Source organism: Callithrix jacchus, chromosome 1 (assembly GCF_049354715.1).
Source record: "Callithrix jacchus isolate 240 chromosome 1, calJac240_pri, whole genome shotgun sequence".
Classification (NCBI taxonomy): domain Eukaryota; kingdom Metazoa; phylum Chordata; class Mammalia; order Primates; family Cebidae; genus Callithrix; species Callithrix jacchus.
Window position 1 is genome coordinate 185,104,777 of NC_133502.1, and position 267,649 is coordinate 185,372,425.

The 267,649-nt window shown below is 57.8% G+C and overlaps 18 protein-coding genes, 3 long non-coding RNA genes, 2 other non-coding genes and 3 pseudogenes across 81 annotated transcripts; 12 read left to right on the forward strand and 14 right to left on the reverse strand.

Moving 5' to 3' along the window:
- Positions 1 to 17,244: 17,244 nt before the first annotated feature.
- Positions 17,245 to 29,526, forward strand: EGFL7 (EGF like domain multiple 7). 10 transcript variants are annotated; one of them, XM_078332206.1, is made up of 11 exons: positions 17,245 to 17,476; positions 18,487 to 18,594; positions 22,115 to 22,201; positions 25,484 to 25,603; positions 25,809 to 25,925; positions 26,844 to 26,959; positions 27,155 to 27,250; positions 27,400 to 27,561; positions 28,182 to 28,246; positions 28,886 to 29,048; positions 29,144 to 29,526. In XM_078332206.1, the coding sequence occupies exons 2-11, from the start codon at positions 18,542 to 18,544 to the stop codon at positions 29,161 to 29,163; spliced, it is 999 nt and encodes a 332-aa protein (XP_078188332.1). In that variant the 5' UTR covers positions 17,245 to 17,476; positions 18,487 to 18,541; the 3' UTR covers positions 29,164 to 29,526. The 10 variants fall into 10 exon arrangements, with proteins under 10 accessions (XP_078188332.1, XP_078188330.1, XP_009003790.3 ...); XM_078332204.1 differs by having other exon boundaries at positions 18,492 to 18,594; XM_009005542.5 differs by lacking the exons at positions 17,245 to 17,476; positions 18,487 to 18,594 and adding an exon at positions 20,396 to 20,569.
- A 400-nt stretch (positions 29,527 to 29,926) lies between these two features.
- Positions 29,927 to 43,230, reverse strand: AGPAT2 (1-acylglycerol-3-phosphate O-acyltransferase 2). Its single transcript, XM_035263385.2, has 6 exons — positions 43,007 to 43,230; positions 33,864 to 33,997; positions 33,378 to 33,553; positions 32,971 to 33,066; positions 31,447 to 31,519; positions 29,927 to 30,695 (listed from the first exon to the last, which is right to left on the reverse strand). The coding sequence occupies exons 1-6, from the start codon at positions 43,186 to 43,188 to the stop codon at positions 30,520 to 30,522; spliced, it is 837 nt and encodes a 278-aa protein (XP_035119276.1). The 5' UTR covers positions 43,189 to 43,230; the 3' UTR covers positions 29,927 to 30,519.
- A 16,804-nt stretch (positions 43,231 to 60,034) lies between these two features.
- Positions 60,035 to 71,353, forward strand: DIPK1B (divergent protein kinase domain 1B). 2 transcript variants are annotated; one of them, XM_002743466.6, is made up of 5 exons: positions 60,035 to 60,246; positions 64,865 to 64,999; positions 68,476 to 68,583; positions 68,676 to 68,852; positions 69,495 to 71,353. In XM_002743466.6, exons 1-5 carry the CDS (start codon positions 60,184 to 60,186, stop codon positions 70,305 to 70,307), a joined length of 1,296 nt encoding a protein of 431 aa, XP_002743512.3. In that variant the 5' UTR covers positions 60,035 to 60,183; the 3' UTR covers positions 70,308 to 71,353. The 2 variants fall into 2 exon arrangements, with proteins under 2 accessions (XP_002743512.3, XP_035119300.2); XM_035263409.3 differs by lacking the exon at positions 68,476 to 68,583.
- On the reverse strand, positions 71,265 to 83,117 carry LOC103795641 (uncharacterized). Its single transcript, XM_078346260.1, has 11 exons — positions 83,077 to 83,117; positions 80,466 to 80,550; positions 79,708 to 79,820; positions 77,957 to 78,062; positions 76,882 to 76,908; positions 76,058 to 76,143; positions 74,969 to 75,499; positions 74,348 to 74,473; positions 73,860 to 73,907; positions 72,906 to 72,990; positions 71,265 to 71,818 (listed from the first exon to the last, which is right to left on the reverse strand). Exons 1-8 carry the CDS (start codon positions 83,115 to 83,117, stop codon positions 74,380 to 74,382), a joined length of 1,083 nt encoding a protein of 360 aa, XP_078202386.1. The 3' UTR covers positions 71,265 to 71,818; positions 72,906 to 72,990; positions 73,860 to 73,907; positions 74,348 to 74,379.
- Positions 72,676 to 72,811, reverse strand: LOC118148416 (small nucleolar RNA SNORA43). The gene has a single exon (XR_004735224.1). It is a non-coding gene; the product is annotated as a small nucleolar RNA SNORA43 (small nucleolar RNA).
- On the reverse strand, positions 73,548 to 73,679 carry LOC118148430 (small nucleolar RNA SNORA17). The gene has a single exon (XR_004735238.1). It is a non-coding gene; the product is annotated as a small nucleolar RNA SNORA17 (small nucleolar RNA).
- LCN10 (lipocalin 10) lies at positions 81,865 to 87,696 on the reverse strand. Its single transcript, XM_078332260.1, has 6 exons — positions 87,563 to 87,696; positions 86,696 to 86,835; positions 86,184 to 86,290; positions 85,771 to 85,878; positions 84,903 to 85,001; positions 81,865 to 84,211 (listed from the first exon to the last, which is right to left on the reverse strand). The coding sequence occupies exons 1-6, from the start codon at positions 87,683 to 87,685 to the stop codon at positions 84,183 to 84,185; spliced, it is 606 nt and encodes a 201-aa protein (XP_078188386.1). The 5' UTR covers positions 87,686 to 87,696; the 3' UTR covers positions 81,865 to 84,182.
- Positions 87,697 to 88,790: 1,094 nt separating this feature from the next.
- LCN6 (lipocalin 6) lies at positions 88,791 to 92,339 on the reverse strand. 2 transcript variants are annotated; one of them, XM_009005592.6, is made up of 7 exons: positions 92,206 to 92,339; positions 91,774 to 91,913; positions 90,444 to 90,514; positions 89,770 to 89,880; positions 89,373 to 89,474; positions 89,084 to 89,109; positions 88,791 to 88,916 (listed from the first exon to the last, which is right to left on the reverse strand). In XM_009005592.6, exons 1-7 carry the CDS (start codon positions 92,293 to 92,295, stop codon positions 88,914 to 88,916), a joined length of 543 nt encoding a protein of 180 aa, XP_009003840.2. In that variant the 5' UTR covers positions 92,296 to 92,339; the 3' UTR covers positions 88,791 to 88,913. The 2 variants fall into 2 exon arrangements, with proteins under 2 accessions (XP_009003840.2, XP_054094156.1); XM_054238181.2 differs by lacking the exon at positions 92,206 to 92,339 and having other exon boundaries at positions 91,774 to 92,124.
- An 8,578-nt stretch (positions 92,340 to 100,917) lies between these two features.
- On the reverse strand, positions 100,918 to 104,230 carry LCN8 (lipocalin 8). The gene is given in 8 exon segments (XM_003732079.2): positions 100,918 to 100,950; positions 101,434 to 101,459; positions 101,542 to 101,631; positions 101,708 to 101,812; positions 102,226 to 102,258; positions 102,261 to 102,289; positions 102,724 to 102,842; positions 104,112 to 104,230. Coding segments are annotated over 8 exon segments (528 nt in total). The 5' UTR covers positions 104,205 to 104,230.
- A 6,387-nt stretch (positions 104,231 to 110,617) lies between these two features.
- On the reverse strand, positions 110,618 to 113,559 carry LCN15 (lipocalin 15). Its single transcript, XM_035263630.2, has 7 exons — positions 113,339 to 113,559; positions 112,814 to 112,953; positions 112,672 to 112,760; positions 112,315 to 112,425; positions 111,465 to 111,566; positions 111,134 to 111,198; positions 110,618 to 110,749 (listed from the first exon to the last, which is right to left on the reverse strand). Exons 1-6 carry the CDS (start codon positions 113,432 to 113,434, stop codon positions 111,164 to 111,166), a joined length of 573 nt encoding a protein of 190 aa, XP_035119521.1. The 5' UTR covers positions 113,435 to 113,559; the 3' UTR covers positions 110,618 to 110,749; positions 111,134 to 111,163.
- LOC108593665 (uncharacterized) lies at positions 112,291 to 120,392 on the forward strand. Its single transcript, XR_001914221.4, has 3 exons — positions 112,291 to 112,510; positions 114,233 to 114,326; positions 120,254 to 120,392. It is a non-coding gene; the product is annotated as an uncharacterized LOC108593665 (long non-coding RNA).
- Positions 114,389 to 116,642, reverse strand: LOC144577053 (uncharacterized). The gene is made up of 2 exons (XR_013520273.1): positions 116,538 to 116,642; positions 114,389 to 114,580 (listed from the first exon to the last, which is right to left on the reverse strand). It is a non-coding gene; the product is annotated as an uncharacterized LOC144577053 (long non-coding RNA).
- A 1,456-nt stretch (positions 120,393 to 121,848) lies between the features above and the next one.
- On the forward strand, positions 121,849 to 123,739 carry TMEM141 (transmembrane protein 141). 3 transcript variants are annotated; one of them, XM_078332491.1, is made up of 5 exons: positions 121,849 to 122,082; positions 122,221 to 122,287; positions 122,459 to 122,542; positions 122,757 to 122,864; positions 123,330 to 123,739. In XM_078332491.1, exons 1-5 carry the CDS (start codon positions 121,870 to 121,872, stop codon positions 123,341 to 123,343), a joined length of 486 nt encoding a protein of 161 aa, XP_078188617.1. In that variant the 5' UTR covers positions 121,849 to 121,869; the 3' UTR covers positions 123,344 to 123,739. The 3 variants fall into 3 exon arrangements, with proteins under 3 accessions (XP_078188617.1, XP_002743494.2, XP_078188608.1); XM_002743448.6 differs by having other exon boundaries at positions 121,849 to 121,923; XM_078332482.1 differs by lacking the exon at positions 122,221 to 122,287 and having other exon boundaries at positions 121,849 to 121,923.
- Positions 123,740 to 127,886: 4,147 nt separating this feature from the next.
- Positions 127,887 to 138,734, forward strand: CCDC183 (coiled-coil domain containing 183). Of its 7 annotated transcripts, XM_035263572.3 has the most exons (14): positions 127,887 to 128,029; positions 128,759 to 128,880; positions 129,340 to 129,417; positions 129,631 to 129,798; positions 129,961 to 130,065; positions 132,675 to 132,797; positions 135,166 to 135,291; positions 135,526 to 135,580; positions 136,106 to 136,206; positions 137,089 to 137,249; positions 137,505 to 137,673; positions 137,758 to 137,868; positions 137,971 to 138,067; positions 138,567 to 138,734. In XM_035263572.3, exons 1-14 carry the CDS (start codon positions 127,960 to 127,962, stop codon positions 138,683 to 138,685), a joined length of 1,605 nt encoding a protein of 534 aa, XP_035119463.1. In that variant the 5' UTR covers positions 127,887 to 127,959; the 3' UTR covers positions 138,686 to 138,734. The 7 variants fall into 7 exon arrangements, with proteins under 7 accessions (XP_035119463.1, XP_035119430.1, XP_035119456.1 ...); XM_035263539.3 differs by having other exon boundaries at positions 128,759 to 129,417; XM_035263565.3 differs by having other exon boundaries at positions 137,971 to 138,734.
- A 167-nt stretch (positions 138,735 to 138,901) lies between these two features.
- Positions 138,902 to 171,968, forward strand: RABL6 (RAB, member RAS oncogene family like 6). 15 transcript variants are annotated; one of them, XM_035263452.3, is made up of 16 exons: positions 138,902 to 139,313; positions 153,818 to 153,952; positions 156,063 to 156,110; positions 158,585 to 158,637; positions 160,092 to 160,183; positions 163,410 to 163,550; positions 163,900 to 164,008; positions 165,005 to 165,073; positions 167,007 to 167,110; positions 168,246 to 168,562; positions 168,731 to 168,896; positions 169,730 to 169,942; positions 170,039 to 170,294; positions 170,488 to 170,665; positions 170,953 to 171,011; positions 171,125 to 171,968. In XM_035263452.3, exons 1-16 carry the CDS (start codon positions 139,184 to 139,186, stop codon positions 171,323 to 171,325), a joined length of 2,271 nt encoding a protein of 756 aa, XP_035119343.2. In that variant the 5' UTR covers positions 138,902 to 139,183; the 3' UTR covers positions 171,326 to 171,968. The 15 variants fall into 15 exon arrangements, with proteins under 15 accessions (XP_035119343.2, XP_035119355.2, XP_035119347.2 ...); XM_035263464.3 differs by having other exon boundaries at positions 168,746 to 168,896; XM_035263456.3 differs by having other exon boundaries at positions 163,903 to 164,008.
- LOC144580838 (nucleolin pseudogene) lies at positions 145,125 to 146,771 on the reverse strand (annotated as a pseudogene).
- LOC144580881 (uncharacterized) lies at positions 146,833 to 153,030 on the reverse strand (annotated as a pseudogene).
- Positions 162,193 to 162,892, forward strand: LOC144577051 (splicing factor 3B subunit 6 pseudogene; annotated as a pseudogene).
- A 1,308-nt stretch (positions 171,969 to 173,276) lies between the features above and the next one.
- AJM1 (apical junction component 1 homolog) lies at positions 173,277 to 179,458 on the forward strand. The gene is made up of 3 exons (XM_035263446.3): positions 173,277 to 173,377; positions 174,951 to 175,034; positions 175,111 to 179,458. The coding sequence occupies exon 3, from the start codon at positions 175,170 to 175,172 to the stop codon at positions 178,098 to 178,100; it is 2,931 nt and encodes a 976-aa protein (XP_035119337.3). The 5' UTR covers positions 173,277 to 173,377; positions 174,951 to 175,034; positions 175,111 to 175,169; the 3' UTR covers positions 178,101 to 179,458.
- Positions 179,459 to 180,468: 1,010 nt separating this feature from the next.
- Positions 180,469 to 182,015, forward strand: PHPT1 (phosphohistidine phosphatase 1). Of its 2 annotated transcripts, none has more exons than XM_054238308.2 (3): positions 180,469 to 180,660; positions 180,886 to 181,147; positions 181,788 to 182,015. In XM_054238308.2, exons 1-3 carry the CDS (start codon positions 180,501 to 180,503, stop codon positions 181,966 to 181,968), a joined length of 603 nt encoding a protein of 200 aa, XP_054094283.2. In that variant the 5' UTR covers positions 180,469 to 180,500; the 3' UTR covers positions 181,969 to 182,015. The 2 variants fall into 2 exon arrangements, with proteins under 2 accessions (XP_054094283.2, XP_017832962.2); XM_017977473.4 differs by having other exon boundaries at positions 181,023 to 181,147.
- Positions 182,016 to 183,189: 1,174 nt separating this feature from the next.
- Positions 183,190 to 191,463, forward strand: MAMDC4 (MAM domain containing 4). 10 transcript variants are annotated; one of them, XM_054238200.2, is made up of 29 exons: positions 183,192 to 183,432; positions 184,075 to 184,185; positions 184,261 to 184,434; positions 184,521 to 184,646; positions 184,768 to 184,898; positions 184,989 to 185,073; positions 185,204 to 185,329; positions 185,557 to 185,694; positions 185,779 to 185,867; positions 185,954 to 186,127; positions 186,266 to 186,350; positions 186,437 to 186,625; positions 186,733 to 186,849; positions 187,026 to 187,157; positions 187,265 to 187,389; positions 187,474 to 187,585; positions 187,716 to 187,832; positions 187,940 to 188,047; positions 188,172 to 188,305; positions 188,373 to 188,592; positions 188,684 to 188,821; positions 188,993 to 189,111; positions 189,198 to 189,288; positions 189,432 to 189,578; positions 189,762 to 189,896; positions 190,047 to 190,174; positions 190,251 to 190,359; positions 190,866 to 191,044; positions 191,225 to 191,463. In XM_054238200.2, exons 1-29 carry the CDS (start codon positions 183,303 to 183,305, stop codon positions 191,264 to 191,266), a joined length of 3,711 nt encoding a protein of 1,236 aa, XP_054094175.2. In that variant the 5' UTR covers positions 183,192 to 183,302; the 3' UTR covers positions 191,267 to 191,463. The 10 variants fall into 10 exon arrangements, 9 of the variants coding, with proteins under 9 accessions (XP_078188405.1, XP_054094175.2, XP_054094182.2 ...); XM_054238195.2 differs by having other exon boundaries at positions 183,193 to 183,432; positions 187,913 to 188,047; XM_054238197.2 differs by having other exon boundaries at positions 183,193 to 183,432; positions 184,078 to 184,185; positions 187,913 to 188,047.
- Positions 191,464 to 192,784: 1,321 nt separating this feature from the next.
- On the reverse strand, positions 192,785 to 197,921 carry EDF1 (endothelial differentiation related factor 1). The gene is made up of 5 exons (XM_002743470.7): positions 197,829 to 197,921; positions 194,415 to 194,466; positions 193,887 to 194,047; positions 193,498 to 193,591; positions 192,785 to 193,012 (listed from the first exon to the last, which is right to left on the reverse strand). The coding sequence occupies exons 1-5, from the start codon at positions 197,904 to 197,906 to the stop codon at positions 192,951 to 192,953; spliced, it is 447 nt and encodes a 148-aa protein (XP_002743516.1). The 5' UTR covers positions 197,907 to 197,921; the 3' UTR covers positions 192,785 to 192,950.
- Positions 197,922 to 213,157: 15,236 nt separating this feature from the next.
- Positions 213,158 to 245,039, forward strand: TRAF2 (TNF receptor associated factor 2). Of its 12 annotated transcripts, none has more exons than XM_035263664.3 (13): positions 213,260 to 213,285; positions 216,606 to 216,686; positions 219,533 to 219,608; positions 219,716 to 219,934; positions 220,611 to 220,689; positions 221,630 to 221,728; positions 229,954 to 230,115; positions 231,732 to 231,806; positions 237,088 to 237,162; positions 239,830 to 240,111; positions 240,619 to 240,796; positions 242,685 to 242,833; positions 244,152 to 245,039. In XM_035263664.3, the coding sequence occupies exons 4-13, from the start codon at positions 219,747 to 219,749 to the stop codon at positions 244,368 to 244,370; spliced, it is 1,506 nt and encodes a 501-aa protein (XP_035119555.1). In that variant the 5' UTR covers positions 213,260 to 213,285; positions 216,606 to 216,686; positions 219,533 to 219,608; positions 219,716 to 219,746; the 3' UTR covers positions 244,371 to 245,039. The 12 variants fall into 12 exon arrangements, with proteins under 12 accessions (XP_078188556.1, XP_035119555.1, XP_078188535.1 ...); XM_078332409.1 differs by having other exon boundaries at positions 219,536 to 219,608; XM_035263654.3 differs by lacking the exon at positions 213,260 to 213,285 and adding an exon at positions 213,808 to 216,530.
- A 10,800-nt stretch (positions 245,040 to 255,839) lies between these two features.
- Positions 255,840 to 259,905, reverse strand: FBXW5 (F-box and WD repeat domain containing 5). 2 transcript variants are annotated; one of them, XM_035263729.3, is made up of 9 exons: positions 259,826 to 259,905; positions 259,279 to 259,494; positions 258,681 to 258,838; positions 258,196 to 258,370; positions 257,958 to 258,106; positions 257,456 to 257,876; positions 256,937 to 257,084; positions 256,651 to 256,863; positions 255,840 to 256,571 (listed from the first exon to the last, which is right to left on the reverse strand). In XM_035263729.3, exons 2-9 carry the CDS (start codon positions 259,469 to 259,471, stop codon positions 256,322 to 256,324), a joined length of 1,707 nt encoding a protein of 568 aa, XP_035119620.1. In that variant the 5' UTR covers positions 259,472 to 259,494; positions 259,826 to 259,905; the 3' UTR covers positions 255,840 to 256,321. The 2 variants fall into 2 exon arrangements, with proteins under 2 accessions (XP_035119620.1, XP_078188508.1); XM_078332382.1 differs by having other exon boundaries at positions 259,279 to 259,905.
- Positions 259,906 to 260,438: 533 nt separating this feature from the next.
- C8G (complement C8 gamma chain) lies at positions 260,439 to 264,788 on the forward strand. Of its 4 annotated transcripts, none has more exons than XM_078332453.1 (7): positions 260,439 to 260,713; positions 260,797 to 260,933; positions 261,075 to 261,145; positions 261,230 to 261,337; positions 261,593 to 261,694; positions 261,779 to 261,817; positions 264,654 to 264,783. In XM_078332453.1, the coding sequence occupies exons 1-7, from the start codon at positions 260,576 to 260,578 to the stop codon at positions 264,677 to 264,679; spliced, it is 621 nt and encodes a 206-aa protein (XP_078188579.1). In that variant the 5' UTR covers positions 260,439 to 260,575; the 3' UTR covers positions 264,680 to 264,783. The 4 variants fall into 4 exon arrangements, with proteins under 4 accessions (XP_078188579.1, XP_009003971.3, XP_078188596.1 ...); XM_009005723.5 differs by lacking the exon at positions 264,654 to 264,783 and adding an exon at positions 261,896 to 262,090; XM_078332470.1 differs by lacking the exon at positions 261,230 to 261,337 and having other exon boundaries at positions 264,654 to 264,788.
- LOC144577052 (uncharacterized) lies at positions 264,626 to 265,805 on the reverse strand. Its single transcript, XR_013520272.1, has 2 exons — positions 265,629 to 265,805; positions 264,626 to 265,017 (listed from the first exon to the last, which is right to left on the reverse strand). It is a non-coding gene; the product is annotated as an uncharacterized LOC144577052 (long non-coding RNA).
- Between the last annotated feature and the right edge of the window lie 1,844 nt (positions 265,806 to 267,649).

Consider the following 267,649-nt stretch of genomic DNA (forward strand, 5'->3'; position numbering starts at 1 on the left):
AAAGAACCAAAACAGCAGAATCTAAATATGATAGAGTTGGTTTCTCTCTCATACAAAGTCCCGAGGTGAGTGGCCCCATCTGGTGGGCTTTTGGGTCACTCTCAACATGTGGCCCCTGGCTCAGGACACAAGGGGCCTCTCAACCTCTCACCATCTCCCTGCCTGCAGGAGGGAGGGAAGGGACAACAAGAGCATGACCCTGGCCAGGTGCAGTGGCTCACACCTGTAATACCAGCACTTAGGGAGGCCAAGGCAGGTGGATCACGAGGTCAAGACCAGCCTGGCCAACATGACGAAACCCCATCTCTACTAAAAATACAAAAATTCCCTGGGGATGGGACACGTGCCTGTAATCCCAGCTACTTGAGAGGCTGAGGCTGAAGAATCACTTGAACCCGGGAGGTGGAAGTTGCAGTGAGCCAAGATCATGCCACTGCACTCCAGCCTGGGCAACAGAGCGAGACTCCATCTCAAAAAAAACAAACAAAAAAGAAAAAAAAAAAAAGCAAAACTAAGGCTGGACATGGTGGCTCACGCCTGTAATCCCAGCACTTTGGGAGGCTGAGGAGGGCAGATCACCTGATGTCAGGAGTTCAAGACCATCCTGGCCAACATGATGAAATCCTGTTTCTACTAAAAACACAAAAAAATTAGCCAGGCATCATGGCAGACGCCTGTAATCCCCTTGGGACGCTGAGGCAGGAGAATTGCTTGAACTTGGGAGTCAAGAAGCAGAGCTGGCAGTGAGCCAAGATCATGCCACTGCACTTCAGCCTGGTGACAGGGCAAGACTTTGTCAGAAAGAAAGAGAGAGGGGGAAGGGGGAGAGAGGGAGGGGGGAAGGAGGGAGGAAGGGAGGGAGGGAGGGAGGGAGGGAGGGAGGAAGGAAGGAAGGAAGGAAGGAAGGAAGGAAGGAAGGAAAGAGAGAGAGAGAAAAGGCCGATATAAAAACACACATCATCACGAGATATACAGAACTTTAGAATCCAGCTAATAGTGGAGAAAGGCTGAATTTCTTAATTTATCTGGAGGAGCTGTAGACCTGAAGGTAGAGGGCGTTTTAGCTCCTGGCATGTTCAGAGAGTCCAGGGTATAGCATCTCTCATACAGAGAGCATTCCGAAGGTGGCTCTGGCCAGGAACCTCGGGGTGGGCTCTGCCAGAGAATGACCCTTCCTTTTAATGGGAAGATCAGAAGTGACACTTCCCACCCCTGCTTGGTCCCATTGGCCAGAACTTGGTCACAGGCTGAGTCAGAGGCTATGAGAAGGCTGGGAAACGGGCCCTTTAGTTGGGGAGCCTTGAGCAACATAAAACTCCTTTCACTGTGATTGGGGAGCGCATGGCTTGGGGAGTGGTCATTGGTCGCTGTGGCGTGGGTGGTCATCACCCAAGCTCTCCCATGAAGCGGCAGCCCCCTCCCGTGTTCTTAGACAAAGCAGGTCATCACTCCTTTCCATCTGTTTCCTTGAAGGTGCCTCCTGGAGACCTTGGCCCCACCCATCTCTTCTGCACTGGCCGTTCTGGTCACTCTTCGAGCCCTCCCCGCAGCTGTGACTCTGCTACCTCCTTCAGTCATCATGGAAATGCCCCCGTGGATTCTCCACCTTTGAATCCCAGAGATCCAGGAGCCGTCCCTTCCCAGAAGAGCTCAGGACCTGCTGTCCTGTGGAAAGCCCTCTCCAGCTGCAAAGCAGCAGACCCTCACCCAAGGCGTCTGGCATCCCCTGGTCACCTCAGGGGAGCCCCAAAAAACACAGCATGGAAGTGTCTGGGACAGCACAGCCTGCCTCGGGCCGTGTGACTCAGGGAAGCATTCAGCAGAGGCCAGGCTCTCCCTGGAGGCCATGCCCAGAGCTCCCCAGAATGTGAAAGATGTGACTCCTCGGCTTCTGAGGGCTGCCTGCATGACCCTGGCAGTGACCCTGAGGCAGGGCCCCCGACAGACCCTGGGGAGGGTGCGGCCTTGCAGGTGGGGTGGGGGGTGCAGGGTCCCAGGGTCCCAGGCCCCACCTCCCAACCAAGCCAGGTCCTCTCCCTGCCCCTCCCCTTGAACCTTAATTGTCTTTGGAGAGAAGCCACGCAGGGCGGGACGCACTGGCTGTTAGGGTGGGAGGGAGGGGTTCGAGGTCCACGCTCGGGGTCCCCAGGCCGAGGTGAGCTGCCCAGGGCTGGCAGCCGCAGGACTGGTCCAGGGCAGCTTCCGCAGGGAAACACCGCCACGCTGTGGGCATTGGGGGAACTGCAACTGCCACCCCATCTGCCGACCGAGGTGGGGGGACCCCACGCCAACGGCCACGGAGGCTGAGGACCCCCAGGACCCCTCAGCCTTTGTTCCAGGAGAGGCTCCTCACATACCTGGTGCCAGGGCCCTGGGAGCCCGTGAGACCAGGACTCTCCCTACCCTGACTCTTTCTCCAGCCTGCAGGGGACAGTGGGGGTGACCAGCCCTGACTGCTAGGCGGGCAAGCCTTGCAGCAGCCAGGGAGAGCATGGAGGGTGAGGACACGGAGGTGATGGAGGGCTGAACCCCTCCCTCCCCCATGAGCTTGGCATGGAGGTGGGAGCCCTGACCCTTTCCCAGGGCTCTGAGTTGGCCTTGGAGAGTGTGGTGCTGGGCCTGGCCACAGAGGTCAGCAGATGGTGGGCGGCTGGTGCTGGGGCCCTGGCTCTGCAGGGGGGGGTCAGGCCCGGCACACCCTGGGCATTTCCTGTGCAGCCCCAGATGGGTTAGATCAGCTGAGGAAGGGGAGAGGCCACAGGGGACTTCCTCCATCCTCTCAAATTAGCAGAGGCAGGGCCTCAGGCCAGCCCAGGGCCGGGGCGGACGTGCTCTGGATGTGGCAGCCTCTCTTCTCACACCCTCCAAGGAAGCGCCACTCAGCGACAGCCTCTGCCCCCGTGGATGGATGGGAAACTGAGGCACAGCCAGCCACCTCCTGGGGGGAAACTGAGGCTTGGCCAGATCCTCAGAAGACAATGGGCCCAGTCAGTGACTGCAGGTGGCCCTGTGCTCTCTGTCCTGCAGGTCACAGGCTCCAGCCGTGGCCATCAAGAAAGTCTGCTCACCGCCAGACTCTGCCAAGAGCAGCCCAGCCCTCCGGCTCTCAGTCAAGGATGCAAAGGTCCCATCCCAAGGCAGGGCCAGGACCTGCACCGGGCCACGGGGCTCAGGATGCCTCCCCAGGAGCCAAGCAAGAGCCCGGTCACCACGGAATGGGTCAGGGGGCACCAGCCTCTGTGGCCTCTCCCCCCACCCCGCCCCCGGGCTTCTGCAGAAGTGGGGCCTCCAGGGATTCTGGCAGCTCCCCACAACAGGTGTCCTCAGGGCGGGGGCACAGTTCCCACCCACTACCCTGGGTTTTAGGTGCTGGGGGCAGCCATCACCCCCAACCTTGACAAGCCAAGAGGACTGATGTGGTCGGTCCCAGCACCCCAGCAGCAGCCATGTCCTCCCGGGAGGCAGCAGGGAGGGGAGCGTCACTTATACCTGGGCAGGAACAGGCTGCAGGGCCTGGTGGGAAACCAGCCCCAGACCCCAGCTCAGCCCTCCTGCAGATTCACTCAAGGGAGGCAGTGCCGGTGACCTGGCTGGTCCTAGGCCCCTGAGACTGCCCGCCAGCATCTTTCAAGTCCGCACCTCCGAAGGTGGGAGGGAGCATGGACCCCAGCAGCCCCACGCTGACCGGGGCAGTCCCATATCCACCAGAAGCAGCTGGGCCCAGCCCCCGCATCCCTCCAGGAGCCGGTACAGCGGGAGGCCCTTGTCAGCCAGTGCCTGGGTGGATGGCAGAGCCCCAGGGCCACCTCTGGCCTGAGCTTGTGTCTGGCTTCTCACTAACTGGGGCCTGCCCTTGAGCGATCACTGTGGCCCTGGGCCTCAGTTTCTCCATCCGACAGGTGGGGAGAGGGTTAGCAGCCACATCACAGCGGCCCCACAGGGCAGTGCAGCATGAAACACTCAGCTAACCCTCCAGGCCCCAGAGGCTGAGCCTCCAGCCCCAATGCCCCAGCGTCAGCCTACACACCTGTCCCCACTGGCCTCCCTCACTCCCCTCACTCCCCTCAGTGTCCCACTGGGTGAGGTCTCCAGCGTCTCCAGGCTTCCAGGCAGGAAGGGGGCAGAGAGGAGCATTTCCGTGCAGGCGGCTCTGCTGGGAGCGCAGCCCCTGATAAGAGCACACATGGCCAGCTGCACGTCCGCCTTTTGTCCCTGGCTCCCGCCAGCCCTTCCTGCACTGGCCTGCAGGGTGGGGACTGTGGGCCCAGCTGCAGCCCTCCCCCACCCCCGCCTCCACTGTGTCCCTGGCTCCACAGCCCCTGTGGTCCTGGCTGGCCTGTGGTAGTCTGAGGGCCCGGTGGCAGCCAATGCTGGGACCCCGGACACACTGGGGATGGGAGCTCTGAGCCCAGGGCTGGGGATCTGGGAGGTCAGCCCAGGGGGACTGCTGAGGGCAGAAAGAAGCATCAGCCCCAACCCAGCAAGGCCAGATGTTCTGTTCTCTCTCCCACAGTTTCAGCTGCCAGGAGGGTCCCCGCCAAGGGTCCCCAAGCCTCCTTCACGGGCCTCGCCACAGGCTCCCACCAAGGCTGGATCCACCACTCTCCTGCTTGAGGTCCCAGAGAGGCACTGGCCTGGCCCGCCCCACGTGCCCCACAAACACCCGGGCTACTCTCTGGCATCTGTCTCAAAGTGCTGGCCTGCGTGAGCCCAGCATCCAGCACTGAGGGCCCACCATCCCTACCCCCAAATGCCCACAGTGCCCACACAGCCACCTCATAGCAGGTCTGCTGAGCTGGGCTGAGGAGAGGTTCCACCCATCCCAGAAGGAATCCACTCCCATCCCCTAAACTCCAGGAGCTGCCTTTGGCCAAGGAAAGGCTGCAGAGGGCACCGGGCCAGCCGAGCCCAGGGTGTTGGGGGTTGCACAGTGCCCGCCATGAGCCCAAGAGGCTTCCCCTCAGGGCTGGGGTCCCTCCCTACTGGCACCTCCCACTGGCTCTCAGGTCCCCTACAACATGGCCATGTCTCAGGGGTTGGAGAGAGCCCCTGCAGAGGTCATCGGCAGGGACCAGGGTGCAGCCTGCCGGGCACACCGATGTGGTCAGATGCTCAGCAGAGATGGGTGAGAAGGATTCGAGTCTGAGGCATTCCTTCTTTCTTTAAAACAACAGCTTTATGGCCAGGAGCAGTGGCTCACATCTCAATCCCAGCACTTTGGGAAGCCGAGGCAGGCCGATCACTTGAGGTCAGGAGTCCGAGACCAGCCTGGGCAACATGGCGAAACCCCATCTCTGCCAAAAATACAAGTTAACTGGGCATGGTGGCACTCCTCTGAGGTCCCAGATACTTCAGAGGCTGAGGTAGGAGGATTCCTTGAGCCCAGGAGGCAGAGGTTGCAGCGAGCTGAGATTGTACTCCAACCTGGGTGATACAGTGAGAGCCCTATATTGAAAATAAAGTAACAGCTTTATTAAGAAATCATTTACATACCAAAAATTTTACCCATTTAAAATGTACAATTCAGGGCCGGGTGCGGAGACTCACGCCTGTAATCCCAGCACTTTGGGAGGCCAAGTGGGGTGGATCACCTGAGGTCAGGAGATCGAGACCAACCTAAATAACACAGTAAAACCCCATCTCTATTTAAAATAAAATTTTAAAAAATTAGCCAGGCATGGTGGCACATGCCTGTAGTCCCAACTACTCAGGAGACTGAGACAGAGAACTGCTCGAACCTGGGAGGCGGAGGTTGCAATCAGCCAAGATAACACCACTGCACTCCAGCCTGAGTGACACAGCGAGACTCCATCTCAAAAAAAATAAATAAATAAAACTAAACAAAATAAAACGTACAATTCCAGCCAGGCTGGCAACTTATACCTGTAATCCTAGCCCTTTGGGAGGCAGAAGCGGGTGGATGACCTGAGGTCAGAAGTTTGAGACCAACCTGACCTATATAGTGAAACCCCATCTCTATACACAAATTAGTCAGGCGTGGTGGCATGTGACTGTAGTCCCATCTACTTGGGAGGCTGAGGCAGGAGAATCGCTTGAACCCGGGAGTTGGAGGTTGCAATGAGCCGAGATCACACCACTGCACTCCAGCCTGGGCAACAGAGTGAGACTCTGTCTCGAAGAAATAGCATAAAATAAAATAAAATAATAATAAAATGTACGATTCAATGGGCTTGAGTAATCATCACATCATTCATTCTTTTAAATTATCAAATACATGTAATATAATTTGCCATTTCATCCGTTTTTTTCCAGGTGGAAGTAAGTTTTAAAGCATTGCTCGGGAGACACTCTGACATCATCCGCAGCGGAGAAAGAGCACAGGTGGACTCAGGTCTCCTGAGTTCGAGGTCAGCCACAGGCTCTCCACCAAGGTGCCGGCCTTCACGTGAACCCCTCGCAGGCGGCTGGCAGAGCAGCAGGGCGCACACATGGGGTTTGGCCGGCATCCAGCCAGAGTGAAGAAGGCACAGTGAGTGGGGCCTAGACACACTCGCCATGTGCGATTTCAGAAGTGACTTCCCCTTGGCCGACGAGGGTCCTCTGCATTCTGAGAACACAGGGCGTCCACAGGAAAGAGCTCCCTCCTGCGCTCCGGGCTGGCTCTGAAAATCATGAAATAGGTTGAATGCTCTGAGGGCTTAATTCCATCTGCCCAACTTTTACATCAAACAAGGAATGTGAGCCCGGTTAGGGGAAGAATGTACAGAGCACCACAGGGCAGGCTCTCTCCAAAGTCTTTTTTGGACCAAATCTAGCTCTGCTAGATTTGGACCAAATCTAACTCCAGCTCCCAGGCTGGAGTGGTGGCGCAATCTTGGCTCACTGCAGCCTCCACCTTCCAACTTCAAGCGGGTCTCGTGCCTCAGCCTCCTGAGTAGCTGGGACTACAGGCGCACACTGCCACATCCAGCTAATTTTTTGTATTTTAGTGGAAACCTGGTTTCACTGTGTTGCCCAGGCTAGTTGTGAACTCCTGAGCACAGGTGATCCACCTGCCTCAGCCTCCCAAAGTGCTGAGATTACAGGCATGCATGAGCACCGAGCCTGGCCCCCGCCTTTTTTTTTTTTTTTTTTTTGAGACAGAGTCTTGCTCTGTTGCCCAGCATGGAGTGCAAGTGGTGCAATCTCAGATCACTGCAACCTCCACCTCCCAAGTTCAAGCGATTCTCCTGCCTCAGCCTCCCGAGTAGCTGGGATTACAGGTGCATTACACCAACACCTGGCTAATTTTGTATTTTTAGTAGAGATGGGGTTTCACCCTGTTGGCCAGGCTGGTCTCAAACTCCTGACCTCAGGTGATCTGCCTGCCTCGGCCTCCCAAAGTGCTGGGATTACAGGTGTGAGCCACCTCACCTGCCCTAGTGTTTGTTTATTTATTTATTTATTTTAGAAAGAGTCTGTCTCTGTCACCCAGGCTGAAGTGCAGTGGCACAACCTTGGCTCACTGCAACCTTCACAGCCCGGTTTCAAGCGAGTCTCATGCCTCAGCCTCCTGAGTAGCTAGGACTAAAGGCATGTACCACCACGCCCTGCAAATTTTTGTATTTTTAGTAGAGATGGGGTTTCACCATGTTGGCTAGGCTGGTCACGAACTCCTGATCTAAACTGATCCTCCCGCCTCAGCCTACCAAAGTGTTGGGATTACAGGTGTGAGCCACCACACCTAGCCTCATTCCTCTTTTTTTTTTTTAATACTTTTCTCCCTATTTTAATATTTATTTGAGAGAGGGCTTTGCCAAGTTGTACATGCCAGTTTTGAACTCCTGAGCTCAAACAATCCACCCGCCTCGGCCTCCCAGAGTATGGGGATTACAGATATGAGCCACCACACCTGGCCAAGGTCTCATTTTTTTTTTTAACACCTGTGGAGTATTTCACTGTATGCATGAACCTTGTACAGCTGACCCGCTCATCTGTGGATGAGCATCTGAGCGTAGCCACCTCTTGGCTCCTGCGGGCACATGCTATGTGTACACTGCACGTCTGTTTGGGTCCCTGCTTTCAGGGACTGTACCTGGCATACCCAGCAGTGGAGTTTCAGAAAGTGTAGCAATGCTATGTGGATTCTTGTGAGAAGTGGGGGGCTATTTCTTTGTTATTATTTTTTAACATTTTCCAACCTCTTCTCTCTGAAATTAAAATGTGTTGACATGAACTGTGGTCCTAAAGTTGGGCATAGTGGTGTGTGCCTCTAACCCCAGCTCCTCGAGAAGCTGAGGCATGAGAATCACTTGAACTAGGGAGGCAGAGGTTGCAGTGAGCCGAGATTGCACCACTGCACTCCAGCCTGAGTGAAGGAGAGAGAACCTGTCTCAAATAAATAAATAAATGAACAGGCTGGGCTCGGTGGCTCACACCTGTAATCCCAGCACTTTGGGAAGCTCAGGCGGGTAGATCACCTGAGATCAGGACTTCGAGACCAGCCTGGCCAACATGATGAAACCCTGTCTCTAAAAATAATAAATAAATAAATAAGTGAGCGAACTGCGGCCCACCCTGACTGCGGACGCCCACGCAGCAGGACCAAGTCACAGACACACGCAGCACAGACCATCTTGAAGCCACCACGCTGGGCACACAGCACTCGCTCCCACAGTGCAAAGCTCCAGGGAGCAGCAGAGGGCGAGTCAGGCTGCGGGGGCCAGGCAGAGCGTGGGAGGCTTTGGAGGGGTGGGAAACGTCCTCCACATCCTTTACGGAGAAGGTAACACGGGGCCACTCATTTGCCCAAATGCATTAAACGGCCCAAGTAAAGAGGGTGCCTCAAGGAGGCCTTCAGGGCAGAGACGTCAGAGCCTGATGCTGTCCTGGCGGCCACGTGCCCTCATACACTTGCCCAGACCCCGAACATGCTACCTGAGTGACCCCAGTTACACTGTGGGCCCCGTTCCACCTGTCAGCACAGGCTCACCCACCATCACAGACGCACCACTCCAGTGGGGGACGTGGATGCTGGGCATTGTGCACGCGGGGCCGGGGATGGGGGCGGGCACAGGGGCCATGGTGTGGGAGCTCTGTGCTTTCTCTCAATTTGGCTGTGAGCCTACAGCTGCCCTAAAAAATAGTCTCTTGATTTTTTATTTATTTTTATGCAGCTCTCTTCTCCTTAAAATAAAGCCTCTAAAAATGTGCGCTTCCTATGTGAGTCCACCTCCCCAAGGCTGAGCTAAAGCGCCCTCCTGGAGGCCGGCAGGAGTGGGTTCCCAGCTGTAACTCAGCCCTGCAGCCTCCCAGCCCTGCCCATAAGCGGGCTGGCAATTCGAGCGCCTCCCTCCCTGGTGGGGTTCGTGGGGAGCATCGGCCATCCGAACAGGACCCGTGCAAGACCCACAGATGCCTCTTATCAAATCCACTGGCTCTTCCAGTGTAAGCACATGCTACAGCCTAGCTCAAACAGCAAGCAAGAAAATCGCTCTTCATTCTGAAACTGTAAAATAAAATGGAAATTATCCTCCAGCAAGAGTGACCCGCCTGCCCAGCCACCCCACTTCCCAGCACAGCTGGTGGCCCTGCACACCCACACCGAAACCCAGCCCACCACCCCCGGGAGGCTGCAGAGGAGGCTGGAGAGTGCCTCCCGTCTGGCTCCTGGGTGGAAACCTGCTGTGAGTTGGCTGGAATCAGCCTCCCTCCCCTGTGCCCTGCAGCCCTGCGAGGAGACACCTAGCCTCCCTCATCCCAGGGAAGCTGGACAGGGAAGGGCCCAGGAGGAGAGGGTTCGCTCTTCCTGGTGGATGTGGTTCCTATAAAAATCCCCACTGCTGGAGTAGTGTGGGGCCAGCTGGGGTGTGGACTGGGGTGGCTTGTGGCCACCGTCATTATCCCCATCATCAGCGGCCATCCCTGAGCCCTCTGGCTTTGCTGGTGGCTGGGCAGGAGGCGGGCCTCCCTCCCTGAGCCAGGCCTGGGGCCCGCGTGGCCTGATGCCCTGGCCTGCTTCCAGAACACTCTGGCCACCCAGGCCTACATGGAGCAGGGTCCATGGTCAGACGGATAGCCAGGTCCCTCAGGCAGAGAAACCCTCCCCATCCCGGGTAACACATGGCCTGCAGGGTAGCCTGAGAGGCGCTCCCAGTCATGGTCCAGGCAGGGCTGACTCGGGACGCTGCAGGCTCCCTCAAGGCCTGGCAGTGCTGGGGGTGGGGGGCATCCTGGCTGAGAGTCCTGCTGCTGTCACCTGGGCCAGGATGGTGGCTGGTGGCAGCAGCAGGGACACCCCAGACATGGGGTTGATCTCGCCTGCTGCAAAGTCACTGCCAGGATCTGAGAAGGGGCCTGCCCTTTGTCCCCTCCCTGCCTGGGAAAAGGGCCCCAAACACCTTCATTCGGTCACCCTAGGGCAAAAGTGGGGAGGGGAGGAGCTGCTCCCCGAAGCAAGATAGGGTGCTGGGTGGAGGGGTGAGGGGTGGCGGGTGGAGGGGTGAGGGGTGCTGGGTGGAGGGGTGAGAGATGCTGAGTGGAGGGGTGAGGAGTGGTGGGTGGAGGAGTGAGGGCTGGTGGGGTGAGGGGTGAGGGGTTGTGGGTGGAGAGGTGAGGAGTGGTGGGTGGAGAGGTAAGGGGTGGTGGGTGGAGAGGAGAGGGGTGGTGGGTGGAGGGGTGAGGGGTGCTGGGTAGAGAGGTGAGGGGTGCTGGGGAGGGATGTAGGGTGCTTTGGGGAGCCCAGAAGCCAGGGTTGGGACCCAGTGCCCAGCTCTTCTCTGGCTGCTTAAATTCCAGCCCCAGAGACAGGAAGTGGGGAGCAAATGGACCCACTCCCAAGTGGGGTGTAGACGTCCCAGACAGAGTCTGCCATAGCCTAAGGATGGACAGAGAGGACAGAGGCCCAGAAGATGCAGGCGATCCCATCCCTGGCTGGACTCTGCAGAGAGGGGAATCTCACTTTCTGTGGCCCCTTAAACAGAGGGGCAGAGGCCAGCACAGCTCTAGACCCCTGCCAAGCTGCCATCCACCCCAGGTCCTGGCCCTGATGGCCCCTCAGAGAGGAAGCCCACCCAGCTATCTCAGGAGCAGAACAGGGAGAGGAGGGCCTCGAGCCTGGGGCCCCCTGCCCCCATCTGTTGGCCCAGCTGGGGACATTGGCTCCTGGGGCTGTCACTCCCACCTGGCCACCAGGCACTTGACCTCTGCACTCCACTGGGCAGGGCACAGGCCTGGCTCTGCGGTCGGACAGGCTGGGCTCCAATCCCCACTCTGCCTCTCACTGCTGGGGGGCCTCAGGCACCCCCCACAGAGTGCCCACAGGCTGTGTGAGGGCCCAGGAGAGCCTTGCAGGGCTGAAGCCATGCCTGGCCCAGGGCATGCAGTCTCCCTCCATTACTCCATCCTCCTGCACGTGGGGTCCTGGCAGGACCCGGGGCATCCCTGCCCCTCCCCACCAGCTCCTCCTGCCTCCCTGGGGCTGCAGCAGGCGTGTGAGCAGAGAAGGTAACACAGGGCAGCTGCTAGGAAAACAGTCTGCAGCTCCTCCAGTGATGAAACACCCAGGGACCACACGACCCACAAGCCTCAGACCTGGGAGGAAGATAGCATGTCCTTACAGATGCGTCAACATGCAGGTTCACTGAAGCACCTTTCACAGCAGCTGAGAGGCAGACACGTTCCAAGTATACGAGGACAGATGAGTGGGGAGACTGTCTGTCCGCACCGTGGAATGTTGTTCAGCCCTAAAGAGGCACAAGGTTCCAACACATGTCACAACATGGCTGGACCTCAGACACAGGCCCGGTGCAAAAAGCTGGACACAAAAGTCCACATGTGGCATGACCCATTTACGTGGAACGTCCAGACCAGGCGAATCCAGAGATAGGCAGTGGTTAGTGATGGCCGGGGCTGAGGACGGGTCAGAGGGGGACGGCGAGGCGACAGGTCCTTAGGAGGGGGAAAGTGTTCTAAGATCTGATGTGGCGAAGGTCGCACAGCCCTGCAGCTGCACGGGACCCACTGAGCTTGCACTTTAAGTGGGTGGAGTGTCTTCGTTACAGCTCAGCAAAGCTGTGACATTAAAAAGAAGCACCCTGGCTGAGCATGGTGGCTCACACCTGTAATTCCAGCACTTGGGAGGCTAAGGTGGGGAGATTGATTGAGGTCAGGAGTTCAAGACCAGCCTGACCAACGTAGTGAAACCCCATCTCTACTAAAAATACAAAAAATTAGCCAGGCCTGGTGGCACATGCCTGTAATCCCAGCTACTCTGGAGGCTGGAGCCAGAGAATTGCTTGAACCTGGGAGGCAGTGGTTGCAGTGAGCTGAGATCATGCCATTGCATTCCAGCCTGGGTGACAAGAGCAAAACTGCATCTCAAAAAAAAAAAAAGAGCCAGGCGCAGTGGCTCATGCCTATAATTCCAGCACTTTGGGAGGCCGAGGCAGGTGGATCAAGAGGTCAGGAGTTCAAGATCAGCCTGACCAACACAGTGAAACCCTGTCTCTACCAAAAATACAAAAAATTAGCCAGGCATGGTGGCACACACTTGTAATCTCAGCTACTTAGGAGGCTGAGGCAGGAGAATTACCTGAACTGGGAGGCAGAAGTTGCAATGAGCCAAGATCGTGCCACTGTACTCCAGCCTGGGTGACAGAGTGAGACTACGTCTCAAGAGAAAAGCAGCAGCAGCAGCAGCCCCAGCAGCCCCAGCTGGCTCTCAGCCCTCTCCGAGCCTCAGCCTGGCCCTCCTCCTGTACCTGCAGGAAGTAAGACAGCCCCAGCGCCACATACCTAGCAGGGCCGGAGGGAGCCGGGGCTGATGGTGGCCTTGCCTCTCAGATTGCTCTGGGCAAGGCAGGGTCAGCCTTACAAGAATGACTTGGGAAATCCAGGCCCCAGAGGTAAGGCATTGCCTGGAGTCACACGGCTGGCAGGGATGACCAGGCCTGGCTGCAGGGGCCTGTGCCGCCCTTCCACCTCCACCAGATCCTGTGAGAGAGTGCCCAGGCAAAGCAGGCATTAAGCCAAGAAGAGCCTGTAGCCCCAAAGAGAGGACCATGGGAGCTCTGCACCCTCAGTCCCCCAGACGGTGCTCTTCTGCTCTGGGCCTCAGTTTGCCCACAGTGAATGAAGGGCATAGTTAGATGGTCCTGATGGTCTCTGGGCCTCAGTTTACCCACAGTGAAAGGAGAGCACGTTAGATGGCCCCCAAGGCCCCAGGGACCCAGACCAGCCTTACCCTCCCCCGCAGACCCCAGCAATGGGGCATCTGAACCTTTCATCACGAAAAGGAGACTAAATTTATGTCTCAGGCCTCTGGGCTCCTGGTGGGGCAGAGGTCAGGCTTCCGGCCCCCACCCCTTGACGCAGTTCCCCTTCCCCTCGGGGCTCCATTGTTCCGAGGGCTGCTTCCCAATCTCCCCAAACACCCGCTTCCTGTTTCCTGGCTGAGAGGGAACAGAGATTTCTGACCGGGCCTGGCCGGTGTCTTTTTTTTCCTTTCTCTCTTTGTATGTTTTAAGGATATTAAATAATAATAATATGATGGCAGCCTGGGTGCTGAGGAGCGTGGACTCTGGGCTGGAGGGAGCCCACGAGTTGGGTGCTCCTTGGAGAATCTACTGGGAGCTAGGGACCCATCTTCCCTCCCCCCAGGAAAGGCCCAGGCACAAACTGCACCACTCGGAGTAGTGGTGGGAATTCGGAGGCCCCAAGACCCTCCCTGCCCTGGTCTGACATGTGGAGAAACTGAGGCAGGAAAGCCTTACAGGCACCTATGGTCCCTGACCCTGTTGGAGCTCTATGACACCCCTTCAAGAGAGACAGGCCTGAAGCCCCCAGGCAGGGGCCCCCACACCCTTCCCAAGAGCCCACGGCCCCAGACACATGGGCATCCTCAGGGGAGGGGCGTCCCACCACTGTGCCTGTGGAGACCGTGGTCGCTGTGGGTCTGGATTCCTGTCCAGCCCTGCGGGGGAGGGCACTGGGAGCTTGAGCAGCCACTCCCATGGTGCCTCAGTTTCCTCAGCTGTAGGTGGGGTCAGATCATTGCCTCAACCTTGCAGGGCCTGGGCAACGGCCCCATGAGGAGACCCCTGAATGCAGGACCCTGTTCACAGGCCCCCACCCACTATTTTCTTCCCTAAAGGCTTGGAGCACCCACCCCCAGCTCTCCCTACGAGAGCAGGCAAGGAGAGGACAGAGCCGCTCTTGCTGGGGGCCAGGCTGCTGAAGCAGGGCTGCCCCCCGGGCCAGAGCTCTCAGGAACTTCTTCCGACCCAGGAGATGAAGCGTGTTTTCCCCCTGTTAATGGCTGCCACATCTGTTGGGCCTGGCAAATCACAGCCCACCGAGTGAGGCTTCTGTGCCAGGCATGAGAACAGTCCCAAGGGCCGGCAAGTCCCCCTTCTCAGCCCCCTAGGGACCTCAGCAGGGGTGAGAGGCAGCCTCCACAGCCGGCAGGAGCCAGATCCCAGAAGCTGGGCACTGGGACCAGCCCCCTTCATGGGGCTGACGACCCGGAAGGGACGTGAGAGGCCCTGGCAGCCGCATCAGGTGAGGACTCTGAACTCGAGGGGGTCACATGACCCTCCTTCAAGAACCTGCTGGGAGCTATGGAACCCTCCTCCCTCCCCCCAGGGAAAGGCCCAGGCACAAACTGTCCAAACCATGACTGGGAACTGGGAGACCCCTGGACCCTCCCCAGACCCTCCATGCCCTGATCTGACATGTGGGGAAACTGAGGCAGAGAAGCCTTCAGAGTACATATGGTCCCTGACCCTACTGGAGCTCTATGACACCCCCTCAGGAGAGACAGACCTGAAGCCCCCAGGGAGGGACCCCACACCCTTCCCAGGAGCCCACAGACCCCCAGAAGCACAGGCATCCCCAGGGGAGGGGCACCCTGCCCACTAGGGGGCTCCTCTGGGGCTCGCCCTGCTCAGCAAGGCTTCCTAGAGAGTCGGCCTGACCACTGGTGCCCACCTCATGGGCTGCCAGAAAGCACCCAGTGTCCATCGGGGGATCCCTCTCCTGAGTCCACTCCCCAGTGGTGGCTTCTTGGCAGGTCCCCCTCAGCTTTGCCTCCAGAATGCAACTGAGTGTCCTTTCTCCCGAATTGCCCCTACCCTGGTCCCATCCACCCTGATTCCTGCCTGAATGACAGTCACCCCTCCTCGGCCTTGCTGGGCGCCGCTGCCCCTCACACTTGGTGCTCAGGGAGCTCCATGGAGGGCGACATCGGGTCATGTGACCTCCTCCCAAGGTGCCCATCATGCTCAGCACAAAGTCCAATCCCGCCCATGTACCACCCTGCTGCCCAGGTACTTGTCCACAGAGCAGGGCCCGGACCTGGGATAGGTGGCCTGCAGCAGGTTCTGGGAAGGTGCAGAGCCCTCACCCCCCACCGGGCGTGTCACCCAGTGGTAAACTTGAACTGCAGTGAGATGTGGGCTTAGAGATGGCAAAGGGAGCCTGAGGGGCCCGTAGCCTGCGCAGGAGACACAGCCCCTCAGCCACACCCCAGGGCCCCACAAGCCCCAAGGCCGGCAGCAGGTGCTGGAAGCATCCCTGGGAGAACAGAGCTCGTTCAGTTCTGCACCCGCTGCTGGGGCCTCAGAGCACGTACAGGCAGGGGGGCGCTTAGCCATGAACAGCTTCGAGTTATCTTTTGGCAGACGTGAAGAGGAGCACACTCCCCTTAGGCTGTCCCGGGGGGTCTCCAGTCCCAGGCGGGGCAGGAAGCCAGGGAGTGCCTGATAGTTCTCAGGCCAACGCCAGCAGCTCGGGAGCATCCGGCGCCCACACCTTGCCAGCACTTGCTGTTGTCTGTGGTTTGCATTTTAGCCATTCTGATGATTTTGTAGTAGTATTGCTATATTGTCATATTTTTTCATGTAGGAAGGTGAAGAAAAATTTTTTTCTTTTGGAGACTGAGGTCTCGCTCTGTTGCCCAGGCTGGAGTGCAGTGGCACAACCTCAGCTTGCTGCAATCTCCGCCTCCTGGGTTTAAGCAATTCTTGTGCCTCAGCCTCCAGAGTAGCAGGGATGACAGGCGCCAGCCACCATGTCTGGCTCATTTTGTATTTTTAGTGGAGACGGGGTTTCACCGTATTGGGCAGACTGGTCTTGAACTCCTGACCTAAGGTGATCTGCCCGCCTCGGGCTCCGAAAGTGCTGGGGCTACAGGCGTGAGTCATGGCGCACGGCCAACAGAATCTTACTCTTTAAACAGAAGAATTCATCCCTAGGAAGAGACTTGCTTTGCAGGGGAGACACCTGGCTGGGCTGAGAGCGGAGGGAGGGCCTCGGGGAACAGGAACATGTGGATTCTGAGGCCCTGGGGTGTGGCCGAGGGGCTGTCTCCTGCCCAGGCTACAGGCCCCTCAGGCTCCCTTTGCCATCTCTAAGCCCACATCTCACTGCAGTTCAAGTTTACCACTGGGTGACACGCCCGGTGGGGGGTGAGGGCTCTGCACCTTCCCAGAACCTGCTGCAGGCCACCTATCCCAGGTCCGGGCCCTGCTCTGTGGACAAGTACCTGGGCAGCAGGGTGGTACATGGGCGGGATTGGACTTTGTGCTGAGCATGATGGGCACCTTGGGAGGAGGTCACATGACCCGATGTCGCCCTCCATGGAGCTCCCTGAGCACCAAGTGTGAGGGGCAGCGGCGCCCAGCAAGGCCGAGGAGGGGTGACTGTCATTCAGGCAGGAATCAGGGTGGATGGGACCAGGGTAGGGGCAATTCGGGAGAAAGGACACTCAGTTGCATTCTGGAGGCAAAGCTGAGGGGAACCTGCCAAGAAGCCAGCCCACAAGGCCATGGATGTCTCCAAGGCATCAGCTGGAGCAGCGGGCGGCCCCAGGCAGGGAGAAGGGAGCAGCAAAGGCAAGAGTGTGGGGTCCCCTGGCCACTGGGTTCCGGTCCTGGCCCTCTGCTTTCCACCCACTGAACAAGAGGCTTCTACCTGTGAACCTCCGCTGAAAATGGAAGCCCCTCAGCTCTAGAGTGTCGCTCCGGTGCAGGGGTCAGGGGCCCGAGCAGGCAGGGAGAGGAGAGGAAAGGCTGGGGGACCCACTTCTCCCTGCCCGGACCCTCTCTCAGGAGCAGAAGGCTCCTCTGCCCATAGGCACCCCTGCCTGGCACCTCCCTTCAGCCCCCGTTGGGACCGGGACTGGTGGGGACCAGGCACATCCTCTGATGGAAAGGTTCCACCACATCTGTGGCTGACAGAGCCAGCTGTCAGAGGCCAGGGGGCGCCGGGGTAAACAGGAAGCCCCATCCCTCCTGCACGTGCTTCACTCCCTTCTCCAGCACCTCCTGCAGCCCGGCTCCGCGGCCATGCCTGGTGCCCCTCTGCCTCTGGCCACCTGAGATACCCAGACTGGCCTCTGCCAGGGGCTCAGTCTGCCCTCTCCTGGGACTGCAAAGGCCAAAAGCACTTGGGTGAGGGGTCCAGGAAGCCCAGGAGGGCCCAGGGGCTCCGCCAGACCTCTCCACGCCTCTCCGCCCAGCCAGGGCACTCTGGGAAGGTAAGGCAGCCCTTCCCCTTACAACTAACCTCAGAGCATTCCCAGGCAGCCTGAAGGCCTCCCCTTAGAACTAACCTCAGAGCATTCCCAGGCAGCCTGAAGGTCACTGGGACAACCTGGCCCTACTGACAGGAGGGCCAATGAGGAAACTGAGGCCTGTGTGGGGCACAAAGCTGGGACCAGAGCTCCAGCTCCTGCCCCTGCTGGGCCTCCGTCTCTGACATCACCCCAGGCAGGGTGAGGCCACAGGCTCCAGACCTCCCAGTGCCCAGATGAGGACACATGCAGGCCTCGGGGCAGCCGCCAATCCCACTGGGTTCCCCCTCTGTGCTGGGCCCCTGCAGTGAGGGAGGGGGCCAGACGTGGGCCCGAGCTGTCTTCCGTGGGGCTGCAGTCTTGGCAGGAGACTGTGTGTGCCATGATCCCAAACCCAAGCCACCAGAGCGGCAAGGGCAGGGAAGGGGCGTCTCCAAGGACGGGAGGGTGAGGGAGGGGCGCGCCTGCCCTCTGCTGAGCCCTAGGCCTTGGGCACAGAGTGCGCTCCACCCAAAGCAGAATCTGGGGGCGGCCCCACCCCCCACACCCCCAGTACCCTCTGGAGTCCAAGAGGGTACAGACAGCAAGCATGTCTGTCCCCTGCCAATCCCTCGACCCTTCGGTACCTGATGTGACCCTGGCATTAGGGCAACACCCCAGCCCACCTCCTGCACCTGCTGCTTAGGCTCTGGGAGCCCAAGAGAGTAGAGTACCCCTCCCTTGGTGGCTCCAGGCCACAGGAGAGGGCACAGCTGGCACTCTGGGCCTGAGCCGGGGCCTCCTTCCCTTGGGGAGGGTCTGGTCTTGGCCTGGGGAGGGGCTGGGGGCAGGGCAGAGCTTGTCAGGAGGGGGTTGCAGTGAAAACAAGTTGGCAGCAGGCTGGGCGCAGCCCCCCAGGCTCGCACCCAGACCCCAATGCCAGAAGGGCAGCGTGGGGAGGACTCAGACTCTGCCCTCACCCCCTGGCCTGCAAGCCCAGCATTCCATTCACCGGGAAGGCCCCCAGCCGGCGAAGCCTCAGCGAGACTCATGCACTCAGCTACTTGGCTCCTCCTGCCTGCAGCCGCCCCCTGGCCAGACAGGTCTGTTGATAGGGGCTGCTCCAGGCTGGGGCACAGGACAAGCTGGGGTTGGGGGACAGAGGGCTCCCCAACAGGAGGAAGGAAGGAAGGGTGAGGCAGCTTCCTACACACCATCCCAGCCCTGCTGGCCTCCCTGCTCAGCTGGGCCAGTCGCCTCACCCTGTGGGCCTCAGTTTCTCCCTCTACACAGAAGGAGTTAGACCTAGCCCACCCCAGGTTTGTGGGTCCTTCCGCCCAGAAGCCAGCACAGATCTAGAGGAGTAAGGGCAGGGGGGAGGGGGAAGGTTGCAGTGACACAGGTGGAGGGCAAGAGGGCACCTCCTAGGATGGGGGCACAAGTCTAGTGGGCCCCAATATGCTGGTGGGACAGGCTGGCCAGGGCAGAAGAAGCCCCTGGGTGGGAGAGCCAGGGGGCCAAGGAAGGCACAGGGGGGCTGAGGGTGCAGCCAGTAGGGTAAGGGCCAGATCCCAGGTGGCCTAGTGTGGAGGAGATGGGGAAAAGGGGGTTCTGCCTATCTGCTCCAACCTTGGGGCAGGGGCCCCCTCTGGAAAGAGGCCCTTCCTGCTCAGACCAGCCGTGTCTGGTGCCAGAATTGCCCCCTTCAACCATCTTAGTGACCATGGGGCAGGTGCAGAAACTGAAGCCCGAAGAGTGAGGCCCTGAGCCCTGGGCACAGCCCGGCGTGCAGAGCAGATTCTTCCCTGGCCATGGGTAGAGGGGAGCTGGTCCCTGCTTGGGGGGAGGGGTGTCACTTGTAGGGGAGGTTTCCTGCCTGCCCGCCAAAGTCCAGTGGGGAATTTCCCAGCTGCCCGGCCTCCTGTGAGCCCTGGAAAGGTGGGGCACACTGACCTTTCCAGGCCCTGCTCCAGCACCTGGGTTCCAGCTGTGCCCTCCGAGGCCGCCCAGCTCCCTTCCACACCTCGTCCCCTCCCACCCCACCCACCATTGCCACAATGCCTCGCTCCGCCTGAGGTGCCCACGGCCACCTGAATAGGAAGCTGAGGGTCAGACCTGAGGGCTGGAACCCCGGGAACCTACCAGTACACCCCGTTATCACCCCATCTCCCACATCCCTCCCCAGTCTGCCACCAGCCAGAGCACCCCTGGGAAGTGGGGCTGGGGGCATCGGGCCTGCTTGTCCATCTCCAGGGCAGGGCTCACAGCCTCACTGGCAGCTATCTTAGGGAAGAGGCCTGAGTCACAGTGCTGAGGCCTGCCCCATGCCGCCACCCCCTACCATGGGCCTCAGGGACCCACAGAATAGGGTGTTCTCAGGCCACTCAGCCTGCCTTGCCCACCCCAGTCCCTTCCAGCTGGGCCTCGCCACCTGACACCCCCCACTGGTGTCAGGCTGGTCTCTGCCTTGGCCTGGGGCCCCTCCCGGCTCCCATGCTGTGTCACACACATCTGGGGGTGTCCTGTGGGAGGGCCAGTATCCTGTGGCCCACAGAACAAGCAGGTCCCCTCTGTCCAGACACACAAGTGTGCCCTGTGGACCCACTGTCCCGCCGGGCTCCCATCCTGCACCCCGCACCTTCCCCAGGGTCTCCAGCAGGGTCCAATCCTGATTTCTGGCTGCTTTGAGGCTAGACTCTGATGCCCCCGGGGACAGCTTCCCCACCCCCAGCAGTCTCTCCAGGCCCCTCACACGGTGGCCCCCGCCCCACTCAGCCTCCTGTTTGTCCGACAACACGTCTCTGTTATCAGCGGAGAACACACACAGGAAGTCCGGCTGGAAAGGGCCCATCCCAATCCCGATTACCCAGGACGGGGCATAAAAAGCCGCCCTTCCTCACCGGGGGGGAGCCTCCCTGCACCAAGCCGGCTGCCCCGCACGGCTTCGAGGGAGGCTCCTGGGGACAGGACAGGCAGGCCGGCCTCGGGAGGTGCCTCCAGGCAAGGGCCAGGGTGCATCCCCCGTCCCGGGACACAGCAGCAACAGCCATGGCCACGCCTGGGCTCCCGCAGCATCAGGTACGGCAGGGGAGGCCTTGGAGGGGCACGGAGCAGATGGGGCACCCCCAAATGTGCTCACTCCCTCGGACCTTGGCGCCTGCTGAGTGCTCTGCAGTCCACTCCCTGGCGTTGCAGAGGAGGGGTCCCAGTTCGCTTCCCTTCTGCACAGAGGAGGCCACTGAGGCCCCACGGCCCAGCACCTGCTAGTGGGTGGCCCAGCATGGGTCCCAGTCCATCCTGCTGACTCCAGCACTTCCCCCAAAGCCGCCCTTCCCCTGAGCCCACCTTCTGGCCTTCCTCTGCCTCAGAGGAGCAGCCCCTGGGGTTGGCAGCAAAGTTCAGCTCCACCAGGCCCGCCTCCAGGGCCTTGGTGCTGTGCCTGGGGTATCCCACGGGCTGGGGTCTCCTCAGCTTCTCCCAAGCAGTGGATGAGCACCCCAATGGGGGTCTGGGGAGGGGAACTGACCCCGAGGGAGATGAACCCCAAAGCCAAATCTAGCCAGGATGAGCAGTGTGAATCCAGGGTGTGGCACCTGGGGCTCAGGCTTCTGGACGACTTGGTAGGGTGTAGTGGGCAAACGGGTGTCCCTGTGGCCCCCCTTAGACCTTGGAGAAGCCCTTGTTCCCCCCTGCCCCAGCCCCATGCAGTAGCTGAAGCCCCATTGAAAAACCCCAAAGCCACATGGGTCCTAGAAGGCCCCACTTTTTGTCTCATATGTCCACGCCAAGAAGCCTGTCCGAGAACCCCCACTTTCCAGACGGTGGGGCCTAGCCAGGACCGGGGCAGAGAGGGCTGGCTTGGGGCAGCCCAGGAGCTGCCCTTTCTGCTTTGTCACCTCTTCTGGACTCAGGCAGGAGAGGTGGGCAAGCAGGTCAAAGGGTCAAATGACCGCAGCTCCAGAGATGAGGCCGGGGCAAGGGACAGGGCAGGGCGGCTCTCCCACCCAGAGGTCCCCTAGGCCCCACTCCTCAGTGCCCAGGGCTAGGTAAGAACTGCCCTGCATGGGCTCAGGGCACCAGGAGGCCTAGGACTCCCCATTGCGATGAGGAACGCCCCCGACAGCAGCTGCTCTGGCCGTCCCTTTGGCCATGTGCCAGGGGCTTCCAGGCCTCCTGGTCCAGAGCAGTGGCCATGGATTACAAGGTGGGGCGGCCTCATTTTGGGGGCTCCTCTCCAGGCACCTGGGTTGCTCCCTTCCTCCAGCTCCCATGCGCCAAAGTAGCCCCAAGCTGGTGGCCCTCCCCTATCCATCTGCAGGCCGCTAGCCCAGTGCCTTCGGCTTTGTGGAGGGACCTCCAGCTCCATTCACAGCGGCCTTCCATCCCCACACCAGGGAGCCCAGGGCTGGAGAAAACAGCCCCATTTTACCGAAGCCCAAGAGGACAACCAGCTGGGACAGAACGGGCTGGGGGTGGGTGCAGGATGGGGGTCTGCAGGCCCAGCACAGGAGGACGTCCCACAGCAGCACCCAAGGCTGGACCCGGGCCCCTTCTCAGCCCCCAGACTTCAGGGTGATCAGGACTGTGGGTGGACACTACCCACACCTACTCTCCAACCTGCAGCCCCCAGGGCCCGGGAGGCACAGGTGGCCCTGCCCCGAGGAGCAGCTGCAGCCCCGGTCCCAGGGATGACGGATTCTCCTCTGACAGGTGAGTCCCACGTCTTACACAGGCACCCACTCTGGCTCCGAGACAGGGTGCTGGCTCCCGCTGGGTCTGAGGGGCTGCTGAATTGGGCTGGTCTGGGCCTCACGTGCTTTGGCAGTGGATTGCGGTGGGGCAGTGACCTTAACATCACGTGCCCCAGGGCTGTTTATCCCCGTCTTACACATTTGGAAATGGAGCCTGGAGAGGAGAGGTGACCCACCCAGGAGCCTGTGGCAGGACTGTGGGTGTGAGGAGACTCCTGGGGCCTGTGGATTCCCTGGGAGGAGCGTTCCGCCCTGGCCCTGACTGTCCTGAACACAGCAGGGATCCAGTGTCCCCGTTGAGGGTGCCTGATGCCTCAGACAGGGCCAGGTGGGGGCTGGTGCAGGGGCCCCCAACCTAACACTCAAAGGCCGGGAGGGAGGCCTGTGTCCCCCCCGCCCCCCCCCCGGTCCCATCTGGGCTCTGCTGTGTGGTCTCGGAGGAGTCCTAGGCCTCTGGGCCTGGGGTAGGGACGGTGGGGACGCCCACCGCCCGCGAGGCTGCAGGACCGAGCTCAGTGCTGCCCAGAGCCGGGTGCCCACCGGCGGCTGAGACACGCGTCCTGAGCGGTTTTCGTCCTGGGGGTTTGAGAGCCAGCAAAGGGCGGAGTCAGTGTCAGCGCCCTGGGCGGCGTCCCGGCTCCCGGCGGCCGGCCGCAGTCTTGCGTCCTCAGCGGCCGCGCAGCGAGCGCTCTGCCCGGGGACTTGAGATTCTGGAGGGGGCTGGGGGGCCGCGGTCCGAGGCGCGTTTGCGTCAGCCCCAGGTTTCGGCGGAGTCACTGTCCGCCCGTGGGCGGCGCGTCCGCCGCGGGGCCTCAGTTTCCCCGTCTGCACAATGGGGACGGGGAGAGGGCGGGGCAAGGCCGTCAGGTGGGGCGGGGCCAGGGGCGGGGCGGGCTCGGGGCCCCCACGGCGCGGGCTCGGGCGGCAGCGGCGGCGGCGCGTGCGCGCCCCGGATCCGGCGGTGAGTGCGGAGCGAGCGGGGCGCGGGGTCTGGGTCTGTCCGCCGCCGGGGCCCGGGCGAGGCTGGGACCCGTGGAAGCCCCAGGGACGGGGGACCTGGCGGCGCGCAGGGGGCAGCTGGGGGCGATGCAGCGCGACCGCGGGGGCCGGGGGTGGAGCGGGCCGGGGCCCCCGCAGCTGGGTCGGGCCGCGCCGGGAGAATGGGCCCAGCGGCCCCGGGGACCGGCTCCCCATGCCGTTCAAGGACCACGCTCCGGGAACGCGGGGGGCGCCGCGGACCCTCGTCCCACCCGGCCCGACCCCGCCGCGGGCCCAGCCCAGCCCCCTGCTCCACCCGCCCCGGCCCGTCTGGCTCCGCCTCTGCGCCCTCCCCCGCGGGCCCCCAGCCCGGCTCCTGCTGCGAGGGGTCCCCCAGTGCCTGCGGCGCGGCCAGGCCCCTCCCTCTGCGGACAGGCCTCCAGCGGTGGGGGCTGCGGCCGGGCAGGTGCGGGGGGCGGCGGTAGGGTCCGCGGGCGCTGAGGGGTCGGGACTGGACCGCTCGCCCACCTGGAGCCGCCGCCCCCTCCCCACCCGGCAACACCGGGTCGAGGCCGTGGCCCCCCCAGGGATATGGGGCTTGCAGCGCCGGCTCACGGAGCGCCGCGGGCTTCCTCTGGCCTCGGGAAAAGCGTGACTTTCAGAAATTGAGTCCGCACTTCTCAGCATTGCTTCCCCTCCAGACGACACTCAGGAATTGTGGGGGGTGCGGTGCGAACATTCGTGTGGGGCAATGAGGTCTGCGAGATTCGCCTCCCGCCAGGCCCGGCCTCCCCCTGCCCACCCCGAGCCACCCAGCCGCTGCCACCTCTTCCTTCCTGAGTCCTACACCCCAGAGTCGCCTGTCTTCCCACTTCGAGTATTGCCTGGGGGTCGCACCAGGAATCTCCAGCTAGCTCTGACCCCTGGACAAACTCCTGCCCAAAAACTGCTGTGATATCCCCGAACCTCCAGGCTAAGTCTCACCCCCAGCTGCCCAGGGCAGCCTCTGCCCTGCCCTCTTCTCCCTAGCCCACAGAGGACAGGAGGCCCGGGAAGGAACCCCACCCCCCCCCCGCCCCCCAGCCACTCTCCCTGCTGGGACCGGGTGATGCGGTGGCAGAGCCCGTGAGAAGCCGGTGTGGGGTCGAGCTCCACACCCAGTGGGGCTGGGCCAGCGGCGAAGGCTCCGTGACCTCCGAAGACAGTGTGACTGTTTATAGGACAGACTGTCAGAGCCTCGGCAGGGCCTCAGAGACCCTATTCTAGTGGTGGCTGAGAACACTGAGTCCCAGAGAAGGGACAGCCTTACCCTAGCCTCCAGCCCCACCTGAATACTGGCCTTTCCCTGCGGGGGCCCTGAAGTGCCTGGAAAGGACCCCGCCCAGCCCTTGGGAAGCACCCTTGAGAAGCCCTGGGTGGAACCCCAGAGCCTGGCTGCACACAGGACAGCATCCCCTGCCCCCGCACTGTCACAGATCATTAACTCTGGGCTCTCTTATACTCCCAGGGAGCCCCCCACCCCACCCAGGCCCCCAGCTCCTGTCACACAGCCAGGAGGGGGTTGGGTTCTGGCTCCCATGACACTAGGGGGCTGCACCCCAGCCCTAGGGTGCACCCTCACAGCCACTGTCCCTAAAGCCCTGGAGGCTGATTGCACACATGTCCCAGCATGCAAGGGACCCCTCTGAAATGAAGGCTGCCCATCTTGTGGTCGTAGAATCTGTACGCTCCCTGACAGCTCCTGCTGTCTTGTGGCTGCTCATCTGTCCCCCAGCCGGCTCCACACTCAGATGAGGAGAAACCAAAGCCCAGAAGGGCTGAGGCCAGCAAGTCCCTGGTGGGGCTGGTTCCCAGCTCTGCCCACGGACACCCGTTTGCACAGCCTGGGGTGCAGGTTCGCCCCTGCCCTGCTGTGAGGAGGGACCTGGAACCAGGCAGGACAGGAGAAAGTGGCCCATTGCTGAGCCATCCTTACTGGAGCCCAGGGTGTCCCAGACCCCCAGCAGGATCCACGAGATTCCTACAGCAAGAGCTCTGGGCGGCGTCACTCCTATGGCTGCCGGGCTGTGGCCCCAGCTGGTGGTGGCTGGTGAGGGTCTGGCTAGCTGGAAGAGGGGGCCAGGGGAGGAGAGAGTGGGCACCACCGGTGGAGGCTCCAGTGGAGATAAGCTGGGCAGGCCTCATGGAGCAAGTGCAGACTGCGCCAGTGGCCTGGGGGCGGGGCGTCTGCGGGGATCCTGAAGGGCTATGCTCTGTGTCCCAGGCCACCCAGAGGAGAAGGCCCCCTGCCGGAGGCACAGGCCATGTGGGGCTCTCAGGAGGTTCTGCTGGCGTGCCTTCTGGTGTTGGCAGCGCGTGGCATGGAGCACACCTACCGGCCAGGGTGAGCCAAGCCCTGGCCCCTGAGGGCTGGGGTGGGGAGACCCAGGGCCCTCAGTCCTTCCCTGAGGGTTTCCTCCTCAGCACCTGTAGGAGAGTCGAGGGGGCTCCTGCTGAGGTTCCTGCCCTGGCCGCATGTCCCATCATCCTTGGGTCCTGGGGCTGAGGGTCCTGCTCCAAGACTCCCTGGCTGTGTGTCCTCCCCACAGCCGCAGGGTGTGTGCAGTCGGGGCTCACAGGGGCCCCATCGCCGAATCCTTTGTGCAGCGTGTGTATCAGCCCTTCCTCACCACCTGTGATGGGCACCGGGCCTGCAGCACCTACCGGTGAGCGCCCCGCCAAGCCTACCCAGCCCCAGCCCCCCAAGACACCCTCAGCTGCCACACATCAGCCTGTCGGGGGTGGGGGATGAATCCTGGGGCCCCAGATGGGAATCTGAGACCAGAGCCGTGAGAGGACCAGCTGAGATGGGTGACCCAGGGCAGCCTGAGCCCAGGGGGTTCCTCAACCACCTCCAACATGCCAATCCTTGTTCTTACCCTGACGCGTCCACAGGGCATCAGCTCTGAGGCCAGTGCCATGTTTAGAGGGTTGCCCATCCAGTCTGCGGCCCTCCACTGCGCCCCTCCCTGCCCCAGCATCCTCAGCTGCAGTCTACAGGGGATGATGCCCCATGCCCCGGTCCCACTTCACAGAGCTCCACTGGGTATACCCCTCCAAGTGACGGCCCCTGACAAGCACAGATGAGACCCTGTGGTGCCCTGTGTGCCCACACAGGAGCCCAGGCCCTAGTTCTCAGCTTCAGCTGGGTCCTCCTTCCTGGGTGTGGGGCTTCAGTCCCTATTGGGGGAGGGCCTGGGATGTAGACTCTTGGAGGTGTAAGGAGTGCGCCAGTGCCCAGGGCCCACACTGCGGCGACCCACTGAAGGCTGGGCACGCCCTCGCCTCTGGGCCTGGATGCCCCCAAGTAGGAGGCTGGAGAGATGGGGGCACACACAGGCCTGGGCACTGCCTCTGCTCCACAGAGAGCATGGCTGGGCCTCCAGCATGGGCTTGAGTCCCGGTCAGCGCCAGAAGGCCCAGGCAGGGAAGCGGCTTGTGCAGTGACCCCTCAGTGCCATCTCTCGGGGAGAAGATCCCCACACTGGGGTGACCATGTCCATTCTGAGAGGGGACTGTGGGTGCCCAGCAGGCGGCTGAGGGGGAGCAGGATGCCCCTCTGAGCCGCCCCGCCCACCCCACAGAACCATCTATAGGACTGCTTACCGCCGCAGCCCTGGGCTGGCCCCTGCCAGGCCTCGCTACACATGCTGCCCTGGCTGGAAGAGGACCAGCTGGCTCCCTGGGGCCTGCGGAGCAGGTGAGAGCCACCCCTCAGCGACGGGAGTTAGCCAGGAGGGTGAACCTTCCCCATACATCCAGCAACACCCCTGAGGCTTTTCTTGACCCCTGAGCAAAGCACCTCCCTGCTGCAGAGCACCCTCCCACCCAGCGGCTGCCCCCACAGGGTACCGGGGACCGAACTGAGCTGGTGACCCGCCTTCCTCACCCACAGCAATATGCCAGCCGCCGTGCCGGAACGGAGGGAGCTGTGTCCAGCCTGGCCACTGCCGCTGCCCATCGGGGTGGCAGGGTGACACCTGCCAGTCAGGTGAGGCTGGCTCCGCCCTGGGGGCCCCTGAGGCACCTCCTTGCATGTCCTTCGGTGACTGCCAGCCCATAAGTGCGTGTGTGTTAAGGGAGCCGAGTGGACAGGACCCCTCCTGCAGGCATGGCCACCTGACACCCCATTTCCTGCAGATGTGGACGAATGCAGTGCTGGCAGGGGCCACTGTCCCCAGCGCTGCATCAACACTGCCGGCAGTTACTGGTGCCAGTGTTGGGAGGGGCACAGCCTGTCTGCAGATGGCACATTCTGTGTGCCCAAGGGAGGGCCCCCCAGGCTGGCCCCCAACCCAACAGGTAAACTCAGCCCTGGCTGTGCCCAGCCTGGGGAGGTGGGCAGGCAGTGGAGATTGTCCTGTGGCTCTGTTAGGCATGGTGAGGGACACTGGAATTTCGGTGGGGGCTCCTTCTCCACTGGGGAGGATAGAGAGGGAGGACTGGTAGGTTCCCAAGAACTGGGGGCAGGCTGCCTGGAGTTTCATCTCAGCCAAGGTGAAGATGCCCAGCCCCTGGGTCCTGTCTGCGCCCCACTGAAGTGTTCTGGAAGACGCCTGGCCTCTGCTGGTGACAGGACATTATTACTTTTGGTACGCGCTGTGACACTTCAAACTCGTACCGTGAGTAATAATGCGCTGTCCACAGCACCACATCCAAGCACCGAGGAGACCTCAGCTCCAACCTCCCTCAGCTGGGAGGCACCCAGGGACAGTGGGGAGAAACATCTGCCCAGAGCCACGCACCCCCATGTGCTTAGGCAGCACGGCCTTGAGACCTCTGGCCAGCGCCAGGCAGGCGGCCGGACGGACAGAGACCTGGGCCTGAGTCTTCTGGCTCTGCCTCTCCTGGGGACAGGAGGGAGACTGGGGGGTGGGTGGGGAGACAGCCATCCCTGACCCAGTGCCTATCTCTGCTCCCAGGAGTGGACAGTGCAATGAAGGAGGAGGTGCAGAGGTTGCGATCCAGGGTGGACCTGCTGGAGGAGGTAAGGCCTGGGGTGGGGCAGGTCCTCGCCACAGCAGAGAGAGGCCCAGGCCGGGGTACGGGCTTTGTAGCCTCCTGAGACCTCAACCCACGGATGGCTGGGGGTGGTCCAAAGAGGTCCTGGCCCCAGGGAGGCGGCTTCCTTGCTGCTGACAGCCAAGGGGGCCGTGGCCTGGATCCATGCCAGGCAGAGGAAGCTGGACACTGGCCAAGACCCCCTAGGGCTAGAGGGCCCAAGCTTGGCAGCCCCCGAGACTACACACAGAGCCTGGATGCAGACCGGGCCACCCCACCACCACCACCTTTGCCCCCACCAGGACAAAGAGCTCTCGCCAGCCTTCCCACTGGCCACTGGTCCAGCTGTCCCCCTGGTTCTCCTGCCAGGGACCCCAAGGCTGGGACCGCCTGGCCAGTCTGATGCCCCAGGCACCCCCCATGCCAAGGACTCTTCCGGCACAGCAGCTCCCTCTAGTGGCCGCCCGGAGCCCTGCCGCGTGTTCTTCCTCTAGCGGCCACTGGGAGCCCTGCAGGGGCTGGGGCTGGAGCTGGAGGCCATAGAGTCCTTCCCAGGGGTCCTCCCTCAACCCTGTGGGGAGGAAAGCAGGGCTGGCCCGGGGTCACCGCCCTTCCAAACCCGCAGAAGCTGCAGCTGGTGCTGGCCCCACTGCACAGCCTGGCCTCGCAGGCGCTGGAGTTGGGGCTCCCGGACCCTGGCAGCCTCCTGGTGCACTCTCTCCAGCAGCTGGGCCGCATCGACTCCCTGAGCGAGCAGATCTCCTTCCTGGAGGAGCAGCTGGGCTCCTGTGAGTGCCCCCCCTCCAGAGCCCTCCTCTCCAGCGGTGGGGTGGGGAGGCTGTGGGGAGCAGTGACCTCTGACCTTAGTGTCATCTCACCCTAGGCTCCTGCAAGGACTCGTGACACCCCAGCCCCTGGCTGGACTGAGCCCCTCCCCTGCCCTGCAGCCCCTGTCCCTGCCCGACATGCTGGGGTCACCACTGCGGGGTGACTGAGCAGAAGGCTGGGCAGGGCCCTCCTCCTCCTCCCCCTCTCCATCAGGAGGCTCCCAGGGTTCTGGCATGGGTGGGCTGGGGTCTTCTGTGTGAACCCACCCCAGCCACCCCAATGGCATATCAGGGCCTGGTGGCCCCTCCGCTGAGGGAAGGTACGAACTCACAAGTTCTCTGCCAGGGCTTGGGACCCGTGGCATGGGAGCTGGGAGGCCGGGTGGGGCCTCGGTGGGGCCGGCCACCTGACGCCCGGAAGAATAAAGATGAAATGTGAGCTGCTGTGTTGTGGATGCACTGAGGGCCAGGCGCCAGCCAGCAAATGGGGACAGGTGGAGTGGACAGTCATGGGGTGGGGAGGGGGCTCTAAGGGAGAGGGGGTGGGCAGGTGGCTTCTGTAAGGCTTTGGAGAGCTTTGTCCTGGGGACGTGTTGGCCCCAGCCAGAGTCCAAAGAGCAAACCTCCGGCCTCCTTCCCAGTGCCCTGAGGATCCCAGCACACCGGCCCCTCGGGCAACACCCCCCATAGATGGAAGCATTGTAGGGAGATGCGGGCCCACTTCGGGTGGGTGGCCGTGCCTCCACCCTGGGCCCATAGGGAGGGCGGTTGGGAAGACACGTCACCAGGCTCCACCGCCCTGGTCACCCTGCCCTCCATGAGTGACCACTGCTACCCCGAAACTTCCAAGAGTTTATAAAAAAACAGTGATGGAGTATAATGCTGGCCCCGTGGATTCCGCCGGCAGGAAGGCAGGCCCTGCTTCCTGGTTCCCTGTGGTCCTGGGTGTCTGAGTCTGAGACTCCCCAACCTCCCGGCCCCTCCTCTCCCTGAGAGCCTGATGCAGGCTGTCGGCGGGACCCTGGAGCCCGACCATATCTTGGTAGGTCCCAGGCGCCAGAGCAGAGGGCCTGGCAGTGGGTGTTTCACCTTGGGGTCCTCCCCTCTGCTCCTGGGCCATCCTGGGGCCTGCGGCTCAGCCCACCTGCAGGCCACAGCCTCAAGCCTCATCCTCATCATTCCAGAGGCACCAGGAGGCGAGTCTCTGCCATCTGAGCTTGGGGATGGTCTGGCTGACCCCTCTCAGGGGACGCCAGAGGCCCGTGTCTAAGGCCCATGACAAAAGGGGCTCCCTGCTTCCAGGGCCCAAATGAGAGCTGGGGAGCCAGCCACAGTGATGTTTGGAAGCCTGGGTCGGGGGACCCCTCAGCCCATCCTCCAGCCACTGGCTTCACGCCTGCCCTCCCCAGGTCCTGCCCTGCCGTGGTCTGGGCTACTGTGCTGGCTGCACGCCGGGCCCCTCGGTGGCCCTGTTGTCCTGAGGGTTCTTGGAGATGTGGAGGAAGGTGGTCCTCATGGCCCTGTGGCAGGTGTCCACGAGCGCAGGGACGTCCGCCTCAGTGAGGCCGAGGGTGGGGATGGCTTCTAGCACCTGCACCGTGACTGTTCCTGGGGTGGGGGAGGGTGGGGGCACCAGATGTCAGCGGCCTGCAGGAAGCTGGGGCCCACCTCAGCCCCTGCCCTGGCCTTGCCTCCTCCAGCCCCCCAGACCCCCTGAGCTGGGCTCTTCCACTGGACTCCCTAGCCTGGGTGGGTTTATGTTAATCGCCGTAACGTCGGTGCAGTAAAGCCAGGGCGGGCTGGCCTCCACACAGCTTCAGCAAGCCTGCGCTCCTGTCACCACCCCCATCTGCCCCCTTCCTGACCAGCCCTGGCCTCACTGCGTGTCCTCTGCCCTCCATACAGGGAGGGGGCTGTGGGAGATGGAGCTGGGCTCCCCCACTGCTCTCCAACTCACAGCTCATCGTCCCACCTGGGCAGCAGGTGCCACATGCTGGGAACTAGCCAGAAAGGGCAGAGGCCCTGAGCCCTTCGCCGGTGCCCCTGGGTTCTATTTGCCCCATGCAGGCGAGGCCGCCTCAAGGCCCCAGGCTGTGTGCACAGCTGGGGTCCATCCGTGTGAGCTCGGGCACCCAGGCTACCCTCCTGCAGCCTCAGTTTCCTCGTCCAAAAAACAGCCCCAGCACACCCATCTCACTGGACCACAGGGTAGAGTGACCACCAGGAGGCCGTGAAGCCCACAGCTGGGACTCCAGCCTGAGTCACTCATCTGACACATGATGGGAACTGTGAGGGACCCAGGGCCCATGACCAAAGGGTCAGGCAGAGCCTGCACGCCAGATGCACACGTGTGGGGTACCTGAGGTGAAGAGCTTCTTCTTGGTGTCGTAGAAGGAGGAGAAGGAGGAGTATACCACAGGGACAATGGGTACCTGTGGGCAGGCAGACGTACGGCTGAAGCAGACCTGGCGATGGACCCGACACACCCAGGTTCCAGGCGATCGGGGAGCCCTGCCCTGTGGCCCACCCGCCCCTGCCTTGGCCACTGCCGTGGGTCCTTGTGGCTGCCCTGCTCCTGGGACCTGGGACACCTGTTCCGCTCTGGTTGGCCCAGGGTTCCATAAGCTCATCCTGCAAATCTTTATTCACCTCCTCTAGGAAGCCCTCCTAGACAGGGGGGCAGGGCCCTGTCCAGTTTAGCAGGAGGAGATTATGGCGCTCTTCCAACCCACGCCTCCCACCCAGTCCTCTCCTCATCCCAGGAAACACGGGAGGGAGGCAACACTAGCCAGGGGAGGGGTAAGGCCTGCTGGTGTTCCTGGAAGTCACCAGGGTCAGATCCAAGGGCACTTGTGAACATTAACCCGAGGCAGCCAGGGAACCTCCAGGGGGCCAGCAGGCAGGCTGGGGACTGGAAGCGGGGAGGGAAAGGCCTCAGGTCTCCTGGCTGAAGCTGCGTTGCTGCCACCCAGCCACACCCATCACAGCCACCGGTCTCCCCTCTCGTCTCCCAGGGCCCATCAAGCCCTTGCCCTGCCCCCAAAGGGAAGTGACATCAGCCCCAGGCCGGGCCAGACAGGTGCACGCTGCACCTGAGCAGGGCTGTGATTGCAGCCCAAGGAAGCCTGCCCAGCTCAGCACCTCCGGCGCTCCCCAGGCCCCACGGCCTCAGCTGGCACCATCCAGAAGGAGGGCCTCCCCCCTACCCACCTTGCACAGGGCCAGCAACAGGGGCGACTAGAGGCCAGTACAGGGAAATGAGCTGAGACCCCTGCCCTGAGTGAGACCCCACCCAGGCGGGGTAAAAGCCCCTTCCCCTGAAGCAACTCTCCCCTGCCCAGCAGCAGGGTCAGGACAGGCTCTGCGGGGATGGCTATGCCCTGGCCTCTCCTAGACACCCAGGACACGCTGGAGCCCTGGAGGCTGAGGACCAGGAAGTACTGAGTCTGGAGGTGCTGCTCACCGAAAACTCCACACACTCCCCGGGCTCTGGCCCAGCCCTGTGCTTGGCTTGTCCAACCCATGCTCATGCCCTGAGGCCCACCCAGCCAGGCACCTGCCCAGGAGGACACTCCTGAGAGGCCAGCAGCCCGGCCCCCCACCATCTACCTGCCCAGCCTGGCAGGCCAAGCACCAGGTGCCCACCAAGGGCAGTGGGTCACTCGGGGTTCTGTGTGGGTGAAAGGCCCAAGGGGCTGCCTTCCCTGGCCGGTCAGAGACAGGTGCAGGAATGGGCAAGAAGGCCCTGTCACCAACTCAGTGGGAGGAGGCCCTTGCATGCCAGGGGTCCTCAGCTTGGCTGGGTGGTCCCCTTCTACCTTAAGCCAGCCTGACCCCGCTTCCCCAGCCTGCACCCACCCCGGGAGGGCTGGGCTCCGCCTACCTGTGCCTGGACTGCCAAGTAGAAGGCGCCCTTCTTAAAAGGCAGCAGGTCTCCGTTGTCATTTCGTGTGCCCTCGGGGTAGATCCACACTTTGAGCTGCAGGGAGAGAAAACCACGGGCTGACTTCACACCCCAGCCACCCAAGAAACTCGAACTCCCTCCCCTCCTAAGGAGCCCCACTTCTCGAAGCGGCTGGCATGTGACCCCATCTGCGGAGCATGGATGATGTGGGGTCTTGATTTTTCTGCTGAAACAAAGCCACAGGCTGCCCACCTCCCCCACCCAGCCCAAAACAAAGCCACAGGCTGCCCACCTCCCCCACCCAGCCCAAAACAAAGCCACAGGCTGCCCACCTCCCCCACCCAGCTCCGGCCCCAGCCCCACCCGGCCCCAGCCCGCACACTCACGTTCTCCCTGACCATGCGCTCCCCGAGGTCAGCCATCACGGTCATGGCGGTGCTGGAGCGCTGGCGGTTGATGAAGAAGACACCCCCAAGGTACATGATGAGACCCACGGGCCCCAGGAAGAGCAGCTCCCGTTTGGCGATCTGTACGCAGCGCTCAGGAAGGACCTCCATGAGGCCTGGGAGACAGAGAGAGAAAGAGAGAGAGAGAGAGAGAGAGAGAGAGAGAGAGAGAGAGAGAGAGAGGGAGGTGGGGGGGAGGATGGCCGCTGAGCACTCACAGGCCTGCCTGGCGCCCTGCCTTCTCCCAGGCCACCTGGGCCGGTCATCTGGCCTCTGAGCCTGTGTCCCGCCCTGAGGGAGGTACTGAGGCCGAGCCTACCCAGGCACAGGCAGCTCTGCGTCCTCGTGCTCAGGAGCCAGCCCCACACAGCTCCGGCCCAGCAGGCCACGCTCAGACCCCAGCAGCCGCCCCCAGGCCCAGCCTACCCATCATGTCCAGGATGCTCTGGTGGTTGGAGATGATGACGCAGGGCCGGGCCCCCCGCAGCCTGTGCTGCTCCCGCACCTCAAAGCGGAGGCCGTACAAGTACTTGAAGCTTCGCACGAACCAGCTGATGATGCTGCAGGGGAGGCCACCATGAACACAGGTCCCACCGTGAACACAGGTCCCGGGGTGAACATGGGTCCCACCGTGAACACAGGTCCCCCAGTGAACACGGGTCCTTCAGTGAACACGGGTCCCCCAGTGAACATGGGTCCTTCAGTGAACGCAGGTCCCATGGCAGAGGCTCAGCGGGAAGGCCTGGGGGTGGGGTGCGGAGGAAGCTGGGGAGGGGCCCTCCTGGCACAGGGCAGGAGACCAGGGAGTGAGCCCCTGTGGCAAATGGAGATCCAGACCAGTTAACCCACCTGGACCACTGCCCTGCCTGCATCTCCCCAGCAACAGGGGAAACCCCAGAGCCTCTGGAATGCAGACACTGGGTACATCAGAAGGTGCCCACTTCCACATCCACATCCCAGGGACCACCCAGCCCTCATCCACCCCACAGGGGACTCAGCCAGGAAGGCACTGGGACTGGCTCTCACACCCACCATGAAGGACCCACGCCAGGGAGAGCAGCCTCTGCACCCTTGCAGAGGAGCGGGATCCTCACACATCCTGGGGAAGGTCACTGGCCTCTCAAGGCAGGGTCACATCAGGGAGAAAGCTTTGGTGCCAGTGGAGACCTCCCCAAGGACCTCTGCAAGCCTCTTCCAGAAAAAAGCCAAGACGGAGACCCATCTCACCGCCTCCCTACAAAACCGGGCCAGGTTCCCTTTCCCCATAAAGAGGCTTCGGGGAGCTCGGGGCTCACCTGAGGTCACACACCAAGAGCAGGAGCGGAGCCAGGGTCCCGACCACCTGAGCCCCCACCCCAGCAGCCCCCCACTCTGGTAGGGCCCAGTCCACTGGGGCTGCCCTCGGGCACCTGCAAACGTGAGGTGACCTCGTCCAAGCAACCTATCATGATTGGGACCAGGGATGTCCAAGGGGCACCCTAAGTGTCTTAGCCAGCTCTGAGCACCCCAAGCCTCTGCCCTGCTGCACTGCCAGGAAGCTCTGGGCACACCCCAGATAGGACACCTGCCCACCCCAGGGCAGTCCGGAAGGATGGATCCAGAGGCCTGAGCTCACCCTGAACCCCAGCAGGGCTGGATGGCCGGAGCAAGGTTGTGCCAGTGCTCACCAGCGGTTCCCAGCTCTGATCCCCTCCACACTTAGACTAGTGCCCCCCACCATTTGATCCCCCAACAGTCCTAAGGAGAGGGCTCCCCGCTCTGTACAGATGACTCTGAGTAACTGCCCTGGGCCACAGAGCAGACATTCAAAGCTGGGGCCCTCTCTCGAAGCCAGACTGGTGGGGTTTTTTACTGTTAGTTTTAAGTCTTGCTCAGTTGCCCAAGCTGGAGTGCAGTGTCGCAATCTCGGCTCACTCCAGCCTCCACCTCCTGGGCTCCTCTCGCCTCAGGTTCCCGACTAGCTGGGACCACAGGCGTGTGCAGCCACACCTGGCTAATTTTTGCATTTTTGGTAAAGATGGGGTTTCACCATGTTGGCCAGAGGCTGGTCTTGAAGCAATCCACCAGCCTCGGCCTCCCAAAGTGCTGGGACAACAGGCGTGAAGCAACTCACCCAGCCTTTAAAAAAAAAATTGTGGTAAAATACACGTAACATAAAATATATCTCCTGTGCCTTGTCTGGGCGCATAGGTCCCCATCACAGGGCACACTGGGTGTCCTGCAGCCATCTCCTCCCTCTGGCTCTGGAACGCTCCACCTTCCCCAGCTGATGTCTCTTCCCTGTGACACCAACCTGTCCCCTCCCCTGCCCTGGCACTCTGGCCTTCCCTGTGTGAGCCCAGACCTCCAGTGGATGGGGCAACTCTTGTGTCCCCATGTTGCAGATGGGGAAACTGAGTCAAGGGGGCATAATGGTTAATTTAGATGATTAGTCCAGCTGTCCGTCCCTGGATCAGGAAGCCTGGGGCATCCTCAGATCTGCCCACCTCCACCAGCTCTGGATACCTCCTCTCCAGGCCACACCAGCCACTATCCCCAGCCACCCAGAGGGCGCACCCAGGGCCGGCAGCTCCCACACACTCAGGGTACCTCAGGGCTGTATTGTCTCCACGCTCATCTGCACAATCCAGCTTCCCAGGAAACCCCAAGACAAGGAAGAGGCAAAAGCAGTTCATGCACAGAAAGCATGGAAACGTCTGGTAAGCAGCAGGACGGTCAAGTTGCCAATCAAGAAATGCAAACGGAAACGAGACACTGTCCTCATCCTTCCCCCAGCACAGATTAAAAAGCCTGATAACAGGAGGTGCCAGCCAGGTTGTTGGGAACGGGCCAAGAGTGTGGAGTTGCTCAGATACAGATGCTGCCGGCAGGCAGGCTGGCAGGCCCGGCCGAGCCCCGAGGAAACCTGGCCTCTGTCCTCTCAGGATCTTCCAGGAATCCACCCTGTGGCTGGATTGAAGCCTGCGATCCTCAAGGGTGCAGTGAACTAGGAAAACTGGAAAATGCCTCAACACCCAGCAGTCGGGAGAGGAAAGGTAAATGAGGGTCCGTTTCACAGCCTCCCGGAGCAGAGGGAAAGAACGGGCAGGGCCACACATCTCCAGCGAAGGACAAGTGTGCCATTTCTAGCAGCAGCTGAGACGTACCTGCAGCTCCAAAGCCAGCCACCTGCACTGTCTCAGGCCACATCTGAAAGGGACAGTGGCTCCCTCTGGTACGACATGGGCCAGTTCCATCTTTTGTCTTATTTTATTTTTGAGGCAGGGTCTCGCTCTGTCACCAGGCTGGAGTGTAGTGGTGAGATCTCGGCTCACTGCAACCTCCGCCTCCTAGGCTAAAGCGATTCTCCTGCCTCAGCCTCCCGAGTAGCTGGGATTACAGGCGCCCACCACCATGCCCGGCTAATTTTTGTATTTTTAGTAGAGACAGGGTCTCACCATGTTGACCACGCAAGTCTCAAACTCTAGACCTCAAATGACCCGCCCACCTCGGCCTCCCAGAGTGCTGGGATTACAAGCGTAAGCCACCATGCCCGGCCCTTTTCCTGTCTGCTTGCATATCAAACATCTCATTTTGCTGGTTTCTAAGCGCACGGTTCCATGGTGCCAGGCACACCCCCTGCCGTGCGGCCACCACCACCTCCAGCTCCAGAACTTCCCCTTTTTTTTTGTATCTCAGCTGTTTAAGGGATGAATCAGGTACTGATCCTTCTCTCAACTGTGAAAGACACCGGGTACAAACCCCTGCCCAGCAAGCAGCGCTGAGCAGGCACTCTGTCCCACTGCCCACCACCGGCCCCTGGTCCTAAGGCCAGACAGACAGACGGACGGAGGCTGCCCCTGGCCAGCAGGAGGCTGTGGGTCTAGAACTCTGCAGGCCACGGTGTGGCTGGGGTAGAAAGGTATATCCTGGGGGAAAGAAAGCAAAGGGCCACCTGCACCCACCCCGTGGGTCCCCTGCACTCCCTCCCCGGTGTCCGTACGTAGTTTGGAGCTTTCTGAAAGCTGCTAGGAAAGTATAGACTCTTACTTTAAAACATTTCCTGGCTGGGCACGGTGGCTCACGCCTGTAATCCCAGCACTCTGGGAGCCTGAGGCGGGCGGATCACCTGAGGCCAGGAATTTGAGACCAGCCTGGCCACACAGTGAGATCCCATCTCTACTAAAAATACCAAAAATTAGCTGGGCGTGGTGGCGCGTGCCTGAAGTTCCAGCTACTCAGGAGGCTGAGGCAGGAGAATTGCTTGAACCTAGAAGGCAGAGGTTGCAGTGAGCCGAGATCATGCCATTATACTCCAGCCTGGGCAACAGAGCAAGACTATCTCAAAAAAAAAAAAAAAGTAGGCTGGGCATGGTGGCTCACGCCTGTAATCCTAGCACTTTGGGAGGCCGAGGTGGGTGGATCACCTGAGGTCAGGAGTTCAAGACCAGCCTGGCCAACATGGTGAAACCCTATCATTAAAAAAAAAAAAAAGATGTTTCCTCAGAGAGGAAGGGCCTGAACTAAGTCCTGCAGAGGCTCCTGTGGCAGAGGACACTCCCGGGAACCCAGGCAGAGAAAGCGGCCTTCCGAGCACAGAGGCTCCCTGCACCTCCCATGTACAAAGCCTGGAGCCTTTTGTTCTGACAGTGACCACCACCCCCCCCAGGGTAGGTACAGTCATTACACGCTCTTCAGATGAGGAAGGAGAACTTCAGCAAAGTTAAGTGACCTGCCCAAGGCCACACAGCAGGAAACCTCAGAACCCTGTTTCTGAGCTGGCAGAGTCGTTCGGGATGGCGAGGACCCCCTACAGGACTCCAGGAGCTCACCCTGAGGCTCCCGCCCTCCCCCAGGCTCAGCGGCCCCCCTAACCCCTCAGCAGGGCTAGGAGCTTGCTCCGGCCTCCCCTGTGCTCAAAGTGGCCAGAGCAGCCACCATCCATCCCCAGGTGTCCCCCCACCAACGTGCCCAGCCCAGGTCCCGTCCTGTGCCAAACACCCTGCCTCGCCCTAACCCCCTCCCACCAACCACAGGGGGACGAGGGGCTGCCCTGCCCTTTCCCCAAAGCCTGGGGCAGGGGTCGCTGGGCTGGACCAGGACACAGTCACACAGATCCCAGCTCCAGGTCCTGGGTTCCTTGCCTCCCCAGGGCACCCCAGCAGGGGCAAAGCCAAGGTCACCTGAAGCCTGGAGCTCGAGAGTCCTGATGGCCACTGCCAGGCGAGTGATTAGAGCCAGCTTTGCCCAGCAAGGCAGGAGGCCCAGGGAGCAGGCCAGTGCCTGAAACTAGCAACGCTGAGCCCAGTCCGGGCCCTTCGGCAGCATCGGAGCAGCATCCTGCAGAGGTCTACCCCGCTCTCCTTCAGAGCCCTCAGACCAGAGCCCACCAGCCTTGAACGCAGCAGGGTAAGAGCCCCCTCTGGGGTCCGCAGGAGCCCAGCCTCCTCAGACTGCCTGAGCCCTGGCCCCAGGACACCTGGGCTACTCCCAAGCTCAGGCTCTAGATCGGACAGACAGGGATACAGAAGCTACTTCCCTTCTTCCCTCCCCAGGCCCATCTGGAAGAGTGCTCGGGTTATACTCTAGGAGGCCGGGACAACCTCATGCCTGGGCGGGACCTCCACCAACAGTGACTGTGATGAGGATGCCACCGAGGGAAAAGATCCAAGATGGGCCGGGGCCGGGAGCGGTGGCTTGCACCTGTGACCCCAGTGCTTTGGGAGGCCAAGGCAGGCAGATCACTTGAGCCCAGGAGTTTGAGGCCAACCCGGGCAACAGAGTGATACCTTGTCTCATAAAACAAATCCAAAGTAAATCAAAGCGAAAGGCCCCTCAATGTGCCCAAGCCCCCAATCCCACCAGCACCTGCTTCAGGCAGCTGGGAGGCAGTTCAAGGTCAGGGCCTAGTCCACTCACTGGCCAGGCTGTCCTTGTGGAAGGCCACTTGCTGACCCTTGCCCTGGTCCCGGGTTGAGACACTCCCGAGAGACCCAGGCAGCTCTCTGGGCCAGGACTTGCCCATCCAAGCTGGGTGAGCTCATTCAGGGCAGGCCCTGGGGCTCAACGGGACCACACTGAGCCACCAAGAGTGCTCCGGGGACAGGGGCCCCAGCAAGAAACCTGGTGTTTTCCAACAAGTGTCTTTGGAGCTGGAGCACAAGGCGGGACAGGGCGAGAGGGGTGGGGCGTCCACCCACACAAACACCTGGATGTGGGGAGTCCCTGTGACTCGTCAAAGGGGGCATTCGGGAGTGCAGATGCGGCGGGCTGGAAGAGGGGGCCCAGAGAAGTCCCCACCCCTCATCCAGGACGGCCCCAATCTCTGGGCCTGGAGAGGTCTAGAGAATCAACGTCACAACCTCCCTTGGGACTAAGACCCCAGTGCTGCGGTGACACAGGGCCCCCTGACGGCACAGAGACCCCACCGGGCATGCGTCAGGGGACCAGAGACCGCGCACGGGCCAGCCATTCTGGATTCAAACCTTGGCTAACATCACCATCCCTGTGCGTTTTCTGCACACTGGGTGTGTGGCGTGGGCACGTGCTCCATGGGACAGGAGCCTGCCCTGCAGCCAGGAGCTGTGACGACCCTTAGGTCCCAGCCTTCGGATACCAGCAGAGCACGGGGTTCAATGTGGGAAGCATCCTTAAGGGGAAGGGCACGCCTTTCCTCTCTGGGACCCTGAAAATGGTGGGAACACAGGTCAAAGGCGCTGGACACTGCTCCTACGGTGCCAGCTGCTCTTCGCTGCATGAAGCAGGAAATGTCTCTGTGGGGGAAGCCGATGTTGTTCGGATTTTCTGATCCTGCGCAAACCCAGCCGTAGGCCATAGCGCTGCCTGGCTTTGCTTTCCTCTGAATGGATGTACCAGGGCATCGGCCCCAGAGGTGAGGGAAGGGTGCCTGCAGCTCTGCCCCAGCTGTGCACATAGCTGGGGGAAGGGCCTGGGGGGGGTCCGTGGAAGCAGTCCTGCCTGGAAGCGGTCCGTGGTCTTACCCCGAGCCCAGTGGGAAGGAGGCTGCCTCAGCTGATCTATTCCCATCACTGTCCCTGACACACTCCGGACGCCAGTGCAGACGTAGGGGTCTCCTTGGGGGCCTCCTGGAACCCCGTGGGGAGGGGCTGGGCCTCAGCCAGGCAGCCATTGCTCAGGGGAAAATGGAACTGCTCCCCGCCCCCCCCACCCCCCCCCCCCCCCGAGCTAGGCCTGCCCCAGGGCTGTCCCCATACCCCGAGCGCTGGGCTAAGCACAGCGGAGAAGGGAAAAGCAGGTGCTCCGGACACTGTCAGCGGGTTCTGACCCCCCAGTTCCACCCCGTCCTGGCTGGGGGACCCCACCCCAGCTTCAAGGTGCTTATCTCTGCATCCGTCTCCTCATTTGTAACACGGAACACACGCGAATCCCTGTTCCCGAGGCTGGAGGCTCCCGTGGCGAACAACAGGAACGGAGTGTCCCCTCCCTCCCTCCCAAGCCCCCGGGTTCCTTCCCTGGATGACAAAGTGCCTCCTCATCATCCACCTTCCTCACCCCTCCCTATGGTCCCCTTGGAGGAAACCTTAGGCTCACAGCACCCTACTCTTAGCCACTGCTGGGAGTGTGGGGAGTCACCAGGAACCCTGGGGCCTGGGGTGTGGGCGCAGAGGTGTGGCGGAAGGTAGCGGTGGAGCCCAGGCCTCCCCTCTAGGCCACCCTGCCCTCCGGCCCCCCCTTCTCTTGGGGACCAAAGCAGGAACAAAGCACCTGCTGTTACCAGCCAGGGCCCCAGAAGCCACTACTCCGCAGGCCTCAGCCTGGGGCCTGCCCTGAGAGGTGAGGGTGGCAGGAAGGGCCCATCCAAGCACCATCAGAAGCCCCAGGTCCTGAGGACGCCCTGGTTAGCCGCAATCCAGGCTGAGATGCGGACTGGGCCAAGTGGGGCTGAAGGGCCAGCCCAGCCTACCAGGTCCACAGAAAGGGCAGCAGATGAACTGTGATTTGGCCCCTGGGAAGCACCTTTTACACACGGAGGCTGCCTCTGAAGAGGCCCATGGCTGTGGCCTGGCTCCATAGTGGGGTCTGCTAAGTCAGGCACACTGTCACTTCTGCTGAAAGCACAGGGCAGTCTCCTGCCCGTACCCCAGCACACGCCCGACCCAGGATGCCCTGCTGGCGTCAGAACCATACATGCCATTTCCTTGGGCTGGGGGGCAGCCCCCCTAGGAACCCACAGACTGGACCCTCCTCAGGTGGGAAAGCTGCATCCTCGCTCCTCCTCTGAAGCATACCAGGGGCTGAGTGGGGGCCCCTCACAGAGACCCCTGCCGGCAGGGGCCAGACCGCAGGAGAGGCCTTCAGAGCTTCCAACACAGGAGCCCTGAGCCCAGCCCCCAGGAACTCGGAGTTCTGGCAACTGCCTCCTCTCTGAAGGGCTTTACACTGGGGACGTAAGCCCCAGTCACCACCTGGGCCAGCCCTGGAGTGTGCACTCAACGGGACCCAGCGGAGCCACTTGGCAGCATCACACCGGCCACCACACGTCCGGCTGAGCAGCCACCCGGCCCTTCTGATTCTCCACGCCCACCCTCAGCCCAGGGTCCTTCTTCATGTGCCTGGAGCTTCTGGGGCTCCATGAATGTAGGCCCGTTCCAGCAGCCTCAGAGCCCTCCCAGGACTGGCAAGGATGGCGACAGCGGGAAGCCAGCAACCCCTCACCCACTGCCCCTGGAACCACGGAAAACGGGGCCCCTGGAGCCACACTGCCCCCCCACAGCTCCCTACAGGCCATTGCAAAAGCCACCGGCTGGGCAGTCCAAACAGGGCAAAGAGAAATGTAGCAACAGCCCTGGGGACTGGCTAACGGGGAGGGGGCAGGCAGGGGCCTTCTCCGGCAGCCACCCTACCCAAGAGCAGCCAGGCAACCCAGTCTGACCTCTGGCCCCTATTGCCAGCCTGGCAAAGCCAAGCTCCCACCTTCTGGGAGGCATCCAGGGGAACATTCCAGCCCCGCCAAACCTCAGTCCTAACCATTCCCTTCGCTTGGAATCTGAACCCCGGAGCTGGAGGCCAGCGGGCGCTCCCCAGCATAGAAGCAGGTCCCCTCCGGGTCCCCTACCTCGCTGCGAAGAGGAAGGGAAGGGAAAAGGGAGCCGGCCCCACAGGTGCGCCCATCACCGGACGGACGGGCAGGAGGGCGGCGGAGGGAGGACGAGGGGCGTCCCATGCCGCTGCGCGCCCCATCAACGGCCCTGGGGCAAGTCCCCGCCACCTCGGCCTCGGTTTCCGCGCTCCGGAAGCCTCTCCCAGCGCGGCCCGAACCCGCTTTCTCTCGGACAGCCGCTCCGTCCCCGGCACCCCACTCCGGGCTGTAGGGACGCAGCGTAGACTCCCGGTGCCAGGGCGCGGGGACGAGGAGGGCTCTGTGACGCCGGCTCCGGCCCCCCTGGCTCGGGACCCCGTCCCGCGCCCGCCGCCTGCCCAGGTGCGCTCTCCCGGAGCCCCGGAGCGGGGCGGGCCGGGCGGGGCAGGAAGGAGGGAGACGCAGAAGAAAGTTGGGGAAGCGGAAGCGGCTCCCGGCCCGGCCCCTCCGCGCGACGCCCCGGCCTTGCCTCATGTTCTCCACCGTCCGGCCGCCGTGGCGCAGCAGGCAGACTAGCGAGGCCACGGCGGACACCGCGAAGCACAGCGCGCAGTACAGGGCGACCTTGGCGTAGAACTCGGCCGTGCGGCTCAGCTGCACCAGCAGCAGCAGCCCCAGCAGCGCCGCGGCCACGCTCGGCCACAGCTCCATGGCCCGCCCCGCGCCGACGGCTCCGCGGGCCGACCTGCCTCCTCCCGGAGCGCTCCTCCCCGGGCCTTATTGCGAGGGCGGCGGGGCGGGGCGGGGTGGGGAGAGGAGCGCGCGGCAGGGAAGGGCGAGGTGCGGCGCCCCGCCCAGGTGCCCCCACAACGCCCCGCCCCACCCCGGTGCCCCCACATCGCCCCACCCCTGCTTCCCCCTGCCCTGATACCCCCCTGCCCAGCCCCAGTTCCCCCCACAACGCCCCATCCTGCCCCGTCCTCCCACAACGCTCCGCCCCGTCCCCCCCAGCCCCGCCCCGCCACGGTCCACCCACCAAGCTCAGCCGTGGTCTCCCCCCACCCCCCTCCACGGTACAACCCGCGCACCCCCACCTACAGACCCCCCCAGCCCCGCCCCGCCACGGCCCCACCCCGCGACTCCCCCAACCACCGCACCTCGCACCCAGCCCCGCCCTGGGTCCCTGGCTCGCCTCACCACTCTCCCTCACACAGCCCACCTTCAGGTCACCGAGGCTCTGGTGCCCTGCTCCCACCCTCCCGGTCCCAGGGGACCCCGCCTCCCGCCCCCCCATCCTGGCTTCCCGGTTCCTCGGGATCTGGCGCTGCACCCCGCCCCCGCGCGCGTAGTCTGGGCCTCCCGCCCAGCCCGGTACCCCCTCCCCCGCCACCAGGGCCGCCACAGGCTCCTGCGCCCAGAACCACATCTCCCCAAGGGCGTCAAGGTGGCAGGGACACAACCAGGTAGCCAAGCAAAGGCGCCCTCGAACCGCACCGGAGTGACCAGTGGCCACCTGGCCCAAGGCCTGGCTCTCAGGGTGCCCTCGGGTCAGTGTGGGGAGACGCTTGGGGCGTGTTTCTGGGCGGGGCTGGGGTGCCCCACCCTGTCACCAGGGACGCTCCAGGGACAAGCTAGATGGGTGTCAGGCGGCTGCGTTTATATCCCAGCATGGCGGGTCGAGCTGGTGCAGCTAGGACAAGGGCGGCAGCCCCCACCCCACCCCCTCCCACCCTCCCCATCCCGGATGTCCTGCCCCAGGGAGCAGATGGAGATTGAAAACCAGTTTCCTGTGTTTGAGGTGGCTCATGCTCCGTAATCTCAGCACTTTGGGAGGCAAAGGCAGGCAGATCATGAGGTCACGAGTTCAAGATCAGCCTGGCCAACATGGCGAAACTCTGTCTCTATTAAAAATACAAAAATTAGCCGGGCATCGTGTTAGGTGCCTGTAATCCCAGCTACTTGGGAGGCTGAGGCAAGAGAATTGCTTGAACCCAGGAGGCAGAGGTTGCAATGAGCCCAGATCACGCCACTGCACTCCAGCCTGGGCAACAGAACAAGACTGTCTCACAAAAGAAAGAAAAGCAGCTTCCTGGGGTCCCTCCTGGGGACTCTTGGGTTCACTGCAGTTCCTGTGGTGCCGACCGCCCTGCGCTCTAAGGGTCAGTAGGGAATTCAAGCCCCTCTTTTTTCAGCTGCAGAGTTGATCTGCTCCTGAAACATTTCACTGAATATAACCACCCCCCAAACTGTGCTGAGACAAATACAGAAATGCTCTTCAAATGAATGGGGAACTGCAGGCCTGGAGGACCGGGGTCTCACCGCCGGTGCTCAGCAGCCCCCGCCCAGGCAGTCCCAGCTTTTCCTGAAAGTGCAGATGCATCGTTTTGCCTTAGGCCTGCGGGAATCTTACCGTGAAACCTAGGCGCATTCTCCAGCCAGTCTCCTTCCAGGTCCCTTTGGGTTTCATCTGGAATCAGTGTGGACAGCCTAGCGTGACTCTTTCTGCTCGGAGCAGGAACTGTGCACTCCCGAGCCAGGAGGCCTGGAGCCCCACTGCTATGCAAGGGAGACTGAGAGGGAGCTGCCCACGGCTGCAGGATTTTCAGCTTCTTTGCAGATGTCACTGCCAGGAGCTGGGGGGTGTGGGTGTGTGGGCCGGGGTCCCAGGTAGACTTCCTGGAGGAGTGGGGCTTCCCAGCATCTTCAGCCAGAGGCTCTGTGCACCCAGGTCCGGAGCATCTTGTGCCTCCACCGTGGAATCCACTCCTCACCACCCTCAGGCCTGTCCAGGAGGCTTTACATGCCAGCCCTCTTCTTGTCCTTTACCTCTACCCCACTGCCCTGTTTGGGGTGGCCACCATCTTCCTGCCCCTCCCCACATTCTTCCCGCACCCCCTGGGGGACTGTGTGTGTGCTGGGCGCCTCTCCCTTCTCTCCTCCTCCGGCAGTGGAGCCCGTGGGGACTCGTCTGTTTTGTGCACCACGTGTGACCAGCACTCAGGCCAGTGCGTGGCACATAGTAGGTGCTCAGCACATACTTCTTGTAGCAGCAAATGCATCCCCCCATTTTATGAAGGGAACGCACCAGCGGCCGGCTGACTCTGAACCCGGAAGGCTCCTGCCGGTGCTGGCGGCTGTCAGGAGCAGCACTCAGGTGACCTGCTGCCTCCCCTGATGAGGTGGGTTTTCCCACTGCTCTCCTGAAGAGGCTGTGACCCGGTTTCGCCTCCTCCCCTGCTTCTTCGAGCCTTGCAGAAGAGTTGAGAGAAACACTCACTTTTCCTCCGCCAAGATCCTACAGGAGGAGGGCTGGGGACCCGGGGAGTGATGAGGACGCATTTCGCATTTTAATATAGCCTGCATTTGGGACACTAACACATTCTCTGTTTCTAGAAGTTAAGCTATAGAGAATCTTATGGACTGACAGAGACAGCAAAAGAGATTTTCTTTCTTTTTTCTTTTTTTGAGACAGAGTTTTGCTCTGTCACCTAGGCTGGAGTGCAGTGGTGCGATCTTAGCTCACTGCAACCTCTGCCTCCTGGGGTCAAGTGATTCTCCTGCCGCAGCCTCTTGAGTAGCTGGGATTACAGGTGCCCACCACCATGCCTGGCTAATTTTGGTTGTTTTTTTTTTTGAGACAGAGTTTTGCTCTTGTTGCCCAGGCTGGAGTGCAATGGCTCCATCTCGGCTCTCTACAACCTCCGTTTCCCAGCTTCAAGCAATTTTCCTGCCTCAGCCTCCTAAGTAACTCCATCACACCAGCTAATTCTGTATTTTTAGTAGAGACAGAGTTTTTCCATGTTGATCAGGCTGGTCTTGAACTCCCAACCTCAGGTGATCTGCCCACCTCGGCCTCCCAAAGTCATGGGATTACAGGCCTGAGCCACCACACCTGGCCTAATATTTGTATTTTTAATAGAGACAGGGTTTTGCCGTGTTGGCCAGGCTGGTCTCGAACTCCTAACCTCAAGTGATCCGCCCGCCCCGGCCTCCCAAAGTGCTGGGATTACAGATGTGAGCCACCGCACCCAGCCTAGACAAGAGATTTTCTCTGAAATGAGTGCTTCTCACCCAGGGAGGGGAGGCCTGGGCTCTGCTGGGTTTGCCCCAAGTGGGTGGCGAGTGACAGGAGCCTGGTTTTGACATGTAGAGATGGCCAGCGCCCTGTCTGTCCCTGGAGATGGCCTCAGCTCCCAGGGCCAGGGGGTGCTGGGCTGGTGGTGGCCATGTAGCTATACCCGCCCAAGGACAGCTGAGCGTCCCCCTCGGCATGTGCTGGGACCTGGCCAGACAGCGCATGACACCATGTGAGAGTGAGAGCTGAGCTGGCCCCGGCTCCTGAGGCTGGGGAGCCCACAGCCTGGAGAGCAGGTGAGGACGGAGGGATGGCCAGGCCTCTCCAATTCCAGGAAGCAGAGATGAAGCCAGCTCTGGGGCTCTCGGGCACAGCATGCCTGGGCTGGGGCAGGGCAGCCAGGCTTTGAAGTCCGGTCCATCAGGCGTCAGACTCTGAGTTAGCCAAGGTGCCAGAGCCTCGGTTTCCTCATCTGTAAAGTGGAGACGAGACGCCTGCCATGCCTGGCGTGCAAGAGGAAGCAGCTTCCAGGCCAGCAGGACGCATGGGCCTGACTTGGCCTCTCCCCAAAGACCTGTGATGGGGAGCCTCTCCACAGCCGGAGACACCAGGACGGGACGTGTAGCCACTGCACTGGTGGGCCGGGCACCCAGGAGGGGCCCTTCAGGGGCTCCCTCCTTTAGGGAGGATGTCGGAGCCGGGCCTGGGGGCTGGACAGGGAGGGTGGGCCGTGCCGGGACCTCAGCCTGCGCAGAGCGGCTGGCAGTAGCTGAGTCCAGGCGAGGCATGCCTGGGGCTCTTGGGCAGAGTGTGCCCCGGCCGACAGGTTGTCCAGCCTCCTGGTGGGTGTGCTGGGCGCAATGCCATTCCCACCACCTGTAAATAAAGCAGCCTGTGAATCTTTCATGGGCTTGTGCTTAAAAATAGATGAGGTGAGCCCTCTGGGCTGGCTGCCCAGAGCCTCTGCAGCAGGCGGAGCGGTCCACACACTCCCCAAGGAGTCAGGGAGGGCAGGGGAGGGCCCCGAGGGGCGCAGGCCAGGGCACGTGGGACCTGGGGACATGTGGCCCCAGACGCGGGAGCCAAAAGAAGTCATGCCTTTGGATGTACCATCCAGAGGTCTTAGGTCACAGGCCAGGGTGGGGGTGAGGGGCAGAGCACACCCCACGGGGTCCTTCTCCTGCCAGGAGGATGTCTGGGCTGGGAGTCAGGGAACAGAGGTAAATGCAGAGAGGACAGCGGGGCCGGGAGGCATCGGGAAACAGAAGGGAGAAGGGAAGCCCAGGCCCGTCTGAGACTGTGGGCAGGCCCACGCTGCAGTAGCCCTTCCCAGACACAGAGCTCCGGCCTCTGACACTGCCCCGGCCAGAGCTCACACAGGAGGCCCAGAGGGTGGGTGTGCCTGGGTCCTAGCCCGAGAGAGGGCTGTGATGCAGGGTGAAGAGCCCAGGGCAGGCCAGACAGCCCAGCCCTGCCAGGAAACCCTGGGTGACCTAGGATCAGCCCTACCTCTCTAGGCCTCAGTTTCCCTTCTGTGCAGGGGTGTGTGATGATTCAGTGGGACGAGGCTCAGGATGGCCCAGGCCAGCCTCAGCAGGGCAGGGACAAACACCCAGCTGGCAGCCTTGGCCTCGACCCTCCGCATCCCCCCCACCCCAGCTTCTCACTCATTGCAGAGGGCAGAGTCCATCAGGCTCAGGCCCTCCAAGCCCCTCCTCTCACATCTCGCCTGGGGCACAGGAGGGAGGCAAGTGCCCCTGAGAATGGGCGGTTGAGGAGCCCCCACCCGCCGCCAAGGCCACCCCACCCGCCGGAGCAGGCTGTGTTCCCTGACCCCTCCCAGGGCCTCTGACTGCTGGCAGGGCTTGGAGTAGCTGATTCCACTGGGACAGAGGGGCTGAGGTCTCAACTCCAGCACTCGGAGGGAGGGGCGGGCCTGGGCTGCAGTTGGCTCCCCACTTTTACCCTTCCCTGAATATCTCCTGAGTGCCTGTTTCCCCATCGACGGTGGTGCCCAGGGCCTGGCTCCTACGGCCCTAGCAGGGTGGCCTAGGAGTGGCGTCGATTCTGGCCCTGCACCCTGCCCTTGACGCAGTGGAAAGGGCCTCTGGCAGCACCCGCCCAAGCCTTAGCAAACCCTACAGGGGGCTGAGACCCACCCCCTAGTTTCAGGAGTGATTTAACCTTTCCGCAAGGTCATCCTCCTGGCAAGAGGAGGCGGAGGCCGGGGGTCAGGGGCTCCACACTGCAGTCAGAGCCGAGGCTTGAGTGCCACAGGCCGTCACCCGGGCAGGTCCTGTCTCCTCTGACAGCCACAGTCCCCTTTTCCACCAAATGAGAGAAACAGCAAGACCTCAAGGAAGGGCAGTGGTGTCCCAGGCGATGCCCCAGTTTCCTTTGGTGAAATGTCCAAGAGACGGCCTTGTCCGGTGCCTGCAGGGCTCCCAACGCTGGGTTCTTCTCAGGCTTAGAGTCGCACAGATAGGGTCACCCCAGGGGTTCACACTTTCCAGGGAGTCCAGGGAGCCCCCGATGGGCCTGACATCCACATCCTCCTCCAAGCCAGGCCTGGGCCGTGACACCTGTGCTGCCGTGTGGGGCAGGGGCCTGTGTCCCGGGGCCATTGCCAGGCCTGGGCCGCTGTGGACAGAGGCAGGCGGCTTCCCTCCTCACCTGACCACCCACCCATCAGTTCGCTTCCAGCACCTTCTTCTCTGCTCCCTGGCCCATAACAGGCACCCCACAGGTCTTTGGTGAGCAATTGAATGAGTGAAGGAGAGCGGAATCCTTCCTGATGAGCCACAGTGAGGCAGGAGGAGGGGTCGGGAGGAACCTAAGGCCCATTCACATTGACCCCCCAGAGCAGAATCAAATGGAAACACGTTGGCTGTGATAGGAAAGAGCATCTCCATCTACAGAGGGCAGATGCCAGGTAACCGTCAGAAGCCTCCAGAGCGTACTTCAACCACAGAAGGTTCTATAACAAACAGGGGTCCCAAGCCTAGTGCTCAGCCCATGCCCGCTCGGGAGTGACTTCCTTTTCGTGAGTCTCTGCCTTTGCTGCTTCCCACTTTCATCACGACACCAGGAACCCGGACACCCTCTGCTGCACAGAGGCTGTGCTGACTGCCCTTGGCCCAGCCGGCGTCTCCGTGGCTTCTGTCTGCCCCACACTCTCCGTTTTCTTCTTTTCCATCCCAACAGGGTGGGGTGTCTGGGCCCAAGTTAAATTCCAGGTGGAGATTCGACTTAAATGTAATCAAGGAGACTCCAGCAGGAGTCCAGAGGTCACAGGGAGAGTGGGCACAGGGCAGGCAGGGAGTGATGAGGGCAGGACCTGGGTGAGGAGGGAGCTGGAGGAGCTGCAGATGCCCAGCCCAGCTGTGCAGGTTGTGCACTGCACAAGTCTAGAGGGTGCCAGCAACACTAACCACACCTGCAGCCTTGCCTTCCAGAGCAGAGGACGAAGGGCTGTGGCCTTTGGCCCGAACCACACCCCTCACCACCCCACGGCCTCAGCACAGGAGCCCTGAGTTCGGGCCGGGTGACTGGGTCAGGCCCTCCTGCCTCTGGGTGAGAGGTTAGGGTTTAAGGTCTAGCAGCTCAGCCCCCAGCTCCCACCCTCCCTCCCAGCCGCACCCTCCTGAGTCACAGCCTCCGCCAGGTGTGGCTGGCTAGGCCATCCCCGCGAGCCTGGGGCAGGCTGCTGTCCTGCCTGCTCCTGGGAGCACCTCGAAGGGCCTGCATGTCACCTGTGCTGCCCCTGGCGAGGTTGCCAAACATAGCAAACAGAAACCCAGGCTCCAGGTGGGCAAGGAAGAATATTTAGCATAAACATGTTCTGTGTCATATCGGGACATACTTAGACTAAAAAATCTTATTTGCTGTTTAACTGAAACTCAGATCTAACTCTGTGTCCTGGATTTCAGTGGGTGACCCCTTCCCCAGCCTAGGGCCAATTACCCTGAAGCTGTCCCGATTCTCCAGCAGGCCGCTGCGAAGGGCTTCGAGGCACTGTCCTCTGGTGGACAGGCCCCGGGTGCGGTGGGTGGAGGCAGCGCCAGGCCACACGGCGGCAGGATGGAGGGAGGACCGGGTCCTGTGGCAACAGGCGGTCACGCCTTTGGATCTGCCATCCTGGGTCTTCAAAGCGTCTCCAGGGCACTTGCTATGCTACAACATTCTGCAGAACCCCAGAGTCCTCCTCGGAGCGCTGGGCCAGGCAGGCGCTACCCTGGGAATCTGGGGCTCCTCCAAAGCTCAGCAGCGCCAGGCAGGAGCCTCCCAGCCCCACCCACGGGTTTCGTCCTCTGAGCAGTGGGTGCCCCCGGGCAGGCCTCTAGTGGGAACCAGCCTGGGGCGGCCCTGCGTGGATGAGGGGAGCTGCACAGGTGCCTCCAGACGTTTGGGGTGCCCTAGACTTCTTCCCCCACCATAAGGCCACCCATCCTAGTTTCTGGCCTTGTCCTTCCCTCCCTCCTGCCTCTCTCCAATTCTCCTTCCCCATTCCCTCAAGTTTCTGGCGTCTTTCATCCACATTCCCAGTGCCCGAGCTTGCCCCTGCTCTACAGCCAGCACGCTCTGCACAGAACCTGGGGGCCCCGGCCCTCTGCCTTCCTTGATAAAAATACACTGAAAATTATATTTTATGACTGTTGGTATAAAGACAGACACAGTCTTCCACCCTAAAAGCTCATTTCTGGCCAGGCACGGTGGCACACGCCTGTCACCCCAGCACTTCAGGAGGCCAAGGCAGGCAGATCATTTGAGGTCAGGCATTTGCCTGGCCAACTTGGTGAAACCGCATCTCTACTAAAAATACAAAACTTAGCTGGGTGTGGTGGTGCGTGCCTGTAATCCCAGCTACTCGGGAGGCTGCAGCAGGACAACTGGGGGTAACCCCCCTTCTGGGCACCAAGGAAGGAGAGCTAAGCAGATCCTGGCACAACCAGTGCCTGAAGAATACCCCAGTTCACAGTGTTACTACTCACTTCTTTCCTTTATATAATCCTTTCTATATAATCGTATTATAGTTGGAACAATTAGTGCCTAAGGAATATCTAACTCCTCAGTTACTTCCAAATATATATACAGTTATATCTTAGTTCATAGTTGGAGGAATGCCTAGAGCAGACACAGTACAGAGCATGATTTAAGGGAAAAACAGTTTTGCCAGGACAAGAACCTGGCCCAGGCGGCAGCATTCGGTATCGTAAAGATACCCACTGTGTGGCAGGCTTGGAGCGAGAGCCTCTCCTCCTGAAAAAGGAGCTGCAGGACCTTGCTCCAGCTCTCGTGGAAGGCTGCCCTCAGACCGGCAATCCCACCAGTGTCTGAGCACTTAAAACCCCTCCGGTATAACCGTGCCTTGGTGACTGTATAACTTGTCAGCCCTCTGGCTCCTGCACTGGCTCAGAGCATCCCCCTATAGAAATCACTGGAAGCTGCCTGTGCTAACTCAAGAGCATCCTCCTATAGAATTCCTTAGAAATAGCCTGCCCCAGATGAGAGATATTGCACACTGCACTCTCCTCTGCGCACGGCCCACCTCCTAGCCTCGGTGACCTAATGGGGGAGGACCCCTTGCTTATCGCTAATGTGAAAGGACCCTATCACTGTCCTTAAGATGACCTCACTCACTGCCCTTCCCCTAGACCTGTAGCTAATACATTCAGACACGTCTGGACATTTGAGGCCTCTCCTGTCTGCTCATAGGTGGTGTGGCTGCCCTTTTCCAGTTCTTCTGTGTCCTGTCTTTATTTCTCAGATCCTGCACCTCAACACAGCAATAGCGAACACCCCATAACCCTGCAGGGCTGTGGCCCTACAAGAATTGCTTGGGCCCAGGAGGCAGAGGTTGCACTGAGCTGAGATGGCACCACTGCGCTCCAGCCTGGACCACAGAGTCAGACTCCGTCTTGTAAAACAAACAACAATAACAAAGAAAAGCTTTCTTTAAATGATGTCAGCCTCTCCCTGTTCTCACTCAATCACCTTTATAAATAAAGCCGTACACACTGTCTCACCGGCGCACTGCACTGCCCGCACCGTGGGGCCTGGGTGGGCACAGCGCCCGAGCCATGGGCCGCCTCCTCCCCAGCCTCCCAGAGGACCCCACTGGGATCACCCGGCTGCAGCCCATGGCACCATAGTGGGTGGCTCTGTTTTCACACCACCTTCTTAATAAGCAGGCAGGAGCCAGGCAGGCCAGGAAATGTGTCCTGGCTGGCAAAACAGACTGCGAGGAGACCTGGCAGGAGCCCAGCACCTGCCTGGTGAGACCACAGCCAGTCAGGAGCCCATTCCATAGGCCCAGGTCATCCTAGGCTGCACCCCCTGGGGAAAGCCTGCCTTCGGGGAGCTCCACCTTGTGGGGGAGCCCCACGCATCCCCCCAGCAGGCTCCCAGGTCCTGATCTGCCTGAGCTTTAGGTAAAACTCCCTCCCTCCCCTCTGCATGTCCAGCTCCATCTCCCAGGCACATGTTCTGCCGAGGTGGGCTGAGCATCCCCTGTAGAGCTGAGCACAGCAGGATGCTCCTTAGGGACCCCCATGCCAGCTGCACACACGGCTCTCAGCAGGCTGGTGAACACATTCCCTGGCAGAATTCACCCACCGGGGCTCGCATGGCCAGTGCTGATGTGCACAGTCCCCTCCATGGCACAGGGCAGTGACAGGCCTGGCCAATTGCTGTCTTTGCAAGTCCACCTGCCCCCAGTACCTCTGGCCGGGGCCACCTGGCACCAGCTGTGGCCTGTGCCCCAGTGCTGGATCTGACCAGCCCCACAGAGGGGCTCTGGGTGCCTGGGAAGTCACACACCAACACTCCCACCAAGTGCTGTGTGTTGCTCAGAGCAAGCCCAGAAGACCGTGGGAGGGCAGGAGGTGACAGATGCCAGGAAGTGAGGATACCCGGGGCCCCTGGGGCCTGGCCACCACACACCCTGAAGGGCACGCCCGGGCTAGACAGGCAGGCTGTGATTAAAACACCACAAGAGGCCTGGAGACTCAACCCAGTGCAGAACTTCCTCATGCCACACCAGACCTGGCAAGACAGGTGAGAACAGCAGATTCTCACCGCGGCCCAGCCTGAGAGCAGGGCAGGCTCCAGGCCACGCAGCAGGGTGTCAAGAGGAGTAGCTGTCCCTCAAAGTCACCTGGCTGAGGCGGTGCAGCTGGAACTGGGATCTGCAGGGCCTGCCGGACTCAGCTCCCCACCACAGCCAGCTCCTCCACCCACCCTACCTGGTGGAGCCTGCAGTGCGGCCCCATGGTGTTTCTATTCACATTGCGAGATTCCTCCCCCTCCCTCCCCCTCCCTCTCTTCCTCCCATCCTCCCTCTTCCTCCTCCCTCTCCTTCCTCCCACTCTCTCCCCCTCCTTCTTCTCCCTCCTCCTCTCCTCCTCCTTCTCCTTCCCTTTCCTCCCCCTTCCCATCCTCCCTCTCCCTTCTTCCTCTCTCTCTCCCTCTTTCCTCTCTCTCCTCCTCCTTTTTTAAAAAATATTTATTTATTTTTTTTTTAATTGAGACGGAGGTTCACTCTTGTTACCCAGGCTGGAGTACAAGGGCACAATCTCGGCTCACCGCAACCTCCGCCTCCTGGGTTCAGGCAATTCTCCTGCCTCAGCCTCTTGAGTAGCTGGGATTACAGGCACGCACCACCATGCCCAGCTAATTTTTTGTATTTTTAGTAGAGATGGGGTTTCACCATGTCGACCAGGATGGTCTCGATCTTTTGACCTTGTGATCCACCGCCTTGGCCTCCCAAAGTGCTGGCATTACAGGCGTGAGCCACCGCACCCGGCCCCCTCCTCCTCCTTTCTCATCCCCATCTCAACACCCTTGCTGGTCTTGCAGGAGCTTCTGGGGCGATGAAGACAAGGTCACAGCCCCACTGAGTGACCCTGATCAGGCCAAAGTCCAGCCAGGCTCAGGGAGAGGCAGAAGGGACTGGACTGGACTGGCAGTGTCAGGAGCCGCGGGGTCAGTGGCCAGAGCCATAGCTACCCGAGCCTGAGCCCGAGGGGCCCTTCGTGAGCAGAGGTGAGCAAGCCTCAGGGTGTGTGTGTGTGTGCGTGTGTGTATGTGTGCATGTGTGCATAAGTGCATGCGTATATGTGTGTGTGTTCGCGTGTGCATGTGTACACGTGTGCGTGCATGTGTATCTTTGTGCACGTGAGTGCATGTGTGCATGCATGTGCGTGCATGTGTGCGTGTGTGTGTGCATGTGTGTACACGTGTGTGCATGAATGCATGTGTGTGCGCATGTGCATGTGTATGCATGTGAGTGCACATGTATGTGTGTGAGTGCATGTGTGTGCACGTGTGCGTGTGTGACTGTGAACGCACGTGTACGTGTGTATGCATGTGTGTGAGTGTACGTGTGCGTTGCATGAGTGCATGTGCATATGTATGCATGTGTTGCGTGTGCAAGTGTGTGTATACATGTGCATGTGAGTGCACGTGTGTGTGCGTGTGTGTGCACATGCATGATCGCATGTGTGTGAGTGCACATGTGTGTCAGTGAGCTCTCTAAAAGGACTGTGTTTGGGCATGAGTGGGGTGTGAGGGAGCTAGCCCTTGGGTGCACCTTCATGTGAGTGTGAGTGTGTGTGTGCATGCTCCCATCCCTGTGCTGAGGTAAGGAATCAGCGGTGGTCAGGACTGGGGCAGAGACAGGCATGCTGGAATCTACCAGAGGGGCTTGGGGTCGAGTGGGGAGCCCAGCATTAGGGGTCTCTCCTGTTGGATGACCTGTTGGATCAGGAGGGTCTCCATGAAAGAGGGGTAACAGGCGCTGGTCCCCGGGGTGGACTGCTCACGGGGCCATCAGGCGGGTGGTTGGAATTCCTGGCATAGGGGACAGCATTGGCTCCAAGGCAAGGCAGGACCACATGAATTCTGGGACCAAAAGATGACGGGACCAGAGGAGGGTGGGTGGGGGGCTGGAGAGGCTGGGGTCACAGGGAGGGGTGGTCTGTACCCCCAAGGTTGTGCCTGCAGGAGGGAAGCAGCCCCCCAGGGCCACGCCCCAGAGTGCAGACAGTGCTGCCACCGGGGAGTCCCACAGGACGAGGCTGGGCTCCATCTCCGCCTCAGCTACTCCCAGGGCAACCCTGCTCTCTGGAGCAGGTTATGATGGAAAGCCACTCGTTAAAAGCCTCTGACACAAAAATGTCACCTGCAGGAATCTGTCTGGAGTTAATAATTAAGGAACAGGACACAGATCTAGCCAGGTCGTTCACCCAGCATGTTTCAGAAAAGTGACAGTTTGCAACATCCTAAGTGCTGGCCAGGAGACACTCGGTTGCATAAATCAGGGTCCATCCAATGAACAGAACATTATGCAACCTTTTTTTTTTTTTGGAGACAAGAGTCTTCCTCTGTTGCCCAGGCTGGAGTGCAGTGGCGTGACCTCGGCTCATTGCAACCTCTGCCTCTTGGGTTCAAGTGATTCTCCTGCCTCAGCCCCCTAAGTAGCTGAGATTACAGGTTCGTGCCACCACACCTGGCTAATTTTTGTATTTTTAGTAGAGATGGGTTTTCACCAGGTTGGCCAGGTTGGTCTCGAACTCCTGACCTCAGGTGATTCCCCCCACCTCAGCTTCCCAAAGTGTTGGGATTACAGGCATGAGCCACCAAGCCTAGCAGCAATTTCTACAGTGGAGCGATGGTCCAGAACGTCCTGAACTTGAATTCATATCCCTTTAAAGGAGATGCAGGTCCCCCAGGAGCCTGGAGATTGGCCTGAAGACCCACGAGGATCTCACGCTGCCTGGTTGCCCTCACGAAATCCATGAGTTTGGGGAAAAAAACAGTCTTTCTGATGCCCAAGGGAAGCTTTGCTTTATGCTAGTGGTTAGACAATTTTTTTTACATATCAGCACAAAAACATAACGTTTAAAACTTTGCTTAGAACTTGTGATTCCCGGCCGGGCGTGGTGGCTCACGCCTGTAATCCAAGCACTTCGGAGGCCAAGGTGGGTGGATCACCAGAGGTCGGGAGTTCAAGACCAGCCTGACCAACATGGTGAAACCCCGTCTTTATTCTAAAAAATAAAATAAAGAGCTCGTGATTCCCAAGAATATGGCTGAGGCCCTCAATTCTTCAGAAAAAAGCAACAACGTAAAGTAGCCCCTTTATGCAAATGCATGTTCGTGCCTGTGTATGTGTGCACGGATGTGTGACGGTGTGTACATTTGCTCAAAAGTTCCCAAGCTGGAAGGCTATACGTTTGGGCTCCACAGTGATTCCAGCTATTGGATGGCCAGGTCACAGCTAACTTAGCTTATTTTTGTTTGCCTGTATTTTTGAGGGGGATAAAATCTTGCTCTGTGGACCAGGCTGGAGTGCAATGGCTTGATCTCAGCTCACTGCAGCCTCTGACTCTGAGTTCAAGCTATTCTCCTGCCTCAGCCTCCTGAGTAGCTGGAATTACAGACGCCCACCACCACGCCCAGCTAACTTTTGAATTTCTAGTAGAGACGAGCTTTCACCATGTTTCCCAGGCTGGTCTCAAACTCCTGACGTCAAGTGATCTACCGGCCTCAGCCTCCCAAAGCGTTGGGATTACAGGCATGAACCACAGCACCCAGCCCTTACCTATATTTTTTATTGAAGTGAAACTCACATAACATAAAATTATTCTAAAGTGTACAATTTGGCCGGGCACAGTAGCTTACGCCTGTAATCTCAACACCTTGAGAGGCTGAGATGGGCAGATCACCTGAGGTCAGGATTTTGAGACCAGCCTGGCAAACATGGTGAAAACCCATCTCTACTAAAAATACAAAAAATTAGCTGGGCGTGATGGCGGGCACCTGTAATCCCAGCTACTCTGGAGGCTGAGGCAGGAGAATCACCTGAACAGGGAGGCAGAGGTGCAGTGAGCTGAGATGGTGCCACTGTGCTCCAGCCTCGGTGGCAGAGTGAGACTGTCTCAAGAAAAGACAAATAAAGTGTATAATGTCGCGCTTTCAGTGTGTGCCCAGTGTTTTGTAACTGTCACCTCCAGAGCATTTTCGTCCCCCACAGGGAAACGCCCTCCCCAGGTGCACTCCCTCCCCATTCCTCCCTCCCCAGCCCACTACTCATGTTCACGTCTGTGGATCTGCCTGTTCCCCAGCTTTTCACAGAAACAGAATCAGAGCCACGTGGACCTTTGCACCCGGATTCTTTCACTCAGTATGATGGCTTCACGAGTTACCTGCGTAGCCCGAGTCAGAACTGCCTTCCTCTGGCTGGGTACAGCATGTCATGCCTGGAATCTCAGCACTTTGGGAGGCGAGATGGGGAGGATCGTTTGAGGCTAGGAGTTTGAGACCAGTCTGAACAATGTAGTGAGATCCCATCTCTACTAAAAATAAAAACTCAGCTGGGCATGGTGATACATGCCTGTGGTCCTGGCTACTCAGGAGAGCTGAGGTGGGTGACCACTTGAGCCTGGGACATGGAGGCTGCAGAGCCACCATGTGATCGTGCACTCAGCGGGGTGGCTGGGGAGGTCCGAGCATGTGTGGATCTGACCAGTGCTGTCTGCATCCGTGTCCCCCACTGTGACCTCTGTGGTCGGGTCAGCAAGTGTCTGTGTCTGTAGGAAATGGCACCAGGGTCTGGGAGTGGCAGAGCATCCCGCCTCCAGCGTCCTCAGAACAGCCACAGGCTTTGGGGAGAGAGGGCTTGAGGGGAAAGCAGCTATGGGGAAATGCTGGCATTTGTGGGATGTGGGTGAGGGAAACATGGACGTTCCTTGCAGTATTTTTGCAACTTTTCTATAAGTCTAAAATCATCTGAAGACCAGGCGAGGTGGCTCATGCCTGTAATCCCAGCACCTTGGGAGGTTGAGGCCGGTGGATCACTTGAGGTCAGGAGATCAAGACCAGCCTGGGCCAACATGGTGAAAACTGATCTCTGCTAAAAATTAGAAAAAATTAGCCGAGCATGGTGGCAGGCGCCTATAATGCCAGCTACTTGGGAGGCTGAGACAGGAGAGGCCTCCCTTGAATCTGGGAGGTGGAGGTTGCAGTGAGCTGAGATCGTGCCATTGCACTTACAGGCTATAAGGGTGAAACTCTGTCTCAAAAAAAAGAAGGAGAAAAAGAGAGGAAGGAAGGAAGGGAGGGAGGGAGGGAGGGAAAAAAGAAATTGTGTTAAGAGAATGAAAAGAAAGCCACAGACTGGGAGAAAAATCTTTGCAAAACACCTGTGTAATAACGGACAGATAACCAGAAGATATAAAGAAGTCTCAGGCCAGCATGGTGGCTCACGCCTGTAATCCCAGCAGTTTGAGAAGCCAAGGCGGGATGATCCATTGAGCCCAGGAGTTTGAGACCAGCCTGGGCTATATAGTGAGACCCAGTCTCGTTCTTTTTTTTGACAAAGTCTCGCTCTGTCTCACAGGCTGGAGCGCAGTGGCGTGATCTCTGCTCACTGCAGCCTCTGCCTCCCAGGTTCAAGCGATTCTCCTGCTTCAGACTCCTGAGTAGCTGGGACTACAGGTGCCCGCCCCCACACCTGGCTAATTTTTTGTAATTTTAGTAGAGACGGGGTGTCACCATGTTGGTCAGGCTAGTCTCGAACCTCTGATCTCGGGATCCGCCCGCCTTGGCCCCCAAAGTGTTGGGATTACAGGCGTGAGCCACCGCGCCGGGTCCCAGCCTCTCAAATTGAAACCAAAATGTACAGAAGTCTGAAAACGTACAAAATAAGGAAACGACGTGATTTTTATTAATGGTCAAAAACTTGAATGGACCCTGGAGAAGATACACGGTTGCAACTAAGCACGCAGAAAGTGTTCAACCTCATTCCTCACTCGGGAAGCGCGAACCACAGCCCCGGCGAGACGCCACCACCAGGGAAATGGCTAAAATTTTAAAACCTGAGGATGGCAGGAGGAGCATCTGTGAGCGCGTCTAGGCAGCTGCTGGCGGCGCCCCACATCCCTAGCCGTCCAACTCGGCCCCCCCAGGTGTTTACCCAAGTGCAATGAAAACTTCTGTTCACACGGAACCTGCCTGTGGAGGCGGCAGCGGCTCATCCCCGAGCACCCCACGCGGAGGCACCTGGAGTGTCCTAGTGGCGAGCGGCCACGGCGCGCGGTCTCGGCGGGGAGGGAAGGGTCGGACCAGGGCGGGCTGCGGGCTCGGCCCCATCCTGAGCACCCAGGGGAAGGCCCAACCCTGGCTCCGCGGCCTCGAAGCGGGGGCGCGCGTGGGGAAGCCCTGAACCCCGCAGTCTGCGCAACGCACCGGGCCTCCCTCGTACCTCGGAGGCGCCCTCGAGACACCGAGAGCCCGGCAGGCGCGTACCCAGCCCCTACCCGCGCCGCCCCGCGCGCCCCCGGATTCCCCCGCGCGCCCCCTGCCCCCGCGGCAGAAGGGGCGGGGTCTGCTGGTGGGCGGGGCCTCAGCCGAGCCGGGGATCCGAGGCGGGCCGTGCGCCAAGCCCCGCCCCCGCGCGCCCCCGCCGCGCCACGGTCGGCCGTCAGAAAGGCGCGCGCCCTCGCCTTTAACGCGGGCCTGGGGGCGCGCGGCCCGCATGGCGAGGGAGCGGCGGCCGCTGCGGGCCGGGCCGGGCCGGGGCTGAGGCAGAGCGAACCGCGGGGCCGGCGTAGCCCCGGCCGGCGCCCACCATGCGGCGGCTGCGGCGCCTGGCGCACCTGGTGCTCTTCTGCCCCTTCTCCAAGGGCCTGCAGGTAAGCGCGGCGCGCGCCCGCCGCCCCCGGCCGCCTCCGCGCGGGGAGACCGAGGTCCAGCCCCGGGGGTGGGCCGAGCGCGGAGCGGGGCCCCGGGTTCGGACACGAGCGGTTCATGAGCCCGAGTGGGCAGCGGGGAGGGGCGGGGGCTCGGGAAGACCGGGACTTTGGGGGAGGGGCGGTAGTGGCGACGGAAGGGTCCGTGGTGGCGACGAGAGGGTCCGGGCGCGGGGATGCTGCGGCCTGGAGGCCCCCGCCCGGACCTGCAGGCGGTCCTTGCCCCCAGGCCCAGAAGCCACACAAAAGTCCTTTCCCCTTTTCTCCACTTAAAAAATAAGGTGTGTTATTCTGCGGTGGAAAACTTGGGACACACAGAAACGTCCTGGCAAGGACGTGACCTCCCTGCCCCGCCCCTCTTCATCCCATCAGCTGGTCTTAGTGCAGGGACCCTGCCCCGACCCCGAAATGACCTTGTACAAGTCACCGTCCCCTCCAAGGGCCTGGCTGCCTTGGGTTCCAGCTGCTGGAAGCCCCTTTCACCTTCTGCTTTGGGGGGATGCAGGCCAGGCCCATCAGGCTCCATCACTCCGGGCAGCCTCTGAGGGGATGCGGTCCCAGGCCCTCCAGAACCCCAGCCATCTGTCAGAGGAGCCGGTCCTGGTCAGATCTGCCTGTACCTCCCTGGCTCCCACCCAGCAGTCCTGGGGTCAGCAGGAGGATACCTGCCAGGGTCCTGCCTGGGCTCAGGGCCTGGCTGGCCTCAGCTCCCCTTCCAGGAAGAGGGTGTGAAACCCAGCAACTCGGGTTGCAGTGAGACCCTCTGTGCCCACCTGGGACTTCAGGGTGTGGTGGTCCGTCCCAGCCCAGCCCTGGGGCAGGGTATTAGCTAAAGGGTGTGAGACCACTCCAATCGCTGGGAGAGGGGGGCATGCAGTGGTCCCCTGACTGGAGGAAGGGCCTGGGCCAGCAGCTGTAGAAGAGATGCTGATGCCGGGAGCTCCGCCCAGGAATGGCAGGAGAGGGGTGCTGGCTGCTCCCGGGGTGGCTGGCTCAGGACCAGAACTCCAGTGGGAGCCCACCCTGCCCCTCCTGTGGCATGGGCCTCAGTCTCCTGGCCTTGTGAACTGCCCCCCTGGGTTAGTGCTGTGGGGCTCCCAGCCCACAGTCTGCACCTGCTGGGCTGAGGACTATAATGCTGTCGCATCCCCTGGATGACCCTCCACACCCTTGAAGTGGCTTCACCCGGAGCTGGTCCGTGCCTGCCCTGCAAAGGCCCAGCCCAGGTCCCAGATGGTGGGGCAGCTTCCACACTCAAGCTATGCCAGGCCCAGGAGTCAGGGTGGGCCAGGGGGCACTGTGGGGCCTTGCTGCTTGGGACCCCAGGACCCAGAGCGGGTCAGGGATGGCAGCTGGGGAAGTGCCCATGTATGATCAAGGCCTGGGGGAAGGCTAGGCAAGGCGGCTCATGCCTGTAATGCCAGCACCTTGGGAGGCTTGGTGGGAGGATCTGCTGGGAGCTGGAGGCTGCAGTGAGCTGTGACTGCACCGCTGTACTCCAGCCTGGGCAACACAGCAAGACCCCATCTCAAAAGAACAACAAAAGAACTGGGGATGAACCAGAGCCCGCCAGGTGGAAATAGGCCCTGGCCCAAGCCCAGACAGGGCGCTGGGAAGCAGAACTAGGTGAGTCCCCAGCTTGGTGTCACCCCTGGACCCTGGCCGGCCACAGCCTCCCCTTCCTGGCTTCCTCCTAGGCCCCGCCCATGCTAGGCCTCCCTGCATGGCCCTGCCTCAGGCACGTTCACCCCAGAGGGAGCCGCTGGCCCTTATCCTGCCAGAACTCCCACGCCCCACCGCTTCTCTGCTTTCCTGTTTTTCATCTTGAGCAAATCTACCGGAAACAGACGCAGTGCCCAGGACAAGTGGTCTGAGGGGGCGGAACCCACCTGGGCCTGGAGGGCTCCCCCGCCAGCCACCCCGTCTGTTCCAGGCCCCCCAGGACCCCACTGCCACCGGAGCTCTGGGTCCTTCCCCGACTGCTGGGGTCCTCCCTCCGTAGCCCTGCCTGAGGTGGCCACAAGTGGGTGGGGAAGCAGGAGGCCAGGGCCCACCTCTCCGGAAAGAACCAGAAAAATGACCCCAGCTGCCTTGTCTTCATCAAGAGGCTGGTGGCCTCATTTTAGGAAGGAGGTGCCTACTCATGGCAAGAGCAGAGCTGTAGCCCATGACCTCTGACGGGAGCCCTGACTTGGCCAGGTGGGCATGTGGCCAGGCACTCCCAGGAGGAGATTTGACCAGTGGGCATCCTCTCCCTGGCCACCGGTGGACAGGAGGCCACAAGGGGCACTTGGAGCCAGCAGTGGGGCCTCTCTGGGGGAAGCTGGCCCCGAAGCCTGGACCCTTCTGCCTTCAGCTGCACGTCAGGGATGTCTGAGCCCCTGCATGGGGCAAGTCCCCTCTGCTGGCCACTCCTGGACAGTGCCTGAGAGGCCTGAAATTTGCTAGGAGGCTGGGAGAGGGATGGTGGCACCCAGCTGTTCCTGGCTGTCACCCTTGGAAGCCCAGCTTGGAGGCCTAGGTGGGGATGGCTCACCCAACACTGTGAGCCAACACTCTAGAGCCTGTGCCAGCAGGGAAACTGAGGCAGAGGGACTGAGGACAGCAGAGGGACCTGAAGCCCTCCCTAAAAGCCAGTTCCCAGACATCTGGGTCAGAGCTTTAGGAAGGGGCCAGGGGCTGTGTGCTTACTTTTTTTTTTTTATGATGGAGTCTTGCTCTGTTGCCCCGGCTGGAGTCTAGTGGTGCAATCTCGGCTCACTGCAACCTCTGCCTCCCGGGTTCAAGCGATTCTCCTGCCTCAGCCTCCTGAGTAGCTGGGATTACAGGTGTGTGCCACCATGACCGGCTAATTTTTCGATTTTTCTAGACGGAGTTTTGCTCTTGTTGCCCAGGCTGGAGTACAATGGCCTGATCTCAGCTCACTGCAACCTCCACCTCCGGGGTTCAAACGATTCTCCTGCCTCAGCCTCCCGAGTAGCTGAGTTACAGGCATGCACCACCACACCCAGCTAATTTTGCATTTTTAGTAGAGACGGCATGTCACCATGTTGGTCAGGCTGGTCTTGAATTCCCCACCTCAGGTGATCCACCCGCCTCAACTTCAGGTGACCTGCCTCTGCCTCCCAAAGTATTGGGATTATAGGCATGAGCCACTGTGCCCGGCCTTAATTTTTAATTGTGGTAAAATACACATAGCATAAACGATACCATTTTAACCCTGTCGAAGTGCAGTTTAGTGGCACCAAATATATTCACCTTGTGTGGTGACCGCCTCCCTCTGTCCACAGAGCTCTCCATCCCCCAAACCGATGCTCTGTCCCCATCACACACACACTCCCCGCCCCTCCCAGCCCCCAGCTCCCTCACTCTCCTTCCTGTCTCTGTGGTTTTGGTGACTCCAGGGACCTCGTGTAAGTGAGGTCCTGCAGGCTTTGTCCTTTGGTGACGGGCTGGTTTCACTGAAACTCTCGTCCTTGGGTTCCTCCCTGCTGTGGTGAATGGCAGGATCTCCTTCCTTCTCAGGGTGCAGTCATGCTCCCTGGTACGGACAGACCATCCCCCACTGTGAACTCAAGCACTGCCCACCGCTGGGCTGTTGTGAACATCAGTGTCTGAATCTGCATCTTTTGTTTTTTGAGATAGGGTCTCGCTTTGCCACCCAGGCTGGAGTGTGGTGTGCAATTGCAGCTCACTGCAACTTCAACGTCCTGGGTTCAGTCAGTCCTCCTGCCTCAGCCTCCCAAGTAGCTGGGACTACAGGTGCGAGTCACCATGCTCAGCTAATGCTGATATTTTTAATAGAGATGGGGTTTCACCATGTTGCCCAGGCTGGTTTCCAGCTCCTGGGCTCAAATGATCCACCTGCCTCAACCTCCCAGAAAGCTGGGATTACAGGGTGAGCCACCACGCCCAGCTAATTTTTGTATTTTTGTAGAGACAGGAGTTCACTATGTTGCCTAGGATGGTCTCAAACTCCTGGGCTCAAGTGATCCACCTGCCTCAGCCTCCCAGAGGGCTGGGATTACAGGCGTGAGCCCCTGAACCTCGGACCTGCAGACCTGCGTCTCTTAAAGGCTTCCTAGATGTGGCTCAGTTGGGGTCCTGCAGCCCGGTTCTCCAAACCTGGTTCTCCCTGCTGGCCTGGTCTGGCCAGAACTTCCCAGCAATCTGCATTACGGTGGGCTGCTCACCTGCCTTGTGCAGAGGTGACAGTTACGAAATGAGGTCAGGACAGGAAGGGTTTGTAAAAATGTCTTCCCTTAGCAAAGGAAAGAGCCACCTGGTAGTCCCCTGGTTTTGACATTTATTTGTACCTGCCCATGACACTGAAAGGTCTGGGCGGTGCCTGCCCCCACCTCCACCCCCCACAGCCCCTGGTGTGTGACCCTGGAGAGGCAGAGCCAGGAGGGGGGTATCACTGAGCTAGGGGTGGTTCTAGAAGATGGGGGCACCAGCCGGCCAAGGGGATGGCAGGCAAAGACTGGGTTGGACCCGGAGGAGAGCACCCCGAAGTGTGGATGCCCTGAGGGCACTCCTCACTCAGCCCCTTCCCCCACAGGGCCGGCTCCCAGGCCTGAGGGTCAGGTGCATCTTCCTGGCCTGGCTGGGCGTGTTTGCGGGCAGCTGGTTGGTGTACATGCGCTACTCGTCCTACTCAGAGCTCTGTCGCGGCCACATCTGCCAGGCGGTCATTGTAAGTGTTGCTGTGTGGGCTGGGGACTGGGCCGTGCCCCCTTGCTGCCCAAGATGCTGGGGCACTAGGCCCTGGAGACGCCTTCCTCCCAACCCAGGGCCCACGAGACGTATGGGTTTCCAGGTGGAATCTGCAAAGCTGCCTCTGGCTGGGTGTGGAGGACAGGGCCCAGGGAGACATGGGGGGCTGCCTCCAGCTGGGGGAGAAAGATGGGGTTCTAGGGGAGGATGGGGAGATATGGGGGCAGCTGCAGGAGCCCAGGAGAGCAGGAGAGGCTGGGGGCTGGGGGCAGACAGCAGGGCAGACTCCAGAAACATTTGAAAGAGAGGCTGTTTAGCAGGAAGCCTGGGGTGGGTGGGCAGCTGGCCTCACTGGCCGGGATGGAGGCCCCCGTATGCTGGCCTCAGTGGCTTTTCTAGCTCCCCTGGAACCCGGGGTCCCAGAGGCAGGTGGTAGGGCAGTGTTCTCCACAGCCTCCCCCTCAGGAAGACAGGGCTAAGTCCGCTGGCGTGTGTGAGCATGTGTGTGTCTGGGAGCAAGCGTGGCCACGAGTCCACACCGAGGTGACTCCCGCTCCTCTTTCTGCATCCTGTGACTAGCTGGAGGGGAGCTCCAGCTCCATCTTCCTGGCAGACCCTGGACTCGCCCAGAGCTAGGCAGGTCCCCCAGGCCATTTTGACCCCGGCCTGGCCGATGACCAGGGTTCCAAAGCTCCGCTCCCCTTGGGGCCCGGCCTGGGCAGAGAAGGGCCTGCCCTGTAGCAGCAGCTGCTGTGGGTCATGGAAGGGGGGATTGGGTGCAGGGAGACCCCTGGTTCAGCACCACCTCCGTCAGATAGGGAGGGGCCTCTCCTGGCAGCTGGGTGGTGGATGAAGCCACCAGGTAGCTGTGGGCAAACCTGTGCCCCATAGAGCCATGTATGATGGGGCCACATGTGGAAAGGCCCAGAGGTGGCAGAGGGGGAGTGGGGTATGGGGTCTTAAGCAACAGCTTCTGTGCCCAGGACTTGTTTGGAGCCCATGCCAGCCCACAGGAGGGCTCCAGGCTCTTGGCACCAGGCTTGCTCACCCTCGAAGTCCAGGGGGCCTCTAGGCTCAGCATGGCATGGGGGTGGTACATTGGGCTTATCCTGGGGCCATGGGTGGGGAAGGCTGCGCCCAGAGTCGTGCACCCCGGGGACTCCTGGAAGGACAGGAGGTGGAGGGGCTGGACCTCCAGGTCGGGGTGGAGTGGTGGGGGACGGCAGGTGGGAGTGGGCAGAGGATTCACATTGCCAGGCGGGTTCTGAGTATCTACCTGTGGGGTGCCTGGCTGCAGAGTCTGCTGAGGAGCAGGAGGTGTCCCCCAAACAAGAGGAAGCTGTGGCCTCAGTTTCCCAGGGTGCCCTGGCCCTTCGCACAGCGGTATCTCCATGGCTGCTCATAGCCTTCCCAGAGGTCAGGCCAAGCCCAGCTCTCCCAAAGCCGCCCCGGGGCCATGGAGACATTCCCTCCGTTCCAGAGGAGGCTACCTGCCTCGCCTCATCGGGGCACTGGATGCCTCAGAGAGGCTCAGAGGCTGGCCCCAGCTCACACATCGAGGTGGCATTAGTGCGGGGCCAGTCCCGGGTTCCACCAGGGCCCTCAAGAGGCCGAGAACTGCACTGAGTCCCACTGGGCCCTGCTGCAGACGAGAGACAGGCTGGGCGATGGGACTGGCTGGGGACCGATGTGTGGGGTGGGGGTGCCCGAGGATGCCAAGCACACCACCCCCACCCCACCTCAGCCTTTGAGGAGGTGCCCAAGGATGCCAAGCACACCCTCCCACCCCACCTCAGCCTTTGAGGAAGCCCCTTCCCACCCCTGGGGGACCCCGGAGCCGGAGACCCAGCCCCAGCTGGCGGAGGGCAGCGTGTACCAGGAGCAGGGTCTCCGGTGGATCTGGGGCTCCGGACGCAAGGAGCTGGTCTGGGGACGGGAGGGACCTTGCCGTGAAGGGCCTGCCTGCAAGGTCGGAGGGCCCTGCCTGCAAGGTGAGGGGCTGGACGAGTGCACGTTCCCTTCATCCTCCTCTTCTGTCTGGATGAAGAGACGGCATTTCCATGCTGCTGCCACAGACGCTGCCTTCAGGACTCACGTGGGGGTTCCTCAGCCTCCAGTTGGCCCCTCTCACTTCTGTCCCCATCCCTGGTGTGTTGGGCATGGGGGATGGGGGGGTTGGGGGGTGGGGGGGCAGGGGACCCTCCGTCTCCCCCAGCCCTAAAGAGTGGGATGTTCTGAAGCTCCCTTCCCAGCTCCCTCTGAGCCTGCTTGGACAGGCTCCATGGCAACGGAGGCTGTACATCCAGAAATTCTTTCCCCTCCCACAGAGGGGTGGGCCATCTCTGTGTTCTGTCACCTCCTGTGAAGCACTGGGATTCAGGGGCTGCCAGGCTGGGGACTGAGGAGAGGCAGCAGCCAGGTCCAGGCCTTATTTAATCACCACTAACAGTGTCTCCCTGGGGGTCTGGCTAAGGAGGGGGCCTGTGGGACCGGGAAGGGCAGGCCGGGGAGTCACTGTGGGGCCCTGGGGGTCCGTTTCCAAGTCTTAACAAATAGTTGTGACAACAGCCATAGTGCTTGAGCCTGGGCATTGGCCACTTGGGGCTGGGAGAGGAGGCGGAGGTAGGGCTCTGTTGCCCGCTTGGTCCAGTCATCACCATAGAAAACAAGTTCAGAGATTCCTCACTGACTGATCTGGGCAGAGAGGGCGTCCCCCGAGGGGAATGAAGAGTCAGGCAGAGAGAATGCATGTTGCAGCTGGTGGTGTAGACACAGGGGACAGGGTGAATCTAGTTCACCAGCCAATGCCTGGATGGTCCAGAGAGCCGGGGCTGCTGGGAGGGAGAGCTGCCTCCAGGTTCTTGCCTCCAGCCCTGGCCCAGCTTAACCACTGGGTGTGGTGTTGTCTCACGTCCAGGCCGTGGCCGTGGCTGTGCTGTCGTTACAGGATCCAGGACGGTGGGGACGGGACGGGATGAGACCAGACTGGGGGTTGGCGGGGCTGCCCCTACAGCCAACAGGCCCACCCTGCAGCCGCCGATCGCATGAGCCAGGGCCCAGCACTGCCTGTGTGAGGGGCTGGCAGCTTGCAAACTGCAGCAAGTGGAGGCCCCTGCCAGCTGTCTGGTGCTGAGCCCGCAGCGTGGCTCAGGGATGGGCATGGGCTGGAGGCAGCCCAGTCGCCAGCTCTGGCAGTTTGGGGGTCTGAAAAAAGATGGCTGAAGAACAGGGGCCCAGTGGGTGCTGAGGCAGTGACCACAGTGATGGCAGCTTGGCTCTCCATGCCCCTTCCCACCCACCTGGCCCTGCCCGTGGTCCTTCCCTCCCAAGGGTCCCAGAGGAATGGGTGCAGCTGGGCTTTGGATGGGTGGGGAGAGGCTTGGCGGGTCAGGGGGCGTGGCTGGCACCTCCACACCCTGCGACTGTCCCCCCCACACCCTGCACCTGTCCCCTCAGTGTGACCAGTACCACAAGGGCATCATCTCAGGCTCCATCTGCCAGGACCTGTGTGAGCTGCATCTGGTGGAATGGAGGACCTGCCTCTCGGCAGCCCCCGGCCAGCAGGTATAGCCTCAGGCAGGGAGGGGGGCCTGGGGCTGATGCGCCCATGCAGGGGGAGGGGGATGTCTGCACCAAGGTCCTGTGGCCCTGTCCAGGTATACAGTGGGCTCTGGCGAGACAAGGATGTGACCATCAAGTGTGGCATCGAGGAGGCGCTGGACTCCAAGGCCCAGTCGGACGCGGCCCCCCGGCGGGAGCTGGTGCTGTTCGACAAACCTACCCGGGGCACCTCCATCAAGGAGTTTCGGGAGATGACCCTCAGCTTCCTCAAGGTCAGGCAGCTCTCCTGAGGGCCTGGGCAGGAATCCATGCCAGGGCATGTGCCCAGGAGTTAGCCCTGGCACCAACATGCCCAGTGCAAAGGCATAGATGGGTCAAGTGGACCCCAGGCAGACCTTCCAGCCCTCAGCCCCTGGGCAGGGGCCCTGCCAGGGAAGGAGCCTCTCCAGGGCTGGGGGCAGGGGTTGGGGGGACCGGCAGGCAGCAGTTGAGGCCCTGAGGTCAAGAGGAGGCTCCTACAGTCCAGGGCCATGGGTTCAGCACAGCAAGAGACCAGGGCTTGCGGAGAGGGGCTGCCTCCCTGGGCTTCAGCCAGCACGTACCCTCCGTCCGCCGATTCTCATCCTGGGAAACACTGAGGCTTCTCTCCCCAGGTGCCCAACCCCAAGCACCCGAGCTGCACCCAAGGCTGCCGGGCAGCAGGGAGGTCTGTCTGGCAGGCGCAGCGCAGGCCAGAGGGTGAGTGGGCACATCGCTGGCTGCCTCCTCCACCCATGGGGCTGCAGCCTGGTACCCGCAACCTGGCAGATGTGCTGATCTGGCCCTCAACCTGCTCTGTCAGGAGGACTGGGTCAAGGCCGGCTCCCAGACATCAAGTCAACTGGGTTTTCCTTTCTTTTGGTCCCAAATGCCAGGCGAAACTGGGCGACCTGCCTTCCCTGCCGGCGCTGGTGGGCCAGGTCCTGCTCATGGCTGACTTCAACAAGGACAACCGGGTGTCGCTGGCGGAAGCCAAGTCCGTGTGGGCCCTGCTGCAGCGTAACGAGTTCCTGCTGCTGCTGTCCCTGCAGGAGAAGGAGCACGCCTCCCGACTGCTGGGCTACTGCGGGGACCTCTACCTCACTGAGGGCGTGCCCCACGGTGCCTGGCACGTGGCCGCCCTGCCCCCACTGCTGCGCCCGCTGCTGCCGCCGGCCCTGCAGGGTGCCCTCCAGCAGTGGCTGGGGCCCGCGTGGCCATGGCGGGCCAAGATTGCCATCGGCCTGCTGGAATTCGTGGAGGAGCTCTTCCACGGTGCCTACGGGACCTTCTACATGTGTGAGACCACACTGGCCAACGTGGGCTACACGGCCACCTACGACTTCAAGATGGCCGACCTGCAGCAGGTGGCCCCTGAGGCCACGGTGCGCCGCTTCTTGCAGGGCCGCCGCTGCGAGCACAGCACCGACTGCACCTACGGGCACGACTGCCGGGCCCCGTGTGACAGGCTCATGCGGCAGTGCAAGGGTGACCTCATCCAGCCCAACCTGGCCAAGGTGTGTGCGCTGCTGCGGGGCTACCTGCTGCCCGGTGCTCCCGCCGACCTCCGCGAGGAGCTGGGCACACAGCTGCGCACCTGCACCACGCTGAGCGGGCTGGCCAGCCAGGTGGAGGCCCATCACTCACTGGTGCTCAGCCACCTCAAGACCCTGCTCTGGAAGAAGATCTCCAACACCAAGTACTCCTGATGCGGCAGCAGATACCCAGCCACCCTTCCTGGAGCCAGCCTGGTGCCTGGGCAGTAGCAGGGGCCTAGCCTAGCCATCCTTCCTGGAGCCGGACTGGTGCCTGGGTGGCAGCAGGGGACCCTGGCCACCCTTCCTGGAGCCGGCCTGGTGCCTGGGCGGCAGCAGGGGCTTAGCCTAGCCACCCTTCCTGGAGCTGGCCTGGTGCCTGGGTGGCAGCAGGGGGCCCTGGCCACCCTTCCTGGATCTGGCCTGGTGCCTGGGTCCAGCCCCACCTCTAGGAATGCTGTTGCAGAATCACTCCCCTGAGGTCAGGGCCCTGGACCCCATCCCACAGACACAAGGACATCCTAGCTTAGAGCAGAGGCAGGAGGCCCTGGAAGGGGTTTGTTAATCTGAAGAACATGATATAAATAAACAGCTTTTATGTAATGCCCAGGGCTGAGTACCCTGACCCCCATCGACGCTGCACATGGGACCCTTTGCCCCACTGTAGATACTACCCGGCCCAGGCACCCAGGCTGGGGTTGGGCCCCTGAATCCTGGGGAGGCAGCCCTCCAATGTCAGTCAAAGGTGAGGTCTGGTCTAGAGCCCCTGCCTGCCCTACACTGCTGAAGGTGCCAGGGCAGTTCCCCAAAAATGAGCTTCTGAAGGAACCAACGACCAGGACCCCAAACCTGGACCATGGCACAACAACAGGCCAAGAAAGAGGCATTCTAGTGAAACAGATGTGGTGCAAACATTTTACAAACTCCCGCCATGAGGTGTAGAACTCATTCCCTAGGAAACAACCTCAGAATGGCCATCTTCTCCGGCCCTGTGCTCTCCCCAGTAGCCCGGGGAACCCAGCAACCATCCCCCAGGGGGACAGTCAAGGACCCAGGCAGGAAGACCCCAACGCAGGAACACTGTTCAGTGCAGGCTCTGCTCTGCAATGGACGAGTCAAGACACAATTCACTCCGCTCCAGACCCATTTATTCTCAAATTTTGCCAACACAGAAATATTATTCTTGAAGAAATGTGCATTAAATCTTTTAATTCACTTCATCCTGTATTTTAAAATAAACATTTTCCATATAGATTTTTCCCCCTTGGGGGAAAAACAACACAAGATGACTCAAATATAGTAAAAAAAAAGATACCTCAGGGTCTTAGATTCTAGGCAATTCAAAAATAGCCAAATGGTTCTTTGTTTCCACCAGAATACCACAATGGCAGAACTTAAGAATCGGGATACTAAAATGGAGGGGTGGTCCCGGCAGCTGCCACTGGTGGCTGGAACACACAGCACTACCCAGGCAGAGGCGGTGGGCATCCCGATGCCAGCCTGCCCATCCCTGGAATGAAAGCAGAGCAAAAGCTGCAACTGTGGCCCTGGATGGCCGTGTGGAAAGCTGGGCTCTGAGGTTGCAAACACCCTGGGTGCCGGTGGTCCCAGAGGGAGCAAGGCCTGTACCTCTATTTCAGCCAGCCTCCTGGCACAGGGCTGCGCCCACATCCTGGCCTCTGCATCTGAAAAACGAACAAGGACAGTGCCGCAGACCAGGTTTCTTTAACCTGTATTCACCAAATGACCTTCAGGGAATACAATTTATGAATTCCCTAAAGGTTTGTTTTTTTTTGAGACGGAGTCTCACTTTGTTGCCCAGGCTGGAGTGCAGTGGTGTGATCTCAGGTCACTGTAACCTCCACCTCCCGGGTTCAAGTGATTCTCCTGCCTCAGTCTCCCGAGTCACTAGGATTACAGGCACACACCACTACAGCCCACAACCTTTTGTATTTTTAGTAGAGATGAGGTTTGAGGCTGTTGGCCAGGCTGGTCTCAAACTCCGGACCTCAGACGATCTGCCTGCTTCTACCTCCCAAAGTGGTGTGATAATAGTATTTTACAGTTATCTTTCCTGATACGACCTCATAGCAGAAGTCTGACACTGGCACTACTGACTTAGGGCACTCTTCACGGTGGGGCGCCCCAAGCATTGCAGGACATGCAGCTGCACCCCCGACTCCCACCCATTTTGGGAAGAGGAATCCTGTTCCAAAAGTGACCCAGAGACATCTCAAGGCAAGGCACCTCCTGACCCCTACCCAGGGCCCTTGCTTTGTGCACAGGAATTGCACCCCCGCAGTAGTAGTGCTGGACAAGGCACAGCTTGTCCATCCCAGCTCAGGTGGTCTTGGTCACACTTGCCCAAGGCCTCCCAGACAGACCTACGGAACCGTTTCCAGAACAAGGCCTGGGAGTGGATCCACACTCACACCTCATTTATACATATCTATGTCTCACAGTTCCTGGCAAGCTGCTGCCCCTCCCTCACGGAGCAAACCAGGTAAGGTGGTTTCCAAAGCAAAAACCCAAATGCTTTGAGTAATGTCAGGCTATAAACCATTCCCAGTGCTCACTGGCCCCGGAACACTGAGTGTAGAAATCGCCACTTTCTCTCCGCCCCAACGTCACAGGCACAGCAGAGCAAATGTCTGCAGTGCCGGCAGGTCCAGGACAGCATCTGCAGGGCAGCCGCTCACACCCACCCGGCAGCCAGAGACGCAGCCTGCAGCCAGGGAGGGAGGGAGGGCCAGCCTCAACCTTGCCTCTTACCTTGATCTGGGCTGGGGCCGGCTGGCCTCTTCACTCTGGCCACTGCTCACACTGGAAGTCCATCACAGGCTAAGTCACCGCCTTCCTGTGTTAAATAACAAGAATGCTTGGCACAGAATCAACACAGTAAGGGGCTGCTATTACTGCTATTAACTGAAACATCAGCGAACCCTTCCCTGTCCATTGTGATCCTGACATGGTGTGTGGCATGGCAGGTGGATCACGAGGTCAGGAGTTCAAGACCAGCCTGGCCAAGATGATGAAACCCCACCTCTACTAAAAGTACCAAAAATCAGCCAGGCATGGCAGCACACGCCTGTAATCCCAGCTCCTCAGGGGGCTGAGGTGGAGAATTGCTTAAATGAGGATGCGGAGGTTGCAGTGAGCTGAGATCGCACCACTGCACTCCAGCCTGAGTGACAGACTCAGTCTCAAAAAATAAATAAATAAATAAACTCACTCACTAATGAAGGCTGCTCCTGGTGAGGGCACCCTCTACCTTCCCACTGTCCCTTCAGACCTCTAGCAACCAGCACAGCAAGCATGGCACGGCACGGCACGAGGGTGAGAAAGCTCACTCACAAGACCCAGCCTCTCCCCGATGCCAGTGCAGGAAAACAGATGCCCAGTCCACAAATCAGGACTGTCAGACTATGAAACATTCAAACGTTCACGGGGCAGAACGCTGACCGTAGACATAGCCTCTCTGATCTCTGCCACCTATTGACACATATGTGACACAGCAGCCACATCTGCAACGCCTCTAGGGGCAGAATTGTCAAGACGAAATGATTTCGTTTTTATTCCCCTGGAGAGAGAGCTTCTAGGTGCAATGTGAACGCAAGATCGACTGGTCCACGGAAGATGTCCACAGCAGGGCTTAGTTACACGGGTGCGGTGGGGGGGGCGGTTACCGGGGCGTTACCCTGGTCCAGCACCAATGCACCAACTTACCCAACACCCTAGGACCCCTCGCACATGTGTTTCCAGTGAGTAGATGACCTAGAGAAAAACAAATCCCAATTTTATATAAATCTTGCAAACACCACAGAGGGACATCATACAAAGACTGTTTTTTGGGAGGCCAAGGCAGGCATATCACTTGAGGTCAGGAGTCCCAAACTAGCCTGGCCAACGTGGTGAAACCCTGTCTCTACTAAAAATTAAAAAGAAAAAAAATTAGCCGGCAGGCCTGTAATCCCAGCTACTCTCGAGACTGGGGTAGGAAAATCGCTTGAACCCAGGAGGCAGAGGTTGTAGTGAACCAAGATCTCGCCATTGCACTCCAGCGTGGGCGACAGAGCGAAACTCCGTCTAAAAAAAAAAAAAGATTTGCTGCATCTGATCTCCAGGAAGGCGGACCAAAGGTTCCTGCCACCAAAAACTCCCTGTCTTAAGGGCCATTCTAGAAAAATCCGCCTCATGTTACTCCCTCCGCTTACTCTCTGCTTAATCTGCAGGAGGGGAAGTTGAGTCACAACAGTGGCCACGGAAAGATGATCCCCTGCAGGTGTCCAGGGACCAGGACCACAAGGCGGATGCCCACCAAGGACAAGCGCGCACCTGTCCTGTAAAACAGTATTTAGTCCGGCAGTCACCGGACTCCTTCCGCCACGACAGCCTCCCGCTGAGCGGCCAGTCACACGGAAACACCCGGCTCGTGGACACAGCACGAGAAATCCATTTCTCGAATATGCCGACACACGAGGCGACGTCCCCAAAGCCGCCGCGACTCGGGGACGCAGCAGCAGGGGCGGAAGGGTCGCGGGTGAGCGGGGCGCTTTCCGCTTAGATCCGAATTCTCGCACTCGGCTCTCACCAGGCTTCCCGAAGCTTCCTGGCTGGAAACCGCGCGGGGAGGAACACAGCACCGCGCCTACTCCGGGGCCCGGGCCCCCATCCCGCGGCTCACGCGGCCAGGGCGCCCCGGGTCAGCGCCCGCCCCCGCCTCGCACCCGGAGCCCCCTAGACCGCGCCGCGCCCGGGAGAGCCGAGCTGCAGGGCGGTAGACCGGGAGCGGGCTCGGGAAGGGCCCGGGCGAAGGCGGCGAGGAGCGTACTCACCGTGACAGCCGCCGGGCGCGCAGAGGTCGGGGGGAGGGCGCGCCGCGCCTTTTATAGCGCGTACGGCGGCCCGTGAGGGTCAAGCCTCCCCGCCGCGCCCGCCCGAGCCGCCGTGCCCCCAGTTCCGCGGCCCCCAGTGTCCCCCGCTCTCCCTGTGCCCCCCGCTCCCTGTGCCCGAAGGTGGGCCCAGCTCCGTGGCTGGCGGGTGGCGCGTGGGTTCGCCACGCAGAGCAGCGACAGCGTCGTGACCCATGTCCTGCTCCGCGACCGCTCCACGGAGCCCGCAGCGGGTGCCGCCCCGTCTCCGACCCTCCGGGTGCCGGGCACGCCATGGACACGCGTGGCTCCCGTTTTCGCGACGGCTTCCCAGGCCGGGTCAGGAGGATGCTCCACGAGCGCGTGGGTCCCGCTTTCCCTCTGGTGCCAGCTCCGGCTCTGGAGGGGGCGCTGCGGCCAGTCCGGCCTCTGAAGCTGGACTGGCTTGAGGGCTGGGCCGGGAACTGGGTCGGACCCTGGAACTGGTTTTGGTGCCTGCGCCGTCACCGGGGTGGCACGGACTTGGCGATGGAGCTGCCTGTCTGCAGTAGGCGGCAGGCGGCAGGCGGCCGGGCGGCTGCGTGAGTCTAAGCTGTGCTGGTGGTGGCTGTGGCTTTTGAGCTCCTGCAGGAACTGGCCTGGCGGCTGCGCCAGCTATATAGCTCCTGTAGCTGCTGCCGCCCCGGCTGCTTCTGAACCTGATACTGATATTTGGCCCTCGCCGTGCGGGTGGTTTCAGATCTGCTCGTGGCTGGAGTGGATGCTGGAGCTATGCTGGAGCCGGCACAGGGGTGGCGAGGCGTGCCCTGTCTCTGGATGTGCTGCCGGAGCTGCTGGTGGAGCCGACTCTATCCTGGAACTAGCACTGGAGTTGTAGTGGAGCCGGCTCTCCCTTCGGAGCTGGTGCAGGAGTCCGCTCTAGCTCTGCAGCTGGTGAAAGCTCTTGCTGTGGACAGAGTGCGAGAGACGTCTGCACCTTCAGAGTTACCGAGTCTATTGCATCCCGTCCCAGCACCTGCCCCGTGCTGGGGAGCAGATCTACCAAGCACTTACTGAAACTGGTGTGCACGGCCCCCGGGGCAGGCCACAACCTGCTGAGACCCAGGAGAGGACCTGAGCCCCGGTACCCAGTAGAGGAGCTGCCCCAGGACAGTGGGGCACTTAGAAGGTGGAGAAGTCACATCCGCTGCCCTGGGTTACAGGACAGAGGTCAGAGGTCAAGTATACAGCACTTGTGTGCAGAAGGTCAGCCCCAGCCACGGTGGCCCTCGCCTGTGATCCCAACACTTTGGAAGGCCGAGGCGGGTGGATCACCTGAGGTCAGGAGTCCTCATGGCCTCATCGCCTCTTCAAAGGCGGCACCTCTCCATAACGTTCACATTGGCAACATCTGAATTTTGGAGAGGATACGTTTGAACCACATTCCCATTCAAAATAAAATCAAAGCCCACTTGGCACAGTGGCTCATGCTGGTAACCCCAGCACTTCGGGAGGCCGAGGCAGGTGGATCACCTGAGGTTCAAGACCAGCCTGGTAAATATGGTGAAACCCTGTCTCTACAAAAATACAAAAATTAGCCAGGCATGATGCTGGATGCCTGTAATCCCAGCTACTGCGGAGGCTGAGGCGGGAGAATCGCTTGAACCCGGGAGGTGGAGGTTTCAGTGAGCTGAGACCATGCCACTGCACTCCAGCCTGGGTGACAAAGCGAGACACCGTCTCAAAAAAATAAAAATAATTAAAAAACCAAAACAAAAAGGACAGCAACAGCCCGCCCACAGTCCCAGAACACTCATACTCTCTGTGGCGACTCAGAATTTCTTTCAGGCTTCACGGATCACCATTCTGGATAAGACAACAAATAACCTAAACATTACCGCCTTCCCCTCCTTGCTCTGGCTGCCCTGTGGACACAGAGGTTCACTGGTCATTACCAAGGGTTTCTGTCTCCCCAGGCTCTCCCCGAACCACACCCCTGAGGGTCTGGACGTTCTGGAATGACTCTGTTGATTGCACTGATGGGGAGGACTTTGAAGGAGCATGTGAACATCCTTCAGGTCGAGGTCTGGGCGAAGCTGGCCTAAGACTTTCTGGCAGAAAATGCCGGGACTCTGGGCCTCAGTCCAAACAAAGACGTCCCTATGGAGGGCCTTGGGTTGGGCAGTGGGTTTGGGATTGGGAAGGTGGAGACAGCCTGCCCCCGCCCCAGGTCACATGAGAGAGGTGGAAGGGTCAGTGCAAGCCAGAGTACCCAGTGGAGTCCCTCGGGGTTGCCTCCGGGGTTGCAGAGTGAGAGAAGCCAGTGTACTCCTGCTGTGATATTAGGTGGAGCATCTCCCTAGGATGTTACGAGTAACACCCCCAGGACGTCTTGGCCATGAGCAGGGATCAGGCCCCATGGGGAAGGAGGAGAGTGCTGGGGAGGACTGGCCCTGGCGGGGTGTGGGGAGATGGGGGAAGGTGACTGTGAGGGCTGAATAGTGCCCCAGAAATGTCATTCCACCTGAACCTGTGACTGTGACCTTGTGTGGAAATGGTGTGTCTGGGTGCAGTGGCTCACACACTGTAATGCAGGCTGGGAGGATCGCTTGAGCCCAGGAGTTCAAGACCAGCCCAGGCAATATCGAAAGACCCTGGCTCTACAAAAAATGAAAACAAAAAATAAGCTGGGTGTTGTGCTGCTCACCATCCCAGCTACTCGGGAGGCTGAGGTGGGAGGTCACTTCAGCCCAGGAGGTCAAGGCTGGAGTGAGCCATGATTGTGCCCCTACCCTCCAGCCTGGGTGACAGAGTGAGACCATGTTTCAAAAGAACAAATCAAAAGGCAAAATAAGGCCCTAGATCCAATGACTGGTGTCCTGGGTGAGAAGAGGGGAGGCTGGCCACAGAGGAGACAAGGCCACGGAGGGCAGAGGCAGGGATGGGAGAGACGCAGCCCCAGCCCCACAATACCCAGGCCTGCCGGCACTGCCCCAGCCAGAAGGGACTGGAAAGGACGTCCTCGGACACCTCCAGAGGGAGTGTGATGGGGCGACAGCCGGGTTTGGCCTTTGAGCCTCTGGAACGAGAATGAGCTTCCGACGCCCTAGCCCCCAGTCTCCAGTGCTGGGGCAGCCCAGGACCTCCCACAGCAGGGGCGTTCAGGGTACAGGCCCAATCTGCAGCTGCAGACACACTCGGCCTGACCCCACAGTCCACCTGGTTTTCATTACCTGGAGTTCAGCTCTTAGAAACTGTGAGGGCTTTTGCTTAACAGAAAGGAGAAAGACAACCTAGTCACATGGAGTGAGAAACTGTCAGCCCAAGCTGGTGACTCTGGGTCTTAAACGCCTCCCATGAGACCCCACAGGTGCCAAGCCCCATGCTGGAAACTTTGGAACTTGCAGACTCTGACCCAAATTGTGGGGCCTCCCAAGAGCCCCAGGCCACTCCCTGCACGTTTTTGCCCCAACCTGGACCTCAAAGGTCCAGCGGAGTGACCACTGTAATTCCAGGACAGAACCACACAGGGCCTGGGAGGCGGCGGGGGGCATCCAGGAGCACTGGCCAGCCCCATCCGCTCAGCTGCAGCCTGTGGGCTCCCTGCGGGGGGCTCATCTGTGGCAGACACACCTGTGGGCTCCCCTGGATTTTTTTTTGTTTTGTTTGAGACAGTCTCGCTCTGTCGCCCAGGCTGGAGTGCAGTGGCACAATCTTGGCTCACTGTAGCCTCCACCTCCGCGGTTCAAGGGATTCTCCTGCCTCAGCCTCCCGAGTACCTGGGATTACAGGCGCCCATCACCACGCCTGGCTAATTTTTGTATTTTTAGTAGAGACAGGGTTTCACCTTATTGGCCAGGCTGGTCTCTACCTCCTGACCTCAGGTGATCTGCCTGCCTCAGCCTCCCTCCCGAAGTTCTGTGATGACGGGCATGAGCCTCCATGCCAGGCCTCCCCTGGATTCTTGATTTCACCTGCCTCCAGAGAGAACCCTGGCCGGGCTGCTGCCTCTGAAATGGGGTCAGGGAAATGGTGTTGTCCAGAAGCAGCTGTGGCTGTGGTGTCTCCAAGGCTCTCTCCAGGGCCATTGCATGAGCCTGACCCACAGGCTGCATGTGGTGAAAAGCCATCATAGACCACACAGGCTCTGCCAGGGTTGGCGGCTGGCACCCACAGAACCATGAGCAACTCTGACCCACCAACCGGAGAGCTGTGGAGGGGGGTGCGCTGCTGTGTGTGGTGTGTACGTGTCTGACCCTCTCTGCTGCCCCTCCCTCCCTGCCCGTGGGACACCAAGTGGCCCCTCTCCCTGTTCTCCCAACTCCTTCCCTTCTTCCTCGCCTCCTCTCCAACGACAGGATTGAGACTGCAGGGTCCAGCCCCACAGGGTCTAGTGGGTGCTCTTTTGTGTGTGGAGACGATAGATCGCAGGAAAGAAAGACAAGACACAGAGATAAGAGAAGAATTCAGCTGGGCTGGGGGACCACTGCCATCAAGGGGCAGAGTCCAGCAGTGGCCCGAATGCCTGGACGAACTGACATTTATTGTATACAAGGCAGGGGGGCAGGGCCAGAGAGTGACTCATCTGACGTGATTCATAGGGGTCAAGCAAATCATGTTCTTACAATATGGGGGGCCATGTGGATATGGTACAGGGTCACAGGGGTACATTACAGAGGGCCCCTCCCTCTCAGGTAGCCACTGCAAGGAGGGGAGGCACGTACGTGCCTCTTTCTGTGTGCTTATCAGAGAGATCAAAGGCTTTTAGGATTCCTCCATTCTTACTTCTCACAGCTTCTAAGAATTTACACGGGAGCATCGGGTGGGAAAGTGGAACCTGAAAGTGGACGAGGATGGTGACCATCAGAACAGCACCACGGAGAGGTGTTTAAGCCCCTGGATGTCGCGGCCAGCCTGTCTAGTGTCAGGCCTTCCTCGAGAGCCGGATGGAGCAGAGTGTTCTGTGAACTCCCCAAGTGAAAGGGAAACTCCCCCACATGGCCTGCTAAGTAACTGGCACCTCCCCAGGCGCTGGCATTACCCCAAGGCCTGCCTGCTAAATAACGGGCACCTCCCCAGGCACTGGCACTATTGCAAGGCTCTCACTCGTCTCCTGATCACTCCTCACAATGTCCCTTCAGTTCCAAATATATTTTATCCAATCATTTTTATAAAACTAAAAACGTTCCCACATGGTAACACTAAAGCAAAGGTTAATAATAGAGAGTAATGATGTAATAAGATTGAGTACATAATTGATTATGTGATTGTATCTAAATCTAACTAGTGTCATTGCTATAACTAATCATTTATTATGCTATAACTAAGTAATCAGTTATTTATTATGCTGGGACAGATTGTGCCTCAGTCTCTTGCCATGGCACCTGGGCAACTTTCTTCCCACAAGGAACAGCAGCTTCCCTGGGCTCAGGGAAGTGGGACACAGAGCCTGAGGCTCCCAAGGCAGAGCGGTTGTCCTCACCCTGGTGAGTGGGTTCGGAGGCCCACACTCGGGTTCTCCAGGCCGGACTGCAGGATGGGGTTCCTGCTGGGCTCCTATCCTGCCTCTGCATCCGGCCCGCATGAGGGAGCAGAGACACTGGAGGGGGACTGGGCCCCAGGTCCCCGTCTCCATAATTGTGCCTTGGCCTGGGATTCTGGAAGAGGTGGTCAGGTCTCTGCCACTCTTTAATTTTTTTGAGATAGGGTCTGCTCTGTTACCCAGGCTTGAGTGCAGGTCACTGCAGCCTTGACCTCCTGGGCTCAAGCCATCCTCCCACCTCAGCCTCCCAAGGAGCAGCCACCACAGGTGTGTACACCACACCTGCTACATTTAAAGTTTTTTTTTTTAGATGGAGTCTCGCTCTGTCACCCAGGCTGGAGTGTAGTGGCGTGATCTCAGCTCACTGCAACCTCTGCCTCTCAAGTTCAAGCAATTCTCCCACCTCAGCCTCTGGAGCAGCTGGAAGTACAGGCACCTGCCACCACACCTGGCTAAGTTTTTGTATTTTTTGTAGAGACGGGTTTCCCCATGTTGGCCAGGCTGGTCTTAAACTCCTGACTTCAAGTGATCCACCTGCCTCAGCCTCCCAAAGTGCTGGGATTACAAGCATGAGCTACCACGCCTGGCCCTTTAGTGTCCTTTTAATGTCTGTGGAATCAGCAGTGACATCTCATCCTCTTTCCTTTTTTTTTTTTTTTTAATTTTTAAGATGGAGACTCACTCTGTTGCCCAGGTTGGAGTGCCGTGGCGCGATCCCAGCTCACTACTGCCTCCACCTCTCAGAGTCAAGTGATTCTCCTGCCTCAGCCTCCTGAGTAGCTGGGATTACAGGCACCTGCCACCACACCCAGCTGGTTTTCCTATTTTTAGTAGAGATAGGGTTTCACCATGTTGACCAGGATGATCTCGATCTCTTGACCTCGTGATCCACTCTCCTCGGCCTCCCAAAGTGTTGGGATTACAGGTGTGAGCCACCACACCCGGCCCCAGTGAAGCAATTTTTACTTACTGTAGGAAGGGTAGCCTCACCAGCCATCTTGCCATGAGAGTACAATGAACAAAGGAAAAGCAGACATATTTATCCCTTATACATTTGGGGTCGTCCTTACTACTGTGTCTGATCTCTGTTGGTTGGAGCCGGACCCCACAATTTAAACTAAAACCCACTTGGCTAACAACTTAAAACTTTTCTAAACAGGTAAAAGCAGTGGAGAACAAACAGAAGCCCAAATAAGGAAGGGACACAGGCTGCTAGCTGGGACATGCCTGTGAGCATATCCGGCACAGGTATCTTGGTTAAAGCACAAGGACAGACTGTACTATGTGCCTGTGAGCGTGTCTAACAGCCACACAAGATAGGGCTTAACAAAGAGTGATTGGCAAAAAGCAGGAAGGATTTATTCTTTAACAAGAAAGGAAACTTTCAGAACTTTCTGCTTCCCGCAACCCCTGACACAGCGTGCATGCAGAGTGATTGCATTTACATGAGACTCCAGGAAATGAAAGTCGATCTAATAGCAGAAAGACCGTCAGTGGGCTCAGTGGCTCCTCGGGCTGGGGTTGGGGTAGGAAGCTGCGCAGAACACGCTGCGTTGTGGATGTGCTGCTGCTTTTTGTTTTTGTTTTTGTTTTGAGACAGAGTCTCACTCATATCACCCAGGCTGGAAGGCAACGGCTTGATCTCAGCTCATTGCAGCCTCTGCCTCCCGAGCTCCAGTGATTCTCCTGCCTCAGCCTCCCAAGAAGCTGGGATTACAGGCATGTGCCACCACACCCGGCTAAAAAATACAAAAATGTTTGTATTCTTAGTAGAGACAAGGTTTCACGATGTCAGCCAGGATGGTCTTGATCTTGTGATCCACCCGCCTTGGCTCCCAAAGTGCTGGGATTATAGGCATGAGTCACCACACCCGCCGGAAACCCCATATCTATTTTTCTTTTTAATACAAAAAAATAATAAATTAGCTGGGCGTGGTGGCGCACGCCTGTAATCCCAGCTACTTGGGAGGCTGAGGCAGGAAAATCACTGGAACCCGGGAGGTAGAGGTTGCAGTGAGCTGAGATCATGTCACTGCACTCCAGCCTGGCAACAGAGTGAGACTCTGCCAAAAAAAAAAAAAAAAAAAAAAATAGAGATGGAGTTTCACCATGTTGGTCAGGCTAGTCTCGAACCACTGACTTCAAATGATCTACCTGCTTCGGCCTCCCAAAGTGCTGCGATTTATAGGCATGAGCCACTGCGCCCAGCCCTGTGTGTGTGTGTGTGTGTGTGTGTATATCAGTTTGGGAGGCGGGGACTCCCAAATTTTGCTGGCCTCCCAAAGTGCTGGGATTGCAGATGTCAGCTGCTGCACCCAGTCTCCAAACTACTTTTCTGCACACAGGAGAGCTTTATTTCTCACAGGGGTCTCAGCCTGTAGGGCAGCCCTTCTGACAGGCAAAGAAGCAGAGCCTCAGGCCAGAAGTCTAAACAGACACTTTGAGGGAGCGGCAGAGGGAACGGGAATTCATGCTGAAGGAGATGCTAAGTGTAGATGTTCAATAAGCTTCAGGAGGAGTCATGAATATTCATGAAAGGAGAAGCAGGTACCGTGCAGCTGCGCGAATTCTCCACGGACCGCCCAGAACCATTCTGTGATATCTTCTCCAGCCAAAAGCTGGGGTCTGACTCTTACCCCGCATGGCTGAGGACTGGGGTTCAGGGTTTCTCTGGGATCCCCTTGGCCGGAAGGTCCATTCAGTTGGGGTTTATCTCTCAGACAAAATCCATGGCGACCTCCCATCATCACCCCTTGAATGAGACCCAAGCCCTTCACCACGGCCTCCACCACGGCCTTCAAGGTGCTGTGGTCCGGTGGGCCCCCTCCTGCTCCTTGGGGTGGCTCTCCATCCCCCACTGCCCCACCATCCTCACGCTGGCATCCCCAGTCTCCTTGAGAAGCCATTTTCTCTACTCTGATGTCTTCTCAGAAGTCAGATCCTGTTCTAGGGATATGCCCCTGCTCCCCCAGCCCCTCCCAAACTGATTGACGCCCAGCACCCTTCCCGGGTCAGCCCAAATGCCGCTTCCCGGAAGCTCTCCCCGTGCTGCCCAGGGGTAAGTGAGTCAGGCCTGCAGCTGCTGGGCCCGGCCGCCCCTAATGTGCCTCTGGGGTCTCTGCTGGAGTATCCAGGTGATCCCATTGCTGAGGGTGACTCCTCCTGATCACGCATCAACTCTGCAGATTTTGCTCCTGAACGCAGCCATGGGCACCAGCACACCGCCGGGCACGTCAGGGGGACTTCTCCGTGTTTGGTGGGCACTGGAAGGGCTTCCTGATAAGGTGCAGATGTCAAGGAACATGGAGGGCAGTGGTGACGTGGACGGTAGAGGGAAGGCACACGGCGAGGGTGCGCTGGGCTGGCCTGTAGTCTGTTTCACGGCAGTCAAGGAACAGCAGCGGCCTGCAGTGTGCTCCAGAGGACTCCAGGGAAGGGGCCTGGCTGACATCCCCCGCATCAGTGCATACCCTCCCCCCATCTTTCTGTGATCATAAAGGATCCCTCTTGGGTTAGAGACACTTAAATTTCACACCATCAACGACCTAGTCACCAAACAACTCTCAAGAAGCGTAGTCTCCTCCTGTCGTCTGGAACAATGCTTCCGGGGTCTAGGAGGACCACAAGTCGAAAGGAAAGAGCAGAGGATGCTGGATCTCATGGCAGGATGGTGTGTGCACAGGAAGCTGTGGGAGAGGAAACGGCCATGGGTGGGCTGGCTGCTCCAAGGAGACACATGCGCCCCAGCTGCCCCCTGGTTCCATGCATGCTCGACTTGGGCACCACGAGAGCACAGGCAAGCAGCCCCCGATCCTGCAGCCACAGCCGAGGCACCGCCAGGTCAGATGCAGCATCTGCTCCGGGTACCTCTCACTGTCTGTGCAAGGCCTGCCAGGCCAAGCCCCAGTTCTGAGGTTACAGCAGGAGGCAGGGAGGGGGGTGTGTTTGGGCAAATCTTTAAAATGGCACCCTTCAAGCCCTGGGTGATGGCTCATGCCTGTAATCCCAGCACTTTGGGAGGCCGAGGCGGGCAGATCACCTGAGGTTGGGAGTTTGAGACCAGCCTGAACAACATGGAGAAACCTGTCTCTACTAAAAATACAAAATTAGCTGGGTGTGGTGGCACATGCCTGTAATCCCAGCTACTAGGGAGGCTGAGGCAGGAGAATCGCTTGAACCTGGGAGGTAGAGGTTGCTGTGAGCTGAGATCGCTCCATTGCACTACAGCCTGGGCGACAAGAGCGAAACTCCACTCAAAAAAAAAAAAAAGTACTTTTCCCGTGGGTCCTTTCATCTCTCCTTTCCCCAATTAACAAGCTCCCCGTTGGGACCGGCGGGGTGTGGGCAGGAGGGCAAAGGGCCGAAGGCACAGTTTACCATCTTTCGGAAGGATGACTGCGGCCTTGGAGAGCTCCAAAATGTCACACGCATCCATGAATTCCTTCAGACTCTGGAAGCTGGAAACATTCTGTCTATCTGCAGTTGGGGATCAGGATCACCTCAGCGTCTGCAGCTCTAGCCACTTGCGGGCCTGACCCCCATCCCCATCCCAGGAGCTGCTGAAAGGTCCTTGGCGCTTAAGCCAGGAAACGGGTTCAGCCAGGGAAGGACGGCGGCTGCTGGACCCCTCCTCACCATCACTCACAAGGCAGCCAGGCTCGGGAAGTCACCTGGGGAGCCCTCTCTGCTTGCATAATCCCCTCGGGCCAGCCCCTCAGCTGGGCCCGGGCTTGCTGCACCCTGAACATGCCCCACCTCCCCTGAGACCCCAGGAGCCCACCTCCCCACTATCCTCTCCAACGGAGCAGGCCACTCCTTTCCCTGTACCCGGAGTGGCCGGTGCCTGGAATTGGGTCCGTGCCCTTTAACCTACATGGGGTCACTTCTTCCACACCCCTCCATCCGGGCACCCCTACCTGGGACCCCTCTCACGCCTCCTTATCCCATTGCATCCCTCACCCATAACACTGCACCTGCACCCGCCACCATCCTGGTGGCCTCCATGCCACTCCACTGCCCCTGCCCTGACCACTGCCCCAACAAGCCCTCTCCCTGCCCACCTCACCCCCTGGGTGGTACCCAGCCTGTGTGCCCACTGCCCCTGCCCTGACCACCACCCTAACCAGTCCTCTCCCTGCCCACCTCACCTCCTGGGTCCTGCCTGGCCTGTGTGCCCAGTGCCCCTCATCCCTCCCTCTGCACCCCCTCCACCACACATCCTCTGCCATCCGCTGTGCCTGCTCACGGAAGAGCAGCAGGTTCTTGAAGTTCAGGGCTGCGCGCCCCAGGCGAAGGTAGACCAGGCCGTAGCTGTAGTCAGTGGACAGCACATGGAAGCCCTTCACCCCTTTCACTGAAAGAGAAGCCCGGAGCTGCCCGCTGGTTTCTGGAGGGCGTGGCTGTGCCCACCCTCAGCCCTGACCCTGGTGTCCAAGGCCTTGGCTTCCCCAGCCGGGTGCAGGTGTCCAGAAGGGACTGAGTGCCCTCCCAGTGCCTCCCCTCCCAGGCCAGGCCGCCCCACACATATGTATGGCCTCTGGGAACACAGCCAGCCTGATGCCCGCCGGCCGTGTGCTCTCAGGGGCCAGGGGCCTGCTCAAGGCACAGGGGGACAGAGCATCTCAGGCAGCTTCTCTGGGGCCCAGATCCCGAGCACACTGCCCTTCCACCCTCCTCTCAGCCCCGCGTACGCACAGGTGTTCCTGAACACCGGCTTCTTCCCGTCTTTCCTCAGGATCACCTCCTGGGACTGGCACCCCTTCATCCTGGGGATAAGGCGGGGGCTGCAGGCTGCAGACCAGGGATTCCCCCTCCTCCCGCCCAAGGCCGTCGACCCCTCCAACACCTCTCAGTCTTGCTTTGCTCCCGTGGGGCCTGGGGGGAGGTTGGGGGCCAGGTCCCTAGTTTTTTGCTTCACTATCCAGCTTATTTGAGGATTTTCCAGTTCAGATCAGGGCCTGTCCCTCGGCATGGGAGACATTCCAAACACCCACCGCTGTGGGATGGCCCCAGGGCTGCAGGCGGCTTCCTCTGAGTTTAGCCGGCAGAAGTGGGGACGGTCCCTGTGTAACTTCCAAATGGACAGGCCCCTCCTGGACTCCTCTCCAGCCCTCAGGAAGCTCCCTCCTCCTGGAAGGGGAGACCCTTGCCTGGGGGTGCTGCCCACTCACCGGCTGAAGGCGAAGAGCACCCGGAGCTGGCCCACTTTGTCCACCCTCACCACGGACGCCCCCAGCTTCCTCTTGTCCCTGGCCGGCAAGAATCCCTGGGCATCAGTGGCAGTGGCCAGAATGTACCAAAATCCTGAAAACTGCGCAGCGGGTGTGTGGGTGAAGACAGGAACTGCCCCCACCCCCAAGGGTCCCAGCTACAGAACCCTGGAGACAAGGGACCCTTCTGTGAGCCTGAGCCCCAGCCCCACCAGGTGCTGCCTCGGTCCCAGCTACCCAAGCCCTGGCCACTGGAGCAGGGCCGAAGAGAAGCAGGTACCCAGCTAGACCTCGGGCAGCACAGGGCTGGGCCGTGGGGACCAGCAGGTGGGAGGCCCCCTACCTCAGAGGCCCTGGCTCCTTTCCACATGGACTCCTAGGAGTCGGGTTCCACTCAGCCACTTACCTTCCCGCCAGACCCAGGCCCCCAACTCTGCTTGCTGCCAACCCCAGCATCCTGGGCACCGCTGTGCCAATGAACTGCTCCTCAGCTCACTCAGCAGGGTGCCCGGGCCCTCCCGCTAGAGAAGATGCCCTCCTTGCTCCTCACCCACCTTGCTCTCTGCCCTCTGCCCTCTGGGCGTCTCACAGCTCCTTGGCCACAGCTCTCTGGGCCCCTCCACCCTGACTCCTCCTCAAGGCTCCCTGACTTTCCCCAGCAGGTATCGGGGCCCTGTGCTGGAGGCTGCCATGGAGAGACCAGGTGGGCAGCACCCGTGCCCGGAACACCTGGCAGCCCCACACCTGGGCTGCCGGGAGACTCTGCAGGAGCCTATTCCAGCTCCAGGGCTCAGCGCCCAGCTCAGGGGCCAGCAGTGCATGGCTCACCTTGCCCCAGTTGAGGGTGTGGGACTCTCTGGGGTGCTCCTCCTGCACCTGGCACCCCAAAGCCGGCACCAGCACCAGCACCAGCACCAGCACCAGCGCCAGCACCAGCAGTCCCGGCCTCATCGTCACCTCCTCCCTCAGCCACCAAGGCCAGTGTTTAAATCTCCCCGGAGCTGCCAGCCTGGGTCAGGAGTGGCTGGAGGGGAAAGCAGGTGTGGCCTTGGGCTCTGCTACCCTCTCCCTGCCTAGGGACTGCCCCCAGGCACTCAGGTGTAGCCCATACAACCCGCCCCGTGGGCACTGCGGACCTGGGCTGCCCTGGAAGACAGAGGACTCTCTGAGGCCCCAAGATCTTCCTGCCCTCAACGCCTGGCCTGGGGTCACTGTGTGTGCCTCTGAGACTCATTAAACCCTAACCCTCATCCCAGACCTCCCAGGTGACAGGCAAAGTGCTGGGTGTGGCTCTTCTGGGGCAGATGTGGGTGTGGGGAACACCCACGGCGGCCACAGACACAGACCCCGCTACCTGCTTGAGGCCCTGGCACCACAAGCGCCTGAGAGTTACCAAAGCCCGGGCTGGGGCTGTGTGCCCATGCCCATGGGTGTGCAGGTGTGGGTGTGTGCTCACATGTGCACGCATGTGCATGCCCAGCCTGGAAGGTCCAGGCACCTGCACGTGCCTCACTCCACCCCAGCATGAGCCTTGCTCAGTCCCCAGCCCCACCTCCGGCGCCGGGGCTACCATGGCCTGTGCTTCCCCCAGGATGGTAGGCAGTCCCCACACCCATCAGAACACAGGAGCACCGGCAGCCTCAGGTGTCTGGGGTCCCTGCCCCTGCCCAGGCAAGAGCCACAACCCCAGGCCAGAGAAGGCTGAGCCTGGGGGTTCAGGGGCCCCTCTGAGCCCCACCAGCCACCGCTCTCTTGTCCTGGGCCACCCGGGGTGCCCGTGGCACCCAGCCGTGGTCCTGCTGGACATCACTGCTAGCTTCCTCCCAGGCTGTGTCCCCGACCAGTCCCACCTCTGAGCCAGGGCCTGAGTTTGGGTGTTGGAAAGCCCAGAGGAGCTCTGGCAAGGGACTGGGTAACTGGGTTGGGCATGCATCTTCTCCGCAGCTGGCTATGGTTCTGTGGCTTGGCCCTGGGTGACAACCCCCTGCCATCCTTTCCCCAGGTCCACGTCAGTACCCCAGTCCCACGTCGGGCCCCCAGTCAAGAGCATCCCCGGTTTGCTGCGGAATCGCTTTATTCTGAGCTGGAGCTGGGCCCTGGGGGCTGCTGAGGGAGGTGGGTGGACCCTGGCCAGGGTCACAGGACGCTGCGGGCACTGTCCCTTCTGGGCATGCAGCGCTCACTGAAAACCAAGGTGAGAGTGAGGGTCCCAGCCCACCAGGGAGGCACCCTCCCCACCTTCAGTCACCTTAGAGGCAGCGGAGCCACAAACCCCTGGGCTTAGGCAGAGGGTCCTCCTGCGCCCCACCCCCAAGGGAGCCCAGAGTGAGGCTTGGGACAGCAGCTTACCCGGAGGATCCTTCGAGCACAGGTGACTAGAAGGGGAGGCAAGACTGGCAGTGAAAAAGGCTGAGCCCCACCAGCACCCCGGGGCCCCACCCACAAGACTGGCCTGCCCTGGGGACCGGCCCCCAGGCCTGACTTTGGGCAGGGGCAGATGAAGGCCCCTCAGCCTGCCTGACTCCCTGAGAGCAGCTGAGTTAAGCCGAAGCTCCAGGGTCTGTGCCACCCCATCACACCCTGTGGGCGAAAGATCTTGCCCCAAGCGTCCCCTGTGGCTCCTCTGCTGGACACTCACAGTCCTTCTGCAGCTGGGCCTGCTGCCGTGACGGGAAGCCCAAGCCCCTGCTCCACTTGGTGAAGAGGCCCATGGCCTCCTGGCTAGCCGTCTCCCTCCGACCTGGGGGTGCCAGGGCAGTGCAGGGGAAAGCAACCTCTGAGAGCCAGGGCGGGGCTGGGGAGGGGCCTGGGAGGGGCTGGGGAGGGGCCTGGGAGGGGCTGGGGAGGGGGCCTGGGAGGAGACCACCTGCCATGGGATGCTGGCCCCGGCCCTTCCAAGGCCACCTCCAGTGCAGTCAGCCTCAAGGTGGGGGAGCTCAGCCTGCATGTGGTCCCCCATAGCCCAGTCACTAGTTTCCCATGTGGCCCCCACACGGGGCACTCACCACACAGCTCCCCTCATGGCCCCCACTCACTGTACAGCTGCACCGTGTTGAAGGGCTCGTCCCCGAACTCCAGCTGCGTGAAGACGATGGCATAATCTCTGAAGTTGGTGCCCAGCACCCGGAACTCCAGCACGCCCATCGCTAGGAAACAAACCCCCACAGTGGGGGAGGCAGCTGCTGATCCATCCTTCCGGGGCTGCTGAGGGGGTGCAGGCCACAGGCATGGAGGGGCCGACTCAAGGGAGAGCCCCAACCCCAGGAGACCCCTTGAAGGACACCCAGAGCACCCGAGCTTCGTCCCCCACCCCCGACCCCACCTGATGCTAGCATAAAGGGACTTTCGGAGACTGATGGACAGAATGACGAGCACTGCCCCAGCCTGTCGCAGGCGTGAACAAGGAGCAGCAGGGTCACACCAGCCCAGCCCTGTCCCCAGGACACCACTGAACAGGTGCCTCACCCTCTGCACTGATGGGGGCTCCAGGGACCTTGGCTGGGCCCCCGGGTGTCTGAGCCTCCTGGGAGTAAGTTCCACTCCCCTGTCCAGGGGCCTCTCTTCACCCTCAGGATGGGCACCAAACCCAAGACCAGAGCTTGGGAGTGGAGTCTGCCCCCTCCTCCCCTCGCCCCATCCCTCCCCACAGAGGGCCTAGGGACGCTGCAGGGAAGGAAGGCCTGGGTGAGGCCATGGCCATCAGACTCACAGGGGTTCTCAAACACCCATCCAGAGTTCCGCTTCAACAGCTCCATGACACTCTGGCTGCACCCCTCCAGCCTGGAAAAGAAGGGGCCCGTCACCCACGCAGGGTCAAGACCCCCACCCCCGCGAGAGGAGGTCGAGCTCGAGGCCAGGCCAGGCTGCCGGCAGTGAGGCCACAGCTTCCATCGTCTGCCAGACGCCCCGATGCCCAGAAACCTGCTCTTGGAGAGTGAACGTCATAGGATCCTGAGAGGGCGAGCACGCCCGTTCACCTCCCCAGAGCCCCTCAGCCCAGACCTCCACCAGGAGTGCTGAATGCTGCTGGGGACACAGCGGGAGACTTGGCAGATGGGGTTCACCTGCGACTCAGGGGCAGGGGCCATGCCCCCCGCACGCTCAGTCCCCGGAGTGAGCAAACCCCCGCAAAGGTGCCGCGGCATTTGCCGATGAACGAAGCCCGGGCTGAAGTCCGCACAGGAGAAACAGCAAGAACTAGGAAAGCCAGGTCCGAGCTGCCCCCTCAACCTGGAGCTCCTGGGTCCCAGCTTGATCTGAGGCCAGGCCGGGCCCAGGGGTGCAGTGGGGCCCCTGCCCATCCCCTGGAGGCATAGGTGCAGGGGAGAACACCCTTGGGAGGAGGGCAGGCTCTCCCCTCCAGGCCCGTGCCTGGCTCAGAGGTTCAGGCCTGGGCTATGCAGCCAGCCTGCCATGGGTAGACGCCCACCCCGCCAGCCAGCAGCCCACTCTTCTGCGAAGGGACGCAGGCACCGACTCCTGCCCAGCATGGCTGCCGCCCAGCCTGGCCCACCCCAGCCCTGCACACTGCCACCCGCCATGCCTGTGGTCACAAGGCCAGCCTGGTCAACAGCCACCATGAGCACATTGTTTGGGGATTGATGCTATGAAAGAACCGGTGGTTCTCAGGCCCGAATGCATGACCCTCCTTCAAATGGAATCCCCCAAAAAGGTCCCTGAGAGAACAGGTTTCCCCACTCTGACATCAGTCTGCAGCCCAGATGACCCCAGTCAGGGACGCATCAAGGAGGTGGTGCTTGGCCGCAGCGCTGAAGGTGGGAGTCCCACCAGAGGCCCCAGGGATACAGATGCGAGAAGCTGGGCAGGGGACTGGTGGCTCCCCACAGAGCCAGCGGGAAGAGTGAGGGGAGTGCAGAGGGGCCATGGGAAGCCCCCAGGCCGAGGTGACCGGGAGCAGATGTGCAAAGTGCATGCGGAGTCTCTGCCTGAGCCACAGGCCCCGAGGTACCCACTACACTCACCCCTGATGAGAGGACCCACCCCACTCACTCCTGCTGAGAAGTCCCCGCCCCACTCACCCCTGCTGAGAGGACAGCATTCGAAGGTTGTTTTCTGGAGTGAGGGTCACTACCACCCCCACGACATTCTTTATGTCCTTCTCCACTGCAAAACTCTTTTCCCGGGAGGCCACCGCAAGCACGTACCAGGGCCCAAGAAGCTGCATTGAGGCCGCTTGGGTGAGGGCCACCAGCCTCCAACCTCCCTCCAGCCTCCAACCGTCCAGCATCAGCATCCAGCCTCCAACCCTCCCGCCCTCCAGGCTCCAGCCTTGCAGCCTCCAGCCCTCCTGCCGTGAGGCTCCTACCTTTGGGAGCCCCAGGGCCAGCCCATCCCATCCTCCACTGCCCATGCTGGTCTGGGCCAGTCTTGGGGGACCCAGAAGTTGTGTGGCCTTAAAGAAGGAACCGGTCCCCGAGGACCAGCTTTCCCCACCCCCAGGAGGACTGTACCTGCTTAGGGTCGAGTCTCCCCAACCACACAGCCTGGGCCCTGGGCACTGAGACCAAAGCCAGCAGCACAGCCAGCAGCAGGCTGCCCATCCTCCCAGGCCCACACCACGCCACCAGGCCCAGGATGTGCAGTCCCTCAGGGCTCTAGAGACCCGTTTATATGGCTCTGAATGCCACCGCGTGGGTGGCACTGACCGCCAGGAACCCTCCTGGCCTCCCTCAAAGTTACCCAGGGGGTGCTGTGCAGTGGCGGCCTCCGAGCCCAGATCAGGCCGGCTGCACAGCCAGGAGAGGGCCTGGAGCGTGGGGATCCGCCATGCTGTGCTGGTCCCTGCCTCCTTCCACCAGAACGGGCACTCGAAACCCAGCTACACCACCTCCTCGCTTCCTGGGGACCCTGCTGTCCACTGCCAGGCCTGGCGGGAGGCCAAGGTCAAGTTCAACGAGCAGGACAAGCAGGGCCGGAACAAGCCGGAACAGGCGGGTTTAGGAACTGCGGCCTACGTTATCTTTTGTTCCAATCATTAAAAGTAAACAGTCCCTGAAAGCCTTTTTCAAAAGGTTCCCATTCCCTCCTGGCCCACCCACCATTCCGCTCTGTGGCCTGTCCTCCTGTCTGGTGGCGCCAGACCAGACTGTCCTGATCCTTCCACCCCTGCACCCCACCATCCGGCCCTGCTGCCGCCTGCCTCCCTTCTCTGGGACCCTGGCCTGGCTGTGCCTCCCAAGTCCCCTTGAGAGCTCTCTGCAGGCTGCGCTTCCCATCCTGGGGTCATTCCAGCTCCACTGGGGAGCAGAGGATGGAGGTGCTCAGCAGGGTCTCTCTGAGCCCCTGAAGCCCACTGGGAGACAGCAGGGAGGATCCCTCCCCCATGCCGGCACCCTCTGGGATTCACTCCCACACACCTGCGCTCATTCATCAGCAAGGGGGAAGGAGCACGTCCGTGCCACAGGGCTCCAGTGCCCAGGGCCATCTGCACTTGCAGAGCTTACATGGCAGCGCTGGCCGCCTGCCCTGCTGCCTGCCCTGTACCCCACAAGGCTACTGGGGGCCGAACCTGCGAAGGCTGAACCGGGCAGTGGGACCACCAAAGGCACCAGCCAAAGCCATCACAAGCAGGAACTGCCCAAGGGCTCAGAACAGAACAAGAGAGTGGGACACTTAGTCCTGGAGCCTTCAGGAGGGAGCTGTCGTGGGGCACAGGGGTTCACACCTGGAATCCCAGCACTTTGGGAGGCTGAGGTGGGCAGATGTCTTGAGCTCAGAAACTCAAGACCAGCCTGGGCAACACAGTAAGATGCTGTCTCTACAAAAAATACAAAAATTAGCCGGGCGAGCTGGTGCACACTATAGTCTCAGCTCAGAGGGCGGGACGGGAGGATCACCTGAGCCCAGGAGGTTGAGGCTGTCATGAGCTGAGACTGCGCCACTGCACTCCAGCCTGGGCGACAGAGAGAGACCTTGTCTCAAAAAAAAAAAACTTCATGGTAAGAGGGTGAGAAAGAACCTCAAAGGGTGGACACGCAGCTCTGTTTGTTGTCTTTTCTTGTTTGTTCTTTCGAGACGGAGTCTTGCTCTTGCCACACAGGCTGGAGTGCAATGGCACAATGTGCTGCCTTGATTCCAAAGTCAAAATGATACAAAAACGTTTACTCACAAAAATCTAACTTCATCCCTGACTCTGTTCTGACTCCCCGCTCTGGCAGGGAACTAGTCTCATGAGACTGAGGTTTATCCTTCATGTACTTCTTTTTTTTTTGAGACAGAGTCTCACTCTGTTGCCACGCTGGAGTGTAGTGGCACCACCTCGGCTCACTCCGCCTCCCAGGTTCAAGCCATTCTCCTGCCTCAGCCTCCCTAGTAGCTGGGACTACAGGCACCCACCACCACACCCAGCTAATTGTTGTATGTTTAGTAGAGATGGGGCTTTCACCATGTTGGCCAGGATGGTCTTGATCTCTTGACCTCATGATCCGCCCAGCTGGGAATACAGGTGTGAGCCACAGTGCCCAGCTTTTTTTTTTTTTTTTTTCTTTGAGAGAAAGTCTCACTCTGTCATCCAGGCTGGAGTGCAGTGGCACCATCTCAGCTCACTGCAATCTTAGCATCCTGGCTTCAAGTGATTCTCCTGCCACAGCCTCCCGAGTAACTGGGTTACTGGTGTGTGCTACCACACCTGGCTAATTGTTGTATTTTTAATAGAGATAGGGTTTCTCCATGTTCATCAGGCTGGTCTTGAACTCCTGACCTCAAGTGATCCACCTGCCTCAGTCTCCCAAAGTGCTGGGATTACAGGTGTGAGCCACCACGCCCAGCCTCATTCTTCTGTTATTTATTTATTTATTTTTGAAATGGAATCTTGCTCTGTCACCCAGGCTGGAGTGCAGTGGCACGATCTCGGCTCACTGCAACCTCCACCTCCCAGGTTCAAGCAATTCTCCTGCCTCAGCCTCCCTAGGAGCTGGGACTACAGGCGCCCACCAGCACACCCGGCTAATTTTTGTATGTTTAGTAGAGATGGGGCTTTCACCATGTTGGCCAGGATGGTCTTGATCTCTTGACCTCATGATCTGCCCAGCTGGGAATACAGGCGTGTGCTCACTGCAGCTTCCACCTCCCAGGTTCAAGCAATTCTTCCAGAATGATGAGATTACAGGCATGAGCCACTGTGCCTGGCCTGGAACATTTTAAACATGATATTTTTAAAAATACTCAGAAATCCAGGCGCGGTGGCTCACACCTGTAATCCCAGCACTTTGGGAGGCCGAGGCAGGTGGATCACGAGGTCAAGAGATCGAGACCATCCTGACCAACATGATAAAACCCCATCTCTACTAAAAAATACAAAAATTAGCTGAGCGTGGTGGTGTGTGCCTGTAGTCCCAGCTACTTGGGAGGCTGAGGCAGGGGAATTGCTCGAACCCGGGAGGCAGAGGTTAGAGTGAGCCGAGATTTTGTCACTGCACTCCAGCCTGGCTCCTGGCGACACAGTGAGACTCTGTCTCAAAAAAAAAAAGAAAAAAAAACCTCAGGAAAAAAAGTACTCTTGGATAAAAAGAAAAATACAAACTGAAATTACAGAATTTCGTTAATATAAATATAATAAAAACACTATGTAAAACAGGGATCATAGAAAAAATACCTTAAACATTTATACCATTAAAAACAGAAGAGGCCGGGAGCAGTGGCTCCTGCCTGTAATCCCAGCATTTTGGAAGGCTGAGGCGGGTGGACCACAAGGTCAGGAGTTCAAGACCAGTTTGGCCAACATGGTGAAACCCCATCTCTACTACAAATACAAAAATTAGCTGGGCATGATGGCACATGCTTGTAATCCCAACTACTCAGGAGGCTGAGGCAGAGAATTGCTTTGGAATCAAGGTAATTTGGTATATTATACTCAAAAGTAAAATAATTCCTAACATGGGATACAGTTGTATTAGCAATAAATGACAGCCACACTAGAGGGAAAAAAGCCTACCCAGGTACCTTCTGAACAGAGTAGCTTTTCTCTGTATTCTTGGGCTAATGGCAGAAGTAGCCATAAACACCTCCTAAGCTCTCTTCAGCAGGCTCATGGCTCACAGTGGTTTGGGTGAGCAATTCTCATGCTACTTTCCATGTGCTCTAGAAGGGACCAAATGAGTAAATATAACAAGGCTGATGGGTTTCTCTGTGTTGAAAAGAGAGTATAGACATGTGGGGCTGGGCGCAGTGGCTTACACCTGTCATCCCAGCACTTTGGGAGGTCAAGGCAGGCAGATCACCTGAAGCCAGGAGTTCAAGACCAGCCTGGCCAATATGGTGAAACCCCATCTCAAATACATACATACATACATACATACATAATATAGGCATGTGGCAAAGTGAGAATGAAAATGAACCCTGCGGTGTTGGATTGGAATTGGAAGTATCCATGTCAACTCTGATTTTAGTAGACAGAATGGGGAGAGGGAGGGAGGAAAGGAGAATGGGAGGAAGGAGGAAAGGAAGGAGGGGAAGGGGGGAGAGAGGGAGGGATAAAGGGGAGGAGAAGGGAAGAAGGAGAGAGAAAGGGAGGCAATGGAGAGGAAGAAGAGGGAGGGAGGGGAGGAAGGGAAGTCCAGGCTCTGTCTGCTGAGAAGGTTTAGACACAATCGGACCCCGTAAAAGTAAAGGCAAGCACATCTAACATGCAGAGCCTGGTTTCTCAACACCATTCTATGTAAAAAGAAACCAGGACTATTTGGTGAATTATTCAAAGCCTGTGTGCAGAAAACGTAAGAAAAACTTGGAATTTTTTTGTGCCAAATAGCAAAAATGTGCTCAAGGAATCAGGGAATGTGCCAGCAATTCTCTGAAGCCACTTTGAAGGCACTCCCATTGCGTAGAAATGATTGTCATAGATTGTAACCCATGGAAGGAAACATTAACTGCTGAGTCCATGCTGACATAATTAAGTAACTAAACGGAGGACAAGGAACGCAGGTTCCATGGGCTCACGCGGTGCCCACGTGTCACACTGATCTCCTTCCTGCAGACAGGAGCGGCCATCCAGACGCATTTCCCTCTGCCCGAGGAACATCCTTGGCATTCATTTATTGTACTGAAGCTGTGCTAGAGATAAATTCCCTCCACTTCCATTTGTCTGAAAGTGTTTTATTTCACCCTCAGTTTTGAAGGCTATTTTCCCGAGCTATAGAGCTCTGTTGATTTTTTTCAGCAGCGTAAAGATGCCCTGTCAACATCTCCTGGTTCCCTCTCACCATGAGAAGTCAGCCATTGTGTCCCCCTTTTGTGCCCTGTATTAGTCCTTCTCACATTGCTAAAAAGAACTACCTGAGACTGGGTAATTTATGAAGCAAAGACGTTTAATTGGCTCATGGTTCTACAGGAAGCATGGCTGTGGAGGCCTCAGGAAACTTTCAATCACAGGTGAAGGTACAGGGGAAGCAGGTATGTTTTGACGTGGCCAGCAGGAGAGAGAATGAAAAGGGAAGTGCTGGACACTTTTAAACAACCAGATCTTCTGAGAACTCACTTGTATCATAAGAATAGCAAGGGAGAAATCTGTCCCCATAAGCCAGTCACCTCCCTTCAAGCCCCACCTCCAACACCAGGCCTTACAATAATGCCACATGAGATTTGGGTGTGGACACAGAGCCAAGCCAGATCATGCCCTGTTTTTTTTTTTTTTTTTTTTTTTGAGACAGAGTCTCACTCCATCACCGGGTGCCAGGCTGGAGTGCAATGGCGCAACCTCGGCTCACTGCAACCTCTGCCTCCTGGGTTCAGGCAATTCTCCTGCCTCAGCCTCCTGAGTAGCTGGGATTACAGGCATGTGCCACCACGCCCAGCTAATTTTTTTGTATTTTTAGTAGAGACGGGCTTTCACCATGTTGGCCGAGATGGTCTCAATCTCTTGACCTCCTGATCCACCCGCCTCGGCCTCCCAAAGTGCTGGGATTACAGGCGTGAGCCACTGTGCCCTGCCTTTTTTTTTTTTTTTTTTTTTTAAGAGAGATGAAATCTATGTTGCCCAGGCGGGTCTCAAACTCCTGACCTCAAGTGATCCTCCCACCTCAGCCTCCCAAAGTACTGGGGTTACAGGATTACAGGCATGAGCCACCAAGTCTGGCTGTGCTGTCTTTTAAATTTTTTTTCTTTTCTTTTTTTTTTTTAGAGAGGGGAGTCTTGCTACATTACCCAGGCTGGAATGCCGTGGCTATTCACAGGCGCGATCCCACTATTGATCAGCACGGGAGTTTTGACCTGCTCTGTTTCTGACCTGGGCCAGTTCACCCCTTCTTAGGCAACCTGGTGGTCCCCCGCTCCCAGGAGGTCACCATATTGATGCTAGACTTAGTGTGGACACCCGATCGGCACAGCGTACTACAGCCCAGAACTCCTGGGCTCAAGCGATCCTCCCACCTCAGCCTCCTGAGTAGCTGGCACTACAGGCACGCGCTGCTGCTCAGCTCCTTTCACATCTTTATCCACATCAGCGGCTGGCAGTGCATTGACTATCGTGTCCCCAGGTGTGGTTACTGTGAGTCTCTTTCTGGGTTTCTCTGAGCCTCTGGGCCATCTAAGTTGATGTTTCCATCAAGTCGGGTTTATTTTGGCCACTATTTGTTCATCTAGCCTCACCCTCTTCTCTTTCTCAGGCTCGTCTACGCTTCTGATCCTGCCCCACAGATCTCTGAGGTGCCAGGAAGCATTTTCTTCTCTGCCCTCAGATTGGATAATTTACACTGATTTGTCCTCAAGTTCGTGGACATTGTTTTTGCTGTAGCCAATTTGCTGTAAGTGCTTCCAGTAAATGTTTCACTTATTGTACTTTTCAGTTCCCTAATTTTTCTTTTTTATACTTTCCATGTCTCTGTTGATTTCCTGATCTGATTTTCTGTGTTCACTTCTTAATTCTTTCTTCATCATTTTTTTTTTTTTTTTTTTTTTTTTTTTGAGACAGAGTTTCGCTCTTGTTACCCAGGCTGGAGTGCAATGGCGCGATCTCGGCTCACCGCAACCTCCGCCTCCTGGGTTCAGGCAATTCTCCTGTCTCAGCCTCTTGAGTAGCTGGGATTACAGGCGTGAGCCACCGCACCCGGCCCTCTTCATCAATTAATTAGCCCTTTAATGCTATCCTGTCACTAATTCTTAGAGTATATCTTGCTTTTCTTTTAACTACTTATAATGGTTATACTTATAACTACTTAAAACTGCTCTAGACCTTTATCTTCTGAATACAACTTTGGATCTTCTCAGTATCAGCTTTTAGTAACTTTTTTAACTATAGGTCATGTTTTTCTGTGTCTTTGGACATCCAGTGACTTTTGTGCAGGACACTATTGACGATGGCGGCCCCACATCTGCTGTCACCCTCTGAACGGCACTGACTCTTGTCCTAGGCTGAATCTGTCCTCCCAAAATTCCCTTGTTGAAGCGCCAGCTCCCACCGTCACTGTTTCAGATGAGCCCCTTAGGCAGCAATCGAGGTTAAGTGAGGTCAAAGGGGTGTGACCCTCACTTAACAGGGCTGGGGTCCCTGTGAAGAGAAAAAGAGAAAAGCGGGGAGATCCCTCCCTGACTGGTGAGGACAGAGCCGGGGCTGCTTTTCTGCAAGTAGGCAGGAGGATCCTCACCAGAAACTGTATTCTCTGGCACCTTAATCTTGGACTTCTGCCCTCCAGAACTGTGAGGAAAACATTTCTGTTGTTTGAGGCCCCATCCAGGGTGTTCTGAGCCGACAGCAACAGTGACAGCCCCTCCAGCAGGAAATCTCAGGACAGGCTAAGTCCCTTGAACTTTCGGCCTCCGCCAGGCTTGGCTGTGCAAAGTCACACTGTTTCCCAGGAGCCTCTAACTTGCCAGAATTCAGCCTCTAAATGTCCCTCCTCTGGGTCTTGCAGGGCGTGGTTTGGGGGTTCAAGGCTGGCAAGGTCTCTCCCCTCGGGCTGTCTCCCCACCCTGCCCCTGCACCACTCAACCTCAGGTATCACTTTCCATGGCCCCATGAAGCAGCCACCCCCTATACGCTCTGGGTTGTCTCACCTGCACATACGGGGGACCGGCCTACCCCAGGGGCCTGGACGCAGAGCCCCGGGACTGCCACCTGCCACTTCCTTGCCCTTCCCACTTCCCAGGCCAGGCGGGAAGACAGCGATGCAGTTGGCTGACAGGAGCCCAGGCCACAGGGTGAGAGCCCAGACCAGGGGGGTGAGAACCCAGACCACGGGGTGAGAGCCCAGACCACGGGATGAGAGCCCAGGCCACAGGTTGAGAACCCAGACCGGGGGCGGGGGGACCAGGCCAGGGGGGTGAGAACCCAGACCACGGGGTGAGAGCCCAGACCACGGGATGAGAGCCCAGGCCACAGGTTGAGAACCCAGACCGGGGGTGGGGGGGACCAGGCCAGGGGGGTGAGAACCCAGACCACGGGGTGAGAGCCCAGACCACGGGATGAGAGCCCAGGCCACAGGTTGAGAACCCAGACCGGGGCGGGGGAGGAACCAGGCCAGGGGGGTGAGAACCCAGGTCACGGGGTGAGAGCCCAGGCCACGGGGTGAGAGCCCACTGTGGAACCAGACATGGAGCAGGGCCGGGCAGCTGGGGTCCAGTGAGGCCAGAAGCGTGGCCCATCAGGTAGGGCCTTGGGCCTGGGGCCATGAGCCTGAGCCTTAGGCAGTGGGGAGCTACGAGAGGACACAGGCAGAAGGGGTGTAGCCTCCATGCGTTTGAGGGCCCTGCTTCTGCTCCTCCCACCAGGATCGCTGTTTCTGTCTCTGCTCTACACCCGGGGGCAGCCTGACTGGGACCCTGGAAGGCCAGGAGGGCACTGCCTTGTGTGGGAGCCGTGCTATTTGTCCAGTAGCCATGGAAAACACACCTCCTGATGCCAGGCCTGGGGCAGGCAAGTCCCCCTACACCTGACACCCGTTGGCCCGCTGGAAAGACACACAGAGCAGTGGCTTGACATCACAGTTTATTCAGAGCAGGTGCAAGTGACGGGAGGGCAGCGTGCCCAGGAGAGGCCAGGTGGGCGGGGGCTCCAAGCCTCCTGGCCTGAGGCAGGAACTCCACTAAATCAGCTCCTGTGACATAAACGTGCAGGGGCTCAGGCCTGTGTGGTCTCTGGACGCCCTGCGAGGCAGCGATGAGGGCCACATGGCCAGGGCTGCCGGCCTAGCTGCCTGGCTTTGGGCAAAGCACCCAGCTCCCCGAGTGCTTTCTCAATCTGCAAAATGGGGTAACAATCCCAAACTCTAAGACCAAGACAAAGCAAGGTCAGGGCAACAATGGGTTCTTGTGGTGTCAGACACAGGAGCCCTGAGGAGGCACCCACATGGCCTGCACCTGCCCCTGAGGGGACCCGCACCCCACCCTCAATGGGACCGCAACCTGTCCCCCATGGGACCTGCAGGGGTAGAAGCAGCCAGCAGTCCTGCACAGAACACAGAAGAAAAGGCGCAATTTCTCCTCCCTTGTCCTACCCCGCTCTGCAGCCCATGACCCCAGCCTCCCAGGGTCCCTGCCTGGCAGCCTGGGGTCACCACCCCGGAGGCTCCAGCTCTTTCCAAGCCAGGAGACAGACCCATCACTGGAGCTGCCCACGGTGATGCTGGGTGTCCTGATCACAGAAAGAGGTGAATGAGGCCCCACCCAGGGCCAGGAGGTGGAGCCACGGGATGGGTACTGGGCCAGGGTCCCGGGGACTTCAGCGCAGGCCGGGGTGGGGGCAGGCTCACCTCCTTCAGGAGCTTGGCATACCACCCTGTGGGACAGGCCAGAATGAGGAGCTGCAGAACCAACCCACAGGGCCAGACCAGCGTTCACCCCAAGGCCCCTGGGCTCACCAGGCCAGGCCGCCAGGTAGAGTCCAGTGTCTGCGGTCAGCTCCCAGAACCTCCAGAACCCCAGCCGCTCCTCGTCCTCCAGGCTCCGAGCTGTGGGGCACAGGGGGGCTGGGTGGGCAGTCCCTGGAAGGCGGCAGCTGGGCAGAGCCCCCCGGGCCAAGCTTACTGAAGTACTTGAGGACCTGGAAGTTCCTGCCCCGCCACATCAGGGACACCCTCAGGATGGCATAGCCCTTGTAGTCTGTGTCCAGCACCTGGATCTCTCTGTGGCCTTCAGGAGCCAGCCATGGCATTTGGGGAGATCTCTGAGGGGGATGGACCTCGAAGGCCAGGGTCTGCAGGGTCTAACTCTATCCTGCCCTCACCCAGCCCCTGCACTTGAGTGCCTGGGGACACTACAGCAGCTCTTGAAGGATGACCCAGTGTGTGGGTGAGAGAATGGGAGGGTCTGGGGTATGAAATGTACAGGGAACAGCATGGGGAGCAGTGCAGAAAACAATGCAGGGAATAGCATGGGGAACTGCACAGAGAACAGCGCAGGGAACAGTGCAGAAAACAGCGCAGGAAACAGTGCAGGGAACAGCACAGGGAACAGTGCAGGGAGCAGCATGGAGAACAATAAGGCAAGGCCTGGCTGTGTGCATGGCCAGGCTCCACCTGCTGTGACAGGGCAACTGCACTTACCAGGAAAAGTGAATTTTCCTGTAGTGTCTATACCATGACCCTGTCTATCTCGCAGCTTCCTGAGCTGAAAGGCAGCAAAGTGCTCATTGGGAAAATGCCAGCCTGTGTCTCACCTCCTGGGCTCCCTCCCGGAGTGGGGCCATGTCTTTAGGAAGGGCAGGGGCAGCAGGGCCTGGAGCAGGACAAGGCAGGGAGAGGGCCAGACAGGGAGTGTGCCAGGCGGGGGCTGAACTGGCCTCCCCCTGGGACCTCTGTTCCCTCCAGCCAAACACCTGCCCCATGCCCCTTTTCTTTCTTTATAAGTTCATGGGGCTTTATTAAAACACTATGCTTATATTTGGGAGAAAATGCAGATCCAGGAGCTGGTCGAGGGCCCAGACAGGTGGGCACAGGGAGGGCCGGCCCACCAGCAGGACGGCACTCAGCCCAGACCCCATGCTGCGCCCAGTCCCCGGCCACACGCGCCTCTTTCCCTCCTGCAGCCCCCAGGCCTCTTACCTGTTGTATGCGACTTTCATGGTCAGGTTACTCCTGTTCAAGGTGAGGAACAGGCCCTCCACCCGATGCGCCAGGCTTTGATCGGAGGCCACACCAACTTCCCACCAGAATCCTCCAATCTAGAGAGAAGCAGAGCTCCACTAGGAGCTGAGCAGCTGGACTGAGACCCCCAGGGGCATTCCACGAACCCCCAAGCAGGGGCCTGGTGGGCTCTAAGAGGTCAGCAGATGGTGGTGAGGCTCGGCAGCAAAGCAGCAAGACATCTGTGAGCCCACTGTCCCCAGGTGCATGTCCTTCCAAGCGATCCCCTCAGGCCATCAGACAGCAATGCCCCACAGGGCGGCCCTTCCTCACTGGGCCACGGAGAGCCATGGTGCAGGCCCTGGGGCTTCCAGGCCATGTGGGGAGGAACCGCAGGCCATACCTGACCTGGGGCAGGGGCAGGACCCAGGGGCAGGGGCGCTCACAGGCTGGAAGAGAAGCCCTGGAGAGTGCAGCGAAGTGAGAAACGCCAGGGAATGGGTGACCAGGGCAGCGCAGCTCACCAGCCACCGACCACACCAGGGCACAGCTCACCAGCCACCGACCACACCAGGGGACAGCTCCCAGCCACCGACCACGCCAGGGGATAGCTCACCAGTCACCAACCACGCCAGGGGACAGCTCACTAGTCACCGACCACGCCAGGGGACAGCTCATCAGCCACCGACCATGCCAGGGGACAGCTCCCAGCCACCGACCACACCAGGGGACAGCTCATCAGCCACCGACCATGCCAGGGGACAGCTCCCAGCCACCGACCACACCAGGGGACAGCTTATCAGTCACCGACCACGTCAGGGGAGATCTCACCAGCCATCCATGACACCAGGGGACAGCTCCCAGCCACCGACCATGCCAGGGGACAGCTCCCAGTCATCGACCATGCCAGGGGACAGCTCCCAGCCACCAACCATGCCAGGGGACAGCTCACCAGTCACCGACCACACCAGGGGACAGCTCATCAGCCACCGATCATGCCAGGGGACAGCTCCCAGTCATTGACTGCACCAGGGGACAGCCCACCAGCCACCAACCATGCCAGGGGAGGGGTTTCCTGCCCTTAGCACCTGCCCAGAGCCAGGACTTCTGCTGAGACTTTTCAAAACCTGATCATTTTCGGGAGGAAAGAATCTTTTTCTTGAGCATCTACCTTCTCTGGACCTGCCAATGTGCGCCTGGCCCAGCAGCCGGCACAGACTCAGTGGCGAAGAAAATGCTGCTAACAGAAAGTGTCTGGCTGGCAGCAGCATTCCCACTGAGCCCCCACACCAGGAGAGGCCTCCTTCCCTGAGCCTGCAGGGCTGGGGGCATAGGAGGAGCCCCGTGAACTAAGAAGAAGACGCCACCTTCTGCCAGTCCAGGCCCACCATAGCCACTGCCACCCGTGCCCAGAGCACCATGAGGGCGCCCAGGTTGGTGCATGACAGCCTGGCCTCCATGGCAGCTCCAGGCTCCTCCAAGCTCCTGTGTGCCACAGCCTGGGGTGATTATATGTGGACGGAGGCAGGCTGTGCGGTCACCCGGGACCATCATGGGGACAGCTTGGCTGCTGGCTGCTGGCTGCTCAGAGATGGGTTTCTGCACAAGCGCATCTGGTCCTGGGGACACCCACGCCCACCAGAGGGGTTAGCCTGGCCTAAACAGCAGCCTGCCCGGCCACCCTCCTGGCGTGTGGACGATTGTGGATGCTGCCAGGGCCGTCTGGGGGCCTGAGAGGAGGAGCTCCACCCATGCCACCTGGGGCTCAGTGACCCCCACCCCACACGACGCTTGTGTATGGGTCTCGTTTTGGCCAGCTGGGAACAACATCACAAAGACTGTCAGGGTCGAGGAGGGGCGGGCTGGGCCATGTCCTGACCGTGGCCAGCAGCATCGAGCATGCAGTGGTATTTGAACCCCGGCCTGCGCTCTTCTGTGTCTGGCCCCGCTCCATGCCCCAGACCACGCCAACCATCAGCAGTATATTTTGTGAGGTACTGGACCAGCCTGTGTCCACCGCCTGGGGGCAGCATTGAGCCCGGCCCTGGAGCCTGCCCACCCAGCTAGCAGCACTACCTGGACGCCGGGGGGCGGGGGGGGGGGTCCTGATCGCCATGACCCTGGTGTCTGTCCCCTCTTCCTCATTATAGACACAGCTGGGGAGGGGTGGGAGAGTCGGGCACCGACCCTGGCTCCCTCCCTCCTGCAGTATGGCGCAGGGCACGCTGCTTTACCTCAGTTTCCCTATCTGTCATGACCGAAACAGGAGAACATGAAGCCAGGCAGAGGCCCTGCATGACCTCCCTCTGGTGTCCCCTGAGCCCCCAGGAGGGCCCATCCTGGCTCTCTGGCCCCATCCCATCCTGTGCGGCATCTCTTGGACACAGGGGTGATTTTTTCTAAGGCAGACAAGTTTTACTTTCCAAAACATCTTTATTTGTGACACATTTTTTTTTTTTTTTTTTTTTTTTTAGGGAAAAAGAGAAAAAGAAGGGGAAAAAAAGAAAAAGAGGGAAAAAGGAATATTACTTCATTCCTAAAATGGGTTTCAATAATGGCCGATCAACATTTTGAGTGTTTAAAGTGGTTAATGCATATTTTATGTGTTTAAAATGGAGACCTCTGTTGTGTTTATTTGTTCTGGTTCTGAGTTCAAGTCCTGGATATCTTATCAATTTGTTGTCTCGTTGAATCTAAATCTCATTATGTGTCTTATGTATCTGGGTGTTAAAATCTCTTATTGTTGTATTAATCCTTTTACCCTTGCATCCTTGTAGCTTTGAAATCTATTTTATTAAGTGTGAGAATTGCAACTCCTGCTTTTTATTTATTTATTTTTGCTCTCCATTTGGTTGGTGAGCTTTTTTCCATCCCCTTGTTTTGAGTCTTTGTATATCTTTAGATATATCGTTAGATTTTGTGGATAATGTATATTTTGTGTGTTTAAAACGGAGAGCCCTATTGAGTTTATTTGTTCTGGATCTTAGTCCCGGATATCGTTATCAATTTTCTGTCTCGTTGAATCTAAATCTCATTATGGGTCTTATGTATCTGGGTGTTAAGATCTCTTATTATTACATTAATCCTTTTATCCTTGTATCCTTGTAGCTTTGAAATCTATTTTGTCAAATGTGAAAATTGCAACTTCTGCTTATTTATTTATTTTTGCTCTCCATTTGGTTGGTACGTTTTTTTTTTTTCCAACCCTTTATTTTGAGTCTATGTATATCTTTGGATATACTGTTAGATTTTGTCTGTATCTTTTGATTGGGAGATTTGGTCGATTTAAATTTAGGGTTGCTGCCGTTTGATATTAACTGGCTATTTTGTCCTTTCATTGATAAAAATTCTTCTTTATGTTAATGCTCTTTACTTTTTGGTGTATTTTTAGAAAGGGTCATACTGGTTGTTCCTTTCTGTGTATAGTGCTTCTTTTAGAAGTTCTTGTAAAGCAGGCCTGGTGGTAATAAAATCTCTGAGTACTTGCTTGTTCCTAAAAAATTTTATTTTTCCTTCAAATGTAAAGCTTAAATTGGCAGGATATGAAATTCTGGGCTGAAAGTTCTGTTGATTAAGTATATTGAATATTGGCCCCCACTCTCTTCTAGCTTGTAGGGTTTCCGTTGAGAGATCTGCTGTAAGCCTAATAGGCTTACCTTTATGGGTAACTTGATCTTTCTCTCTGGCTGCCCTTAATATTTTCTCCTTCGTTTCGATCTTGGTGAATCTAACGATTATGTGCCTTGGGGTTGGTCTTCTTGAGGAATATCTTTGTGGTGTTCTCTGTATTGCCTGGGGTTGAATAGTGTCCTGCTTTGCTAAATTAGGAAAATTTTCCTGGATAATGTCCTGGAGAGTATTTTCCAGCTTGAATTCATTCTCTCCGTCACATTCAGGTACACCAATCAAGCGTATATTAGGTCTTTTCACATAGTCCCATATTGCTTGGAGACTTTGCTCATTCCTTTTTATCCTTTTTTCTCTATTCTTGTCTTGTTGTGTTGTTTCATTAAGTTGATCTTCGACCTCTGATACCCTTTCTTCTGCTTGATCCATTCGGCTGTTTAAGCTTGTACATGTTTCACTAAGTTCTCGTGTTGTATTTTTCAACTCCATAAGTTCATTTGTATTCCTCTCTATATTGTCTATTCTTTTCAACATTTCATCTAACCTTTTTTCCAAGTTCTTAGTTTCTTTACATTGGGTTAGAACAAGTTCCTTTAACTCCCAGAAGTTTCTTATCATCCACCTTTTAAAGCCTACTTCAGATAATGGAACACAGTCCTTTTCCATCAGGGCTTGTTCCGTTACTGATGAGTCCTTTTCCATCAGGGCTTGTTCTGCTGCTGATGAGTTCTTTTCCATCAGGGCTTGTTCTGTTGCTGATGGGTTCTGATTTTGAGTATACTTGGCCTTCTTAGGCTGTTTTTTTCCCTTCATTGTAGATGAACCGCCTTTCTAATTAGTTTTCTGAGTCGACGTCCGACTTATTGATTCCCAGTGTTGGGATCCGAGCAACCCACTGTGGCAGCCTAAATAGCAGCGGTAGGACTGATGGTGCTCTTCTGCCCGGGAATCTCTGGTCTGGCTTCCTTCTTGAGTCCGCAACAAGCGGCTCTGACTTCCCGGAGCTCCAAACCCCGGTCAGTAGGGGAAGCAGTCCCGTTGGCTCTGCAGGAAGAGCTGCTGCGCCGAGACGCCGGCAAAACCGCTGCGGCGGCCACAAGAGTCACGCTGGCGACCCGTGGGGCTCCTCCACTGGGAATCGGCTGATCGGTGAGTGACGAAAATTCGTCTAAAAGTGTGGCGTCGTCTCGTTCTCTGGGCTTTCACTGGGAGCTACAATCCTGAGCTGTTAGTGGTCGGCCATCTTGGATCGATCCCTATTTCCTCGACACATATTTTTTAAAACCGAAAACAAATCCCACTGCCTGAAAACGAGCCAAACAAACAAAGTACCTTCCACCCCACCATCCCGGCTTCCTTCCACTCCCTTCCAGGACAGGGGAAAAGGAGCCCACGGGAAGCCGGAAGGCTTCTCCCACCGGGGCCAGGGCCTGGCAGGCTCCAGTGGGGCTGCCGCCCGAGGCCACTGTCACCCTGGGGTCCAGCGCTTCAGCTCCCACAGCTCCCAAACTCCCAGCAGAAGCACAGGTCCCACTGGGCCAGGAGAGGTCTGAGGGTCCCCAGAGCCCTCCTCCCAGACCTGTGCCCCGGTGCTGGGGTGGGGGCGGCCTTCCCACCTTGGGAGCCAGAAACGCCCATCTGGAATGGCTCAAGCTTTGGTTAGCTATCAGGAAGTCCTGGTCACCAAAGCCTGTTAAGCAGGTGGACCCTGGCCACCTTGGATCCTGGATGGTGGGGAACACTGCGGAGACAGAAGACCCAGCTGCCCTCAGCCCCAGGCTGAGAAGTCAGGACCCCCCAGGGTGGCTCCAGAGGTGGACTTGGCAGGAGAGGAAGGGTGGGTGGCAGGGGCACCTGGTGTCTCTGGGTGACCAAGGGCAGGATGAGGGCAGAAGCTCCTCAAGGCTGATTCTTTCTGGCTCCTGCCCTTCGAGGGCCGCGGGCACCGACAGGCAACAGACCAGAACCTCCAGTTCCTTCCTGTGCCACCCCACTCCAGGCCCTTTGAAATGTGTGCCAGACATAGTGGGCAGTCAGAGCTCCCTCTGGAGGCCCCAGGCACACCGCCAGTGACCAGGGTAACAGTGGGGAGGGCCAGCCCGGGCCCTTGCTGGCTGTGCAGCCTTGGATAAGTCACCCAACCCTTCTGTGCCACGGTTTCTTGATTTTTTTTTTTTTTTTGAGACAGAGTCTTGCTCTGTCGCCCAGGCTGGAGTGCAATGGCACAACCTTGGCTCACTGCAAACTCCACCTCCCGGGTTCGAGCAATTCTCCTGCTTCAGCCTCTTGAGTAGCTGGAATTACAGGTGCCTGCTACCACACCTGGCTAATTTTTGTATTTTTAGTAGAGACTAAAAATACAAAAGCTTTCACCATGTTGGCCAGGCTGGTCTCGGACTCCTGATCTCAGGTGATCCACCTGCCTCGGCCTCCCAAAGTGCTGGGATTACAGGCGTGAGCCACCGCGACCGGCCAGTTTCTTCATCTTCAAGCAAGGAGCACATGGGGTGGCTATGTGTGTCCATGGGGTCTGCTGCAAAGCACCCAGGCTGGCTGGCAGTGCCCTGGCCACAACCGTGACCCATTTCCAGGGGTGTAAACCAGGTGGCTGAGATCACATCAGTGGTGGGGGCAAAACCTAAACGGGCCTAATTTCCCAGCCTCCCGCAGCTCCCCCCACCCCTGCACCAGGGGCCTAGATGCCCAGCAGAGCCCCAGCAGCCGGACCGTCTTCACAGGATGCCCAGCTCCCCACAGGCACTGCAGACCCATAGGAACTGGGCCAGGATGCCCCATTCTCCTGTGGGTGCAGCCCCCACACATGCTAAGCCTGGCTGCTGCCTCCTGCTCCTCCCCAGGCCCTCCCCCTGCCCCCTGCCTCCTACCCCTGCCTCCTTCCTCTCCCCAGGGCTCCTCACCCATGCCCCCTGCCCCCTCCCGAGGACCCCTCACCCATTCCTCCTCTCCCCCCGAGGGCCTCTCACCCCTGCCTCCTGCCCCCTCAGCCAGATCCCCTCACACTGGCGTCCCTGCCCCTCATATCTGCCTCCTGCTACCCCCTCACTCCTGGCTCCTGCCCCCTCAACCAGTGCCCTTCACACCTGCCCCCTGCCCCCTTAACCAGGGCTCCTCCCCCCTGCCTCCTGCCCCCTCATCCCTGCCTCCTGCTCCCTTGGCCAGGGCCCTTCACACCTGCCTCCCTGCCTCAGTCTCCCCAGCAGTGCTGGGGTCAGGCAGGGGCCTGCTGTGCCCTCCCCCAGAGCATCTCCAAAGAGGTGAGGCCGTGAGGCTGCAGCATCTGTTTATTGAATAGAAAGAGGCATCCCATGGGGGGCGGAGGACAGCGGTCCCCGAGGGCTGTGGGTCTCACTCCAGGGGCGATGGCGCCCGCGGCTCTGGCTCCTCCTGCACAGCAAATGCACAGCTACTCCATCGCACACTCCCACGACAAACGCCCTTTCTGCTCCCCACAAGCTGCGCATCAGCCCTCCAAAGCCACCGCCCTACAGGCTCAGGAGAGCTCATTCTGCTCCAAAACTCCCATAAACCCTGTACACACACACCAGCCACCATTGCTTCCCCAGAGGCCCCAGGGGAGAGGCTGTCCTTGGCTCCAACGCTTTCCCACCTTCCCTGGGGGTGGGGGACCCAGCCTCATGCCTGAGTGGCAGTGAGCCACAGCCTCTGCCAGGGCCTTGACGAAGGGGCTGGCTTGGCAAGAAAGCCCTGGAATGGCCATGAAGCCACCACAGCCTCCGGGGTCACCCAAGGTGGCCCAGGCTGGGCACTGTACCCAGAAAGCTGCTGCTTCAAGATCGTGGGAGGATGCGGCTACACGTTCTCCCCAGAGAACCTTCTGGAGGAGGGTGATTTGCTGTTGAGCCCCATGTTTCCCAACCCACTGGTGTGTGCAGGGAGATACAGACCTGTGCAAAGCTGAACAGGATGGTGAGTCGCCTGGATGAGGACCCTGGGAGTGGAGGCGAAGCTCATGGTGAGGAGCTGAGAGGCAGGAAATGCATGGCGGAAAAGCAGGAGAGGCGGCAAGGTCCGGAGCTCCCCCCCACCACGGCCCCGCCCCGGAGCCCTCCAGTACCATGGCCCCGCCCCAGAGCCCCCCAGCCCCACGGCCCCACCGAGAGTCCCCCAACACCTCCTCCCACCACGCCAGGAAGGGCCAGTGGCGCTCCAGAGTCTGGTAACTGTCACTTCAGACTCGTGACGTGTGGTTATGCCCAAAGTCTTGGCTGTGAGCCTGGGTGAGGGACCCAATGGTCTTCTGGCATCTGGTTTAGGGGGAGGTCTCCCCAAGACCCCACCCGAATGTGGCTTCTGTGATGGCACTGGGCACAAAGGCTGTGGTCTGCTCTCCTGGGCCCTGGGGGAGGAGAAGAGGCCCACGCAATTCCAAGGCAGGACGGTGCCCTGGGGAGGGAGCCAGAGGCTGTGTGGACACAGCGGGGACCCAGAGCTGTGGATGGAATTGTGTCTCCAAAACTTCAGGCCCACCTGGAATCTCCAAACGCGGCCTTGTTTGGAAACAGTCTTTGCAGAAACTATGAGTTTAGACTCTGGAGACAAGGTCACCTTGCATTTACAGTGGGCCCTACATCCAGGGACAGGCATGCTCACAAGAAGAGGGCCCTGTGGGGCTCGCTGCGGCAGCACCAACATGGGGAGGGAGATTTGGACGCAGATGTCAGGCTGTGATGGGGAGGGGAGAGGCAACCAGGGTGGCCCCTGCAGGGCCTGGAGAACCCACCTGGGAAGGGCTGGGTGGGGTCCAGAGGCATCAGGGCTTCTCCTTGCTCTCAGGGATGCACGTGTCTGTGGGGAGGATGACATTCGTGAGTTGCTGACAGCCAGGACTGCCCTTGCTTCCCAAAGCCCCCAACCCCTGGTGCCAAGGCCACTGGCCCCAGCGCTGCCCAAAGCCTCTCCTGGAGTCTGTGTTGCAGGGGCTGCCAGCCCACCCTAGAAGACAAGACCCCCTGCTGCCCACACACTGCCTGTGCTGAGGTGGGGAGGAAGGGTGGGCTCATGGGAGGCAGGGCAGGCTGGGGGCGTGGGGTGGGGCAGGCTTGCCAGGGTACCTGACTTGGGCAGCATGAGCACCATGTCATCCGGAAGCCCCAGCATCAGGTAGAAGTCCTGGAAGGCCTTCAGAGCCTGGAGACTCACATCCTGGGTCCGGCCTGGGCAGAGCAGGGTCACTATGAACCCAGCAGCAAAAGGGGAGGCAGCAGGGGCTCTCCTGGCCTCGATCCGCCTCCCCGAGGGCTGACAACAAGGCCGCCACCCTGGGTTGTGCAGGTTGTGCACTGCACAAAAGTGCCTGCCTGGCTGAAGGAATCTTAGGGCCCCCTTTCCCAATTCACACGGAGGTGTCGGGGAGGTTGGGGTGGTCTGGCTGTCCTCCTGGGCCCCACTCCCCCTTCAGCATCTCTCCCTGCAGCCCAGAAGCCTCCAGCCTCACCCTGTCCTCCCCACCCAGGGAGTCCCCAGGAAATGAAGAACCTCGGCCCCAGCCGTAAGACTCATGCAGTGAGGCCTGTCAGAGAAGGTTGGGACACCACTCTCAGGAAGCCAGAGAGGAGCAGGCACTGCGGGACCCCCCAGCCAACCTCCTCCACATCCAAAGCACTGAGGGTCCAGCTCCCACCCCACCTGGTCCTTGCCAGGCCACGAGTGTGTGAGGAGGTCACAGCAGGAGATGGCAGGGACAGCTCCAGAAGGGGAGGGGCCTGTAGTGAGGGGCGGGGCCGTTTTGTGAGCGGAATGGGTGGGGGCGGGTCCTGTGAGGAGGGGCGGGGCCAGTAGGTGGGGGCAGAGTGGGTGGAGGCGGGTCCTGTGATGAGGAGCGGGGCCAGCAGGTGGGGGCAGAAAGCGTGGGGGCGGGGCCTCTGGGAAGGGGCGGGCGGGCGGACGGGGACTGGCCCTCACCGAAGAGCTGCACCATGGTGCTGAGGGCTCCCTCCAGCTCCTTGTAGATGTAGACGATGGCGAAGGAGCTGTAGTCTGTGTCCACGACGCGCACGTCCAGGTAGCCCAAGGCTGCGGAGAGTCAGGCTGCCGATCGGCCTGGAGAAGTGGACGGGCCCGGGCACCAACCCCACCCACGCCTGCCCCTGCTGCTGGGGTAGGAGCCTGTTCCTCGATGACAGAGAAGGGGCGGGGGGGGGGGCAGGCAGGGACTGGAGACTGTGATGGACAGCTGGGGCCCGGGTGGAAAGTCAGCCTCACGTGACCCCCAGAGAGGCAGCATCCAGCGCCCCTGAAGGCAGATAAGGTAGAACCTACCCGGGACTCTGAAGTGTCCCTCGGAGCCCACTTTCAGGTAGTCGGCATCTACCTGGTTACAGCCATCCGCCCCGGGGGTACATAGCCAGCTCACTCATGGTACCCAGCTGCCTCAGCCCCCCAGCCCAGCCCAGGCAGCCACCCCAGGAACTCCATGCAGACGTGGAGGCCACCCTCCTCTGTGGCCTTGATGGCCCTGGTGGACATGGGCAGGTGGTTCTTGTTGCCCAGGAAGACTTTGCAGTCGGATGCCATGGAGACCACATACCAGAGGCCTGAGAACTTCCAGGGCCTTAGTCACCCACAGGCCAGGACGGTCAGCAGCAAGGCCCTCCTTGCCCAGTGATCCGGGGACAACACAGAAGTCACACAGCAAGAGGGCCTGTAGTGGCCGTCTCCCGGGTGTGAGCTGAGTCCGGGTGGACAGGGACTCCTCTCGGGCAGGTCACAGAGCAGCTGTGAGCCTCAGTTCCCCAGCTGTGACATGGGCGCAGTAATAATCCCTATATAGGTTGGTTTAGGATTAAGCACAGAGTGGATCTACAGCTCGTGCCTGGCTGGGCACGGAACAAGCGCCCCAAGACAGGCAGCTGTCACAATGATCACCTTGTCTCTGGCAAGGGCCCAGCTCCCACCCATTGCAGGCCAGCGCAGAGGCCCCTGGTACCTTTGTGGCATTGAAGTCAGGCTGCAGCAGAACCTCAGCCTGAGCTGTGGGCACCCAGAGCAGGGCCAGGATTGCGCTGAGCAGGAACACCTTCATCCCCTTGCCTGCCCTCCAGCCCCTCGTGCTGTGGCCCCAGGGGGCCAGATTTATAGCCAGGACACAACCTGGGTGCACCTGCTCCTGGGTGGAGCAGATGAGAGCAGAAGGTACTTCGGCTCTGAGATTCCAGCCCCCTTGTCCATTGTTTGGCACAATCACTCCAGTGTTCCTCAGCTCCAGGGGTCACTTCCTGGAGGCCCCTCTTCTGGGGTCTGGCCACCCAGAAAGCCCCCTTCTCTCACCCCCAACATGAGGGTAGGGTCACAATGGCAGAGGGTCCGGGGCAGAGCTTGTGCCCCCATAGCTGTGAGAAAGGCCTCGTGCCCCTCACTCCAGACCCACCAACCCCAATGCAGCCCCCAGGTGGGATTCCAGCAAGCAGGCCAGGGACCAGACGGGGCTGGGCTGGCCCTGGGGAGGATTAAGGCATTGGACACCGCCTTATCACTGGTTGTGTAAGCGTGCAGATGGCAGTGACGCCGGGAAGGCTCTGTGGGCTGGCAGAGGCTGGAACCTCCCAAGTGACCTCTCTGTGTCCTCACAGAGCACCCAGGGACACTGGATAAGGAGCAGCAGGTGGCCTCAGAGCGCACCACCCAGAACCCTGTGGTCAGGGACAGAGTCAGGGGTAGGGGTCCTGGCACGGAGGCCAGCACTGCCAGGCCTCTGGAGTGATAGTGAGGCAGGGAGGTAGGAACCCAAAGACTTCCTAGAACCAAATCACATAGAAACACTCCAACAATGACAGGAATGTGAATGGCTTTTAACTTCGCCTCATCCTCTCTATTTACTTAGGGCTCAACCGGAGTAAACGACTTTGTAACTTGACTTCATCCTCTCCATTTACATCGGGAAACGTGTAGGGCTGAGGGCCCTACAGCATCATGGGGTGAGTCTTATGCTGTGCTGAGGGACAGGATCCGAGAAATAAAGAGACAGGACACAGAAGTACAAGGAAAACGCAGCTGGGCTTGGGGGCCATGCCACCTATAAGCAGAGTCAGGCGAGATCCCGAATGTCCAGAAGCGTGAGCATTTATTGTGTATAGGTTAGTGTTGTGAACTGACTCGCCCCATGTTGGGCGCCAGCTGTTGTGAACTGAACGCGAGCCCGGGAATCTCGTCCAGCGAGAGGGTCCCAAACCTGGAAGAGAGCGTGTGCCGGAAAAAAAGGAGATAGAAAAGAGTGAGGTCTGGAGGGCTACATGCGCTATGCCCATGCAGCAATTTTATTTTTGCAATGTTTCATTATATACTTTTCTGAAGTTAAAGTTGTTTACGCCAGATCAACATACTTAAGTTACAGTAAGCAAGTTACCCCCACTAAGTTACGCCCAGTAAGTAAGTTAAGCCCAGTAAGTAGGTTACGCCCAGTAAGTAGGTTACGCCCAATAGGTCAAGGTAAGTAAGTTACAGTCATGCCCAGTAAGTTATGGTAAGTTACAGTTACACCCAGTAAGTTACGATAAGTAAGTTACCAAGTGTAAATACTTAATATTTTACAATGAAGGTAACAAGGGTCCAAAATGAACACAATCAAGCAATAAACCGTAAGAAGCCAAAAGTGGACACATTGCCTCCCAAGTCCTCATATCCATAAAGTAATGTCTGTTAATTATTTAGAATAACATAGTCCCTCTCTCAGTTCTTGCCTTCTCTCAGCTCGACTCCCCCAACCGGGGATCTGTGTCCGGGCTCAAGCTCACCGTATGGCGAGGCCCATTTCCTAGGGGCCTCACACAGGAGTGATCCCCACAGGTCTCCCTTAGGTTAGGGGGCAGGGCAGTGAGTGAGGTCATCTTTAAGGATAGTGATAGGGTCATGAGCAATAAAACATGGGGTCCAGCCCCATTAGGTCACCTAGGGTAGGAGGTGGACAGTGCACAGCAAGGGATCTGTTCCCATGAAGGCAAGGGCCGTGCGCAGTAAAGGTCCACCGCCATTAGGTCACCAAGGTTTGAAGGTGGGCCGTGCGCAGTGTGCAGTACTTCTATCTATGGGCAAACTACTTCTAAGAAGATTTATAGGAGGATGCTTTAAATCACATAGCAGTGACAGAGCTGTCAGGGTTACCGCCACCTTCTAGCACCTTCCAATGGTTTCTATGGGAAGATGCTTTTTGAGCAGCACAGTAGCAAGAGCTGATAAAGTTCACAGTCACCAAGGTGGATTGCCGGTCTGAGGGCAGCCTTCCACAAGAACTGGAGCAAGGTCCTACAACTCCTTTATCAGGAGGAGTGGCTCTCGCCCCAAGCCTGCCATACAGCAGGTATCTTTACGATACTGAACGCTGCCGCCTGGGCCATGGATTCTTGTCCTGGCATAACTGTTTTTCCTTAAATCATGCTCTGCACTGTGTCTGCTCTAGGCATTCCTCCGATGATAAGCTGCTTATTCCTTAATTCATGCTCTGTACTGTGTCCACTCTAGGCATTCTTCCGTTATGAACTAAGATATAATTATAGGTATATATGTAGGGAAATGTTCTTTAGGCACTCATACTATCAACTATTATATGATATATAGAGAGGATTATATAAAGGGACCCTTCAAGCCCTAATTCTATAAACTAACATGATTATGTAAAGGATTATATAAAAGAAAATAGCTGAGTAGTAACACTATAAAGTGAGATATTCCTCAAGCCCTAACTGTGCCAGGTGATACGCAACACACAGGGTTCTGCTTAGCTCTCCTTCCTCGGTGCCTTAGTTCTCCTTCCCTCGGTGGGGGGTTACCCACAATATGCCAAGTAACCAGTGGGAAACCTCGGGAGGATATTGAAACCCCAGAACTTCTGTAACGGGGACCTTGAGTGGATTGCTCAGCCCACTGCCACCCTGTAGAGAGTGCTTTCATTTTCATTTTATTTTATTATTTTTGAGATGGAGTTTTGCTCGTGTTGCCCAGGCTTGAGTGCAACGGTGCCATTTCAGCTCACTGAAACCTCCACCTTCCATGTTCAAGAAATTCCCCTGCCTCAGCCTCCCAAGTAGGATGACAGAGCAAGACTCAATCTCAAAAAATAAAAGAAAAGAAAGAAAGAGTTTGGAATTCAGAAAAGGCAAGGGGGTCAGGTAGCTGCCAGGGGTGTGACTCACCCAGTGGGCCTCTTGCCTTGGGAGCTCTTGAGTGTGAGACTCTTGGTTAAATCTCTCCTGGATCAGGGAAAAGATCTAGAAAGAAGAGAGGATTCTCTCTTTCTCTCTCCCCACCTCTCTCTCTCTCTCTCTCTCTCTTTCTCTCTCCCCACCTCTCTCTCTCTCCCTCTCTCTCTCTCCCCCTCTCTCCCCTGCCGCCTAGACAGAGTCTCGCTCTGCCACCCAGGCTGGAGTGCAATGGCGCGATCTCTACTCACTGCACCTCCACCTCCTGGGTTCAAGCGATTCTCCTGCCTCAGCCTCCTGAGTAGCTGGGACCACAGGCACATGCCAAACACCCGGTGTCCTCTTGAACTGTTGCCCCATTCAGTGAAGGGGCTGGTGCCATCATGGATCCTGCCAGGTTATAGATTAATACATTAGTCCTAGTGGATCTCTTAGTCACTCTCCAGTCAGCAGTGGGTTCCACCCCTGAAGAAGTCTTTCACTGGAGAGAGAATTCTGGAGGTCCCTGGTCGCTGTCAGCATCCACCTCCTGAAGCTTCTAAGGAAATACATGAGCAGATAAGAGCACGATGCGCGCTGAACCCACGTTTAGGTAGATGACGGTGCAGAGGCCTGGAGCACAGGACGGGAAGGAAACGGTGCGGCTCCCAGGCTGCGTTTCCAGGTGATACGCAACACACAGGTGGTTTCTCTCAAGGTTATATCTTGACATCTGGAGCCGGGAGAGGAAAACGTAAACAAGAAAGAAAAGTTTAAAGTTTTACCTCGTTGCACTCCTGAGAGCAAGACGGGTCACCAGCTGCTGCACTGGAGCCACCCTCGAAAATTCAGCTGGGGTTCCCACTCCTGTCAAGTCTGTTCCACCCGTAAATACGGCCGCCGGTGTGTCCGTCAGTACACGAACGAACGATGTCAGTTTTATTGAGTTGGACTGAATCATTCTTCCTTCAAAGGATTATCCAAGGCATCTACCTTGAAAAACCATGATAGTTCTTTGTACATAAAATAAACATTAAAAAAGAAAAAGAAAAAATTAAGGTTTAAAGCGCAGCTTGAGGACCCACAGGGCCGTCGAGGTGCTTTAGACCACTGGCCTTGGTCTCATAACGGCTGCCACCATGGCCAACATGGTGAAACCCTGTCTCTACTAAAAATACAAAAAATTTGCCAGGTGTGGTGGCGGGAACCGGTAATCCCAGCTACTTGGGAGGCTGAGGCAGGAGAATTGTTTGAACCCAGAGGCAGGGGTGGCAGTGAACCAAGATGGTGCCTGGGCGATAGAGGACACTCCGTCTCAGAACAAAACAGAAACAAGAAAGAACCGGAGGCTGAGGCAGGCCAAAGGGGCAGCTCCGGTGGAAGCTGAACAGTGCCATCTGCAGAGGGAGAAAGAGCTTGAGGCCAGAGAGGCTGCGGCTCTGGGAGCCCAGGGCAGCTGCGGCCCTGCAGTGGAGGAGACCCAGGAGAACATGACCAGCTCCAGACCTGCTTTCGGCAGAAGAGGGATGACGTCATGGATAACCTCTTGGCTTCTGTCTGTGACATCTGGCCAGAAATCCATGAAAACTGCCGCATAAATGGATAGAAGAGAGAGTCAGCTGTTCTGTGGCCTGGCATTTTAGATGCTCTCGTGGAACAGGAAGCTTCAGTGCAGCTCTGGTTATACGCTGATGAAATGGCAATACATTATTTCCGTATGTTATATAGCAGCTCCTTCCACTTTTTGGAGAGTAGCAAATCTACAGACTTCGAAACTGTCCAAAAATGTCATCCTTTTACCTCACATTTATGAGGAATTCAATGGGTAGATGTTGTCTTTTTCCCTATGCCTTTTGGCTCAAGGGCAGGGTCTGGTGTGAGGGAGAACTGTGGGGATCGCTCCTGTGTGAGGCCCCTAGGAAATGGGCCTCGCCATATGGTGAGCTTGAGCCCGGACACAGATCCCCGGTTGGGGGAGTTGAGCTGAGGGAAAGCAGGAACCGAGAGAGGGACTATGCTATTCAAAATAATTAACAGACATTACTTTATGGATATGAGGACTTGGGAGGCATTGTGTCCACTTTCGATTCCTTATGGTTTATTGCTTCATTGTGTTCATTTTGGATCCTTGCTACATTCATTGTAAAATATTAACTTCAGTATTTACAATTGTTAACTGGGCATAACTTACTTACTGGGAGTAACTTACTTACTGGGCATAACTTACTTACCTTGTGACTTAAGTATTTACACTTGTTAAGTATTTACTGGGCGTAACTTACTTACTGGGCATAACTTACTTATCTTGTGACTTAAGTATTTACACTTGTTAAGTATTTACTGGGTGTAACTTACTTACTGGGCGTAACTTACTTAGTGGGCTTAACTTGTTTACCTTGTGACTTAAGTATTTTGATTTGACGTAAACAACATTAAACAGAAAAAGTATATAATGGAACCTATTGCAAAAATAAAATTGCTGCATGGGCATAGCTCATGTAGTCCTCCAGAGCTCGCTCTTTTTCTTTCTCCTTTCTTTCCGCGCACGCTCTCTTCCAGGTTTGGGACCCTCTCGCTGGATAAGATTCCTGGGCTCGCGTTCAGTTCACAACACTGGTGAGTGCTGTTTTGTGTGCAGACATGATAGATTGAAGGAAAGAAAGACACAGACACAGAGATAAGAGAATTCAGCTGCGCTGGGGGACCACTGCCACAAAGGGGCGGAGTCCAGCAGTGGCCTTGAATGCCTGGATATTTATTGTATGCAAGGCAGGGGGCAGGGCCAGAGAGTGACACATCTGACGTGATTGGTAGGGGTCAAGCAAATCATGTTCTAAGGGAGACCTGTGGGGATCACTCCCGTGTGATGCCCCTAGGAAATGGGTCTCACCATATGGTGAGCTTGAGCCCAGACACAGATCCCCGGTTGGGGGAGTCGAGCTGAGGGAAAGCAGGAACCGAGAGAGGGACTATGTTATTCTAAATAATTAACAGACATTACTTTATGGATATGAGGACTTGGGAGGCAATGTGTCCACTTTTGGCTTCTTACGGTTTATTGCTTGATTGTGTTCATTTTGGACCCTTGTTACCTTCATTGTAAAATATTAACTTAAGTATTTACACTTGGTAACTTACTGTAACTTACTGGGTGTAGTAACTGTAACTTACTTACCATAGTTTACAGGGCGTGACTGTAACTTACTTACATTGACCTATTGGGCGTAACCTACTTACTGGGCTTAACCTACTTACTGGGCTTAACTTACTTACTGGGCGTAACTTAGTGGGGGTAACTTGCTTACTGTAACTTAAGTATGTTGATCTGGCGTAAACAACTTTAACTTCAGAAAAGTATATAATGAAACATTGCAAAAATAAAATTGCTGCATGGGCATAGCGCATGTAGCCCTCCAGACCTCGCTCTTTTCTATCTCCTTTTTTTCCGGCACACGCTCTCTTCCAGGTTTGGGACCCTCTCGCTGGACGAGATTCCCGGGCTTGCGTTCAGTTCTCAACAATGTTCTTACAATACGGGGGGGGGGGGCACATGGGTACAGTTTAGGTGGTCACGTGGGTATAGTACAGGGGGTCACAGGGGTACAGTATAGAGGGCCCCTCCCTCTCAGGTAGCCGCTGTAAGGAGGGGAGGCACATATGTCAGCATCTTTCTGTGTGCTTATCAGAGAGATCAAGGGCTTTTAGGATTCCTCCATTCTTACTTCTCACAGCTTCTAAGAATTTACACGGGAGCATCGGGTGGGAAAGTGGAACCTGAAAGTGGACGAGGATGATGACCATCAGAACCCGGCACCACGGAGAGGAGGTGTTTAAGCCCCTGAATGTCTGCGGCTGGCCTGGCTAGTGTCAGGTCTTCCTCAAGAGCCAGATGGAGCAGAGTTTTCAGTGAACTCCCTCAGTGAAAGGGGAACTACCCTATGGCCTGCTAAGTAACTGGCACCTCCCCAGTCGCTGGCGTTACCACAAGTCCTGCCTGCTAAGTAACAGGCGCCTTCCCAGGCGCTGGCGCTTCCACAAGGTTCTCACTCTTGTCTCCTGATCACTCCTCACAATGTCCCTTCAGTTCCTAATATATTTAACCCAATTATGTCTATACTATAAGACAGAAATGTTCCTACACTGTAATACTAAATATTAATAGAGAATAATGATGTAGGCCAGGTGTGGTGGCTCACACCTGTAATCTCAGCACTTTGGGAGGCCAAGGCAGGTGGATCACTAGGTCAAGAGATCGAGACCATCCTGGCCAACATAGTGAAACCCAGTTTCTATTATTAAAATAAATAAATAAATTTAAAAAGTAATAAATAAAAAAGAATAATGATGTTATAGGCTTGGTTACATAATTGAATCTAATATCTATTTGGTGTCATTGCTATAACTAAGTAATCATTTATTATGCTGGGACATAGTGTTTTCAGTCTCTTGCCATGTCACCTGGGCAACTGTCTCCCCAAACCCAAGCAGCATGTATATCGGTATTTTTTTCTTAGATCTAGTTTAAAAAAAAAAAATTATTTGAAGAAAGGAAGAGATTAAATAATTTTTTTCCTTAACACTTTATTGAAGGTCAGGGACTTTATCTATGAAAAAGCAGTAAATAGTTATTTGCAACCCGTGTGAGGCAGCAGCCAGCCTTAAAATCGTCCATTCTTGCTAATGGTTAGACGAATACTAGTGGAATTGTCTGCACGGTGTTTAGTTTCTCTTAATCAAGATTACTAGACGATAGAATTCAAGAACTAGTTCCATGCTATCATTTCATGTATCGATAGTCATTTAAAAGTAAAGACTGTCATGCCAAAAAACAAAAGAAACGCAGTTCGAGGCTCAGCTGCTAAGCTGCTCGTTGGTCATAGAACCACTTTGCTAAATAATAATTTTATACACCCCCCACTCTGTGGTCGCTTATGAGATTTAATCCCTGATTCTAGTCCTTAAGCAAAATAAAACACAACCATTAGGCCTCTCCCTGTGGGAATGAGGCTGGTGGCGGAGACCCCACGGAGGAGCTCGCGCTCTCAGCCACGTCCGGACCGGTCCCCGCCTTCGCCCCGCCCAGTCGTCCCTTGAGGTCGCGGAGATCAGGCTCCTAGAGGCGTGGCCACGCCCCACCCATCTCCCTTGAGCTCTCGCAGGCTAGACCCAGGCTCCGCCCCCAAGCCAAGGCCCTGGCCCCTCCGCCTACACCCCCGCAGGCCCCGCCTCCTAGCCCCGCCCCTCCGCCTGTTACTGCGAGGGCCCGTCCCCTAGGCCCCACCCCCCTGCCCCGCCCCCCATCCCCCTCCTGCGCCTGCGCAGGCCCGCTCCCCGAGCCTGGCCAACCATGGTGAACCTGGGCTTGTCCCGGGTGGATGACGCCGTGGCCGCCAAGCACCCGGTGAGAAGGCCGGCCTGGGACCCGGGCAGGCCTCAGGCCTCAGAAGCTGGCCTGAGCGAGGCGGGGGACTGGGGCGGGGCGCTGGGGAGGGGGGGGCCCTCGTCAGGGAAGAGTGGCGAAGGCTGGGGGCACCCATTTGCTATGGGGCTCGGCGTCCGGGTGAGCATAGGGGAGGTGGGACGTGTCCAAGCGCCCAGGGTCTCCTCCACAGCCAGGGTGTGCCCAGAGGAGGGACAGGAGAGGCGGTGAAAGAAGAGGGCAGGGAACCGAGCCTTCACCCCCGCCCTGCCACCCTAGGGACTCCGGGAATATGCCGCGTGCCAGTCGCAAGCCTTCATGGAGGGCGTTTTCGCCTTCATCACAGGTAGGCTGCACCAGGTGTCCTGCGGCGCAGAGAGAACGCACCCTCCTGCCCCGCCCTGGCTCCCCAGCAGGGGGCGCAAGTCACCTGCCCTCAGGTGCTGGGGGCCTGGCAAGGTGTGCCCCCGGCCAGCCCCGGGTACGAGTTGACTGATGGGACCTCGGCTCCTTGCAGGCACCGGCGCGGCCTTCGGCTTCCAGGTGTTCATTCAGAGGAAGTTTCCGTACCCTTTGCAGTGGAGCCTACTAGTGGCTGTGGGTGGGTACTTCGGGGCCCCTGCCTGGGCTCTTTGTGGGGTGGGCTTCTGCTAGGGTTGGGGGCTGTGGTTCTGCATCTGTGACTCTGACATGGAGCCCCAAGTCTTGGTGGGAGCCCCACCTGAGCCCACCCACCACATCTGCCAGGAACTAGCTCAGTCTCACCCTGAGAAACACAGAGACCCCAATCCCCTCTTCCACTCACTGCTCCACAGTCGCCGGCTCCTTGGCCAGCTACGGAGTGACAAGAGTGGAGACAGAGAAATGCAACAACCTCTGGCTCTTCCTGGAGACCGGGCAGCTCCCCAAAGACAGGAGCACAGGTGAGAAGAGCCTGGGGGTTAGCGGGAAGTGGATGCCACGGCTCCAGTGCCCAGGGTTTTAGGCAGCCAAGCCTGGGTGCCCCCCACCACCATGATAGGCTAGACAAGCTCTCTCCCTCTGGCCCAGCCTTCTCAGCATGTGACTCCCAGGGCTGGAGCCGGGGGTGTGCACAGTAGACAGATCGTGAAGAGCTCCCTTTGCTGGAGGAAGAGCCAAGAGGGGCTGGGGTACCCCTGAGATGGAGAGGAATCGTGCAGAGTGAGGTGCATGGGAAGGCCACAGCCAGCCACGTGGACACCCACAAGGAGTGAGGCTGGACTGGGAGGCTCTGCATTGGACCCAGGCCTGGCCCCCACTGCCTGCTGTCCTTCTTATGGGACCCAGTTTTTGCCATGATAAAATGGGTGCAGGGACTCCAACCCACGACAATGTGGTTCGAGCTTGTCTCTCTTTGGCTCTTACAGATCAGCGAAACTAGGAAGGCTCCAGCTGGGGCACAGACGTTGGGAGCAGGAAGAGTCCTGGAACACAGCCTTCATGCCCCCCAGCCCCCCTCCCCACACCCTAGTGTGTCCCAACCATATCCTCTGTCCACATGCATGGCCAGGCCTAACCAGCCCCTGCAGACAGCTTCTGCCCCCACCTGGGACGCGCCCAGGAGGCTGTAGCAGAAGGGGCTCTCCCTGGGTGGTGGTTCTCCTCCAGGTTATCGGGATACATGGTCTGCACTGCCAGCAGAGAGGGTGTGTCTGGGAGCCCCCACCTAGGGCTTGTGCACTCTAATTCCCTTTCTGGACCCTTTACCTCCAACAAGTCACAAGGTGACAGCTGGTGCTAGGGTGTGTGGTTAATAAATGGCTTATCTTCCTGTCCACCTGAGTTTCCACCTGGGCAGGTGAAAAACAAATCAGAAGGGTAAGATGATGACAGGTCACATGACACCTTTATTACCCTGCAGTTGATATATGAGGTTCACATATAAGTTATATACTGAGGACGTACAGGGAAGTTCCCAACACTGAAACCCAGAATTAGACTTTTGCACCAGCCCTGTAGGCCACATGAGAACACCACAGCCTCTCTGTATGGGGGTCTGCATCTGTAGCACTTGGCATGTAGGGGTCAAAGCTAAAGGGGTGAGGCAGGCCAGAGCTTGGCTGCTGGGAGAGGAGGGCATATGGGCTACACCCACCTGCCTATCATTCCACACTTGTCTATTAGCCGAAGTGACTCCGCAGAGGCAGAGCTAGCCTGAGAAGGAAAGCTGCTGAGTGGGCAAGTCTACCCACAGCCCCAGCCCTGAGAGAAGGAAGAGGTGGACACCACACAATCTCAGCCAGCCCATCGTGGTCACAGCTGGTTCCCGGCAGCACCGAGGCCCATAGCCCTACCCCTGCTCCAGCCCCTACCTCACCTTACCAGTCACTGGAAAGAAAGAACTGAGTACTGAGTTCCTACTGCATCTTCAAAGTGACAGGAAGCTCAACATGACTGGCTTCAGCAAGATGGAGCTGTATTTTTCTGGGTTTTGTTGGTTTTTTTTTTTTTTTGAGACTGAGTCTTGCTCTGTCACTCAGGCTGGAGTGCAGGGGCGTGATCTCGGCTCACTGCAACTTCCATCTCACCAGTTCAAGCGATTCTCCAGCCTCAGCCTCCTGAGTAGCTGGGATTACAGGCGCCCGCCACCATGCCCCGCTGATTTTTGTATTTTTAGTAGAGATGGGGTTTCACCATATTAGCCAGGCTGGTCTGGAACTCTTGACCTCAAGTGATTCACCCACCTCGGCCTCCCAAACTGCTCGGATTACAGGCCTGAGTCACTGCGCCCCACCGAGCTTCATTTTTCATGTAAAAGTCCACATGGGTGGTCCAGGGTTGACAGGGAGTCAGGGACCCGGCTCTTTTCAGTCTGTTCCTGCTGCAGTGGCCTTCGTTCCCAAATATGCCTCATGGCCTCAGGTGGCTGCACCAGCTTCGGCCATTGTGTCTTTATGTCATCTGAGAGGGAAGAAAGGGCAGCTTGTGGCCACTGCTGATCTCTGTTGGCCTGAACAAGGTCGTCGGGAGCACCCACTGCCGGGAGCTCAGGAAGGCAGACTTGCTCTGGGCAGCCATGCACCCACTAACATTCAGGTGTTTTATATCTGAGGAAGGACAGCAGGTAGTCTCTACCTCAGCTGGATTCCAAGCTTGCACCCCAAAAAAAGGGGAGGTGAGCAGACCACACCTTTAGGGTCATCCGAGCACCCTGAGGGTAAGGCCTGGCTTGCTGATCCTGGAGTTTGCCTGGACTGGCTTTCCAAAAACAGTGACCAGAAAAGGAAGGGAACTGTGTGAGAGCTCGCAGAGGAAGACGCTGCGACAGCACGGGCAAAGGCCAGTCAGGCGGGCTTGGGTCCCCTAAAATTCCTGTATGAGGCCCTGATCCCCAGGACCTCAGCATGTCACTGTATTTGGAGATGGGGCTTTACAGAGGCCATTACGGTAAAAATGAGGTCATTGGGGTGGGCCCTAATCCAATGGACTCGTGTCCTCATAAGAAGACGAAATTAGGACACAGACACACAGAGGAATGACCACGTGAGGACATGGGGAGAAGATGGCGTCTGCAAGCCACGGAGAGGGGCCTCAGGAGACACCAGCCCTGCTCACCCGGCTTTCCGCCCGCAGCCTCCAGGCTGCTGTTCATACCCCACAGTCCATGGCGCCTTGTTTTTATTTTTTTGAGACAGAGTCTTACTCTGTCGCCCAGGCTGGCGTGCAGTGGCACGATCTCAGCTTGTGGGGTCAAGCCTTACAGGGTTGTGAGGTGTCCCCATTGCTGTGCTTAGGTGCAGGATCCAAGAAATAAAGACACAGAAGGACAGTGCAGCTGGGCTCAGGGGGCCTGGCCAACTAAAGTGGAGACAGGCGAGGCCCTGAACGTCCAGGAGCATCTGTATTTATTGGGTATAGGTTAGCGGGCAAGGTAGTGAGTGGGGTCATCTTAAGGATAGTGATAGGGTCAAGACAGTCATGTAAGCAGTAAACAAGGGGTCCACCTCCATTAGGTCACCTAGGCTAGGTAGTGGGCAGTGCGCAGCAAGGGGTCCACCTCCATTAGGTCACCTAGGCTAGGTAGTGGGCAGTGCGCAGCAAGGGGTCCACCTCCATTAGGTCACCTAGGCTAGGTAGTGGGCAGTGCGCAGCAAGGGGTCCACCCCCATTAGGTCGCCGAGGCAAGTGCACAGTGGAGGGGGTGCAGTGTGCAACACTTCTTATCCAGGGGCAGGCTACTTCTAAGGAATTCTATAGGAGGATGCTTTGAGTCAGCACAGTAAAGAGCTGGCAGGGTCTACAGCCATCTGCTGGCAGCTTCCAGTGATTTCTATACGATGCTTTGAGTCAGTACACAGCAGCATGGCTGGTGGGGTATACAGCCACCTACGTGCAATTATACCTGTGGGGTTTTAAGCCCTGCGATGCCCGCACGCTTGCTGGCCTGAGGCCAGCCTTCCACAAGAACTGAATGCAAGGTACTGCAACTCCTTTTCAGGAGTGACTTGCTCCAAGCCTGCCATGATACTGAACGCTGCCGCCTGGCCGGCCTGCTATGTAGCACATGTGCTTTCAGGCAGAGGCACTACCGCCAGGCCATACATTCTTGTCCTGGTCTAACTGTTTTTCCCTTAAATCTTGCTCTGCACCATGTCTGCTCTAGACATTCCTCTGATAACTATAAACAAGATATGATTATGTATGTATGTATAGCTGTTTTTCCCTTAAATCTTGCTCTGCACCATGTCTGCTCTAGACATTCCTCTGATAACTATAAACAAGATATGATTATGTATGTATGTATAGCTGTTTTTCCCTTAATTCATGCTCTGCACCGTGTCTGCTCTAGACATTCCTCTGACTATAACATATAACTGAGTAGTAAGATATTCCTCAGGCATGAATTGTTCTGACTATAGATTAATATATGATATATATAAAGGATTATATACAAGGAAATAACTGAGTAGTAACACTATACACTAGGATATTCAGGCATTAATTGTTCCAGGGGTCTGCTTAGCTCTCCTTCCTCGGTGCCCACCCAGCTCCCTGCAACCTCTACCTCCTGGGTTCAAGGAATTCTCCCTCGGCTTCCCAAGTAGCTGGGACTACAGGCACACACCATCACACCGGACTACTTTTTCTATTTTTGGTAGAAACAGGATTTCTCCATGTTGACCAGACTGGTCTCGAACTCCTGACCTCTGGTGATCCACCCGCCTCAGTCTCCCAACGTGCAGGGGTTACAGGTGTGAGTCACTGTGCCCAGCTACTGCACCTTGTTATGACCACCTGAGCCTACTAAGGCAAGGCTGGGAAAAGGTACCCCATCAGCTCGTGCATACCCTATCGAGTTCCAGGCTGCTTGGTGCTCCAGGCACTTCCCTCTAAGGGAAGGGCGGAGCGGGTGCAGAGATGGGAACTAATCCCTTCTGACACAGTAATTCCCAAAGGAAAGTGGGGTAAAGCATCGTGGCTTCCAGGCAGCACGGCCAAGGTCAAGGACAGAAGTCAGAAGAGATAAGGCTGGGGTGTCCCAAGAGCCGGGTCACCCAGGGCATGGAGTCTGGACTTGGGGCTGGAGGTGGGAGTGCAGACGGAGGTCCCGTAAGGCAGGAACAGAATAACTTTAGGAGGCTCACCCAGCTGCTTCGTGGAGGACAGATTGGGGCATGGGAGGGACCAGGGAGGGAACCTGGTGCAGGTGCGGGGTGCTGGTGCTGCTGACCCATCACAAACCTCCCCCTCAAAGAAAGCAGCACATGTGCCCAGCAGAGCTCCTAAATCTCGGGCAGCTGCCAAGAGACTCGTTTCAGTTAGGACACAGGTCCAGAAGCTGCCCCAAAGTGAATCAAATGATTTTCCGGAGGCTGCCCCAAGGTGGCTGGGGGCAGAGTGCAGCAGGGAGGCCCTGCAATTCCAGGGTTGCCCAGGCAGTGAGAACCCTGGCTCTCCTCATAATGCACTGAGGTTCTGGGGACAGTCTGAGTGGCAGCTCTAAGCAAGCCAGAGCCCAGGGAGGCTTTGAGGTACACAGGGTCACTGGGGGCAGCCATGAGGAGGCACAGCGAGACAGAAGTGGAGGAGCAGACCCAGGAGCTGAAGACTATCACTCGGCTCCAGGGTGAGCCTGCATTGCTGCAACCAGCCTGCCGTGCCCGCCTGGGGCTCGGGGTTTGAGGGTGCACAACTTTTAGGGGTTTGTTTTGTTTTGAGATGGAGTCTCTGTCATACAGGTTGGAGTGCAGTAGCACAATCTCGGCTCACTGCAACCTTCACCTCCCAGGTTCAAGTGATTCTCCTGCCTGAGCCTCCTGATTAGCTGGGACATCAGGCGTGTGCCACCACACCCAGCTAATTTTTGTATTTTTATTATTTTTAGATGGAGTCTTGCTCTGTCACCCAGGTGGAGTGTAGTGGTGTAATCTCAGCTCACTGCAACCTCCACCTCCCGGGTTCAAATGATTCTCCTGTCTCAGCCTCCCAAGTAGCTGGGACTACAGGCATGTGCCACCATGCCCGGCTAGTTTTGTATTTTTAGTAAAGACAAGGTTTCAAGCTGTTGACCAGGCTGGTCTCAAACTCCTGACCTCAGGTGATCCGCCCATCTTGGCCTCCCAAAGTGCTGGGATTACAGGCGTGAGCCCTGTACCTGTCCACTGAGAGCCCTTCAGACAGCCGCTGCTGGGCAGTGGAGTGGTGTCCCCCAGGACAGGGTGGGAGGAAGGATCTTGGCCGTGGAGGTGGCATCCCCGCAGACCCAGGGCCTCCCTAATTCAAGCCTCTCCCAGAGGATTCCAGGTCAGGCCCTTGGCCCAATCCTGGCCACTCTGACCCCTCCACCTGCCCACAGAGCAGTGTCGGGCCCTCCAGATCCAGGGGGTGAAAGAGAGTATGAACCAGAACAAAGCCACGCTGGCACTCCTGCACAGCAAGATCCGCCGCGGGGCCCAGGACTGGGCTTTGGCCAAGAAGGTGCACAAACCCGGCTCCTCCCCACTGCCTGGGGAGCAGGGCAGGAGCAGAGGACACACAGGTGGAGGGTGGGCCCTCCTCTCCACCCCCACCCTGACTTTCCTGGAGCCAGGGGACATGAGAGGAGGAGCTATGCTAGAACCTGTGCCCAGGGCTCCAGTCACCCCAGAGAGCTTGGCATCTGTAAGCCCACATCCTGCATCAGGGCCCCTCTGGCTCTCCAGCCAGCTAGGGGAAACCTGGGCCCTCCTCTGCATGCCCACCTTCCCCCAACCCCGTCACATCCGAGCTTGGGTGGCCAGGATGGGGTCCCGCGGCGTTCTGCTCCTCATGGGAGCAGGGGGTCTCCTGCTGGGCTCGCACGGCATACAAGAGGCCCTGGGGGGAATGCCTGCAGGGGCCGCCGACTGGGGGGGTGCGCAAAGGGCCCGCCACAGCTCAGCCGCCACTGCTCTGCAGTATGACCAGTGGACCATCTCCAAGGCCTGCGGGAAAAACGTGCCCTTGCGGCTGGCGCACTGCCGCAGCACCATGGAGGTAATCAGGCACGTGGGGCCTCGAGACCCAACCCTCCCCACCCCTGCCAGCGCACGCCCCCCACTAGATGTTGCGGAGCGGACGAGGGATGGAGCAGGTGCCCAGCCCCAGGGTCCCTGTGGGGTTGCCACGAGCCTCCACCCGCCTCCTGCTGGCGGGCTCCATCTCTGCCCCCTGCGCACCCACGCGCGGGCGGTGCCCTTCCCGACCCAGGTGGCGCAGGAGAAGCTGCGCAAGTACGTCTTCGACCGCGTGAACGCGCACAATCTGCTGATCCACCTGGTGCGGCGGCGCGAGGAGAAGCTGGAGAGCATGCATCTGGAGCTGGCCAGCCTGCGGAGCCAGCCCGACGCCAGCAAGGAGGAGCTGCGGCTGCTGCAGGTGGGAAGGCGGGGCTGGGAAGACGGGGCGGGGCCACCGGGGCAGGGCTCGCGGGAGGGGGCGAGCTGGGAGAGCACAACCCCCTCCGAAGAAAGCCCAGGCCGGACGCCCTCTGGGCGGCTGGTCCCCAAGCGCTCTCACCGCGCCCGCGGTCCGCCCCAGATCATCCGCCAGCTGGAGAACAACATCGAGAAGACAATGATCAAGATCACCACCAGCCAGAACATCCACCTGCTGTACTTGGACCTGCTGGATTATCTGAAGAAAGTGAGCTCAGCGGCCCGGGAGGGGCGGGTCCGGGGCTGGGGTCTGGGAGGGGCGGAAGCGTCCTGAGCTCTGCTTGAGCACCGGCTATATAGGACGTCGAAGCATGTGGAAGATGTTTTTTAAAACTTCATTTCTGGGCTGGGCGCGGTGGCTCACGCTTGTAATCCCAGCACTTTGGGAGGCCGAAGCAGGTGGATTACGAGGTCAGGCGTCCACCTGGCCCAGATGGTGTAACCTTGTCTCTACTAAAAATACAAAAGTTAGCCGGGCGTGGTGGCGCCTTTAGTCCCAGCTGCTTGGGAGGCTGAGGCAGAGAATTGCTTGAACCTGGGAGGCGGAAGTTGCAGTGAGCGGAGATCGTGCCATTGCACTCCAGCCTGGGTGACAGTGCGAGACTCCAGCTCAAAAAAACCCAAAAGCTTCATTTTTGGCTATTTCAAAGAAGCACATCGCGGGGGTGTATCAGAATTCTTTGGACTTTGTTGCACGTAGTAAATGATTTAGTATCGTTCCTATTTTGCCCATCACCTTCTGCTTGCCTGGGCCTCTGACAGACGGGTCCTGCCGCCTCAGAAAGTCCTTGCACTGTTGAGGGTTGCCCGCGCCTGTAAGCAGAGCTTGTTGCCGTCCCAGCCAGCCCACCCACCCTGCTTCCTGCAGACGAGGCCAGAGGCAAACAGCGGTTCAACTGTGAGGCAGGGCCCCCTTCACGGAGGCTAAGCACTGCCCCCTCAGCCGCTCACAAAGCAAAAGCTGCTCCAGGTGGACTATAGGTGTGGAGGGAGAGTGCTTTAGGTGCGCTAAGAGTGAGTGTGAGAACGTGAGCACGTCTGTGAGCGTATGAGCGTGAGAGAGCACGTGAGCATGTTTGTGAGAACGTGCGTGAGTGTGCATATGTGAACCCATGACAGCATGTATGTCAGCACGTGAGTGTGCATGTAAGCGTGCTTGAGCATGTGAGAGCATGTTTGAGAGCACGTGTGAATATGTATGTGAGAGCATGAGAGCATGTGTGTGAGAGCCCGTGTGTGGATGGAGCACAGAGCCAGCTGGGAAAGGGGGCAGGGGAAGCTCCCAGACACCTCACCCTAAGACTGGGCGAAGGGGTGCTCTGGAGAGCCATGCTTCAGGAAGGTGACCGCATGGAAGTGCAGTCTAGGAGGACGGTGGTGAGTGGGGGTGGCACTGCAGCAGTTTTCTGCTGCTGTCTCAGCCCAGGTGGCTCCTAGCTCCGTCCTTCTTCGTGTCCCTCTTGCCTTGGCCCCTGGTCCTGTTGGCTCACCTGGAAGCCCTGCCCTTCTTTCCTTCCTGGGCCCACACCCCTGTCCACGCCCCTCCTGCTGGTGCTTTCTGTACCCTAGTAGCACCTTCTTCTGTTTAGAACATACACACTTAAAAAACAATAATTCCCGGCCCGGGCATGGAGGCTCATGCCTGTAACCCCAGCACTTTAGGAGGCCAAGGTGGGTGGATCACCTGAGGTTGGGAGGTTGAGACCAGCCTGACCAACATGGTGAAACCCCATCTCTACTAAAAATACAAAAATTAGCCGGGCATGGTGGTGTGTGCCTGCAATCCCAGCTACTCAGGAGGCTGAGCCATGAGAATCCCTTGAACCCAGGAAGCAGAGGTTGCAGCAAGCCAAGATCTTGCCATTCCACTCCATCCTGGGTGATAGAGTAACAATCAGTCTCACAAAAAAAACAAACACAGTAATTCCCACAGTCATCCATATTTTTAAAAAATAATTCTAGGCCCAGTGTGGTGGCTCACGCTTATAATCCCAGCACTTTGGGAGGTCGAGGTGGATGGATCACCTGAGGTCAGCAGTTTGACCCCAGCGTGGCCAATGTGATAAAATCTCATCTCTACTAAAAATATGAAAATTAGCCAGGCATGGTGGCATGTGCCTGTAATCCCAGCTACTCAGGAGGTTGAGGCATGAGAATTGCTTTAACCAGGAGACAGAGGTTGCAGCAGTGAGCTGAGATTGTGCCACTGCACTCCAGCCTGGGCAAGAGTGAAACTCCGTTGCAAAAAAAAAAAAAAAAAAAAAAAGATTCTACACTTACAGGTATTAAAAACAAAATACTAATAGCAAAGCTATCCTGGGCTGTATACTTCCATTTATACTCTCAATTCATCCTGACGGCAACCTTCTGAAGAGCCGTTATCACCCTCTTACAGATGGGGATACTCAGAGAGGTTAAATTAACGTTAATGTCACACAGCTAAGCTAGCTTGTCAGAAGCGGCCTTGGCCTTGAATCCTGACTCTCTGACCCCAAGCCCATGTCCTGATCCCTCTGCTTCACTTCAGAGCAAAGCTGCTCCCAAACCTCCTGGGTTTCAGAATCGGCTTTCTCCACAGAAGATCATTTAGGCACAGCCTCTTTCAGTGTCTCTGGGTTGCTGGGCCCCGGGTGGTGGGAGTCCACCAGGCCAGCACGGTCCACTCCCCATGAAACATTTCCTTTCATCCGTTTTATGCCTGGCGGGGAGGGGGCTGGGGCCACAGAGCAGTCCTCAGGGGTCTGAGTCTGGGGGTGACGGCTGCGGGCAGCTGCAGCCCACTCTGTAGGGGCCACAAGAGAACCCCACTCAACACAGGTGCTGGCTGGATACCCCACCGAGCTGGACAAGCTGCAGAACCTCGTGGTCACCTACTGCTCGGAGCTGTCGGATATGAAGATCATGTCCCAAGATGCCATGATGATCACAGATGAGGTCAAGGTGAGCTAAGGGCCCAGGGCTGGGGGCCCTCCAGGGCTGGCTCTCTCAGCTCTTCCTGGCCAGCGTCCCTCAGGAGACCCCCACACCCCAATGCCTATAATCCCTGGCAGGATCCAGTGGCCAGCCCTGCCAGCCTGCTCTGCTCATTCGCTGGACAGAGCAGGTCCCGTCAGGCCAAGGAGCCATAAAGTAGAGGAGGCAGAGAATCGGCCAGGGCAGAGCAGGGGTCCCCGCCCACCTAGTCTGTATCCCCCAAGGCCCTGCCAGGCTCTGGGGATACAGCAGGGACCAGGACAAGCAGGCCCGGCCCTCCTGAAGTGGGTGGCACTCATCCAACAGTCCATGAAGAAATGCCACACAGCCCCAGGGCCAGCCTGGCAGAGAGAGGTGGGCGGCGGATGGCTTTCCAGGGAGGCATTGCTTGAGCTGGGCTCAGGGAGTGGACCTGCAAAGGTGGAGGTGCCAGGGCTGGGGAGGAGGAGGTGAAGGCCTGGGCCAGGAGGGGCGTGGTGCGCAGAGCAGCATGTGGCCACGGCAGTGGAGGCTGCTGGGCCGGGGACTACGCACTGACCTGGAGCCCTGGGAGGAGGTGGAGGGAAGATGTGACCAGGTCTATGCTTCAGAGAGGGTGCACTCAGACTGCGGAGAAGGTGCCAGGGCAGAGGCACTGATCACCTGGGCAGGTCGGGGTGAAGGGGTGGCCAGGAGTGACAGAGCCGAGACGTTCTCAAGAGGCAGCCCCACTAAGCTCTGGCAGCAGGAGTGGCAAGAGTGAGGGTAGGCTCTGGGTTGATGAGCAGGGGTGGGCAGAGGATGGTTTTAGCTACCCAAGGGCATGCTGAAAGAGGCCAGGTTTTGGGGAGGAGGATGACTCTATCAGGCAGGCTCAATCTGATTTTGTGAGTTTTCCATGGACCTGGCCAGGAGGCAGCTGCGGGCCAGGGGCTGGAGAGCAGTGGAGCATCTGGGCTGGCATGTGCTCCGAGAGGCATGGGCAAGTGTGGGTAACCCCCATATAGGCACCAAGGAATGAGAGCTAAGCAGAACCCTGGCACAGTTAGGGCTTGAGGAATATCTCACTGTATAGTGTTACCACTCAGCTGTTTCCTTTTATATAATCCTTTACATAATCATATGTTAGTTTATAGAATTAGGGCTTGACGAATCCCTTTATATAATCCTCTACATATAATCATATAATAGTTAATAGTATGAGTGCCTAAAGAACATTTCCCTACATATATACCTATAATTATATCCTAATTCATATCGGAGGAATGCCTAGAGTGGACACAGTGCAGAGCATGAATTAAGGAATAAGAAGCTTATCATTGGAGGAATGCCTAGAGTAGACACAGTGCAGAGCATGATTTAAGAGAAAAACAGTTATGCCAGGACAAGAATCCATGGCCCAGGCGGCAGCGTTCAGTATCATAAAGATACCCTCCTACCCTAGGTGACCTAATGGGGCTTGACCCCATGTTTTATTGCTCTGTATGGCAGGCTTGGGGCGAGAGCCACTCCTCCTGATAAAGGAGTTGTAGGACCTTGCTCCAGTTCTTGTGGAAGGCTGCCCTCAGACCGGCAATCCACCTTGGTGACCGTGAACTTTATCAGCTCTTGCTACTGTGCTGCTCAAAAAGCATCTTCCCATAGAAACCACTGGAAGCTGACAGAAGGTGGCGGTAACTCTGACAGCTCTGTCACTGCTATGTGATTTAAAGCATCCTCCTATAAATCTTCTTAGAAGTAGTTTGACCACAGATAGAAGTATTGCACACTGCGCACGGCCCACCTTCATACCTCGGTGACCTAATGGGGGTGGACCCCTTACTGCGCATGGCCCTTGCCTTCGTGGGAATGGGCCCTTTGCTGTGCACTGTGCACCTCCTGGCCTAGGTGACCTAATGGGGCTGGACCCCATGTTTTATTGCTCATGACCCTATCACTATCCTTAAAGATGACTTCACTCACTGCCCTGCCCCCTAATCTATACACAATAAATACTCATGCTTCTGGACATTTGGGGCCTCGACTGACTCCGCTTACAGGTGTCGTGGCCCCCTAAGCCAAGCTCCGTTTTTCTTGTACTTCTGTGTCCCGTCTCTATTTCTCGGATCCTGCGCCTCAGCACAGCATAAGGCTCACCCCACAACCCTGTGGGGCCATCAGCCCTACATCCGAGCAGGGCCCTGAGCAGAGGCAGCCATGGGCAGGGGCATGGGTGGTTTAGGAAGAGGGTGTGGCTGGTGGTGGGGAGGCATCTTCCAAGTCTAGTGAGGTGAGGATGGCCAATGGCTGCTGGCTTCAGTGCCATGAGGGCCCTTATTGAGACAGTCACTGACCCCTGCCCACCCCATGTCCTCAGAGGAACATGAGGCAAAAGGAGGCGTCCTTCATCGAGGAGCGCAGGGCCAGGGAGAACCGGCTCAACCAGCAGAGGAAGCTGATCGACAAGATCCATACGAAAGAGACCAGTGAGAAGTACCGGCGGGTGAGCCCCAGGCCCGGGCCACAGCAGCGGCGTGGACAGGCTCAGAGCCAGGGCCCCACAGTAGCGGGGTGGACGCAAGCTCAGGGCCGCAGGCCCCCACGACAGCTGGGTGGACGGGCTCAGGGCCGAGGGCCCCCACGACAGCTAAGTGGATGCAGGCTCGGGGCCACCACTCGGGCCCACTCCTTGCAAAGGATGTCTCATCCCCCTCCTCACCCCCCCACCTCCCATCAGGGCCAGATGGACTTGGACTTCCCCTCGAATCTGATGAGCGTGGAGACCCTGAAATGTAAGGGCTCAGCTCCCCATCTGCACCTCCCACAGTCAAGGTCTCAAGGAGAGGCTGGCACTGGCTCAGGCCAGCGGGTCAGGTCACCCCGGGGCCAGGTGTGGCATGCGGTCACCAGGGGAAAGGAAGGATGAGTCCCTGCCTCTCCCTGCAGAGGCTGACAGCCTGCAGCCAAATGTGGCCTCAGAGATCCTGGCCCCAGCACCCAAGGGCTCCATACCCAAGGGCCCAGTCCCCAGTGACTGCAGAGGATGGGCACCCCGGCACCTAAGCTACCTCTGAGAAGCACTGCTGAGCCCATCATGCCACATGGCTCCCCATCTGCCCCTGCTCTGGGGCTGCCGGGACATCCCTATAGGGCCAGGCTGAGGAGGGAGCAGGTCTGGGGGTAGGCACCTCTGAAGGACACCTGTGCCTTGGGTGGCCTCCCCATCAGCTGGGTAGGTACAGAGGTGTCCAGTGGCCTTATACAGAGCCCATGAGCCAGCTCTGCATGCTGACTGCCCCTCCCCTCTGTTCTGCCAGTGAGAAGAAAGGAGACCTCCATGGCAGAAATGGAATACCAGACGCTCGTGACTGCTATGGTGGAGAAGGTCAAGAGCGCTGTGCGATGCTCTCACATCTGGGTAATGCTCCCTGGTGTTCGCAGAGCACGTCAGGAGGGTGGCTGAACGGGGATGGGGTCTGCAGGCGCTCTGGCATGGACATACAAAGTGGCAGCTCCCTGGGCCTTGCAAACCCTTTTATCTTAATCCCATCTGGGTTTATATAGATCTATCTGTCTATCTCTCTATATATACTTTTTTTTTTTGAGATGGAGTCTTGCTTTGTTGCTTAGGCCAGAATGCAAAGCCACTGCATTCTGCAACGTCCGCCTCCTGGGTTCAAGCCATTCTCCTGCCTCAGCCTCCCAGGTAGCTGGGACTACAGGCATGCATCAACATGCCCGGCTAATTTTTTTTGTATTTTTAGTAGAGATGGAGTTTCACCATGCTGGCCAGGCTGGTCTGGAACTCCTGACCTCAAGTGATCCACCCGCCTCGGCCTCCCAGAGTGCTGGGATTACAGATATGAGCCGCTGCGCTCGGCCCTCGGTTTATCATGACTAGGCCTTGAGCTCCCATCCACTGCCCTGACAAGCTTGTCCACTATCAGACAAGGGACTCAGAGTGACACAGTGTCCCTCAGTGATGGTCTCCTTATCTCTAAATGGGGTTATCTACTTTCTCTGCCTGCTGTAAGGGTTGCATGCAATGACACCCACCAAGCGCTTCACCCCTGCTGATCGTGGTGGCGCACACCTGCGGTCCCAGCTACTCAGGAGACAAGGGGGAGGACTGCTTGAGTCTGGGAGGTTGAGGCTGCAGTGAGCTGTGACTGCACTTGTGAATGAGTGCAGAGAATGTGCACTAGCCTCTGGGAGGGGCACAGAAGAAGCCAGTTCTGTGAAGCCCCCTGTGCCTGCCTTCCTGGCCCACACCTGCTTCTCCCTCCCCCAACCTGGCCAGGACATTGCTGGCCGCTTCCTGGCCCAGAGGAACACAGAGGAGAACCTGGAGCTGCAGCTGGAGGACTGTGAGGAGCGGCGGCTGCGGCTGAAGGCCCTGGTGAAGCAGCTGGAGCTGGAGGAGGCTGTGCTCAAGTTCCACCAGATGCCCAGCTCCATCAGGTGCTCCCAGCTTCTGGGGCTGCGGGCCACCAACCAGGGTCCCACGAAGGCCCCTGGGCTGCAGCCAGGCTGGGAACTGAGAGTATATCCACTGCTAACAAGCCGGCGTGTCCCACAGAGGGGCTGGGGAGTGCACTTGCCCACACCTGAGCTTCTGAGTCCCTGACTTTAGCATAGCACCCAACTCAGGACGGGGCTCCTGGGTGGCCCTCGGGCCTGTGCCCCTCACTGCTGTGTCCCTGTTGCCCTCTGCAGCTTCAAGTCCATTGAGAAGAAGATGACAGACATGTTGAAAGAGGAAGAAGAGAGGCTGCAGCTCATGCACAGCAACATGACCAAGGGCCAGAAGCTGCTGTTGACCATCCAGATGGGCGTCGACAACCTCTATGCCCGGCTGATGGGCATCCCCTTGCCCTCCGCCCAGGTACCGGGAGTGGGGCGGAGCTGCTGTACACAGGGTCCCTGGGCAGGGCCACAGGGGAGATGAGACCCTCCTCCCCGACTGCAGAGAGAAGTGGTGCCCTCCGACACCCTCGATTTGTATAGCAAACTGGCGTACTGCGAGGGGAAGCTCACGTACCTGGCTGACAAAGTGCAGACGGTGTCCAGGACGGAGGAGGTAGCCCCGGGCTGGGAGGAACCTGCACAGTCCACGCCCCCTCAAAGCTGACAGCGCCCCGTTCAGAGTGTCTGCATGGTTGAAGGGGGCTCTGTCCTGCAGGCCAACACGAAGGTGAGGGACACCCTGGAGTCCTCGACTCTGAAGGAGAAATACAACATCAGGATCAGCTTTGAAGACCCGGAGGAGGACATGATCGGTACAAGTCTCGGAAAGGGGCCGGCTGCTGGCGGGTGGCTGGAGCGAGACCCTGGCTCACCTCCCACCAGGACACCCGGGAGGGACAGCAGGGCTACAGGGCGAGACCGTTGTACCTGCGGGACTATAATTGATGGAGGAGACTCGGTGATGCCCTGGGAGGAGGCTAAAGCCACTGAAATAACTTATGACTTCGTTTCTCGGAAAGGAGGGGCATGCCATGCCAGACAGGACGGCGGGAGAGGCGCCGGGGCTGGTTAAGAGCAGGGAGGAGCGCGGGGAAGGCCTGGGCCGGAGCCTCCAGGGGGTTTCCGCGGGAAGGACGAGGCAGGGCAGCGCCAGCAGCTGAGGAGGGGCTGGGCTGAGTCCTCCCGGCACGCGGGGGCTGTCCCCGGGGCAGGGCACCCGGCCGGGGTCGGAGGGCGGGGTGAGAGGCGGGCCGGGCGCCTGGGTGGGCTCGCCCCGGGAAGGCGCGTGCGAGCCGCCGTCTCCGCCAGCAGACACCTTCCAGTTCGCCGATGTGGACCACAGCTACGTCCCTTCGCGCGCCGAGATCAAGAAGCAGGCGCAGCGGCTGATCGAGGGGAAGCTAAAGGCGTCCAAGAAGAAGAAGAAGTAGCCCCGCCCGCCCCGCTCCCCGCTTTGTTACACAAATAAACATTTTTCCAGGACCACTGCGGGCGCCGGATCTCAGGGAGTAGCACGGGGCACGCAGGCCCCTGGGAGGCGCGGCGGGAGCAGACGGCCGGGGCCGGGAACTGCGCTCCACAACCGCCCGCGCATGCGCCGACCGCGCGCGCCGCGGCCCTTGGCCCTCGCGGCGCCCCGTAGCCTCGCGACCCCCCGGCGTCCCGCAAAGCCGGCGCCAAGATGGCGGCGCTGACGCCTGGAGTGTGGCGGTGCCTGAGGCCGCGGGGGCCGGAGCGGAGCCGCCGCGGCTGAGGTTTCCGAGCCGCCGCTCGAGGCCGCGCTCCACCACCGGGATCCTGGCCTCTGGCCGTGCCGGCTCCAGCCTCCAGGGAGGCCGGGGCCGCCGAGACATGGTGCGAGTCGCGCCGCTTCCCCGCCGCCGCTGAGCTTGCCGGCCGCTCCCGGGCTGGGACGTCCGAGCGGGAAGATGTTTTCCGCCCTGAAGAAGCTGGTGGGGTCGGAGCAGGCCCCGGGCCGGGACAAGAACATTCCCGCCGGGCTGCAGTCCATGAACCAAGCGTTACAGAGGCGTTTTGCCAAGGGGGTGCAGTACAACAGTGAGTGAGGCGGGCCGGGAGGCGCGGGGGCGGGAGCGTGAGGGCGGCTCGCGGGTCTCCGAGCCCAGGACCTGCCCCGGGCGCTGCGCGGTGGGCGTCGATCTCGTCTGCCCGCCTGTTGGGGGGTGCGCCGGGCCCGCCGGACGCTTTGGGAGCGGGGGCGCGGGCCAGGGGACAGGTGGAGAGGCCGGGCCGGGGCCGGGTCCTCGTGGCCCCTGAAGCGCGGGCCGTTTCCCAGCCCGCACGCGCCTGTTCATGTCGCTCCCGCCGCGCTGTGCAGTGGAGCGGGTCGGCGGCGCCCGGATTGGCCCGGCTGCCAGGTCTGGGGTGATTACATAACGCCAGGCAGAGCCCGCCGGCCCGGGGCGCCTTGTCCCCGACGCTCCACGGTGGCGAGCCCCGGGCACAGTTCACCTACAGGAGGAGCGGGGAACCCAGCCGGCCCTGATTTCAGCCGGGATTTTTCTTTGTTGACTTCCGTTTGAGTTTGAAGACGGAATATTAACTACGCCACACGTTCTCGCCCTTTTGTTTTTTTTTTTAAAGAAGCGTTTGTAAGGGGACATATTTAGAAAAGCTCCAGAAGGCACGGGCTGACTTTCGATTGTGGGGACATGGCATTCCCCCTGGGAAGAAGTCATTTACACACTCTTGAGAGCCTGGGACGCTCCCTTCCTTTGTTATAAATTATGTAAATTGTCCTCTTGACCTCTTTTGAGTTTTTCCATTTTGCGGGCTCTTTCCTGGTAGTCTTTAAACGCTCTTCTGTGGTTCCCTGCTTTGATATTGTCTTCTCTTAGCCGTTTCCGTGTATCTGTGAGATTTTAGGACTCTTCGCCTCTTCAGTTTCTGCCCACTTTAAGGGGAGCCTTATAGTCTTCACGATATTTCCATGGTAATGTAGGATTTTAGGAACTAATGATCAGAAAGACTCTTGTGCAGGTTTAAAAGCAAATTCATGAATGCGCCTGCCGTGTCCACGGGGACAGCGGTTGAGTTAGTCCAGGAGGACGGTGAGGATGTCGGCTTCCTTAGTCTTGGCCACTGACTAGCCTGTGAACAGACTCCCTGGGCCGCCCTCACCCTGACACCTTCAGCAGGAAACTAAATAAAACAGCTTAAAGATCAACCTGAGCATCTAGGTGTGAAAACTGGTGTCCAAAGCAGGGGCTGTACTGGCCTTTCTTATACTCTAGAACATACAAAAGAGATTTTGACGACATTCACATTGGAGTGCTCATCGAAAACAAAGTGCGGCTAACCACGCTGAGAAACAGAAGTGGATTATGTTGAAGACAAATTATCCATTCAGTTTGTGTTCAGTAACCCAAACATCAAAGGAACTTGAGGCTGTGGAGAAAGCTTTACTATTTTAAATCTCAGGACTCCTCTGGCCAGGAGCTCCTGGAAATCCTGTGGCAGCCCTGGAGCACGCTGAAGAAGTCATGACTGTAACATGCTGCATGTGTGGCTCTGTCTGGTAAGGAAAATAAAGCTGTGCATTTTGAATAAAAATAAAAGCAAGCTCATTTTAAATGTGTTATACTCGAAATTTTGTACTTATCTGACCTTCAGAGAAGAGTGTTGAGTCAAAATACTCAGTTTACACAAATTTTTAGACTCTGCATTTGGATCCCTTATTTAATTTTATTGCTTACAGTATTGGCTAATGTTGTAAGTAAAATTTCGATGCCACAAAAGAAATAGCACTCGAAGATAAATCCTCTCTGCAAGGCAGTTGACTTCTGCAGAAGGGTGCAGCCCACGGGTGGCGTAGTGGAGGCCGCATGCTTGAGCAAGCAGGGAAAGGCTACTTATGCCTGACGGGGTTGTCCGTACTGCTGTGCCATTCCCCTATTAGCTAGGGTTAGATCCCACAAGCTGGACTAAAACTGGCTGTTTTAAAGAGAGCAGGGGTCCCAGCTGGAGTGCAGGGTGGGTGTTTTGGCAGGAAGGATGGTTACCAGCAGGTCAGAGCAGATAGCCAGGGGTGACCTAAGTCAAAGAAGGTGACTGGAGCAGGTGACCAGGATGAGTCTGGATGGAGCGGGGACAGGGGAACAGATGTGAACCACTGATTAGAACCAGTGGAGAAGGTTGTTACTGGAATTACAGGAAAGCTAAACTTTAAAACAGAGAATTAAAGAATAAGACAGCTGAACATACGGACATGCTGATTCTTTGAAGAGAAACTTGGGATTCACTATATCTAACACTAGTGATATTAGGGCCCCTAGGAAATGGGGCCTGGAACTGGAAACTGCCCCTTCTGAAACAGCTCCCTGAGGAGTCCATTCTTGCATGTCCTGACCGAGTGTGACTAAAAAGGGCAGTGGGGTCCTTGAGAGGAGAAAAGCCAGCCTCCAGGAGCTGGAGAGCAGGTTATGATCTCCTAGAACTGAATGAAACGGGGTGAGACTGAGAAATCTGAATTTGTACCTAAATCTCATTTTAGAATATGTTTCTTTATGGTTGAATAATATGCAATTTTAAAACTTTTTGACTTTCTGTGTTAGAAACTTTCTAGTATTTACTCTCAACTGTTTTACTGAGGGTAACAGACCAGCAGTATGATAAGACAGAGTGGGGGTTTTTGAAGGTGAAAGTTTCTTTGAGCTGCTGCTGGTTTCCAGGAGTCTCTGGGCTGCCCTCCTGGGCCCTGCGTTTACTAGCGGCCCTGGCAGAGTCCCAGGACTCCCACGGGTTTAGAATCAAAAGTTGAATGAAACATTGACCACAGTTGATGAAAAAGGTCAGACTGTGTGGAATATTTGAGGAGATTTATTTTTGAGCCAAATATGAGTGACTGTGGCCTGTGACACAGCCCTCAGGTGACCCTGAGACCGTGTGCCCAAGGTGGTCAGGGTACAGCTTGGTTTTATACATTTTAGACAGACATGAGGCATTAATCAAATGTATTTAAGATATACGTTGGTTTGGTCCAGAAAGGTGGGACAACTTGAAGTGGGAGCTTCCAGGTTAGAGGTACGTTTCAAAAAAAATTTTTTTTTGCTGGGCGCAGTGGCTCACACTTGTAATCTCAGCACTTTAGGAGGCTGAGGCAGGTGGATCACCTGAAGTCAGGAGTTCAAGACCAGCCTGGCCAACATGGTGAAACCCTGTCTCTACTAAAAATACAAAAATTAACCGGGCATGATGGTGGGTGCCTGTAATTCCAGCTGCTCAGGAAGCTGAGGCGGGATAATCACTTGAACCCAGGAGGAGGAGGTTGCAGTGAGCTGAGATTGTGCCTCTGCACTACAGCCTGGGCGATAGACCCTGTCTCAAAGAAAACTTTTGCACCACCACACCCAGCCAATTTTGGTATTTTTTTTGTAGAGACAGGATTTTACTGTGTTGCCCAGCTGGTCTTAAAGCCCACTGCTCAAGCAGTCGGACACCCTTGGCCTCCCAAAGTGTAAGATATACGTTGGTTTGGTCCAGAAAGGTAGGACAACTTGAAGTGGGAGCTTCCAGGTAAGAGGGCTGTACCCAGCCCTCTTAACATTTTTTTGATTGGCAGTTGGTTGAAAGTTATTAAAAGAAAGGAATGGGCCGGGCGCGGTGGCTCACTGCCTGTAATCCCAGCACTTTGGGAGGCCAAGGCGGGTGGATCACGAGGTCAAGAGATCGAGACCATCCTGGTCAACATGATAAAACCCCATCTCTACTAAAAATACAAAAATTTAGCTGGGCATGGTGGCGCGGGCCTGTAGTTCCAGCTACTTGGGAGGCTGAGGCACGAGAATTGCCTGAACCCAGGAGGCGGAGGTTGCAGTGAGCCGAGATCCCGCCATTGCACTCCAGCCTGGGTGACGTGAGCGAAACTCCATCTCAAAAAAAAAAAAAAAGGAAGGAATGTCTGAGTTACAATAAGAGGTTGTGGAAACCAAACCAATGTTTTATCATGCAGATGAAGCCTCTGGGTTGGAGGCTTCAGAGAGAGAACAGATTAAGTTGGTTTTTGTTTTTGAGATGGAATCTCGCTGTCAGCAGGCTGTAGTGCAGTGGTAGCGATCTCATCACTGCAACTTCTACCTCCTGGGTTCATTCCCATCCTCCTGCCTCAGCCTCCTGATTAGGTGGGACTACAGGTCAGTGCCACCATGCCCACCTAATTTTTATGTATTTTTAGCAGAGATGGGTTTTCACTGTGTTGGCCAGGATGGTCTCAATCTCTTGACCTGGTGATCCACCCACCTCAGCCTCCCAAAGTGCTGGGATTACTGGTGTCAGCCACCCCACCTGGCCAGATCACGTTTCTTTTCAGACTTAAAGTCAGTGTTGATGTTAAATGCTGGTGAGCTTTTCCTGAATTCCAAAAGGGAGGGGGTGGTAATGAGGCTTGCCTGACTCCCCTCTTCCCATCTTGGCCTGAACCAGTGTTTGAGATGATTGGGAGGCCTTGGGATTTTAATTTTGGTTTACACAATTTTGAAATTATTTGCGTGTAAAGTGGAAGAAAGACTGTTGCCTGAGTTGGTCTGTTCCTTTCTACTGTGATTGGACACAAAACATCAGCTGTATTTGGTGGAGAGTTTTTCTGTGGAGTTGCTCCCGAGTGAGAATTACTGTGGAGTTCTGATACTGGCCTTGCCCAGGAGCTTGGACAGCCAGAATCCTCTCCAAGCAGACCTTGGTGCAAATTTAGAAATGGGACTTAGCAGGCAGGGCGCAATGGCTTGTGCCTGGAATCCAGCACTTTGGGAGGCCAAGGCAGGTGGATTACCTGAGGTCAGGACTTCAAGACCAGCCTGGCCAAGGTGGTGAAACCCCATCTCTACTAAAAATACAAAAATTAGCCATGTGTGGTGGTGAGTATCTGTAATCCCAGCTACTTGGGAAGCTGACAGGAGAATTGCTTGAACCCAGGAAGCGAAGTTTGCATCGAGTTGAGATTGTGCCACTGTGCTCCAGCCTGGGTGACAAGAGTGAGACTGCGTCTCATAAAAAGAAAAAAAAAAGTTAGATGCTTCATCACTGAGAAACTATTTGGAAGTTTGATTTCAAGGCCAGGCGCGGGGTGGCTCACGCCTGTAATCCTAGCACTTTGGGAGGCTGAGGTATGTGGATCACCCGAGGTCAGGAGTTCAAGACCAGCCTGGCCATCATGGTGAAACCCCATCTTTAAAAAAAAAAAGTAAGTTTGATTTCAGGGTAAAACAGCTTTTCTTTAGGAAATAAATCATAGCTGTGTCTACCAAATTATTTGACCTGTCCCAGGAGAGCTGATTTTCAAATTCCTGAACCTTTGTGGGCATTGATGCCATGTTTTTCTTTATAAGTTTTTCTCCTGGTGCATTTGTTCTTTTAGCAAATACTGAGTGTTCATCCGTGGAAAAAACAGACAAAAGTCTCTGCTCTTGGGAAGCTTATGGCTTCCACCCTCTAGCTTAGCATGGGAGAACAAACACTAAGCAATAAACATGGTAAACAAGTAAATTTCCTCTTACTTGGTCTAGGGTTAAGTGCTGCGGAAAGCAAACAGAGCCATGTTGGAGGCTCAGTGGTGCTCTCGGGTCAGGGTTACTTAGAGGATTGTGGCAAGAGGAAGGTGAGGTACTTTCTGGGCAGAGAGAGAGTCCCCAGGCAGTGGCCCTCGGGTCAGTGTGTTTCCTGGAGAAGGGAATGGTGGGGTAGAGTCCAGAGAGGCACAGGAGGCAGCCACAGAGGTGCTGCCCAGGTGGGGATGCAGGACAGGAAACCTTTCTGTTTATTTGCTTGTTTTTTTATTTGTAGGGAAAAAAATGGTTTCGTACATGGGATGAAACTATATAAATTCAAAACTTACAGATAAAGGTTAGCTTTGTCACTTTGAAAAGTTTATATGAATATCTAGTGAAAACCAACAAAGTATCACCCGTGAAATGTTATCCCGACAAATTTCCACCGAGACGGCAGAACTGTAGACTATTTTGGAATGTCCTCAGAAGGCTCTGTCGTCGATCAGGTCACAGTAAAAACCCCAGCACCCTTTCTTTCAAACAGGAGAGGGACAGAACCTGTTCAAACTTTCTTTTTTTGTTATGGCTTGTGGTCCCCTCTGCCTCCTCAGAGCCTTCCCCGCTTCTGCCCCCACCTCGTCCTCCAGAGCCACCTCTGCCTCTGTCACAACCCCCCAAAGGCACCTTCACCCTTAGGGTGGGCCCCGTCCAAGGTACCTTTGTTTCCCTTCATTTTACCATCTTCCGTGGCCTCCTTGGTGGCTTTGGCATCCTCCTCACTGTTGACGTCCACGACGCCACAGCCTTTGGAGTGCCCATTTTCCCCATTGGTGACTATCCTTGCCCAACAGAGCCGTCAAGTGACTGCTGTCTCTTCAGTGGTGTCCTCAGGCCTCTGACAGACAGTTTTCGATGGCTAGCTTCTGGCATGAGGTGATCCTTGCAACTCCAGCCTGATGGCTCTGCCACCAATTTCCCTTTTATTACCGGAATTTAAAACTTTTTGTCGTCTTCACCTGAAGCATACTCTAAATGAATGCATGCTCTTTAGACTGGCCGTTGTGGTTCTGGGGCACTTTGATAAAAGTGGCCTTCTCAGTACTTCTGACAAATTTCGCTGTCACGCTGTAGAGAGGCTGATTAGAGCTGGAGTTTTTCATTCATTACAAGTGCCGCTCTTCCTACCTCTGTAGTGTTGATTTTGACCTTTCTCTCCGTTGTAGTGCCAGGAAATAGATCACCATCCATCTCTGTTCCCTGCGTTTCTTCAGAGGTTTTCTCTGCATCAGCTTCTGTCTTAACCTCGGTGTAAGCAGCCCTTTACTCTTCCCATCCGTTCTGACTAATCCGATCTCCACAGCATCATCTTCAAACACTTCTTTTAATTTGTCCCAAGTGACTTTTTAAGGAAGATTTGTAGCCAAAAGTGTTCTCACATCTTGCTGTTTCTTACTGTCTTTTAGTTTAATTTCATTGCCAAAGTCTTTCAAACCAGTGAGTCCCAAAGCTTTTCCCAGGTCTTCAGCAGATGTAAAATCCACAGAGCCAAATTTCTAGTCATACCAGTTCTGACAGCCACAGCAGCAAGATCATTTTTAGCAAAAATATCATGGATACTAGTTATTCTTGTTATTGTTGTTGTTTTTTGAGATGGAGTCTTGCTTTATTGTCCAGGCTGGAGTGCAGTGGTGTGATCTCGGCTCACCACAACCTCTGCCTCCCGGATTCAAGCAATTCTCCCTCCTCAGGCCCCCCAGTAGCTGGGACTACAGGCACACGCCACCATGCCCAGCTAATTTTTGTATTTTTATTAGAGACAGGGTTTTACCATGTTGGCCAGGCTGGTCTCAAACTCCTGACCTCATGATCCGCCTACCTCAGCCTCCCAAAGTGCTGGGATTACAGGTGTGAGCCACCGCACCTGACCCTGGATACTAGTTTTTAACTCAGGAGCAGATTTGTTGAAGTTCAGGTTTTCAACAAAGATTGAAAGACATTCCAGCCTGGCCAACATGGTGAAACCTGACCACTATTGAAAATACAAAAATTATCTGGGTGGCAGTCGTGCACGCCTGTCATCCCTCCTATTCAGGAGGCTGAGGCAGGAGAATCGCTTGAGCCTGGGCGGTGAAGGTTGTGGTGAACCCACATCGTGCCACTGCACTCCAGCAGTCTGGTGGAGAGAGTAAGACCCTGTTTTAAAAAAAAAAAGACACAGTTGGTTCTGTGCCTTTCACTTTCTGTTTCTTGGCTTCAGAAGCTGCTGTTTGGTCATTTCTTTCCTTCATTTTCCAGGTGCTTCTTCGACAGACTCTTCTTCCTCCTCTTCATCCTCTTTGTCATCTTCATCGTCTCCATCCTCATTGTCACCCTCGTCCTCATCATCCTCTTTATCCTCATTCTCAGCCATGCTTTTGGCTTTCACAGGAACAGCTTCTGTTGAAGTTTTCCTTCCTGTGGCTGGCGTGGTCTCCATAGCTGCTGCTTCAGCACCATTTCCCTTGGCATCATCCTCATTGTCCTCGTCCTCGTCCTCATCCTCTGGGGCAGGGACACCGCTGCTTCTTTCATCACTGCTGGCTCAGATTCGTCCTCCTCATCACTGTCTTCTTGGCGTTCCTGCCATTCTCTGCCCCCTGGCTGGGGTGCTCCCTTGTTACCAGGAGCTGCTGCCAATGCCTTCCCCGGTGTGGCTCCCTTCTTGCCAGGTATGACGACTGCTTTGCCTGGAGTGGCAGCTGCTTTCTTGGTGGGTGTGGCACCTGCAGCCTTTTTTGGGGAACTTGTCGCTTCCTTTGCTGGGTTGCAGCAGCCTTCCTGCCTTTCTCCTGGGATGTGACAGCCTCTTCTCCACGGCTATCATCTTCTTCATCTTCTGACATTTCCTCATCTTTATTTTCTTCTTCTGCCACCTTTGGGGTAGCAGCCATTTTCTGGGGTGGCAGCCATTTTCTGGGGTCACCTTGGTTTTTACCTGCCTCTCCAACCAAGCAGTCCGAAGCCGCTGAGGATGGGAAATCTTTGCAAGTGCGGAGTGGGACAGCAGGAGGATGTGGCTGACACCAGCTGCCCCACAGGCTGTCAGAGTCAGGAGGTGGCTGGGCCCTGGTAGTGGGCCCAGTAGGAGATGCTGGCAGCACCAGGAGAGGGTCTGGTCGGGAGTTAAGCCTTCGCGCATCTGAGATAAATCACAAGCTCTTCTTGGTATGAAAATGTAAGAAAATGACTCTGTATCTTGCAGGAAACCTGTGGGAATGTAAAGGAGTTAAATGGAATCAGGATAAGAAAGGCTCAGGGCCTCACATAGAGCTCTGTGTTTTCTGCATGGGAAATTCTCAGAGAAGCTCAGAAGAGAGATTGTGTTCACAGCCCGTTTAGTAAAAGCACAGGTTGACCATGCGCTGAAGTACAGGACTTAGCGTTTCTCGGACCAATCGTGAACGTCTTCCAGGTGAATCACTTACTCAGCTTCTTCCAGGCAACATTTAAGACTCTGAGATCACGCCTAAAAAAAAGAAAACAAAACCCAAGATCAAGGAACCAGCGGGAGGAAAAAAAAAAAAAGATTCTGAAATTGATTTTTTTTTTTTTTTTTTTTTTTTGAGGTAGGGTCTTGCTCTTTTGCCTGAACTGGAGTGCAGTAGTGCAGTCTTGACTCACTGCAGCTTTCACCTCCCGGGCTCAAGCAGGCCTCCCACCTCAGCCTCCTGAATAGCTGGGAATGCAGGTGCATGCTACCATGTCTGGCCGAGTTTTGTAATTTTGTGTGTGTGTGTGTGTGACGGAGTTTCGCTCTTGTTATCCAGGCTGGAGTGCAATGGCGCGATCTCTGCTCACCGCAACCTCCGCCTCCTGGGTTCAGGCAATTCTCCTGCCTCAGCCTCCTGAGTTGTTGGGATTACAGGCACGCACCACCGTGTCCAGCTAATTTTTTGTATTTTTAGTAGAGATGGGGTTTCACCATGTTGACCAGGATGGTCTTGATCTCTTGACCTCATGATTCACCCGCCTCCCAAGAGTTTTGTAATTTTTGTAGAGACAGTGTTTCACCATGTTTCCCAGGCTGGTCTCAAACTCCTGGGCCCAAGCGATCCACCTGCCTTGGCCTTCCAAAGTGCTAGGATTACAAGAGAGAGCCACTGTGACCAGCCTAACTTTTTAAGTTAAAAGTAGTAATTGATCTGGGTACGGTGGGTCACTCCTGATCACCTGAGGTCAGGAGTTTGAGACCATCCTGGCCAACATGGTGAAACCCTGTCTCCACTAAAAATTGAAAAATTCGCCAGGTGTGGTAGTGTGTGCTTATAATCCAGCTACCCAGGAGGCTGAGGCAGGAGAATCGCTGGAACTCGGGACAGAGGCTGCAGTGAGTGAGATTGGCCACTGCACTCCAACCTGGGTGACAGAGCAAGGCTCCATCTGAAAATAAATAAACAATGAAATAAGCCACATTAATTTACCTTACTTGATGTTACAAGAGTTTTTGTGATTAGCTTTTTTCTTGAAAGCGAGTCTCACTCTGTTTCCAGGTTAGAGTGCAGTGAGGCAATCTCGGCTCACTGCAACCTCTGCCTCCCAGGTTCAAGCGGTTTCTCCTGACTCAGCTTTCTGGGTAGCTGGGACTACAGGCCTGCACTACCTTGCCCAGCTAATTTTTTGTATTTTTAGTAGAGATGGGGTTTCACCGTGTTAGCTGGGATGGTCTCGATGTCTTGACCTTGTGATCCACCTGCCTTAGACTCCCAAAGTGCTGGGATTACATGTGTAAGCCACCGCGCCTGGCCTGTAATTAGCTTTTTTTTTTACAAAAGTTTGTGGCTGTATACTAGGTGTGTATATTTATGGGTAATTAGCTTTTAAAAGGAGTAAATTTTATTTCAAGGGAGAGAAAATAAGACTTCATTCTCAAAACCTGAAGACTGTAGAAAACAAATGTTTGTTAAAATTGATAAAGATGTAAAAGAAAGGAACCAACCTTAAGACTAGATAAAACTGTGTGCCCATAATACGTACATTATAAATAAAACATTAATGAAAAAGACCATGCGTAGACAATTTGTGTTTGAAACAGAACCAAAGAGAATGAAAGCCTCTAGAAATGAACAACATGGTCGTCAACAGTTAAAAGAGTCAGCAGACAGGAGAAGCAGTACTCGCTCAGCTGAAGTACTGAAGAGAGGAGCAGTGTCTGGAAGAGACGCATGACCCAGGGAGGCGGCGATATCAGCCCGTGCCCAGCGCAAGTTCCAGGAGGAGACAAGAGCGGGAAAGGAGAAAGTGAAGACTGAGGATTTTCCGAGTTCATGAAATACACATGAAATGACACTGCAAGAAGTCCAAGTCCATAGTTAAAAGACATCACAGCTAGATATGTCACTGGAAATTTTCAAAACATTAAAAAGTAAACCTCTTAGATGGATGCAACCAGAACAAAAAGACTTCCCTGAGAGGAACACGTGGTGAACTGGTGACCAACTCCCAGCAAACCGTGGCTCTGGGAAGGCCATTGTGGCTGAGGTCTCTGTCTGATGAGCTCTTCAGAGCAATGTGACCAACGCCACTGCAGCCTACGACCGAGGCTCACTGTGCAAAGGCTCCTGCAGAAATAATACTGAGGGTTGTTCTTCAGAGGTGGAATTGAGCTAGAAAGACAGGAGTGGGATTCAAAAAGCAAAGGGGGCCAGGCACGGTGGCTCACACTTTTTTTTTTGCTCTGTCACCAGGCTGGAGTGCAGAGGTGCAATCTTGCACTGCAACCTTCACTTCCCGGGTTCAAGCACTTCTCCTGCCTCAGCTTCCCGAGTACCTGGGACTAAAGACGTGCACCACCATGCCCAGCTCATTTTTGTATTTTTAGTAGAGACAGGGTTTCACCATGTTGGCCAGGATGGTCTCTATCTCTTGACCTCGTGATCCTCCCTCCTCAGCCTCCCAAAGTGCTGGGATTACAGGCTTGAGTCACCTTGCCTGGCTGTGGCTCACATTTGTAATCCCAGCACTTTGGGATTCACATTCACATTTGCCGTAGTAAAGTCTGAAGTTAATAAATTGCTTTCTTTTCCTCTTAAATAATAATATAAAGAGTTCTGAATGCCTTGGCTCTGACCAGTGTTGGATACAATGGGTTCTGCATTTCTCTTCAAAGAATCGCTATGTCAGTATGCTCAGTTATTTGTCCTACCAGCTCCATCCTGGACTGTGTTACTTCTGGTAGCTTCTTCTTTTACCTCAGACAAGCCTGGGGAAAAAGTGAGACCTCGTCTCTCTAAGAAAAAGTAAAAAAGTCTGGGCACGGTGGCTCACACCTGTAATCCTAGCACTGTGGGATGCTGAGGTAGGTGGATTGCCAGAGCTCAGGAGTTCGAGACCAGCCTGGGCAACATGGTGAAACCCTGTCTTTACTGAAATACAAAAAATTTGCCAGGTATGGTGGCATGCACCCATAATCCTAGCTACTTGGGAGGCTGAGGCAAGAGAATCCCTTGAATCTGGGAGGCGGAGGTTGCAGTGAGCCGAGATCACACACTGCATTCCAGCCTGTGCAACAAAGTGAGACTCTGTCTCCAAAAAAAAAGAAAAAAATAGCTGGCGGGTGTCTGTAGTCTGAGCTACTCGGGAGGCCCGGGTGGGAGGATCACTTGAGCCTAGGAGATTGAGGCTGCAGTGAGCTGGGATCGTGCCATTGTGCTGCCTCTAGCCTGACGACAGAGTGAGACCCTGTTTGTAAAAACAAATACTTTTTCAAAAAGCAAAAATAAAATCAAAGGAAGGTTTAGAGAATAAAGGAAACATCTCACAGCAAAATGACAGGTGGTAAATGATATGGAAAAAAAATGGAGGCTCAGTGTGGGTGTTCCAACAGCTAAATAATATGAATTACAAAGAAAAAAGAAAAATATCCGTAGAAATTGAAGGAAGAATGCAGCCAAGATGCCGTTCAGTGGATGAATGGAGAAGTGAACTATGCATCCAGATGACGGAACGTTACTTAGATGTTCTCCAGCTTTGAAAAGGCAGGCGGCCTTAAGTGCTATCACTGAGAGAAATTATTCTGTGTGACCCCAAGTCTCCAATATTCTGAAAAAGGCAAAACTGGCCAGATGCCTGGAGTGAGCCCCCCAACATCATGAAGGCAGGTTTCCAGCAGTGGCATTTGGAGGCTTCGTGAACGTTCATTCTGGCACTTGTCAACCTTGCTTAAGTTCCTTCCAAAGAGCATATGTCATTTTTACAAAAGAAACAGTGAATTTTCTGTCTAATAGAGTTCAGGAGCCCAGAGGCTGGGACAAGGGGACGGGAGCGTGTGGGTTCTGGCCATGGGCAGGGCGGGTGGCGGGGTGGCTGAAGCCCCACCTCAGGAAAAAGCCTTGACGGGGAGTACTGCGCTGTGCATGGCCGCCTGAGCGGGGAGGGGGCCGCGGGACAGAGTGGATGGCGAGGCTGTGCGTGGGCGGCCATGCAGTCCCTGTGAGCCAGGGTTCTGCTCCTCAGGGGAGCCGGCGGGGCGCCAGGTTCCTGCTTCGGACGGGGGAGGGAGGGAGGACGCCGCTGCCCATATCGAGCCTCCCGCCACGCCTGGAGTCTGGCTCCCTCCCAGCTCTGCTGAGCGCCCACGGCTCATCTGGGGGCTGCTTTTTCTCCATGGGCCGGGCCGGGGGCTCCTGGGGGCCTTGGGTGGCCACTGGCCTCTGTCTGCCAAGTCCTCGGTGAGACAGGGAGGGGAAAGAGAGGGGAGCGCAGAGCCCCCAGACTGCCCTGGCCTGTGCAGCCACCACCGTGGCCAGGAGGGCGCCTGTGTCCCCTGCCCTTTGTCATGGGGCAGGCAGGCACATTCTGGCTATCTCACCCGAGACATTTAAAGTTTGAGAGAATGACTGACTGAAACCTTCAGAAAGAAAGTGGTGTGTTGAGATTCCTAGAATGGGGTGAGGATGCCAATGAGTAAGCTTCGTGGGAAAATAAATAATGAGGAAACAGGCGCCTTGAGGTGGGAAGAGGGGACTGGGCCACGAGAGAGGAGCCAGCCAGGTGCCCTCTGCATTGGGAGCTTGGGGTCTCCCTGACTGAAGACCTAGGGGATAGCTGCGGTAGTGGGAGGAACCTGCAGACCTGACGAAGTGGGGGAATACCTGGGGAAGTGGGAGGAGCCTCCAGACCTTCTCCTTGGCCTCCTGGTTTCCTCTGTACATCCCTCTACTTCCCAGCACCTTCCCTGGCTCTTCCCTCATGAAAACCCTGAGGACAGCCATGGTTTTGCTCTCTCCCGTGCCCATGGTTCCAAAGGGGCCCGTGTGAGAAGCTCTTGGGGGTCTGCTCAGGTCTGAGGATAGCTGTCTCAGTGCTGGCTACTGCCGTCTGCACAGCTTCTTGAGCCAGAAACCTCAGTCATTCTCTATCCCGTTCTCCTTACAACACCTCCATAGGCTGTCCGTTCTTCCTCCAGTCGGGTGCAGGTCCGTCCCCATCTCCACCTGTTCTGAGCCACACTGCCTGTCTTTGCTAACCCCATGTTCCCCTCCCAGCTGCCCTCCCTCCTGCGTCCCATTTTCAAAACCAGCTGGGCAGCGGCCTCCAGCACAGCCCTGGAGTGAGCAAACCCGGGCCCTTTGCTGCCCAGCACAAATGGGTTGTGTGTGAGCTGGGATGCTGGCCCAGTGCTTTACAGAATTGAGCACCAAAAATGCCAGGGCCACAGAAAGCTTGGTTAGGAGCAATTCACGGAAGCCTGAGGGTCACCGGGGTCCCAGGGGTCGGCTCTAGGGCAGAACCATGCCCTCCAAGTAGAAAGCCAGCCTGGCTCGGGTTGTGGCCACAGCCCAGGGGGACCCCCAACTGCCCTTTGGGCCCTGGTCGCTGTCAGTGCGCTGTATGCCGCCAGGTGTCCTTGTGGTAGGGGAGGCCGCCGTTGGTGCCCACTGTCCTCTTCCCTGGGTCTGATTCAGGCAAGAAAGAGAAAACAGGAGGCGGCAGAACTGGCTCTTTGTGGTTGCTCCTGAAGCCACAGCTTGGATCTGGCTGGTCGTCCCTGATCTGCCTTTTGTGTTTCTCCTCGCACCCCAGTGAAGATAGTGATCCGGGGAGACAGGAACACGGGCAAGACGGCACTGTGGCACCGCCTGCAGGGCCGGCCGTTTGTGGAGGAGTACATCCCCACACAGGAGATCCAGGTCACCAGCATCCACTGGAGCTACAAGAGTGAGTAGTGGGCACCCCAGGGTGGTGCTGGGGTGGGCTTCAGGCCTCTCTTCTTCCGCCTCAGTTCCAGGGGACGCGTTCCTCAGATGGGGTCTCCCCAAAGAGCTTTTGTCTATGAGGGACCCCGCACATGTGGGGCTCCCAAAGTGAACTCTGGGGCCTGTCTGGGGTTGAATCATCCTGCTGCCTGGAGTGTGCTTCCTGAAGCCCCCTCTGGCCCGGGAGGCTCAGCTCAGGGAGGCAGTGGCTGCAGGTGAGTGAGCACTCAGGCTCCTGGGGGCTGAAAGGAAGTACATTCGGAGGAACATTCCCTGGCCAGCACCCACTTGGTGCACACAGAAGTTTCTCTTGGGGCCCAGCCCAACATCCTCTCCACCACCAAAAGCAAAAACAAGACCTTTAAGCCTTGACTTCTGACATGCCCCTTGGAAAGTCTGTGTCACTAAAGGTTCAGTGAGGTGGGCTTGATGGTGGGACAGACTCCTCCCCCAGGTCTCAGTTGGGTGTGGGTGGACTGGGGCACTGTCGCCTGGGAAGATGCGGGAAGTTGGGGGAGGTGACAGCTGTGGCGGCTCCAGGGTTTATGCTGGGGGAGGCAGAGCAGCTGCTTGGAGTGTCCAGAATCCTGACAGCAAAAGCCTTGGGGCTGTTTTTGTTTGTTTGTTTGTTGAGATGGAGTCTCTCTCTGTTGCCCAGGCTGGAGTGCATTGGCGGGATCTCAGCTCACTGCAACCTCTGCCTCCCAGGTTCAAGCAATTCTGTCAGCCTCCCGGGTAGCTGGGATTACAGGCACCCGCCACCATACCCAGCTGATTTTTTGTATTTTTAGTAGAGATGGGGTTTCACCATCTTGGCCAGGCTGGTCTTGAACTCCTGACCTCATGATCCACCCACCTCAGCCTCCCAAAGTGCTGGGATTACAGGCATGAGCCATCAAGCCCGGTCAGGGCTGTTTTCAACATTGCTTCTTTTCACTGCAAAAAAAAAAAAAAACCAGTGTGTTACTAGAGGGAGGCAGTGGTGAGTCCAGCTGCCCCGTGGTAACAGCTGATACCCAGACAGCTGTGCAGGAGCTGCCTCAGAGGTGCTGGGCATCGGCTGTGCTCTGGGGCCTGGGAGGGTGATGCTGGGCTGACAGGCACAGAGCCCACAGGGCCGGTGCGGAGAAGCTCTGCCTGCCACCGCACCCTCTTCCTAGTTTAGAGTGACGCTCTGCTCAGGCAGCATGGGTGTGGTTGGTGTGGGGGCAAGTGCATGGCAGTTTGCGGGGCCCGGGCATGCCTCTCCCCTCTGGTTCTCCCTTTTCCTTGGAATCCTTAGGTGGGCAGGAGGCTCCATCCATCAGCTCCCCCAGCTCCCAGCATGCCCCAGAATAGAGCACAGGCATGGGAGCTCCGGAGGTGCAGGGGATACCAGCAGGCCCAGCTGGGATGGCATGGCATAGGGCACGCCTGCGGCCTGTCAGGTGGCTCTGAAGGGAGGGTCCAGCCTCTGCCCTCAGTGGTTATTTACATCCCACTCCCTCAAACTGACCCAGAGGCCAGTCACTGGATGAATGAAGAAAAGGGTCAGGAGAAGGTGACACAAGTGGGCCCATTACATTCGCACCTGTCTGCAGGAGAGTGCCTGCTCTCATACAGCCCATGCGCAAACCTAGAAATCCCAACCAGGAGGGCCACCTCCCAGGATGCAGAGGCCAGCAGGGGCTGTGCCCAGGATCCAGGTCGAGGAGATGGGGGCTGTGCCCAGGATCCAGGCCAGGGAGATGGGGGCTGTGCCCAGGATGGGGGCTGGGGAGGAAGGGGCTGTGCCCAGGATCCAGGCCAGGAAGAGAGGGGCTGCGCCCAGGATCCAGGCCGGGGAGGGAGGGGCCGTGCCAGGATTGGGACCAGGGAGGGAGAGCCTGTGCGTTCAGTTAATGGCTGAAGCTGTGTCTTAGTGGAGCTGCCGTGCAGATGTCTGGGAAGGGCACGTGCCAGGCTTCTAGACACTCAGAAGTCCCAGTAGGAGCTGGTGCCTGCAGGGCACAGACAGCCACACCAGCCTGGCCCCTGCACACCACCCTGGGAACTTCATGTTGGGCACTCATCTTAGGATTCTCCCATTTCAGCCACGGATGACATTGTGAAAGTTGAAGTCTGGGACGTGGTGGACAAAGGTGAGATGTCTCTGTTCTGTGTCTACTTATCTGAGGGACGTGTGCTCTGCACAGAGAGGCCTCCCTTCTTCTCTCCTGTCACCCACGCATCACTGGGTCTGGCTGCCCTGCTCCCCTCCACATCCAGTGGTGGCACCAAGCACTTTGCCACTTTAGCCGCCTCCTTGCCTGAGTGACCATATGCAACTGGGGGTGTGCTTTGAGCTCTGAGGCCTGGGTGTTATTTCAGGAGCCCTCCTCCTGCACTGCCTGGCAGAGCAACCTAGCGCCAGGCAGCCCCACACCCACAGCCAAGGACCCAGCTCCTGCACTCCCAAGACAGGCCGTCCCTCCAGGGGGATGTGTTCCTGACAGGGAGCCCCAGCCACACAGACCCATACTCTGGGGGCCACAGGAGGGCAGCAATGCCCCTGGTATCCTCAACAGCCTGTCTCCTCCTCAGCTGCAAGGCTACCAGTTCCTCTGAGTCCTCGGGGTGGAGCTCATGGCCCTTCCTGGGGCCCGTGGTCTGTGTGCATGCGTAGTGTGTACAGGGCTGGCCGAGTGCGCACCTCAGCCTCGCAGGCCTGGCTGTGGCCTCGTGAGGCTCTGATGGAAAGGTGGCAGTAGCAGCCTCTGTGTGGTGGTGTGTGTTGGGATGGCGCATGCTCCCCTCCCTCCACCTGGGCTTGTTGGATGGGTTTGTCCATGGGGGGGTCAGAGGTGGATGCTCAGTTCCTGCAGGGGTGCTGGGCCCCCTTCGGCTCCCCCCAGGCTGTGCTGGACTGTGTGTGGACCATGCTGACCTGGTGGTCCAGAGGCTTTCTCTGTAGAGCTCTCATGAACTTTGGCATTAAAAGAGGCGGCCACCCACTGCCCTGTCATTGTCCCCATCCCCACCGTGAGGGGAAGCTGTCACATCTGTCCCTGGCCCCCAGGTGGCTCAGGTGGGGCTGCCCTGGCCCCCATCTTGGGCCCCTTCCCCCACCAGGGGCAGGGTGCCTTTTGGAGCTTTGGAGATTTCCTGTGCCTCCCTCCAGCTCTGGCTCCCTGGCTCTGTCCATGTGTGGAGCAGACACAGGCTTCCTGTAGACAGGGTTGCCCAGACTAGCGTTTGTATCTGGGCGCTGTAATGGGTGTGGTCTCCAGCGCTTAGGATGGGGCCCTCCTCCTGGTGGGCTCTCATGCCCCAGGCTGGTGTGGAGGCCTGTGGCTGAAGATGCTGGCCGGCTGGGTGAGGCGCGTGCATCCTACACCCTATCCAGTGCTGAGCTGGGTGGGCTTCCTCTGGGGTCATCCCTGGCTGGGAGCTCTGGGGCTCCATGTGTATCCTTGCACCCACCTGTTAGCACCCACTGGAAGAGGGTCACTTGGCCTAAACCAGGACCTCCTCAGGAGGGAAAGGACTTAGCTCCATGATGAGGTGTGCCTTCCACCCCACGTGCCTTCCACTCTGAGCTGTGTGAGGTGTGAGCACCCTCCACAGCAGCCAGGGCAGCCAGTGGGGCGCACAGTGGAGGAGGTCTAGGCCTCATGGGCACTGGGTGAGAGGAAGGCAAGGCTGGCAGGCTCAGCTGGGAGGCCGCCAGGATGGGGCTGAAGGGAGAAGTCTCTGGGCGAGCCGACATCCCTCCCCTCCCCACCTGATTTCCCCAAAGGTGGTATAGCAGGCCAGATGGCTCACCCAGGGGGTGCTGGTTAGGCTGTGGGCATCCTTCCTGGGTGCAGGTCCCCACCAGCCAGCAGTGCTGTACCAAGTGTATGTTTGGGCTTTGGCTGAGTCCTTTGTGGGCGCCGGACTGGGCACACTCCTCTGGGCTGGGTCCGTCCCCTATAACTGAGGAGGGTCTGACCCTCCAGTTTAGAAATGAGCTGTGGAATGAGTGTGTTGGGATGTTTGAAACGCGTGGCTCATCTGTTCTTAGGGCTTTGTGCATTGTCCCAGTCTGAGACTTCAAGGCTGGAACCCTGGAGTTCCCAAGCTGGTCTGGGGACTTTCTCCTCAGGTCAACAGTGTAGATAAAGGGAGGTGGCCGTGGCCCCTCATGGCTCAGGAGAGCCATGGTGACCTTGATGGCGGAGGCTCAAGGGGCTGGGATCCCCGCCTCTGCCACCGTTCTTCCCAGGCTGGTTGCTGGAGGGAGGGGCATGTCACTTGAGAGTCCATCTCCCCACTTTTACCCCAGGGAGAGGCCCCTCACCTTTCCACCTCATCCCTCGTACTTCCCCCGCCCTGGACTTCGGCGTTGGGCTGGGGAGGAGCCCTTCCTTCAGCTGGAAACCCTCCTGTGCAGGGTGCGGGCCATGCCACCGTAGCCTGTCCATCCTTGCCCAGGTCCTGCCGCTCCAGGGCTCATAGGTGCCTAAGCTGCAGGGTATCCTGGGTGGTGGAGCAGGGCACCCGCCAGAGCTGGGGCTAAGTGGCTGTGGGGGGCCCATGATCCTCCTCTGGCCCAGGGCTTCTACCTTGTAACTTTTGTTTGTTTTTAAATAAGGAAAATGTAAAAAGCGAGGCGATGGCTTGAAGATGGAGAATGACCCCCAGGAGGTGGGTGCTGAGTGCACAGTGGGTGGCTGGGGCCCCGGGTGGGGAAGCCAGTGCCCAATGCTTCACACCCCTTTGCCCCGAGTACCCCATTATGCTGTGGTCCTGGGACCACTGCCTTCCTAGCTGCTCGGGGACCCCACACTGCCATGGCTGCATTCAGGGACTGCTAGCTCACCTGCACTCAGCAGTCAGCAAGTTGGACTGGCCCCTCATTTGCATTTGAATGACCAGAGAGGTATTTAAGTGAACTTGCCAGACTCCTGTGCTGTCACAGCCACAGTGGCCTCTGCCCTTCAGCACAGGACACATCTTACAGCGGTGGCGATGGGCGTGAGTGTCACTCCCTGGAGCCCCCTTGGGCCAACCTAGCCTGAGCCGATGCCCTTCATGCCAGGAGAGCTCTGGGTTGCCACAGGGCCATGCACTCTCCCTTTAGGGTGTGGGGGTGGAGTGACTGCCCATAGCTCTGCTGCCACCCTGTTTGTGGGCACTGGAACCTTCCAGAATGCACATCTAGCTGAGGACGGCTGGCAGCACAGCACCCGCTTCCATTTTCCAGTGGTGGTTTGGTCGTCTGTGAGGCCTGGACTGGACACTGCTGTGATTAACAGGAGGTCCTGGGTAGCGGCTTGTCCCAGGAGCCGCCAGCAAGGCTGGTGTTGATTGTCAGATCCTTTGGGACAAACCTGTGCTTAGCCATACTACCTCTTCAGCACTTTTTTTTTTTTTTTTTTGAGATGGAGTCTCACTCTGTTGCCCAGGCTGGAGTACAGTGTCATGATCTCAGCTCACCGCGATGTCTGCCTCCCAGGTTCAATTCTCCTGCCTCAGCCTCCCAAGTAGCTAAGATTACAGGCACACGCCACCACACTTGGCTAATTTTTTTTTTTAATTTTTGTATTTTTAGTAGAGACAGGGTTTTACCATGTTGGCCAGGCTGGTGTTTAAATCCTAACCTCATGATCTGCCTGCCTCCGCCTCCCACAGTGCTGGGATTACAGGCATGAACCATTGCACCTGGCCTAGCATATCATTTCCAAATGGAAATGGCTATTACCTTTTCAGATTAGAAGACTATTGAGCTGTCAGGTGCAATAATCCCAGCACTTTGGGAGGCTAAGGCAGGTAGATCACCTGAGGTCAGGAGTTTGAGACCAGCCTGGCCAACGTGGTGAAACCCTGTCTCTACTAAAAATACAAAAATTAGCCTGGTGTGGTGTTAGGCACCTGTAATCCCAGCTATTTGGGAGGCTGAGGCAGGAGAATCACTTAAACCCAGGAGGCGGAGGTTTCAGTGAACCAAGATTGCACCACTGCACTCCAGCCCAGGCAACGAGCAAAACTGTACAAAGGAAAAAAAAAGATAATGACTATGGAGCCTTTTCCAGGACCGTGCCCCACATGGGCAGGGCCCAGCCTGGGCCAGTCTCACACCTGTTCCCTCCTGTGCCCAGGCGGAGTCCGAAATGGCCCTGGATGCCGAGTTCCTGGACGTGTACAAGAATTGCAACGGGGTTGTCATGATGTTCGACATCACCAAGCAGTGGTGAGAGGGAGCTGCGGGGGCTGCCGGGAGTCACCCCACACACAGCCCCTTGGCGTGGTGAGAGGGAGTTGCAGGGACTGCCAGGACTCACCCCACACACAGCCCCTTGGCGTGGTGAGAGGGAGCTGCAGGGGCTGCCGGGACTCACACCTCACATAGCCCCTTGGCTTGGTGAGAGGGAGCTGTGAGGGGGCTGCCAGGACTCACCGCACACCCCTTGGTGTGGTGAGTGGGAGCTTCGGGGTAGCTGCCGGGACTCACACCAACCCCATAGCCCCTTGGCATGGTGAGAGGGAGCTGCAGGGGGCTGCCAGAACTCACCTCTCACAGCGCCTTGGGCACCCTCTCTGTGCAGTAGATGATGGTTAGAGCAGCACTGTTCTGCAGGGCTGAGGGCTGCTTGCTGGGCAGCTGTGGCAGCTCAGCCACAAAGGGCACTGGCCTGGATGTCGGGCTGGGCACTGACCATGTCTGTGTATGTGGGCTGGGATGGTACATGCTGGATACAAAGTCGTCTGGAGCAAGGCACGCACCTTTATAGCCCCGCATTTCTTCCTGAAAATTATCTGAGATTTGGCAGAAGCAAGTCGCCGCTTGTGTTGGGGGCTCTCCGAGACCTCCATCTTCCTTGACCCGGAGGACCCACAGCCAAGATTCATTCTGGCAAGATGACATCAAAACCAGCTAAGGGCAGCACACACAAGACGATCTCTGGGGGACCAGGCGGAAGTCCCCAGAGGCCATTGTGTGGAGTCACCTGGGATCCCCTCAGCTCCTCAGGGGCACAGTGTCCCCCAGGACATACTGGAGCCCTTGCGCCAGGTGCTGGGACACACTGAGTGGAAGGTTCCTGGAAGAATGAGTCTGAATAAAGACCAGCCTCCAGGTGTGGGCCCCTCCTACCCACAGCAACAGCTCATGCCCAACAAGCCTGACACACACAGGTGTCTGCTCTTCCCAGCAGGGGGTCTGGCTTGGGGGCCTGGTCAGCAGCTTCTCTTACTTTGAGAAGACACCCATACCAGGGTTAAGCACGCCACCTGCCACGGGGTACACACTCAGCACACATGAGCAGCTCAAGCCGGAGGACAGCTTGTAGAACCTGGGTGGCCATGCTCTGGGCCTCTGCCCACCTTTGCCAATGGTGGGAACCCTGCCTGCCCTCCTAGCCTGCAGCACCATCACCAAGGACTGACCAAAAGCACCCAAGGGAGAGCCCTTTGGAGGGTGTTGCACACAGATGCCAGGAGAACCACCCATGGAGCTCACAGGAAAGCCCTCTGGTGGAGGTGGCATACAGATGGCCAGCAGGAGAGCCCTTGGGGAGGGTGTGACACATGGACTGCCAGAGAACCAGAATGGAGCTGGTGTCCCACCCAGGGCAGGAGTCCAGTTCAGGCACACACACCAGCCTCACCTGGGTGAGCAGGGGTGCTCTCTCCTTCCAGCTTCTGTCTGTTAAGCAGGCCAGCCTGGGGGGTGGAAAGTGGCTTTTCCCAAATGAAGCTAAGTGTGGACGCAGAGTGGCCTCCATAGCACCTCCCACCGCTGCCACGGGAATGGCCTGGAGGGAGCTGCAGGCACCTGGGCTGCTGTGTGTGGAGTGGGCAGGAGGGGTCACAGGACTCCAGCCAGCCTAGGGAGACATGCCTTCACAGCCGTGAGAGGCAGGAGATGCCAGAGGACAGAGGGGGCCTGCTGAGGAGGCTGGAGGTGCCCCTGGGCCAGCCTTGGTGAGGGGACCAGTTTAAATGACTGTGAATAAAAGAAAATCAAGTTAGAAACACAGGACATTGCGTTTTTCACCCACTTGTGTTGGCTTCTGTCAGTTGTGGGGAAGTTTTGTCACTTGAAGCACTAGTAATTTCTTCACAAGCCATTTGGAAAACCATGCAGTTGAGACTGGCAGCTCACACCAGGCAGATTCTAGAGATTTGCCGTCCGTGCTGGGACATGTCTGCCAAAGACAAGGCTCTCAAACAGTCCGCTTAGACAACTCTATTCCGGGGTGCTGTTACAGCTTCAGGCAGAGCCTGGATATGGATGTCCTGCATCTAACACGGTGTAGCGCCTGAAGCCAAGCCAGCTCCGGAGGTGTCCGGAGGAATTTCAGTATTTGCTGTGTAACCTCGTCAGCTCACCAAGATGGCCGTGCAAGCGGCCAAGAGGGCGAACATTCAACTCCACCTGAAGTAAGTCGGATATTGTACATAAGAAATTTGCCGCACAGAATCACAGCTGAAGAAACGTTGAATGTATTTGGGAAATAAGGACCTATGCGTCAAATCAGAGTGGGGAGCACACCTGAAACCAGAGGAACAGTTTATATGGTCTGTGAGGACATCTTTGATGCCAGGAGTGCGTGTGATCGCCTCTGGGGATTCAGTGTTTGAGCAGATGCCTTGTGATTTTGTGCTATGATGCCAACAGGGCATTTCAGAAGATGGACGCAAAGGAGGAGGGACAGCTGAAGCTTCTCAAAGAGAAATATGGCATCAATGCAGATCCACCAAAATAAATGTTTTCTACCTTTTCATTTTGGACTAAAACCCATGATTGACAACTACCACCTTTTCCTTTCTTTCCTTTTTAATTATAGTAAATACTGTGATTTCTTGTTTGAGGTTCAAAATGATGTGCTTGAAACTTGGATACATATTAGAATACGTGATGTTAATAAACTTGTTGCTTTTTGTGGGGGGAAAAAAAGCCTGCTTGACTGGCCACAGCAGGGGCACCCCGGGCTGCTGTCCTCAGCCACCCTGGTGGGCAGGGACCCTGGAGGAGCAGCCACGGGGCTGGGCTGATGCCGAGGGGCACACGGGACAGGGCAGGATGAGGGTGGATGCAGGCGAAGCCTGAGGCGATTTTATAAGGATGCAGACATAGGGTGCTCCAGGTAAGGCAGGGGTGCTCCTTTGTGGGTGCAGTCAAGTGCGTGCCATCTGGGAGAGGATGGGCAGGGACAGTGTGGGGGTGCTCCTCTGTGGAGCGCTGTCCAGTGTATGTTCAAGGAGCAGAGATGGGCAGGGCTGTAGGCTGGGAGGGTGCAGAGGCACCCACAGCACTTCCTCTAGCTCTGCAGGCATGCAGCCTGCTCCTGCTGGTCAGGTGTTAGGAATGAAAAGCAGCTGCCATCTTGAGGCCTGCACGCACAGCAGCTTCCCAGGGAGGGACAGGGCGTCGAGGGGCTGAAACTAAGCCAGGTCCTCACCTGTTCTCCAAGGACCTTCAATTACATTCTCCGGGAGCTTCCAAAAGTGCCCACCCACGTGCCGGTGTGTGTGCTGGGGAACTACCGGGACATGGGCGAGCACCGAGTCATCCTACCAGACGACGTGCGTGACTTCATTGACAACCTGGACAGGTGAGCGTAGGGGAGGTGCTGAGGCAGAAGCCTTGGGAGGGGCTTGGGAGATGTTAGCGTTATCATGGGGGCTGGGGGACATGAAGAGTTGCGCTGCTGCGTGGGGCTCCCTGAAGCCTGGGTCTCCCAGACAGCAGTGCCTGGGAACTCTGCCAGGGTGAGGTGCTGGTACTGGGGTTCCCCTGCAGAATGGCACTCAGCTTAGCTGCTCAGGAGGCTCAGCAGGGTCCTGTGGCCTCAGGAGCCTCCAGGAGGAGGGAGGGCAGTGCAGACCAGCAGCTGTGGGCCCAGGGGTGGTCCTTGGCACGGGGGGCAAGGTTTCTCTTGCATGTGTCTTCCTTCCTGAAAGTAGACCTCCAGGTTCCTCCTACTTCCGCTACGCTGAGTCTTCCATGAAGAACAGCTTTGGCCTAAAGTACCTTCATAAGTTCTTCAACATCCCCTTCTTGCAGCTTCAGGTAAGCACTCACCATGCAGGCAGAGTGGGCACTGGTCTTGCCTCTTCCTGCTGTGTCTCCTATAGCAACAGGGCTCCCTCCTCACCCAAGAGATCGGTGGGCCTGCTTGGGTTAGCTGCTGGTCAGGGCCCAGCATCCTACTGTGCCTGCCTGCCCAGGTGGCAGACGGTGCAGGTCCTGAGGGCTGGGCCCCATCCCAGAAGCCCCTCCACCTCTGCAGGGACCCCTTGCTCAGTTTCCCTCTGTGGTTTTGGTCATTTTTGTGTGTTGAGATAAGGTTTTGCTGTGTGGCCCAGGCCGGCGTGCAGTGGTGCAGTCGTGGCTCACTGCAGCCTCAACTCCTGGGCACAAGCTATTCTCCCACCTCAGTCTCCCAAGGTGCTGAGCTCACCTTTCCTTGCTGCTCACAGCTCACATTTCCTCTTTAAATTTTGTTTTAATTAATTTGTTTTTTTTGAGATGGAGTCTTGCTCTGTTGCCAGGCTGGAGTGCAGTGGCGCAATCTCGGCTCGCTGCAACCTCCACTTCCTGGTTGCAAACAATTCTTCCACCTCAGCCTCCCAAGTAGCTGAGACCACAGGCCCGGCTAATTTTTGTATGTTTAGTAGAGACGGGGTTTCACTATGTTGGCCAGGATGATCTCGCTCTCTTGACCTTGTGATCCGCCCACCTCAGCCTCCCAAAGTGCTAGGATTATAGGATTGAGCCACCACGCCTGCCCCACAGCTCACATTTCCGTGGTGCTTGTGTCAAAACCAAGGGGCCAACTTTGGTCTATAGACTAAACTCCATTTCCCTCGTGGAAACAAGGGGCCAAGGCCAGCTCTGGCTGCAAAGTAGCCCAGCAAACGATGGGTCTGAGGACTTGGACCTTCTCACCCTGGCCTGCCCCAACTGGGTCTGGGGGACCTGGACCTCCTCGCCCTGGCCTGCCCTGACTGGGTATGGGGGACATGGGACCCAGCCGAAGCTGCAGCAGACTTGGTCTTTCTCCAGGACTTCATGATTGCCCAGGAAAGGGGCTGTGCTATCCTTCCGGTGTCAGAAGAAGTGGGGACACTGCAGGTTGGGAATGCTTCTGGGGACGTTTGGGTGGAAGGAAGGCCGGCAGTCAGGCTTACCCGGTGTCAGCACTGCAGAGCTGTCCCCTCGTCAGTGGGTGGTTACGCCTTAGAGAGCCTCTCACTGCTCAGCTGCTCCATTCCCTAAAGGGTTTGCCCTCCAAACACTTCCAAAGCCTCTGAGGGAGAGAACGAGACCCTGGACAGAGTCTTGAGCTGGAAGCGTAGGGCAAGCTGTGTGACTGTCCTTTTGCTGTGGATGTGTTCATACACATGTGACAGCCCCTCCGGTCTCAGCAGCGGGACCCCGTTTCCTCTGTCTTGCTCCTGAATGGCCTGGAAGCAAATTTCAAGTCTTATGTCACCTAAAAATATTTCAAACATCTCTAAAAACTGTTCTCTTTTTTTAACCTGACCATAGTGCCTAATTTAACACCTCACATTCAAGTCACAGAAGACTTTTCTTAGAGAAATAAAATTCCCAAAGAGTTCAGTATTCAGAGCAGGATCCAGAGTTCACACGTTAGTTACAGTTGGTTGACGAGTCTGTAGTTTTCTCTTTGTAAATCACATTTTTGTTATAGTAGCCATTTTTAGGGATCTTACTGACTTTAATATCTTTTTTTTGTTTGAGACAGAGTCTCGCTCTGTTGCCCAGGCTGGAGTGCAGTGGTGCGATCTCAGCTAACCGCAACCTCTGTCTCCCAGGCCCCAAGCGATTCTCCTGACTCAGCCTCCTGAGTAGCTGGGACCACAGGCGTGTGCCACCACACTTGGCTAATTTTTGTATTTTCAGTAGAGACAGGGTTTCTCCATGTTAGTCTAGTTTCAAACTCCTAACCTCGTGATCTGCCCGCCTCAGCCTCCCAAAGTGCTGAGGTTACAGGCATAACACCATGCCTGGCAAACTACAAAACATTTTTAAAAATTAGCCAGGCATGTCCGGGGGTGGTGGCTCACATCTGTAATCCCAGCACTTTGGGAGGCTGAGGCGGGCGGATCACCTGAGGGCAGGAGTTTGAGACCAGCCTGACCAATACGGTGAAACCCCAGTCTTTAAAAATAAAAAAAAATATTAGCCAGGCATGGTGACACATTCATGTGGTCCCAGCTACTCTGGAAGCTGAGGTAGGGAAGGGAACCCAGGAGGTTCAGGCTGTGGGGAGCCCACATCATGCCACTGCATTCCAGCCTGGGTGATGGCATGAGACCCTGTCTGAATAAAATAAAACCCACACCATCTCAAGTCTCTCTTAGCCTGCAGATGCACCTGCTTTTTCTGTCTAGTTGATTTGCTCTGTCGTATATGCTCCCTGGTGTCCAGCCAGCAGACCTTCCATGGCCACAAGAAGACACAGCCCTGTTCAGTCCCCAGGTGCCTCCTGCGTGGGACTCAGGTGCTTGAGATGTGGCTGTTGCAGGTGTTTATTTAATTTGAATCTAAAGTTAGCAGCAACGTGAACCCACAGCTCATCAGACCGGCCTGGGGTTCCAGGCCAGGTGGGCTGTGGTTTGCTGCACAGCCCAGCTGCTGGTGGGAGTGGGGGTGATGGCACGGACGCCGGGGCTAAGTCCTGCCCCCAGAGGAGATTTGCGAATCTGGGAGCAGAGAGGCTGTTTTCCAGGTGAAGGTGGGGCTTCTGCACCCTCGCAAGCACATGTATGGGTAAAGGTGCTTCTGTTGGGGTTTGTGCCTGTGGTTGGCATCTGTGCCCTGAGGTAGCATAGGTGTCATGCTGGCCACTGTGAAGGAGTCCTGCGGGCTTCTGTGGTTCCAGTGAGGCCCAGCTCAGAGCTCCATGAGGTGCTGAGCAGCCAGCCCTGCCCCATCTCCTGGTTTCAGCAGGTGGTGCCCCCGATGCCTTCGGCTGCTGTCGGGCTGGGGTGCTCACATCAGGAAGGGTCCCTGCTCAGGCCTATGTGCTTCTCTTCTGCAGAGGGAGACGCTGCTGCGGCAGCTGGAGACAAACCAGCTGGACATGGACGCCACACTAGAGGAGCTGTCGGTGCAGCAGGAGACGGAGGACCAGAATTACAGCATGTGCGTGGCTGGGCCCAACGGTGGGGGCAGTGTGAGGGCTGCAGGCATAGACATGGTGCCAGGCCTGGCCTGCTCCAGGACAGCAGAGGGGAGTGCCCTGTTTGGGGTAAATCAGTCATCTTGGGGCACAGGTGGAGGAGGGCTCAGGCTGGCACTGCCCCCAGGAGCCCCATCAGAGTCCCACCTGACATGGACTGTGTGTGCAAGTCATGCCATGTCTGCTGCTCTGAGTGCCACCGACTGGCCAGGCACTGGTGCTGGGGGCTGCCTGCTCCTTAGGAGCTCGGCTTCCCAGACTGACAACCAGCGTGGTGTGTGCTTTCTAAGGAGCTCCTTGTGCTGAAGAGGCATATGGGTCAGGACATACAGGCCTCTGGTCCTTGATAGGAGTGGGTGGCTCAGCATCCTCCTGAGTGGGCATGGGCAGCATAGGCAGCCCCAGGGTTGCCGGTGGTGGGAAGGCCGACCCATCCTCTGCCTCAGGCTCCTGCACAGCTAGGGACTTGGAGCCTCCCTGGGACCCAGCTAGGGACACTGAAACAGCCCCTCCTGAGTTCCCCAGCAGATCTTTATTTCCAGAGGGAGAACCCGTGGGTCACCTTGGATCTGGCTGTTGGACAGAGCAGATTGCTCTGGACACAGCAGCAGACTGAGAAGGCGATGTGATGCCTAGAGGGACCCGTGGCTTCTGGCTGCCAGGGCGGCCCCAGAAAGGAGCCCCTCACACGGGCGTTTCTCTGCAGAACCAAGCTGGGATTTCCAGGGACTGAGTTGGGCAAGCTGGACGCTGCATCAACTGCATGCACCCCGCCAAGCCCAGCCCCTCCTCTTCCCAGAATCCCCTCGGGAAGGTCCGCTTGCAGCCATCTGGCAACCTTTGCACAGAGCCCCCATCAGCTGCCTCAGAACAGATCTCCAGGGACTTTCTGAGGAGTGGGACATGCCCACACTGGTGCCTGCTGTCCCCACCCTTCGGCACTGCTGCTCCTAAAAGTGGGTTGGGAGGGTGGCCTCTGTGGGGCAGGTGCCCCAGAACACAGTCACTCTTCCCAGCAGCAGCAAAGAGCCCCCTATCACCCAGGAGCCTCAGGGAGAGGCAGAGGAGCCAGCCTTCTCACCGCCTTCTACCTTCCAGCTTCCTGGAGATGATGGAGGTTCGCAGCCGGGGCCATGCATCCCCCTTGGCGGCCAACGGGCAGAGCCCGTCCTCGGGTTCCCAGTCACCAGTGGTAGCTCCAGGCGCTGTGTCCACGGGGAGCTCCAGCCCCAGCACACCCCAGCCTGCCCCACAGCTACCCATCAACACCACCCCGCCAGCCTCCGTGGCCCCTACACCACCCTCAGAGGCCCTGCCCCCGCCTACATGCCCCTCAGCCCCCGCCCCACGGCGCAGCATCATCTCCAGGCTCTTTGGGACCTCACCTGCTGCTGAGGTCGCCCCACCTCCTGCAGGTAGGCTCTGGAGCTGCCCTCCGACCCTGGTTCCTGCACCCTCACAGGTGGGGCCCCTGGTCTTGGAGCACTCCCCACCTCTTCCTGCTTGTCCCAGTCCCAGCCTGGGTGGGCCTGGCCAGGGGTTGTGCACAGTGAGACCTCTGGTGCTAAATGAAGAGGAACCAGCATCACTGTTCACAGAGCCAGTCCCGGCCACAGAGGCCCCAGCAAAAGTCCAGAATGTGGAGGACTTCATTCCTGAGGACCACCTGGACCGCAGCTTCCTGGAAGACACAACCCCCGCCAGGGCTGAGAAGAAGGTCGGGGCCAAGGCTGCGCAGGACAGCGACAGGTGAGGGGGGCCCTGAACCACTGTCCCACTGCCCCCAGGGGGCCCCTGCCAGCTGGGCAGTGTGGCTGAGGACAGCGCAGATCTGTGGCCAGCGCAGAAGAGGGAAGGGCTCGGATGGGGCTTTCAGACCTTGGAATGGCCCGGCCACCCACTCTGCCCACACCCTGGAGAGGGCACATTCCTCATGGAGGGCATTGGTGAGGCTCCTGGAAGTCACATGGGGAGGAGGTTCAGGCCACATGGAGGGCACTGGTAAGGACACTCTGGGTCACATGTCGAGGTTCGGGCCACCAGATACCGTCTCTGCAGGGCCCAGGGTTCCTGCAGGTTCCAGAGCTGGGAGCTAGAGCCAGCTCCCCATCCGTCTGCCAGCCCCTCCCACTGCTGTCTGCCAAGCTGCCCCAAATGCTCCCTGCAGTAAAGCCTTGTATTTGGTCCCAGGCATGGGCTCCACTGGACAGGCTCCACCTTAGGTGGTCTCAGCACCCTGTCCTCACCCATTGCTGTGGGGCACGGGTTTCCTACAGAAATACAAAGGATAGAAAGTGGCCCTGAGCTGGGCTCGCCCCCTCAGTGCCCAGCTGCACTGCCACCCTCCAGGCCACTGACCAGCCACAGGGCAGCACTGTGTCCAACCTTGTCCTACCCGGCCCTTTCCTGCTCAGAAGCCCCGTGACTGCCATGAGGGGCGTCTCCACTAGACACAGCTTCTAGGAGACCCTGGGGTGGGGCCACCATCAGGGTGTGCTGTGGTGCCTCGAACCAAGGCCTCTGAGCCAGGCCATCCGTCCCTACCCTGCTACCTCCTGACTGCCTGGCCACTTGCTTTGCAGTGATGCAGAGGCCCTGGGTGGCAACCCAATGGTGGCAGGGTTCCAGGACGACGTGGACCTCGAAGACCAGCCATGTGGGAGCCCCCCACCGCCCACAGGCCCTGTCCCTAGTGAAAACATCACTCTTTCAAGTGAGGAGGAAGCGGAAGTGGCACATCCCCCAAAAGGCCCTGCACAGGCTCCCCAGCAGTGCTCAGAGCCAGGGGCCAAACGGTATGGGAAAGTTCCTCCAGGGGTGCAGCCTGGATGCCGGGGTAGGGGCAGCTCATGACCCCCTGGAGGACCCTGACCCTCTACTTGTCCACAAAGGTCCTCTGCACCGACCTCAAAGCTACAGAGGGGGACAGCTTGTGCGAGGGCTGCAGCACCCCCCCAGCCAGGTGCCCCTGTTCACTTGGGTCCTGACAAGCGCAGCAGCACCAGGCCCCCTGACGAGATGGGGAAGGGCGAGCAGGCATCCTCACCCGAGAGTGACCCTGAGGGGCCCATTGCGGCACAAATGCTGTCCTTTGTCATGGACGACCCTGACTTTGAGAGCGAAGCATCAGACACACAGCGCAGGGGGGTAAGACGGGTCCTCCCGGCCATAGGTAGGGCCCCTCCTGCAGGTCTGATCTGGGCTGGGCACAGTGGGAGGAAGCTTCTGGAAGAGGTGTCCTATGTCCCCACACCTGGGCCTTGCCAGCTTGGTTTGAGGCCCCACCGTCCCCAGGGGTGTGGGAGGGACAGTGGCCAACCAGCTGCTCTCCCGTCTCCAGGATGAGTTTCCTGTTCGAGATGACCCCTCCGATGTGAGTGATGAGGATGAGACCCCGGCCCCGGCCCAGCCACCTCCACCCTGCAAGCCCCCTCTCCCCGCCTTAAGACTGAAGAATGACTCAGACCTCTTCGGGCTGGGGCTGGAAGAGGCCGGACCCAAGGAGAGCAGTGAGGAAGGTGGGTGGGGTGCCGGAGTGCAGCCGGCCTGCTGGAGTCTGGCAGGACATGGGCCTGTGGCCTCCTGCCTCTTCCCATCTGCCAGCCACTGGCCATAGGCCTCTCCTGCTGCCTTCGGCCAGGACACTGGTGGCCCTGTCCAGAAGCCCGAGGTCTGCGGCATGGTCCTGTCCACCAGCAGGGCTCCTGGAGGGCTGGGGCTGTGTCTGGAGAAGTCCTGTCACCCAGTATTGGGGTCCCCCATGGGCCTGAGCTGGAGCCACTGAGTGTCTGTCCTGTCCATGCAGGTAAGGAGAGCAAAGCTCTCTCCAAGGAGAAGAAGAAGAAGAAGAAGAAAGGCAGAGAGGTACCTGCTGGGCCTTAGCCCCTTTTTGGCGGCTAGAGCTGGGCAGTGTGCAGTCCTGGGCCAGGGCTCGGGCCTCCTGTGACTCCATGGTGCTCCCTCCTTGTGCTCCCCAGGAGGAAGAAAAGGCTGCCAAGAAGAAGAGCAAACACAAGAGGAGCAAGGATAAGGAGGAGGGCCGGGAGGAGCCGAGGCGGCGAAGGCAGCGTCCCCCGCGGGGCAGGGAGAGGACCGCAGCCGACGAGCTGGAGGCTTTCCTGGGGGGTGGGGCCCCGGGTGGCCGCCACCCTGGGGGTGGCGACTATGAGGAGCTCTAGGCCTGCTGGGGCAGTGGCCGCCCTGGGGTGGGGGGTGTGCCTGTCACTGCCTGGGGAGGCTTTTGCGGCTGCACCATCACCTTTGCTGGTGCCCGGCAGCTGCTACATGCACTTCCAAGCTGGAAGAGGCCGGGCGTCGGCAGCCCCAGCATGAGCCTGCTCTGCAGGGAGGGAGGGGACATCTGGCTTCGAAAGCCAGGCTTGGTGGACACCCTGGCCCTCTTGGGGCAGAGCTGCCAGTCCCCAGTGTTTCTCAGGGATGTGACTGAGGCCCAGGAGGGACCCATGAGGGTCTGTTTACAGAGGCTGGGTGGGGGCCATTTGGCCTTGGGGTGTGTACTGCCCTGGCACCTGCTTGCCCTCCACCCTGGCATTTGCTTGCCCTGCACACCCACCCAGGGCCACAGGGTGTCTGTGGTTGTGCCTCCAGCTAGGAGCCTTGAGCACAGGTGTGTAGACCCACCGTAAAGGGCAGCCAGGCCCTGCAGCATGCAAGGCCTCTCCTCAGGGAGGGGTGCTTCCCAGGCACCATCTCCCCACAGCGGCTCCCGCTGCACCCCGCTCAGGTGAGCCCACAGACAGAAGCCGGGAGGTGCTCCTGTCATACTCCACTTGGACCATAAAGCACTCCTGTTTCACTCCACCTGTGTCTGTTCTTTTTCCTGCACCTCTGCTCCCACCACCCTGAGCCCAGGCTGCTGTGGGTTGGCAGGGAAGTCCCCTGAGGCAGGAGGCTGCCCACCAGCATGAGGCCTGTGTCAGGACACCCCCCGCAGCCTGGCCACTGGCCACACCCTGGGTATATCACAGCCCACCTTGGCCAAGTCTCAGCAGCTGGATCCAACACACCTGGGGGTCTGCAGCCCCAGGAGGTGGAAGTCCATTCTGCACTGCTCCCAGGCAGCCACATGCAGCCCTGCCCCTTCTTCAGGCCCCTGCCCCCTCCAGCTGTCAGCAGCACCCAGCCTCCACCCCCTCACCACCCCCACAGCCACTGTTGCCATGAGAACCCTGCAGGGCGGGCAGGAGTGTGCCAGTCAAGGGGGAGGTGGCCATGCTGGAGGCCCCTGTGGCTTGGAGCTTTGGGGCATGGAGCAGTGCCAAGGCCCACAGGAAGCTGCCCCCTTAGGAACATGCCCCCTTAGCCCACAGCCTGCAAGGTGAGGGCTGGCTTCCGGGCTTCCCATAGTGTGGGGATGGGTCAAGAATACCGAACTTGCTGGAACTACACCATGGATGGCTGTGTTGGGTGTTCAGGGCCCTGCTTTGAACAGGACACAGAATGGGGTCGGTTCTGCCCTTCAGAGCCAAGAGCATCTGCTGCCCAACCCTCTGCCAAGCTAGGATGTTCCCAGGCCCAGTGCCTTGGGGAGGGGGCTGGCAGAGTTGGAACGAAGACATTACTGGGAAGGTTATGGAAGGTCATGTGCAGACCCCAGGCTCAGAACAGCCCAAACTGGCAGGGACACTAGGTGCAGGAGAGGCTGGTATCCTGGGGACAGAGGAGGCTGCTGGGGCCATCTGGCCACAGGTACCCGCCAAGATTCTGGCATTGGCAGCCTGGAAGCAGATAGATAGGGCCTGGGGAGAGGCCAGTGGGGTGGGAGTAGCCCATCTGCTCCTGCCTGGCCCAACGGGAGATGCGAATTCCAAGATCCCCCTAACCAATCTCTGCAGCCCAGACCAGGCTTGGGCTCCTCCTCAGGCAAGTGTGTTGGGATGACGATAGCCGGCCACTCAGGGGCACAGGTTCCTGTTAAGACTTTGAGGTCTGTCTGAGAGAGGCTGCAGGGACACGGTCCTCCAAACAGCCCCAGATCGGAGCCCGTGCAGCTCCGTCCCCAGCTCCACTGTGCATCCCCCACTGGGCGCGGCTCCTTTAAATACAGCCCCTTCATCCTCCATCGGGGGCAGCACTGAGCAGCCAGGCCAGGATCCGCGCTGCTGCCTCGAAGCTTCTGCCAGGGCTGGGGGACGCAGCAGTGCTGAGGACACAGAGGAGCCAAGCTGGGGGTGGCACAGCCCACCGGGCACAGCCGGAGCACTACCCAGGTGAGGGGCCGGGGGCCAAGCTGCTGAATGTGTTCACTGTCATGGGGGAGGCTGCCTTAGGGCAGCGAAAGGATGGGGAGTCCCCGCCCCCAGGCGACACTGGCTGGATCCCTTGAAGGGCTGCTCCCGGCCAGGCCAGGCCAGGCCAGGGTAGAGGTGGGAAGTGGGGAAGGGCACCCACCAACCGCGTGGGCTCCAGAAGGTCTTGGGCCAAGGAGGGGGCCGACCCCACCCCCATCTCCATGGGAGGGGGTGTCACTGACAGCCACAGCCAGCAAGGCCGGCTGTCACCTCCCTGGGGTGGAGCCTCACACCCTGTCATCTGGCTGGATGTTGGCCTGGCCTTGAGCTTAGCATGAATGAAGGAGCAGGAGGGTGGACGGTCCTGCCACCCATGGAGAGAAGGGGTGGGTGGGAGGCTGGGATGTGGATGAGGCCTGGGACTCGTGGCCCTGACCCAGAAAAGCAGCCCTGCCAGCAGGAAGCCCCTGCACACCTGGGACACAGAGGGGCAACCCGCCCAGACCCAGAGCGGCCCATGTACCTGAGGGTCTGACGGGTGGGGCGTGAGGGGGGCCCCGGCCAAGTCTCTGCTTTGCCCGGCTCACTCCAGGGCAGACCTGCCACACCAGGGGCTCGGTGCGAGGAGGCCAGGCCTGTGGCCACTGTCTGACGCACCCCACAGCTGGCCCCTGGCCCTGGTACCACAGAGGTGCTGGTAGTCCACATCTGAACCCTGGCCAGCCAACAGTGTGGGGGCCTAAGAAAGGCAGGTTTCCATGGAACCTCCTGAGTGAAGTGGGGAGGGCCCTCTCCTGCCAAGCAGCGGGGCTTCCCCCGCCCTCCGCCCTGCCCACCCCCAGTGGGCACCTTCCGGACCTGGCGCACAGCTCAGGAGAGAGGGGGAGTGTCCTGTTCGTGCACACAGCTCACCCAGGGGGGTGTCCTGTTCGTGCACACAAAGCTGGGGGTAGGAGCCCTCTGGGGGCCTTACTTCAACCACCCAAAGATACTTGGGGTCAAAAGAGGTGTCGGCAAAGAAAAGGGGGCTTAGGACCCAGGTATGCTCTCTGGGGCATTTTCTGGCCTGGGGCTCACTGGAGGTTGAGGGCACTTAGGCGTGGGTCCTTGCAGTGTTGGGGGAGGGGCTCTGTGCTGGGCCTGGCCACCAGGTCGGGTGGTTGGTGTCACCCACTTGGTGCAAAGCTGGCTAAGGCTGAGGCCTAGGGACTCGCCTTCGACTGTGCGCGATCAGAGGGTCGGTCTGCAGTGAGAGCTGTGACGGGGGCACAGTCACTGACGTCCTGCAGGGCAACACCTGTAAATAAGGCCCAAATGCGCCCCGTCCTTCCAGCTGCAGACAGGAGAGGGCGCATCCTCAGGACCACGCCCCTACTCCCCTGCCCCACCCGGAAGGGGGTCCACCCGAGCTTGCCCCGCCGTCACTAGTCGGGGGAGGGGAGTTCCCGCCGCGGGAACCACAGCCACAGCTAAGCCTTTCTGGCCCCATCGCTGGGAGAGGATGGGGGAAGGGCGGAACCTGGGCGCCTGAACAGCTGGGTTCCTCCCGCAGGTGCTTCTAACCCCGGCATGGAGGAAGCGCCCGCGTTCTCGGCCCAAGCCAGCAGCCAGGGCTGCTCCGCCCGCTGCGCCCCAGGTAAGCCCGGCCAGCGTGGGGGAGTAGCGGGGCCTGGGCTGCGGAGGGGGCCGCCCTGACCCGAGTCTCCCTCCAGGGCAAAAGCCCCGAAAGGCAGAGTGAGCTGGAGCCGCCAGCCTGGGGACCTCTTTTAAGATGACCCGTACGGACCCGCCGGACCTGCTGGTGTCGACCGTGTACCAGGACATCAAGGTGGCGGCCCCGGGACCCGCATCCAGGCGCCCGCCATGTGAGCGATCCGTGGCCAGGCCTGCCGAGCCCGCGCCTTTCAACAAGCGCCACTGCCGCAGTTTCGATTTCCTGGAGGCGCTGGACGGGCCAGCCGAGGAGACCATGCCGGAGCCACCGCCCCCGGAGCCCGCCGTGTCGCGCGCCCGGACCCGGGAAGCCGAGCCGCGCCGCCGCGCCCGCTCCAAGAGCGCGCCCCGCGCGCCCCCGGGCCTGACGCCCGCGCCCGCCTCGTCGCCGGTGTTGCCCCGCAGAGGGCGGGAAGCTCAGCGGGCGGCGCGGGCCGAGGCCTCGCCGCGCCGGGAGCCCGCGTACCCGGCGCTCCGCGCGCTCGCCAACGAGCTGCATCCCATCAAGCTGCAGCCGCAGCGGGGTGGCCCCGGCCGCATCACACCCCTGTGCGCAGCCGCGGGCCGCTGCGCACCGCCCGAACCGCCCGCGGGACCCGCCCCCCACGTGCGCTGCCGCCTGGACATCAAGCCCGATGACGCGGTGCTCCAGCACGCCGCGCGGGGCTCGCGGTCCTGCGCGCCCGCCGAGGCCGCGCCCTGGGCCCGCCCCGCCCCGCAGTTCCACGGCCTCACGGTGCCGGGGCCTCGTCACATGGCGCTGTCGCGCACCCCCACACCCAGCGACTCCTACTGCGCAGACCCCCGGGCGCTCTACTGCGACGGGCCCCTACCTGGGCCCCGGGACTACGCCGAGCGCCGCAGTCTGCCCTTCACCACCCCGCCGGGCCCCACCCAGTTCTTCTACACCGAGGAGTCCCAGGGCTTCCGGGGCAGCTACGCGGCCAGCCCCGGCCCCACCTTCGACGCCTACTGCCCCAGGCCCTACCGTCCCGAAGAGCTCCCCGGGCCCAGTTCCCGGCGCGTGAGCGGCTACTACTCTGGAGAAGTGCGCACCTTCCCCATCCAGGAGCCGCCCTCCCGCTCCTACTACGGCGAGGCTCCCCGAGCCTACGGCCTGCCCTACGGGCCCCGCTACGTCCCCGAGGAGCCCCGGGCCCACCACACCGCCCGCCCCTTTTACACGGAGGACTTCGGGCGGTACCGCGAGCGCGACGTCCTAGCTCGGACGTATCCACACCCGCGCAGCAGCCAGGCCTGGGCAGACTGGGGCCCGCGCCCGTACCGCACCCTTCAGGTGGCGCCGCCCTCCGACCCCGACCCGCTGCTCGCCTCCTGGCACGGCGGCACCGGCACCAGTCCGCCGCGGCTGGTCACCGACAGCCGCCACTACTCGCGCTCCTGGGACAACATTCTGGCCCCGGGGCCGCGCCGCGAAGACCCCCTGGGCCGCGGCCGCAGCTACGAGAACCTGCTGGGGCGCGAGGTGCGGGAACCGCGGGGCACGTCCCCCGAAGGCCGGCGCCCGCCCGTCGTGGTGAACCTGTCCACCTCCCCCAGACGCTACGCCGCCCTGTCCCTGTCCGAGACGTCGCTGACCGAGAAGGGCCGCTCGGGCGAGGGCCTGGGCCGCAACTGGTACGTGACGCCCGAGATCACCATCACCGACAACGACCTGCGCGCTGCCGAGCGCCCGAGCGCCAGGGCCTGGGAGCTGCCCGGGGGACGCGCGCGGCCGCCTCCCCACGCGGCCCCCGACGGCCCCACCTCTGGCCGCCAGCGCAGCCTGGAGCAGCTGGACGAGCTCATCACGGACCTGGTTATCGACTCGCGGCCCCCCGCCGGCCAGGCCTCAGAGCCCCCGGCCGACTGCCTGGGCCCCCAGCTGCGCCGCCTGCTGGACTCGCGGCCGGCGGGCTCCGGGGCTCCCGCGCTGGCGCCGCCACGCTCGCCCCCCGCCTCGGCCGGCAGCGCGGAGGAGCCCGCGGCCCCGGGAGAGGCGGCCGACGCGTCCCCCGAGCCCAGCGCCGACGAGGACGACCTGATGACGTGCTCCAACGCGCGCTGCCGGCGCACCGAGACCATGTTCAACGCCTGCCTCTACTTCAAGTCTTGCCATAGCTGCTACACCTACTACTGCTCGCGCCTGTGCCGCCGCGAGGACTGGGATGCGCACAAGGCGCGCTGCGTGTACGGCCGCGTGGGCAGCGTCTGCCGCCACGTGCTGCAGTTCTGCCGCGACAGCGGTCCTGTGCACCGCGCCTTCTCGCGCATCGCGCGCGTCGGCTTCCTGTCTCGCGGCCGCGGCGTGCTCTTCCTGGGCTTCCCGAGTCCCGGCTCCGCCGACAACTTCCTGCGCTTCGGCCTGGAGGGGCTGCTGCTGTCTCCCACCTACCTGTCGCTGCGCGAGCTGGCCACACACGCGGCGCCCTTGGGCAGCTACGCCCGCGAGCTGGCGGCCGCGGGGCGCCTCTACGAGCCGGCCGAGTGTTTCCTGCTCAGTGTGTCCGTGGCCGTGGGACCCGGCGCCGCGCCCCCGGGGACGCCCGCCCTGCCCGCGCCCGCGCCACGCAGCCACGGGCCCACGGTGCGCAAATTCGCCAAGGTGGCGCTGGCGGCAGGCAGCCCCGCGCGGCCGCCCCCGGCGCGGAGCCGCGAGCCCGACATGGAGACGCTGATCTTGACGCCGCCGCCCGGCACCGCGGGCCTGGATCAGGAGGGCGAGGCGGGCCGACGCGCGCGCGAAGTGGCCTTCATCCACATCCAGCGCGAGCTGCGGCTGCGCGGTGTCTTCCTGCGCCACGAGTTCCCGCGCGTCTATGAGCAACTCTGCGAGTTCGTCGAGGCCAACCGGCGCTTCACGCCCACCACCATCTACCCCACGGACCGGCGCACCGGCCGCCCCTTTATGTGCATGATCATGGCCGCCTCCGAGCCGCGAGCTCTGGACTGGGTGGCCAGCGCCAACCTGCTGGACGACATCATGTGAGGCGCGGGGCCCGCCAGAGCCCTGCCCTGCCCGGCCCACCCACGGCCGCCCCCAGCCCCGCCAGGGCCCCGCCTCTAACTCCCCAGCCCTCCAAGCTCCGCTCAGTGCGGCCTCCAGCTCCGCCCAGGGCCCCCCGAGGCCCTCCGCCCCCGAAGTGATCCTCCCGGGCCCCTCTCCCTCCTCCCGGACCCCTCCCTCTCCCAGCTGGCCCTCGAGGTTCACCAGAAGCAGCCGGTCCTCGCCCTCGGTGCTCCCCGCTGGGAGGCGGGGTGGGCCTGAGGACCGCCCCGCTCTGCCTTCACCGGGAGGGGTCGCTACTGCACAGGCCCCACCCGTACAGATCCGGTCCCCGTCGGTGCGCCAGGCTCTCACTGCAGCCTCCCCGACTCCGGTGTCCGCTCGTCCCGGAGCCCGACGTAACCAAAGCCCCATCTGTCACTTTAAAACGCCCGTCCCGCCTCCCGCGGCTGGGTGCCTCCTCCAGGAACACCCGGGTCGACCTCCTTGCGTCGGTGCGTGTCCCGGCGAGGTGCGTTCCCGCTGGTCGGAGCCGGTACACTGACAGCGCCAGGGGCCCTGACACCCCCTCGCCTCCAGCCGCTGCAGTCTGGGCCCTGCCAGAGCTGGGAGAAGTGGCAGGGAGGTCTTCAGGCCGATATGCAAGTCTCCCAGCCAGAGGGGCAGGGGACATGGAAAAGGAAGCCGAGCATGTGGGCCCGGCCAGAGCTGACACCTGCTGGGCTAGAGGGAGGGAGGACCCAGGGACAGGGGCCGTTCCCAGCCGGGAGCCAGCAGGGGAAAGCTCGTGGGGGCGCCCCGTGGCCGCCTCGTGCGAGCAGGTGAGGGAACCAGCTAGTCGGTCAGCGCGGAGGCCCACCCGAGGGGGCTTGACCTGTTCCAAAAGGTCCCCGCACACCCACTGGGGTCGCACCCCGTACTGCGGGCGTGGAGGCGCCAGTCCGGTGGCCCGGCCTCCAGCCACCCCCAAATGCATCCTGCCCGCCCCCAGGGCTCTCTGGAGGGTCAGGTGTCCGGGAGAGGGGAGGAGGCCAAGCGCTACGCAGGGGCCCTCTTGGAGTCCTCAGTCCTACTTCAAAGCCAGGGGAGGGGGCACCAAGTCAGAGAAATTGGGCACCCCTCTCCTGCTCTTGCACTCGACGCGCCCACCTCGTCCCCGCGCGTCTGCACCCGTCAGGCCACCGGCCAGGCATCCCGCTTGCCCACCCGCCGCCGCACCCCCCGCCCCAGGGCCTCTGCATTCGGCCCCACCCCTGCGGGCTGGCCAGGAACACGCCCCCAGACTGGAATCTTTTCCAGGGAACAAGAGCTTTCCAACCAAGTAAAATAGAACTTGAATGTAGCTACTGCTGTGGTCTCCTTGTGCGGATAGAGGGGTTGGGGAGGGAGGCCTCCGGACGGCGGAGGGGAGAGTGAGGGTGGAGTGGGAGGACTTCCGACGGCGGAGGAGAGGGAGGCCTTCTTCGGACAGTGGAGTTTGGGTTGAGCGAGACCTTCGGAGGGCGGAGGGGGGAGAGCGAGGCCTCCGGACTGCGGAGAGGGGAGAGGGAGACCTCGGGACTGCGGTGGGGGGAGAGGAAGGCCTCCGGACTGCGGTGGGGGGAGAGGGAGGCCTCCGGACTGCGGTGGGGGCAGAGGGAGGCCTCTGGACGGCAGAGGGAGGAGAGGCCTTTGGACGGTGGAGGGGGGAGAGTGAGGAAAGAGAGGGAGGCCTTTGGATGGTGGTGCGGGGAGAGTGAGGAGGCAGAGGGAGGCCTTCGGACGGTGGAGGGGGGAGGGAGGCCTCCGGACTGCGGAGTTGGGAGAGGGAGACCTTCGGATGGTGGAGGGAGAGGAGGCCTTTGGATGGTAGAGGGGGGAGAGGAAGACCTTCGGATGGTGGAGGGAGAGGAGGCTTTTGGACGGTGGAGGGGGGAGAGTGAGGAAGGAGGGGGGGCCTTTGGACCGTGGAGGGGAGAGAGTGAGGAGGCAGAGGGAGGCCTTCCGATGGTGGGAGCCACGAGGACTCGTGCGGGACAGGAGGTCAGGGCTGGCGCACGTCCCTCAGGCCTCCCTCTTTGCCCCAGCCTCGCGGGCCGCCTAACTGCCCCACGCCACGGGTGCTACCGGGCCGCAGTGGAGAGGAACTTCCCGTTGGCTGTATTTAATCAACCCATTCCCGGCTCCACGTTCCCTTTAAGCGGGGCTGCTGGTGCCTCAAGGAAGCAAGGAACTGGATTGCGATTGACCAGCGCGTGCCTCGGTCGGCGGCACAATTGGCTGAGGCTCTGGGCTTTCGGCAGCATTCTCCGACGGGATTGGTCGCCCCTCTCCCAGAGCCCGTCTCCCGCAGTACAGGCGGCCCCGGGTCGGGTGGGAGAAGGGGCCTCCGGGACGAACAACATGGCGGCGGCCGGTCTCGCTCACATTCCTGACGTGGACATCGACTCGGATGGCGTCTTCAAGTACGTGCTGATCCGAATTCACTCGGCTCCGCGCTCCGGAGCTCCGGCTGCGGAGAGCAAGGAGATCGTGCGCGGCTACAAGTGGGCCGAGTACCATGGTGAGGGCGGGGCCTGCCGGCGTGCGAGGGGCGGGGATGGGGCGGGGCTTGGGACCGTGGAGGGCTGCGTTCTGCTCCGAGCCCTGCCCCTGCGAGGTCTGACCCAGGTTCAGGTCCTGGGCGGGAGGGGCGTGACGCGGCCAGGCCCACCCCACCCACACCCGTCTCCCAGTCCCCGCGCCCGCCCCGGTTCCACCCTACTTCTCTCCTTCATCCCTGTCCCAGCCTCGAGGGGCTTCGTCTCCACTGGGGAAGGGGCTGTTCAGAGCTGGGATTTCACACCCCCTTCTGCTGGCTGGGAGTTCCTCCCATGGCTTCCAAAGGCGGCCAGGGCACGTCCTGAGGCCGCCCTCCCATCCCAGCGGACATCTACGACAAAGTGTCGGGCGACATGCAGAAGCAGGGCTGTGACTGTGAGTGTCTGGGCGGCGGGCGCATCTCCCACCAGAGCCAGGACAAGAAGATTCACGTGTACGGCTACTCCATGGTGAGCCGCAGCCCCGTCCCGCCCTGCGGGAGGCCGCAGTACCACCTTGGAGGCCCACCTGAGCCTGCTGCCCTGACCCCTGGCCCCAGCTGAGCACCCAGGTTTCCCGGGGTTCTCTGACGGTGGGCGGCAGAGCCCTCCCTCGACAGCCGGATGCGTTCTCACATTCCCCCATGGAGCACACGCCAGATCTGAGGGGCGAGGAAGGCCCCCAGACATGGCCTGCCCTCCCCTCTCTGTCCCCTCTTTCTGAGCGGAGAGGCCTGGCTAGGCTCTCACTGTCCTCCAGAACTTTGGGTCCTGGGCCCCAGAGGTGGTCAGTACCCCGGTGGAGCTCAGAGTCCCCACCTGCGCTCTCACCAAAACCACCAGCAGGTGAGATCTGCATGTGCTCCCCTGGGTGCCTGGGGCCCAAGGATCTGCCATCAAGGAAGGTCTGCTCACCTGTGGAGGCCGTCCCTCCCCAGGGGAGCCCCCAGGGGAGGTTAGGATGCTGGGTTTGGCTCCACTCCGGGGTCCCCAGCCACTGTCTATCCCCTTTGCACCCTTGCTCCTGCTGTGGTTGGTGGCTGGATGCCCAGAGCCAGGACACATGGGTGGAAGGGTCCAGGTGGTGCCGGCGGGCATGTTCTCTTTCCAGGCCTATGGTCCTGCCCAGCACTCCATTTCCACCGAGAAAATCAAAGCCAAGTACCCCGACTACGAGGTCACCTGGGCTAACGACGGCTACTGAGCACCCCCAGCCCCTGGCCTGCTGCCTCTGGCAGCCACATTGGAGCCCCTGCGTTTGCCTGCACCCCTCCTGCCACAGCCCCTGGTGACATGCCACCTGCCAGGCCTCGGAGACAGAATTAAATATATTGCCACACCTGCTGGTCTCTGGACTCTGTCCTTGGCTTCCCTGCCCTAGGTCACCACCTCCAGGGGCCCCCCAGACCCTGCCTAAAGGAGTGGCCCCAGGGAGTGGCTGTGCACACTCAGCCTTTCGGGGGGCCCCCTGATGGCCTGATTGTTCTTCACTGGGCTGCCCTCCCCCAAGGCATCTTGGAGGAGGCCCAGCCAGCCCCTGAGCAAGGAGGCAGGCCCTGGCCCCTCAGGCCAGTCAAGACCTGGGGTGCCCACCAGTGCCTCCTCCCTTGGGCCCATCCCAGGGCTCCCAGTGCCCTGTCTGCCCTGAGGCCTGGCCTGCAGGATCCTTCATGACCAGCCCCGTGGGACCTGCCAGTATCGAGGGTCAGGTACCCTGCAGGCTCATGCCGACTCTGGGGCCCCTCCCAGGTCCCTCCTGCTCCTGGCAGGGCTGTGGGCAGGCCATGGGTTCAGGTCCCGCCCTGGGGAGTCCCATACACAGTGAGACTCTGTGGGGCGCTACAGGAGCATCCCGGGGGCCAGGGCTGGCTATGCACAGGGCACCCGACTGGCAGGCAGCCCCGCTCACAGGTTGGCTCACTGGTCGTCCAGGCAGCCTCTCTAGGTGGGCATTATGACCATGTTTTACAGACCGGGACGCTGAGGCTCAGTGACACCAGCTCTGAGCTCACACCGTGTGGTATCACAAATAGGGCCCAGGTCCAAATGCCACCCTCCTTCCCCAGCCCTGAAGAGCCCTGCCCTAAGTGTGGGTCTGTTCAATGAGGACCAGAAGCTTCTGGGCTCCCAGAGGCCCGTGCCCGGCACCGGACAGCACCTGGCTGCTCAGGACGAATGGATGCTGGGGTGCTCCTCTGCAGCCTGACTTACAGGCAGCTCCCCCGAGGCTGAGAGCACAGCGGCTGGCTCTGGTGCACACACTGGGCACTGGACTCCCGCAGCTGGTGGACTGGTTGAGTCCTGGCCTTGGCCAGCACCAGGCTAGTGCCAGAGGCACAGCGAGAGGCCACAGCTGCCTGTGCCCCCAACCCCACACTGCCTTACAGAGTCCTGGTGGGGTGCCTGGGTCCCTCCCCATTCCAGTGGAAAACTCCCCTCCACTCCACCAGGCAAGGCAGGGCAGGGTGGAAGGGCCTGACCTTCAGTCTGAGGGAGCCGGGCAGGTGGGAGCTGACCCTGGGTCAGGGGCCCTCTCCTGGGGCCGCTTCCACGGCCCACACTTGGCACCGTCAGCACTGGGAGGGGCCGGGCCAAGGGGCCCTCCACTTAATAGCAGAGTCATCTCATGGGGCCAGTGCAGGCTGGAACCGCACAGAGCTCCCTGTGCACCCCACGTGGCTGTACTAGCCCTGCTCCCTCTGACCCAGCCATGCCTCTGCCTGGCCACCTGCTGCCCATCCTGGTCCTGTTACTGGGTAAGTCGTCCAATCCCACTCCTGAAACAGGACCAGGGGCTCTGGCTTTTGAGCCTGCCATCTGGGCGGTAGTGACAGGCATTGGTGTGATGCCTGAGCCCCAGAGGGAAGGAGGACTGCAAGACACTGCCTTGGCCGACTTGCAGGGCTGACCTGGCATCAGCCCATGGCCCTTGTGCCTGCCAAGCAAAGGAAGAGGCAAGACTCCCCTCCCAGTCCGGGACGAGAGGGCTCAGGAGGTGCCCCCCAGCTCTGCCACGCTTGGACTGGGTGGAGCCTGTGGAGGCCCTGGGACACCCACCAATGCCTCCCACTGGGGGTCAACTTCCCAGTGCCCAGTTCCCAGCTGGGCACACTGGGCTCCTGCTGCCTTTCTGGGGGTGCCCAATGGCAGGGTCCTCATCCCCACGTATGCCCAGGCCCTTCACCCGTCTTGTCAGGGCTGGAAACAAGAATGTGCTCCACTTGGTCCTGGCGTAGAGCCAGGTGGGAGTTCTCTGTGGGTCCTGGCCCCCCTGCCCCATCTTCTGGTCTGAGGGGCTTCCCTGGACGAAGGATGTCCAGTGCTAAAACTGGATAGTCCTAGGCAGAGTGGGATGCTGGTCACCCTGCCCCCAGGCCAACTGGCTGTCACCCTCCCAGCAGCAGGGTCCCCAGGCTGGGCCTGGGTCCCCAACCATTGCAGGATCCCCAGCCAGGCCATGTGCAACTTCGTGTGTGACTGCGGGGACTGCTTGGATGAGGCCCAGTGTGGTGAGCCAGGGCTGGACAGGCGGGCAGGGCCAGTGTGAGCAAAGCCAGCACACGCCTGACCACCCGCTCTCCCAGGTTACCACGGGGCCTCGCCTGCCCTGGGCACCCCCTTCACCTGTGACTTTGAGCTGGACCCCTGCGGCTGGCGGGACATCAGCACCTCAGGCTACAGCTGGCTCCGAGACAGGGCAGGAGCTGCGCTGGAGGGTCCTGGGCCTCGCTCAGACCACACACTGGGCACCGACCTGGGTGAGGCCAAGGCGAGTCTCTGGATGCCCCTGCCCCACCACCCTCCTTGCTTCCTGCCCTATCTCCTGACCTCTCACCTGGGCCAGGATGGTACATGGCTGTCGGAACCCACCGAGGGAAAGAGACAGCCACTGCAGCACTGCGCTCACCCACCCTGCGAGAGGCAGCCCCCTCCTGCAAGCTAAGGCTCTGGTACCACACAGCCTCTGGAGGTGCGCCCTGAACCCCCAAGGCTTATGGGGGGTGCCCAAGGGAAGGGCGGGTGGCTCCAGGAGAGGCAGGGCAGCTGAGGAGGAGCAGGGCTACAGCTGCCTGCGACCCCTGACACTGCAGATGTGGCTGAGCTGCGGCTGGAGCTGACCCATGGTGCAGAGACCCTGACTCTGTGGCAGAGCACAGGGCCCTGGGGCCCCGGCTGGCAGGAGTTGGCAGTGACCGCAGGCCGAATCCAGGGTGACTTCCGAGTGAGCGGGGGAAGGGGGTGTCTGGACAAGTGAAGGCCTCTGGGGGGTCTGGGCCTTGACTTAGGTCCTGAGGGCCCCTGTTCTCTTCAGGTGACCTTCTCTGCCACCCGAAACGCCACCCACAGGGGCACCGTGGCTCTAGATGACCTGGAGTTCTGGGACTGTGGGCTGCCCAGTAAGGCACCGCCTCTCCCTGTCCCACCCTGGGAGGGGCCCACCTGCCACCGCCCCAATCAGACCTCGTCTGCCCCCGAGTGCCCTCCTACTCCGGGGCCTCCATGAAGGGTTAACCCTGCCCCACCCAGCCCCCCAGGCCAGCTGCCCCCTGGGACACCACCACTGCCAGAACAAGGCCTGCGTGGAGCTCCAGCAACTCTGCGATGGGGAAGACAACTGTGGGGACCTGTCTGATGAGGACCCACGCACCTGTGGTGAGCCCAGGGTGGGGCCCAGAGTGAGGCCTCTGATGAGGACCCACGCACCTGTGGTGAGCCCAGGGTGGGGCCCAGAGTAAGGCCAGGTGATCGGATGCCTCGGTGGGGGCCCTGGCACTCATCCGGGAGCAGGCACCTTGGATCTTTGGATGGTCCTTCTGGGGGCCACCCTGGAGCTGGGAAGCACTGCCTGGTAGCCCCGACAGCCCCACCTCCCGCCCTAGGCCAGCACACGGCCACTGACTTTGAGACAGACCTGGGCCTATGGAGCCGCTCAGAAGGCTGGGCCCGGAACCACAGCGCTGGCAGTCCCGATCACCCCGCCTGGCCATGCCGTGACCACAGCCGGAACAGTGCGCAGGGTGAGGTCCACAGGGGACCTGGCCCAGGCCCCGTCCCCCAGCCACAGCCCAGGGGTCCCGGCTCATGCCCACCTTTTCCCGCAGGCTCCTTCCTGGTCTCCGTGGCCGAGCCTGGCAATCTTGCTGCGCTCTCCAGCCCCGAGCTCCAAGCCTCAGGTGCCTCCAGCTGCTCGGTGAGACAGGTGGTGGGGGGATGGGGGCTCACAGGGTCTCTGTGCTGGCTGTTGCAGGGGCCCCCAACCAGCTCTCAGCTCCACAGCTGGTCTTCTATTACTACCTGCACGGGTCCGAGGCCGGCTGCCTCCAGCTGTTCCTGCAGACTCTGGGGTCCAGCACCCCCCAGGCCCCGGTCCTGCTGCGGAGGCGCCGAGGGGAGCTGGGGACCACCTGGGTCCGAGACCGAGTTGACATCCAGAGTGCCCATCCCTTCCAGGTGAGGAACAGCAAAAGGGTGGGGTCTGGAGAGCTGGACTGAGGGCAGGGGAGGGGAGCCCACAGGGTGGCTGCTGTGGGGACAGGGAGCAGCCCCCGGGGGGAGTAGGCTGAGCACCCCGAGCCCTTCTGTCCTCAGATCCTCCTGGCTGGGCAGACAGGCCCAGGGGGTGTGGTGGGTCTGGATGACCTCATCCTGTCTGAGCACTGCAGACCAGTCCTGGGTGAGCCTGCTGACCCCTGCTGACCGTGCCCTGCCTTGCGCAGCACTCCCCACCACCACCGCCTGATTCAAGCTCTGCCCCCACAGAGGTGTCCACCCCGCAGCCGCTGCCTCCTGGGCCCCGGGTCCCAGTCCTCGGGTCCCTGCCGCCCAGCTCTCGGCTCCAGGATTTCTGCCAGCAGGGCCATCTCGCCTGTGGGGACCTGTGTGTGCCCCCGGAACAGCTGTGTGACTTCGAGCAGCAGTGTGCAGGGGGCGAGGATGAGCAGGCCTGTGGTAAAGGGGCTCAGCATCCTGCAGACCTCCTGCTGCAGGCCAAAGGGGCAGGCACGGGTGTGGGGCAGGTGGAGGTCTCTGCCGTTCAATGCCGCCTGCTGTTCCAGGAACCACGGACTTTGAGTCCCCCGAAGCCGGGGGCTGGGAAGACGCCAGCGTGGGGCGGCTGCAGTGGCAGCGGCTCTCAGCCCAGGAGAGCCAGGGAGCCGGTGCAGCTGCTACCGGTGAGGCCCATGTACCCAAGCCCCTGCCTGGGGGCCATGCTCACCTGTGAGCAGCATCCTCAGAGGGATCTCTGCTCTGGCCCTGCACTACCAAGGGTCTCTGGATTGGGGGTCCCTGAGAGAGAGAGTGGGGCCCTGGCAGGAATGGGGCTCTGAGCACCTCTCTCCTCCCCTAGGTCACTTCCTGTCTCTTCAGAGGGCCTGGGGGCAGCTGGGCACTGAGGCCCGGGTCCTTACACCCATGCTTGGCCCCTCTGGTCCCAGCTGTGAACTCCACCTGGCTTACCATTTGCAGAGTCAGCCCCGAGGTACTGCTACCCTCCACGAGCTCCCTGGCCAGCCCCCGGGTGCTCCCTGTACAATAGGAGGGTTCTGGGGCCACTTGACCCACAGTGTTCCCCACCCTGCTGGCCAGGCTTCCTGGCACTAGTGGTGGTGGACAGCGGCTCCCGAGAGCTGGCATGGCAGGCCCTGAGCAGCAGTGCAGGTGGCTGGAAGGTGGACAAGGTCCTTCTAGGGGCCCGCCGCCGGCCATTCCGGGTGAGGAGGGCAGCCCAGAGCGGGGCTCCATGGGAGCGAACCCTGACTTAACCATCCTCTTCCTCATTCCCCTTCCCCACGAAGCTGGAGTTTGTCGGTCTTGTGGACTTGGACGGCCCTGACCAGCAGGGAGCTGGGGTGGACAACGTGACCCTGAGGGACTGTAGCCCCATGGTGATCACCAAGAGAGACAGAGGTCCCTCCTGCCCATCCCCCTTCCAACCTGGGCACTCCCCTAGACCACCTCCAGGGACCCCAGAGCTGCCATCTCAGGGCTCTGGAGGGTGCCGAGGGATGTGTGTGACGCCACCTGGCCCCACCCCCAGAGGTCTCCTGTAACTTTGAGCGGGACACATGCAGCTGGTACCCAGGCCACCTCTCAGACGCACACTGGCGCAGGGTGGAGAGCCATGGCCCTGAGCACGACCACACCACAGGACAAGGTAGCATGGGCCACTCAGACAGGGGTGGCTTTCAGATGGGGGCAGGGCATCTCTACAGCTCAGCCCCATGTCCCCTGCAGGCTACTTTATGCTTCTGGACCCCACAGACCCCCTGGCCCGGGGCCACAGTGCACACCTGCTCTCCAGGCCCCAGGTGCCAGCTGTGTCTACGGAATGTCTCAGCTTCTGGTACTACCTCTATGGGCCTCAGATTGGTGAGTGGGTCTGGGAGCAGGGCAGGGCCTGTGGGGAGGCCCCCCAGGGGATCACAGAGTTCCCCCTCTGACACCCATGAGGCTCAGGAGAGAGGTCAGTTATGGACTGGTCCCCTCCCGGCAGGGACTCTGCGCCTGGCCATGAGACGGGAAGGGGAGGACACGCACCTCTGGTCACGGTCAGGCACCCATGGCAACCGCTGGCACCAGGCCTGGGCCACCCTCTCCCACCAGCCTGGCTCCCAGGCCCCATACCAGGTGAGGCCTGGTGCCCAGGTGGGAGGACAGGGCAGGCCCCCAGCCAGCTGACACCCTTCACCCCCAGCTGCTGTTTGAGGGCCTCCGGGACGGATACCACGGCACCATGGCACTGGATGACGTGGCCGTGCGGCCTGGCCCCTGCTGGGCCCCTGATTATTGCTCCTTTGAGGACTCGGACTGTGGTTTCTCCCCCGGAGGACAGAGTCTCTGGAGACGCCAGGCCAATGCCTCAGGCCACACTGCCTGGGGCCCCCCAGCAGACCACACCACAGAGACAGCCCAAGGTACGGGGGTCTGGCAGGGGCAGGGGGGCCCGGCAGGGGTAGGGATCGAGGGGCTGGCCAGGGGCTGACAGGCTGATGCTGGCACCTCCAGGGCACTACATGGTGGTTGACACGAGCCCAGATGCACTGCCCTGGGGCCAGACGGCCTCCCTGACCTCCAAGGAGCACAGGCCCCTGGCTCAGTCTGCTTGCCTGACCTTCTGGTACCACGGTAGCCTCCTCAGCCCAGGTGAGGGGCTCTGGGAGGGGGGCCCCAGGGGTTCAGGGAAGCTTGGCCTGGCATCCCCACCAGCCTTCTGCTAAGACCACTGGAGAGCCTCTTGCAGAGAGGAGCCCAGCAGAGAGAGCCCCATGCAGGCACTCTCCCCACACTGCTGACCTGGGCTGCCCCTGCTGGCAGGTGCCCTGCAGGTCCACCTGGAGGAGGGCAGGAGGCACCAGGTACTCAGCCTCAGTGCTCATGAAGGGCTTGCCTGGCAACTGGGCAGCGTGGAAGTGCAGGCTGAGCAAGCCTGGAGGGTGAGTGCTAGCTGGGGTGCCCCTCTCCCTCTCCCTCCCCGAGTACTGCCTTGTCTGCTGAGGCTGCCCTGCCCTGCGCCCGCCAGGTGGTGTTTGAGGCAGTGGGCACCGGCGTGGCACACTCCTACGTGGCTCTGGATGACCTGCTCCTCCAGGATGGGCCCTGCCCTCAGCCAGGTGGGAGCCCTGCTGTGGCCCACAGTGGCACCAGATCTGGCCTTGACCCTGCTCTGGGGCCTGCCTGTCCCTTTTGTCCCCATAGTGGTGGTGGCCAGGGCTCAGGCCAAGGGCAGCACCACTCACCCAGCCATGCCTTGCAGGTTCCTGTGATTTTGAGTCTGGCCTGTGTGGCTGGAGCCACCGGGCCTGGCCCGGCCTGGGTGGATACAGCTGGGACTGGGGTGGGGGAGCCGCACCCTCTCGCTACCTCCAGCCCCCAGTGGACCACACCCTGGGCACAGAGGCAGGTATGTTCTGCTGGAGCCAGGTGAGGAGGGGACCCAGAAGCCACACACATCCACCCAGCCTCCTGCTGCCCACCCATAGGGCACACTCCCCATCCAGAGGCGGCCTGGCCCATCCAGCCTCTGCTTGGGCCCTGAGGGCTGGCTCTGCCCATCAGCTGGGCGTCAGCCTCCTCTTGTTCCCAGGCCACTTTGCTTTCTTTGAAACTGGCGTGCTGGGCCCCGGGGGCCGGGCCGCCTGGCTGCGAAGCGAGCCTCTACCGGCCACCCCAGCTTCCTGCCTCCGATTCTGGTACCACATGGGCTTTCCGGAGCACTTCTGTGAGTCCAGCTGGGCAATGGGTGCCTGGGCAGTGGGAGCAGCAGGGGTCTATGAGCAGAGGTTGGGAAGGGGCCTCCCCAGCCTGCCCCCCGTGCGGTGCGCAGGTGTCCCAGGACCCCAGGCCTGACACGCCCTGGCCTTGTTCTCAGACAAGGGGGAGTTGAGGGTGCTGCTACGCAGTGCCCAGGGCCAGCTGGCTGTGTGGGGCACAGGCGGGCACCGTCGGCACCAGTGGCTGGAGGCCCAGGTGGAGGTGGCCAGCGCCAAGGAGTTCCAGGTGAGGCCGCCTGCCTGGGCCAGGAGCCTCCCCCCTCCCCCCAGGGCCCACGCAGACGCCTTTCCTTCTCTGTCAGATTGTGTTTGAAGCCACTCTGGGCAGCCAGCCAGCCCTGGGGCCCATTGGCCTGGACGACGTGGAGTATCTGGCTGGGCAGCATTGCCAGCAGCCTGCCCCCAGCCTGGGTGAGCCCTGGGCTACAGTGGAGGCACTGGGGAGGGCCCGGGGTCCAGCCTGGCACAGGGTTTGCTAGGCTTGCCCTCGTGTGGCCCTAGGAGCTGCGAGCACGCTGCACCCAGCCCATCCCCACTCACCCCTGGAGCCACTGCCTGGACTGCACTGTCCCTGGGCTGCCTCCTCTGTGCCTACACCCAGGACAGGGTCTCTCTTGGAGGAGCTGCTAGCCAGGTCAGGGCAGTCACTGATTGACTGCTCTCACTGGGCGAGCGCAAGGATCTTGGCCTGGGGCCATCAGCCCCGCCAAGTCTTTGGACAGCAGCTACCTACAGGCCAGGCCCCATCCTTGTGCTGGCAAAACCGATCCCCGCTGTCTCTGAAAAGGATGAACCCCAGGAGCCAGCAGAGGCTGATGGGATCAGGCAGTCCCAGGCTTGCTCCTCAGCCTCAGACATCGGGGGAGCTGCTTTAGAGGACTCAAGTTCCCAGGCTCACTCATCCCCACGGCCCACAGGGGACACAGCCACACCCGTGTCAGTGCCAGCTGTGGTTGGCGGTGCCCTCCTGTTCCTCATGCTCCTGGTGCTGCTGGGACTTGGGGGGAGGCGCTGGCTGCAGAAGAGGAGGAGCTGCCCCTTCCAGAGCAACACAGAGGCCACAGCCCCCGGCTTTGACAACATCCTTTTCAATGCAGTAGGAGCACCCTGGGGATGGGTGGGCAGGAGCCTCTGCGCTCAGTTGTGACCCTGGAGGGTGGGCAGTGGTGGGACACAACCCCCGAGGGAGGAGCCCCCATCTGTGCAGGGCCCATCCTTGCCCTCCCTGCCCAACCTCTCCAGCCACCACTGTCAAAGCTCCTCCTTCCCCTCCTAGGATGGTGTCACCCTGCCAGCATCTGTCACCAGCGATCCGTAGACCACCCCGAACAAGGCCCCGGTTCCTCACGTGACATCCAGCACTTGGTCAGACCCTGGCTGGGGACTGGACACCTGCCCCTGCCCAGACTGGGCCAGGCTACAGGTCTCAGGACATGCTGAGGCCTGGGCGTCCCTTGCCCTGTGCTGAGTCTGTTGCTGTGTGAATAAATGCCCTGGCCCGTGAGGGCAGCCCAAGTTCCCAGGCTGAAGTCAGTGTGTCCACACTTTACCCGCCAGCAAGGGTGGGGGCTGTAGTGTTCCCAGAAGTGACCCAGGAATGTGCTAGGGGCACCTGTTTGTTTCTGGATGCAGCTCAGGAACCAGACAAGGGGACTCTCTCCCACCAGGACACAGACCCACCTGGGACAAACGCTGGGGTCCAGCCAGCTAGAGGCTCTGCCTACTGAGGACAACAGTGGAACTGACCCATAGGGTCAGGGACCTGCAGCAGGGATGACCCTTAGGGCACAGGGCGCATGGAGCAGGCCTGGATAGAAGTGCCCTGGATGGGCTCACTGTCTGCAGTACAGGCCGGAGCTGCCCCAGGGCTGCGGGTCACAGTGCCCAGGTCACCGGATGCCCCAGGGCTGCAGGTCACAGTGCCCAGGTCACCGGGTGCCCCATGGCTGTGGCTGCGGCTGAACCCTTCCCTTTGGCCCCATGCCTGAGCAGGAGGTTGTCCCTGGGAAGCTGCAACTAATCTGGGGCACCAGCAGAGGACCACTACCCTGAAGCAGGGTCAGCGTCACTAACCTCAGTCAGCTCGCAGAGCTCTGGTCCTCCACGTGGGTGACCCAGGCACAGCCCCGTGGGGAGGACCTGGTCTTGTGGCCTCTCAGGCCTGGCTGTGGGTGGCTGTCCCCAGAGAGTGGGGGGAAGGTGGCATCACCAGAGCTATGCAGCTAGGCTCCTCTCCTGCCCACAGGAAAGCCCCACCCTGCCTCATGGACACATATCTGCCCCCAGGAGCCAGGTGGTGCTAGAGGGCACAGCGTAGTGCCCTCACCAGCCACCAGGCTCCCGTCTGCCCTGGGGATTAAGTCCTAGCAGAGAGTGTGGTCAGGCGTGCCTAGAGTTGTCCCTCGTCTTCAAAAGCTGTGGGGCTGACCAGTGCCCGCTACCTGTCCACGCAGATGTGCAAAGAGAAAATGACCCTGTAGAGACCTTGAGAGGCCCCTGGCACCCCACTACCGAGCACCAGTCATGACAATTCACTGGCCTTCCCTATAACTAGGAGTCTGGGAGCTGAGAGCAGGACCGTGTGACCTGCCCAGGTGCCAAGGGCAGCAATTTCTCCCAGTTTCTCTTTAGAGCCACACCCCATGGCACCACCTCCCTTCCTTCTGCGCCTCGGGCCCCCACCCCTACCCCACGTGGAAAGGTGCTCAGAGCTCCCCGAGGCCTCTGAGCCACAACTGCTACTAGGCAGACACCTATAGGACAGACAGGAAGACCGAGTTCTATACCCTGATCTGAGGAACGTGACGCAGGTAGAAAAACAGTCAGCAGAAGCCAACGCTTTGCAAGGTTTTGTTTGTTTGACAGCAGGAATGGGCTGGGGAGGCCTCCACAAGCTGGACCCCTTGTTCCGCTCGGCCCGTGAGGAGCCCCACGGCGGTGCTGGCAGCCAAGGGGAACCCAGACGAGATCAGCTGGAGCACACTGATTTCGAGGCTTTGTGTTCATTTCGCCCTAGGCCCCTTCTCGATGGGCTTTCCAATGTCCTTCCCCCGAAGCTTGAGGCCTGAAATGAGCCACAACCACTGGCCACTGCAGCGCCAGCTCCCTCCTGTCCCCATGCCACCCCTCTTCAACACCTGCTGGGAAGGAGGACCACACCATTCCTGTTCCTCACAGGGCTCTCAGCACAGGAGCACTCCTGGGTCTCTCATCTAATCTTTAAGAGGATGAGTCTGATCATCCTTGACAGCAGAACACAAGACCCTTCTCCGGAAGAACCAGAGCCAGGGTCCTCTGCAGAACTGGCTTCCGGCCCCACATGCCAGGCTCAGAGAGCCGCGCCAGCAGTACAGGCTGAAGGGACCGGCCGGGACGCCACTCACTCTTGGGGAGTTTCTGAGGCCTGCGGAGCTTCCACCATTCCTTAGTCTGTGCTGCCTGGAGAAGCAAAGCTCCAGAATCCAGACAACGGGGACCCCGGGCTGCCTTCAACCCCTGCTGGGGGTGGGTGGCCTCCCTGCCCAGGCCGAAGAGTGGAGGGACACTCACCGATGGCCCGCTCGATTTTGCCCAGCACCTGGTTATTGGGGATGGCCCGTCCACTCTCATAGTCCGCAATCACCTGTGGCTTCTCATTGATTTTCTAAAGAGAAGATATGCTTTATACACACCCGCTCCACTAGGACGTGCCCCCACAGGTTGTCACCTTCCAGAAGCGTCACCCGAGAACAACCACTTCTGGGGCCCCTGGGGCGCACAGCCACATGCAGCCGGTTCTCCGTGAGAGACCATGAGAGCCCGGCAGACCTGGCTTCCCAAGGCACTCCCTGCAGGAGCACCAGGTGCGTGGAGTCTGCCCTCCATGTGCTATCTGAGCGGGGGCCACCCCCTCCCCGAGCCAACAGCCCCAGGAGGAGCGAGAGCCAGTGCAGCCTCACCGTGGCCAGGTCCTTCTGCGTGAGTCCCTTGCTCTGCCGACCCTGCTGGATCACTTTGCCCACCTCCAGGGTCACCCTGTCATGGTGCAGCTCCTCCGTCTCCCGGTCCAGCTTGGCTGTGTTCTTGGTGATAGAATGCTGTTTGTTCTGGCCAGCAGCCCCTGGAGTCAGTGTGAGGCAAGAGCAGAGAAGAGGGTTTGGAATTAGCCTGAAAAAGAAACAATTTCAGAGTGGTAACCAAACTCCAGAGGCTGCCTGAGCCCAAGGGGACATGGGAAACCAGGCTGTCTAACGTTCACAGACCTCAGGGCATGAACTTAGGGTTTTCTCTCAGTTGTGGGGAGAGGCAGCTGCACTCGTGCCAAGCAGAGCTGCTCTCGGAAGATCACTGCCTCCCAGGGCTCGGCCAGCATCGGTGTGGGCAGATGTGCAGCTGACAGCGTCCCTGGGGGCACCGCCCACACCACACACCAGCACACGGACCCCACAGCACAGCCTCATTGTGAAGGTGGAAACACAAGCACCTACATTTCTTGGAAGTTTCTACATCCTCTCCTCGTCTCTGTGCTGCTAAGATAGCCTAGAAAAAGAGAAAACATTAGCTGGTCAAAATGAACTTTGGCAGTGTCCAGCACACGCCAATTCAGGCCAGCTTTCAGCCAGTTAGCACACTGCTGAGGACTAGTGGTGCCCAAGGACTGATACACAGTGCTTCGTTCAATTACCCAAGCTCAACTAGGCACTGTGGCTCACGCCTATAATCCCACCACTTTGGTAAACCGAAATAGGAGGATCACCTGAGGCCACGAGTTCAAGACCAAGCCTGGACAACACAGCAAGATCCTGCCTCCACAAAAAAATTAAAAAACATTGCCAGGCATCGTGGTGCAAGCCTGTGGTCCCAGCTGACAGGCAGGCTATGGCAGGAGGGTCACATGAGCCCAGGAGTCTGAGGCTGTGGCAGACTATAATGCCACTGCACTCCAGCCTGGCTGACAGGGTGAGGCACTCTCTAAGTATAACAAAACCCCAAACTCATTATACAAAAGCCTCTAAAATCAAACATCCAGGAAACACAATACACTGCTACTAAGAGAACATCACTTCCTTTGCTGTTGAGAAACAAACACTAAGGGCTTTTTTTTTTTTTTTTTTTTTTGAGACAGAGTCTCGCTTCATCACCAGGCTGGAATGCTCCATCTCAGCTCACAGCAACCTCCACCTCCCAGGTTCAAGCAGTTCTCCTGCCTCAGCCTCCCGAATAGCTGGGACTACAGGCACGTGCCACCATGCCCAGGTAAATTTTGTATTTTTAGTAGAGACGGGGTTTCACCATGTTGGCCAGGATGGTCTCGATCTCTTGACCTTGTGATCCGCCTCCCTCAGCCTCCCAAAGTGCTGGGATTACAGGTGTGAGCCACCGTGCCCGGCCTAAGGGCTTTTTTTTTTTAAGAGTCATGGTCATGCTGTGTTGCCCAGGCTGGTCTGGAACTCCTGGGCTCAAGTGATTCTCTGGCCTCAGCCTCCCTCCTGAATAGCTGGTATGCACTAGTGGGTTCTTTTTGATAAATCATATTAAGCATAGATTTACTTTCTGCGGCCAGGCATGGTGGCTCACGCCTGTAATCCCAGCACTTTGGGATGCCAAGGTGGGTGGATCACGAGGTCAAGAGATCGAGACCATCCTGGTCAACATGGTGAAACCCCGTCTCTACTAAAAATACAAAAAATTAGCTGGGCATGGTGGCGCGTGCCAGTAATCCCAGCTACTCGGGAGGCTGAGGCAGGAGAATTGCCTGAACCCAGGAGGCGGAGGTTGCGGTGAGCCGAGATGACACTATTGCACTCCAGCCTGGGTAACAAGAGCGAAATTCCGTCTCAAAAAAAAAAAAAAGATTTACTTTCTGCTGGACTGCACTGCAAAAGCAGGAAAGAACACCAAATGCCGCCTGGTGCTGCCTTCCTCCCCAACTCTGGCTCCTAGTAACACATAAATGACGCATCACACGGAAGCCTGCAGGCTCCCCAGAAACATCAGCAGTAACAGTGATGCCATTGGACCTGCAGTCACTGAATATTAATATCATGCATTTCTGGCATTTTTAACACTTCAGAGACGTGACTTGTGGGGCATCCACAGACACAACTGTTTCCATGATTCCTAGCTTTTGGCCATTAAGTTTCCTTTAAAAGAGGCTGGGCGCAGCGGCTCACGCCTATAATCCCAGCCATATCATGAGGTCAGGAAATTGAGACCATCCTGGCCAACATGGTGAAACCCCGTCTCTAGTAAAAATACAAAACTTAGCCAGGCATAGTGGAGTGAGCCTATAGTTCCAGCTGCTTGGGAAACTGAGGCAGGAGAATTGCTGGAACCCGGGAGGCGGAGGCTGCAGTGAGCGGAGATGTTGACATGGCACTCCAGCCTGGGCCACAGAGTGAGACTGTGTCTCAAAAAAAAAAAAAAAAAAGTTTCCTTTAAAAGAAAAGGAGAGTGGGCCGGGCGCAGTGGCTCACACCTGTAATCCCAGCACTTTGGGAGGCTGAGGTGGGTGGATCACAAGGTCAGGAGTTCGAGACCAGCCTGGCCAACATAGTGCAACCCTACCTCTACTAAAAATATAAAAATTAGCCAGGCCATGGTAGCACAAGCCTGTAATCCCAGCTACTAGGGAGGCTGAGGCAGGTGAATCACTTGAATCCGGAAGCAGAGGTTTCAGTGAGCCAAGATCACATCACTGCACTCCAGCCTAGGCGACAGAGTGAGACTTTGTCTCAAAAAAAAGAAAAAGAAAAAAAAGAAAAGGAAAGTGAATTTGGTTTTGACTGTGCAACCAATAAGGGCCGGGCGGACCAATGAGTACCTGTCACCAGAGCCCAGCACCTCCTGGCCCAGTGGCCTCACAGGCTTCAGCCCTGGGCAGGGCAGACCAATGAGTACCTGTCACCAGAGCCCAGCACATCCGGGCCCAGTGGCCTCAAAGGCTTCAGCCCTAGGCCGCCTGAGGGTATGCATGACGCAGAGGCAGGGACTGAATTGTCCCTGCTATTACATCAGACTCACAGCTGATTCTCGGCTCCAACAGCCACCCCGGTAACCTCCTGCCATACTACTGCTCAGGGCACACCCATCTTCCACCCGTGCAACTGGGGGAGGCAGGGTCCACCTGCTCATGGGGTCCCTGGACTCCCTAGACCTGGGGCAGCATCTAACCAGCAGAACCAAGCAGGCCCCAGGCAGAGAGAAAGCTCTCAGGGAGGAACCGTCCCCTGTCCAACTCCTACTCAGCTCACCAGCCTCCGTCCCAGTCCCTCCACTGCTGTCCACTGGCCCCCAGCCCTAACCCAACCCCAATTCCCCACCCTCACCACTGTTCCTGCTGGTTGCCCCAGACCCCATCCCTGTCCTAAAGCCTGTCCCCACTCCAGTCCCTGTCCTCTCAAGCCCCGTACCCACCTCCATCCATCTCCCTGTTCCCGTGACCACCCTGGTCCTCTGTCCCCTACCCTCACACAAGGCCCCCAGCCTTGTCCCCGCCCCCGGCCCCACCTCCTGCATCTGTCCTCACACCTGTCCCCACCAACAGTCCCTGCTCCTATCCCCTCCCCGCCCCACCCTGGCACTGGTCCCAGCCCTATAGCCTGCCCCTTGCCCCGTTCCGTTCCCTGCCCTTCTCCTTCCCCTGTCGCCCGCACCCTGCCTACATCCCCACCTGGGTCCGCCCCCCACCTTCCTACCCCGGTCCTGACCCAGTCCTCCTACCGCTGCGATACGCCGCGCCCCTCGAACCCCGTCCTTCCCCGGCACCCCAGCCTTGTCCGCGTCCCCCGCGCCCTGTCCCGGTCCCCGCCTGCCCTTCCCGGAGCCCCTGCTCCACGGTCCGCGGCTCTGGCCCAGCGTCCGCCCCACCCGGCCCGGCCGCTCCTCAATCAGCGAAGCACCTGCTTGGACTTGGCCTGGGCGGCCGTAGGGCCCTTCTTGCGCAGCACGGTCACCGTGTCCCAGTCGCTCTCGGCCATGGCGGGCGTCCCTCCGGCGGCTCAGCGGTAGCTGCTACAGACCCGGCGCGGTGACGCGACGTTCCCCCCCGCCCCCGGCACCTCCCCGCTTCCGGCGGCTGAGCCGCGACCCCGCCCCCGACTGCCACTGCCTGGCGGCTCGCGGGGGCGGGCCTTCCGGTGCTCGGGGCCAATCGGCGCTCGGCTCGTCTAAGGGTCGCGCTCCGGCGACGTGGGGAGGGGGTCGTCCGTGGCGAGGGCTGCGGCCACGGGGGGCGCGGGTCGCGAGGACCCCTGAGCCGGGCCCCATGGTCTCCCAGCACACGCGGATGGCCGCGACGCCCCAACCCTCAGGCCCCGCTCCTCCCCGGGCCCAGCACCCCGCACCTCACACCCCAGCCGGGCAGTGCGGGCGGAGGGAGCGCGGGTTTCCGCTCTCGCGCTGGGCCGTCCCGCTTTGTTTTGCCGCCTGCGCGGCTGGGAGCTGTGCTCTAGGACGAGGCCCTTGGGGCCCCAAATGCAGTGCGGGGTGCGGCTGTTTTTAAGAAAAAGAATGCAAAACTATGAAAATATTGGTTGCGGGCTGGGCGCGGTGGCTCACGCCTGTAATCCCAGCACTTTGGGAGGCCGAGGCGGGTGGATCACGAGGTCAAGAGATCGAGACCATTCTGGTCAACATGGTGAAACCCCGTCTCTACTAAAAATACAAAAAAAATTAGCTGGGCGTGGTGGTGCGTACCTATAATCCCAGCTACTCAGGAGGCTGAGGCAGGAGAATTGCCAGAACCCAGGAGGCAGAGGTTGCAGTGAGCCGAGATCGCGCCATTGCACTCCAGCCTGAGTAACAAGAGCGAAACTCCGTCTCAAAAAAACAAACAAAAAAAAATTGGTTGCAAACATGGTTTTGCATATGTATATTTTCTGTAACGTATAAAGTGTATCTGTTACACGACAATAATTCTGTATTACCGTATTTTACAGTCGTGTATAATGAGAAAAGTCAAGTTATATATACATTATAGAACTTTTTTAGGTTTTTATTTTTATAGATGGGGTCTCTCTCTGTAGCCCACGCTGGAGCACAGCGGCGCTATCTCAGCTCACCGCAGCCTCGATGACCTGGACTCAAGCGATCCTCCTGCCTCAGCCTCCCAAATGGCTGGTACTATAGGTGCGGCCCTCACACCTGGCTAAGTTTTGTTTGTGGGATAGAGATAGGGACCCCGTGCTGCTCTGGCTGGAACTTCTGAGCTCGATTGATTCTCCCGCCTCTGCCTCCCAAAGCCTGGGATTACAGGGGTGAGTCACCGCTGAGCCAAACTGTCAGTACTGACTTCTGGACTTTGAATGGATGAGCTCCCTGGAGCACTGCTACAGGTTTATGCTCCACAAGCGAGAATCCTGATAAATGCAATCCCCATCCAAAAAGAAAACGTAAGTGAACACTGTATTAAATTGGAAGTGCTGTGTTCCCAAATGCACTCTTCAGAGGAGACAACTCATTCTAAGCAGGCAGTGGGAAGTTGAATCTTGCCGTTTTTCACACTGGATGATTGGAAGAAACTTGTGGACCCACTGCTGGCTCTGTGCATACAAACCTTGCTTTTCTGCTCCCCTCGGACTTCCAGCACCAGTCCTTAGGTTCCCCTAGGGACTCCAGAGCCTCAGGCGGCCAGCAAGGATACGAATGAACTGCATGAAAATACCCCGTAATGCCCCTTCCGCCACGGCAGCCATGGCTCTTGACTACCCTGTGGCCATGGGCCTCAACAGGGGCCACAAGGTGACCAAGAACGTGAGCAAGCCCAGGTACAGCTGCCACATCTCAGCAAACACACCAAGTTCATGCATGAAATGATCCAGGAGGTGTGTGGCTTTGCTTCTACGAGCGGGGCGCCATGGAGTTCCTGAAGGTCTCCAAGGACAGACCCTCAAGTTCATCAAGAAAAGGGTAGGGGCGCACATCTGCGCCAAAGGAAGCAGGAGGAGCTGAGCAAGGTCCTGGCTGCCATGAGGAAAGCCGCTGCCAAAAAAGACTGAGCCCCTTCCCCTCTCCCTGAAATAAAAAACAGCTGGAGGCCGGACGCGGTGGCTCACACCTATAATCCCAGCACTTTGGGAGGCCGAAGTGGGTGGATCACGAGGTCAAGAGATCGAGACCATCCTGGTCAACAAGGTGAAACCCCGTCTCTACTAAAAATACAAAAATTAGCTGTCTCAGCCTTGGTGGCGCGCGCCTGTAGTCCCAGCTACTCGGGAGGCTGAGGCAGGAGAATTGCCTGAACCCAGGAGGCGGAGGTTGCGGTGAGCCGAGATCACACCATTGTACTCCAGTCTGGGTAACGAGCAAAACTCCGTCTCAAAAAAAAAACAGCTGGAAAGAAAAAAAATACCTCATAAACCCTGACTGGATGTATCTACACTCAAGTCCTCCTTAGTTGTGTGCCAGAAATGCTTGTAGTCCCTCCAGTGCCACCAGTCCCCGGGAAGAGTGTGATGAAAGCGGAGCTGGTCTGGAAAAGGCAGCCTTGTGAACGCTGCAATTCAGGCCTCCTGTGTGACAAACTTAGCCAATGCTGAACCACTGGGGGGCCCTTCTCAGAGCCTTGGAGACCCAGGCAAGTGGGGCTGAGCTGTCTCCGTAGTGAACCTGGGCTGGGGAAGAGGGGACCTCTGCAGGTGTCCACCAGGACAGCCGTTGTCCTGTCTGACCCTCCATGACGAGTCCAGGCCTGATGCCATGAGTTGCCTGTGCTGTCCTTGGCAGTCCCTGCACCAAGGCACGATGGCTACAGATGTCTGTGTGAGGCTGTCCTCTGCACATTCTGTCCCTCCGTGGGGTCACCTGGACACACATCCTCCTATTCCGGGATTCTTCCAACTTATTCAGGGCCCAGAGCAAAGCAGCCAGCATGGAGAAGCCGCTCCGGGAGGTCTGTGAGCCTCTCAGACCTCACTAGAGATGTCACATCACCGCCTGTCTACCAGAGTTATCCATTTAGCTTCACACATGGAGAAAAGACAATTCCAAAGCCTTCTGGAGAAAAGAAGTCTCCTCATTTCTGTCTGGAGGTCTCAGTGTCTCTCTGGGATCATCTCCCTCCAGCCTTTCTCCTTCCTTTCAGGACCATCCGCTGTGGTTTCATCTTTCACATAACTGAAAATGTCACTGTTTTCCCTTGTGTTGAAGGAAACAGTGTTGTATAAATGTCATCCCATTGTCTGCTGACTTTCATCGTAGACAGTGAGAATCAGTGATCAGTCATTTGTGTCCTGGCTCCCCAGCAGGTTATGTGACAATATGACATGTCTTCAGGCTCTTTAAAAACTGTCCCTTTATCTTCAGGCTTTTTTTTTTTTTTTTTTTTGAGACAGGGTCTCACTCTGTTGCCCAAGCTGGAGTGCAGTGGCACAATCACAGCTCACTGAAGCCTTGACCTCCTGAGTGTTAAAACGTGTTTGCTGAATGAAGAGACCCCCCCCCCCGAAACAGGCTTTATGTGAGAACAAGGCTGTTGATTCACCTGGGTGCAGGCAGGCTGAGGCCAAAGTGAAGGGCGGTGGGATAGGAGTTGGTTTTATAGGTTTGGGATGGGCCATGGAACGTTATAGTTTAGGGCAGTTTTTTGCAAGCTGGGAGATGGTTGTAGGGGGTGGAATCATGGGGTTGGCCAAGGTCAGTTACAAAGTCCAATGGCCTTGTCAATTGAGGTCCCAATAAGAAACAACAGAGAATGTCTTAGAGTTAAGCAGTCACCACAGAGGTTGGTCATTCTTCCTCTTTCCATGATCTTACAGCCATTCCAGGTTCTCTGATTCCAGAAGGCCCTCCCGAGGGTTACGTGCAGCTCATGAGGGTCGCCATGCCGTCCACGATGCGGTCAGACCTTACACTGAGCTCAAGTGATCTTCCCACCTCAGCCTCCCAAAATATTGGAATTACAAGCATGTTCCAACACCCCCAGCCTGATCTTCAGTTTTCCTTTTTTGTATTTTTAGTAAACATGGGGTTTCACCAGGTTGGCCAGACTGGTCTCGAACTCGTGACCTCCTGATCTGTCCGCTTTGGCCTTGCAAAGTGCTGGGTTTACAGGTGTGAGCCACCACTCCCAGCCCTTTTTTTTTTTAATTTTCATTTATTTATTTTGAGATGGAGTTTTGCCCTTGTTATCCAGGCTGGAGTGCAATGGCATGGTCTCAGCTCACTGCAACCTCTGCCTACCAGGTTCAAGCAATTCTCCTGCCTCAGCCTCCCAAGTAGCTGGGATTTTTATAATCACAACACCAAGCTAATGTTTATAATTTTAGTAGAGATCCAGCTAATTTTTGTAATATTAGTAGAGATGGGGTTTCACAATGTTAGCCAGGCTGGTCTCGAACTCCTGACCTCAGGTGATTGACTTGCCTTGGCCTCCCAAAGTGCTGGGATTCCAGGTGAGCCACTGCACCCAGCCAGTTTATACCTGTTACTTATCAAATTTTTGCAGACGTGTAACTCCCAACAAAAGAATGCTGGCCCCTCACTTTGAGATGACAGCAGAAGACGGTAGAGCAGACAAAACAGAGCTTAATAACAGACTCCAGGCTGACTGTGCCTGAAAACACTCTCCTCACACCACCTTGCTGCTCAACTGTGGCCAAAAGGATTTTGACACTGGCTCCTAGATGCCAGTCACTCCCCTCAGTGTGGACGAGATCAGCAACCAGGACAGGCCTATCCCGGCACATCAAATGAGGGGCATTAAACCTATCTGCAGGCCAGGCGCGGTATAATCATGCCTGGAATCCCAGCACTTTGGGAGGCCAAGGCAGGTGGCTCACTTGAGTGCAGGAGTTCAAGACCAGCCTGGACAACGTAGGGAAACCCCATCTCTACAAAAAATAAAAACATTAGCTAGGCATGGTGGTGCACACCTGTGGTTCTAGCTACTTGGGAGGCTGAGGTGGGAGAATGGCTTGAGCCTGGGAGGTTGAGGCTTCTGTGAGCCAAGATCACACCACTGCACTCTGGTGACAGAGCGAGACCCTGTCTCAAAAAACAAAACAGCCTGGGTGAGGTGACTTAATGCCTGTAATCCCAGCACTTTGGGAGGCTGAGGCCAGTGGCTCACGAGGTCAAGAGATCGAGACCATCCTGATCGACATGGTGAAACCCTGTCTCTACTAAAAATACAAAAAAAAAAAAATTAGCTGGGCATGGTGGCACGTGCCTGTAGTCCCAGCTACTCGGGAGGCTGAGGCAGAATTGCCTGAACCCAGGAGGCGGAGGTTGCAGTGAGCCGAGATCGTGCCATTACACTCCAGCCTGGGTAACAAGAGGGAAACTACGTCTCAAAAAAAAAGAAAAGAAAATTAGCTGGGCGTGGTAACACACACCTCAAATCCCAACTACTACTTGGGAGGATGAGGTGGAAAAATCACTTGAAGTTAGGAGGTGGAGGTTGCAGTGAGCTGAGATCTCACCACTGCACACTAGCCTGGGAGGCAGTGAGACTCCATCTCAGAAAAAAAAAAAAGAAAAGTATCTCATGCTTGTGTGCCTGATAACAAAAATGACTCTACAAAATCCATAACACAAAGGTTACTACAAACTTATACAACAAATATTTTTGCAAGGATGTCCGCCTAGCAGCCTCCTGTTCAACCTTGGACTGACAATGCCCTTGTATTTGATCTTTGTAGCCAAGAATAATTGTTTCAAATCAATTATGTAATCCTCGTTTTCCTTTACAACCTTTGTTTTCCTTTCCCTCTTTGAATCGACACAGCGTTTGCTAAGCTTAGCACTGCGTTCCTGACGCAGTCTGCTGCTTCCTAATAAACACCTTTTCTTTTGTTCGTTGTTTTTTGGAGTTTCACTTTGGAGTGCAATGGTGTGATCTTGGCTCAGTACAACCTGTGTCCCCACACGTTCAAGTGATTCTCCTGCCTTGGCTTCCCGAGTAGCTGGGATTATAGGTACCTGCCACCATGCCCAGCTAATTTTTTGTAATTTTAGTAGAGATGGGGTTTTACCATGTTGGCCAGGCTGGTCTCAAACTCCCGACCTCAGATGATCCACCCGCCTCGGCCTCTCACAGTGCTGGGATTCCAGGCAGAGCCATGGCGTCCGGCCTCAGCATTTCTTTTAAAGAGCCCGCTCTCTCTGCCATTTCAGTTGACAGGTCACACTTTTTTCGTTTTTTTTTTTTTTTGAGACGGAGTCTCACTGTGTCACCCAGGCTGGAGTGCAGTGGCACAATTTCAGCCCACTGCAACCTCCACCTCCCAGGTTCAAGCAATTCGCCTGTCTTAGCCTCCTGAGTAGCTGGGACTACAGGCATGCACCACTGTGCCGGGCTAATTTTTGTATTTTTAGTAGAGATGGGGTTTCAGCATGTTGGTCAGGCTGGTCTCGAATTCCTGACCTCAGGTGATCTGCCTGCCTTGGCCTACCAAAGTGCTGGGATTACAGGTGTGAGCCACTGCGCCTGGCCTGCAGTTTTTGTTTTATTTTGATACGGAACCTTGCTCTGTCGCTCAGGCTGGGGTGCAATGGCTCAATCTCGGCTCACTGCAACCTCTGCCTCCTGGATTCAACCGATTCTCCTGCCTCAGCCTCCTGAGTAGCTGGGATCACAGGTGTGCATCACTGTGCCTGACTAATTTTTTGTATTTTTAGTAGAGACGGGGTTTCACCATGTTGGCCAGGCTGGTCTCGAACTCCTAACATCAGATGATCCACCTACCACAGCTTCCCAAAGTGTTGGGATTACAGGCGGGAGCCACCGCACTCAGCCCGTTTGTCTTTTAATGACCCCACTTCATCCTACAGACCAGAGGGTAGGCCCAAAGGGTAGATTTTAACTAAGATGATTCATGGAAAGTTCATTTGCTTCCTATCGTTCCTATGTGCTAGCTGCCTAAGTGGCTCTGCTGGACTGGGGGCTAAATGGTGGCTGCAGCGACTGCTGAGTTCTCACGGAGAGGTCAGCTTTGCAGGGCACACACCTGTGCTGCGTGTGTTCGCTGGCTCACACCTGTAATCCCAGCACTTTGGGAGACCCGAGGTGGGAGGATCACCTGAGGTCAGGAGTTTAAGACCAGCCTGGCCAACATCACAAAACCCTGTCTCTACTAAAAGTGCAAAAAATTAGCCGGGTATGGTGGTATGCACCTGTAATCCCAGCTACTTGGGAGGCTGAAGCAAGAGAATCACTTGAACCTGGGAGGTGGAGGTTGCAGTAAGCCAAGACTATGCCATTGCACTCCAGCCTGGGCCCAGGGCAACAGAACAAGACTCTGTCTCAAAAAAAAAAAACAAAAAAACAAACCCGAGCTGCACTAAGCACCCTGTTCTCTTGGAAGCCAGCTGCACACTTTGTTTCTGGGGGAAATTCCTGAAACTTGGATTCAGGGTGCATTTCCTGGTGGAACTCTGTGCTCTGCTCCTGTCTTTGACAGCAAAACAGAAAATTAGCTGTATGATCATCACTGTGTGGGGCCACTTGGACTTTTCACTTGAATTTACAACTTTTTTGACGGCAGAGACACCTGAAGGTCACTAGGATCACCTTGAAAGAAACAAAGACACAGATGAAATCACAGTGTCCAGAGTGTCATGTGAAGTGGAAGTTTATAAACCTCCCCCAAACAGTATGTCCTGTGTAGAGAGCCAGGGTAGCCCACCCGATCTGGGGAGATCAGCAGCAAGGCTGCTGTGAACTTTGGGTGAACTCCAGAGAAGTGAAACCATAAGAGGGGAATGTGTATGGCTGGGAGAAGAGCAGACGGACCTAGAGAAAGATAACCAGCTTTCACCGACCTTGCCTCAAGACAGTTGTCAGCTGAAGTGTGTGAACTGACATGTAAGAATTAAAGCCACGGGCTGTTCTGGGTAACTGCACCCTCCCTCTGCTACGTGTTTTGTGAACATGTAAAATAAAGTCCTCTGAGACAGATTGGGGCTGGAGAAACTGACATCCTCACTTTCCTGGACCACCCAGCCGAGCTTCCTCTGTCTGTCTCTGTGTCTTCCTTATCCCCCACTGTTCCCTCTTATGTCTTTGGGCCCTTGTGCAGCACCAGATGCAGTGTGCACGAGTCCTGTGGTCGAGGTTCTTCCCAACTTTGTGTATCTGTGGCTTTCGTGAAAGAAAATTTTCAAAATTCAGGTGAATTAAACATGTTTTCAGACTGACGATGAGGAAAAATAGATGGATAAACATAGCTGGAATGTCACGACAGCAAGAAAAAGATCAATTTTCACAAAGTCGTTAGACTCACAGATGTTAAAACTCAAAACCAGAAACTGGACTATGATGTTATTCATTAATGCAGAAAAACAGTATGTTGGCTGGGCATGGTGGTGCACGCCTATAATCCTAGCACTTTGGGAGCCTGGGGCAGGTGGATCACCCAAGGTCAGGAGTTGGAGATGAGCCAGCCTGACCAACATGGTAAAACCCCATCTCTACTTAAAATACAAAAAATTAGCCAGGCACGGTGGTGGGTGCCTGTAATCCCAGCTACTCAGGAGGGCGAGGCAGGAGAATTGCTGGAACCCAGGACTTCAAGGCTCCTGTGAGCGATACTCTGTCCCCACAAAAAAAAAAAAGGTAATGGAAATTTTAATCCATCACTTTTGTACTGTAAAGTTTACTTAGTGTATTTTTTTTTTTTTTGAGACAGGGTCTTGCTCTGTTGCCCAGGCTGGAGTGCAGTGGTGCACGCCGCAAGCTCAGCTCACTGAAGCCTCGACTTCCCCAGGCTTTCACCTCAGCCTCCCCAGTAGCCAGGACTAGAGGCTTATGCCACCACTCTGGGCTAATCTTTGTATTGTTTGTAGACATGGGGTTTTGCCATGTTGCCCAGGCTGGTCTTGGATTCTGGGGCTCAAGTGATCCTCCTGCCTCAGCATCCCAAAGTACTGGGGCTACAGCTGTGAGAACCACTGCACCCAGCCGTCTTTTGAACTGTCATGTTGCAGAGATGTGGTTCAGGAGGGTGAAGCAGCAGGCAGGTCATCCCCAGGTTTCTCCACCGGCCCCAAGGCAGTGAGGCCCGCCCTGGGAGCCGCTTCCCACAGGCCCTGATAACTGCAGATCTGGGGTGGTTGGAGGGAACCTAGAAGGACCTACGTGCAGGCCCCTGGCAGGTGACCATAGCGTGGGGAGGTGCCAGGTGGAGAGGTGGGCAGGGAGCAGGGAAGGATGGTGGAAACATGGCAACCCAGGACCAGAGGCACCAGCTGCCCTGATCCAGGGATGAAAGGGCAAGAGCTGGAAAGGTGGGAGGCCCCACTGGGAGGGTGGGAGGACTGGGCACGCAGCTGCGGCAGGGTGGGCAGGAACCCTCCGGCCAACTGGAGCATCCTGGGTGCGGGGTTGGGTGGCCTGGCCAGGTGGTCACATTTGCTGGCACCAAGTGTGAGAACAGCCCTCTTGGGTTTGTGGTGCATGGTCTGGCTGGTGGTCAGGAGGCGGAGCCCGAGTCATGGCTCACTGCAGCCTCGATCTCCTGGGCTCAAGCAATTCTCCCACCTCAGCCTCCCAGGTAGCTGGGGCTACTGGTGTGAGCCACCATGCCTGGCTAATTTTTGCATTTTCTGTAAGACAGGGTTTCTCTATATTGCCTAGGCTGGTCTTGAACTCCTGAGCTCAAGTGATCTCCTGCCTAGGACTCCCAAAGTGCTGGGATTACAGGCATGAATTGTATATTACTTTCTTGTGTGTACTTCCCAAGTTCCCAGAAAACATGAGCAGACAGAAATCCATCCTTTCCCACTGTAGCCTGCACGGACGCTGCCATGTGACAGTACAGGCTCCGTGCTCCAGGGTCTCCTGGGTTTGGCCAGCCCTGGGCCCACCCTTGACAGATTCAGATTCACCTTCAGATTCCCCCAAGTTCTAGGCCATCGAGACAGAGAATGAGAGCTTCCCCTGTCTGCGGTAGAGGCAAGCCCACCTCCAGGTCCCACCCCTCCCCAGCTCTTTCTCCTTTTATCAGGGGTTGCTCTGGGGAGGTCCCCTGGGAGCCGATGAGGAGGGAGCCTCTGTGGGCTGCACACCAACCAGAGGGGTGAGGCCTTGGCTGGGGCTGCTGCAGGGAACTCCTGGCCCAACGCTACAGCTGCACTTCCTGGAAACACTCCTGTCTGAAGACCACAGAGCGAGAGCAAAACCAGCTTCCTCTGGAGGCTGCAGCACAGGCCTGACCTTCGAATGTCTGAAAAACAGAGGCCAGCTCTTGGTGTGAGCAAGTGGACTGTGGCTATCTGAGGTGGGCACTTCCCTTGGGGACAGCAACAACCACACAAGGGTGCCCCTTGTTCACGGTCCTGTGGGGGGCCCAGCTCAGCCATTCTGCCTCCCAGCTCCATCGGCAAGCTGGGCTCTGTTGTCCCAAGACCAGAGTAAAAGGATGTGAGGTGTGAGCCTTCAAGGGTGCCAGCCACGCCCAAGGGAAGCGAAGCAGCAGGGCCCTGCTGGGCACAGAGGGCACATGCCATGGCACTGCAGCCCCTCACCCCCTGTGCTCTGCAGGCCCAGGGCATCTGTGGGGTTCTCCTTGGCCAGGTCAGTGAGTAGCTGGCATCCATGGTAGCATCTGCTTCGGTCATGGTCAGGCTGCCCCTCCAGGGACACTGGCTCCCCCAGTCGGAACACCGAGGTCAGGACAGTGGCTGCCTGCGTCCAACTCCAGGCTTGAACCGCTATGCTTCTTCCTGCTCCTGCAACCCCAGCCCTCAGGCAGTGGAAAGGACACCGGGGCCTCTCCAGAGACTGCCCAGGGAACAGCCCCTACCCTGCCCTTGCTGGAGGCCTGGGTGGCTGACTTTTGCTTTCTTTTTGGCAGGAAGGAGCCCACGTGGGAATCCCCTGAGCTGCGCCATGACCAGAGTGAGTCATCCCTTTCAGCCAGCAAACCTGGCGGGTCCCCAGGCCAAGGTGTCACAGCTTCCAAGCTGGTGCGGGGGTGGGGGCCACTTCTCAATCAGCGTGTGCCTCTGCCCCTCAGTACCTCTAGTATCAACCCAGCATGCCTTGCAGGCCTGTCATCAAAATCAATGTTTTTATTATTTTTTTTTTAACTTTTTTTTTTTTTTGAGACAGAGTCTTGCTCTGTCACCCAGACTAGAGTGTAGTGGCATAATCCTGGCTCACTGCAACCTCCACCTCCCAGGTTCAAGCAATTCTTCTGCCTCAGCCTCCCAAGTAGCTGAGATTACAGGCACTGCCACCACGCCCGGCTAATTTTTGTATTTTAGTAGAGACGGGGTTACACCACGTTCATCAGGTTGGCCTTGAATTCCTCACCTGTCAATCCACCCAACTCAGCCTCCCAAAATGCTGGACTTATAGGCATAAGCCACCGCACCCGGCCCTTTTTTTTTAAAGTGTGTGTGCAATCTTCTGGAAACAGAAGAGTCTAAAATAAACAAGGGCATTTTCATGAGAGCAGCACTGGGACGAGTCCTCTGAGACTGGCCGGCCCTGAGCGGTCATCCTGATTATTGCTGGCTCTTAAGGGCTGCAGGCATTTGCCAAGCTTAGGAAACCATTTCTGGACTTCGAGTGGGGCTGAGGTGGTCCCCTTCAACAGGCTCAGCCCTTCAACACTGTCACCATCCAGGACCAGTGAGGTGGGCCACCTCCAGGTTGGAGACCACTGTCTGAAAGCTGTTAGAATGACTTTCCCATTACTCTAAAGGAAGCAGAGTATCCTAAAACAGGTGAACCCCCAAAAAAACAGGTGAGCCCCCCTTTTTTTTTTTGGAGGGGGATGGAGTCTTTCTCTGTCACCCAGGCTGGAGTACAGTGGTGCGATCTCGACTCACTGCAACCTCCGCCTCCCAGGTTCAAGTGATTCTACTGCCTCAGCCTCCCAAGTAGTTAGGATTACAGGTGCCTGCCACCATGCCCAGCTAATTTTTATATTTTTAGTGGAGATGGGGTTTTACCATGTTGCCCAGGGTGGTCTTGAACCCCTGACCTCAGGTGATCCACCCACCTTGGTCTCCAAAAGTGCTGGGATTACAGGTGTGACTCACCACGCCAGACGTTTTTCATATTTTTTTAGTAGAGATAGGTTTCACTGTGTTGGCCAGGTTAGTCTCAAACTCCTGACCTCAGGTGATCTACCCCTCTCGGTCCCGCAAAGTGCTGGGATTACAGGCGTGAGCCACTGTGCCTGTTTTTTCTTTTTCAAAACAGGGTCAGTCAGGCGCGGTGTTCACACCTGTAATCCTAGAACTTTGGGAAGCTGAGGTGGGCAGATTGCCCTGAGTTCAGGAGTTCGAGACCAGCCTGGGTAACATGGTGAAACCCTGTCTCTACTAAAATACAAAAAAAATTAACCAGGCATGGCAGTGTGTGCCTGTAATCCCAGCTACCCGGAAGGCTGAGGCAGGAGAATTGCTTGAACTCAGAAGGTGGAGGTTGCAGTGAGCCCAGACTGTACCACTGCACTCCAGCCTGGGTGACAGTGAGACACCATCTCAAAAAAAATAAGAGAGAGACAGGGTCTCACTCTACTGTCCAGGCTGGAGTGACAGAGCAAGTCACCATCTCAAAAAAAAAAAAAAAGAGAAAAAAGACGGGGTCTCACTCTATCGCCCAGGCCAGGCTGGAGCGCAGTGGTGCAACCACAGCTTACTGCAGCCTCCCTCTCCTGGGCTCCCATCATCTTCCTGTCTCAGCCTTCCACGTAGCTGGGACTACAGGTGTGCAGCGCCACACCCAGCTTATGTTTTTTCCTTTTTTTGGTAAATATGGGGTTCTGCCATGCTGATTTCACACTCATAGGCTCAAGCTCAAGCGGTCCCCCCACCTCGGCCTCCCAAAGTGCTGGGATTATAGGCGTGAGCCACCATGTGAACCCTTTTGTATCCCAAGCTGGCTGCCGTAGTCTCAGGCAGCTCTGAGCCTCCCAGGTGCAGCTGGGAGGAGAAGCTTCCTTGTATCCGAGAGCTCAGTTAGTTACTGGGCTTGAATGCAACCCCACTGAACCTGCAGGAGTAGACTTAGAACGTTTCCATGGCTGCCTGTGGCAAACTCAGGGGTGACAACATTGATGGAATCCGATGGCTTCCTGAGTCAAGTCCTTGCCATCCCAGGAATGTGGGTTTGCGGAGGGGAATTCCAACTGCAAGCCAAGTAACCTGCATGCAATGTGGCGTTGGTGCCTGGGGACAAGCCTGGGGTCACAGCATGGCCTGGTAAATTACATAACTCCAAAGCATTCCATCCTTAAGCAGTCCCCGTGCTCTCAGGGTCTGAATGCCTGGAGTAGGCTTAACTCCTGCCTCAGCCTCCCGAGTAGTTGGAATTACAAGCACCCACCACCATGTCCAGCTAACTTATATATATATATATATTTTTTTTTTTTTTTTTTTTTTCTCCGAGATAGAGTCTTGTTCTGTTGCCAGGCCCCAGGCTGGAGTGCAGTGGCACGATCTTGGCTCACTGCAACCTCTGCCTCCTGGCTTCAAGCAATTCTCCTGCCTCAACCTCCTGAGTAGCTGGGACCACAGGTAGGTGCCAGCACGCCCAGCTAATTTTTGTATTTTTTAGTAGAGACGGGGTTTCACCATGGTCTCGATTTCTTTTTTTTTTTTTTTTTCTAGACGGAGTTTTGCTCTTGTTACCCAGGCTGGAGTGCAATGGCGTGATCTCGGCTCACCGCAACCTCCGCCTCCTGGGTTCAGGCAATTCTACTCCCTCAGCCTCCTAAGGAGCTGGGACTACAGGCACTTGCCACCATGCCCAGCTAATTTTTTGTATTTTTAGTAGAGACGGGGTTTCACCATGTTGACCAGGATACCTGCCTCCGCCTCCCAAAGTGCTGGGATTACAGGCATGAGCCACCTCGCTCGGCCTTTTTTCTTTTTGTCCCCTGGGGACAGCACCAGCCACTCAAGGGTTCCCCTTGAGTGAATGTTTCCTTTTCTGCAAAGCGGGGAGAAAGGTCTCCATTTCACCAAACGCAGGCTGGAGAGGAGGTGATATACTCAGTGGTAGCCCCTGCACCAGCAGAGAGAACCTGCTGCAGCCGCCTTCTGGGCAGATGACAGCACTGCCTCCCCCATGAAGCCCACAGGACTCCCAGAACAGCCACTGTTTTCGCGGCCAAGGACACTGTTTTCATTTGTGTGTCTGGAGGCCACAGATTGTGTTTTCACTTTAGGTCGGGAGTTCAAAACCAGCCTGGCCAACATGGTGAAACCCTGTCTCTACTAAAAATACAAAAATTATCTGAGTGTGGTGGTGCGTTCCTGTAATCCCAGCCACTCAGGAGGTTGAGACAAGAGAATCACTTGAACCCGGGAGGTGAGGTGGAGGTTGCAGTGAGCCAAGACTGTGACACTGCACTCCAGCCTGATGACAGAATGAGACTCAGTCTCAAAATATTAATAATAAGGCCAGGCGCAGCGGCTGACGCCTGTAATCCCGCACTTTGGGAGGCCGATGTGGACGGATCATGAGGTCAGGCGATGGAGACCAGCCTGGACAATATGGTGAAACCAAGCCTCCACTAAAAATACAAAAATTAGCCAGGCGTGGTGGCGCGTGCCTGGAATCCCAGGTAGTCGGGAGACTGAGGCAGGAGAATCGCTTGAACCCAGGAGGCGGAGGTTGCAGTGAGCCAAGACCGCATCACTGCACTCCAGCCTGGGTGACAGAGACAGACTCTGTGTCAAAATAAAAATAAAATAAACGTGCACAACCCAGGGGATTCGCACGCGGGCCACCTCGGGCGACCGTCGCCACTGTCTGGTTGCAGAACATTCCTCACCCCAAAAGGAGGCCGCATATCCTTAATACCTTACATAAGTGTGCAGTATCCTTTTGGTCCTGTTTCTCATAAATGTAACCCAAACGGACGATCCGCTCTGCGCCCGGCACCGGGGGAAGCAAAGGGACCCGCAGGTGTCAGGCAGATGCGGCCGCCCCGCCAGGGCCCGCGTCCCGCGACGTTCGCCTCGTGGGAACCGGTCCCGCCCGGCCTGGGCTCCCGGCTCTCCTCTCGGGTCTGCGGCAGAGGTCTCCGCGCGGGGCCGCGGGAGGGGAAGCAAGGGCCTCGCCGCACCCGGAGAAGGGACCTGCGTGGACCCAATTGGCGCGACCCCCGCGGCGCAAACCCGCACCAGCGCCTGATCTTCCAGCCCAAAGTGGAGAGCGGCTTAAGCACACACGCGGTCTCAGCGCGGACGAATCGGAGCCCGCTGCGGTTCCTGTGGGCTCGCTGGTTGGCTGCCGCCTCGGTCCGTCAGGTGCGGTCGGGGGCGGGGCGGCATCTGGCCAATGGCGCTCGCTATGGCTTCCTATGGTTGGCTCCCTTGTCCGTCTATCAGCGGAGCGGCGGTGTCGGGGGCGGTGGCGGGGCGGGCCTTCGGTTCCGGGCGCGCGGCGACCGTTGGGTGAGGCTAGCGCGGGGTCGGGCGCGGGCGTGGGCGCGGGGTCGGGTGCGGGGTTGGGCGCGGGAGCGGGCGCGGGCACGGCCGCCTCTCAGGAAGACCCAGGGCCGGAGCGGGAGCGGGGAGGCGGGATAGGCAGTCGGACGGGGGCGGGGCCGGCCCGAGGGGATTTCTCTGAACTGCTGGGCCGGAAACCAAGTCCAAGCGGTTCTGGCGCGGGAAAGTTCGCGAACGCGCGCGGCCGTCCTCGGAGCAGCGCGGGGCACGGCCAGGGATCTCGCGCGGGGTCGCGGGTCCCAGCCTCGCCTGAGGCCCGTGGGCGGCCCACCCGGCCCGGTCCCGGGCCCGCCCCTCCCCCGCGCCCTGTCGCCCCGTCCACGCTCAGGTGTGGGCCCCTAAGGTCCCCGAAGCCCCGTGTCCTCACTCGGCTGCGTGCCCGGGCGGGTCGGGGCGCCTCCGACCGCCAAGGCTGCCCGCGTCCCCCAGCCCTGGTCGGGGAAAACCCGTGGGGCTGGGGGCGGAGCCGGCCCTGCTGAGCGGCTTGGGAGCCGCCGGGGTCGGAGCGGAGGGGAGACACGGTCTGAGCCTGGGTGAAAAGTCTCCTTGGCTGCTGGGAGGGCCGGGCGCAGCCAGGAGCCGGTACCGGGATGGGCTGCGGCGGACGGGGCCCGGGCCTGGCAGTAGCAGGGGTGTTTGTGGAAGGTAGAGCCGAGAAAAAGAGGGGGTGGAATGTGCAAGAATTTGGCCCGAGCAGCCGAAGGCTGGCGCTTGCTAGGCCAAGATGAGGGAGTCACTGCACCCATGGGCTCTCGGGAGGCGGCCACGTGCAGCCTGAGGTCAGGGGAACGGTCAGGGCCAGAACTAGGTGTTTGGAATTGTCATTGTGAGGTCCTGAGGGCTAAGGGTCAGTGCGGAAGAGCGCCAAGCCCACACTCAGGGTGTAGGGTCGAGGAGCTCTGTCTGACAGCTCGTGAAGATGGGGCTTGGAGGAGGAGGGAGTCTTGTCCGGGTCAAGTCAAGGGAAGCTCAAACTGAGAACCGACCCTGCTGTGTGGCCACATGATTTTGAAGGGACAGAGTTACTGCACTGTAACTCAGTCTCTTTCTGTTAACTGCCCTAGTTTTTAATAAGAGAAACTAAATGTATTGTGCATGAAAGTAAGATTCAAGAGCTCCTCTTCTGCCACACTTGCGTTTGATACTTTTGTATGAACAATTGTTAGGCGTTTAGTTGTTACCAGGCTTCTATTTGGTATTATGTTCAGCCTGAAAAAGATGGGGTTACATCCAAAATTACAGTTTTATTTGTTTATTTTGAGACAGGGTTTTACTCCTGTTGCCCAGGCTGGAGTGCAGTGGCATGATCTCGGCTCACTGTAATCTCTGCCTCCCAGGTTCAAGCAATTCTCCTGTCTCAGCCTCACAGGAGCTGGGTCTACAGGTGCGTGCCACCACGCCCGGCTAATTTTTGTATTTTTTAAAAAAGATATTTATTTATTTATTAAAGATGGAGTCTCGCCCGTCACTACACCTGGCTAATTTTTTTGTATCTTTAGTACAGACAGGGTTTCATCATGTTGGCCAGGCTGGCCTCGAACTCCTGACCTCGCGATCCACCTGACTGCCTCCCAAAGTGCTAGAATTATAGATGTGAGCCACCTCCCCAGGCCAATTTTTGTATTTTTAGTAGAGACGGGGTTTCAGCTTGTTGGCCAGGATGGTCTCAATCTCTTGACCTCATGACCCACCTGTCTCGGCCTCCTAAAGTGCTGAGATTATAGGTGTGAGCCTCTGCACCTGGCCTCAAGTTTTATTACAAAGTGGGAACAGACTGGGGTACTGTCAGAAGTGTGGTAAAGTTTTGGTGTAGCACTTCTGAGTCTTCGTGGTGGTTTTCGTTAGTTCTTAAAATATATTTATAAATGAGATTCAAATAAAATACTTAAGGAGTCTCTAAGCACAAAGAACCCCAGAGTGCAGTGTGGTCATTAGTGGGACCTCAGGGGCCTTGGACCGGGCTCCCTGCAGTGGCCTGGCTTTCTGGGATTGTTTTCATCTGGAAACAGGAATAATGATCCCTGCCCCTCCCACTGTGTCAGGACAACATGATGGTCATGTGAGGCCATGCCTGTGAGGAGTGTCTGTGGCAGAGGAGAGGGAGGCCTGAGGGTGGGGGTTGGAGGCCACGCTCTAGGTTGGGAACCTGGGCTCACTGCATCCTCCTCCTCCTGGGCTTGAGTGATCCTCCCACCTCAGCCTTCTGAGTAGCTGGGACCACAGGTGCACACCATCACAGCTGGCTAATTTTTTGTATTTTTCTATTTGTTTTGTTTTGTTGTGTGTGTTTTTCGGACGGGCTTACTCTTGTTGCTCAGGCTGGAGTGCACTGGCACAATCTCGGCTCACTGCAACCTCCGCCTCCCAGGTTCTAGCGATTCTTCTGCCTCAGCTTCCCAAGTAGCTCGGATTGCAGGCTTACATCACAATGCCTGGCTAATATTTTATACTTTAGTAGAGACAGGGTCTCACCATGTTGGCCAGCCTGGTCTTGAACTCCTGACCTCAGGTTATCCACCACTGAGCCTCCCAAAGTGCTGGGATTACAGGTGTGAGCCACCTCACCCAGCTGGTAGTGGACCTTTTTCAGGGTTTACAGGTAAACTTTCCTTCCACTTTTTGAGATCTGGGGACATTACATGGAGGTCGGAGACAAGTATTGGAAGGCTGCTGGGCCTTGTCCTGGGTGCAGGTTTCTTAGGCTCACCTCAGGGTTGCCATGGGGCAGGTGTGCCCATCCACAGGGACCAGCACTGGGGGCTCTTCCAAGCAGGGCAAAGGCGTTCAGGGTTCAGTGCATTCAGGAAACAGGAGAGCGGGGGGATCGGGGGCATCCTGAGGATGGGGTGGGGACATGACCAGATGGGGCTAAACCCCGTGGCTGGGTTGCCTTCTCAGTGCTCAGGATGCTCTTAGGGAGCCCTCAGTGAGAGGTGCCCTTATGATGTGGGTGTGAAGGAGGAGCAGAGGGCAGGGTGGAGGCCAGAAAAGGGGCCAGTGCTGGCAGCATGGAGGGCAGAGCCAGTGGGATTGGCCTGTGATTGGACAAGGAATGGCTCAGACAGCATCCTGGATAGCTGGGGCATGGAGGCGCACTCACCTGTAGTCCCAGCCACTTGAGAGACTGGCGGGAGGATCACTTGAGCCCAGGATTTCCAGCCTGTAGTGTGCAGCGATCATGCCTGTGAATGGTTAGTATATTCCAGCTAGGGCAACATAGCGAGCCCCTGTTTGTAAAGAAAAATGAAAGCCTCCCGGATTTGTAGGTGACAAACCCTGGTGAATGGCGGAGCAGTCCTGAGAGCTGGGAAGAGGAAGACCTTTCTGAGGCAGCAACCCGAGCAGAGGTGAGAGGATGAGGGAGGGGCCTCAGCAGTGTTCTGGCCTCTTGGTTCTTTTTGAGACTTGCCAGTCCTGGGCCTTCTGGGAAAGGTCAGCCACTCTCAGGCAAGCAGTCCTGGGACCAGGTGACCCCACAGCTATGTCAGGGCCACGTTGTGGGACTTCGTTTTCTTCACTGCTGTGGCCACAGCCTTTCTGCTGCCGTTCTGGCTGGTGGATGGGTCCGTGCTTCTTCAAGGATGCAAATTACTCAAAGCTTCCAGGACACTCTTTTGGCAACTTGGGCCTTGGAAAGACAGAGCAGGTGTACGGTGTTAGGGCCTGTGGCTGAGCTGACCTGCCTGGAGGCGTCAGCCAGTAGCACAGCAAGGTTCCCGTCTTGGGGCTGGTGTCCGGGCACAGAGCAGTCAGTATCCACTGTCCTTCCTGGAGGAAAAAGGTAGAATGTGTTTGTTTTTTAAATGGTGGAATGGGCTGGGCACAGTGGCTCACATCTGGAATCCCAGCACATTGGGAGGCTGAGGTGGGTGGGTCACATGAGGCCAGGAGTTCAAGACCAGCCTGGCCAACATCGTGAAACCTCATTTAAAATTACAAAAAATTGGCCAGGCATGGTGGCTCAGTACTTTGGGAGGCCAAGGTGGGCAGATCATGAGGTCAAGAGATTGAGACCATCCTGGCCAACATGGTGAAACCCCATCTCTACTAAAAATACAAAAATTAGCTGGGTATGATATCACACACCTGTGTCCCAGCTGCTTGGGAGGCTGAGGCAGGAGAATTACTTGAACCCAGGAGGCAGAGGTTACAGTGAGCAGAGATCGTGCTACTGCACTCCAGCCTGGTGACAGAGTGAGACTCCGTCTCAAAAGAAAAATACATATATATACAAAAAAAATTAGCCAGTCGTGGTGGCTTGCACCTGTAATCCCAGCAGCTCAAGAGGCTGAGGCAGGAGAATTGCTTGAACCCAGGAGGCAGAGGTTGCAGTGAGCCAAGATTGTGCCGCTACACTCCAGCCTGGGCGATAGGGCATGAGACTGTCTCAGAAAAAAAAAAAGTTGGAATGGTTCTGAGAAATCATTCCTTAAGTAAATAAAATGCCACCCCGAGGGTTGCCCTCTGGGGAGAGGACTCTGGAGGCCGCCCTCCACTCTCAGTCCCTGCCTCCCTGGGCTGCCTCCTGGGGATTGCAGCCCACACCATGCACTATTCTTCCTCCCCATTCCCAGGTTGCCCTGCCTGGAGTCCACCTTCTAGGAGTGAGCCCCTGCTGTGTGGCAGCCCTGGAAGCCCCTCCCTGGCTGTCCCTAGTTCCCTGAAATAAGACTGCTTTCCTGCTAGAGAGATGCCCCCAGCCCCACCTTCTTTCACTGGGCTCTCAGGGGCTGGGACTGGGGTCAGAGCATACTTAGAGCTGGCTTGGCCTACAGGCTGCCATTGGAAGGAGCATAGCAGCTGAGCATCAGGCGAGGCATGTTCCATGAGGAACACAGGAAGGCCCTGGAGACCGTTGCCAGGGAGCAGCGGGTTCCAGGTCTTCACGCCCAGCCTGGTTCCCCGTGTGAGGCTGTGGACACGCATGTGTCTGCCTCTCTCATCCGCAGCCCCCTGTTGCTACCTGGGGAGCCTCTAGGGTTGCCGTCCAGTGTGTTTCGAGTCTGTTCTCATGGGCTTCTGGGCTGTGGAAGTTCCCTGTGCTTTGTGGGGCCAGCATGTGTGAACTAACTTCACTTCAACCAGAAGCTTTGAGGTCTTTGGACTCAAGCTTTACCCAAACTGCTTACAGGGCTTGGGGGGACTGAGTGCCTGTCTCACCTTTTTCTCATGAAAATGCTGACAGGAGAAAGTGTGATTTGGAGATTTGTAGTTGGTTGTCCTTGCTCACCCGCCTGCCCTTCTAAAGGACTCTGGCTTTCCCGAGAAGCCTCATGGGTGATGTTGATGCCGAGAGCCGAGAGAGAGTGAGGCCTCGAGGAAACCCTGGGTGTCCTGGGTTACTGCTTGCCCTCCCTATCTGCCCACTCTGCCTGGTGAGTGGGTCTAGACATCCACATTGTTCCCTTCCTCTGTCCTCAGCATCAGCCCAGCCCTGAGCAGGCCCCTCTCAACAGAGCAGGAGCTCGGTGGCAGGGAGAGCGGCCTGCCTGAGGGTGCTCTGTAAGGAGAGTGGAGCCCCATGGAGTCTCCGCCCGGGAGGCTGAAGGAGGAAGAATCCCAGTTAATCCAGGAGGAAGGGTGGGGTGAAGGGGTGGCTGGACGGTGCTCAGAGAGGCAGGGAGAGTGGGCACGGCACAGGGTGGCCTTGGTGCTTAGAGAGGCAGAGGAGAGGGCATGGTGCAGGGTGCTGAGGCCGTCCATGGCCGCCTTGGTGGGGCTTAACGAGTTCCAGTGGACAGCAGGCGCCAGGGCAGGGCTAGTACACAGAGGACTCTGAGGCCATGTGCGTCGTCTGCAGTGGGGAAGCCTGGTAGCGAGAGGTAGCTTGCACCGTCCAGCCCCAGGTGGCTGCACTCCTGCCCCAGGGCTGCTCTGGTGGCATGGCTCTCTCCCAAGTGTCTCTAGGGCCTCTGCCGGCAGGTGGGCATCTGCTGCCGAGTGGGTTTGGTGAGATATGCTTTAGAAGGCGTCCACCACTCTAGAACGTGCTTATTACATGGGGGAACTGAGAGCCTAGTCTTGAGAACCTCTGACGGTTAGTGTTAACAGAAGTACAGCCTGTGCACCTAGCTGGGAATGAGGGGTGAGTGGCTGGAAGCGCGTGTGTCCGTGCCTCTTTGAGCTGTGGGTTGGGTGTGTGGACACCAGCTGTGTGGTCCTCGCCCTCACCGAGCCTTAGTTTCCATACTAGCAGCGGGAGATGGGACTCGAGGGTCTCCAAGGCTTCCCCGAAGCTCTGCGGCTCTGCCTCTCCGTCTCATCCGCAGGTCAGTGGGGACCTAACCCCTCACCCTTGCCTGCTACTGGTCAGTTTGGTGTTCTCAGGAGGACTGTTCTGGAATTGAGGTATAGCATGCTGTGTGTTCTTCCTTAGGGCTCCGTCGTTCGTGGGAGTCACAGCTCTCATGGCTGCCGCTAGCGTGACCCCCCCTGGCTCCCTGGAGTTGCTACAGCCTGGCTTCTCCAAGACCCTCCTGGGGACCAAACTGGAAGCTAAGTACCTGTGCTCTGCCTGCAGAAACGTCCTGCGAAGGCCCTTCCAGGCGCAGTGTGGCCACCGCTACTGCTCCTTCTGCCTGGCCAGCATCCTCAGGTGCGCGGGACCTGCAGGCTGGGAGGAGGCCTTGGTGCTGAGCCACACTGCCCAGCACAGCCGGGTTCGGCTTAGATGTGCTCCAGGTGTCGATACTGCCTGGCTTTCTGAGGTTTAACACAAAGAATGTAAAATTAATAATTTTAAAATAACAATTTGAAATACTGTTTTGGATACATGGGGTTAGATATAATAATCATTACAGTTAATTTTACCTTTTTAGTATTTTTCATGTGAGTAGTAGAAAGTTGAAAACTCCACCTCCTGCTCCCTTTTTGGCTGCTCTAGGCAGGTAAGACAGCTGCCGTCTGAGAGGCATGGCCTCTGCAGGTCAGTGCAGCTGTGCAACACCTGAGCTCCTGCAGCAGGCGCCCTTGGCTTTTTAGGAAGGCCTTGTTCACACACAAGGAATGATTTGGCCTCAGGAGGTCATGCCCTGGGTACTCCTGTCAGGATTGAAATCTTCTCATCTACTTTAAGTCTTTAAAAACATTGTACTGTGAATTCTGGGGGTTAAAAAAATGTACAGTTAACATATGCTTGCTGTTGGTTTCAGTAAAGATGAGAAGGTTTAAAGAAACCATGGTGTGGAGCTAGGTTTTTGACCTGAAGCAAGTGGTGTTCACTTACGTTTTGCATTACATTTCATAGTGGGATTTTCTTTGTTTCCCACTAGCTCTGGGCCTCAGAACTGTGCTGCGTGTGTTCACGAGGGCATATATGAAGAAGGCATTTCTATTTTAGAAAGCAGTTCGGTAAGTAAAATATCTTGAAGCTAAAAATGTTGAACAGAAAACGTCTTGGAATTTCCTTTAACAACGTGGGTGGGGCTGGGCACAGTGGCTCACACCTGTAATCCCAGCACTTTGGGAGGCCCAGGCAGGAGAATCGCTTGAGTCCAGGAGTTTGAGACCAGCCTGGGCAACATAGTGAGACCTTGTTTCTGTAAAAAATTAAAAACTTAGCAGAGACTGGGCATAGTACCTCATACTTGTAATCCCAGCGCTTTCGGGGGCCCAGGTAGGTGGATCACCTGAGGTCAGGAGTTTGAGACCAGCCTGGCCCACATGGTGTAACCCCATTACTACTAAACATATAAAAATTAGCCGGGTGTGGTGGCGTGCACCTGTAGTCCCAGCTACTTGGGAGGCTGAGGCAGGAGGATTGCTTGAACCTGGGAGGTGGAGGTTGCAGTGAGTCAAGATCATGCCACTGTACTCCAGCCTAGACAACAGAGCAAGACTCCATGTCAAACAAGACAAAACAAAAACCCAGACAACAACAGCAACAGAAACAGCTGGGTGTGTTTGGCACATGCCTTTAGTCCCAGCTACTTGGGAGGCTAAGGTGGGAGGATTGGTTGAGCCTGGGGGATGGAGGTTGCAGTGAGCCAAGATCATGCCACTGCACTCCAACCTGGGTTACAAAGTGAGACCCTTTCTCAAAAAAAAAAAAAAAACAACAATGCATTCAGAAGTTGTCCCTTAGCAGATTTGGGAAGTTTAGGGCTTGGAAACTTTGGCATCAAGGTGAGTCAGTCCTCAGGGAGCCATCCTTGCTCCCAGGGTGGCCCAGGAAGGTGGCGCGACACGGAGTTGGTTTGGTTTGGTTTGGTTTGGATGCGTGGCCCTGTGTGCCTCAGTTTCAGAGGGAGGCCGGGTGGAGGTTTAACCTGAGGGCTGTTCCTCTCCCTAGGCCTTCCCAGACAATGCTGCCCGCAGGGAGGTGGAGAGCCTGCCGGCCGTCTGTCCCAGTGATGGGTGTACCTGGAAGGGGACCCTGAAGGAATACGAGGTAAAGTCAGGTGGCTCTTCAGAGCCTGCATGTTGCATGGTGACAGCAGCCCCAGCAGTCGGGTCGAGTCCACCCCGAAGCAGTTATGACCTTGGCCTGTACTTTCCTCATGCTGGGTCTGAAGCCTGTCTGATGTCTGTGGAGGAAAAGACATAGCTGCTCCTTAGAGTTTCTCCATTTAGAAACACATGTAGTGGGCCGGGCGTAGTGGCTCACGCCTGTAATTCCAGCACTTTGGGAGGCCAAGGCAGGCAGATCACGAGGTCAAAAGATCGAGACCATCCTGGCCAACATGGTGAAATCCCGTCTCTACTAAAAAATACAAAAATTAGCTGGGCATGATGGCGCATGCCTGTAGTCCCAGCTACTCAGGAGGCTGAGGCAGGGGAATTGCTTGAATGCGGGAGGCAGAGGTTGCAGTGAGTCGAGATTGCGCCACTGCACTCCAGTCTGGCGACAGAGCGAGACTTTGTCTCAAAAAAAAAAGAAAAGGAAAGAAAGAAAGGCTGGCCGCAGTGGCTCATGCCTTTAATCCCAGCACTTTGGGAGGCTGAGGCGGGTGGATCACGAGGTCAAGAGATCGAGACCATCCTGGTCAACATGGTGAAACCCCGTTTCTACTAAAAATACAAAAGATTAGCTGGGCATGGTAGCGCACGCCTGTGGTCCCAGCTACTCAGGAGGCTGAGGCAGGAGAATTGCCTGAACCCAGGAGGTGGAGGTTGCGGTGAGCCGAGATCGCACCATTGCACTCCAGCCTGGGTAACAAGAACGAAACTCTGTCTCAAAAAAAAAAAAAAGACACGTAGAACAGAACACAGACCTGCACCATGGAGCTGGGGCTGTGTGGCCTCCAGTGAGGTACTAGCCCTCTCTATGCCTCAGGTTTCTTGTCTGTTGATCATGGGTGGCTGTGAGGGTGGGAGGTGCCTGTGTGAGCCCCAGGAAGACCGTGGTTATCAAAGCAGTAGCATTTCCCAGGAATGGCAGGAAGATTGCTGCGCACCGGTGCTGCAGCTGTTGAGTTTGGTGGGAGTTTTTGTTGTGTCTCCTGTGTCCACAAAGGATTTCTTATTTTGAATTGTGTTGACACTGGAGATAGCAGAAATAATAGACACATTTGCCCTGTGGTCACAGAAAGGCTTCCAACCAGTAACATAGGCAGGGGCCCGCACTTCACTTGGAAATGAATGCATTTGTCCCTGTGTGCCAGGTGAGGCGGGCTCACCTTCCTTCATTGGCATATTGGGGGTTTCAGTGTGAGTCTCATGTCAACTTTTCAGCATTGGGAAACTTAACCTATAGTTTCTAGTCCTCTGCAGCTCACCAAGCTATGCAGTCTTCTTTCTCATCGTAATGAGTGCCCTTTAAGAAGTTTCCCTCTGGGATCCTTGCGCAGGATTCCGGGAGTAACACTGTCCACAGAGCCCACAGGTAGAGGCAGCCCAGTGTTCACGGATGAATGGATAAATACGGAAAGTGTTATCTGTGCACTTGGTGGCATAGATTAGAAAGGAAGAAGATTCAGACACATGCTCCCCAGAGATGAACTCTGAGGGCATTGCACTGAGTGGAACAAGCCAGCCACCAAAGGACAAATCCTCTGTGATTCTACTTATGTGACGTCCCGGGAGTGGTCACATCCATAGAGACAGGAAGTAGAATGAAGGGGCAAGGGTCACTGCTCCGTGAGTACTGAGTCGTAATCGGAATCTCGAAGAGAGGAGGCACCTTAATACCATCCAGTTCAGCCCCAGGTTGGTGAGGCTGTGAGGGCTGTTTGCTTGGAACCCTGGCTGTCTGCACTTAGGAGAGCTTCCTGCCCAGGCAGGGGCTGGGGTGTCCTGCTCAGCCAGACCCTGGAGTGTGGACTGTTGGGTTTGGAGTTGGACCTGCATTATTGTGGGTTTCTCCTTTCCCACTCCCTGCCCCACAGGCCTGGCCACGCCTCCCTCGATCTTTTGATGTGCTCTGCTGTGTGGTCTTTGGGCTCCAGGTTTCATTTTTTCAGAACCGCCCAGCTGCATCTGGGGTGGACAAGGGGATGGGCTTTCCTCCCTAGCACAGGGACTGAGTCCTGGACGTGGAGCTGGAGCTCCAGGGCACTGCCCCGGAGTGAGATTCCGACCTCTGTGGGCAGAGATATCAGACTGCCCACGGCCACAAAGTGCGACGCCAGACTTTCTAGGCTCCTGTGCGGGTCTGCTGCATGATCGGCTGCGGTGCATAACGTCGTCCGCCCTGGCCCTGCTCTTCTAGAGACCTGCAGCTTGGTCATCACCCAGTGCTGTCTGCAAGGGGGATGGCTTCCTCGGCAGGTTGCCCAGGGTCAGGGTCTCCCTGGGAGTGTGAGGGCACCAGCTGGGTGCAGGGAATAGGGGTGCTGTGTGCCATGCTACCCTCTGAGAGGACTAAGAGGCACCTGGGGGACAGGTTGGGTCACAGTTCCCAGCCCTGCACTGGTCCCCGAGTCCTTTGGGGTCCCTGCCACCTCCAGGCTCATGGGATGCAACATTGACAATTATGAAGGCGTCCGGCTGAAGGCCAGGAACCATAGCCAGCCCCCGGGCTAAGGCGCCACGCGGCCTGGCAGGCACACAGGGTGGAAAGTCCCTGGCTGCACTGTTTGAGAGCTCTGGAAAGTCCCTGAGAGGAGTCGGGTTTGGTCATGTGGGAGGGGCGGGCACAGCTCTGGAATAGCTTGACTGTGGCCTTTGATTTTATTGATAAAACCTCTCACTGGCTGTAAGTGTCACACACACAGGCGGAAATGAAACCCTCTCTGCAGAGTTGGGAGCCGCCTCTCCTTGCTCTCAGGTTTCTCAGAGTGTGCTGCTAGTCGGGGCGTTATTGTGAACGCAGTGCTGAGACTGAGGCGGCTTTTTTCCTTGGTGGTCCGAATTTTTTTGGAAAAGTGGAAAATTCTGCTTAGCTTTTGAATATGTTTTTCCTTTGCAATGATACCTTTCTAGGAACTAAATGATTTTATTTATTTATTTTGAGATGGGGTCTCGTTCTGTCGTGCAGGCTAGAGTGCAGTGGTGTGATAGCTCACTGCAACCTCTGCCTGCCAGGTTCAGGCGATTCTTCTGCTTCAGCCTGTAAGCACCTGCGACCATGCCTGGCTAATTTTTTGTATATCTGATAGAGACAGAGTTTTACCATGTTTGCCAAGCTGGCCTTGAACTCCTGACCTCAAGTGATCCACCTGCCTGGGCCTCCCAAAGTGCTGGAATTCCTGGCATAAGCCGTCACACCTGGCCATATTGAATGATTTTAAAACTTCAGGTAGAAAATGTTTATGGAGTACCTGCCTAGTGCTAACAGCAGAGCTGAATTCCCCAGTGGGCCCAGAGCTGCTTGTTCTGGCAGCTGGGTGGTGGGGGTGCAGGGAGACTTTCCAGAGAGGACACAGGCCGGCCGAAAGAGCAGTAGAAAGGCCAGGAAAGGCCATATGCTCAGCCTCATGGATGTTCTAATGAAATTCAAAGGTATGATGACTGTATTTGCGATAGACGTGTAGTTTGAATTCTGGTTGAATAAACTTGATTTCCTTGAACCGTGTCCACCGTGGGTGGGGAGAAGACTGATACAAATGGTGGTAGGTGTATCAGCTGTATGTAGCACAGTCCTGGGTCCCATGGGCAAGTTCAGGTATGAGCGCCAAGAGGAAGGTTTTATTTCTCACATGTCGGGCACGCAGCACATGTGAGCAGTGAGCAGGAGGCTGAGAGTGGAGCCCAGCCGCAGCCCCAGGGCCCCAGCCAGCCTCTGCCAGTCTCCTTCAGCCACTCAACTCCACAGCCCCAGCCAGCCTGCGCCGTCTCCTTCAGTCCCAGCTCCACAGCCCCAGCCAGCCTGTGCCAGTCTCCTTCAGCCACTCAACTCCACAGCCCCAGCCAGCCTGCGCCAGTCTACTTCATCCCCAGCTCCACAGCCCCAGCCAGCCTGTGCCAGTCTTCTTCAGCCTCAGCTCACAGCCCCAGCCAGTCTCCTTCAGCCTCAGCTCCACAGCCCCAGCCAGCCTGTGCCAGTCTACTTCAGCCCCAGCTCCACAGCCCCAGCCAGCCTGCGCCAGTCTACTTCAGCCCCAGCTCCACAGCCCCAGCCAGCCTGCGCCAGTCTACTTCAGCCCCAGCTCAACAGCCCCAGCCAGCCTCTGCCAGTCTTCAGCCACTCAACTCCACAGCCCCAGCCAGCCTGTGCCAGTCTCCTTCAGCCACTCAGCTCCACAGCCCCAGCCAGCCTGTGCCAGTCTCCTTCAGCCACTCAACTCCGCAGCCCCAGCCAGTCTGCGCCAGTCTCCTTCAGCCACTCAACTCCACAGCCCCAGCCAGCCTGCGCCAGTCTACTTCAGCCCCAGCTCCACAGCCCCAGCCAGCCTGCGCCAGTCTACTTCAGCCCCAGCTCCACAGCCCCAGCCAGCCTGTGCCAGTCTTCTTCAGCCACTCAACTCCACAGCCCCAGCCAGCCTGTGCCAGTCTACTTCCGCCTCAGCTCCACAGCCCCAGCCAGCCTGTGCCAGTCTCCTTCAGCCACTCAACTCCACAGCCCCAGCCAGCCTGTGCCAGTCTACTTCAGCCCCAGCTCCACAGCCCCAGCCAGCCTGTGCCAATCTCCTTCAGCCTCAGCTCCACAGCCCCAGCCAGCCTATGCCAGTCTACTTCAGCCCCTCAACTCCCCACACGTATTTTTTTCTTTTCTGGCTTATTTCGAAGCAAAGGAAGATGTCATATCATTTTACCTATGAGTATCTGTTATTATTACTTTTATTTCTATTTTTTTGAGATAGAGTCTTGCTCTGTCGCCCAGGCTGGAGTGCAGTGGTGTGATCTTGGCTCCCTCCAGCCTCTGCCTCCCGGGTTTAAGAGATTCTCCTGCTTTAGCCTCCTGAGTAGCTGGGATTACAGGCACCCGCCACCACACCTGCCTAATTTTTAATTTTTTTATTTTTAGTAGAGACAGGGTTTTAGTCTGTTGGCTACTCTGGTCTCAAACTCCTGACCTTGTGATACACCTGCCTTAGCCTCCCAGAGTGCTGGGATTACAGGCGTGAGCCACTGCACCCAGCGAGTTTTTATTTTTTTCAGAGATAGAGTCTTGCTCTGTCGCCCAGGCTGAAGTGTAGTGGTGAGATCATAGAGCTCACTGCAGTCTCGAACTCCTGGGCTCAAGTGATCCTCCCACCTTGACCTCCTAAAGTGCTGGGATTACAGGTGGGAACCCATTGTGCCCAACCATTTGATTATGTTTTAAAGACAGTCTTTTAATTAAGTCTAAGGACATTGACTATTTGTGCTTTAGTTTTTATGTTTCATAAACTGTAATAGTTGCTGAGGCTGCTCTTTAATTCAGCTTGATGGTGGTTCGCTACATGCTGAGTATGGCCTAAGGCTCGGTCCCTGCCCGTCGGTGGGTAGTAGAGGGCACGGCGCTGTTGGGTTCAGGGAGGTTGGTTCCTTTAGCAGGCTCAGCTCAGGCCAGTGCCGCTGAGGTCTTGGAGGGCTGGGCCCATGTGTCCTGGGGCGCCTCTAAGGAGTAGCTGCTGTGTCTCTGTGAAGGTTTGGGAGGAGCATTCCCTGGGGAGATTGAGTGGAAGCCGGTCCAAGTGCCTGTGCTGTCCAGAACAGGGTCTCCTCTCTCGAGGGAAGTAGCTTTGGCCTTTCCTGAGTCACCTTGGGCCCCTGAGCTGCAGCCAACTTTCCACGGAGCTGCTGACCCCCACTCCCCACCCCATGAAGGGCCCTGCAGCCAGGTCCTCTGCTGCCCAGATCCCACTTCGGCCTCTTGGGAACCTTCCTCTCCCGTCCGGTTGTCTTCTACTCTCTGGGCTGTGCCATCCATACACAGAATATGCTCTAGTATCTCCCGTCTCAAAACTGAGTGCTGTGCTCAGTGAGCTAAGCCAGGCACAAGAAGGTCATCATTGCATGATCAAATTCAGAACCGGTGGATGGTTCTGGAGGCTGGAGGAGGGGAATGGGGAGTTAGGGTTTAACAGGAACAGGGTTTCAGGTTTCTGCAATGGAAAGAGTTATGGAGGTAGATGGTGATGATGTTTACATAACATTTAAAATGTACTTAATACCACAGAACTGTGCATTTAGAAGTGGTGCTGATAAATTTTATGTTTGTCGTGATTAAAGAAACTTGGCAGATCTTAAACTCCATGTTCCTTTGCCTACTCTTCCCTCTCTCTGTTCCCAGCCATGGCAGATTTCTCCCAAAAGACTTGTTTAACTCTGGTCGGGCATGGTGGCTCACACCTGTAATCCCAGTACTTCAGGAGGCTGAGGTGGGCAGATTTCTGGAGCTCAGTAGTTCCAGACCAGCCTGGGCAAGGTTGCTCTACCAAAAATATAAATAAACTTTAGCTGGGTGTGATGGTGTGTGCCTGTATTCCCAGCTACTTGGAAGCTCAGGTCAAGGCTGCAGTGAGCTATGTTCTTGCCACTGCACTCCAGCCTGGGTGACTGTATTAGAACATTTTAATACCGCTGTGAAGAAGTACCCAAGACTGGGTAGTTTATAAAGAAAAAGATGTTTTGTGAACTCACAACTCCACATGGCTGCGGAGGCCACACAATCACGGCGGAAGGTGAAGGAGGAGCAAAGTCATGTCTTACATGGCGGCAGGCAAGAGAGAGCGTGTGCAGGGAACTGCCCTTCATCAGCCCGTTAGATCCCGTGAGACTCACTATCACGAGACCAGCACAGGAAAGACTCACCCCCATGATTTGGTTTCCTCCCACCAGGTCCCTCCCATGATACGTGGGGATTATGGGAGATGAGATTTGGGTGGGAACACAGCCAAACCATATTGGTGACAATGTGAGACCCTTTCTCAAAAAAACAAAAGCCTTGTTCTGTTCTGTTTCTGTATTTCACTGCCCCCATATGGAGGCAGGCTGGCCCTCGTGTGGCTTGGGCCAGAGGCCCGGGGGTCCCTGACTTTTCTGTGTCCCTTTTAAGCTGCACACTCAGTCTGTCAGCAGATACACGTGGCTCAGACACATCGCAAACCCAGCCCTCTCTCCCCTTCCACTAGCACCTTTGTGGTACCTGCCACCTGTTTTTCCTTCTGTGACTATGGCAGCTTCCCGACCTTAAAGTCTGAGAAGCGCAGCAGCCAGGCAGGCATCGAAGGGTTCAGCCATGTCCCTCCCCTCACAGCTGGGCAGAGCCCTCCAGGTGGTCTGTGAAGCCCTGCCTGGGGCAGCAGCAGGACAGAGAGGCTGGGTTCTCCATCCCAGATTCTAGATTCTTCCTGACCTAGGTGTGGTGAGGAGCTGGCACCACCTCCTTTCCCTCTGTGTCCTTTTCCTTGGCCATCCTGGCTGTCTGGACGTCTGCAGTCCTCTGCCTCGCCTGATCTTCAGCCTGCAGCACCGGGTCCTGCCTCCCTAGCCCACTTCTGGTGGGACCTTCCCTGGCCCTGCCTCAACTGCCTGTCTTCCCAGTGTTCCTGCACCCGTGGTCACTCTACCAGGTTGTCAGCTCCAGGAGGGCAGGGCCTCTGCCTAGCTCATGGGTGGCTCAGTGTGTGGAAACTCATGGGCTCCCAAGTGACCTTGCTGCATCTCACTGGCCTCTCGCCTGCCTTCCTCACAGCTTAGATGCTTTCCAATGCATGTGCTGTGCAGCTAGAACCAGCCTGCCCCAGGCCCTGGTCCTCGTACCCTGGCCTGCTGGCTTGTGCCTCAGGCCTCTGCTGGACTCCTGGTGCTGGAGGCAGAGACCAGCTGCCCTCATGCTGTCTCCCCTGCATGTTCCCTGCCTCTTCACACCTCCCACCTACCATGAGGATGGGGTGGGACTGGCAGGATCCCAGCTGGCACGGACCGGGTTATGTTGGTCATCAGAGCAAGAGCGTGGCCTGTGTTCTCAGTTGGGAGCTTCTGTGTTTGTGGCAGGAACCTGCTGGCGCAGAGCAGGCACTGTGCACTTGGCTGTTTTAGGGGACGGGGGGGAGCCTGGTGGTGGCAAGGCACCCAGCAGAGACCCCCATGGTAGAGCATCCCCTCAGCTCTGGGGGGCAGAGAGTGGAGACAAGGACACCGATTTCTTCCTTTTTGCCTCGAACTGTGTGAGCCCTGAGACAGGCAGGGAGATGGCTCTGGGATCAGCATGCAGACGCCCAGCCATCACTACACCGCCTGGCGTCCTTGGGTGAAGCTATGGCCGCCCATGTGAGTTCTACCGACGCTTTCTTCTTTTGTTACCAGAGCTGCCACGAAGGCCGCTGCCCGCTCATGCTGACCGAATGCCCCGCGTGCAAAGGCCTGGTCCGCCTCGGTGACAAGGAGCGCCACCTGGAGCATGAGTGTCCGGAGAGAAGCCTGAGCTGCCGGCACTGCCGGGCACCCTGCTGCGGGGCAGACGTGAAGGTGTGTGGGGCTGGAGCAGCCTGTGGGGCGGCAGCCGTGCGGGGCTGAGTTGGGGAGCTGCATGCTGGCCACGGGCTGCGTTGGCTCCTTTGCATTCGTTCCACCCTCAGCTCTTTTCCTGAAGCCATGGCGGTGGATGTTTCTTGACAGAATTGGGAATGGGTGTCAAGTTAATGCCAAGGTCTTTAAAAAGCATTTTTTTAGGCCAGGCATGGTGGCTCACACCTGTAATCTCAGTGCTTTGGGAGGCTGAGGCGGGCAGATCGTGAGATGATGAGTTTGAGACTAGCCTGGCCAACATGGTGAAACCCCATCTTTACTAAAAATATAAAAATCTAGCCAGACGTGGTGGCAGGCACCTCTAATCCTAGCTACTGGGGAGGCTGAGGCAGAAGAATCGCTTGAACCTGGGAGGCCGAGGTTGGCCTGAGCTGAGTTTGAGCCACTGCACTCCAACCTGGGCAACACAGTGAGACTCCATCTCAAAAAAAAAAAATTTTATGTTTAAAGGCATTTTTGCCGGGCATGGTGGCTCATGCCTGTAATCCCAGCACTTTGGGAGGCCGAGGCGGACGGATCATGAGGTCAAGTGATTGAGACCATCTTGGCCAACATGGTGAAACCCTGTCTCTACTAAAAATACAAGAATTAGGTGGGTGTAGTGGCCTGCAACCAGCTACTAGGGAGGCTGAGGCAGGAGAATTGCCTGAACCCAGGAGGCAGAGGTTGCAATGAGTCGAGATCACACCACTGCACTTCAGTCTGGCATCTGGCCATAGAGCAAGACTCTCAAAAAAAAAAAAAGGAAAACACAGCATTTTTGTGTTAGCAAAGTCTAAACGCATCAGGTAGAGAGCCCAGAGGTGGGTGTGCGGCCCTCCTTGCCCGGCCTGGGCGTCACTCCCCAGACAGTTGCTCAAGCCTGACTTGGTGTTTCCCGAAGAGTTGGTGAGCGCACGCTTCTGCAGTGCACAGAGCTGGGGTTGCAGCGCCACGTCTGAGATAGTTGTGATGCTCACACAGCCTTCACGCTGAGTCTGCGTCCCTGTTGTCTGTCTTTGCCTTGGCTTATTTGAATTACGGTCCACACAGTGTTCTTGACTTTGGTTGAGATGTCTCTGGGTCTCTCTCAGCCTCTGGCGGGCCCCTGTGGCATCTTTTTTCCTGGGCTGTTGTCCTTCAGGAACTCCACTTCCTGGACCTGTCCCCAGGCACCAGGTCCTTCTTTGTCACCCCTTCCCTGTAGACTGTGAGGGGGCCAGGCCCCCCGCAGTAGCATGTCAGGGTCTGTCTTGGAGACATCCTGCACGTGGCCAGCCTGGTCCATCCACCAGGCCCTTCCACCGGGCTCCCCATTTTCATGTGGGCTGTTGTTGTACGTGGTGAGTCTCCTCTGATGGCTTGGGCCTCCCTCACATTTCCCTGGAGCTGCAGAACAAGCAGTGTTAAGCTCTCTGAGGCTCCTGGGCAGTGCTGGCAGGATCCTACCTGGGCAGAGCGCCATCCTGAGAGGCTCAAGGGTGACCACATGCTCCTGCAGCCTGGCCTGTTGGCGCTGCCCGGCCGGTGCCTGGTACTGACGTCCACCCTCATGCCCCTGACTGCTTCTTTTGAAGGCGCACCATGAAGTTTGCCCCAAGTTCCCCTTGACCTGTGATGGCTGCGGCAAGAAGAAGATCCCCCGGGAGAAGGTGAGTGTCCCTCACACCCTCTGAGGACCATGGGTCGTGGCCCATATGTTGGCAGTGAGGGTCCCGTAGGGTGAGGTTGGGGCAGGTGATGACCTTAGTGCCCGTGGGAGCAGTGTGCAAAGCTTCCGTAGTGTCTGCTTTTGGGTGCATTTAGGGCTGCGGCCGCTCTCCTGGTGGGTTGGTGGCCAGGTGGCTGGGTCCCAAGCCCTCTTCATCCTCCAGTGTACACAGCTGCTGACTTTTGGGCAAGTCACTTCCCAGTTATCCTGAACTGAACGTTCTCATTGACCTCCATGTGCTGCTTTGAGAAATGTTGGTATTGACTTTGAAGCTGAGTGTTTGCAGCAGGCGGTCGGGGTGCAGACAGGTGCCCTAGACTGGTCTGTGGCCACAGCCGGGAGATGCTGGTGCCTTGGCCGGCAGACCTCCATCCCTGATGCCCTCACTTCTGGCAGGAAAACAGCTTCTCGCCCAGTTGAGCGTTGACTGCTGCAGATGACACCTTTAGGAAGGGAAGCTGGGAGATACAGGTGGAGACGTTTTCCCAAACTGCCTCCCTTGCTGGAGGTGAGGGTAGCTAGTCCAGAGGCTGGAGTTCCAGAAGGGGGTGTGGCGCCTGTTCAGTGTGTCAGAGGTCAGAGGTCAGATGCGGAGGCCTTGTGGGTGGTGTCCCCATCTGGGCAGCCACAGGAGGGTCAGGTGGCTGGGCCTGCCTGCAAGCTCAGCCCCACAGCTATGTGCCTGTCTTTCTGGTTTGCTTCCGTTTAAATACAGGTCACAGTATGAGTCCTGAAATTCGCAGGGCCGGGGACTGGGTTCTGTCTCCCCACCTGTTCCCACCTGTCTGTGTGAAGTGTCCCGCCCTGGGAACTCGGCCAAGTGCTTCCTGAAAGCGTCCTTGCGTCCCTTCCCCTCACTGGAGCCTGAAGTTCACACTAGAAGCCTGCTGGGTTTGTCTCCTCGGGAGGCCGTGGCTGCTGCGATGCCCTTTCGGGCTAGGACGCCTGCCTGGGGCTAGTGTCTACGAGGCTTTGTCCCCTGCTGGTGGGGCCTGGAGGTGGCCCTAAGAGGTGCCCTCTGCCCATGCCTGGGTCTTGGCTGTCCTGAGGGGTGGCACTGAGGAGTCAGGAGGTGATTCTTTCTTTCCTTGAGACTGTTTCCAGAGTGAAAGACGAAAGATGGGCTCCCAAGCAGCGGTGTCTGGTGGGCTCTGTCCTCACCCCAGAACTGTTTAAACATGTGGCTTTGTGTGAGCATGGTGCATCTTCGCCCATCCCATCTGTGTTTCGATATTCACAGGGCCTCATCTTCAAACGGAGGGACCTTTCAGGCTCTCCTGGAATGAGTCTCTTGGGCCCCGCCTGCCACCTCAAGGCAGTCCTGTCCAGACCTGGAGCTCTAGCCCTTAGGAGCAGGGCGACATTAGGGGCTGTGTCTCCGTGCAGGCTTTCCTGTGGCTGTCTTGGCCCCCAGGCCCACTCCAAAGGAAAGAGCTGAGAACTCACTCAGATGTTTCCAGTGTGTGGCGTGGGAGGGATTTCCTCTTTTCTTTTTTTAATGTTGAAAATCTTGGTTCCTAGCACTGGTAACATTTGCTTTATGTTATATAGAGAGTAGACTTAAAAGTAGCAGCTGGGCGCAGTGGCTCACGCCTCTAATCCCAGCACTTTGGGATGCTGGGGCAGGAGGATCACTTGAGGCCAGTTTGAGACCTGCCTGGCCAACATGGTGAAATCCCATCTCTGAAAATACAAAAATTAGCTGTGCACGGTGGTGCACACCTATTGTTCCAGCTACTTGGGAGGCTGAGGTGGGAAAACTGCTTGAACCTGGGAGGCAGAGGTTGCAATGAGCTGAGATTGCACCACTGTACTCCAGCCTGGGTGACAGAGTGAGACCCTATCTAAAAAAAAAATCAAGGCTGGGTATGGTGGCTCACACCTGTAATACCAGCATTTTGGGAGGCCAAGGCAGGTGGATCACCTGAGGTCAGGGGTTCAAAACCAGCCTGGCCAAAATGGCAGAACCCCATCTCTGCTAAAAATACAAAAATTGCCAGACGTGGTAGTGCAGGTAGGCCTGTAATCCCAGCTACTCGGAAGGCTGAGACAGGAGAATTGCTCAAACCTGGGAGGCAGAGATTACAGTGAGCCAAGGTCGCACCAGTGCACTCCAGCCTGGGCGATGGAGCAAGACTCCATCCCCAAAAAAACGACAAAACAAAGCAGGAACATGGCTTCTGATGATGAGACCACCTATTTATTTGAAGCTCTTTTTGTTCTTGGAGGTACATCTTACTGAGACATAAGAGTCCAAATACCGTGTTCTGAGGTCTGTTGGAATAAATTTTTTCTTTGAGTTTATGTCAAATGTGGTAGACAGTTCATTTGCTTCTGGTCTTTTAAAATGTGAGGTTCTTTTAAAGATTTGCTTTGGTTCTTTGATGACGTAAGCTGCTGGCCTGCTGTCCATCAGAGTCAGAGCTGCACCGAGTGCCGGAACTGCCACCCTCCAGGCCCCATCTTGTCCTCCCAGCTCCTCCTCTCCATCTTCGCTGGTTTTGCTGGAGCCTTTCAGTGACCATGCTCCCAGGGCTTGGTCAGGCTCCTCAGTGCTGCCTGGGACACGTGCAGGGCTGAGCCAGGCGTGGGGCTGCGTGTGTTAGGAGCTGGTCCTTTGGAGGCTGGCCGGTAGGGCTCGCTGGATGGGAGAAGTGAGCCTGCACCTCATGGCTGAACAGCCCAGAAGCCTCAGCGGTCACGGACACCTCATGTTAGAGAAGGTGTTTGCCCCTTCATGATGGTGCTGGTAGGAACCATGGGCCGGCAGTGTTTAGCATTTCCTGGGGGCACTGGGGATTATCCTCCCGACTCACAGGAACCCTAGGGCATCCTTTATCAGAGGAGGACATTGAGGCTTACAGAGGCCAGGTGCCCAGCGGCTTCTGCCTCCACAGACCGCCCCATGTGGGCAGCATGGGGGCTCGTCTTCTCGTTTTCCAGCAGCGCCTCCCCACACCTGCCCTCCCTAGGCGCTGCACCCCCATTCCCAGCATGCTATGCACACGCCAGGTTCCTGGCCTCTTCAGCTTCCTGTGATGGAAATTTCTGGGCCTGGACAGAGGAGAGAGATCGCGTTAGAACTTGGGGCCCTGCTGCAGCTTGAGATGGGGGTTCCCAGTGCCAGTTCTGTTTCATTCCTGCCCCCTCTTCATCCCACAGCCCAGCGTTTCATCTGAAAATACTTCAGCGGCAGCAGAGGGATCCTTGCTTTATTTTAAGAGAAAGTACATTATGGGTTCTCACTGGTGTTTCCATTTCAGATTCTCACCCAGCTTCCCTGTCGCTGTCTCTTCTTTCTGCGGAAAGTCAGAACTCTGTCTGACGCTGCTGTACATAGAATAGTGTCAGTGTTAGCATGCACTGTGTGGTCCTGGTGAATTATGTGACAACCAAGTTCTCTTTCTAGTTCTCTTTGCTTTCAGAGGCTGTATTGAGTTGTGGTGCTGTAAGTCATCCGAAGCAGCCTCTCTGGGCAGGCGGCGTTCCCAGTACACTACACAGGGACATTTGTTCTGCTTTACTTTTGAGTTTCAAAAATTGTTCTTAAAAAAATAAATAAAAAGAGCAGGTGCGGTAGCTCACACCTATAATCCCAGCACTTTGGGAGGCCAAGGTGATTGGATCACCTGAGGTCAGGAGTTTGAGACCAGCCTGGCCACCATGGCAAACCCCGTCTCTACTAAAAATATGAGAATTAGCCAGGCGTGGTGGTGCATGCCTGTAATCCCAGCTACTTGGGAGGCTGAGACAGTGAGAATCGCTTGAACCTGGGAGGCAGAGGTTGCAGTGAGCTGAGATCGTGCCACTGCACTCCAGCCTGGGCAACAGAGTGAGACTCTGTGTCAAAAAACAAAAAAAAGTTTTGTGGTTTTGTAAAGTGTTCACACGGCACCAAAGCAAATGCTACAAATGTGCATTCTGAGATGTCAGAGGGAAATGTGTCGGGCCTCCTGTGAGCCATGCTGCATAGCAGTTCAGAAACTCACATTCCCATAAGCATTGTGGGAACACAGTCTCCCCAGACTTGCCAGCAGAGTGTGCTGTGACATTTGCCAGGGTGATGTGTGAGAAACTTATGAGGCCTCTGTATCTGGGTCCACAGCCAGGGAGTCAGCCAGCCATAGATTGGAAATGCTCAGGGAGAAATGCATCTGTACCAACATGTGCAGATGTTTTTTCATTTTCACATGCACTCACATCATATTGGTGTCATGAGCAGCCTAGAGCTGCTATAAAGTATAAGGGAGGGTGTGCTTAGGTTCTGTGCAAATACTCTGCCCTTTTACATCAGGGACTCCAGCATCCTCAGGAGTCTTGGGACCAACCTCCTGTGGATGGCAAGGGACAGCAGAATCGCGGGCGGTTCTGACGGGCGTTCTCAAGCTGTGATGTGACCGAGCTCCTCTGCACTTCTCTTTCTGGGAGAGATCATCCGTTGATGACTCCTGCCCCGCTTAATGATGTTTTTGTTTCTTTGTTTTGTGGGGAACTGTGCAAGGTTCTTATGTTGTGGTTTCTGGAAGCTGATTCATAGTTAGGGCCATTTCCCTGCTCCTGAGCATGTGGGAAACCCTGTGCTGCTTCTGGTGTTTGTAGGTTTGATTTTCTCACACACAGAGCTGTGACACACCTGCTGTGTCACCTGGGAAATGGAGGAGGGACTTGTGTTTGATGTTTTTCCCTGGGCTGTTCCCTCCTCCTTAGACCCGTGTCAGTTACCACAGTGTTGGGCTATTTCTTTCCTGCTTTGCTGCTGCCCTGTCGCACATGAATGTCTTTGTGCACTTGGTCCCTTTCTGGATTTTGCGTTTTGCTTCGTGATGTGTGTGTGTCATCCTGTACCACCACACCAGGTGAGCAGTGGCCATTTGACTCTGTCTGGGTTTTGACCAGGCCCTGGGGCCTCAGCACTGCCTGTCCTGTGGACTGTGATAGAGGACAGGTGCGCCATGCAACACACAGGCAGGGGTCTCCACACGTGCCCCAAAACGCTAACCCATCTCAGTCACCGGCACAGTGTCTGCGTTTGCACGTGCGTGTGCACGGGTGTGTGCATGCGTGTGGCTTTGGAAATGGGTTGTTGGGTTTCATTCATCATGAGAGTGAAAAGGCCGACAGGGTGAGTCATGTAACCCTCTGTGTACATAGCTGTCATCTGTCCGGAGGTGCTGAAATGGGTTAGAACGGAGAAAGATGGCACTGACGTCCTCTCCTTATAGTTTCAGGACCATATCAAGACGTGTGGCAAGTGTCGAGTCCCTTGCAGATTCCATGCCCTCGGCTGCCTCGAGACGGTAAGTCTGGGGGTCTGAGGCTGAGGCCACCCCACGTCCTGGGTGTGGTCTTCACTGCCTCCAGCCCCGAGATTCCTGGTTTCCTTCCCACTGCTCCTCAGCCTCTGCTGCAGTGCCACCTCCTGCCGTCCTTGCGTGAAGACCGGGACGCCGTGACGGCATTTGCAGTGGAGTCCGTTGCTGACTCGATTCTATGTAACCTTAGGTATTGCAGTTTTCCCTGATAACGGTGACAGGACCATTGCTGCCTCCGTTTTCTTTGTCTGCGTTGGACAGTCTCCTCCTCTCGGTGTTCTTGTCTGTTTCCCGCTCAGACCTGGCATCTGCCATCTCCAGGAAGCTGGGGCTTCCCATACGAGAGGGTTGTTTAGAGACCTCCCGTGCCTCAGTGGTGCTCACTGTTGCCGCCACCATGGTCCTTGTTTCTGGGCCTCTTGGTATTGAGATGAGAGAGAACACAGCACGAGTCTGTGGCAGCATTTCCCATTTGCACAAAGGGTCTCCTCATGATGGCACACGGCCCCAGGCTCAGCCAGGCCCTGCCTTCTCCACGCCGTGCATGGCTCTCATCCAGCTGTTTGTGTCTGTTGAGTGCCTTCTGCTCTCTGGGTGGTTATGCCTCTAGCGGGCACACGTGCAGGTCCGTTTGTGTCTTTTACTGTAATTATTCTAGAGTGCCTTTTTTATCTTTTTTTTGAGGCTGAGTCTTGCTGTCACCCAGGCTGGAGTGCAGTGGCGTGATCTCAGCTCACTGCAACCTCGCAACCTCCCCCCCCCGGGTTCCAGCGATTCTTGTGCCTCAGCTTCCCGAGTAGGTGATGAAAGGCTGGGACTACAGATGCCCGTCACCACACCCGGCTAAGTTTCGTATTTTTAGTAGAGATGAGGTTTCACTGTGTTGGCCAGGCAGATCTCGAACTGACCTCAAGTGGTCCTCCAGCCTCAGCCTCCTAAAGCGCTGAGATTATAGGCATGACCGAGCCTGGCCTCATTTTTATATTTTGTTGTGAAAATTTGAAAATAATTTAGTTGCAAAGTTAGGCCTATAAAATGAGATATGTTTAAGGAGACCTAGCTTCCACCCTGTGTTTTCACCTTCCCTCTGTGGGTAGCTTTTTATTTTATTTTTATTTTTAATTTTATTATTATTTATTTCTATTTTTTTTTCATGATTAAGGTGTTCTAATATTATTATTGTTTTTTATTAAGACAGTGTTTCACCATGCTGGCCAGGATGGTCTCGATCTCCTGACCTCATGATCCATTTGCTTCAGCTTCCCAAAGTGCTGGGATTACAGGCGTGAGCCACTGCACCTGGCCAAATTATTTTATTTTTTAATTTTTTTGAGATGGAGTCTCGCTCTCTCACCTAGGCTGGAGTGCAGTGGCGCCATCTCGCCTCCCTGCAACCTCTGCCTCCCAGGTTCAAGCAATTCTCCTGCCTCAGCCTGCGAAGTAGCTGGGACTACAGGTGCATGCCACCATGCCCAGCTAATTTTTGTAGTTTTAGGAGAGATGGGGTTTCACCATGCTGGCCAGGCTGGTCTCGAACTCCTGACCTTGTGATCTACCCGCCTCGGCCTCCCAAAGTGCTAGGATTACAGAGGTGAGCCACCATGCCCAGCCTTATTTTATTTTATTTTTGAGACGGAGTCTTGCTCTGTTACCCAGGCTGAGTGCAGTGGCACAATCTTGGCTCACTGCAACCTCTACCTCCCAGATTCATGGGATTCTCCTGCCTCAGCCTCCCAAGTAGCTGGGATTACAGGCACATACCACCAGGCCTGGCTAATTTTTGTATTTTTAGTAGAGATGGGGTTTCACGCTGTTGCCCAGGCTGGTTTCAAACTCCTGACCTTAGGTGATCCACCCACTTCAGCCTCCCAAAGTGCTGCGATTATGGTGCCCATCCTATTTTTGCTATTTATTTATTAAACAGAGTCTTGCTCTGTCGCCCAGGCTGGAGTGCAGTGGCACCATCTTGGCTCACTGCCACCTCCCCCTCCTGGGTTCAAGCCAGTCTCATGCTTCAGCCTCCTGAGTAGCTGGGATTACAGGCACCTGCCACCACGCCCAGCTAATTTTGTATTTTCAGTAGAGACAGGGCTTCACCATGTTGACCAGGCTTGTCTGGAACTTGTGGGTGGCTTTTTAAAAAGCAGTGTATTCTTTTTCTCTCTCTTTTTTTTTTTTTTATTCGAAACAGGGTTTCGCTGTGTCAGCCAGGCAGGAGTGCAGTGATACGACCAGCTCACTGCAGCCTCAACCTCCTGGGTTCAAGCGATCCTCCCACCTCAGCCTCCTGAGTAGGTGGAACCATTGGCACACACCACCATGCCTGGCTAATATTTTTAAATGTTTTGTAGACATGGGGCCACATTGGCCCAGCTACTCTCCAACTCCTGGGCCCGAATGATCCTCCCGCTTTGACCTCCCAAAGTGCTAGAATCACAGTTGCGAGCTACTGTGCCTGGCTGCAGCTAAGTTCCATAACAAGCTTCATATTCCTTAAACATAGCTGACTTTCAGGCTGTCGTAGACAAGAAGGCCTCCCAGGCATCCCTATCTGTCTCCTCAGTTCAGCTGAGGCCCGTGTCTTGGTGGCTGTCCCCGGGTGGGAGCGGAATGGTGGGTGGAGCCAGCAGCCCCCCTGCCCTATGTCTGCAGGTGGAGGGCGAGAAGCAGCAGGAGCACGAGGCGCAGTGGCTGCGGGAGCACCTGGCCATGCTACTGAGCTCGGTCCTGGAGACAAAGCCCCTCTCAGGAGACCAGAGCCAGGTGGGGTCAGAGCTCCTGCAGAGGTGCGAGACACTGGAGAAGAAGACAGCCACCTTTGAGAACATCGTCTGTGTCCTGAACCGGGAGGTGGAGAGGGTGGCCCTGACCGTCGAGGCCTGTAGCCGGCAGCACCGGCTGGACCTAGACAGGATTGAAGCCCTGAGTAACAAGGTCTGTGCCTGGTGGGCGGCCAGCTATGAGGACAGTGTAAAGGGTGACGGTGCCCACGCCCCAGCAGCTTCTGGCAGGTCCTAGAGCTTTACAGCATGGACAACCTAGAACTCCATCTGCAAACCCCAGTCCAGCGTGGTTTCTGTGGGGGGCTCTGGCTCCCTTTATTTCTGAGCCCTGTTCTCTGAGAGACGCAAACCCTGGAAATTCACAGACGCCATAGGCCGTGGGCGGGAGCCTCCTCTGACGGAGGGCAGTCAGCCATGGGGGTGTGCATGGCGTGGTGTGGCTTCTTAGCATGCTTGCTGTCCGGAGCTGCTGTGTGAACTTGGAATCCCCACCTCTTCGCAGGGTGGGATTGGGTTCTTGTGGGCAGGGAGCTGACAAGAGAAACACAGAGCCCAGGGTGCCCTGGAGCACGGTCCTGCTGGAGATGGGTGGGTGTGGGAGGCAGGGGCTCATGCCCGCACCCTGCTGTAAGAGGGAAGGTGGTCTTGGCACCCGCAGGTGCAGCAGCTGGAGAGGAGCATCGGCCTGAAGGACCTGGCAATGGCCGACCTGGAGCAGAAGGTCTTGGAGATGGAGGCGTCCACCTACGATGGGGTCTTCATCTGGAAGATCTCAGACTTCGCCAGGAAGCGCCAGGAAGCTGTGGCCGGCCGCACACCTGCCATCTTCTCCCCAGGTGTGGTTCTAGCCCCCACCAACTGCAGCTGCTGTTTACTTGGCACCTGGGTCCCCTCATTGATGCAACCATATGGGAGGGGTCCCAAGGGCAGGGCTGGGATACAACACCCACTGATACCAGGAGTGGCTGTGCCTCCCTGAGTGGCCAGTGGGCAGCTGAATATGGGATGGGCAGTGGGCGCCCTTGGGCAGATGTCGGGGTGGGGGTGTTTGGCTGGCTGCCCTTTTGTTGTGCCAGCTCTCAAAGTGTGCCCCTTGTCATCCTCAGCTCTGCTCTGCAAGCCCCATGTCACCTAAAGCAGATATTACACCAGCAGGCTCTCCTGCCTAACCACAGCTCCTAGAAAGACAGAGGGCGGGTGGGGGTCACCATGTGGGTGGCACGAGGCGGGGCGTGGCTCTCAGGGACTTGGGGCTGAGCTAGTCTGACCCTTCCCAGGTTCACTTTCCACCTGCACACAGGAGCTCAGTTGAGGGTGTTTCTCATGCTTCCTGCTTTTTTATTAACCCCAATTATGGGGTCTCTTGAGAGGGTGCTCGTGGGGTCTCCCCTGGAGGGCACTGGTAGAGAGGGGTGGGGTGGGGGCTGTCAAGACTGTGCTTCCGGGCACTGTGGTCCAGAAGTGGCCCCGCTGCTGTCCCTTGAGACCCTCACTGACCTCGTGCCAGCCCAGCCATCATCTCTGCCCCTGCCCAGCCCTGCCTTCGTGCCCTTTGTAGCCATGGCTCAGAACATGCCCTCATGTAGGCTTTATTTTTACACTGACTTGTTGAACTTGCTGATAGAATCTTAGATTTTAGGATCAAAGCTGAGACACCGTAGGCACCTTTCCTGTTTGAATTTAAGCTGGCACTGCTGATGAAACTCGCTGAGCACCAGGGGCTGAGGTGGTCCTGTGCTCCAGCGCCCTCAAGGCAGAAAGAGACCCAAGTGTCATGTTGAGGGGCTGCCATGTTCTTTGTGGTGTGTCTTGACAGGGCCTTCATCAGGGGTCAGAAATAAAATTCACACTCTCTTCTCTGAGTTGAGACTGGAAAAATGAAAGATTGGAGGACACTCGAGGGCATAGTCTGGGCAGTCTGCAGGACATAGCGCTGTTCCTCCAGGGCTGGGAAGGTCAGCACCGCCCTCTGGTGGCCACCTTCCCTCTGCAGCTGCTGGGAGCTCTGAGCGTGGGGTGAAGGGTGAAGGGGTGGGGCCCTGCCACAGTGGCAGTCTTCGAGGGAGCTGCACTCGGGCACGAGTACCTGTTTGTGTAAAACATCTGCTTTAAGCCATGCTGGTGAACACAGCTTGTGTGCAGCACGGCTGTGGAGGGCAGGGAGGACGGGCCTGGGGAGGATGGGCTGTGGGGGGCAGGGAGGACGGCTTGGGGAGGATGGGCTCTGGAGGGCGGGAGGACGGCCTGGGGAGGATGGGCTGTGGGGGGTGGGGAGGACGGCCTGGGAAGGATGGGTTGTGGAGTGGGGCAAGATGGCCTGTGGAGGGCGGGGAGGATGGGCTGTGGAGGGCGGGGAGGACGGCCTGGGGAGGATGGGCTGCAGAGGGTGGGGAGGACGGGCCTGGGGGCTCAGTGCCACCATGGTGGGATCACTGTGTATGGACCTTTGTGCAAGGTGTTCTGTCATGTGACTTGGAAAGCAGCTTCTGCCCCGTTCTGGCTGTCAAAAAAAAAAAGCATTTACTGATTTTTCTAATTACTGGGTTTTTTTCAAAAATGAAATTTGTTTTCATTGGAAACTAACTGCATAGTTTGAGAACAAACATTCTTTGCACCCCAGAACCTGAATGTTCCTTTGTGGTGTGGATGTCCCTGGGGGAGGGCTGGCAGGCAGGAAGAGCCCACCCTGCCCGTGCTGATTGCTCCCCCCGCCTGCCTCCCCAGCCTTCTACACCAGCAGGTACGGCTACAAGATGTGTCTGCGCATCTACCTGAATGGCGACGGCACTGGGCGCGGGACCCACCTGTCCCTCTTCTTCGTGGTGATGAAAGGCCCGAACGACGCCCTGCTTCGGTGGCCCTTCAACCAGAAGGTGTGAGGCCGAGGGCTGCGCCTGAGAGTCCCTCTGGGCAGGGCAGCTTCTGTGGCTCAGGCTTGTGCAGGATTGGGTGGCTGGGGCTGCCAGCCCAGGTGTCTGCAGTAGGCAGGTCACCCTGTGGTGCTGTGTCACATGTTGGAGAGTTCTGGCAGTTTGTGTCTTTTTCACAATTTCTGAACACTGGTCCGTGACATAAGCAATGGCTTCCTGACGTGTCAGATGAATATTACTAAGAAAAAGCATAAGGCCGGGCATGGGGGCTCACCCTGTGTTCTTAGCACTTTGGGAGGCTGAAGTGGGAGGATTACTTGAGCCCAGGACTTTGAGACCAGCCTGGGCAACATAGTGTGACCCCCATCTCTACAAAAAAAGGAAAAAAGAAATATTAGCTAGGCCTGGTGGTGCACACCTGTATTCCCAGCTATTAGGGAGGCTGAGGCGGGAGGACTGCTTGAGCCCAATAGGTTGAGGCTGCAGTAAGCTGAGATCATGCTACGCACTGCAGCCCCGGCAGCAGAACAAGACCAGTCTTTAAAAAATAAGTGAATGCAAGGACAAAGCACAGAATGATGAGAGCTGAGGGTGCCCAGCATTAGCCTAGGACTCCAGAGGCCGGAGAGTGTCTGGACCAGCAGTTTGAAAACACGGCCCTGGAGAGTGCAGAGTAAGGAACACGGCTTCAGGGCCATCTGCGTCAGAGGTGTGATTTATTATTTTGGGAAAATCAGAATCTGTTTTTGGTTGAGGAACTGAAGGTCTAGAGACGAGGCTGGAATAGTAAGGTCCTTTCCTTTCGCCATACTAGGCCCAGGCTTGCTACTTCCAACACCTGCTATAGCCAGTGGAATAGGCAGAGCAGAGCTGGACGAGGGGAGGGCGTGGAGGGCCCAGGGGCAGCCAGGTTCACAGGCCCGGCAGAGACAGGCTCAGGCTCTCTGAAAAGTACACTTAGGGCTAGGTGGGCAGTGGGGCTTTATGACACCTTTACCAAGAAAATGTCTTTGCCAGCTGTATTATTCTTTGCTTTTTCCTAATAATAATTCAAGTTCAGGACTGGTAAGTGTAGTCTAGGACTCCAGATGTCAGGGGACAGGAAATGCCACATGGATGCAGGTTCCCCAGAGAGAAGCATCATGCCTGTGGTTGGTGAGCCAGGTGCTGCGCAGGAGCCAGGCCGCCTACCACGTGGTCTTGGCTGGGTCCTGGGATGGGCACCGGGGGCCTCCTGCCAGTGGCTCTGCGAGTGTCCAGACCCTCAGGAGCTGGAAGAGGCAGCCTACAGATCATGTCCCTCCCCGGGGCTCTCCTCCAGGTGACCCTGATGCTGCTGGACCAGAACAACCGGGAGCACGTGATTGACGCCTTCAGACCCGATGTGACCTCATCCTCTTTCCAGAGGCCAGTCAATGACATGAACATCGCAAGTGGCTGCCCCCTCTTCTGCCCCGTCTCCAAGATGGAGGCCAAGAATTCCTATGTGCGGGACGATGCCATCTTCATCAAGGCCATTGTGGACCTGACAGGGCTCTAACTGCCCCCAACTGGTGGTGGGTTTGGGGGCAACCAGGCACAGCTGGCTCACTGAGGGGCCACCATGCTGGGCCAGGGCCTCACTGCACAAGTGGGCAGAGGCCTTGCTTGGGCACTTGGGAGGGTGTTGGCCTGTAGCCAAGTTCACTGTCATGGGGAAGGAGCCACCAGCCAGTCCTCAGATTTCAGAGACTGCGTAGAGGGTCCTGGGAGATGAGCTCAGCCCAGGGCCATGGTGGGACTGGCCAAGGGTCTTCTGGTGCTTCTCTTGCTGTCTGTCTTGTGCAGTGAAGGGAGAGGCCCTGGGTGGGGACGCTCAGAGCAGAGCACATCCCAGCAGTGCCCACAAAGCAGGAGCACAGTGGTGGCCTTGTGTTCCTCAGGCATGGCGGGCAGAAAGGAGGGGCTGCTCCAGGAGAAGGGCCTCCTGCCGGCCAGAGCAAGGAAGGCCATGCGGCTTGGTTCGCCCCTCTGTCCCCTGGAGAAAAGGGAGCATTCCTAGATCCCTAGGAATGCTATGCCACCTTGGCCAGGCTGGCTGTGGGAGAGGGTCTGGTCCCATGCTCCCTCTGCTCAGACCATGGTATGGGGGTGTGCAGCACAGCCTGCGGGTACTGTGAGAGCTCTCCATCCAGCTCATGAGATAAAGTTATTAAACCATTCAAATCTCTGCTCAGTGGTGTCCAGTTGGTTCCAGGTTGCCTGCAGCTTCCAGCCTTGGCAGTGGTCACCCTCTGGGGGTCCTCCTGGCCTCCTCTCCTCCCACGCACCCCTCCCCACAGGGTACCTGGCCACTGACTGCTTTTCTAGCCAGCCAGGTTGTTCTGTTTCTTACCTACTGTAAGCTCTCTCTTAAGCTTTGGTGAAGCCCAGTGTTCCTTCTTGTGAAATATTCTTCCCTGTCCGTCTCCTCTCCTGGGCCTTCCCAGGGACTCCTGTGAGAGCAGGATGAGGATGAGCCGGCCCTGGTTCTCAGCACAGGCTGCACCGAGGGCCCTGGCTGCACCGCCCTCGGGTGTGCTCTTGGGACTGAGGGCAGGCTGGAGTAGGCATGGCCCCGCTCTTGGTGTCGGGGCAGCCGTGCTAGGGCTGGCTTGGCATCTGTATCAGGCTCGGGTAAAGTGTGGTCGCCTCTTGACATCCCCACACACTGCTGTAGTTTGAGAAGTTAAGACCATAGAAAAATGCAGAAAATAACTCAGGCACAGGAACTGACAGGTATCTGTGCTCCCTGCGTGTGTACTGGACCGAGTGAAGCATCGCAGAGCCCATCCCCTGTTGTTCCCTTTCCCAGCCTCGACTCAGCTCCCTTGGGCCACATGGCACCATCTGTGACGTTCCAGTTCTCTGGCTTTAGAATTCGGCATCTATGTGTTTCTGTATCCACAAATAAGACTATTGCATTTAAAACGCAGAAACCGTCCACTGGGTCCTCTGCAGGTAGCCGGGCTTCTTACTCAGCCTGGCTGGGTTTGGTTTTGTTTTTGAGATGGAGTCTGACTCCTGTTGCCCAGGCTGGAGTGCAATGGCACAATCTTGGCTCACTGCAACCTCCACCTCCTGGGTTCAAGCGGTTCTGCCTCAGCCTCCCAAGAAGCTGGGATTACAGGCACCTGTCACCACGCCCGCCTAATTTTTGTATTTTTAGTAGAGACTGTGTTTAACTATGTTGGCCAGGCTGGTCTTGAACTCGTGACCTCAGGTGATCCCGTGCCTCAGTCTCCCAAAATGCTGGGATTACAGGCGTGAGCCACCCCACCCGGCCCAGCCTAGCTGGTTTTAATGCCTCATGTGCTGGGCACTCTGCATGGCAGATTGTGACCACTGTGTGTGAGTTCCCTAGAGAGCACCTCCCCGTCTTTTCTTCTGTGTCTTGAGTGTTCGGCTACTGTAGACGCCCAGGCAGACCCACTTTCCTGGGTCTCCTGTCAGCCTGGAAGGAGAGCTGGTGGTTTCTAGGCCTTCCCGTTTTAGCAGTTGCCAGCTTGCCTTACAGAGGAGCAGCACCCTGTCCTTCCACCAGCACAAGGGGAGGGTTCCCATCACCTCCTGTCCCTGCCCGCCTTCGATGTGGGAATGGAGGAGATGTTGCCTTCTGTGTGTGTGGAGGGGCGTCTCGGGAACGGGCGCTTCTCTGATGGCTCAGTGGCGTTGGGCGTCTGCCCCACTCACTGCTCTCTTGGACTGCCTCCCATGTGAATTGCCTGTTGTTAATGTCTTTTTCTTATTTTGTTTCTGGTTGTTGGTCTGGGCCTTATTCTACTGGTTGATAGGAGTTCCTAATATTCCTGATCAGAGTCTCGGTTGTGTGTTTGAACCGTTTCTGTTCCTGATGTGCAGAAGCTTAAACCTAAGGCACGATCAGTTGATCTTACCCTTTGTGAGTGGTGCTGTTTCTGACCGACTCAAAACATCCTGACCTCCCTGAGGTTGAAAACCACTGTCATGTTTCTTCTCACAATTTTGAGGTTTTGTCTGTAACATGGTGGGCTTCTGTATTTGGGGATTTATTTGTGTATGACAGGTTTTACTAGTTTGCCCAAGCAGATAGATTCAGGTCATCACTTCTCCCTTAAAATGAAATGGAGCTGTGAAATGAGAGAAGCAGGACCAAAGAAGTCCTCCCCCAGGGACAGAGACGGGGAAGAAGCCAACATCCACAGAGGATTTCAACCCTTCTGGATGGTGGGAAGTGGGTTGGTGTGTGGCTCTGAGCAGAAGAGGGCTGAGGGGGAGGCTAGCTACCCTGGGAGGCCCCGGCATGGAGCAGAGTCAGCTAAAAGTGGATCAGCTCAGAGACCAAGCAGAGCCGCTACCTTGCAGGTACTTTGCCTGCCAGAGCAGCCGGGTGGGCCTCCCAGCCCTCACTTCCCTGGGGAGATGGAGGTCTGGAAAACTAGGGGAAGAGCTGAGGACTGTGCCCCAACGCAGTCAGAGCAGTGTTGGGCTCCAGGCTGAAGCCGGGGCAGGCGCCTGCAATGAACAACTCCCCAGGTGCAGGTGCTCCCAGGAAACAGACCAAGGCCCTGGAGGGACGAGAGCTCTGGAGCTGACCCGTGGGCAGGCCTAGCCCAGCTGCCTTGTGGCCTTCCGGGGAAGTGTCAGGCTCTATGCAAACCCACAGAGGTACCATCGTCACTATCTAATTTTAGGAGGTTTCATCCCCCTGCAGAGAAACCTTCCCTTGGCCTCTGGCAGCCAGCCACACATCTGCTTCTGTCTGTGGTCCTGCCTGATGAGAACAGGGACAGGAGTAGAGTCCCATAGCGCGTGGCCTTTGCTTTTCCTCAGCAGGGTGCTTGCAAGGGGCGTCTGTGTCGCGGGGCGTCTGTGTCGCTGCGTGTCTGAATTTCATTCCTCTTTATGGCTGGCTGACATTCTCTGGGGGATGGACCTCATCTTGTTTATCCATTCACCAGCTGATGGACATTGGGTGGTTTCTAATTCTTGGCTACTCTGAAAATGCTGTTGTGAACATTTGTGTACAAGTTGTGGGGATGCATATTTGTTTTGGTTTCTCTTGAATGTTCATACCTGGGAATAGAACTGCTGGACCATAAGTTCAGCTTTTGGAGGATTGCCAAACTTTCCCTTGATGGTTGTATCACTTTACAGCTCCCTCAGGAAGTGCTTTTTTTTTTTTTTTTAATTTTTGTTTTTCGAGATGGAGTCTCGTTTTGTCTCCCAGGCTGCTGTGCAGTGGTGCAATCTTGGCTCGCTGCACCCACAGCCTCCCGAGTAGCCAGGATTACAGGTGTGCACTACCACGCCTGGCTCATTTTTGTATTTTTAGTAGAGATGGGGTTTCTCCGTGTTGGCCAGGATGGATGGTCTCGAATTCCTGGCTTCAAGTGTTCCGCCCACCTCAGCCTCCCAAAGTGCTGGGATTACAGGCATGAGCTGCTGCACCAGCCCCTAATAACATTTTAAAATTTCATAGTAAAATTGATTTGTTCTTTTGTTATGAATGTTCACACCTGTGCAGATTTGGATAAGCACCACAATAACCAGGAGACAAGCATGCCCTGCCATCTTAGAAGACCATTCTCCTCCAGCTCAGGCTGGAGTGAAATGCTGTGATCTTGGCTCAGTGCAACCTCCGCCTCCCAGGTTCAAGTGATTCTTCTGCCTCAGCCTCCCAAGTAGCTGGGATTGCAGACACCTGCCACCATACCCCGCTAATTTTTATATTTTTAGTAGAGATAGGGTTTCACCATCTTGGCAAGGCTGATCTTGAACTCCTGACCTCATGATCTACCTGCCTCAGCCTCCTGAAGTGTTGGGATTACGTGTGTGAGCCACTGCACCCCGCCACGCAGAAATGAAGAACAAGGGATTGGAAACTGGAGGGAAGACCACTCTAGTGTAAAGTGGCGGAGGACACAGCTGATGTGTGTTCATGTCCCGTCCTTCCTTTGTGGAAGGGACTGGGCCGTCTGGCTGAAGAAATATTCAGGGTGTGGCGTGTCTTCTAACGGCATAAAGTAAGATGTGAGACGAGAGAAATGATTTAAAGATGGAATTTATAATTAACAGGGAAAGAACTTAGGGATCTTAAGGATTTTCAGTCTGGCCATTGAGAGAGTAATGAGGTGTCTTTAGAACAGACCAGGAGTGTGGCCGAGCAGCTTTTGACGAGGAGCTTAGTGTGGACAGGATGAAGCCAGAGGCTGCAAACCAGGACAAAGGTAAAATGACCCCAGAGGCGTTTCAGTCTCCTGGTGCTGCCTCGCCACCACAGGCCTGGTGCTGCCTCGCCACCACAGGCCTGGTGCACCAAGGCCTTTGGGAGGGAAATCTGTCAAAAGAGGTGTAGGGTGCCCTCAGGACCTCAGAGCCTGCTGGCAGGGCCACCCCGAGTCTGCTCTCTACATTCCAGGGCAGGCCCCTAAGCCACTCCAGCCTGTCTCAAGTGGCCTCGGGGAAGGTACCATCATAGCCTTGGTAGGGTCCATGTGGTGCTGGTTCTGTGGGGACATGCTTCCTTCACTGGGTATCACAGGATGTCACGGACAGCAAAGGCCCACATGGAGACTTGCAGAGCCATGGCAGAGCCCACATAGGCAGTATGTGGTAGGGCCTTGGGGATAAGGCCACTCTTGAGACCCCAGAACTGCAGAGCCTCCAGTGTTCACTGCCAGCCTGGGAGAGCTGCAGGCGTGAGACTCTAAGCTGCTGGAGCTGCGTGAGGGCTGAGGTTACCAAGAGCCTGGAGGGCCCCTCTGCACCCCACAGTGTGTACAAAGAAGATGATTCTCAGGCCTTAGGGTTTCGTGGTATTCTCCCTGCTGGCGTTCAGATGTGCTTGAGGTCTGTTACTCCTCTCCTCTTTACAGTTTATCCCCTTTGGAATGGAAACGTCTGTTGCGTGCCTGCCCTACACTGTATTTGGAAGCATGTAACTTGCTCATTTTCACAGGCTCACAGTGGAGGGAAAGCTGCATCCACTTGGGATGAGTCACGCCTTGAGTGTCACCCATGTCTGATTTAGATGAGTCTCTGGGCTTGGACTTTTGAATTGATGTTAGAATTAGTTAAGACTTTGGGAGCCATTGGGATGGAATGAGTATATTTTGTATGTGAAAAGAACATGGGCTGGGCACGGTGGCTCATGCCTGTAATCCCAGCACTTTGGGAGTCTGAGGTGGGCGCATCACCTAAGGTCAGGCGTTCAAGACTAGCCTGGCCAACATGGTGAAACCCTGTCTCTAAAAAAAAAAAAAAAAAAAAAAAATGTGTATTTTACTGCTGTTGAGTGAATGTTCTATACATACCGATTGGATTTGGTTAGCTGATTAGTTTCATGGGTCGTATTGTATTCCTCCGAAAATGTTGAAATCCTAACCACCCTTATTTAGGATTACTCAGAATGTGACCTTATTTTGGAAAGGGGATCTTTACAAAAGTAACCAAGTTAAAATGAAGTCATTAGGTGGATCCTAATTCAGTGTAACTCGTGTTGTTATAAAAGGGAAATTTTGGCCAGTCACGGTGGCTCACACCTGTGATCCCAGCACTTTGGGAGGCCAGGCTGGAAGAATCACTTGAGCCCAAGAGTTTGAAACCAGCCTGGACAACACAGACCCTGTCTTTAAAAAAAAAGTGCAAAAGGGGGAAATCTGGATGCAGACAGGCATAGAGGGAAGAGAGTGCGAGGATCAGAGAAGACACCACGTGAACCTGGGAGACTGGAGGGACGCGCCCACAGCCAAGGAGAGCAGAGAGCAGTCGGGATGCAGCGGGACCTTCCCTAGGGGACACAGCCTGCCCACACCCCATCTCTGACTTCTGGACTCCAGAACTGTGTGTGCTGCTTTGTTACAGCAGCCTTGGGAAGCTGACACAATGGTGGGCTTCAGCTCTACGTTTTTGCTGATTTTCTTCTCCCCTCCCCTGTCCCCTCTCCCGGCTCCCGGCTCCCTCTCCCTTTTCTTTCTTGCTTGCTTTCTTGCTTTCTTTTTCTTTTCTTTATTTTTTTGAGACAGAGTCTTTCTCTCTCTCCCAGTCTAGAGTGCAGTGGTGCAATCTCGGCTCACCACCTCTGCCCCCCAGGCTCAAGTGATTGTCTTGCCTCAGCCTCCCAAGTAGCTGGGATTACAGGCTCGTGCCACCACGCCCAGCTAACTTTCATATATTTAGTAGAGATGGAGTTTCACCATGTTGACCAGGCTGGGCTTGAACTCCTGACCTCATGATCTGCCCGCCTCAGCCTCCCAAAGTGCTGGGATGACAGGCATGAGCCACTGCCACCCAGCCTTTTTCCTTCTCTTTAATTTTTTCCTTTTCTTTTTATAGATACCTCATCTTGGTATGAATGGTCCTTTTTACGTCTTCTATTTTTTTTGCTGAGGCTTTCATATTTTTATATCCATCACAAAATGTTTGTGATTGCTTGTTCTAGCATTTTTATAGTAGCTACTTTAAAGTCCTTGTCAGATAATTCCAACATCTCTGTCTGTTTCACTTCCCCTCAAGCCTGGCGTTTGCTGAGTGGGTCCCTGCAGGTCCGGCTTGCATGTTGACAAGTGTCATTTTCTGTCCGGGTCATGGCGTAATGTTCCTCCACGGTGACTGCAAGGTGTTCAGAGTTCCTGAATGCAAATGTTATTAAAAGCTTTTTAAAAATGCAACCCTTGGAGGTCAGGTGGACTAACCCATTCCAGAAAGCAGCTGGTAAAGTGCTCACAGTGATCAAGAGTCTGAAAATGTAGAAATGAACCTGTCACATACCAGCAAGAGCTATGGAGTAGAACCATGGTTGCAGCAGAGAGAGTTGAAGAGCTCGAACAGAGATGCCAAACTTACCACAAACAGATGAAAGAAAAACAGCTCCAGAAACTTCAGGACATCAAAGGAGTCAAGCTAAGCATCCGTCTTATCTGATCCCGTCTTGCAGGTAAAGGGAAGCATTGGGAGGGGCATACACAGCCCTCACAGCAGGACGTGCTGGTGGAAGATGCTTCTTACAGGCCTCACTGGAACCACTGGGAGACTTAGAACTGCTGAATGATTGGTTTATTACATAAGGTCACTTAAATGACAAGTGATTAAAAATGTATCAGGCTGGGCACAGTGGCTCATGCCTATAATCCCAGCACTTTGGGAGGCTGAGGCGGGTGGATCACGAGGTCAAGAGATTGAGATCATCCTGGTCAACAAGGTGAAACCCTGTCTCTACTAAAAATACAACAATTAGCTGGGCACGGTGGCACACGCCTGTAGTCCCAGCTATTCAGGAGGCTGAGGCAGGAGAATTGCTTGAACCCAGGAGGCAGAGGTTGCAGTGAGCCGAGATTATGCCATTGCACTCCAGTCTGGGTAACAAGAGGGAAACTTCTTCTCAAAAAAACAAAAAATGTAGCAGGCTGGGCCCAGTGGGTCACGCCTGTCATCCCAGCACTTTGGGAGGGTGTGGCAGGTGGATCACAATGTCAGGTGTTTGAGACCACCAGCCTGGCCAAGATGGTGAAACCCGGTGTCCACTAAAAATACAAACATTAGCAGGGTGTGGGGTCAGGTGCTTGTGGTCCCAGCTACTTGGGATGCTGAGGCAGGAGAATTGCTTAAACATAGGAAGCAGAGGTTGCAGTGAGCCAAGATTGCACCACTGCACTCTAGCCTGAGCAACAGAACAAGACCGTCTCAAATAATAATAAAATTAAAAAATCAAACTATATATATCTATATCTCCTGCATTGCTGTCTGCAAAGCACTGGCTATCATGGGTGTTAGATTGTGTCTCAGTGTCAGACCTTCACTAATGCACTGAGTAAATTACAAAGATTCTGTTTGTGAACACAGAAGTGAACTGTAGTCATAAAATGGCTGTGCCATGTGGATGATGGCAAGTATGAGGCGGCGCTCATGTAGTGGCTGACAGAAGTGGGTAGTGGCATGCAGAATACTCTTTGCAGTAAAATACTCCCTTTATTAATGTTACAAAAGGGGGGCATGATGAGAAACTAACGACTGGCCTCAAAGGCACCCTTCATTTTGCTTTCATTACTTCCTCGGCTTTATTCACATCTTAGAAGAGCATAGTGGCCTCATGATGAAGCCTAATTACGTAGCTCTGTTCTGAGCTCATTTAACTGTTCTGATAGGCACCTGTGGATGTTGAGGTTCAGAGCTTAATCATCTTTGCCTGAAATGGCGCTAGACTCTATAAAATTTCTGCCTTGGAAAACCCTCAGTTCTAACTTGGGATTTCTGGTAGAGCAAGCTTTATTTTTCTAGCCTAGCAATGATCTGGAAGCCGAGGAATCCCAGTGCCTTTTAAAATTTGTGTTGGCTGGGCGCGGTGGCTCATGCCTGTAATCCCAGCACTTCCAAAGGCCGAGGCTGGAAGATCACTGACCCCATGAGTTTGAGACCAGCCTGGGCAGCATAGACCTCATTTCTACAAAAATTAAAAAATAGTTGCCAGGTGCAGTGGCTCACGCCTGTAATCTCAGCACTTTGGGAGGCCAAAGTGGGCGAATCATGAGGTCAGGAGATCAAGACCAGCCTGGCCAGCATGATGAAACCCTTTCTCTACTAAACAAAAATTAGCTGGGCGTGGTGGTGGGCACCTGTAATCTCAGCTACTCAGGAGGCTGAGGCAGGAGAATCATTTGAGCCCAGGAGGCAGAGGTCACAGTGAGACGAGATCACACTACTGTACTCCAGCCTGGGCAACAGAGTGAGACTCCATCTCAAAAAGTTAAAAAAATACATACATTTTATATATATAAAATCTGCCTCAGCATTTGTCTTTTCCTTTGGAAGTTGAATTTTTAATTTTAGAGACAGAGTCCATTGCCCAAGCTGGAATATAGCAGCCCAGTCAGTGCGCCTGCCGCCGTGGCCTCCCAGCGGGGAGGGTTATGGATGTGAGCCGCTCTGCCCAGCTGTGTGTTGAAATTTTATGGTTCTTCATGTGTCTAGTAATTTTGGGTTATATTCTGGACATTTGAATATAACTTAAAAAAAATTTTTTTTTGAGACAGGGTTTCACCATGTTGGCCAGGCTGGTCTTGAACTCCTGACCTCAAGTGATCCACCCGCCTAGGCCTCCCAAAGTGCTGGGATTACAGGAGTGAGCCATTGTGCCCGGCCAGGCCTCAGAACACGTGTTTTCTGAAGACTTTTGTCTTTTTGTAATTCAGCCATGTTATTTTTAAACACTGGGTCTCCACCCCACCCATGTGTGTGGGGGAGGGGTCATGTGCGCCTCTCTGTTCCCCTCCCAGGGCTCTTTCATGTCCTCTGTGCCACGTTCTGCTTCCTGATCCCCACGTCAAGTCTCTGTGGTCCCGTTCTTCTCACATATCAAGCTTTTGATGCAGTCACTCTACCTGCTGTTTTCCACAATGCCTGACTGGCTCCCTTTTTACTTTATTTTGGAGATGGAGTCTCGCACTGTTGCCCAGGCTGGAGTGCAGTGGCATGATCTCGGCTCACTGCCACCTCCGCCTCCCAGGTTCAAGCAATTCTCCTGCCTCAGCCTCCCAAGTAGCTGGTACTACAGGTGCCTGCCACCACCTGGCTAACGTTTTGTTGTATTTTAGTAGACAGTTTTACTGTATTGCCCAGGTTGGTCTTGAACTCCTGAGCTCAAGCAATCTGCCTGCCTCTGCCTCTGCCTCCCAAAGTGTTGGGATTACTGGTGTGAGCCACCACACCTGACCTCCTTTTTTGTGTTTTGAGACAGAGCCTTGCCCTGCTGCCCAGGCTGGAGTGCAGAGGCAAGATCTTGACTCACTACAACCTCCACCTCCTGGGTTCCAGAGATTCTCCCGCCTCATCCTTCTGAATAGCTGGGATTACAGGTGCCTGCCACCATGCCCGGCTAATTTTTTGTATCTTTAATAGAGACAGGATTTCACCACGTAGGCCAGCCTGGTCTCGAACTCCTGACCTTGTGATCCACACGCCTCAGCCTCCCAAAGTGCTGGAATTACAGGCATGAGCCACCACACCTGGCCTCCTTTTTACTTTTAAATGTCCATGTGCTGCTGATTTCCATCCCCCGCTTTTGTTTCATGGTGCAGTTTTTGCTTTAGGGGTGTTATCATTAGTTTTCTTGAGTTTCGGAAAATGGCTCACTTCTCCGGAGCCTGCCCATGGTGCGTTTGCATTTGTGGAATCTGTCGGCTCCTTCCTGTGAGAGGCTTTCTCAGGTCTGTCTCAGCACGGCTCATCTTGTTTTGCGGTCTTCGGTGTCTTTCTTCCCTTGTTCTCGCCCATGTTTGGGGTTTTATTATGAACTCCAGCAGCCCCCAGGGCTTCCCAGTTGGAGACTGGGAGTTAGCGGGGCAGAGGCTCCGTCCCTCTGGGTGGCACAGCCTGTGTTGGTGGTGGTGTCCCTGACCCTGTCGGTGCTCAGGCCCTCTACCTGCCCCTGTGGCCCATGTGGCTCAGGGGGACCATCACCTCGATGCTCACTCGTCTCCTTTGCGTCCTTTCTCTGTACACAGTTGCCTACTGCCATGTTAGAGCCACACGCTTCATGTACTGCCTGTGATGGGCAGCTGAGCTGAGTGCCAGGCTCCCCCCCATCTTCGTCACCATCGCCCTGGGCCCTGAGCTCCCGCTGCAGCTCCAATGAAGCCTGCAGGGTCCGGCTGGACCCACCTCCAGTGCCACATCTGGGCCCTGGTCCCGTCCTCACTGGCCTCAACTCCAAGGAGCTCTGCCCAACACCCTCCCTGCCCCCAGCAGCCAGGGCACTCCCTCAAGGACAGGACGAACCTCAGAGGCCACTGTGGCACTGGGAACAACTCGGCCTGCTGACCCTGGACCCGGCCAGGAGGCCCTGCACGCTGTCACCCCCTGCAGGTATGCCAGGCACCTCTGTGGAGGTCGCGGAGTGGGCACTGGGCTGTGTGAGGCAGCCACCTGCGTCACCTGTCAGCAATGACCACGAGGCCCACTCCACTGGGGCCACTGTGCTCGCAGTCTCCCTCCTTGCAGAGACCAGATGACGGAGTGCTGTTGCCAACTGTTTATTCAAAATCCTGAACGGGTGGTGCCTGGGCATGCGGCACACTCGGCCCACAGCAGTGTGACCAGCAGCTCCCAAGCCCCAGGCACACGGCCACAGCCAGGCGGCCAGGGGCAGCCGCCCCTGCCACCGATGGACTGCCGTTCAGGGTGCCCCGGGCTGAGGCCAGCTGGAGTAGTGAACCCCTAGCCCGGGGGTGAGTGAGGAGTGGCGCCCCAGTGTCCTGTGTACCCCAAGCTGGCCAGGAGGCCGAGGGGGCCTTTGGCTTCGTTCGCACTGGCCACCCCGTGCCAGGCATCACAGCTGCGTGAGTGGGTTTGCGTGTGAGAGCGTGTTGGGGCCTGATTGTCCCCTTCCTAAGGCGTTAACTGCTACAAGCGTCTCTACCTCTCCCGCTCAGAAAAGAGCCACAGGGCCCCGGTGATGTCCTCGAGGGGTCCCGGTGGCTCCAGTGCAGCCAGCACCCCTCAGCGTCTCTGGCTGGCAAGCCAGGAGAAGAAGGCGCGAGGCCGAGGGCGAGGGCGAGGCGCCTGGAGGATGCGCACAGTGCGTGGTGAGCGCCAGGCTTTGATGGTGGCGTCGTCGCTGGCCGTAAGCAGCAGCTCCTGCTCCTGGGGACTGAAAACCACTGAGTTGACCACATCATCGTGCCGCAGCTTGGCCAGGCAGATGTTGTAGTGGCGGTCCCAGATGTAGCCGTGCCGGTCCTCCGCCCCGCTGCAGAACAGCGCCTGGATGAGTTGGCTGCCGCCTGCAGGCGCCCACACCCACCCACCCATACCGCACCGCCCCGCACCTGGCCACAAAGTCCCTGCTGACATCCAGGAAGATGAAGAAGCACTCGTCGTTGGGTGTGTAGGCGCGGTGCGCACGTAGCGCCCGCCTCACCTCCCGCATGGTCTTCAGGTCGAACACCAGCAGGTCAATCTCCTCCGCGATGGGCGGCGGCTGCATGGGGTCAGCCACCACCGCACCACTGGGCCAGGCGCGGCTGTTCACATACAGGTACCTGGGCAAGGGGCACCACGCTAGATATGGGTCGCCTGCGGGAACCCTGCCCAGGACCCTGGTAAGATGCCCACCTGTTGTCGGGTGACAGGCCCATGCCAATGATGTGGCCGTGCACGTCTATGACGTGGTCCAGCGCGTCGAAGAAGGCGTCCGACCCCCGGCCCTCGCCCAGCACGGGCCCCGCCGTGGTCATCTGGTGTGGCAGGATCTGCTTAATGCCTACAGGGAGGGCTGAGGTGAGGATCCCTACCAGTGCCCAGGGACACCACTCCAGGGCAGCCCCCAGCCCAATGAGGCCTCCGAGCCTGTGAGTGCCTCAGAGGCGTGTGGGCACCGCCTGCTCCAAGGGCCCAGACCTGAATCAAGCCCATCAGTGGCGCGCTGGCCAGCGGCCTGTCTGTGTCTGTTTTTACCGCTCATCCCACAGGCCCGAGGACAAGGCCGGGTCTGGGGTTGCGGCACCAGGGGTGAGAATGATCCCAGCTTTGCCTGCGGACTTGCTTGCCGTTTGCCCCCAGAACCCCCGCCCAGCCTCCCCCAATCTCTGAGGACCAAGGCAGGGCTGGGGCAGTGTGGTGGCAGGGCTGTACCAATCTGGTGTGGGGAGTAGGTGAGGCAGCCAGTGGTGAAGATGAGGTACTTGCTCCTGGTGCCTGTGTCGCTGTGCTCAGGGGGCTTGGTGTGGCCCTGGGCCAGCAGCTCGGCCACCTTGGTCTCCAGCACGCAGTCTGACAGCTGTGGCTGCGCCCGCCCCTCCAACACGCTGTCCAGAAAGTGCCGCAAGCCCTCCTTGGCGTGGGCAGGGGCTGGGCTGGCCACCTCCTCCTCGTTGTTGCTGCCCAGGTCAAAGACACGGCAGGGGGATGTGCCTGGGTCGCCAGCGTCCAGCAGGAGGTCAGGGCTGTCGAAGCGGCTGCAGTCGGCCACCATCACAGTGCGGATGGTGCTGGCGTTGAGGTTCTGGATCTTGAACAGCCGCTTCACCACGTTGACGTTCTCTGACTCCACGTCCTGGGGGTGGGGCAAACGCCAGGTGGGCTCAGGCCCTGGGGAGGGCAGTCCCGGCCCCGGCCCCAGCCCCTTGGCCCACACCTGGAAGGCGTTGTTGAGCCACAGGACAGAGCAGGAGGTGATGTCTCCGATGCGGTGCAGGTTCCCTGAGATGAGGCTGGTCTCGGTCAGCCAGCAGCCAAACACGTCGTAGGGCTTATTCCGCACGCGGGACAGCAGTGCAAAGGAGTCTGTGGGGAGGCCAGGGCTGGACGCGCTGTTGGCCCGGGGAGGGCGAGGGCGGGGGCAGGGCCGGGGCTCACCAGGCGCCAGTGCTTACCTAGGCTGATGACCGCGATCTCGCCAGAGGAGGAGTTGTGTGGCCCCAGGAACACCCCTGAGGCCAGCAGCAGTGAGTCGTCCTGGTTGAACTGCGAGAACTGCGTGTAGCTCCAGTTGTATGGCCGCATGTCTGCGCTGTGCAGCAGCGAGACGGTCAGGTCGTTGCTCCAAATCTACACAGCAGGGTGGCCCTGGTGACCGCCTGGCCAAGTCTCGGGGCAGGGGCCTGCTGCTTAGAGGCCACCAGGGGGCAGGGACCCCTCCAGCCACTGTCATCGGCCCTGGGGCACTGGCACAAACAGCAGGAGCCTGCCCTGCAGCGGGAGGCTGTGAGTGTGTGGGGGGGGGCCTCTCCTCTGGGTACTCCTGGCCACCCTGCACCGCTCCTGACCCTCCCATCTCACCTGGTTGGGAAGCTGGGGTCCTGGGACCTGGGTGCTGCAGTGGAGGGGTGGGGTGGGGGGGACACCAAGCGGTCCTCACCTTCACAGTGCAGTCCTTCGAGCAGGACGCGAACTGGTAGCCCGAGTGGGAGAAACTGAGGTGCAAGACCTGATCCGTGTGCTCCCGTAGCGTCTGCACCTCCACACAGGGCACCATGTCATACAGCCGCTGGAACTCCTCTAACCAGGACGTGGCCGCTGCGGGTGGGAAGTGTCAGCCCGTGGCCCGGGCCTCCCTCCTCGCAGTCAAGGCCACGAGCTGAGTGTGGCCCCCGCACTCCTGGCTGCAGTCCTTGGAGCTTGGGGGAAGCTCAGCAGGGGGCAGGGGTCCTGGGGGGGCAGATGCCAGTGGTGCTCCTGGAACCCACCAGTCCTGGCGTAGGCCTTGGCTGGGGGTTACAACCCTGTCACTCACAGAGACCCCTGTATCTATCCCCCACCCTGCAAGTGACCCAGTGAAGCTTTGGGCCTCCGGGCTGTGAGGGGGCCTGTGCGGTGTGCGGACAGGCCTGGATCAGGGTGAGGCTGAGAGAGTGGACACTCGGGGCGCAGGCCAGTCCCCCGCCAGGCTGACCCCCAAGCACAGGGGCCCGGGGCCTGGGCTGCCGAACGCGGGTGGGGCCCCGCACACCACGGACCTGGGTGTCGGGGCACGTCTCGGGCCACCTGGTAGTAGCGGTAGAACTGCTCCCTCCACAGGAACTCATCCCGCGACACGGCGAGCCACTGGCGGCACACCAGCCCCGCGGCCAGCACGTCGGCCGGGCCCAGGCTCAGGAAGATCTGGTAGACCAGGCTGTCGGGGAGCAGGGGCGTACCGCCCTCGTCCATCGTGACATTCTGCCCGGGCGGCCCTGAAACCCACCAACGGCTGCCCTGAGCCCAGGCCCGAGCAGGGAGGCCGGGAGCGGGCGCCGGGGAGTCCACCGGGCTGCGTGTGTGCGGAGGACGCCCGGGCCCCGCCGCCGCGCCATCCCCGGCCCCCTGAAGCCGGCAGCGGGCGCTGACCGGGAACGCGCTCCGCAGGGGACAGGCTCGGGGCGGCGGGGCCGCGGCCCCCGCCCTGCGGCCCTGGGGAAGCCCTGCCCGGCGGGGACGCGCGCAAGGGCGGCCTCGGGCTCCTGCACTCGCCCAGGGCGGGTGGGGCCGACGAGGCCGGACCTCGAGGGCCGCAGGCGCACTCACCGCGGCCGCCTCCGCCCGCTGAGCCGCCCCCGCCCCGCGAGGCTCGAACCCGCTTCCGCCGCCGCCGCCGCCGCCGCCGCTCGGACCGTCGCCCCCGCCCCGCAGGGAGCCTGCCAGGCCCGACGCCACGAGCCCCGAGGCATCGATGGCCACGGAAGGCCGAGCGCGCGCCCCTCGTGCGCCTGCGTCTCGGTCCCCGGCGGCCCGGCCGGCGCTTCTTTGTGCGCCTGCGCACACCTGGCCTCTTTGGGAACAGCGCCCCTTGTGGCCGGCGGTGCGGCGGTCGTGGGTGGGACTGCGGGCGAGGCTCCACGGCTAGTGGTTCGGGACCCGCCTCCGGCGCTTCCCGTTGCCGGGCCCTGAGCAAGTGGCTTCATGGACCCCGTGACGTTGGCCATGGAGCTAAGACCACTGGGTGATGGTTTAAGGAAGATAATGTGCAAACGGCTAAGGACTGACTGTCAGTGGAAGTCAGGGGTGCAGGGGAAAATGAATAAACAGCCAGAGGTCAACTTGGACTTTGTACATAGGACATGATACTAGGGCCCTGCCGGGAAGTGCAGATCGAAGCTGGGCTCACAAGAAGGCTGGAAGTGGGGTGTGGGGCTGGCTCAGGGCAGGGCTTGGAGAGGCAAGGGACGGACATGGACTTTCTGGGCTGGGCTCCGTGACTGCACAGCAGACTCTGGCCTGGGACTTGGTGGTGCTGCCCTTGGCCTCCCACAGTCTTGCCACCCCGCCGTCACCACCATGCTGCCCCCTGGGACTACAATCCTCTTGACTTTGCTCCTGGCAGCAGGCTCGCTGGGCCAGAGGCCTCGGAGGCCTCCCCAGCCACCATCCCCCATCAGCACCATCCAGCCCAAGGCCAATTTTGATGCTCAGCAGGTAGAAGTTGTTGGGGGGTAGAGGGAGGCAGGGGAGGGGGCACTCCCACAGTGCCTGCGAGTCCTCCTGTGGGCTGCCCCCAGTTTGCAGGCACCTGGCTCCTTGTGGCTGTGGGCTCTGCCTGCCGATTTCTTCGGGAGCAGAACCACCGGGCTGAGGCCACCACACTGCATGTGGCTCCCCAGGGCACAACCATGGCTGTCAGCACCTTCCAAAAGCTGTAAGTCCCAGAGCAGCCCTGCACCCGAGCCCCCACCCTCCTCTCAGCCCCAGACATCAACCCTGCCCTGAACCCTGACCCCACCTGGGCTATGCCGGGACTAGAGTTCCCCGTTGGAGTCCCTCTGGTGCCTTCCCCCAGGGATGGAATCTGCTGGCAGGTGCGCCAGCTCTACAGAGACACAAGGGTCCCTGGCCGATTCCTGCTTCCAGGTGAGGCAAGGGCCGCAGGGCCTGTGGGTGGGGGTGACGCAACCTCTGTGGCTCTCTGATGTGGCTACCGTGGCTCTGCCCCAGCCCGAGGCGCCCGAGGGGCCGTGCACGTGGTTGTCGCTGAGACTGACTACCAGAGTTTCGCTGTTCTCTACCTGGAGCGGGCAGGGCAGCTGTCGGTGAAGCTCTATGGTATGGGGGGCCTGGTCTCTGTGACTGGACAGGCACTCGAGCTCTGCACACTTACTGGGCCATCCCGGGGGGCTGGGTGAGCCCAGGGTGACATGCCCTCACTCCCTCCCTCCCATCCTGACTCCCCTGCTGAGCAGGGGCCCAGGGAGGAGCAGTGACAGGCCCAGTGTGGGGTCAGGGGACACAGAGACCGTGTCCCCAGAGCCCTCCATGAGGCCTGGTGCCGGGACCCCAGGAGCCCTCTCTGCCCTGCAGCCCGCTCACTCCCTGTGAGCGACTCAGTTCTGAGTGGGTTTGAGCAGCGGGTCCGGGAGGCCCACCTGACTGAAGACCAGATCTTCTTCTTCCCCAACTATGGTGAGTGTCCCCAGCAGATCCCCGCCTCAGCCACCCCCACTTTCTGGGCTGATGTCCAGCCTGACCCCTGCCTTGGGCCCCCAGGCTTCTGCGAGGCTGCAGACCAGTTCCACGTCCTGGAAGGTGAGTGCGCAGTGGGGCAAGCATGGAGGCGCGGTGAGGGGGGCCACGGCCAGGGGCTGAGTCTCATCTCTGCTGCAGAAGTGAGGAGGTGAGGCCAGCGCGCAGCTTCGGTGCTGAGAAGGCAGTGCCCCGAGAGACAACCCCACTGCCCGTCCTAGCCCACAGCTTCAGATCGGGACCCTGCCACCTGGGTCTGGGGGGGGGGATCTTTTGCCGGCTGCCCCAGAGCACAGTGGGTGGAGAGGCACCTTCTTATTAAATGTCTCAGCCTTCTCCCTGACTCTTTTCTGTCCACTCTGGAACTGCACCAGTACCACCAAGGCCCTCTCTGCCCTTGCCCCCCACCTGGTTGAAAGCCCGGGCTCTCTTTTGGTGGGAGTGCACACAGTGGGCACTGGGCTGATTTTAGCAGCTCTGGGGATTTGGGAGGGGAAATCCTCCTTGGCACACACCCACCTTGTGCCCTGCTGGGACCTGGGGCATCCAGCCTCGCTCCAAGGCTACCCTCGCCAGTCCATTGTCCTGCACCCCCAGGCTGCTCCTCCGTCTCCGTGGCGGCCAGCTGTCTTCCCTGCCCATTTTGGCCTCTTCTGAGCTGCGCTGGCACCAGCTGGCCTGTTGTCAGTGGCAGCAGTTGGTGCCCACTCATGGCCGCTGTACTCTCTGCGTGCCCCATCCACTCCCACGTCCCCCCTGAAACCAGGAAGCAGAACAGAACTAGGGGTGGGCCAGCTGTATCCTTGGGTCAGCCCCTGGGCTATGACCGGAGGGTTAGGAACCAGGCAGGGCTGGGCCACGCTGGGTCCGGACCTGGCTGCTCAGCAGCTCCCGTCAGGCCTGGCCTGGCCCGGCCCTGGGCCTTCGGCCCCTGGCATTTGCTTGATAAGCATTTCTGAAGGCCCACTGTGTGCAGAGTCCTGGGGCCACTGGGTGGGCTGGTCTCTCCCTCTAGGAGCTTGAATTCCAGGGATCAGCCACCAATTGGCCACAGCGGGCAGAGATGGGGGGAGAAAGTGCCTCGGACTTGGTCCCACCCCCCCACTCCATTCCCACCCCTCCCTCACCTCCCTCACACCCCTCTGTAACCACCCCTCCCACCCCTCCCTCACCTCCACTCCCACCCCTCCCTCACCTCCCTCCCAGCCCTCCCTCACCACCCCTCCCACCCCTCCCTCACCATCCCTTCCTAACCTCCCTTCCCACCCCTCCCACCCCCCCTCAACTCCACTCCCACCCCTCCCTCACCTTCATTCCCACTCTCCTCACCTCCGCCCCACCCCCCCAACCTCCTCTCCCACCCCTTTCCTCACCTCTTTTCCCCCCCCACTCCCTTTTTCTTTGGGCTTCTGAAGGACCCAGGACACCCAGGTGGCTGCAGGCCACAGGGCAAGAAGGGCCACTGCCTGGTCCCTGGAGGTCCTGGCCCCCAGCCCTGACCACATTGCCTACTGGCGTGTTCCAGACAGGACAGGGGCATGTGGCCTGGTCGGGGGCTGGGAGGAGCCAGCAGCTGCCCAAGGGCTCCCCATCCCACGGGCAGGTGTCATCCTGCTGTGCCCACCCAAGTTTCCTCAGCTGCTGGACCCCTAGAAGGGCAGGCAAGTCGGGTGGTAGAAGCAGGGCAGGGCCCTGACTGCTGGGACCTGGGAGGGAGAAGGGCCAGGAGGTCAAACCCTTGCATCACCCGCGCCCATATCCCAGAGACCCACAACATACAGACCAGCTTGCAGCAGAAGGGCTCAGCGTTCAGAGCTGGCAATTTTGGGAAGCCCTGTACATGAGCCCTGGGAGAGCCTCTTCCATGCCCGGCCCCCCATCCCCCAAATAGAAAGTGAGGATCTCATCTGGGGGCAGGAGTCGGGTAAAGCTGGCCATGGTCACAAGCTTCAAAGAGGGCTGAATGTCCAAGGGGTGGCGCCAGAGACCCACCCATGACCTGGGGTGCTGCGATTGGTGGGAGTGGCCCAGCCTGACTCTCCTCGCTGCCGGGCTGGGTGGGTTCCTGTGCTGCGTGGCCACTTGTCTGGCTGCACTGGGACCACAGGATGTGGAGCACAGGGATTACAGGCATTTCATTTTCACAGAAGCGTTTAATGAGCTTTAGTTAAATTTCAGACACTACATAAAATCACGACAGTTCTGTGTGAATCACTGTTCTCTAAAATCGTTTGCTTAATTTGGCTGGGCACGGTGGCTCATGTCTGTAATCTCAGCACTTTGGAGGACAAGGCAGATGGATCACTTGAGGCCAGGAGTTACAGACCAGCCTGGCCAACATGGTGAAACCCGTCTCTACTAAAAATACAAAAGTTAGCTGGACATGGTGGCAGGTGCCTGTAATATCCCAGCTACATCAGAGGCTGAGGCAGGAAAATCCCTTGAACCCAGGAGGCAGAGGTTGCAGTCAGCTGGGATCATGCCACTGCACTCCAACCTGGGCGACAGAGCAAGATTCTGACTCAAAAAAATTATACACACACACACACATATGTGTGTGTATATATATATATTTACACACAGAAATGGTGAGGTGTGGTGGCTCACACCTGTAATTCTAGCACTTTGGGAGGAAGAGGTGGGCGGATTCCTTGGGGTCAGGAGTTTGAAACCAGCCTGGCCAACTTGGTGAAGCCCCATCTGTGGGGGGAAACCCTGAAAGAGCTGAGGCAAGTGTCTGAGGCCTGAGCATGTTCTCATATAAACATAGAATTAGAAATGAATTAGAGATATAGTTACAGTTATTCCTATATATAATCGTAAAATCACATAGCTATTCATATGTAATCACAAATATACACACATATATAATCATGTAATCTTTAATCTTATTAATAAGCCTCAGGTCAAGAAGCATGGTACTGAAGTGATATTGGAGAAGAGGTGACCCTAAGGAGAGATGCTCTAAGTCCTCTGTCCCGCCCGCATAAGGGCTGCTGGAGGACGCCTCAGCTGTGTGACAGTGTCAGTGCTGGGAAAGCGCCCGCTGTTTAGCCAGCTAGGGAAGGAGACTTCCAAGATGGCTGAGACATCTCCTTCCTCGGGGAGGAGAAAACTCTGCTCCTCCAAGCTCTTGTGGCAGGCCCGACGGCTGTCAGGGAGACCCACAGACATCCAGGGACCTGTCTCTGTGGTGCTGTGCTTCAGCGGTCACGCTCCATGGCTACTTTCAAGTTCTGCTTCTGCACCTGGTTCCTCTTTTCCTTAGAAGATAAGAATTAGTAATAGTAACATAAATATTAGTGACCTTGCTATTTCTTGACAAGTATGGAAAAAGTGCTGATGCCTCAGGTTTTCTCCTCGCCTCCGCTTCTTCAAAGTCTTGGGCCCCCTGTCTCCAAGACATGTGAGTTAACTGACCCTGTCGCTGACCACCATTACCTCACCCTACCTGCCCTGCCCCCTGCTTTGTGCTCAGTAAAATTCAGAGCGTCCAGGCACTCGGGGCCACTGCCAACTCCGCGCTTTGGGTGGCAGTGGACCCTGGGCCCAAACTCTTTTCTCTTTCTCAGTGTCTTGTGTCTTTGATTTCCGCAGTTTCTCGTCTCCACACCAGCAGAGAGGGACTCACGGGACCCTGTAGGGCTGGATCCTACACCCGTCTCTACTAAAAATACAAACAAATTAGCCCAGCGTGGTGGTGGGCGCCTATAATTCCCATTTACTCGGGAGGCTGAGGCAAAGAATTGCTTTAACCTGGGAGGCAGAGGTTGCAGTGAGCCGAGATCGTGCCACTGCCCTCCAGCCTGGGCATCAGGGGGATACTCCGTCTCAGTTAAAAGGATCTTTAAAAAAAAAAGAAGAAGAAAAAGACCTGTGGGGTCAGGAGCCCAGGACTGCTCTGGGGGCCCCACCGTCCTGCTTGGACGTTAAACGGCTGTGTTGCCTGCGGCGCCCCTGGTCCCACAGGCAGGGCCAGACAGTCCAGGGCTGTGCGCTCTCTCCCGCTCTGGCCTGGTTCTCATCGCCCACGCAGCTGCTCAGAGGGACTGATGGACCCTGCACGTGGGGACGGGCACCCTCCTCCCCTCCCTGCCACGCCCCAGCCACTCCTGCCCCCACCCCACCCCAGGGGGCCTCCCACTGCCCAGGACCATGTCTGTGAAAAGCTGTTTGTCCCGGGAGTGGGAAGAGAGAGGGGAGGGTGAGCAGAGGACAGGCCAGGAACCGAGTAAGACGAAGTGAGGGAGAAGCCTGTTCTTGCTGTGGGGGAGGCAGAGGTGAAGGTGGGGGCGGGGAGCGGAGCGAAGGGAGAGGCCCCCAAGGTGGGCTGGGGGTCCAGGGAGCTGAACGGAGGTGGCGGTTTCCTTCCCGCCTCTCAGGGGCGCGCTGCGGACGCGCGAAGGCTCCTTCCCAGGCACCAAGCTCCGGACACGGCCTCCCGGAGCGCGGGGCTCCCAGCGGGGGCAGCCGCGCCCGTCCTCCCTCCCCACGCGGCGCGGGAGGCCAAGGGCAGAGCCGGGACTGCCCGGGCGCCCAGCAGGTGCCCCGAAGCCTGCGCCCCGCCGACCCGCCCCAGCGCCCCCGCCAGCCAGGAAAATGCACCCGCTAGGCCGGAGCGCGCGGCGGGGCTCACGTGCCTCCCTCCACCAATCACGGAGCGCACGGCGGGATCACGTGCCTCCATCCACCAATCACATTAGGCGTGAGGGGCGGTGCCCCAGACCACTGTCCCGCCCAGGAGGCTCCCGAAGGGGGCGTGCGGGGCACAGAACTTAACGTGGCGCCTACGGCTACCAGCAGGCACACGGAGACCCCTGGGGCGGCAGGAGTGGGTCTGGGGAGGGAGCGTGGGGCCTGGGGCACTGCCTGGAGCCCAGGGACCCTCCTCTGTGTCGAGGACTTGGCCCACCCGACCTCTGCTGCTCTGAGGTCTCTGTGGGGTTCAAGCTGGCCAGGGAAGGCCGGGTCTCCCGCAGGGCCCTGCGTGGTGGTGGTGGGGGGGAGGGCGTGGCAGGGACCGTCCTCTACACGGTGTGTGCTGTGATTCCACATCTCCCCCGTGCCCTGCGATAAGCCGGACTCCGGGAGGGGTGCCTGCTGAGCCCAGAGCAGGACCCTGGGGCTGATGACAGGGGCTCCCTGGCTGGCTTGGGCAAGGGGCGGGGGGTTGGAGAGTCGAGGCTCCTCTGGGGAGCTCAGGGGAATGAACACATTCTTTCCAACTTTTCTTTTCCTGGGCCAGCGTCCCGAAACCTGCAGTTGTGCTGGTGAGACAGGCACAGCAAGCGGCCCTTCCACGCAGCCAGCGAGGCCTGGGACGGAGCCCAGCCCTGGAGCTCTCAAGTCCCCAGGGCCAGGCTCTCTGAGTGGCCAGGCTGGGGCTGCCACCCAGGGCAGGCTGCCGAGGCCCAGGGCACTCCTGGGATGAGCCCAAGTCCCTTGTGAACAGGGCTGGGTGAGAGGAGGAGGTGGCCAGGACAGGGAATCTGGGGTGGGAGGATGTAGCTATTGGTGAGACTTGTTCCCAGTATATCAACGTGGATTCAAGATCTCTCAAAGTGATTGAGTGGTTGGTGAAAGGGTAAAAAAAGACAATTTTTTTCAAAGCTGGGCCCAGGGGAGACACCACATAAAGCCACTCAGTGGATGTCTTGAGTTCCCCTGAAAAACTCAGTGTTTATTATGCTCTTTCAATAGGGGAGGGTGAGCGAGGGTGCACAAAGTTCCAGTGATAATTATACAAAAAGAATACATTTGCAAAAACTGGTGCATAGAAGTCACAACGTGGTATGATGAAAGCAGAACAATGCAAAGATAGCTTTCTGTGTGTCAGCAGAGAAACCATGCACCTTAGCAAGAAGAGAGGTTAAACATAAACTTATGATTATCAGC

Bases quoted from the DNA above. Each gene is read 5' to 3' on its own strand.
- C8G (XM_078332453.1), top strand. From the start codon at position 260,576: ATGCTGCCCCCTGGGACTACAATCCTCTTGACTTTGCTCCTGGCAGCA. The intron at 260,714-260,796 runs GTAGAAGTTGTT...GGCTGCCCCCAG, and splicing joins CCAATTTTGATGCTCAGCAG to TTTGCAGGCACCTGGCTCCT. The intron at 261,146-261,229 runs GTGAGGCAAGGG...GCTCTGCCCCAG, and splicing joins TGGCCGATTCCTGCTTCCAG to CCCGAGGCGCCCGAGGGGCC.
- LCN10 (XM_078332260.1), bottom strand. From the start codon at position 87,685: ATGAGGCCGGGACTGCTGGTGCTGGCGCTGGTGCTGGTGCTGGTGCTG. The intron at 86,836-87,562 runs GTGAGCCATGCA...CCCGCTGCGCAG, and splicing joins ACACCCTCAACTGGGGCAAG to TTTTCAGGATTTTGGTACAT. The intron at 84,212-84,902 runs GTAAACTGTGCC...CCTCTCCCACAG, and splicing joins AGTCATCCTTCCGAAAGATG to CTTCCTGTGCACACACCATC.
- AJM1 (XM_035263446.3), top strand. From the start codon at position 175,170: ATGACCCGTACGGACCCGCCGGACCTGCTGGTGTCGACCGTGTACCAG.
- LCN15 (XM_035263630.2), bottom strand. From the start codon at position 113,434: ATGAAGGTGTTCCTGCTCAGCGCAATCCTGGCCCTGCTCTGGGTGCCC. The intron at 112,954-113,338 runs GTACCAGGGGCC...AGGCCCTGGAAG, and splicing joins CTGACTTCAATGCCACAAAG to TTCTCAGGCCTCTGGTATGT. The intron at 112,761-112,813 runs GTGGCTGCCTGG...ACCATGAGTGAG, and splicing joins GTCTGCATGGAGTTCCTGGG to CTGGCTATGTACCCCCGGGG.
- PHPT1 (XM_054238308.2), top strand. From the start codon at position 180,501: ATGGCGGCGGCCGGTCTCGCTCACATTCCTGACGTGGACATCGACTCG. The intron at 180,661-180,885 runs GTGAGGGCGGGG...TCCCTGTCCCAG, and splicing joins CAAGTGGGCCGAGTACCATG to CCTCGAGGGGCTTCGTCTCC. The intron at 181,148-181,787 runs GTGAGCCGCAGC...TTCTCTTTCCAG, and splicing joins ACGTGTACGGCTACTCCATG to GCCTATGGTCCTGCCCAGCA.
- TRAF2 (XM_078332430.1), top strand. From the start codon at position 213,170: ATGGCGCTCGCTATGGCTTCCTATGGTTGGCTCCCTTGTCCGTCTATC. The intron at 220,690-221,629 runs GTAAGTAAAATA...TCCTCTCCCTAG, and splicing joins CTATTTTAGAAAGCAGTTCG to GCCTTCCCAGACAATGCTGC. The intron at 240,797-242,684 runs GTGTGGTTCTAG...CTGCCTCCCCAG, and splicing joins ACCTGCCATCTTCTCCCCAG to CCTTCTACACCAGCAGGTAC.
- CCDC183 (XM_035263522.3), top strand. From the start codon at position 127,960: ATGAGGAGGCACAGCGAGACAGAAGTGGAGGAGCAGACCCAGGAGCTG. The intron at 135,581-136,105 runs GTAAGGGCTCAG...CTGTTCTGCCAG, and splicing joins GAGCGTGGAGACCCTGAAAT to TGAGAAGAAAGGAGACCTCC. The intron at 136,207-137,088 runs GTAATGCTCCCT...CAACCTGGCCAG, and splicing joins TGCGATGCTCTCACATCTGG to GACATTGCTGGCCGCTTCCT.
- EDF1 (XM_002743470.7), bottom strand. From the start codon at position 197,906: ATGGCCGAGAGCGACTGGGACACGGTGACCGTGCTGCGCAAGAAGGGC. The intron at 194,048-194,414 runs GTAGGTGCTTGT...CACTGACTCCAG, and splicing joins TGTAGAAACTTCCAAGAAAT to GGGCTGCTGGCCAGAACAAA. The intron at 193,592-193,886 runs GTGAGGCTGCAC...TCTTCTCTTTAG, and splicing joins CGCAGAAGGACCTGGCCACG to AAAATCAATGAGAAGCCACA.
- TMEM141 (XM_078332482.1), top strand. From the start codon at position 121,898: ATGACGCCGTGGCCGCCAAGCACCCG. The intron at 122,543-122,756 runs GTGGGTACTTCG...ACTGCTCCACAG, and splicing joins GAGCCTACTAGTGGCTGTGG to TCGCCGGCTCCTTGGCCAGC. The intron at 122,865-123,329 runs GTGAGAAGAGCC...TGGCTCTTACAG, and splicing joins CCCCAAAGACAGGAGCACAG to ATCAGCGAAACTAGGAAGGC.
- DIPK1B (XM_002743466.6), top strand. From the start codon at position 60,184: ATGCGGCGGCTGCGGCGCCTGGCGCACCTGGTGCTCTTCTGCCCCTTC. The intron at 60,247-64,864 runs GTAAGCGCGGCG...CTTCCCCCACAG, and splicing joins CCTTCTCCAAGGGCCTGCAG to GGCCGGCTCCCAGGCCTGAG. The intron at 65,000-68,475 runs GTAAGTGTTGCT...CTGTCCCCTCAG, and splicing joins ACATCTGCCAGGCGGTCATT to TGTGACCAGTACCACAAGGG.
- EGFL7 (XM_078332206.1), top strand. From the start codon at position 18,542: ATGCACTCAGCTACTTGGCTCCTCCTGCCTGCAGCCGCCCCCTGGCCA. The intron at 18,595-22,114 runs GTCTGTTGATAG...TCCAACCTGCAG, and splicing joins GCCGCCCCCTGGCCAGACAG to CCCCCAGGGCCCGGGAGGCA. The intron at 22,202-25,483 runs GTGAGTCCCACG...TCTGTGTCCCAG, and splicing joins GACGGATTCTCCTCTGACAG to GCCACCCAGAGGAGAAGGCC.
- AGPAT2 (XM_035263385.2), bottom strand. From the start codon at position 43,188: ATGGAGCTGTGGCCGAGCGTGGCCGCGGCGCTGCTGGGGCTGCTGCTG. The intron at 33,067-33,377 runs GTGAGTGTGCGG...CTCTCCCTGCAG, and splicing joins AGCGCATGGTCAGGGAGAAC to CTCAAAGTGTGGATCTACCC. The intron at 31,520-32,970 runs GTAGGCGGAGCC...GCCTGCCCACAG, and splicing joins ACTTGGCAGTCCAGGCACAG to GTACCCATTGTCCCTGTGGT.
- FBXW5 (XM_035263729.3), bottom strand. From the start codon at position 259,471: ATGGACGAGGGCGGTACGCCCCTGCTCCCCGACAGCCTGGTCTACCAG. The intron at 258,839-259,278 runs GTCCGTGGTGTG...TCCCACCCGCAG, and splicing joins AGACGTGCCCCGACACCCAG to CGGCCACGTCCTGGTTAGAG. The intron at 258,371-258,680 runs GTGAGGACCGCT...CCTGCTGTGTAG, and splicing joins CGAAGGACTGCACTGTGAAG to ATTTGGAGCAACGACCTGAC.
- RABL6 (XM_035263452.3), top strand. From the start codon at position 139,184: ATGTTTTCCGCCCTGAAGAAGCTGGTGGGGTCGGAGCAGGCCCCGGGC. The intron at 139,314-153,817 runs GTGAGTGAGGCG...CTCGCACCCCAG, and splicing joins CAAGGGGGTGCAGTACAACA to TGAAGATAGTGATCCGGGGA. The intron at 153,953-156,062 runs GTGAGTAGTGGG...CTCCCATTTCAG, and splicing joins CATCCACTGGAGCTACAAGA to CCACGGATGACATTGTGAAA.
- LOC103795641 (XM_078346260.1), bottom strand. From the start codon at position 83,117: ATGGTTCTGGGCGGTCCGTGGAGAATTCGCGCAGCTGCACG. The intron at 76,144-76,881 runs GTAATGTTTAGG...GTCCTGGGGCAG, and splicing joins AGAGCAAGGAGGGGAAGGCG to CTCCTCTACTGGGTACCGGG. The intron at 74,474-74,968 runs GTGAGTACGCTC...ACTGTTTTACAG, and splicing joins CGCGCCCGGCGGCTGTCACG to GACAGGTGCGCGCTTGTCCT.
- MAMDC4 (XM_054238195.2), top strand. From the start codon at position 183,303: ATGGGGCCAGTGCAGGCTGGAACCGCACAGAGCTCCCTGTGCACCCCA. The intron at 186,850-187,025 runs GTGAGGCCCATG...CTCCTCCCCTAG, and splicing joins AGCCGGTGCAGCTGCTACCG to GTCACTTCCTGTCTCTTCAG. The intron at 187,390-187,473 runs GTGAGGAGGGCA...TTCCCCACGAAG, and splicing joins CCCGCCGCCGGCCATTCCGG to CTGGAGTTTGTCGGTCTTGT.
- LCN6 (XM_054238181.2), bottom strand. From the start codon at position 92,105: ATGGGCAGTGGAGGATGGGATGGGCTGGCCCTGGGGCTCCCAAAGGTA. The intron at 90,515-91,773 runs GTGAGTGGGGCG...CTTCTTTTCCAG, and splicing joins ATGCTGTCCTCTCAGCAGGG to GCTGGAGGGGTGCAGCCAGA. The intron at 89,475-89,769 runs GTGAGTGGGGGC...TGGCACCCCCAG, and splicing joins CAACACGGTGCAGCTGTACA to GTCGGAGGGAGACGGCTAGC.